General features: G+C 43.4%; 7 protein-coding genes across 11 annotated transcripts in view; 3 read left to right on the forward strand and 4 right to left on the reverse strand.

The window, feature by feature from the left end:
• The window catches only part of LOC110497842 (carbohydrate sulfotransferase 1-like), a 13570-nt gene extending 2247 nt beyond the window's left edge, over window positions 1–11323 (reverse strand). The window contains exons 1-2 of the mRNA XM_021574271.3: window positions 10905–11323; window positions 6530–6815 (exon numbers count right to left, since the gene is read on the reverse strand). Coding sequence (XP_021429946.1) covers window positions 6530–6671 — 142 coding nt within the window. The 5' untranslated portion in view covers window positions 6672–6815; window positions 10905–11323. The remainder of the gene's footprint in view (window positions 1–6529; window positions 6816–10904) is intronic.
• Window positions 11324–42612: 31289 nt separating this feature from the next.
• LOC149985258 (uncharacterized) lies at window positions 42613–45168 on the reverse strand. The gene has a single exon (XM_090217273.1). It carries the CDS (start codon window positions 45044–45046, stop codon window positions 43355–43357), a length of 1692 nt encoding a protein of 563 aa, XP_090073399.1. The 5' UTR covers window positions 45047–45168; the 3' UTR covers window positions 42613–43354.
• A 236-nt stretch (window positions 45169–45404) lies between these two features.
• On the forward strand, window positions 45405–46716 carry LOC110502176 (cryptochrome-1). Its single transcript, XM_036934286.2, is given in 3 exon segments — window positions 45405–45848; window positions 46048–46332; window positions 46334–46716. Coding segments are annotated over 3 exon segments (762 nt in total). The 5' UTR covers window positions 45405–45560; the 3' UTR covers window positions 46523–46716.
• A 9225-nt stretch (window positions 46717–55941) lies between these two features.
• LOC110497849 (mitochondrial transcription termination factor 2) lies at window positions 55942–57961 on the forward strand. The gene is made up of 2 exons (XM_021574284.2): window positions 55942–56019; window positions 56432–57961. The coding sequence occupies exon 2, from the start codon at window positions 56464–56466 to the stop codon at window positions 57586–57588; it is 1125 nt and encodes a 374-aa protein (XP_021429959.1). The 5' UTR covers window positions 55942–56019; window positions 56432–56463; the 3' UTR covers window positions 57589–57961.
• Window positions 57962–62266: 4305 nt separating this feature from the next.
• LOC110502187 (dihydrofolate reductase-like) lies at window positions 62267–65081 on the reverse strand. Its single transcript, XM_090215457.1, has 4 exons — window positions 64981–65081; window positions 63032–63131; window positions 62577–62692; window positions 62267–62379 (listed from the first exon to the last, which is right to left on the reverse strand). The coding sequence occupies exons 1-4, from the start codon at window positions 65079–65081 to the stop codon at window positions 62319–62321; spliced, it is 378 nt and encodes a 125-aa protein (XP_090071583.1). The 3' UTR covers window positions 62267–62318.
• A 1565-nt stretch (window positions 65082–66646) lies between these two features.
• Window positions 66647–86734, reverse strand: LOC110497857 (cryptochrome-1). 4 transcript variants are annotated; one of them, XR_016488698.1, is made up of 9 exons: window positions 85899–86720; window positions 71144–71252; window positions 70569–70711; window positions 69862–70135; window positions 69209–69661; window positions 68946–69097; window positions 68338–68613; window positions 67981–68076; window positions 66647–67700 (listed from the first exon to the last, which is right to left on the reverse strand). XR_016488698.1 is itself a non-coding variant. In XM_036956986.2 (9 exons), the coding sequence occupies exons 1-9, from the start codon at window positions 86054–86056 to the stop codon at window positions 67615–67617; spliced, it is 1674 nt and encodes a 557-aa protein (XP_036812881.1). In that variant the 5' UTR covers window positions 86057–86734; the 3' UTR covers window positions 66647–67614. The 4 variants fall into 4 exon arrangements, 2 of the variants coding, with proteins under 2 accessions (XP_036812881.1, XP_090065811.1); XR_016488699.1 differs by lacking the exon at window positions 85899–86720 and adding an exon at window positions 82941–83166; XM_036956986.2 differs by having other exon boundaries at window positions 68411–68613; window positions 85899–86734.
• Window positions 86735–88795: 2061 nt separating this feature from the next.
• Window positions 88796–188808, forward strand: LOC110497874 (ankyrin repeat- and BTB/POZ domain-containing protein 3-B). Of its 2 annotated transcripts, XM_036957002.2 has the most exons (17): window positions 88804–89937; window positions 160645–160794; window positions 171115–171319; window positions 173371–173523; window positions 174409–174571; window positions 176336–176425; window positions 177921–178022; window positions 178764–178857; window positions 179208–179343; window positions 179558–179790; window positions 180909–181087; window positions 182714–182819; window positions 183017–183119; window positions 185480–185561; window positions 185768–185836; window positions 186391–186504; window positions 187134–188808. In XM_036957002.2, exons 1-17 carry the CDS (start codon window positions 89070–89072, stop codon window positions 187341–187343), a joined length of 3057 nt encoding a protein of 1018 aa, XP_036812897.1. In that variant the 5' UTR covers window positions 88804–89069; the 3' UTR covers window positions 187344–188808. The 2 variants fall into 2 exon arrangements, with proteins under 2 accessions (XP_036812907.1, XP_036812897.1); XM_036957012.2 differs by lacking the exon at window positions 177921–178022 and having other exon boundaries at window positions 88796–89937.
• The last annotated feature ends 48780 nt before the right edge of the window (window positions 188809–237588 follow it).

Raw genomic sequence — 237588 nt, forward strand, 5'->3', positions numbered from 1 at the left:
CTATTGTACTGTGATAGTTGCAATAACTACAATAGCTGCCTATGCTTCTAGAATATGATACAGTTGATTAAGTATTTAAAAAGTCTATATACAACAGTATGGGTCTTAATTGACTTATTTAGAGGGCAACTTCATGATTGTTCTTTATTTTACTACTTTATAAATACAACTGTTAATATTAATTGGTTGACTTTCATACAATTTCAGACAAAGACGTTCTGCAACCAATCCTAAGCTCTTGGCACATGGACACTTGGAATGAAAGAAGCTTATAAAAGTAAAATAGAATCCAGTATCATCATCATAACAGAGGACTAAGAAAAACCAACTGAAGACTCTATCCAGCCAATTTGCTTAAATAATTCAGAAAGTAGGCTAAACATGCATGAGTAAGATGCTTGTCTGCCGATGTTTACCCAAGGACTGGTGAAATGTCTCCTCTCTAAATATAGAGCGGATTGCTAACGTGTAATTACTGCTGATGAGGAGTTGATTGCAACGGGGTCGTTACTTTTATCTGGAGACGATATACAGCCACCCCGCGAAAGCTGATTAATGAGGATAAACTGGAGGATAATTGTCAAATGAATAAAAATGAATCACAGATATTACATCTCTCTCATCCTCTCCTCCATGAAAAGGGGAATTCCCTTGGGTAAGGATTAGCTTACTATTTGCGCTCTCCCTCTGCTCCTCGAGAGTCAGTGACTAATGACCCCACGCAAACAAACATTCTTCCTGTATGAATACCACATAAGGGTTTTATGTGGGCAAAAATTCCCAAAATTAAACTTGTGAACCCTGAATGTACAGTGGGGCAAAAAAGTATTTAGTCAGCCAGCAATTGTGCAAGTTCTCCCACTTAAAAAGATGAGAGAGGCCTGTAATTTTCATCATAGGTACACTTCAACTATGACAGACAAAATGAGAAGAAAAAATCCTGTAGGATTTTTTATGAATTTATTTGCAAATTATGGTGGAAAATAAGTATTTGGTCACCTACAAACAAGCAAGATTTCTGGCTCTCACAGACCTGTATCTTCTTCTTTAAGAGGATCCTCTGTCCTCCACTTGTTATCTGTATTAATGGCATCTATTTTAACTTGTTATCAGTATAAAATACACAACTGTTGGCGCAATTATTAGAAAATGGAAGAAGTTCAACAAGATGACGGTCAATCCCCCTCGGTCTGGGGCTCCATGCAAGATCTCACCTCATGGGGCATCAATGATCATGAGGAAGGTGAGGGATCAGCCCAGAGCTACACGGTAGGAGGTGGTCCATGACCTGAAGAGAGCTGGGACCACAGTCTCAAAGAAAACCATTAGTAACACACTACGCCGTCATGGATTAAAATCCTGCAGCGCATGCAAGGTCCCCCTGCTCAAGCCAGCACATCTCCAGGCCCGTCTGAAGTTTGCCAATGACCATCTGGATGATCCAGAGGAGTGGGAGGTCATGTGGTGTGATGAGACAAAAATAAAGCTTTTGGTCTAAACTCCACTCGCCGTGTTTGGAGGAAGAAAGATGGGTACAACCCCAAGAACACCATCCCAACCGTGAAGCATGGAGGTGGAAACATCATTCTTTGGGGATGCTTTTCTGCAAAAGGGACAGGACGACTGCACCGTATTGAGGGGAGGATGGATGGAGCCATGTATCGCGAGATCTTGGCCAACAACCTCCTTCCCTCAGTAAGAGCATTGAAGATGGGTCGTGGATGGGTCTTCCAGCATGACACCGACCCGAAACACACAGCCAGTGCAACTAAGGAGTGGCTCCGTAACTAGGATCTCAAGGTCCTGGAGTGGCCTAGCCAGCCTCCAGACCTGAACCCAATAGAAAATCTTTGGAGGGAGCTGAAAGTCCGTATTGCCCAGCGACAGCCCCGAAATCTGAAGGATCTGGAGAAGGTCTGTATGGAGGAGTGGGCCATAATCCCTGCTGCAGTGTGTGCAAACCTGGTAAAGAACTACAGGAACTGTATGATCTCTCTAATTGCAAACAAAGGTTTCTGTACCAAATATTAAGTTCTGCTTTTCTGATGTATCAAATACTTATGTCATGCAATAAAATGCTAATTAATTACTTAAAAATCATACAATGTGATTTTCTGGATTTTTGTTTTAGATTTCGTCTCTCACAGTTTAAATTATAGACCTCTACATGCTTTGTAAGTAGGAAAACCTGCAAAATCGGCAGTGTACCAAATGCTTGTTCTCCCCACTGTATATTATCAAGCAATTGTAAAATAAAATGTCTTTGTATGCCCTCTACTGGTCGCATTAAAGTGACTGCTGGCCATCAGTTGAGTCATGTTGTCACGCTCGTCGTAATGAGTAGACCAAGGCGCAGCGTGAGTAGAATTCCACATACATATGAAGCTACTGGTGCACAAAGGCAACTATCCGTAGACAAGATCCCACAACTAACAATGGGGAAAATGGCTACCTAAATATTATCCCCAATCAGAGACAACGATAAGCTGCCTCTGATTGGGAACCATATCAGGCCACCGTAGACATACAAATTCACCTAGATGACCCACCCAAGTCACTATCACGCCCCAACCAACACAAAGAATAAACAGCTTACTATGGTCAGGGCGTGACACATGTACAAGTTATTTCTACTATGTCTAATCAGTGGCGGTCAGTGCCGTTTAAGATGAGGACAATTTTTTTTTTTGAGCATGGCCTTATTTCTATTACAGCATATTGGATGATTGTCATTCATATTCCATTCACCCAGTTCAATGTAACATTGATAGGCTTAGGCTACTACATGATACTACAATTTTCCCTATACCCATCATGAGTTTGCTACAACCTAGCCTATGAATGAAAGTTTACAATGTAGTGGCACACAGGTCGAGAGGAGAAATATTTTAGGTGACAGACAGTGACACATGGACAGACAGTGACACATTCAATACCAAGTTACACACTCTTGCCTGTACCTAGCTGATCAGGAGTAACATCATAGTCAACATAGTTAATAGAATTAACGCGTTAGTAAACCAGCTACAATCGTGTAGTGCAGTATACAGTCAGTAAGCCGTTTAGTAGTTATACCGGTGGGACCCGGTGGCAATAAATGAGTAAAACCAAAAGCTTACCTTGACTTGGAAGAGTTCCAGTGTTGGATAGTCATAGCCAGATAGCTAACATAGCATTCCTCTGTTTGAGCAGGGTGTTTGAGTAGGCTAAACTACAGTAGCTAGCTGCATTTGCTACCTAAATAAGTGAAAGTAAAAAAATATCTCACTTGCTCCTCCATTTTTGAATTCATTAATTTGTTCAAAACTGTTCAACTATTGTCTTTCTCTCTCTTTGAGTCCACTACTCACCACATTTTATGCACTGCTGTGATAAGGTGCGTCTCGGTGACAGGTGTAGGAGTCAGGCGCAAGAGAGCAGGGATTTCTGAGATGCGTGTTTAATATATACAGTGGGGCAAAAAAGTATTTAGTCAGCCACCAATTGTGCAAGTTCTCCCACTTAAAAAGATGATAGAAGCCTGTAATTTTCATCATAGGTACACTTCAACTATGACAGACAAAATGAGAAAAAAAATCCAGAAAATCACATTGTAGGATTTTTAATGAATTATTTGCAAATTATGGTGGAAAATAAGTATTTGGTCAATAACAAAAGTTTATCTCAATACTTTGGTATATACCCTTTGTTGGCAATGACAGAGGTCAAACGTTTTTTGTAAGTCTTCACAAGGTTTTCACACACTGTTGCTGGTATATTGGCCCATTCCTCCATGCAGATCTCCTCTAGAGCAGTGATGTTTTGGGGCTGTTACTGGGCAAGACGGACTTTCAACTCCCTCCAAAGATTTTCTATGGGGTTGAGATCTGGAGACTGGCTTCTTACGAAGCCACTCCTTCGTTGCCCGGGCGGTGTGTTTGGGATCATTGTCATGCTGAAAGACCCAGCCACGTTTCATCTTCAATGCCCTTGCTGATGGAAGGAGGTTTTCACTCAAAATCTCACGATACATGGCCCCATTCATTCTTTCCTTTACACAGATCAGTCGTCACTGGTCCCTTTGCAGAAAAACAGCCCCAAAGCATGATGTTTCCACCCCCATGCTTCACAGCAGGTATGGTGTTCTTTGGATGCAACTCAGCATTCTTTGTCCTCCAAACACGACGAGTTGAGTTTTTACCAAAAAGTTATATTTTGGTTTCATCTGACCATTTGACATTCTCCCAATCTTCTGGATCATCCAAATGCTCTCTAGCAAACTTTAGATGGACCTGGACATGTTTAAGCAAGGGGACACGTCTGACACTGCAGGATTTGAGTCCCTGGAGGCGTAGTGTGTTACAGATGGTAGGCTTTGTTACTTTGGTCCCAGCTCTCTGCAGGTCATTCACTAGTTCCCCCCGTGTGGTTCTGGGATTTTTGCTCACCATTCTTGTGATCATTTTGACCCCACGGGGTGAGATCTTGCGTGGAGCCTCAGATCGAGGGAGATTATCAGTGGTCTTGTATGTCTTCCATTTCCTAATAATTGCTCCCACAGTTGATTTCTTCAACCCAAGCTGCTTACCTATTGCAGATTCAGTCTTTCCAGCCTGGTGCAGGTCTACAATTTTGTTTCTGGTGTCCTTTGACAGCTCTTTGGTCTTGGCCATAGTGGAGTTTGGAGTGTGACTGTTTGAGGTTGTGGACAGGTGTCTTTTATACTGATAACAAGTTCAAACAGGTGCCATTAATACAGGTAGCGAGTGGAGGACAAAGGAGCCTCTAAATGAAGAAGTTACAGGTCTGTGAGAGCCAGAAATCTTGCTTGTTAGTAGGTGACCAAATACTTATTTTCCACCATAATTTGCAAATAAATTCATTAAAAATCATACAATGTGATTTTCTTGATTTTTTTTCCTCATTTTGTCTGTCATAGTTGAAGTGTACCTATGATGAAAATTACAGGACTCTCATCTTTTTAAGTGGGAGAACTTGCACAATTGGTGGCTGACTAAATACTTTTTTGCCCCACTGTATATATATATTTATATATACATAGTCCACCAATACAAAATTGGCACAGATGAAAATCCAAAACTACGCTCTCGAAGGAACAGAAACTCATGCCAATACACGGAGGAACAATCACATTTCCGACACTACATACAAGTGCCTAAATAGTGAAGACAATACAGAAACTCGTGCCAAACGCACGGAGGAACAAACTCAGTTCCGAAACTTAACTACACGTACGTAATAGCGAAAACAATAAACATCATAGATCATCGAACGCAAATACACACAAGCTTAATCCTGCACGAATTAAGGCAGGCAACAGGTGCCCTATATACACACAGAAATAAACGCAATTGAAACCAGGTGTGAAATGGAACACAGAAAAAGGGATCGGTGGCGGCTAGTAAACCGGCGACGCCGAGCGCCGCCCGAACAGGGAGAGGAGTTACCTTCGGTAGAAGTCGTGACAACTGCTGAGCTAGCTGTAGCTTATGATTTCAGTACTTGATTCATTCTCTGATCCATTGATTCAGGGGACAACATGTCAGTTCATGCTGCAAGAGCTCTGATAGTTTGGAGGATGTCCTCTGGAAGTTGTCATAATTACTGTGTAAGTCTATGGAAGGGGGTGAGAACCATGATCCTCCTAGGTTTTGTATTGAAGTCAATGTACACAGAGGAGGACGGAAGCTAGCTAGCTGTCCTCCGACTACACCATGGTGCTACCCTACAAAGTTGTTGAGGCTCCTGTAGACCTTCATTGCAAAACAGTGTGTTTTAATTTATTATTTGGTGGAATGTGAATATATTTTGTGTAGTTTTATCTATATAAAATATATTTTCTTAAATTAAATTCACTGTGGAGGAATTCCCTCCTCTGAGGAGGAGCCTCCACTAGTCTAGCTACATAATAGAGGCATCAGTTTAAACCCTACCAGTTACTGAGCAAGACTAGAACACAACCTCAATGAAAATTCTACTTTAATTAAAGAACAAAATACATACAGTTGAATGTATAGCTACTTCTGTTTGTTGCTCAGTCTTGTTATGTGCTTTGCAAATAGAGCCTTACCTCTGGGCTGTTGGCTCTCACAGCGGTAGACACACACTAAGTACATATAGTAAAATGCATTCTCCCATGTGTGCTCCCTAAGCCATATATACAGTCCAGCCACTTTGCGTTTGTTCTGTATTAGTGGTTACATGCTTGGCAGAGATATGCCTATACCTTTGGGCAGCTGGCTCTGGCAGTGGTAGACACACACAAAGTAGGCTAGAACATACAGCAGAATGTGTGCTCCCTAAGCCATATACTAGCATAGCCACTTTGTGCTTGTTTTTCTGAGTTAGTGGGGACATTCTTGGCAGAGTTTTGACCCTACCTTTGGGCTGTGGGCTCTGGCAATGTAAGACTTCTCAGTAGACACACAAAGTAGATACACTGGAATGTGAGCTCCCTAAGTCATGTAGAGTACAGCCAATTGTGCTTGTTGTTGTGCATTAGTGGTTTCATGCTTGAGCTTTCTCTTACCTTTGGGCTGTCGGTTTTGACAGTGGTAGACGCCACCGTGGCAGGGCCCGGACAGAGAGTCTCTTAGGGTGCGGATGGCTGTGTACTGGACCCCCAGAGAGGCACACACCAGCAGCAGCACTGTCTTCCAGGAGCACTCCATCCTGCGTCCTCCGACCTTACATCCTTCACGCTGCAACCACCAGGGGAAACACAGAGAGGTGACACTCCTCACACACTGTCCTCAGGGAGAACAAGAGTGATGCAGAAGAGTAGTCCTCTGGGATTTGAACTTTCTGCAGACATTCTGACCAGAGCAGGAAAGAAAACAAATATTTTACGAGCAGCTTTTTTCCTTCTTTGTAACGATGCAAAAATCCGAAACTTTATGTCAAAAATGTATGGAGAAAATGTATCCATGCCTTTGTCACAGATTAAACTTCTGCAATGCTCTACTATCCGGCTACCTGGGTAAGCCTAGTGATTAGAGTGTTGGACTAGTAACCGGAAGGTTGCAAGTTCAAACCCCTGAGCTGACAAAGTACAAATCTGTCGTTCTGCCCCTGAACAGGCAGTTAACCCACTGTTCCTAGACCGTCATTGAAAATAAGAATTTGTTCTTAACTGACTTGTCTAGTTAAATAAAGGTAAAATACAAATAAATAAAAAAGTGCACACATGTGGCTATTCTGTGTTGAGCGGTTAACAAAGAAATAGGTACTCCTATATGCTTAATTTAGAGTTATTAATGTGACTTTAGTTCTACAAATGTTGAGCTATTTGTTTTGATTTTTAATACATTGTAAGGCTGCATGATGCAACAATAACGATGATTTTCTTTTAAAGTTGCTTGAAAAGCATGAGCTCTGCTTAGTTTTTTTGCACACTTCGTCAGTCTCTCATTCACAATTTTAGAAGCACTTGATAATGCCTCGAATTTCCCTGCGGCATCCCCTTTGTGTGACCATGATGCACCCTAAAAAAAATCCAGGTCATTTGCAGCCCTTCACCCTAAATGCTGCTCGCTTTGAAGCACCTCATCTCACTTACACAGTTCTCCATCACGTGATCGGGTCTTTCTCACAGGCTACAAGTGAAGACTTGACCTATTCTATTCTGTGCAATAAATAAATATTCCAAACATGGTCTGGGACAGTTGTGAGATGCGATAGATCCCAAATTAACACAACCACGCAATGAGGCTGACGCAACAAATGAGAACGTTTAGCTTAAAATGATAAACTATTAGGCTATTTCTTCATATTATAAGCACAGCAATGCGCACATGGCAGTTGGCTTTAATAAGCGTGAATGATCCATTAGTGGGAAAACACCATTATCAAAAGTGACCACAAATGTGATTATGCATGTAATGCTTTTATGATAAAGGTGCATTTTTATGGTGAAAATGATCTTTCCCAAACTTGAAACTCACACACTGCTTATGTATGCTAGTTAGGCTCTACACCCCTTGTAAAGCGGATTAATGTGCTTAACTTTAAGAAGTTATTTGGCCACTTTAGTTGTGATACAAACCTTATTAAAACAAATAGGCCTATGGGCTAGGCTACATGAGGTGTGCGACTATGATTGAAAAAGTCGCAAAAAAAGGCATTGTTTCTTATGGTAGGCATCATTCACAAGTGATAACATATAATTCACAAGTGATAGGCTAATATTGTCACCAATCAGACTATTCTTGATTTAATATTGTCTTTACATATACTAAATAATATGTGTGAACAATTTTTTTATTTGGAATGAACCATTATCATGCACCTGTCTCGTAACAGGGGCAGCAGAAAAATAGCGAATGGAAGACACATTTCCCCGTGGTTCATTTTCATGCCAGCCAGGTAGGCTATACTCCTGCTGTAAAGAGAAGCAATGTGCTTAATATTAGGAGAGTTGAGAAATAAATATAGTAGGCCTAGCCTATAGAAAGCTGATGGTTTCCTTTTTAATAGAGGCTTTCACTCTGTTTTCTCATGCGATTGCATAGCCTATTGAAATGTACTCTCATGAAGTGTTTGATTAGATTGTCGAATACATTTGTATTGGTGTCAGAGTGATTGGAGGGACAATAGAGTGCTGAGTACCAAGCAGTTAGCAAGTTTGGTAGGCTACTAATGGCCATCAGCAGCATCAGAGCTTGGAGAAGCCTAACTACCATGACTAAACGGTCACATGGAATTTGACTGCCTTCATGACTCGTGACCGCCGGTAATACGGTCACCGCAACAGCCCTGTTCCTGAGTGGTGTAGTTAAAGTTTTAGCTTAAATCGCCTTGAAAATCTATTTCAAGACTTGAAAATGGCTGTCTAGCAATGATCAACAACCAAATTGACAGAGCTTGCAGAATTTTAAAAAAGAATCATGTGCAAATATTGTGCAATCCAGGTGTGCAAAGCTCTTAGACTTACCCAAAATGACTCACAGCTGTAATCGCTGCCAAAGGGGATTCTAACATTCACTCAGGGGTGTGAACACTTAAGTAAATTAGATATTTCTGTTCTTCATTTACTATAAATGTGCCAACATCTCTAAAAACATATTTGAACTTTTTCACTATGGGGTATTGTGTGTAGATGGGTGAGAATTGTTGTTATATTTAATCCATTTTGAATTCAAGCTGTAATAACAAAATGTTATTTTTCTGGTTTCCTGTATTAGGTATGCTCTCCCTCTCCCCTCCCAGAGAACCTGAGCCCTAAGACCATGCCTCAGGACTACTTGGCCTGACGACTCCTGGCTGTCCCCGTCCCCAGTCCACCTGGTCGTGCTGCTGCTCCAGTTTCTGCTGTTCTGCCTGTGGCTATGGAAACCTGACCTGTTCACCGGAGGTGCTACCCAGACCTCTCTCTCTCTCTCTCTCTCTGCTCGGCTATGAAAAGCTAACTGACTTTTACTCCTGAGGTGCTGACCTGTTGAACCCTCTATCACCACTGTGATTATTATTTGACCTTGCTTGTCATCTATGAATGTTTGAACATCTTTGATGTGGCCTTAATGGCCATGTACTCTTATAATCTCCATCTGGCACAGCCCGAAGAGGACTGGCCAACCTTTGGGCCTGGTTTCTCTCTAGGTTTTTTCTTAGGTTCCTGCGTTTCTATGAAGTTTTTCCTAGCCACCGTGCTTCTACATTTGCATTGTTTGCTCTTTGGGGTTTAAGGCTGGGTATCTGTATAGGCACTTTGTGACAACTGCTAATGTAAAAAGGGCTTTATGAATACATTTGATAGATAGATAGATAGATAGATAGATAGATAGATAGATAGATAGATAGATAGATAGATAGATAGATAGATAGATAGATAGATAGCGGGGCTTTAGGGAAGCAGGTGAAAGAAGTGACAATGGACAATGCTGACAGCTAAAAGTATGAATACACAATTTTGTAAAAATGGTTAGGGCCCCCCTGAGTGGATCTTGCTTGCCAGAATCTCTCCCAACTCTCTCCTCTGCCAGGGGGGCAAGTCACATACAGTAGCTGACATGCAACAGCCACAGGCAGAGCAGCTGAGAGAGAAGGGTGCACTCTCACAGAGAGAGAAGCTCTACTGACCTGAGGCTACAGACTAACCCCGGTGATATGACAGAAGATTAATTTAGTCCTACATGCTTCCCTGTGCCTCACAGAAACGAGAAATGCAAACTGGCACTTTGAGATGTGGAAAGGTCAATTGTGGATCTTATCTTGTACATTTTGACTTACAGCACCTGTCTTTACACTGAATGCATAGACATGATTATCAAACAGGACATAAATGGCTCATGCAACCTTATCACATAGGCTATATACACCCCATAGAGCAACATCAAGTAGTTAGACAGACAATAGATAAGCTACAAAGGAAATATCTAACATTTGGTGGTGATGGTGTTGGGGTGCTCATGAAAGTTTATAATCATCTCATGTAAAACATTTTTTTTTAAAGGCAAGTGTTAATAAAATATTGAACACATAGGTGCATATTAAACAAAATAGTGATATCTAAATGTTATTAAAATAAAACTTTATATATGTCTCCTCCATCAACTCAGAGCAACAGGGTGGAAGGCGTCGTGTACCTGGGTGCCAAGAAAAATGCACAGTCAATGACATGTTATCTAGGATATAAGATAAGAAATCACACAATAATGCAAACTATCGATGGTGCAGTGACAACATCCTCCAACATAACCGTAGCCTATATGTTGCACGGTTCGGTAACCTGTGCCGTCCAGGTAAGCCTAAACGTGAGTTCAAGTCCGTCGTAATTCATCACTGCCAGTTACTATATCTGATAATAATAACAGTGTAGATAATATACTAGTTCGCAGTCACACAAATGTTGCCGTATGAACCAATACTAAATACAAAACAGCAATAAATAAATAAATGCATCTTACCATATAAACTCTGCCAAATCAGCTCGGTAAAGTCAAATTCATTGGTGGCACCCTTTTAGAGGAGCTCCGTAAGCATTTTCGTGTTCTCGACGGTTTGTCCAGTAGCGGAGTGGAATGAGCAGTAGGAACTGAGAGAGCAAGCAGCGCATGGTTGTGGAAACGCGCGAAGGGATTGAGCAGCAGAGAACGCTTGAAGAAGCAAAGCAGTAAGCCTCCCCCGTGTCATTTTCAGCCCATAGCTGACTCAATAGTTGGTTTCTTTCGATGTCTTATATAATAGGCTTATAATAGGCTTTGAATCATCACACATTTTAGAATAACTGTAAAACTATACTAGATTTGGGCAAACATATTCATATGGTATCCAAAACAACCTGCCCAGATAGCACATTTGGTTCCTTTGAAGTTGTAGGAACAAATGTTTTTGGTTTCACATTGATTGAGGGATCAAAGCCATAGGTTTCCTGACCGGTAAAATGTAACGTTTTTTAAATGTTCTGAGAACAGATGTAAAAGTTTTCCCTGTTGGGGAACATTTATTTTTAGGTTGCATGGAGGACGTTTTACTCTGGTTCCTTGAAAGTTTTCCTGGGAGGTTTTATTGACACCGAGAATGGAATTCATAGGTTATTTGGAGGTTTTGAATAACTTCCTCAACTTTAACTGAATTTTTCAGTGAGACTTAATGACACTGCTAGGTCATTTTTTTTACTGTTTTAAACTCCAAGCACAGATAGAACACAGGGAAATGCATTTCCTTAGGCATGCAACCACATCAGTGAGACTCAAACCTATACTCCTCTGTTTTCTGTCCGTGGAATTAGTCCTTTGTGCCACCAGGATGGAGCTTTTTTCTACACATACAAAGCTGGTCATTTTAGTCTATTCAAACAGACCCCATTTCAAAGGAAAACAAGCACTCATTAAGATCAGGTGTGGCCAACACACCTGAACACACGCAACAAAATACTTCCTATGCCGACAGAGATGGCCGCCTCGCTTCGCGTTCCTAGGAAACTATGCAGTAATGTTTTTTTTTTTTACGTGTTATCTCTTACATTGGTATTCCAGGTAATCTTAGGTTTCATTAAATACAGTCGGGAAGAACTACTGAATATAAGAGCAGCGTCAACTCACCATCAGTACTACCAGGAATATGACTTTCCCGAAGCAGATCCTGTGTTCTGTCTTCCACCCAGGACAACGGAATGGATCCCAGCCGGCAACCCAAAACAACAACGTTGTAAAAGAGGGAAACGAAGCGGGCTTCTGGTCAGGCTCCGGAGACGGGCACATCGCGCACCACTCCCTAGCATACTACTCGCCAATGTCCAGTCTCTTGACAACAAGGTTGATGAAATCCGAGCAAGGGTAGCATTCCAGAGAGACATCAGAGACTGTAACGTTCTTTGCTTCAGGGAAACATGGCTCAACGGAATCGCTAACGGAATCGGTGCAGCCAGCTGGTTTCTTCACGCATCGCACCGACAGAAACAAACATCTTTCTGGTAAGGAGAGGGGCGGGGGCGTATCCCTTATGGTTAACGAGATGTGGTGTGGTCACAACAACATACAGGAACTAAATACCTTCTGTTCACCTGATTTAGAATTCCTCACAATCAAATGTCGACCGCATTTTCTACCAAGGGAATTCTCTTCACAGCTTCTATCTCTATGACATCAGACTGTTAAACAGCCACCACTAACATTGAGTGGCTGCTGCCAACACACTGACTCAACTCCAGCCACTTTAATAATGGGAATTGATGGAAATTGATGTAAAATATATCACTAGCCACTTTAAACAATGCTACTTAATATAATGTTTACATACCCTACATTACTCATCTTATATGTATATGTATATACTGTACTCTATATCATCTACTGCATCTTTATGTAATACATGTATCACTAGCCACTTTAAACAATGCTACTTTTGTTTACATACCCTACATTACTCATCTCATATGTATATACTGTACTCGATACCATATACTGCATCTTGCCATACATCTTTATGTACATATTCTCTATCCCTTTACACTTGTGTGTATAAGGTAGTAGTTTTGGAATTGTTAGGTTAGATTACTCGTTGGTTATTACTGCATTGTCGGAACTAGAAGCACAAGCATTTCGCTACACTCGCATTAACATCTGCTAACCATGTGTATGTGACAAATACATTTGATTTGATTTTAACAATATAGAGGATAGAGAGAGTTTTATTGATGCTGAGAACGGAATGTATATGTGTTTAAATAACATTCTTAGAATGTACTAAAGTTTTCTTGTGGTTTTAATGGAATGTTTTCTTAATGTTCTCGCAACAATTTGAGGACATGACTTTAAATAAAACTATGAGGAAACCAGTAGGAAACGTTACGCTGAAGTACTGAAATTCCCACAGAAGAACGTTGTTTCTTAACATTCTCAGAACAATTTGAGAACATGACTTTAAATAGAACCATGAGGAAACCTGTGTAAAACCTTGTGCTGAAGTACTGAAAATTCCACAGAAGAATGTTGTTTCTTAACGTTCTCTGAAGTATTTGAGAACATTCCCAATGTCAAACCAGTTGGATAACATTCCTAGAACCCACTGGGCACAGACATCAGTTCAATGTCTAGTTTTGTATTACGTTTGGTTGAGTTGTCAATTCACGTGAGTTCAATGTGAAATCAACCAAAATTGGGTGAAGAAAATAAGAAATCCCTTATGTTGATGACTTTTTTCACATCCAATCAGTTTTCCACGTTGATCCAGCAATTGTTTTGCCCAGTGGGTAACATTTTTTTTGTCAAGTCCCTTAAAAGTGCTGAGAATGTTCCAAAGCCAAGCAACTATCCTGCACCATTCACAGAAAGTTGTGGGAAGGTTGAATGTAAAATAACCATAGGACAATCACGCTCTCACCAAGCTCTAAGAAGCATATGGTTCTCAGAACATTATGTGCTAGCTGGGTGATAGGATATTTGTAACTATTGAAACTCTTCTCTAACAAAATATATCAGTGCAGTGTGTCCGTTTTGGTCAGCTTTATGTGGATATATACTGTAATTCGGCAGTGTGCAGAATATCTCAAAAGACACGGTCGCCCTAGTCAGACTCAAGCAGCGTTCATACCTGCCGAGTATATTACTCGCTAATGCTCAGTCCCTGGACAATTAAGTACATGAGCTCAGTGCAAGAATCTCCTTCCAAAGAGACATCAGGGACTGTAACATAATCTGTTTTACGGAATTATGGCTCTCTCTGAATATACTGTCTCTGTCCATCGCACTGACAGGAAGACAAAACTCAGGAAAATAAAATTGGTGTGATTGTGGTAATGTACAGGAACTCAAGTCCTCACCATTAACTGTCGACCGCATTATCAAATGTTGACCGCGTTACCTCCCAAGATTATTTTCTTCGGCCATCGTCACTACCGTTTATATTCCCCCCAAAGATGGCTCTCAAGGAACTACACTGGACTATATGCAAACTGGAAACCTGAGGCTACAAGGTCCTCACGCCCCCCCTTTGACAGATCATACCAAGCTTATATTCTGCTCCTCCCCACCTATAGGCAGAAACTTAAACAGGAAGCTCCCATGGTAAAGACTGTTCTGACCGATCGGAATCTATGCTTCAAGATTGTTTTGATCATGCGGACTGGGAAATGTTCCAGGGCACCTATGAGAATAGTATAAAAGTATACACTGACTCTGTGACGTGGTTCATCAGTATGTGCATAGAAGGTGTTGTTCCCACTGTGACAGTTAGAACTTATCCAAACCCCCAAAAATGGCTAGATGGCAGCATTTCTGTAAAATTGAAAGCGCAAACCACTGCTTTTAACAATGGCAAGGTGACTGGGAACATGGACATGTACGAACAGACCAGCTTTGACCTCTGTAAGGCAAATAAAGACAAAGCGATAGTACAGGGACAAAGTGGAGTCGCAATTCAAAGGCTCAGACCCGAGACGTATGTGGCAGGGATTCCAGACAATCGCATATTATAAGGGGAAAGTCAACCACGTCGTGGGCACCGACACCTCGCTCCCGGACAAGCTCAACACCTTCACCCGCTTCAAGGAAAACCACATCGAGAAGCAGACGTTGGGCCCCCGATGCTTATGAGAACTGTGTGCTCTTGTTCTCTGTGGCCGGCGTGAGTAAGTCATTTAAGTGTGTTAACCATTGCAAGGCTGCCGGCCCAGACGGCATCCCAAGCCGCATCCTCAGAGCATGTGCAGACCAGCTGGCAGGAGTGTTTACGGATATATTACATTTCTCCAAATCCCAGTCTGTTGTTCCCACTTGCTTCAAGATGTCCACCATTGTTCCTGTACCCAAGAAAGTGAAGGTAACTGAATATAATGACAATTGCCCCATTGCACTCACTTCTGTCATCATGAAGTGCTTTGAGAAGCTAGTTAAGGATCATATCACCTCTACCTTACCCAACACCCTAGACCCACTACAATTCGCATATCCCTGAAATGGTCCCTTCACACAGACAGCGTGGTGAAGAAGGCGCAACAGCACCTCTTCAACTTCAAGAGGCTGTAGAAATTTGGCTTGGCCACTAAGACCCTCAAACTTCTAAAGATACACCATTGAGAGAATCCTGTCGGGCTGTATCACCACCTTGTACGACAATTGCATCGTTTGCAACCACAGGGTTCTCCAGAGGGTGGTGCGATCAGCTCAATGCACCACCCAGCACTCTACCCTGCACCTTATAGACTGCTGCCCTATGTACATCAAGTCATTGAACACTGGTCACTTTAAAAATGTTTACATACTGTTTTACCCACTGTATATGTACAGTGGGGAGAACAAGTATTTGATACACTGCCGATTTTGCAGGTTTTCCTACTTACAAAGCATGAAGATGTCTGTCATTTTTATCATAGGTACACATAAACTGCGAGAGACGGAATCTAAAACAAAAATCCATAAAATCACATTGTATGATTTTTAAGTAATTAATTTGCATTTTATTGCATGACACAAGTATTTGATCACCTACCAACCGGTAAGAATTCCAGCTCTCACAGACCTGTTAGTTTTTCTTTAAGAAGCCCCCTGTTCTCCACTCATTACCTGTATTAACTGCACCTGTTTGAAATCGTTACCTGTATAAAAGACACCTGTCCACACACACAATCAAACAGACCCAACCTCTGCACAATGGCCAAGACCAGAGAGCTGTGTAAGTACATCAGGGATAAAATTGTAGACCTGCACAGGGCTGGGATGGGCTACAGGACAATAGGCAAGCAGCTTGGTGAGAAGGCAACAACTGTTGGCGCAATTATTAGAAAATGGAAGAAGTTCAAGATGATGGTCAATCACCCTCGGTCTGGGGCTCCATGCAAGATCTCACCTCGTGGGGCATCAATGATCATGAGGAAGGTGAGGGATCAGCCCAGAGCTACACGGCAGGACCTGGTCCATGACCTGAAGAGAGCTGGGACCACAGTCTCAAAGAAAACCATTAGTAACACACTACGCTGTCATGGATTAAAATCCTGCAGCGCACACAAGGTCCCCCTGCTCAAGCCAGCGCATGTCCAGGACCATCTGAAGTTTGCCAATGACCATCTGGATGATCCAGATGAGGAATGGGAGAAGATCATGTGGTCTGATGAGACAAAAAAATAGAGCTTTTTCGTCTAAACTCCACTCGCCGTGTTTGGAGGAAGAAGAAGGATGAGTATAACCCCAAGAACACCATCCCAACCGTGAAGCATGGAGGTGGAAACATCATTCTTTGGGGATGCTTTTCTGCAAAGGGGACAGGACGACTGCACCGTATTGAGGGGAGGATGGATGGGGCCATGTATCGCGAGATCTTGGTCCACAACCTTCTTCCCTCAGTAAGAGCATTGAAGATGGGTCGTGGTTGGGTCTTCCAGCATGACAACGACCCGAAACACACAGCCAGGGCAACTAAGGAGTGGCTCCGTAACTAGCATCTCAAGGTCCTGGAGTGGCCTAGCCAGTCTCCAGACTGGAACTCAATAGAAAATCTTTGGAGGGAGCTGAAAGTCCGTATTGCCCAGCGACAGCCCCAAAACCTGAAGGATCTGGAGAAGTTCTGTATGGAGGAGTGGGACAAAATCTCTGTTGCAGTGTGTGCAAACCTGGACAAGAACTACAGGAAACGTATGATCTCTGTAATTGCAAACAAAGGTTTGCAATTAAGTTCTGCTTTTCTGATGTATCAAATACTTATGTCATGCAATAACATGCAAATTAATTACTTAAAAATCATACAATGTGATTTTCTGGATTTTTGTTTACCTATGATAAAAATTACAGACCTCTACATGCTTTGTAAGTAGGAAAACCTGCAAAATCTGCAGTGTATCAAATACTTTTTCTCCCCACTGGATGTGTGTCACGGCTGTTGGAAGGAGCGGACCAAGGTGCAGCGTGTGAGCGTACATTTCCTTTATTAATCCAAATGATGCCAAACAAAACAATAAGCACTACAAAAACAAACCGTGAAGCTCACAAGCAAAATGCTCTAACCAAAGTCAACCTCCCACAAACACAAGTGGGAAAAAGGGAACCTAAGTATGGTTCCCAATCAGAGACAACGATAGACAGCTGTCCCTGATTGAGAACCATACCCGGCCAACCACAAAGAAATAGAAAACATAGAACACAAAACATAGAATGCCCACCCCAACTCACGCCCTGACCAAACCAAAATAGAGACATAAAAAGGATCTCTAAGGTCAGGGCGTGACAATGTGTGCATATACTACCGGTCAAAAGTTTTAGAACACCTACTCATTCAAGGTTTTTAAATGTTTTTTTTTTACTATTTTCTACATTGTAGAATAATAGTGAAGACATCAAAACTATGAAATAATACATATGGAATCATATACTAACCAATGAAGTTTTAAACAAATCAAAATATATTTTATATTTGAGATTCTTCAAATAGCCACCCTTTGCCTTGATGACAGCTTTGCACACAATTGGTATTCTCTCAACCAGCTTCATGAGGTAGTCACCTGGAATCCATTTAAAATTAACAGGTGTACCTTCTTAAAAGTTAATTTGTGGAATTTCTTTCCTTCTTAATGCGTTTCAGCCAATCAGTTGTGTTGTTAAAAGGTAGGAATGGTATACAGAAGATGGTCTTTTACCAAATAGGGCTAAGTCCGTATTATGTCATCAACAGCTCAAAAAAACAGTGTTCTAAAACTTTTGACCGGTAGTGTATATACTGTATGAATATATATTTATATTCCAGTCTCTGACATTACTCGTACTGATATTTCTTAATTTCTCTGGATTATGTTTGTATTGTTTTAAACATTTGTAATGCTACTGCACTGTTGGAGCTAAAAACCCAAGCATTTCGCTGCACCTAACATCTGCAAATCTGTGTACGCGACCAATAAACTTTGATTTGATCATCAAGATCTATTTTCAGCAATGCAGCCAGGAGGGATGCCCCACTGCTCACCCAGATCATCAGAGGCAGTTTACAATACATCACTGCCACGCTATTTACCCTGGACCCGCTACTTACCCCTCAAATGGAGAGCATTTCTCTCCATGTCAGCACACACACAGCCTCCCCACGAGATTACAGTGACACAATGACCCCTATTTTTGTTCATTTTCTGTGGAGGATACCTGCTGTCATAACCCATGTCGCCCTGATAGCAGCCTAGCTTCTTATGGCTGAAATCCCGCTACCGGGATCGATATGACAACAGCCAATGAAAGTGCAGGGCGCCAAATTCAAACAACAGAAATCTCATAATTAAAATTCCTCAAACATACAAGTCATAGGCACCATTTTAAAGATAAACTTGTTGTTAATCCCACCACAGTGTCCGATTTCAAAAAGGCTTTACAGCAAAAGCACACCAAACAATTATGTTAGGTCAACGCCTAGTCACAGAAAAACACAGCCATTTTTCCAGCCAAAGAGAGGAGTCACAAAAAGCAGAAATGTAGATAAAATTCATCACTAACCTTTGATGATCTTCATCAGATGACACTCATAGGACTTCATGTTACACAATACATGTATGTTTTGTTCGATAAAGTTCATATTTATTTTCAAAAATCTCAGTTTACATTGGCGTGCTATGTTCAGTAGTTCCAAAACATCCGGTGATTTTGCAGAGAGCCACATCAATTTACTGAAATACTCATAATAAACATTGATAAAAGATACAGCTGTTATGCATGGAATTTTAGATCCACTTCTCCTTAATGCAACCGCTGTGTCAGATTTCAAAAAAACTTTACGGAAAAAGCACACCATGCAATAATCTGATTACAGCGCTCAGACAACAAAACAAGCCAAACAGATACCCGCCATGTTTTGGAGTCAACAGAAGTCAGAAATAGCATTATAAATATTCCCTTACCTTTGATGATCTACGTAACATTGCAAAAATCAGAAACTTTCTGTCCAAAAAATGCAGAACATTTTTTCCATGCTTTTGTCACTTCTAGGTTAGACTACTGCAATGCTCTACTTTCCGGCTACCCGGATAAAGCACTAAATAAACGTCAGTTAGTGCTAAATACGGCTGCTAGAATCCTGACTAGAACAAAAAAATTTGATCATATTACTCCAGTGCTAGCCTCTCTACACTGGCTTCCTGTCAAAGCAAGGGCTGATTTCAAGGTTTTACTGCTAACCTACAAAGCATTACATGGGCTTGCTCCTACCTATCTCTCTGATTTGGTCCTGCCGTACATACCTACACGTACGCTACGGTCACAAGACGCAGGCCTCCTAATTGTCCCTAGAATTTCTAAGCAAACAGCTGGAGGCAGGGCTTTCTCCTATAGAGCTCCATTTTTATGGAACGGTCTGCCTACCCATGTCAGAGACGCAAACTCGATCTCAACCTTTAAGTCTTTAATGAAGACTCATCTCTTCAGTGGGTCATATGATTGAGTGTAGTCTGGCCCAGGAGTGAGAAGGTGAACGGAAAGGCTCTGGAGCAACGAACCGCCCTTGCTGTCTCTGCCTGGCCGGTTCCCCTCTTTCCACTGGGATTCTCTGCCTCTAACCCTATTACAGGGGCTGAGTCACTGGCTTACTGGGGCTCTCTCATGCCGTCCCTGGAGGGGGTGTGTCACCTGAGTGGGTTGATTCACTGATGTGATCTTCATGTCTGGGTTGGCGCCCCCCCCCCCCCCCCCTTGGGTTGTGCCGTGGCGAAGGTCTTTGTGGGCTATACTCAGCCTTGTCTCAGGATGGTAAGTTGGTGGTTGAAGATAGTGGTGTGGGGGCTGTGCTTTGGCAAAGTGGGTGGGGTTCTATCCTTCCTGTTTGGCCCTGTCCGGGGGTGTCCTCGGATGGGGCCACAGTGTCTCCTGACCCCTCATGTCTCAGCCTCCAGTATTTATGCTGCAGTAGTTTGTGTCGGGGGGCTAGGGTCAGTTTGTTATACAGTGCCTTGCGAAAGTATTCGGCCCCCTTGAACTTTGCGACCTTTTGCCACATTTCAGGCTTCAAACATAAAGATATAAAACTGTATTTTTTTGTGAAGAATCAACAACAAGTGGGACACAATCATGAAATAGAACGACATTTATTGGATATTTCAAACTTTTTTAACAAATCAAAAACTGAAAAATTGGGCGTGCAAAATTATTCAGCCCCCTTAAGTTAATACTTTGTAGCGCCACCTTTTGCTGCGATTACAGCTGTAAGTCGCTTGGGGTATGTCTCTATCAGTTTTGCACATCGAGAGACTGACATTTTTTCCCATTCCTCCTTGCAAAACAGCTCGAGCTCAGTGAGGTTGGATGGAGAGCATTTGTGAACAGCAGTTTTCAGTTCTTTCCACAGATTCTCGATTGGATCCAGGTCTGGACTTTGACTTGGCCATTCTAACACCTGGATATGTTTATTTTTGAACCATTCCATTGTAGATTTTGCTTTATGTTTTGGATCATTGTCTTGTTGGAAGACAAATCTCCATCCCAGTCTCAGGTCTTTTGCAGACTCCATCAGGTTTTCTTCCAGAATGGTCCTGTATTTGGCTCCATCCATCTTCCCATCAATTTTAACCATCTTCCCTGTCCCTGCTGAAGAAAAGCAGGCCCAAACCATGATGCTGCCACCACCATGTTTGACAGTGGGGATGGTGTGTTCAGGGTGATGAGCTGTGTTGCTTTTACGCCAAACATAACATTTTGCATTGTTGCCAAAAAGTTCAATTTTGGTTTCATCTGACCAGAGCACCTTCTTCCACATGTTTGGTGTGTCTCCCAGGTGGCTTGTGGCAAACTTTAAACAACACTTTTTATGGATATCTTTAAGAAATGGCTTTCTTCTTGCCACTCTTCCATAAAGGCCAGATTTGTGCAATATACGACTGATTGTTGTCCTATGGACAGAGTCTCCCACCTCAGCTGTAGATCTCTGCAGTTCATCCAGAGTGATCATGGACCTCTTGGCTGCATCTCTGATCAGTCTTCTCCTTGTATGAGCTGAAAGTTTAGAGGGACGGCCAGGTCTTGGTAGATTTGCAGTGGTCTGTTACTCCTTCCATTTCAATATTATCGCTTGCACAGTGCTCCTTGTGATGTTTAAAGATTGGGAAACCTTTTTGTATCCAAATCCGGCTTTAAACTTCTTCACAACAGTATCTCGGACCTGCCTGGTGTGTTCCTTGTTCTTCATGATGCTCTCTGCGCTTTTAACGGACCTCTGAGACTATCACAGTGCAGGTGCATTTATACAGAGACTTGATTACACACAGGTGGATTGTATTTATCATCATTAGTCATTTAGGTCAACATTGGATCATTCAGAGATCCTCACTGAACTTCTGGAGAGAGTTTGCTGCACTGAAAGTAAAGGGGCTGAATAATTTTGCACGGCCAATTTTTCAGTTTTTGATTTGTTAAAAAAGTTTGAAATATCCAATAAATGTCGTTCCACTTCATGATTGTGTCCCACTTGTTGTTGATTCTTCACAAAAAAATACAGTTTTATATCTTTATGTTTGAAGCCTGAAATGTGGCAAAAGGTCGCAAAGTTCAAGGGGGCCGAATACTTTCGCAAGGCACTGTATCTGGAGTACTTCTCCTGTCCTATTCGGTGTCCTGTGTGAATCTAAGTGTGCGTTCTCTAATTCTCTCCTTCTCTCTTTCTTTCTCTCTCTCGGAGGACCTGAGCCCTAGGACCATGCCCCAGGACTACCTGACATGATGACTCCTTGCTGTCCCCAGTCCACCTGGCCGTGCTGCTGCTCCAGTTTCAACTGACCTGAGCCCTAGGACCATGCCCCAGGACTACCTGACATGATGACTCCTTGCTGTCCCCAGTCCACCTGACCGTGCTGCTGCTCCAGTTTCAACTGTTCTGCCTTATTATTATTTGACCATGCTGGTCATTTATGAACATTTGAACATCTTGGCCATGTTCTGTTATAATCTCCACCCGGCACAGCCAGAAGAGGACTGGCCACCCCACATAGCCTGGTTCCTCTCTAGGTTTCTTCTTAGGTTTTGGCCTTTCTAGGGAGTTTTTCCTAGCCACCGTGCTTGTACACCTGCATTGCTTGCTGTTTGGGGTTTTAGGCTGGGTTTCTGTACAGCACTTTGAGATATCAGCTGATGTACGAAGGGCTATATAAATGAATTTGATTTGATTTGATTTGATGATCTTCATCATAATGCACTCCCAGGAATCCCAGTTCCACAATAAATGTTTGTTTTGTTCGATAAAGATCATAATTTATGTCAAAATACCTCCTTTTGTTAGCGCATTTGGTAAACAAAACCAAACTCACGAGACGCGGGCAAGTCCAGGCGAAAGTTCAGACGAAAAGTTCAAAAAGTTATATTACAGTTCGTAGAAACATGTCAAATGATGTATAGAATCAATCTTTAGGATGTTTTTAACATAAATCGTCAATAATGTTCCAACCGGAGAATTCCTTTGTCTTTAGAATTGCAATGGAACGCAGGTCGCTCTCACGTGAGCACGCGTGATCAGCTCATGCCACTCTGCCAGACCCCTGACTCAATCAGCTCTCATTTCCCCCTCCTTCACAGTAGAGGTGGAAGCCTTAGGAAGTGCAATATGTCCCCATAGACACTGTATATTCGATAGACAATGACTTGAAAAACTACAAACCTCAGATTTCCCACTTCCTGGTTGGATTTTATCTCGGGTTTTTGCCTGCCATATGAGTTATGTTCTACTCACAGACATCATTCAAACAATTTTAGAAACTTCAGAGTACTACTAATAAGCCCAGAGTACTAATAATATGCATATATTAGCAACTGGGCCTGAGTAGCAGGCAGTTTACTCTGGGAACCTTATTCATCCAAGCTACTCAATACTGCCCCCAGCCATAAGAAGCTAGCAGGCTCGCTCAGTTGACTCTGCCTTTGGGGGGAGGGTCCTCTAGCTCCTCTTGACCGAGGGGTTATTTAGGGGAATCATAATTATTTAGGTAACATTTATAAATAAAATGTTTCATTCATTTTATTGCATGCTTATGTGAGATATTTGTCATTAGAATGTCTATTTTTGGATAATACTGTTGGCCGGTTGCAGTTATCTGTTCTCTGTCAGGGTTCAGTTACTTGGGCCACAGAAAGGGGAGAGGTCAAGCTTGTCTTCATATGTAAACATATCTTTTAAACCATGTGAAGGGGTGATTGAGGGGGAACCAATTATCTCTTGGCTCCACAATGTCTGTGTGCCAGTCACTGTATCTCTGTGATCTTGTCCAGGAGGGGTGTATTTGATATATGCTAGTGGATGAGGTAATGTCTTGGTACTATGTTGTAGTTGTAGTAGAGATCATGTCATTTCCGGTCACAACTTGCAGACTTGTTTACGTGTTGCTGTGCGTTTTGTTGCCAACCTATTTTGCTACCTGACAACTTTACGGTTTTTACTTTTTAATTACCGTTTATATTTTTGTTTTTTCCCTCAACTTTTTCACTCCGGACGCTTTATCTGGACATTGTTCGTCAGGACTTCCAACAGCCGAAGCTAAGTAGTAACATTAATAACATGATGCCTTCTAATTGCAGTCGCTGTACTCATAATATACAGGAGAACGATCGCCTTACGGCGAGGAGAGCTGTGCTACAAGCCCAGCTTCAGACAAAATCGTTAGGCAAGGGTCATTTCGATGTAGGAAAGGATGAAACAGCGTCTGTGCCACCAGTAAGTACAGATAGTAGTATAAATCCCCTGGCACAGTCCCCGCAGCCGGACAACTTTCTCACGGTTTCTGGAAGGAAATGCTGTAGGAATGCTCAACCGGTGTCGCTCATTCAGCCGACAGAAACTTTCAACCGGTTTTCCCCATTAAGCAGCGAGTCGGAGTCAGAGGAAGAGCCTTCTCTTGTCTCTACTCCTCCCGTTACGGGGTCTGAGACGCCGAAGCTTCCCACCATTAGGTCTGACAAATTGAAAATTCTAGTCATTGGCGACTCCATTACCCACAGTATTAGACTTAAAACGAATCATCCAGCGATCATACACTGTTTACCAGAGGGCAGGGCTACCGACGTTAAGGCTAATCTGAAGATGGTGCTGGCTAAAGCTAAAACTGGCGAGTGTAGAGAGTATAGAGATATTGTTATCCACGTCGGCACCAACGATGTTAGGATGAAACAGTCAGAGATCTCCAAGTGCAACATAGCTTCTGCGTGTAAATCAGCTAGAAAGATGTGTCGGCATCGAGTAATTGTCTCTGGCCCCCTCCCAGTTAGGGGGAGTGATGAGCTCTACAGCAGAGTCTCACAACTCAGTCGCTGGTTGAAAACTGTTTTCTGCCCCTCCCAAAAGATAGAATTTGTAGATAATTGGCCATCTTTCTGGGACTCACCCACAAACAGGACCAAGCCTGACCTGCTGAGGAGTGACGGACTCCATCCTAGCTGGAGGGGTGCTCTCATCTTATCTACCAACATAGACAGGGCTCTAACTCCTCTAGCTCCACAATGAAATAGGGTGCAGGCCAGGCAGCAGGCTGTTAGCCAGCCTGCCAGCCAAGTGTAGTCTGCCACTAGCACAGTCAGTGTAGTCAGCTCAGCTATCACCATTGAGACCGTGTCTGTGCCTCGACCTAGGTTGGGCAAAACTAAACATGGCGGTGTTCGCCTTAGCAATCTCACTAGGATAAAGACCTCCTCCATTCCTGTCATTATTGAAAGAGATCATGATACCTCACATCTCAAAATAGGGCTACTTAATGTTAGATCCCTTACTTCAAAGGCAATTATAGTCAATGAACTAATCACTGATCATAATCTTGATGTGATTGGCCTGACTGAAACATGACTTAAGCCTGATGAATTTACTGTGTTAAATGAGACCTCACCTCCTGGCTACACTAGTGACCATATCCCCCGTGCATCCCGCAAAGGCGGAGGTGATGCTAACATTTACGATAGCAAATTTCAATTAAAAAAAAAATGACGTTTTCGTCTATTGAGCTTCTAGTCATGAAATCTATGCAGCCTACTCAATCACTTTTTATAGCTACTGTTTATAGGCCTCCTGGGCCATATACAGCGTTCCTCATTGAGTTCCCTGAATTCCAATCGGACCTTGTAGTCATAGCAGATAATATTCTAATCTTTGGTGACTTTAATATTCACATGGAAAAGTCCACAGACCCACTCCAAAAGGCTTTCGGAGCCATCATCGACTCAGTGGGTTTTGTCCAACATGTCTCTGGACCCACTCACTGTCACAGTCATACTCTGAACCAAGTTTTGTCCCATGGAATAAATGTTGTGGATCTTAATGTTTTTCCTCATAATCCTGGACCATCGGACCACCATTTTATTACGTTTGCAATTGCAACAAATAATCTGCTCAGACCCCAACCAAGGAACATCAAAAGTCATGCTATAAATTCACAGACAACACAAAGATTCCTTGATGTCCTTCCAGATTCCCTCTGTCTACCCAAGGACGCCAGAGGACAAAAATCAGTTAACCACCTAACTGAGGAACTCAATTTAACCTTGCTCAATTCCCTAGATGCAGTTGCACCCCTAAAAACTAAAAACATTTCTCATAAGAAACTAGCTCCCTGGTACACAAGAAAATACCCGAGCTCTGAAGCAAGCTTCCAGAAAATTGGAACGGAAATGGCGCCACACCAAACTGGAAGTCTTCCGACTAGCTTGGAAAGACAGTACCGTGCAGTACCGAAGAGCCCTTACTGCTGCTCGATCATCCTATTTTTCTAACTTAATTGAGGAAAATAAGAACAATCCGAAATTCCTTTTTGATACTGTCGCAAAGCTAACTAAAAAGCAGCATTCCCCAAGAGAGGATGACTTTCACTTTAGCAGTGATAAATTCATGAACTTCTTTGAGGAAAAGATCATGATTATTAGAAAGCAAATTACGGACTCCTCTTTAAATCTGCGTATTCCTTCAAAGCTCAGTTGTCCTGAGTCTGCACAACTCTGCCAGGACCTAGGATCAAGAGAGACGCTCAAGTGTTTTAGTACTATATCTCTTGACACAATGATGAAAATAATCATGGCCTCTAAACCTTCAAGCTGCATACTGGACCCTATTCCAACTAAACTACTGAAAGAGCTGCTTCCTGTGCTTGGTCCTCCTTTGTTGAACATAATAAACGGCTCCCTATCCACCGGGAAGTGTACCAAACTCACTAAAAGTGGCAGTAATAAAGCCTCTCTTGAAAAAGCCAAACCTTGACCCAGAAAATATAAAAAACTATCGGCCTATATTGAATTTCCCATTCCTCTCAAATTTTTTAGAAAAGGCTGTTGCGCAGCAACTCACTGCCTTCCTGAAGACAAACAATGTATACGAAATGCTTCAGTCTGGTTTTAGACCCCATCATAGCACTGAGACTGCACTTGTGAAGGTGGTAAATTACCTTTTAATGGCATCAGACCGAGGCTCTGCATCTGTCCTCGTGCTCCTAGACCTTAGTGCTGCTTTTGATACCATCGATCACCACATTCATTTGGAGAGATTGGAAACCCAAATGGGTCTACACGGACAAGTTCTGGCCTGGTTTAGATCTTATCCGTCGGAAAGATATCAGTTTGTCTCTGTGAATGGTTTGTCCTCTGACAAATCAACTGTAAATTTCGGTGTTCCTCAGGTTCCGTTTTAGGACCACTATTGTTTTCACTATATATTTTACCTCTTGGGGATGTCATTCGAAAACATAATGTTAACTTTCACTGCTATGCGGATGACACACAGCTGTACATTTCAATGAAACATGGTGAAGCCCCAAAATTGCCCTCGCTAGAAGCATGTGTTTCAGACATAAGGAAGTGGATGGCTGCAAACTTTCTACTTTTAAACTCGGACAAAACAGAGATGCTTGTTCTAGGTCCCAAGAAACAAAGAGATCTTCTGTTGAATCTGATAATTCATCTTAATGGTTGTACAGTCGTCTCAAATAAAACTGTGAAGGACATCGGCGTTACTCTGGACACTGATCTCTCTTTTGAAGAACATATCAAGACCATTTCAAGGACAGCTTTTTTCCATCTACGTAACATTGCAAAAATCTAAAACTTTCTGTCCAAAAATTATGCAGAAAAATTCATCCATGCTTTTGTCACTACTAGGTTAGACTACTGCAATGCTCTACTTTCCGGCTACCCGGATAAAGCACTAAATAAACGTCAGTTAGTGCTAAATACGGCTGCTAGAATCCTGACTAGAACCAAAAAATTTGATCATATTACTCCAGTGCTAGCCTCCCTACACTGGCTTCCTGTCAAAGCAAGGGCTGATTTCAAGGTTTTACTGCTAACCTACAAAGCATTACATGGGCTTGCTCCTACCTATCTCTCTGATTTGGTCCTGCCGTACATACCTACACGTACGCTACGGTCACAAGACGCAGGCCTCCTAATTGTCCCTAGAATTTCTAAGCAAACAGCTGGAGGCAGGGCTTTCTCCTATAGAGCTCCATTTTTATGGAACGGTCTGCCTACCCATGTAAGAGACGCAAACTCGATCTCAACCTTTAAGTCTTTAATGAAGACTCATCTCTTCAGTGGGTCATATGATTGAGTGTAGTCTGGCCCAGGAGTGAGAAGGTGAACGGAAAGGCTCTGGAGCAACGAACCGCCCTTGCTGTCTCTGCCTGGCCGGTTCCCCTCTTTCCACTGGGATTCTCTGCCTCTAACCCTATTACAGGGGCTGAGTCACTGGCTTACTGGGGCTCCCTTATACCGTCCCTGGGAGGGGTGCGTCACTTGAGTGGGTTGAGTCACTGATGTGATCTTCCTGTCTGGGTTGCCCCCCCCCCCCTTTGGTAGTGCCGTGGCGGAGGTCTTTGTGGGCTATACTCGGCCTTGTCTCAGGATGGTAAGTTGGTGGTTGAAGATATCCCTCTAGTGGTGTAGGGGCTGTGCTTTGGCAAAGTGGGTGGGGTCATATCCTTCCTGTTTGGCCCTGTCCGGGGGTGTCCTCGGATGGGGCCACAGTGTCTCCTGACCCCTCCTGTCTCAGCCTCCAGGATTTATGCTGCAGTAGTTTATGTGTCGGGGGGGCTAGGGTCAGTTTGTTATATCTGGAGTACTTCTCCTGTCCTATTCGGTGTCCTGTGTGAATTTAAGTGTGCTCTCTCTAATTCTCTCTTTCTCTCTTTCTTTCTCTCTCTCGGAGGACCTGAGCCCTAGGACCATGCTTCAGGACTACCTGACATGATGACTCCTTGCTGTCCCCAGTCCACCTGGCCGTGCTGCTGATCCAGTTTCAACTGTTCTGCCTTATTATTACTGGACCATGCTGGAGAGCAAGCTTTTAGGAGAGCAAACTGAACGATAATTTATAGCTAATGCTGTCTGGCTATGGGATACTCCTCTCTCAAGTAAAGTCTTCCTTTGTAATGTTCCTAAGATCTGTTATTCGTCATGTGAGTTGAGATGGGTGTGTCTTGGCTATAAATGATACTAAGAACTGTTTTGTAAGCACTCTCAGAGAATTCATTTATAGACACTGAATTGATCTGAGAGTCACAGGGTTGTGATGGAGCTCATAATAATTAAAGATGGAATTTATGATAACTCTGACTTGTGTGGTGGTTTGGTCTCATGATTTGGTAAATACAGGAAATTTCCACTACAGATATTGGTCATCTTACACTTCCTAAGGCTTCCACTAGATGTCACCAGTCTTTAGAACGTTGTTTCAGGCTTTTACTCTGAAGGGGGGCTGAATGAGAGGGGAATGAGTCAGAGGTCTGCCAGCAGCCATGAGTTTGTGAAGCGCGGACATGTGAAAGTTACCTCGCGTTCCATTGCTTTTCTACAGACCAAGGAATTCTCCGGCTGGTACATTATTGAAGATTTATGTTAAAAACATCCTAAAGATTGATTCTATACTTCGTTTGATATGTTTCTACGACTAGTAATATAACTTTTTGGACTTTTCTTCCGACCTTTCCGCTGGACTTGCATGCGCGTTTGGATTTGTTTACCAAACGCCCTAACAAAAGGAGGTGTATGGACACAAATTATGAGCTTTATCGAACAAATCAAACATTTATTGTGGAACTGGGATTCCTGGGAGTGCATTATGATGAAGATTAATGTTGACTACACAACATGGCGGATATTTCTTTGGCTGGTTTGGGCTCTGAGCGCCATACTCAGATTATTGCACGGTGTGCTTTTTCGTAAAGTTGTTTTGAAATCTGACACAGCGGTTGCATTAAGGAGAAGTTTATCTAATGTTCCATGTATAATAGTTGTATCTATTATCAATGTTTATGATGAGTATTTCTGTGAATTGATGTGGCTCTCTGCAAAATCACTGCATGTTTTGGAACTACTGAACATAACACGCCATGTAAAATGAGATTTTTGGATATAAATACGCACTTTATCGAACAAAACATACATGTATTGTGTAACATGAAGTCCTATGAGTGTCATCTGATGAATATCATCAAATGTTAGTGATTAATTGTATCTATATTTCTGCTTTTTGTGACTCCTCTCTTTTGCTGGAAAAATGGCTGTGTTTTTCTGTGACTTGGTGGTGACCTAACATAATCGTTTGTGGAGCTTTCGCTGTAAAGCCTTTTTGAAATCAGACACTGTGGCTGGATTAACAAGAATTGTATCTTTAAAATGGTGCCTAATACTTGTATGTTTTAGTAATATGATTTATGAGATTTCTGTTTTTTGAATTTGGAGCCCTGCAATTTCACTGGGTGTTGGCGAGGGGTTCACAGACAGGTTAACCGTGTTTCAGATCTATCCCACTGTTTCCACACTATGACAGTCACATTGCAAATGTAGGGTATTGGCTCAGAGACTGGCTACACATGGCAGCAGCTGTCTTGGAGATTATATTTCTCAGACGTCCAAGTATACTTCCTCTATTGCAGTTCAGGATAATTTTTTGTAGCTGCCCTTTCATCTTAGAATTGTTTATCACTCTGACAGTGCTATTTATAACCACCTGAGTTTGTGTGCCCTATTATGACCCTTGTTTTAACATTTAAACGTCTCCAGAAAACACAGCAAAACAAAGCAAAACAAAAGTGATCCCCAAGCAGGGTTTTGGGCCGCATCTACCTACACAGAGCACTGCTACATTAAAACACAAAGCTAGGCCAAGGCAGATTTCCAGACAAAGTTATCCTGTACTGTCCAAGGCAAGCACACACAAAGGAGTTTGAGCTGCCAAAAACACCGAGGGGGAGCATAGATCTCAACTGTATCTCTCTCTGGTCCTCCATTCCTGTCTTTCTGTTATATTGTACCATCCATCCTCAACTCTAACCAACATAATGCCCACACATCTCCCTTAGACAACTAATCTTGAATTTCTGTGGGGGTTCAGACCGCCATTAAGAGAATAGTGATTTTTTTTACTGTGTGTGATGTAAGACTCCCTGGGTCGCCCTGTTGCCTCATGCCCACTATTGCAACTTGGACTTAGTTAGCGGTTCGCGCTAAATAGCGTTTCAATCGGTGACGTCACTTGCTCTGAGACCTTGAAGTTGTAGTTCCTCTTGCTCTGCAAGAGCCGCGGCTTTTGTGGAGCGATGGGTAACGATGCTTCGAGGGTGACTGTTGTTGATGTGTGCAGAGGGTCCCTGGTTCGCGCCCGGGTATGGGCGAGGGGACGGTCTAAAGTTATACTGTTACATAACATAGTAAACAAAGATCCGGGACCCTCAAATTTGTATGATATGTTACGTTTGGTATGGTATGTATTAATTTGTGGATGTCCATCATTCATTTCATATGATATGTTACAAATTGCAATATGTTACGAATTGCAACCTTTGGCTTGCTAGACGTTCGTGTTATATGCCTACCCATCCACACCGACCAACCACCCTCCTTCCGTTTTTGCCTTAAGTAACCTTCTGTCTTATGTAACCATACCAAACTTAACATATCGTTTTAATATGATTGGCCTGGATTTTTGTTTACTATGTTTAGTCTAGTCTGTGAGACCAGCCTGACTATTGAGCTTGCACCCCCACATTACTTGTGACAGATCGCCCCCCCCCCCCCCCCCCCCCCCCCCACACACACACACACACACACACATGCACAACCTTTCTTATGAGATCTGGGCTCAGTAACTTCCTGCACTATTTATTTTCTTTGAAGTTTGTTCTGTCAATCAGATAAGCTGTCATTCAGACTGTGACAGGGAAAAGTACAGCTCTCTGAGAAAGGATTTTATCTATGAGGGAAAGTTAACTTCCCTGAGTTCTTCTATGCTCTGTCTGAGTTGAGTGAGTAAAAAGCACCCCTCAGAGCAGGCTCCGTTGCAAGATAATATGCAGGTGAAAGGAAATCTCATTTTAACCTACCAGTATGCCAACAGCGGAAGTTAAATTTGATTCTGCAAACAACCACAAGGGCACACAAGGCAAGCTTTTCCTCTAATGTAATGTTCTCCTAAACTGTTCTATGAATTTATTAGAAAACCTGAGCAATGTTATTCTGCTTGGTTTCCAGTAATATGCAGTACATAAATACATTAGATTTGAGTCATTTAGCAGACGCTCTTATCCAGACTGACTTACAGTTAGTGCATTTAAGAAAGCTAGCTGGGACAAACACATATCTCAGTCATAGTAAGTACATTTTTCCTCAATGAAGTAGCTATTAGCAAAGTCAGTGATAGTAGAATACATTTAAATAAAAGTGCAAGTGTTAGTTCACGAAAGGCAAGGGTGTTAGATTTTTATGGGGATGTGAGGGGGAGGGTGCTGTGGGATTACTTAAAATACTATTTGAAGACACTTAAACAACACAATGTAACTCCAAGTCAATCACACTTCTGTGAAATCAAACTGTCCACTTAGGAAGCAACACTGATTGAAAATACATTTCACATGCTGTTGTGCAAATGGAATAGACAACAGGTGGAAATTATAGGCAATTAGCAAGACACCCCCAATAAAGGAGTGGTTCTGCAGGTGGTGACCACAGACCACTTCTCAGTTCCTATGCTCCCTGGCTGATGTTTTGGTCACGTTTGAATGCTGGCGGTGCTTTCACTCTAGTGGTAGCATGAGACGGAGTCTACAACCCACACAAGTGGCTCAGGTAGTGCAGCTCATCCAGGATGGCACATCAATGCGAGCTGTGGCAAGAAGGTTTGCTGTGTCTGTTAGCGTAGTGTCCAGAGCATGGAGGCGCTACCAGGAGACAGGCCAGTACATCAGGAGATGTGAAGGAGGCCGTAGGAGGGCAACAACCCAGCAGCAGGACCGCTACCTCCGCCTTTGTGCAAGGAGGAGCAGGAGGAGCACTGCCAGAGCCCTGCAAAATGACCTCCAGCAGGCCACAAATGTTCATGTGTCTGCTCAAACGGTCAGAAACAGACTCCATGAGGGTGGTATGAGGGCCCAACGTCCACAGGTGGGGGTTGTGCTTACAGCCCAACACCGTGCAGGACGTTTGGCATTTGCCAGAGAACACCAAGATTGGCAAATTCACCACTGGCACCCTGTGCTCTTCACAGATGAAAGCAGGTTCACACTGAGCACATGTGACAGACGTGACAGAGTCTGGAGACGCCGTGGAGAACGTTCTGCTGCCTGCAATATCCTCCAGCATGACCGGTTTGGCGGTGGGTCAGTCATGGTGTGGGGTGACATTTCTTTGGGGGGCCGCACAGCACTCCATGTGCTCGCCAGAAGTAGCCTAACTGCCATTAGGTACCGAGATGAGATCCTCAGACCCCTTGTGAGACCATATGCTGGTGCGGTTGGCCCTGGGTTCCTCCTAATGCAAGACAATGCTAGACCTCATGTGGCTGGAGTGTGTCAGCAGTTCCTGCAAGAGGAAGGCATTGATGCTATGGACTGGCCCGCCCGTTCCACCGACCTGAATCCAATTGAGCACATCTGGGACATCATGTCTCGCTCCATGCTTTAATCCAGGTCTGGGAGGAGATCCCTCAGGAGACCATCCGCCACCTCATCAGGAGCATGCCCAGGCATTGTAGGAAGGTCATACAGGCACGTGGAGGCCACACACACTACTGAGCCTCATTTTGACTGGTTTTAAGGACATTACATCAAAGTTGCATCAGCCTGTAGTGTGTTTTTCCACTTTAATTTTGAGTGTGACTCCAAATCCAGACCTCCATGGGTTGATACATTTTATTTCCATTGATAATTTTTGTGTGATTTTGTTGTCAGCACATTCAACTATGTAAAGAAAAAAGTATTTAATAAGAATATTTCATTCATTCAGATCTAGGATGTGTTATTTTAGTGTTCCCTTTATTTTTTTGAGCAGTGTAGTTTAACTTTATACAATGTGACATTCATTTAATTGGCCAGTTGTCACGCCCTGGCCGTAGATTGCTTTGTATGTGTCACACCCTGACCATGTTTTGCTTTGTATGTTTCTATGTTTTGGTTGGTCAGGGTGTGAGCTGAGTGGGCATTCTATGTTACATGTCTAGTTTGTCTAGTTCTATGTTTGGCCTAATATGGCTCTCAATCAGAGGCAGGTGTTCGTTATTGTCTCTGATTGGGAACCATATTTAGGTAGCCTGTTTGGTGTTGGGTTTTGTGGGTGATTGTCCTTGTTCCTGTCTCTGTGTTACTTTGCACCAGTAATAGGCTGTTTCTGTTTTCGTGTTACGTTTATTGTTTTTGAATTTGATTCGTGTTTACTTTGTTTTATTAAACATAGATCGCAATTGCCACGCCGCATTTTGGTCTGACTCTCTTTCACACACAGAAAACCGTGACAGTTAGTTTTTTGTTTGGTCAGGGTGTGATGTGGGTTGGCATTCCATGTTTGTATGTCTAGGTTGTGTATTTCTATGTTTTGGCCTGGTATGGTTCTCACTCAGGGATTGCTGTCTTTCGTTGTCTCTGATTGAGAACCATACTTAGGTAGCCTGTTTTCCCACTGTTAGTTGTGGGTAGTTGTTTCCTGTTTTGTGTTTTCACCTTTCAGGACTGTTTCGATTTTCATTTCTTACATTCACTTCGTTATTTTGTATTTTCGTGTTCTGTTCTAATAAATAATCATGGACCCTTACCACGCTGTGTTTTGGTCCGATCCTTCCTACTCCTCAACCGATATGAAGACGAAGATCATTACACCAGTCTCTTAGCCTTAGTTTATTATCTATGTTTCGAGTATCTTCAAAGTTTGTGTAGAGATGTTTCAAAGTTTCATTACTACAAAATCCTATATTCTGTGATCAAATTGAAATTGAACTAAATGAATGAATGAAAAGTTACAGTAGATCAAATCTCAGGTCACAGATGACTCTACGGACATTTTTGATTTTATTTGTACTTTTATTAATTCAGGGGAACCCATTGAGACCAAGGTCTCATTTACAATGGTGCCCTGAGGACAGCAATACAACACATTCAAAATGATCAATAAAAATGTAATAAATGACACATTATAGAAACAACACTACAACATCAAATGACACAAATACAAGTATTTACATTCAATCCAAACAGTTCCAATTCTCATTAGTCATTCAACATTAAAGTCCTAAACTTCCCTAGAGGCACAAGAGAGTCAACATGTAGGGTGTTTTGTAGGCTATTACAAAAATGGGGGGCACTATAATTGAAGGCGTATTTTCCCAGATCGTGAACGGGTTTGGTGTCTCATTTTAAAAAAATGTAACAGTGAAGTGAGGTAGGTTAGAAGCTTAAGTAGTAGAACTTTGTAAACAAAAAGGGAGTAATGAAGTGATCTAACGGACTTTAATGAGGACTATCAATTTGTGCATGGCTGGGCAGGGGGCACCTACGGTGATGATGGTTTGTGTGTGTGGGTTTTACATCTCTGTGTATTAAATGTGTTTCTTCTGGCATGTGATTATCTATGTGTTTTGCTTTAAACATGACTGTAGGATTGTTTTTTGAATGGGAGCTCACGTATAGATCTCATTTTGACTCCACTTGTGCTCAAGAACATCAGTTACTCCTCACCCGAAAGAAACGGAAAGCATAGATTGACCATAATGGGATGTGGGTTGTTTGCATGATACAACCTTACCTCATATCCTTTTAGGATTTTATTTTTCAACTGCGTGATGCTCATGTGAATGGACAAGTCTATATTTGAATACTGTTCAGAATAGAACTCAGACATTTTCTTCAGAAATGCAAGCCTGCATCTTTAGAGCAAAGAATAGCAATTACAGTGAAACCATGGTATGTGGGTGACTTTATGTCAATGCGTAGGATCAGACATTTCCTAGCACCCATTGTGACTGTTAAAGAAGATGCTAGTGCTTCTAACATGTCAAATGAGTTAATTACCAGAGGCAGCCTTAGCCATACCCCATGAACATCGAGACCATGACAACAATCAGTCCATGAGTTATAAAATGATTACTTGTCGTTTACATCTGATGATGAGAGGATTGCTAACCCTTTCCCTTATTTCTAGTTGATGATACTATACAGATGTAAGATCTTAATTTGATCACCCCGTTGCAAGAGAACTTTCCTGCAATGCAGGAAATGTAAAACTTGTAGGGCTCTATTTCGACTGACGTTAAGGAGACGCTAGTGTCAAATGCACGTTAGTTTGCAAGTTCCTCATATAAAATGCACTGGCATTTTCCAGGCCTACTGTAACTCCAGGTTCAGCAATTTACCTGTCTTATATCAGCTCGCTTGCGCTTAGATGGGCGGTGTGGAAATATTTGAGGTGTGTCCTTAAAAACATGATCCAAAGTGCTAATTTCGGTCAGTGCTGATAGGGATATTTAAGACAAACCAAAAGCTGGTGTAGGCGTTAAAGCAGTTGGTTATGGCATGAATTTTGATGGTGGAAACGCAGCCTATCTAGCTGTGATGCACATTGCCCATGTGCGCATGGAACAAGATGTGCTTTTGGTGCCTGTATACTTCGTATTTAAAAACATAAAACCGTCATGTTTTTTCCCCATGAGGTTTTATTTGATTAAAAACCAAGCATAGCCTCTCTTCCTCTCAATGAAGGTTGTTTTCTTTTTGTCCTGCCCAATGTAATCAAGTAGGCTAGTCACCGCTTTTTAAAAGATCAAGTTTGAGAGGAGCAAAACAGTGATCTGACATTCCCTTTTTATCTATGTACTGTTGGCAGGCCTACATTATTTTATCCATGTTTTGGATGTGCGTAAAACCCACACCATGACATCAGTTACATGTATCTGTGCCCATCATGAAACAAGAGATGAGAACCTTGGTTACTACCAGCAAACCTAGTATTTTTTGATCCTGGTGATTTTATGATATCATTGCATTTTTGCATTTATTTATTGTTGTTGAAAAAAACCAAAAAGATTGCTTGTTTTACATTTACTTGTTTTAAAACAAACTGTCACACCCTGATCTGTTTCACTTGTCTTGTGCTTGTCTCCACCCCCCTCCAGGTGTTGCCCATTTTCCCCATTATCCCCTGTGCATTTATACCTGTGTTTTCTGTTTGTCTGTTGCCAGTTCGTCTTGTCTTGTCAAGCCTACCATCAGTTTTTCCCGTACTCTTGTTTCTCGTTAGTTCCTGTTTTCTAGTTCTCCCGGTTTTTGACCATTCTGCCCCGAGTGTCACAAACTTCAAAATGAGCGGACCAAGGTGCAGCGTGCATTGAGTTCCACATACAAAGTGAAACTAGAAACAAAACACAAAACTTACAAAGAACATGAAGACTTAGTGCCCAAACACACTAACACAAACAATATCCCGCAAACACAGCAATGAATGCATTGCTGGAGTAATTCCATGGATTATCTGTGAGGCAGCCGGCCACGACAGTAACCTCCCAGCCCCTCAGTAACACCGCTGTCAGCAGTGCGTCTCTCCAGACCACCCCGGCTTCCCGAGAACCCTGCTTACCACCTCAGGAACACTTCGCTGTAGGGTCAGGAATCTGTCGGGCGTTTCTCTCCCAGTGTTTCCTCATCTTTAAGCTGCAGCCATTGTCCTTCCCCTCGGACCACTCGAAGATAGCGTATCTCACAACGCTAATGTCCGGGAGGGCTCTCACCTGTGTTACGGCGGTGTGTGAACAACATTCTACCGTATGTTTCAGTCTGGAGGAGTTCATAGCTGAGGTAAAAAGGTTTTAGATTTTTCATTGTCCGGGAGAGAGCCTGCCCGGAAGTTATTCCAGCTTTGCCAAGACTCCCCCGCAAGTTGGCTGCCGAGGGTGCTTGGAACACGGAATCCCGGTTCGACACATTCCTTCATGGATTATCGCAGCCCGGGATCTCAACTCGCTCATTGCCTTGATCATCCGGATCGATGGGCGGCTACGGGAACAAAGAAGGGAGAGGAGGTCTGATTCCGGTCACAATTGCTCGCCCAAGGATCCCTTGGGCCCTTGCCTCCGAGAAACCCCGGAAGTCCTCGCCGTCTACGTCCCGAGAGAATCTGAGCTTACCCGAGTTCCCCCGAGAGTCTCCGAGGTCTGCCGACTCGCCTTTTCCCGGAGCCGATGAAACTCGGCAGAGCTAGACTAGTCTCCAGCCGAACGCTTAAGAAAACTTAACAGCCAGAGTTGTCTGTATTACGGAACTGCCGGTCATTATGTGTCTACCTATCCATTGAAAGGACCAGGCTCATCAGTAGGTACGAGTACTCTGGTGGGCCATATGGATAATTTCCCTTCTCCCCTTACTCGCACCCCTCTCCATGCCATCCTGCTGTGGGGCGACAAATTGAAATCTCCCCGGGTTCTCATTGACTCTGGGGCCGACGAGAATTTCATGGACGCCACCCTGGTGTCTGAGCTGGGCATCCCCACTCAGCCCCTCTCCATTCCCATGGACGTTAGAGCACTGGATGGGCGCTCTATAAGCAGGGTCACCCAAAATATTACTCCTATCCACCTGCGTGTGTCTGGGAACCACAATGAGTCTTTACAGTTTATGTTCATCAAGTCTTCTCAGGCTCCCGTGGCATTGGGGTTTTCTTGGCTCCAGTGCCACAACTGGACTGCTGGTACTATCATGGGCTGGAGCCCGTTCTGCTATGCCCATTGCCTGAAGTTGGCACAGCCTGCCCGGGACGTCTTCCTGTGGGCTCGGATGTTTGTCCCAAACGCTGCCCGCTCCTGGAACGGGCTCATTCCTCCAGGCTTGCCTGCCACCCTGGCTCCCATCAGACCCTGGCCTGCGACAACACTTACCCAATATGGTCCCTGACGTCTCCGCATTCCTTTCCGCCTGCAGTGTTTGTGCTCAGAACAAGACTCCTCTGCAAGTTCTGGCTGGTCTCCTTCAACCTCTTCCTGTCCCTCACCGTCCCTGGTCACATATATCCCTGGATTTCGTCACTGATCTTCCTTCGTCTGATGGAAACACCACTATCCTCACGGTGGTGGACAGATTTTCCAAAGCTGCCCATTTCATTCCCCTCCCCAAGCTACCTTCTGCCAAGGAGACGGCCCAGCACATGGTGCAGCACGTCTTCCGGATCCATGGACCTCCGGTGGAGATGGTCTCCAACCAGGGTCCTCAGTTCTCATCCCTGTTTTGGAAGGCGTTCTGCACACTTATTGGGTCGTTGGCCAGCCTGTCCTGCGGACTTCATCCTCAATCTAACGGCCAGTTGGAGCGTGCCAATCAGGACCTGGAGACGACTCTTCGGTGCCTTGTTTCGGCCAACCCCACCACCTGGAGCCAGCAACTCGTGTGGGTGGAGTATGCCCAGAACACCCATCCCTGCTCGGCCACTGGGCTCTCGCCCTTCGCGTGCTCTGTGGGTTATCAGCCCCCACTCTTCCTAGAGGAAGAGGTCAACATACCCTCGGCCCAGATGTTCATCTGCCGCTGCCGGCGTACCTGGAAGAGAGCTCGGTTCGCTCTTCTCAAGACCACCTCCAGGTATCGTCGACAGGCAGACCGCCATCGAACCCCGGCTCCCCGCTATCATCTCAGGCAGAGGGTATGGCTGTCCACTTGGGATCTAACCATCCGGGTAGAGTCCCGCAAACTTTCCACCCGTTTTATCGCCCCTTTCCCCATCTCCAAGATCCTTAGCCTCTCTACTGTCCGTCTTCTGTTGCCCTGCACCCTCCGTATACATCCCACGTATCATGTATCAAGGATTAAACCTCTGTCTCACAGCCCTCTATCTCCTCTTTCCAGGAGGAAATTTATACCTGATTTACACCCTGATCTGTTTCACTTGTCTTGTGCTTGTCTCCACCGACCTCCAGGTGTCGCCCATTTTCCCCATTATCCCCTGTGCATTTATACCTGTGTTTTCTATTTGTCTGTTGCCAGTTCGTCTTGTCTCGTCAAGCCTACGAGCATTTTTCCCCGTATTCATGTTTCGTGTTAGTTCCTGTTTTCTAGTTCTCCCAGTTTTTTATCATTCTGCCTGCCCTGAACCTGAGCCTGCCTGCTGTTCTGTACCTCTTGACACTGCCCTGGATTACTGACCTCTGCCTGCCCTTGACCTGTCATTTGCCTGCCCCCTGTTTTGTAAATAAGCATTTGTTATTTCGAACTGCCTGCATCTGGGTCTTATCCTGAGGTCTGATATTATTAGAATGATTCACTGTCCTGGTTTTATGGTGAGAATGTCCGTGGCGCACACACAAGCAACTTCTTGAGAAGTGTGAATGCGATCTGTAAGATGGTTCCAATATGTAGGCCTATATAAAACATTATATTTGGGAGCAGTATAAGGGTGAGTGGACATTCTCCCTTTCTCTTCATATTGGATCTTTGTCCAGCTACTGTAAAAATGTTAGATGGGCTTAAAACCCTCCATAGTCTGCGTTGTTTTAATACTATATGCCCAAGGGAAGCAATTACGGTGCCTGCAAGTATATTTAGACATAGCCTATTTAAAAGAAGTTGTTGTTTTAATTTGTTAAAAAATATATTTTTTTTAGTGAATTTAATCTTTTAACATTTGGCATGTCCATGCTCAGCCATAATGCAATTTACAGTAGGCCTAGCCCCTCTATCAGTGCGAATGCTATGTATGTATTTAAACATGGAAGCCATGAAATTAATCAGAACAATGTGTACTGCAAACAGGTTCAAGTTAACATATTTAGCAAATATGGGATAGGTCTACATTTAGTTATTTTGTTTCTGTAAGCTGTATAATAAACTATAACTGACATTGGAATTGGAGTTGATTCCAAGGCAATACATAAAAGACCGTAAATACACAACCTGAAGCAATCAAATATTTAGCCACGATGCACGTTCTGATTGGCCAGTGAGGGACCAAGCCTCGAAGCACCCACAACTAGTTTATTCATCAAAACTCAGCCCTTTTGCGCCCACGCCAGCAACTGCGCTGATATGTTCTCATAGAAAAATGAACATAAATCTCTGTCTCCCCGGGACAGAATAGACACCTGACAGGAGAGACCAAACCAGTAATTGAAATGGTTAGTGTGTGTGTGTGTGTGTTCAGACCCCAATGACTTGTCCTCACCCCTGTCTGGCTCATATTGTTTTGGCAATTCCCTCCCTCCCTCTCTCTCTTTCTCTGTCCACCCCATCAGCGCTGCTCTCTGGTGCATAATTGGGGCCATTAACACAGCACATCGCTCTCCAGACACCAACAGCCCAGCCACCTCTCTCTCCTCTCCTCTCCTCTCCCCTCCTCTCCTCTCTCTCGCCAACTATTTCACACTCACAGTCACAGGGCTCGCATCCATTATATTCACAGGCAGGAGTAATGGACCTGGCAAATTACAGCCGAGCACACTAAGCAGCACCGCAGGCTCAGCCAGCCAGACAGCTGCCAGGGACTCACCAGGGACACCAAGCAGCACATAGCCTGATTCTACATGCCCCCTGATCACATGAGGCTGGAGGGGCAGTGAGGGATCTTGCCTGCATCTGTTGATTGTGATGGCGAGATATGTGGGATAGATAATCAGTGTATTGGGATTCTGGTCAGTGGCCAAATGTTTTCTGGAGAGGGGTGTACAGGCCCAAGGGAAACAAAGGGAGGTTTTGGGCAAACAGTTGGGCTAGCTTAATTTCCTTACATCATTTCATTGGTGAGCTTGTAGAATATTTAGTTATGCTCTTTTTTCATTCCTTACTCTACCATGTGTTGTTTTAATATCTTCATCTGTTAAGATCCCGTCTTTTGCATTACACACACACACACACACACACACACACACACACACACACACACACACACACACACACACACACACACACACACACACACACACACACACACACACACACAAAGGCTGATCCATTGCCAGTCTTATCACTCCCACTTTCACAAATTAGAAAGTGTGTTTGAGGGGTGTTCTTTGCGTGTTTGAGCTCTCAGGGCCGGTGTGTGTCCATTCTTAAATAAGCATGAGTACCATCAGCAGCTGCTCATCTCTAACATCTGTGCAGTTATCGATCCATGTTCCGGCCTCCCTGTGACAACTTATATGTGTGTGGATGTGTGTGTGTACTGTGTGTGTTATTGAGTGACATAAAACTCAATTACACATTTGATCCTTTGTATTTCCAAATAAACCTTCAAAACTGTGTTCTCTCTCTCTCTCTCTCTCTCTCTCTCTCTCTCTCTCTCTCTCTCTCTCTCTCACAATGAGTTGGGAAACCTAGATTTATAATGGAGGAAGTGTTCCTGTCTGCAGTGTATCAGTGTATCTAGCAGTGAATTATATTCCTGATTATGCACTGAGACTGCCCTTTGTTCTAGTGAAGGTGAGTTGTACAGCTTGTCCCCTGAGTATTTATGTCTTCTTTAATATAGTTATCTAATGTCATAATCATTTATGAAAGCTGAGGGTCACCTTGCAAAAAAATAGGACTAAATATATATCCTTATAAAAAATGATACACGTTTATCACCACAGCAGAAATCTTCTAAAACAAGATGTTCTATTTTCATTGGATGAAGTCATTTTTCATTCCATATACTGTACGTGGCAAATCCGTAAAGTGGTTTAAGTCAGTAATGCTATGCATATTTGTATGAATGGACTTGTACACATAAAACACATCATTATTAAGATCTTATTACGATAATAAGTGTATCAATTTCAACCCACTGTAAAATCAGATATATCATATCTGTTACAAGACGGAAACCTAATCCCACCGATTTAAAGTCCTCTCTTCTAAAACATGTAACAACAACAAAGACTTCAAATACATTTTGGCAACAATAAACCCCCATGGCAACATGAACATAAAGGACTATATGGTAGGTAAGAAAAAATCCTCTCAAGCTTTGGCAAAGCTTTTCAAAGTACTTTTTAAAGTCTGTTTATTATCACATTCAGACTGCATTTTATGCACATATTCAACAGGAAATGGCCAAGAGCTGTTTCAGATTACAGTCATACCTCATTTCAGTTATGTATCTGTGCCAAATATATATTTTTCTTTCTTTAGATTCAATTTGAACAAAAAAGGTCTGTTATGAGTATTTACAGTAACGTTGCTTTGTTGTCTCTGATTACACTACTTTTGCAAATCAGACCTTTTTTTTGTGGTGCGCATGCACTCTGTAGACCACAAATCACTTTTTAAAACACAGCATTATAAAAGAATATCATCAGGAAATAAGGAGAATGACAGAAACCTAGAGCAATGATTAGTAAAAAAAATTAATCTGTAGATCAGCTGATAAAGTGTCCATTTAATCCCATAGATTCATGGAGTGTCAGGTGGGAAGAGCATTGGGCCAGTAACCAAAATATCTCTGGTTTGAATCCCTGAGCTAACTAAGTAAAAAATGATGTGCCCTTGAGCAAGACACTTAACCCTAATTGATCTGGTTAAGAGCATCTGCTAAATGACAAAAATGTAAAATGTATGTCTTATTGGCCCAGTACACATCCTTAGGATTAGGCTATCAAATGAAGCTCTGCATTGAAAACAGAATCATGACACAGGATCAACCATTGTATCCATCAAATCAGTAAATAGTTTTGAACTAAGTATTTAAAGGGTCATCGAATAAAAAAACACAACACAAGTCCAAAGATGTTAGGGGCCTTGTCCATTTGGGTCCAGTTTTTCCTCCTCATTCAGCCCAGTGTCCATTGTTTTCGGTCCAGACCCCATGGCCTCTCCTCTCTCTGTATCGTCGGCTTTTCTCCGACGCACAACCACCACAGCGGCTATGACCACCACGACTACAAGCCCAGCCAGCACTCCACACACAGCAATTACCATTGTGTTGGAGTCATTGTCTGGTTCTGGTTCCGGTGATGTGTTGGGGTCGGTTCCTCTGCCTTTGCTTTTGACTATGTCAACTGGTTTCTTTCTTATCAGAGTCAGAGAGGTCAGCTGTTTAGAAATGCATGTGTCTATGTTGTCCTCTAGCCAGATGATGTCCTTGTTGCCATCATCATCATCATTGCCATCAGTGTATTCACCATCATCAAAACTGCCTGCATAGTCGTAACCGTCAATATAGTCTGGGCTGCCCAGAACCACGCACCAGAATTCCCCTCTGTCCCCCTCGTTGAGGTCAGACAGTTGGAGAGAGGAATCCTGCTCAGAGAAAACCACTCTGCCCCTCAGATCAGCAGGAATGGCAATAGTTTTATCATTCGAGTCCAGAATCAGTTGTTCTTCTTCCAGTGATCTTCTGTAATACCACTGCACACGGTGAGACTCCTCTTTGCCTCGGGAACATTGTAGAACAGCATCCCCTCCATCAGAAAACTGTCTCTCAGTGGGTTCTCCACTGGGGCAAAGAACCAAGGCATACTCAGCAACAAGTAGTGAGGCAGAGAAACATTTATATTCCCCAGAGTAGTTGGCAGAAAGTACATGAACAACCAATGAGAAGTTATCATCATCATCATCATCATCATCATCATCACTGACCAACATGTCAGACTTTACTGATTCAGAGTTAACATTGCCCATTGGTGTCTCCCATTTCTGATCTTGGCTATTCGCCTCAGAAGGACAGGTGAGAAGCACTTTTTCTCCCACAGATGTGAAGACAGTCTTGGGGTTGACATAGTCAATGTTGGGGATGTACATATTCTGAAAGCTGAGGCATCTCTGTCTATCCATCACCAGGCAGTAAAAGTGATGACTGTCCTTCAGCATGCTACCAGAAACATTGAGAAAAACGCCTCTGTCCTTCACCTCGATGACCCCCTGTAGCTCCTCCTGTAGGGGTACCAGAGACACACTGGTGTCCAGGAAAAGGGTAGCCTTATTTTTGGGGAACACCTCATGGTACCATCGAATGCTCTTCCCCTCCAGACTTGTGGCAGTGATGTTACAGTTCAGTTCTGCCCCTCTGTCTGGCCGCTCAGAGATCTCAACAGAGCTGATTTCCTGGTTACACACAGACAGCTCGTGTTCATGCTTGTTGGCCAGAGCCTTGTCCTTCCAGCATTCCCTCCTGTACATGCCTGAGTCGGACTGTCTGAGCTGGCTGATCTGGAGGCCCAGCAGCTGGAGCTGGTAGGTGAGTCTGATGCGGTCCTCGAAGTCTTTGGGAGGCGAAAGGGGTGCCGTCTCATCCGAGGAATTAACCAGTAGCTGGTCTCCCTCAAGAGCTGATCTGAAAACAGCGATGTAGTCGACTCCAAAGCAGTATCCCATTTCTATGACACCTCCCTCTGTTCTGAAGATGGCCCCTGGTACCTCTGGCGCCTCACAGTAGGCTGTGTTGACTATAAAGAACAGTAGAAATTCCCTAACAGTGGTCATTCTGTTCTGTACTTTACTCCTTGTCCATGTGTTAGTCACACTCTGGGGATGTGCTCTCCAACTATGCCAACTCAGAGTAACCTTTTATGTGTTGTCAATGAGATCCTCCCCCTTAGCCCATATCTCAGCTGCATCTTCTCCCCCCCCCCCCCCCCCGCCCCCACCCCTCCACACCCAGTCATGCACACACACACACACACACACACACACACACACACACACACACACACACACACACACACACACACACACACACACACACACACACACACACACACACACACACACACACACACACACACATACACACACACACACACACACACACACACACACACACACATACACACACACACACACACACACACATACACACGCACAGTAGATATTGTGAGAATACAACCCAAGTGATCAAGTTGTGCAAATAGGCAAACATGATGTATTAGCAACATATTCATGAACAATACCATGATACTAGTGTTACGTGATGCACTAAATACCTCCATGTCTGTCCATGTGTCTCTGTAGGATCATCGAGCTAAACGGAGGCCAGTCCCCTCTCACCTACAAGAGTTTCCAGGCGCTCATCAGTCACATGGATGCCGTGGAATCACCCACTGAGATCATCACTGCTGAGGTCATGAGGAAGTGTGCCACGCCCATCAGTGATGACCATGACGACAAGTTTGCCGTGCCCTCCCTGGAGGAGCTTGGCTTTGAGACCGAAGGCCTGGCTACAGCAGTATGGCCAGGGGGAGAGACGGAGGCCCTCACTCGCCTGGAGAGGCACCTGGAGAGAAAGGTGAGGAGTAGTCCCTTCTTTATATCCCAGCACTACTGAGCCAGTGTGGTGGACACACAGTACTAGGGTTGGGGTCAATTCCATTTCAATTCAGTCAATTCAACCCCCCTCCAAAAAAAACGACCTTGTTGACTTTATTTTCTGAACTCCTTGTCAGTGTGTTGCACTGTATCCCTAACACTAACCTTCTGTGTTCCAGGCATGGGTGGCCAACTTTGAGTGTCCCAGGATGAACGCCAACTCCCTGCTGGCCAGCCCCACAGGCCTCAGCCCCTACCTCCGCTTCGGCTGCCTCTCCTGTCACCTCTTTTACTTCAAACTCACTGACCTCCACAGGAAGGTGAAGAAAAACAGCTCTCCGCCCCTCTCGCTCTATGGCCAGCTGTTGTGGCGCGAGTTCTTCTACACCACAGCCACCAACAACCCCCGCTTTGACAAAATGGAGGGCAATCTGGTGTGTGTGCAGATCCCCTGGGACCGCAATCCCGGAAGCGCTGGCCAAGTGGGCCGAGGTGAGGACAGGGTTCCCCTGGATTGACGCCATCATGACCCAGCTGAGACAGGAGGGCTGGATCCACCACCTGGCCAGACATGCTGTTGCCTGCTTTCTCACTAGAGGAGACCTGTGGATCAGCTGGGAGGAGGGCATGAAGGTAGATACTGGGGGATGTTAGAGGGAGCATACATACAGACATACATACATACATATGTATACATATACAAACACTTACACTTTCTCTTTCATTATTTTAGCTACGGTGGACCTGAGTATGGAAAAAGTGTCAGGTCTAGGTGGAAAGTCATCAGAGTCATTCTTCTTTCATTCTCACTCTGTAAAGAGCGCTAAGGAGACAGCAATAATTTTGTGGTAAGAAATATTAATTAAGTATTAATTAAGTAATGTTCCCTGGTGTCACTTTGTAGTGTCTATGCATGGTTGGACTGGTTTGACTCAGTCATGAGTGCAGTTTATCACCATGCCAAGGGCCTCTGAGGGTGGATGCAAGTGTGTGTGTGTGTCTCCTTGCATGCGTGCAGGCAAGAGTGCATGTATGCAAGTGCATATGTGCATTGTTATGTTCCTCGCCATTGTGCAACGAGCTGGAAGTTGCAACTTGCTCTGTAGTTGGTACGATTTGATCAGTTTGTTGTTTGATGATAGTCATTTAGTGTGCATGGTGTAATACAACCAACGCCAAATCCAAAGCCAAAATGCTTTGGTAGGTTATGGATGGGCAGAATAGCATGCAGAAACATCATTCTGCTGCACCACATTCTACATGTGGCTACATTGTACAGTGTGGCTTTGATTTTAGGTAACAGTTTCATTTCACACCGGCACATTGCAAGTTGCTATTTTGTCATTTCTTCACACAAGGCATTTTTTCATATCTAATTTTCATCATTTTAGTCGTGACAGGATGGCAGGAAGCTTGGCCCCAGTGATGTACTGTGCCGTACGCACTACCCTCTGTAGTGCCTTGCGGTCGTAGGCCGAGCAGTTGCTATACCAGAAAGTGATGCAACCAGTCAGGATGTTCTTGATGGTGAAACTGTAGGACTTTTTCAGGATCTGAGGACCCATGCCAAATCTTTTCAGTCTCCTGGGCGGGAATAGGCTTTGTCGTGCCCTCTTCACGACTGTCTTGGTGTGTTTGGACCATGATCATTTGTTGGTGATGTGGACACCAAGGAGGAACTTGAAGCTCTCATCCTGCTCCACTACAGCCCCATCGATGAGAATGTGGGCATGCTCGGTCCTCCATTTCCTGTAGTCCACAATCATCTCCTTTGTCTTGATCACGTTGAGGGAGAGGTTGTTATCCTGGCACCACATGGCCAGGTCTCTGACCTCCTCCCTATAGGCTGTCTCATTGTTGTTGGTGATCACTGTTGTGTTGTCGGCAAACTTAATGATGGTGTTGGAGTCTTGCCTGGCCATGCAGTCATGGGTGAATAGGGAGTACAGTAGGGGACTGAGCACGCACCCCTAAGGGTACACCATGTTTAGGATCAGTGTGGCAGATGTGTTGTTACCCACCCTTACCACCCGGGGGCAGCCCGCCAGGAAGTCCAGGATCCAGTTGCAGTGGGAGGTGTTTAGTCCCAGGGTCCTTAGTTTAGTGATGAGCTTTGAGGGCATTATGGTGTTGAACGCTGAACTGTAGTCAATGACCATCCTGTTGGGCATCTTGTTGGGCTGTATCACCGCCTGGTATGACAACTGCACCACTCCCACAACCGCAGGGCTCTCCAGAGGGTGGTGCGGTCTGCACAACGCAAACTACCTGCCCTCCAGGACACCTACAGCACCCGATGTCACAGGAAGGCCAAAAAGATCATCAAGGACAACAACCACCCGAGCAACTACCTATTACCATCCAGAAGGCGAGATCAGTAGGCGAGGTCAGTACATCAAAATCTTGGACAACAGCTTCTATCTCAAGGCCATCAGACTATGAAACAGCAATCACAAACTCAGAGAGGCTGCTGCCTACTCACAGACTTGAAATCATTGGCCCCGTTAATAAATGGAACACTGGTCATTAATTATGTCACTTTAATAATGTTTACATATCTTGCATTACTCATCTCATATATACTGTATTCTATACTATCTACTGCATCTTGCCTATGCCGCTCTGTCATTGCTCATCATATATATATATATATATATTTATATATTCTTATTCCATTCCATTCCTTATTCCATTAGGTATGTATTTTGGATTTGTTAGATATTACTTGTTAGATATTGCTGAATTGTTGGAACTGGAAACACAACTGGAAACACTCCAATCTGCTAGCCATGTGTATGTCACCAATAAAAATAAGTTGGCCTAGTCGAGTGTCTGAAGTAAATCCTTTGCGTCTGACTTTTTAAAGGAAAAATCTTTGTCCAGTACGAGGTGAGTAAGCGCTGTCCTGATATCCAGAAGCTTTTTTCGGTCATGATATTATCTAAAGTAACGTAATAGTAAACATAGCTACTAGAACTAATGCATTAGTAAACCCGCTACAATCATGCAGTAACGTTAAAGTGTACCTTCAGCAAGCAGTTTAGCACTTATACCGGCAGGCCCAGGTGGCAATAGATGAGTAAAACCAAAAGTTTACCTTGACTTGGAAGAGTTCCAGTGTTGTGTTGGATAGTCATAGCCAGCTAGCTAACATAGCATCCCTCTTTTTGAGCAGGGTGTTTGAGTAGGCAAAATTAGCTAGCTGCATTTGCTAGCTAAGTAAGTCAAACTGAAAGTGAATGAATGAAGATATCTCTCTCTCTCTTGCTTCTCCTTCATTTTGGAAGAAATTAATTTACTACTCACAACATTTTATGCACTGCAGTGCTAGCTAGCTGTAGCTTATGCTTTCAGTACCACATTCATTCTCTGATCAGCTGGGCTAGGCAATCTGGACCCTCTCTTCCTAAAATTCCTAAAATCCGCTGCCATTGTTTCAACCCCTATTACTAATCTGTTCAACCTCTCTTTCGTATCATCTGAGATTCCTAAAGATTGGACAGCGGCCGTGGTCATCCCCCTCTTCTAAGGGGGAGACACTCTCGAACAAAACTGTTACAGACCTATATCCCTCCTGCCCTGCCTCTCTAAAGTTTTCGAAAGCCAAGTGAACAAACAGATCATCGACCATTTCGAATCCCACCGTACCTTCTCCGCTATGCAATCTGGTTTCCGAGCTGGTCACGGGTGCACCTCAGCCACTCTCAAGGTCCTAAATGATATCATAACCGCCATCAATAAAAAACAGGACTGTGCAGCTGTCTTCATCGACCTGGCCAAGGCTTTCAACTCTGTCAATCACCGTATACTTATCGGCAGACTCAACAGCCTTGGTTTCTCTAATGACTGCCTCGTCTGTTTCACTAACGACTTCTTAGATAGAGTTCAGTGTGTCAAATCGGAGGGCCTGTTGTCTGGACCTCTGGCAGTCTCTATGGGGGTGCAACAGGGTTCAATTCCCGGGCCGACGCTTTTCTCTGTATATATCAATGATGTGGCTCTTCCTGCGTGTGATTCTTTGATCCACCTCTACACAGATGACACCATTCTGTATACATCTGGCCCTTCTTTGGACACTGTGCTAACAAATCTCCAAACGAGTTTGCCATACAACACTCCTTCCGTGGCCTCCAACTGCTCTTAAATGCTAGTAAAACTTAATGCACGCTCTTCAACCGATCGCTGCCCGCACCTGCCCGCCTGACTAGCATCACTACTCTGAACGGTTCTGACTTAGAATATGTGGACAACTATAAACACCTAGGTGTCTGGCTAGACTGTAAACTCTCCTTCCAGACTCACATTAAGCATCTCCAATCCAAAATGAAATCAAGAATCGGCTTCCTATTTCGCAACAAAGCCTCCTTCACTCATGCTTCCAAACATACCCTCATACCCTCAAACATACTGACTATCCTACCGATCCTTGACTTCGGGGATGTAATTTACAAAATAGCCTTCAACACTCCACTCAGCAAATTGGATGCAGTCTATAACAGTGCCAACCGTTTTGTCACCAAAGCCCCATATACTAGCCGGAATGCTCTCGTTGGCTGGTCCTCGCTACATATTCGTCACCAAACCCACTGGCTCCAGGTCATCTATAAGTCTTTGCTAGGTAAAGCTCTGCCTTATCTTAGCTCACTGGTCACCATAGCAACACCCACCCGTAGCATTCGCTCCAGCAGGTATTTTTCACTGGTCATCCCCAAAGCCAAAACCTTATTGGCTGCAGCTGTACACAGCCCATCTGTAAATAGCCCATCCAACCAACTACCTACCTCATCCCCATATTTGTTTTTGTTTTTCTGCTCTTTTGCACACCAGTTTTTCTACTTGCACATCCATATCTGCACGTATATCACTCCAGTGTAAATTGCTAAATTGTAATTCCTTCCCCACTATTGGCCTATTTTTTGGCCTTACCTCCTTACTTCATTTGCACACACTCTACACAGATTGTTATATTGTGTTACTGTAACGGTCGTCGGTGGAAGAAGGTGAGGACCAATGCACAGCATGGTAAGTGTTCATATTCTTTAATAGAACTCAGAACACTAAAATACAAAACCAACAAGAGAATGAAATGAAACCGAAACTGTCTGGTACAGATACTAAACAGAAAATAATCACCCACAACTCAAGGGTGAAAAACAGGCTGCCTAAGTATGGTTCTTACTCAATCAGGGACCACGATTGACAGCTGCCTCTGATTGAGAACCATACCAGGCCAAACACAGAAATACCAAATTATAGAAAAAAGAACATACCCAACTCACGCCCTGACCATACTAAAACAAAGATATCACAAAGGGACTAAGGTCAGAACGTGACAGTACCCCCACCCCAAAGGTGCGGACTCCGGCCACAAAACCTGAACCTATGGGGGAGGGTCTGGGTGGGTGTCTGTCTGCGGTGGCGGCTCTGGCGCGGGACGTGGACCCCACTCCATCATAGTCTCGGCCCACTTAAGTGGCGCCTTGAGAGCGGCGACCCTCACCGCCGACCTCGGACTGGGGACCCTTGCCTCAGGTCCCGAATAGACGGGAGCACCGGACAGGCGGGAGACTCCCGCAGCTCCGGAGTGAAAGGCAATTCCGGCAGCTCCGGAGTGAAGGGCGATTCCGGCAGCACCGGAGTAACGGACGGCTCTGGTAGCTCCTGACTGACCGGCGGCTCTGGCAGCTCATTACAGGCGGGCGGCTCTGGCAGCTCAGGACAGACGGGCGACTCTGGCAGCTCAGGACAGACGGACGACTCTGGCAGCTTAGGACAGACGGGCGACTCTGGCAGCTCAGGACAGATGGGCGACTCTGGCAGCTCTTGACAGACGGGCGACTCTGGCAGCTCAGGACAGACGGGCGACTCTGGCAGCTCAGGACAGACGGGAGACTCTGGCAGCCCTGGACAGGCGGGAGCACCTGTAGGGAGGAGACGGTGAGACAGCCTGGTGCGGGGGGCTGCCACCGGAGGGCTGGTGCGTGGAAGAGGCACCGGATAGACCGGACCGTGTAGGCGCACTGGAGGTCTCGAGCACCGAGCCTGCACAACCCTTCCTAGCTGGATACTCCCCGTAGCCAGGCCAGTGCAGCGAGGTGGAATAGTCCGCACTGGGCTGTGCTGGCGAACCGGGGACACCATGCGTAGGGCTGGTGCCATGTACACCGGCCTGAGGAGACGCACTGGAGACCAGATTTGCTGAGCCGGCTTCATGGCACCTGGCTCGATGCCCACTCTAGCCCGGCTGATACGAGGCGCTGCGATGTAACGCACGGGGCTATGCCTGCGCACCAGGGACACCGTGCACCTCACTGCATAACACGTTACCTGCCCGGTCTACCTCTCTCCACGGTAAGCACGGGGTGTGCAGGTCTCCTACCTGACTTAGCCACACTCCCCGTGTGCCCCCCACCCCAATAGATTTTTGGGGCTGCCTCTCGGGCTTCCTTGATCGCTGTGCCAACTCCATTCGCCGGTATCCCTCCTCGCACTGTTCCAGAGAATCCCAGGCGGGCTCCGGCACTCTCCCTGGGTCGACCGACCACCTTTCTATCTCGTCCCATGTTGTCACCTCCTCCAGATAGCGCTGCTCCTTACCACGCTGCTTGGTCCTTTGATGGTGGGTGATTCTGTAACGCTCGTCTTCCTCCTCTTCTGAAGAGGAGTAGCAAGGATTGGAGGACCAATGCGCAGCGTGGTACGTGTTCATGATGAATTTATTACACACAGAACACAAAAACAAAAATAACAAAGAGAATGACACGAAACTAAACAGTCCTGTCTGGTGACATACACAAAGACAGAAAACAATCATCCACTAAACACAGGTGGGAAAAGGCTACCTAAGTATGATTCTCAATCAGAGGCAGGTGTCGTTAGTTGTCTCTGTTTGAGAATCATTCTTAGGTAGCCTTTTCCCACCTGTGTGGTGTGGGTGATTGTTTTCTGTCTTTGTGTTTGTCACCAGACAGGACTGTTTAATTTCGTGTCATTCTCTTTGTTATTTTTGTTTTAGTGTTCTGTGTTTAATAAATTCATCATGAACACGTACCACGCTGCGCATTGGTCCTCCGATCCTTGCTACTCCTCCTCAGAAGAGGAGGAAGACTTTCTTTATCCAATGTAACTCTGTGTTGTTGTTTTTGTCACACTGCTTTGCTTTATCTTGGCCAGGTCGCAGTTGTAAACTTGTTCTCAACTGGCCTACCTGGTTAAATAAAGGTGAAATAATTTTTTTTTTTTTTATCATCTCTGATAGGTTGGAGGACTTCCTCCGGAAGTTGTCATAATTACTGTGTAAGTCTATGGAAGGGGTTGAGAACTATGAGCCTCCTAGGTTTTGTATTGACGTCAATGTACCCAGAGGAGGACGGAAGCTAGCTGTACTCCGGCTACACCATGATGCTACCCTACAGAGCACTGTTGAGGCTACTGTAGACCTTCATTGCAAAACAGTGTATTTTAATAAATTATTTGGTGACGTTACTATAGTTTTTTCTAAAAAGGATAACTTGTTAATGTTTTACAAGGCCCTATGTAGTAAATCTATATTCCATATAATATTACAATAATTTGCTAGCGCGTCTTCATTCCATCACCGTACTGTTTCTTGCAACACGTAGACATTTTTGATTCACGTTTGATAGGCTTACGATACATTTTCACTTAGCCTACCATTCTTTTCCCTGCTCTAAGTGGGCGTGATGTTTATAGTGCATATGAACGTTCATAAGACTCATGAGGTAGAAGATCTGTTTATTTAATTTAAAGTATGGCATCCTTCGTTCAACCTGCCTTGCTTCCTGCTGATTTCACGCCCTTACGACTGCTACAAATGCCCTATTTTACAATTACATAGACTAGTCAAAATGTGTTGTAGACAAAACATTTTTTTACTTGACTTGAAAACTTGTGACTCTACTCGATTTGACTTGCTCTTAGAATGTACGACTTGCTCTTAGAATGTACGACTTTTCACCCGATCTACTTGGGACTCAACTTGAGACATGGACCTTGTGACGTGAGACTTGCTTGTGCTCGAATAATAGTGACTTGGTCCTACCTCTGTTAGATACATTATAACCCATGTCCTTTATCAGTGGGCTACATAGTGATATTGTATAGGTATTGGTTAGGTTTTAAAGTTCAGACAAATGTGTAATGCCAGAAGAAAATCGTATTCTCTACAGCATAAAGATGAAGTTCACACAACTTTCTCTCTGTGAATCACACATCATGTACAAACTACATATCGCTAAGGACTCTTCACTCGAACAGCCATGAGCAGACAGAAAAGGAGATAAGGAGGTTGTCAATAACTGAGTTATTTTGCTTTAAGCACCTGCTGTCAGAGCAGCTCACAGATCACTGCACCTGTACATAGTCCATCTGTAAATAGACCATCCAACTACCTCATCCCCATACTCTGTGTATTTATTTATCTTGCTCCTTTGCACCCCAGTATCTCTACTTGCACATTCATCTTCTGCACATCTACCATTCCAGTGTTTAATTGCTATGTTTGTCACGACTCCGACCGAAGGTGGCTCCCCTTCCCGTCGGGTGGCTCTCAGCGGTCGTCGTCGCCGGCCTACTAGCTGCCACTGATTCTTTTCTCCCCCTCCTTATGTGTTTATTGAGTACATCTGTTTTGAGTTGGTTATAATTAGTGAGGCTTTATTAGTCAGCCGGTCCGCCTGGTTCTTTATTAGTCAGCCGGCCCGCCTGGTTCTTTGTGCGGGATTGATTGTTGTAACCCTGGTGTTTGCATTAGATGTCCATGTTTGTGTATTTAGTGCTAGACTGTTTTCGTTTCCCTGTGTCTGGGGCATTTGGTTTGAGCACCCGTAAGTGGGGGGACCGTAGTTCACTGTGTGTGCATTAAAAAAAGCACTTTATTGAACTCTGCTTTCCTGCGCCTGGTTTCACCCTCACGACACCCAGGACCTTACAATGTTGTAATTACTTCGCCACCATGGCCTATTTATTGCCTTACCTCCCTTATCCTACCTCATTTGCACACACTGTATATAGACTTTTTCTACTGTATTTTTGACTGTATGTTTGTTAATTCCACGTGTAACTGTGTTGTTGTATGTGTCGAAGTGCTTTGCTTTATCTTGGCCAGGTCGCAGTTGTAGATGAGAACTCTCAACTAGCCTACCTGGTAAAATAAAGGTGAAATAAAGACATTTAAAAAACTTAATAACTAGTTTCTTACATTAATTATTCTATTCTCTTTAAGCATTTGGACTGTACTACAAGTTATGCAGCTAATTGAAGGGATTTTTTACAATGATGTCAGCTGCTGTGTCCCCAAAAATTGTCCAACCTCAGTCTTACTCCCTAGCCTCTACAAAAAGTAAGGGGTGTTGATTACATGAGCTACATACAATAGTATTGCTGAATAGGTAGATCAGATCTAATTTTGCCATAGTACCTGCCTGGCTGCCTGCATTCAAGCCATTATCCCCAGGTGCCTTTAAATATTATGCAGAGCTCCAATTTCCTCTCAGTCACCAGATTGGGAAGCTACATATATTTTCCTGAACTGGGCTGGAAGAACAGCCTGTGGAGCTGGTGATCGAGCAGTGTGATTAAGCCCCAACTGTGAGAAACTTTCCCTCTCTGTTCACTCCAGTTTAGCTCTGTGCTGATTACAGTGATCAGTGTCTGTCCCATATGTTGCTGCTTCTGAGATGCATCGACTGCTATTTGATTTGAAATATACATTTGCCAAAATACCCTAATTACTGGAAGTGTATGGTGCAAGACCAGAGCTCTGACGGAGGAATGTAAAGATAAGAAGATAAGAGAAGGATACTGGGGGTTGTTCCTGCTCTGCTTCCTACAAGCAAGTTTAGTCAGAAGCAGAAGAAAAGCATTGCTACATTACATATCTTCTGTGATCTATATGATCTATGTAAACTTAGTTAAGTATCCATTTTAAGCTGGAATAATTTTAGTCTGCCTTTCAGTGGCTTGAGGGATGAGTTTAGATTTTTGCAGTGTCAGCTGTGCATTACCGTTCTTGTACACTTAGTTGCGCTGTGGTGCATCTGCAGCTAGTACCACACAGCCATACACCAAAGAAGCAAAGTTCAGTTTCATAACGAAACGTCACATCCGCTGAACGCTGCTAACAAACTCAGGTACTGCGATGTACTTGAAATGTTTCTGTTTGGAAAGTACAAGGGAATTGAATGAACATGCATTTTAATTGAATCAATTGTCAGTTTGCAATAGTTTTGTCTTCCCAGCATCGTAGGATGTCATTACAATTGATCCTGCTTGCCTTTAGCAACCTATCATAGCTGTCAAGGCAGCTAGCTAATTTAGCTAACCTTAGCTAGATGACTAACTCAGACATTGACAGACCAATGTTATGACCATATGACTGATGTGATATTTGTGCAATTCTTCATTATTGCTAAGTGCTGAGTTTGTTCCCTTTGTTTTGATTCACAAAAAATATATGGTTTGTATTCTTTATAGTCAAGAGTCTGTAGCAAGCTATCTTGAAAAGGAAAGGTCATATTACTATTTTTGTTATATCATCCCTAGGTCAGACCTGCACGGTCTGTGACTGTGCACCCATGTTGCGATTAGTCACAACGTTGCTATGCCGCCACTGTCAGCAGATTCGACGTCTCCCCCCTCTCAGGGCCTTCTCAAACCCGGGAGGCACAGCAGAGAACCAGGTGACCGTGGAAGCCCTCTATGACCTTTCTGTGGACATCCAGAAGATCCGCCAGCTCAAGGGCTGGGTTCTGCATCAGAGCCCTGCCTATGTGAGTGAGACGGCCAGCCTGCTGCGGGACATGGGAGCAGAGGGGCCCATGATTGCCCGGGTCCTGGAGCTCTACCCCGAGGCGGTCCTTTGCAGCCCGGAGCAGCAGCAGGCCCAGAGGGAGCTATGGAGGTCCATCTGCCCCAGAGAGAGAGACCTAGTGGGCATCATTGAGAAGTTTCCCGCCTCCTTCTTTACCTCCAGTCACCACGCCAACCAGAGGGCCAACATCGACTTTTTCCAGAGTTTACACCTAAACAAGCGCATTGTCACCAAGCTGATGGCCAGCGCCCCCCAGAGTTTCAGCTGCCCCGTGGGGCAGAACAAGGAGATGGTCTGCACCCTGCAGCAGGCCTATCTGGAGCTGGGGGGCGATGCAGCTAACATGAAGATCTGGCTGCAGAAGCTGCTCAGTCAGAACCCCTTTGTCCTCCTCAAGCCCCCGGAGGTGCTGAGGGACAACCTGCTGTTCCTTAGAGACCGGGGTTTCACCACCTCAGAGCTCCTCCGCCTCCTCTCCAAACTCAGGGGGTTTGTTGTCGAGCTCAACCCGGACAGCATGCGCCACACCCTGGCCTACTCGCAGGAGACCCTGGGCTGCTCAGAGGCTGAGCTCCGGGACATGGTCCTCAACTGCCCAGCCTTGCTTTACTACCCTGAGGTCATCCTGGCTGAACGCTTCGAGGGCCTGCTCAGAGCTGGAGTCACTATGGCTCAGATTACACAGACTCCGACCGTTCTGGAGCTGACCACACAGATTGTAAGTTACCGGATCCAAACACTGCGGTCATATGGCTATGATGTACGGACAGGCAGCCTACAGGCCCTCAACGGCACTAAGAAGGACTTTGAGATGAGTTCTGGTAAACTGCAGCTGCGACGGGAAAGACCACTCTTCAACCCTGTTGCCCCGTTAAAGGGTGATGATTGACCTTGATTTCATGGTCTAAAATGCAGAACATTCTTATATCACCATAGGGAGAACTTGAATCAGGACTTTCTTTCAGCTGAATGGTATTACTGAGTTTAGGAGATGAGCTTGCCTTGAAAGTAGTCTTGCACAATTCCTCCCCAAAGGCATTTAGCCTGGGGATAAGATTACCTTGAAAGAGGCAACGCATCATTTTATCTGTGCAATATTTAAATACTATTAGGATAACAATAATATTTGGATATTATGATGCAATGTTGAATACGTGTTAAACAGATGTTTTGCTGTGTGTTGGGAATTGCCTGTGTATTGAAGCCAATATGTGTCAAAATAACCCCCTCAAAACATCCTAATAAAACAATTGTATTGATTATTCATGGTTTTGTGTATGAAAGGTATCATTGAGGGTACACTTTTATAAACAGTAATGAGCCATAAACTTATTTGCTCTACAGCCAGTGTCATTGTGGATAACATCATCTCAGTGTCTTGATGGCAGCATCACTTTTGTCCCCTTAAGCAAGTGTTTTTTACAGGTTTTGTTTTATTGGCTGATAAGATTACTCTATTAGTCTTTGAAGTGCTGAAATCAAATACCAGGTCATTTCTGCCTGACTGGAAAAGCAAAATATGATTTCTTTGTTTGGATTTGCAAGAACTTTATTACCTGTGTGTATAGGTCTAACACACACTGTCATGTCTGATTTGTCATGGGTATAGATCTGATATTGATCTTTCAAATGTAGCTACCAACTTGGCTTGTATTGAGAACTGAAGTGGAGTTGCATTCAATATTCGCAGAAACTAATTTGGTCAGCTTTTCACCTGCCTTACACCTGCCGTGGTTTTAGATTAGTGCGCACATGTTAATTCAGGGTAAAAATCACTATGCGGCCTTGCTGAGCATATAGGCCTACCCCAAATACTGTACTGTAAGCTTATTTTAAAGGCCTTGCTGGGAGTTTAAAGCCTGCTGGAGCCCTTGAAACATGCTCAGAGTGCTTTTTAATGGAGAATGAGCAGCACAGCTAACAAAGTCATGACTTTATGCTCCAAGGTTTCCAGCTCACTGCCAACCAACAAACTTTTGGCAGCATCTGAACCAGCACCCTATTGCCTATAGAGAACTACTTTTGACCAGAGCCCTAGTGAATAGGGTGCCATTTCAGATGCTTCTATAGTCTGACCAGAGCCCTAGTGAATAGGGTGCCATTTCAGATGCTTCTATAGTCTGACCAGAGCCCTAGTGAATAGGGTGCCATTTCATACGCTTCTATAGTCTGACCAGAGCCCTAGTGAATAGGGTGCCATTTCAGATGCTTCTATAGTCTGACCAGAGCCCTAGTGAATAGGGTGCCATTTCAGATGCTTCTATAGTCTGACCAGAGCCCTAGTGAATAGGGTGCCATTTCAGATACTTCTATAGTCTGACCAGAGCCCTAGTGAATAGGGTGCCATTTCAGATGCTTCTATAGTCTGACCAGAGCTCTAGTGAATAGGGTGCCATTTCAGATACTTCTATAGTCTGACCAGAGCCCTAGTGAATAGGATGCCATTTCAGATGCTTCTATAGTCTGACCAGAGCCCTAGTGAATAGGGTGCCATTTCAGACGCTTCTATAGTCTGACCAGAGCCCTAGTGAATAGGGTGCCATTTCAGATGCTTCTATAGTCTGACCAGAGCCCTAGTGAATAGGGTGCCATTTCAGATGCTTCTATAGTCTGACCAGAGCCCTAGTGAATTGGGGCCATTTCATACGCTTCTATAGTCTGACCAGAGCCCTAGTGAATAGGGTGCCATTTCAGATGCTTCTATAGTCTGACCAGAGCCCTAGTGAATTGGGGCCATTTCATACGCTTCTATAGTCTGACCAGAGCCCTAGTGAATAGGGTGCCATTTCAGATGCTTCTATAGTCTGACCAGAGCCCTAGTGAATAGGGTGCCATTTCAGACGCTTCTATAGTCTGACCAGAGCCCTAGTGAATAGGGTGCCATTTCAGATGCTTCTATAGTCTGACCAGAGCCCTAGTGAATAGGGTGCCATTTCAGACGCTTCTATAGTCTGACCAGAGCCCTAGTGAATAGGGTGCCATTTCAGATGCTTCTATAGTCTGACCAGAGCCCTAGTGAATAGGGTGCCATTTCAGATGCTTCTATAGTCTGACCAGAGCCCTAGTGAATTGGGGCCATTTCATACGCTTCTATAGTCTGACCAGAGCCCTAGTGAATAGGGTGCCATTTCAGATGCTTCTATAGTCTGACCAGAGCCCTAGTGAATTGGGGCCATTTCAGACGCTTCTATAATCTGACCAGAGGTGGGAAGAGATCCAGTTTAACAAGACTGCTGTAATCATGGCAATAACAAAATGAAATGTACATGTTAATGAATTTGGGTTCTCCAAAGGGTATTTTTATAAGATTTGGTCTAGTTCCGAGTCATGTACAATTTCAGAACCAGTCGGCTATAAGGATATGTTTGGGGACATATTGCAGTCCCAAAAGTTCACTTTTATTTTCTACAGTTGGTTTCAATGTCAGTGACTTCTCCCTCATACATTGTCACACTGAGTTATATTCAGTAACCTCCAAATTGGTGCCATCATTTTAAAACAGAGTACTACCCACTGACCTATTTTGGTACAACCTGAACTTGTTTTATGAGTTCAAATACAGTATGTTTTCTGTGAAAAGGTTTGCTTCCATTTGAGTTTAATGAACAAGACCATGCGAAGTGTATAAATGCAAATTCCGTTTTCACTTTTTTCTCCCTCTCTCTTCCTTGTTCGCTCTCAATGATGATCCACTTTCACCACGTCCTGTCTGCTGCCCTACGGCGACTATGTCAGTCTGAATTATCTCTTAAAGCAGGAGAGGTTAATAAGAGGCAGTATAAATTGTTATTTTTCATTTCAAATGTGACACCCGGTATTATTAGCCAGGGTTACACATTGTTTTTATGGGGCATAAATCAGGGTAAATATGAAAATAGATGACACCTGCAATTAAAATGTATGATTTTCAGCTGCAGCGATAGCATTGTAGAGTATTAAGGTGGTACATATTCCATGTCTGAGGTCAGTAGGACTTGGAGAATGAATGTGTGCTCAGAGACCACGGCTAAGCATCTTTCTCCTCAGCTGTTATAATACCAGCATATCCCATAATGTGCGTCCCAAATGGCACTCTATTCCCTATGTAGTGCACTACTTTTGACCAGGTCCCATGAGGATTTAGGTGCCATTTGGGACATATCGATAATGTCCCTCAGTAAAGGCGACCCTTCTGGGATACATTTGCATATAGTAATTTCCGTTGTGTTGTGTGTGGTATACACAAGTTGTCTGAGTGGATGTGGACAAGAAGTTCTTTGATACACAATTATATAGAGGATATAAAGTCCTAATCTGTCTGACAGTAATCAGTCAGTTTAAGTCAAGTTCTAAGAAACTGGTTCACATACCACATCCATGACATTGGATAAATGTTGTAATAAGAGGGAGGGAAAATGGTTTCAGGGGCCGTACCCACTCTTTTCTCTATGTCCTGTCTTATGTCTCCATCTAGAGGATCACTTACTCAAACACTGTATACTGAAAGATGGAGTTGAATGAATTATTACTGATGACAAGTATTCGATTAGCCATGATGACAAATACAATATCACGGCAAGTTGAAGAATTTAAAGGAACTGTATTTAAGTATCATTACAACTTACATCACTACATTGCAGACATTCTTCAATAGTAAACATTTGCAAGAAATCTAATGGCTTTCCTACACCTTTCAAGAAACATAATTCGGAATAAACGTTCAATAATATATATTTCCTGTATCATTTAAAGCACCAGTTGACATGAAACACTTGAAATCATCATAATTACAAGTATTAAAACAATTCCAGCCTTTGGGTGGTGACTCCATACCGTAAATTGCCATATGATATGAAATCTTCAGTCATAAATCTTCATAAATATCAGAGCATACGTTAGAGCAAGAGTGGCATGGGGTGAGTCATAGCAACGTGGGCACTTCCAGGAACAACCCCGTCCCCCCCCCCCCCCACAACCCTGGTGCCCATGTTGCTATGACTCACCACAGGCCACTCTTGCTCTGACGTAGGCTCTGACTCAGAGAGAGCCATTGGTTTGGACCTTGCAGAATATTACTGATGAGGGGAGAGGATAACAGGGGATTGATTATGCATCAGACAAGGAAGGCCACTATATGGGACATCAGTGGCTCAATCGTCTGGGGCAAACATGAAAATCTGTCTATATTTGACAACACATGACATGACTAACAGTAACAAAGCTGACTGGGATGGACATGTTGACTAATTTGATTCATGAGTGTTATGGAACTGTGCTGATGCAGTCACAGACACATGAGATGAGAGGCAGAGTGGGGCATTTGTAATATACAAATGGATAATGATTTTTTATTAGAATTGCACTGGCCAACAGAACACAAGGTTCCGATAGGATACCCTTCTTATTGTATGTGGTGTAGTAAACATTGTTTATTGCATTCATGCAGTTCTTCACTACATGTTATGTTAGTTTCACGAGTAGATCTGAATAAACATGATAAAAATAAAATGGGATATACATGGGTAGAAACCGACATCAACTTAACATCTCAATCCACAATGCCAGTTAAAAAAGGCACTGAAGGTCTGACAAAGAATAGTCAGAACGTTTGTATTTATTCAGCTCCACAGATCTCCCTCTTTAAAATGTAAATGTAACTCCATTCTCCTCTTGAATCTCATTTGGTACTCCAGGAAACCTAGTTTGAGGTTAAGGGAAACAAAGGGACAATTTAGACAGATTGATGATGCTTTCTAACACTTGGCCTGACGTGTGTGGAGTGGACCTGGTCAGTCTGAACAGAGAATATATCCACTTATCAAAACAGTCCAAAGTGTAAGGAAACAGTGCTGCACTGCTTAGAGCCAAGAGAGCAGAGAATTAAATACGCTTCCTCATCTCTCTTGTTTTCTAAAAATGCTTTGGTCAAACTGCGGGAAGAAGACATCACAGTGGAAGTCAGCCATGATGTCAGTGAGGTAGACACGGTCACACCAGGGATGCATCAGGGCGTTCTGATTACAAGGGAAAGGTAATGACCTAATTTAGTGGATGGACTGTCCTAGTATAATGAACAACTTAATCCATTTTGATCCACTTAAAATTCCTAACCCATATATTGGATTTAAAGTCCTGGGCCCATTTTAATAATGCAACTCAGAGTAGTGCTGATCTAAGATCAGGTCCCCCCCATACATGTAATCTTATTCATTATGATCTAAAACTATAAACTTATCCTAGATCAGAATTCCTACTCCTAGGTTTTATGAATAAGGGCCCAGATCATACTGTACCACAAACTTCCCACCATCCACAATGAGATACAACAGTTACCTGAAAGACCTGTGGGCCACCCAGATAGTCTCCATCAGGTCACAGAGGGGTTGCAGCAAGGCCAGGCCGACACCACTGTCGAAATCCTGACAGAGGAAGTGGGCATGCTCCGGGACTGTGCTGGGAGGAGTGAGTGACACAAAATAACCAATCATTTCGAAATCTATATTGACTATCTTTGACTCTGTTTTCATTAGGCTAAATGATCGACTGAAATTATTTACATGGCCAACTTTGAATACCAGACTCATTGAAGTTTAAAAACATTTTGTTAGGTTGTGGATTGTGTGTGTGATTGGTAGTGGGCCTAGTGTGATCATTTGGAACTAGTAACTATTAAGTTCCTAATAGTGGATATTGCTTTCCAACTATCAATGGCTGATTAACTCAAGTTGTATTATCTATACTTGTTACATAAAAAGTGCATTTCAACCCAGCTTCATTGTCTGCATTTCCCTGTGCTCTACTATTTCATCATACAGTTGGCACACTGTAACCTAAAAGCCATGGATTCATATTGGAAATCAATCAAAATTACCTGGTTGGGAGACATTTGTGGTAGTGTCCAAAAATAATTAGAATTCTGTCCTGTGAAAGCATTATTTTATACATTCATTACCATTGGACCAATATCCTTTCGCAATGCTCCTGTCTATGGACTCAAAGCAGTGAAACACAACTTGAAATGTTTTATTCATATTGAAATACACGTGGGGTGAATTCGGAAAGAGTGGGACATCATATAAACTGGGACAGCTTAATCCTGACGCGTTCATTTACTGGTCTGACAATAGAAAATCTAAATCATTTTTACTAAAACCTTGCAGAGAAATGACATGACCAAAATCAGACCACTTCATTGGTGTGACATATAGAGCGGGGCAGAGCAAGCTTCAAACAGGAAGCTCACCCCATAAAGTACATCATAAAATTGTGATGTAAATGTTCATAGGCCTACATGTACTGGTGCATCAAAACACATAAAAAAGTTTCCAATATAATGTTTACATTTTGTAATTCAGCCTTTTTTTTGTCCTGCGTTACCAACTATATCTAGCTAAAGTGGGACAGTCTTAAAGTATTTTCCAATGGAGGAAAGAGATACATTAGCGACCCCCTGTGCTTAGGTTAGAAAGGGCTCTACTTCTTGTCGTACTATATCCTGTAAATGTTCTTGTAGTGTTATTTGAGTGAATTCAGAAAAAGTGGGACACTTTTTGCATTTCAGTCATCTGTCTGTCACCTCTTCAGACGTCTATCTAAGATATTAGCCAAACACATGATATATTTCTGAAATCCTCAGATGTTTCCTAATTACACAACATTTTACTTAATTGTAATTGAGGTAGAATTAGGACTATAATTATGGTGCCCCAGTTCATCTAACCTGCTGTCCCAGTCTACCAAATGTGAACTGAAAATACGGTTGACTCAGAGTACAGAAATGGTTGTGTCATGTCTCCTGTGAATATGATATCAACATTTGTTTATGTGACTAGGAAACATCTTGAGTATTTCAGAAAATATACAATGTGTTGGGCTAATATGTTGGATAGATGTCGAAAGAAGTTACAGACGACTGAAATGCAAAAGTGTCCCATTTATTCAAAAACTAGATCCATTGCTACAGTGCTATTAAGTGTTATCAAGTTACTAAGTGTACAGTATCTTAATAAGCATAATGGAATCCGACTTCAATCACAACTGGCCAACATTAAATGCGTAAGCTAATTATGTATTTAGGACACAAACGTAGAATGTGCATCAATTAATGATCCAAGTATACATGTGAATGAGTTTCAAGGAGCCTATTTTCTATGAATAATAAATTATCACATTGTTATCATTGAATAATGCAAACAATCACGCAATTGTGTAATTTGTAATGCTGGGTTTTAAATAGCTTAAATTTGAAACCGTTACATTATATAACATTGCCTAATCTCAAAAAAATAATGAGTTTTCTCACGGTAAATGCCATGGCAACTGTCCATTTTGTCCTATTCCCATGTTGATGCGCGCTGCGGCGATGAGCCGCAGAGGTTTCCTCTGTACTTTGTCCGCACACATCGCGGATGCAATTGAAGGTATAACTGTCTGGTTTACAGACAGTTGCAACGTGGTCTCAGAGCATTTCGTATTATTCAGTAAGTAAATCTGAGAACTATAGTATAATATGTTACATTTCGTATAGTATGTATGAATTTGTGGATATCCATCAACCATTTCGTATGATATGTTACGAGTTACATGTTACGAATTGCATTAAGTACAAATGGCTAGGGTTAGGGGAAAGGTTTTAAGGTTAGGATTAGGGTAAGGGTTAGCTAACATGCTAAGTAGTTGCAAAGTAACTAAAAAGGAGTAAGTAGTTGCAAAGTTGCTAATTAGCTCAAATACAAAAGTTCTCAACCAACCATATGTAACCATACCAAATTTAACATACCATAATAATTTGAACGTTCCAGATTTTAGTTTACTATCTTACGTCTAGTCTATGAGACCAGTCTGCAAGATTACAAGTGTTTATATAATACACTGATATGCAGGCAAGTTTAAGAGGATAATTGAATTGCATAATGACAAAAATCACTGATTTGTTCTTCCGGGTATGACAAAAACAACTGTGGACATCAATGGAGGCTGCTGATGGGAGAACAGATTTTATATGGCTGGAATGGAGCAAATGCAATTGGAGCAAATGGAATGGCATTCCATTCCCTCCATTCCAGCCATTGTATTTGATATCTTCACGATTGTCTGATCCCTCCTGATGACCCAGTTGGACATGAGAGGTCCACCAGGAGGGATCAGCCAATGAAGTTGGAAGTCCCACCCAGTTGACTTAATTTTTATGGTGGAAGCCCTCAGTGGCGCTGCCCATGCTAATGTAACAGTATAACTTTAGACCTTCCCCATACCCGGGCGCGAACCAGGGACCCTCTGCACACATCAACAACAGTCATCCACAAAGCCACGGCCCTTGCAGAGCAAGGGGAACCACTATTTCAAGGTCTCAGAGCAAGTGACGTCACCGATTGAAACACTATTTAGCGCGCACCACCGCTAACTAAGCTAGCCGTTTCACATCAGTTACACTCACCCTCCTTTTGACCTCCTCCTTTTCCGCAGCAACCAGTGATCTGGGTCACGGCACGAATGTAACAGTATAACTTTAGACCGTTCCCTCGCCGATACCCGGGCGCGAACTAGGGAACCTCTGCACACATCAACAACAGTCACCCACGAAGCATCGTTACCCATCGCTCCACAAAAGCCGCGGCCCTTGCAGAGCAAGGGGAACCACTACTTCAAGGTCTCAGTCCCCTCGCACCTATTTAGCGCGCACCACCGCTAACTAGCTAGCCGTTTCACATCCGTTACACTAATAGTCTTTTGCGCACACATCTGGAACAGCTTTTTCTGGATGCAACGTGACCAAAGTGGCTGTCCATGTTTACCACTGATTACAGCATAGATACATTGCAGCAATTGGAATCTTTTAGTTTTGATTAATTTTACTTTGCATCATTTTCACTTTGCATTCCTCATTGAGCTTTACAACAAACAATATTTGCATACCCATGACATAAAACAAACCATTATGCTACAATAAATATTACTTTGAGCCAGTGTTACTTTGCTCCTTTTATTACAGCACTATACAGAACAGTCAGTCTTTATACAAAAATAACAATTGGTTTACAACTTCACCAGAAAAAATAATAAAACCAAAATAACATGCAATATACCATTTTTACTGTACATTTTGAGTTGAATTACTCACACGCTTATACAGAAACATTTACATCATTCCCTTAAAAAGGTTTTTACAGAGGTTATGCTGCCTTAAAAATGCTTATTGGAAACTCATATTTCTGAACTTCTGACAGCATTATACCCCATAGAATAATAAGTGTTTCCTGACCATTTGACCTCATGATTCCAAGTTGGGTCATCAGTCATCCTCAGCTTGAGGCTGATGCCATTCTCCATGCCTAGGACTGCACATAACATGCCCTCAGGATCAAACAGTCACCCCCCAGTGTTCTTTCAGCAAATATAACGTGTGCCTCCATGTTCTATACATACATATATCCCCAAAGGGACCACATATTTTTTGGGGAAAGAGGACAAACGTGTGTATATCATCTTTTATTATAAATGGAACTCAGGCTTGTATTCCCAGCACCACAAAAAAGACAGTTTGGTGGTGTGCATGTTAAAGACTATCGGGAGTCATCTCGTGAAAGGGCTTCTGTCCTGACACCATCACCTCTATCTAGTAACACTGGGAACAGTGCGACTGTGCGTTTGCGATTCTCCACAGAGGTTGAATGTCACAGACCGCGATGCTGCGATCAGTTCTTTGGGGATCATGTGATTTGATGTTCCCCATAGTTCAATGTGGGATGTTAGCAGCCTCCTTTCCTCTCCTCTGCTCCATCTATTCCTACTGCTGCTCACACCACTGAGGTAGATGTGCTCCTGTAGAGTTGAAGAGTCAGGGGAGGAGGATGCAGCGCTTCAAGTGCTGGTGGAGCCTACTGGAGATCAACAGGGTAGCTGGTACCCCCTCTCCTCTACCCTTCCACATCAGGGACTAGTTGCTGGTCTGCCTCTGGGCCTTGTTGCTACCCCCCGGTGTGAGGTCCTCACTGCTACGCTTCACGGCAGCATGTCCTCTGCCTGAATAAAAAAAAAACATGATATTGTTCCCTATTAAATTGGTTATGGGTGTCTGCTTTGACTCTTCTAACTTCCACCCACGACCCACATATCTGAGATGGATGAATTCACAGTTCAATCTTGATGTAGATGAGATGGGCAGATAATATGCAGGTTAAAGGACAAGTTCAATTTGGTAAAAAAAGTTAATTTGTCCTTTAACCCTACTCTTTAGAAAATGCAGGTTTTGCTGTGGTAAGGACAGCCAAGGAACCGAGGAGGATGGAGAGAGGGTCTTTACCTGCTTGAGCGACTGCCTCATGCTGGATTTCTTCAGGGGAGGTCCCCACACCATTTCCACCATTGTTAGGATTAGCAGGCACTGTCGCGAGCAGCCCTGTGAAGTGGGGACAAAAGAAGAGTTTTGCAGTCAGTCTACCACACCCCCATAGAGAACAATTGATAATGATAATATAAAAGACAACAAAGTCACTGTATCGGCAAAGAATCTCAGAATAGGCGTACTGATCTACGATCAGGTCTGCCCTCCCTAATTATGATGATTTAAAAAGGCAAAACTGATCCTAGATCAGTATGCCTATTCTGAGACACTTTGAATAGCTGAATAGCTTATCATTGAAATCATTTGAGTAAGTACCAGAAAATGGCTGATTCTAAGCGGATTTTCAGGCTATTAGCTGTAGTTTCAGCAGGTTGTGCTCGGTGCTCACCCAGACCGCGGTAGCAGGAGAGCTGTTGGTAGATCTGCGTCATCCTCTGGATGTTGAGGCGGCTAACCTCGGTGTGGTGCACCATGGGCTTGGGGTAATGCATGCCGATCACGCACTTGGCTGCCTTCTGCACGCTCTCGGGCGCGTTCCAGGGGTCGAAGATGTACTTGGCTGGGAAGGCCTTCAGTATGGGCAGATAGCGCCTGGAAGAACCAAACAGAGAAATTACATTGTTTAAAAAAAAAAGAACCACGGTGACACACTTCTTCTGCAATGAACAATCGAGAAACAAATGTACATTTCTAGTGGGTTCAGCATGGACATTTAACCAAGACTCTATGAAGTGTTTTGACGTGACATCGTGGTCTAGCAGTTTGTCATGGTATTCTGCATGTCCTACATGTTACAAGCATGGTGAAATAAAGCACTGAGGTCTATTACTATGAGAGTACTTCAAAAGGAAAATAACTTGTGTACCACACTGGCTAAATATAGTGGAGGGGTGGACAACTGGGTGTAGGGAGGGTCTTCTCACCGTATGTAGTCTCCGTTTGGGTCCGTCCTCCTGCCGAAGCCTACAGGGCAGTAGCAGTGGAAAAACTGCTGGAAGAAGGAGCTGCACGAGAGCCACATCCAGCTGCCTGCGTTCACACTCCAGTCTGCATCCAGGAGCAGCTCCTCAAATACCTGACAGGTAAATAAACACACACACGGTCAGATATCACAGTCATACATGTTCTACCTACTTGTCACTTCGTCTCCCCTCTCCCTCTAACATCCCCTTAACCCAGTATCTACCTTCATGCCCTCCTCCCAGCTGATCCACAGGTCTCCTCTAGTGAGAAAGCAGGCAACAGCATGTCTGGCCAGGTGGTGGATCCAGCCCTCCTGTCTCAGCTGGGTCATGATGGCGTCAATCCAGGGGAACCCTGTCCTCCCCTCGGCCCACTTGGCCAGCGCTTCCGGGTTGCGGTCCCACGGGATCTGCACACACACCGGATTGCCCTCCATTTTGTCGAAGCGGGGGTTGTTGGTGGCTGTGGTGTAGAAGAACTCGCGCCACAACAGCTGGCCATAGAGCGAGAGGGGCGGTGAGCTGTTTTTCTTCACCTTCCTGTAGAGGTCAGTTAGTTTGAAGTAAAAGAGGCGACAGGAGAGGCAGCCGAAGCGGAGGTAGGGGCTGAGGCCTGTGGGGCTGGCCAGCAGGGAGTTGGCGTTCATCCTGGGACGCTCAAAGTTGGCCACCCATGCCTGGAACACAGAAGGTTAGTGTTTGGGTCACAGTGCAACACACTGACAAGGAGTTCAGAAAATAAAGTCAACAAGGTCGTTTTTTTTGGAGGGGGGTTGAATTGACTGAATTGAAATGGAATTGACCCCAACCCTAGACACTGTGTGTCCACCACACTGGCTCAGTAGTGCTGGGATATAAAGAAGGGACTACTCCTCACCTTTCTCTCCAGGTGCCTCTCCAGGCGAGTGAGGGCCTCCGTCTCTCCCCCTGGCCATACTGCTGTAGCCAGGCCTTCGGTCTCAAAGCCAAGCTCCTCCAGGGAGGGCACGGCAAACTTGTCGTCATGGTCATCACTGATGGGCGTGGCACACTTCCTCATGACCTCAGCAGTGATGATCTCAGTGGGTGATTCCACGGCATCCATGTGACTGATGAGCGCCTGGAAACGCTTGTAGGTGAGAGGGGACTGGCCTCCGTTTAGCTCGATGATCCTACAGAGACACATGGACAGACATGGAGGTATTTAGTGCATCACGTAACACTAGTATCATGGTATTGTTCATGAATATGTTGCTAATACATCATGTTTGCGTATTTGCACAACTTGATCACTTGGGTTGTATTCTCACAATATCTACTGTGCGTGTGTGCGTGTGTGTGTACGCGTGTTTAACTATTCTTGTGGGGATCAGAAGAATAGTCAATGAACAAAAACTTGACCAACTGGGGACATTTTGTTAGTCCCCACAAGGTCAAATGGTTAATGGTTAGTTTTAGGGTTAGGAGCTAGAGTTATGTTTAGGGTTAGGTTTTTGGGTTAAGGTAAGAGTACAGGATGGGGTTCTGGAAAATATAATTTTGAATGGGACTGAATTGTGTGTCCCCACAAGATTAGCTGTACAAGACTGTGTGTGTGTCACTCACTTGTCCAGGTCATAGAGAGTGTGGGAGACTTTGACAGTAACCTCCACACCGGCCTCGCTGGCCAGCTTCTGGATGGCGGCGTCACGTTCCTTGCCGAAGGGCTCAGAGTCGTACTCATAAGACAGCTGGCTGGTCTGCCATTCCTGGGAAGCAGAGAGAGAGGGGAACAAGGTCACTCAACATTATAAATAGGGGACCTTTACCGTTGTAAATAGAGATAGTGGATGTCACAGAAAGGCCTTCATAGAAAATAACATGGATTCCAATGGAATTCAAATAGTTTCACATATACACTGAATATACAAAATATGAATAATCACCTTCCTAATATTGAGTTGTGGACCCCCCCCCCCCCCCCCCCCCCCACTCACTCACTGCATCAGCATATCTGATAAAGTGGATTTACGGTACAGTTACTGTGACAGTGCTTCTATGGGGCATACTGTATTTCTATGTGACATAGCCTAATGTATTTCGATGAGTTATAGGCTACATGAACAGTACCGTAAGTGTATGTATGGTACAGTAGTGTAATGGGTTTACTACAGTAAAGTAAGTATGACTGTTGACTATACCTGGAACAGCCTAGGGAAGACATCAGTAGGCTGGCCCCGGATGACAAACAGACGGGAGTTGAGCTTGCGGAGGCTGGCGTCTAGGTCCTCTAGACATTGTAGTAAGAACCTGGAATCAAACAGAGGGGATGATCAATCAAGTGATTGTATATCAGAGAGGAAATAGTTTTAGGCATTGATTTAGTTAAATACAGTAAATTAATGGCTACTGCGGTGCATTTGGATATTTGTCCTCAGGAAAACAACAGGTCATGGTATTTCAGTTGAATGATGATCCAAAAGCCACATTAGTGACTGAAAAAATGATCCATGTTTCATATGATCCATCATGTGAGGCATGTTGTATCATAGGTCTTCATGTCAAAGGCCTTGGCTTCTTCAAAATGATAATAGCTTGAACCAGAAAGATCAGAGGGCTGGTGGAGAGGAAGTACAAACATGCGATGCTACTTCTCTCAGTTCGTCACATTATTCAGAATGATTTAGCCTATTGAACAATGTCCCCCTGAACAACAAGTCAATCAGTTAGGCTAGAAGATGTTAGATGAATATTCCCTCAATCAGTTTCCCTCATAAACACTCAAACAAACAGATGACAATATAGGCTAGGCTAAGGATGAAAGAAAACATTTCACCACCAAAATGATTCATGCCCTCGCAGTTAACCTACATACATAGGCCTACTCCTCTGTCTGCTGGTATAAAACTGGCCTAATTGGCATACCATTTAAAACACCAAGTGGAAACATCCAGTGGACAATCATGACCGAATGGAACTTACATTCCATTACCTTAACAATAAGGTCACTAACATCCCAGCCTTGTGGTACACTTCAGCTCACAGCAAAGTAGTTCAACAAAATGACAGCTGCTTGCATCCCTCAACAGGAAAATCACAGCTAGTGCAACAAGGCCTCATAAGAATGGGAGTATACATTCCTGAGTAAGAGAACACAAAGTCTGTATCAACATTTAAAGAACATCTCTGGCTAACAGTAGTTCTCCGCCGAGGTAAACTAGCATACTTTGGTATAAGCCTGGGCCCCTGGGGCAGGACTTCTGGACTGACCCTCTACAACACTCGTCGGCTACACCTTCCCCATTCTGCTGTGATATTATCCTCAAACTACATAGGCAGTGTTGATAACAACACAGTGGTCCTCTATAGCTTAGTTGGTAGAGCATGGCACTTGCAATGCAAAGATAGTGGGTTTGATTCCCACTAAGTTGCTTTGGTTAAAAGTGTCTGCTAAATGACATATATTAGTGTCATCATTATGTTATGCGGCCAATAAATTTGCCTACTGTTTGATATGACAACATGGATATCAACCAAGTTAAGAGAGGGCGACTGACATCCTGTTCTGTGTTAGGTGACTAACTTCCCCTAGGGTGGCATCCCATCACCCGGCCTATACCCTCAACTGAGAATGGTGTCCTCCTGTTGTGTTTTTCAATTCACACTTCAGTAAATGCTGTCTGGGGCTTGTCACCAGCTGTACTCTACTTGAAACTCTTATGAAACATGTCGGGTGGTTAGCAACAGCACTGCAGGGAGGTTTTAAAATGTGATATCTGAAAGAGTAGTGTAGCCTATGACAACTAGTGGCCCTACAAGAAATGTAATCTTCATGCATACACTTGAACAGTGGGATAATGCAAGGTGACCACAAAGCGAACATAACACAATATTGAAAGGTTGGAAACTGAATTTAAATGAATGCAAGCCTCTGTGTCCAATGGTGAGATGTTACCAGACTACAAAATAGATGCTATGGGGCACAGGGACAGCGTTATGGATGGGCCTTAGTGAACATGGCCTGCCCTACCTCCTTGCCAGTCAAAATAAAATATTTGTATATTATTTATTTGCAGAGCCGGTGCCAGAACGAATCAGATGGACACGCATTTGATTTCTATAGGCAGGCCTGTTTTTTTCCACGGGACCTCCTGTGTGAAATGGGTGTTCTAATAAAGACCATAGGCAACTCGTGAGTTTCAAGTTTGAGGAAGCTTACAATTTATCCTACCAATCTACGTGGCAGTTGTGATCATTTTTTATATGCGCATTTTCGTGGTAAACAGTTTCATTTTAATAATAACATTTTAGTTTCTCAAAATAATTGTCACATGGTTAATGATAAAAATGCAAGATCACCAGTGATACATGGGTGGCTAAAGAAATGAGCACATTGAAGTTAGAGATAGCCTATAGGCCAATGCAGCAGTAGGCCTATAACTTCCATCGTCAACTAAGTAAAAAACATAGGCCTAAAGCCGACAAATACATTAAAAATATATTCATTTTTTTAAATATCCTGATGGAAATTCAGGTTCTTTCAATCGCATGAATCACTACTCCGCCCTGTCTGCCTCCCTTTCTATCTGAATTGACATATCATATCATTAGTGAAGTGCAACATTGTATCAACTCAGAAGGTTGGCAAGTTGTTCCCTCAACCTTACCAGGACAGAGAAACCACATAGATGCTCTATGTTCACATGGAGCATTACAAACAAAATATGATTTTATTTGACAAAACTCCTAAATGGTGACATAAATATGACATAAACCAAAACTTGTTTGACACAAGTGTAGCAGGTTGTGAACTCCACTCCGAGAATGAGAACGATAAGTGACTAATACAGAAATGAATGTAACCAAATGATAGGAATTTACTGTACATTTTCTAGGCCTAATGGTTACTAGGTCTAATGGGGAATTGATACAAAAATAAACAATCAAAGGGCAAACAATTCACACACAATGAAACAATGAATGTGCAAGAATTGGCAGGAAACATAGGAGCACATTCTGGAGAGCTGAGTGCATGCAATCTGGAGAGCTGAGTGCATGCATTCTGGAGAGCTGAGTGCATGCAATCTGGAGAGCTGAGTGCATGCATTCTGGAGAGCTGAGTACATGCATTCTGGAGAGCTGAGTACATGCATTCTGGAGAGCTGAGTACATGCAATCTGGAGAGCTGAGTGCATGCATTCTGGAGAGCTGAGTGCATGCAATCTGGCGAGCTGAGTGCATGCATTCTGGAGAGCTGAGTACATGCATTCTGGAGAGCTGAGTACATGCATTCTGGAGAGCTGAGTGCATGCAATCTGGAGAGCTGAGTGCATGCATTCTGGAGAGCTGAGTACATGCATTCTGGAGAGCTGAGTACATGCATTCTGGAGAGCTGAGTACATGCAATCTGGAGAGCTGAGTGCATGCATTCTGGAGAGCTGAGTGCATGCAATCTGGCGAGCTGAGTGCATGCATTCTGGAGAGCTGAGTACATGCATTCTGGAGAGCTGAGTACATGCATTCTGGAGAGCTGAGTGCATGCAATCTGGAGAGCTGAGTGCATGCATTCTGGAGAGCTGAGTACATGCATTCTGGAGAGCTGAGTACATGCATTCTGGAGAGCTGAGTACATGCAATCTGGAGAGCTGAGTGCATGCATTCTGGAGAGCTGAGTGCATGCAATCTGGCGAGCTGAGTGCATGCATTCTGGAGAGCTGAGTACATGCATTCTGGAGAGCTGAGTACATGCAATCTGGAGAGCTGAGTGCATGCATTCTGGAGAGCTGAGTGCATGCATTCTGGAGAGCTGAGTACATGCATTCTGGAGAGCTGAGTACATGCATTCTGGAGAGCTGAGTGCATGCAATCTGGAGAGCTGAGTGCATGCAATCTGGAGAGCGGAGTGCATGCAATCTGGAGAGCTGAGTGCATGCATTCTGGAGAGCTGAGTACATGCATTCTGGAGAAAGACGCCCATATCATTGACACACACCCCTCCCATTCTTGTCTCAACCTTTTAAATTATACTCAAGTCATTATCTTCACACATATTAGATGCGTTTCACTGACAGCCCCAACTCAATAATCAGTTAGGCCTATTGCCACACGCTCTGTCCAAATTGCTGGCTTCCCAAATAGGCATAAGCACTTGTGATTTGAAACAATTCACAGCAATCCTGTTAAGGTGCGTGAATGAGGACCCAAAAGCGAATTAACGTAAACAGAGCTTCTTTAATAAGAAAACAAACGTAGGCTCAGATGGACCGGCAGGTTCCGACAGGACAGGACAAGGTTGCAGCAAACATGACGATAGTCTGGTTCAGGCATGAACAACACAAACAAGAATCCGACAAGGACAGGAACAAAAACAGAGAGAGATATAGAGGACTAATCAGAGGGAAAAAGGGAACAGGTGGGAAAAGGGGTGACGAGGTAGTTAGGAGGAGACAAGGAACAGCTGGGGGAAAGCGGGGGAGAAAAGGTAACCTAAAACGACCAGCAGGGGGAGACAGGGTGAAGAGAAAGGACAGAAACAAGACACAACATGACAATACATGACAGTACCCCCCCACTCACCGAGCGCCTCCTGGCGCACTCGAGGAGGAAACCTGGCGGCAACGGAGGAAATCCTCGATCAGCGCACGGTCCAGCACGTCCCGAGAGGGAACCCAACTCCTCTCCTCAGGACCGTACCCCTCCCAATCTACTAGGTACTGATGACCACGGCCCCGAGGACGCATGTCCAAAATCCTACGGACCCTGTAGATGGGTGCGCCCTCGACAAGGATGGGGGGGGGGGGGGGGAGACGAGCGGGGGCGCGAAGAACGGGCTTGATACAGGAGACATGGAAGACCGGGTGGACGCGACGAAGGTATCGCGGAAGAAGAAGTTGAACTGCGACAGGATTAATGACCTGAGAAATACGGAACGGACCAATGAACTGCGGAGTCAACTTGCGAGAAGCCGTCTTAAGGGGAAGGTTCTGAGTGGAGAGCCAAACTCTCTGACCGCGACAATATCTAGGACTCTTAGTTCTACGCTTATTAGCAGCCCTCACAGTCTGCGCCCTATAACGGCAAAGTGCAGACCTGACCCTCCTCCAGGTGCGCTCGCAACGTTGGACAAAAGCCTGAGCGGAGGGGACGCTGGACTCGGCGAACTGAGATGAGAACAGCGGAGGCTGGTACCCGAGGCTACTCTGAAAAGGAGATAGCCCGGTCGCAGACGAAGGAAGCGAGTTGTGGGCGTATTCTGCCCAGGGGAGCTGTTCTGACCAAGACGCAGGGTTGCGAAAAGAAAGACTGCGTAAGATGCGACCAATAGTCTGATTGGCCCGTTCTGCTTGACCGTTAGACTGGGGGTGAAAGCCGGAAGAGAGACTGACGGAAGCCCCAATCAAACGGCAAAACTCCCTCCAAAATTGAGACGTGAATTGCGGACCTCTGTCCGAAACGACGTCTGACGGAAGGCCATGAATTCTGAAAACATTCTCGATGATGATTTGTGCCGTCTCTTTAGCAGAAGGAAGCTTAGCAAGGGGAATAAAATGAGCCGCCTTAGAGAACCTGTCGACAACCGTAAGAATAACAGTCTTCCCCGCTGACGAAGGCAGTCCGGTGACAAAATCTAAGGCGATGTGAGACCACGGTCGAGAGGGAATGGGAAGCGGCCTGAGACGGCCGGCAGGAGGGGAGTTACCGGACTTAGTCTGCGCGCAGACCGAACAAGCAGCCACGAAGCGACGCGTGTCATGCTCCCGGGTGGGCCACCAAAAACGCTGGCGAATGGAAGCAAGCGTACCCCGAACGCCAGGGTGGCCGGCTAACTTGGCAGAGTGAGCCCACTGAAGAACGGCCAGACGAGTAGGAACGGGAACGAAAAGAAGGTTCCTAGGACAAGCGCGCGGCGACGGAGTTTGAGTGAGTGCTTGCTTTACCTGCCTCTCAATTCCCCAGACAGTCAACCCGACAACACGCCCCTCAGGGAGAATCCCCTCGGGGTCAGTGGAGGCTACTGAAGAACTGAAGAGACGAGATAAAGCATCAGGCTTGGTGTTCTTAGAGCCCGGACGATAAGAAATCACGAACTCGAAACGAGCGAAAAACAGCGCCCAGCGCGCCTGACGCGCATTAAGTCGTTTGGCAGAACGGATGTACTCAAGGTTCCTATGGTCAGTCCAAACGACAAAAGGAACGGTCGCCCCCTCCAACCACTGTCGCCATTCGCCTAGGGCTAAGCGGATGGCGAGCAGTTCGCGGTTTCCCACATCATAGTTACGTTCCGACGGCGACAGGCGATGAGAAAAATACGCGCAAGGGTGGACCTTGTCGTCAGAGAGGGAGCGCTGAGAAAGAATGGCTCCCACGCCCACCTCTGACGCGTCAACCTCGACAACGAACTGTCTAGTGACGTCAGGTGTAACAAGGATAGGTGCGGATGTAAAACGATTCTTGAGGAGATCAAAAGCTCCCTGGGCGGAAACGGACCACTTAAAGCACGTCTTGACAGAAGTAAGGGCTGTGAGAGGGGCTGCCACCTGACCGAAATTACGGATGAAACGACGATAGAAGTTCGCGAAGCCGAGAAAGCGCTGCAGCTCGACGCGTGACCTAGGGACGGGCCAATCAATGACAGCTTGGACCTTAGCGGGATCCATCTTAATGCCTTCAGCGGAAATAACAGAACCGAGAAATGTGACGGAGGAGGCATGAAAAGAGCACTTCTCAGCCTTCACAAAAAGACAATTCTCTAAAAGGCGCTGGAGGACACGTCGAACGTGCTGAACATGAATCTGGAGTGACGGTGAAAAAATCAGGATATCGTCAAGGTAAACGAAAACAAAGATGTTCAGCATGTCTCTCAGGACATCATTGACTAATGCCTGAAAGACAGCTGGAGCGTTAGCGAGGCCGAAAGGAAGAACCCGGTATTCAAAGTGCCCTAACGGAGTGTTAAACGCCGTCTTCCACTCGTCCCCCCCCCTGATGCGCACGAGATGGTAAGCGTTACGAAGGTCCAACTTAGTGAAAAACCTGGCTCCCTGCAGGATCTCGAAGGCTGAAGACATAAGAGGAAGCGGATAACGATTCTTCACTGTTATGTCATTCAGCCCTCGATAATCTATGCAGGGGCGCAGGGACCCGTCCTTCTTCTTAACAAAAAAAAACCCCGCTCCGGCGGGAGAGGAGGAGGGGACTATGGTACCGGCGGCAAGAGCTACAGACAAATAATCTTCGAGAGCCTTACGTTCGGGAGCCGACAGAGAGTATAGTCTACCCCGGGGGGGAGTGGTTCCCGGAAGGAGATCAATACTACAATCATACGACCGGTGTGGAGGAAGAGAGGTGGCCCTGGACCGACTGAACACTGTGCGCAGATCGTGATATTCCTCCGGCACCCCTGTCAAATCACCAGGCTCCTCCTGTGAAGAAGAGACAGAGGAAACAGGAGGGATAGCAGACATTAAACATTTCACATGACAAGAGACGTTCCAGGAGAGGATAGAATTACTAGACCAATTAATAGAAGGATTATGACAAACTAGCCAGGGATGGCCCAAAACAACAGGTGTAAAAGGTGAACGAAAAATTAAAAAAGAAATGGTTTCGCTATGATTACCAGAAACAGTGAGGGTTAAAGGTAGCGTCTCACGCTGAATCCTGGGGAGAGGACTACCATCCAGGGCGAACAAGGCCGTGGACTCCCTTAACTGTCTGAGAGGAATGTCATGTTCCCGAGCCCAGGTCTCGTCCATAAAACAGCCCTCCGCCCCAGAGTCTATTAAGGCACTGCAGGAAGCTGACGAACCGGTCCAGCGTAGATGGACCGACAAGGTAGTGCAGGATCTTGAAGGAGAGACAGGAGTAGTAGCGCTCACCAGTAGCCCTCCGCTTACTGATGAGCTCTGGCTTTTACTGGACATGAAGTGACAAAATGACCAGCAGAACCGCAATAGAGTCAGAGGCGGTTGGTGATTCTCCGTTCCCTCTCCTTAGTCGAGATGCGGATACCTCCCAGCTGCATAGGCTCAGCACCCGAGCCGGCAGAGGAAGATGGTAGTGATGCGGAGAGGGGGGCAACGGAGAACGCGAGCTCCTTTCCACGAGCTCGGTGACGAAGATCAACCCGTCGCTCAATGCGAATAGCGAGTTCAATCAAGGAATCCACGCTGGAAGGAACCTCCCGGGAGAGAATCTCATCCTTTACCTCTGCGCGGAGACCCTCCAGAAAACGAGCGAGCAAAGCCGGCTCGTTCCAGCCACTGGAGGCAGCAAGAGTGCGAAACTCAATAGAGTAGTCTGTTATGGATCGATTACCTTGACATAGGGAAGACAGAACCCTGGAAGCCTCCTCCCCAAAAACAGATCGATCAAAAACCCGTATCATCTCCTCCTTAAAGTCCTGATACTGGTTAGTACACTCAGCCCTTGCCTCCCAGATTGCCGTGCCCCACTCACGAGCCCGTCCAATAAGGAGAGATATGACGTAGGCGACACGAGCAGTGCTCCTGGAGTAAGTGTTGGGCTGGAGAGAAAACACAATATCACACTGGGTGAGGAACGAGCGGCATTCAGTGGGCTCCCCAGAGTAACACGGCGGGTTATTGATTCTGGGCTCCGGAGATTCGAAAGCCCTGGAAGTGGCCGGTGGATCGAGGCGGAGATGGTGAACCTGTTCTGTGAGGTTGGAGACTTGGGTGGCCAGGGTCTCAACGGCATGTCGAGCAGCAGACAATTCCTGCTCGTGTCTGCCTAGCATCGCTCCCTGGATCTCGACGGCTGAGTGGAGAGGATCCGAAGTCGCTGGGTCCATTCTTGGTCGGATTCTTCTGTTAAGGTGCGTGAATGAGGACCCAAAAGCGAATTAACGTAAACAGAGCTTCTTTAATAAGAAAACAAACGTAGGCTCAGATGGACCGGCAGGTTCCGACAGGACAGGACAAGGTTGCAGCAAACATGACGATAGTCTGGTTCAGGCATGAACAACACAAACAAGAATCCGACAAGGACAGGAACAAAAACAGAGAGAGATATAGAGGACTAATCAGAGGGAAAAAGGGAACAGGTGGGAAAAGGGGTGACGAGGTAGTTAGGAGGAGACAAGGAACAGCTGGGGGAAAGCGGGGGAGAAAATGTAACCTAAAACGACCAGCAGGGGGAGACAGGGTGAAGAGAAAGGACAGAAACAAGACACAACATGACAATACATGACAAATCCACAACAAGCCACAGCTAATGATCCTCTGTGGCTAAGCCAAGCTTTATGGTAAAGTATTTTGAATGATTTTATTTAGACTGGAGTAATTATATAATTTTGGCAAAACATCCATTTACTTTAGGGGAAGCCAGCATCCCAACAGTGCACCTGCCAACTTACCATTCTAATTCACAATTGGCTGAAACCAGAGTTCTGTATATAATGACGAGATGCTCATGTCTCTTTTTAACAATGTGAGTCATTGTCCCAACGGCGGGAATACAGGTGACAAGCTTAGGTCTGCATATTATGACCATAGAAACACATTGGGCTAATTCAGGATAGATTTTGGAGCTTCGCCTCTTCCTCTGCTGAAACTAGCGAGCGAAACAGTGTCGCTTGGTCTTACTACAAGCATTTCGCCACACCTGCAATAACATTTGCTAAATATGTGTATACAACCAATACAATTTGATTGTACTATATGTATCCCATGTATCTGATGCTGTCTGGACAGAAAAATGTATGACATGCCATACTCTTTTTGTCCAGACAGCATCAGATACATGGTCTACACCTACGGCGACAGAGGGGCGTTGTTTCGTTCGCTCTGATGATTTATCTGAGATGGATGGATCTCTTTCTGTCGGTGCACATCTAGGTCAAAGAAAAAAAGCCAGGTTGATGATGACGTTGTTTCGAGTCACCCAGAATGAGTAGACGCTCGAGCAGGGACGATGACTACTACTTTACTAGTTAATAATGAGTTATTAGCCCAGGTATAGATCACGTGTAGTCAGCAATGTGGGAGTGGTTGCTTTCTACAAGAGCACAAAATGTGGACATTTCTAGACATCTTTGAAAAGTGTGTCGGATAAAATAGTTTTTTTTTGTCTTAAAGGGCCAATGTTGTATTTGTTGCTAAGTAGCCAATAGGCAGTAGCATAATGTGTCATTCTCTGTAATAATGGTATGGGAATAATAATGCATTTTGTTTTGTAAAGTGGTTTCTTGCATCAAACACAACATTTACATACGTATTCAGAACCTTTGCTATGAGACTCAAAATTGAGCTCATGTGCATCCTGTTTCCATTGATCATCCTTGAGATGTTTCTACATGATTTGGAAAGACACACACCTGTCTATATAAAAAGGTCCCACAGATGACAATGACTGTCAGAGCAAAAACCAAGCCATGAGGTCGAAGGAATTGTCCGGAGAACTCAGAGACATGATTGTGTCGAGGCACACATCTGGGGAAGGGTACCAAAAAATGTCTGCAGCTTTGAAGGTCCCCAAGAACACAGTGGTCTCCATTATTCTTAAATGGAAGATGTTTGGAACAACCAAGACTCATCCTATAGCTGGCCACCTGGCCAAACTGAGCAATTGGGGGAGAAGGGCCTTGGTCAGGGAGGTGACCAAGTACCCGATGGTCACTCTGACAGAGCTCCAGAGTTCCTCTGTGGAGAAGGGAGAACCTTCCCGAAGGACAACCATCTCTGCAACACTCTACCAATCAGGCCTTTATGGTAGAGTTGCCAGACAGAAGTCACTCATCAGTAAAAAGCACATGACAGCCCGATTGGAGTTTGCCAAAAGGCACCTAAAGACTCTCAGACCATGAGAAACAAGATTCTCTGGTCTGATGAAACCAAGATTAAACTCTTTGGCCTGAATGCCAAGCGTCACGTCTGGAGGAAACCTGCCACCATCCCTACGGTGAAGCATGGTGGTGGCAGCATCATGCTGTGGGGATGTTTTTCAGCAGCAGGGACTGGGAGACTAGTCAGGATAAAGACAAAGATGAACAGAGCAAAGTACAGAGAGATCCTTGATGAAACCTGCTCCAGAGCGCTCAGGATCTCAGGCAGGGGCGAAGGTTCACCTTCCAACAGGACAACGACCTTAAGCACACAGCCAAGACAACGCAGGAGTGGCTTTGGGACATGTCTTTGAATGTCATTGAGTGGCCGAGCCAGAGCCTGGACTTAAACGCGACCGGACAGTTCTGAAGAAACCTGAAAAAAGCTGTGCAGCAACGCTCTCCATCCAACCTGACAGAGCTTGAGAGGACCTGCAGAGAAGAATTGGAGAAACTCCCCAACTACAGGTCTGCCAAGCTTGTAGCGTCATACCCATGAAGACTCGAGGGTGTAATCACTGCCAAGGTACATCAACAATGTACTGAGTAAAGGGTCTGAATACTTGTGAAATTTGCGTGAATTTTTTAATAAATTAGTAAAACTTGTAGAAACCTGTTTTTGCTTTGTCATTATGGTGTATTGTGCGTAGATTTATTTTCACTATTTATCTAGCGCTCTTGGTGCTTCTAATGATGTTTAGGCTACTGATGTTGTTTTCATCATTTAACCACGCATCTTGCTGACCGTGCATCTTGGAGGTTGGGGTAGTATTCTTTTTTTGTCATTATAAAAAGAAGCTCTTTCCGCGTTCCGTCACATATCCTTTCTGTTTCATGGTTGTAAAAAAGCCACTACACATATTTTTAATTGAACACCGGAATGTGTTTTTACATGCATCTTACAGTTACAGAAACTGATAAATGCTTTTGTATTATTATTTGAAGAAATTTTTTTTATAATATTACCTAAGTTATTCATAAACACAACCAAATTATTATTTTTGCAATACCATATATGAAATGTATTAATTACATTGTTAAAATGTTTTAGTCAGAATAACTGCTCATTAGCTCGAGGTCCAGCGATTCTAATTTAAACATGTTTTATTGTGTAGCGCATGCACACATAGGAGGTCCCATGAATAAACACGTACCCCCTTATGGAAATCAAATCCCGTCCAAGTGATTCATTCTGGAGGCGGCCCTGATGATCAGATGAAGCAAACCATTCAGAAAAATATATAGTAACAGAAACAATGTCTATGACTAAAACGTGCATACATTTTAATGAATATGTCTGGCATTGTTACAATTGTCTAATGGTAACGGTTTATGTCCTCTGGACAGCGAACTCCGACTGCAGGTCAAACAAACGCTCTCCAGACGAAGCCTCTAAAGGGCTGGCTAGGCTAACTCCTGTCTAAGCTTCAGTTGTTCCATTGACCTGGAGCAGATTACACACACACACACGGAACTTTATATTGGCTAGGCCTATTTATAAACTCGGTGGTTCAAGAGCTTAATAATGATTGGCTGACAGACGTGGTATATCGAAACGTATACCACGGGTATGACAAAACATATATTTTTACTGCTCTAATTAAGTTGGTAATCAGTTTATATATGGCCAATATACCACAGCTAAGGGGTGTTTCCAGGCACTCCGCGTTGCGTCGTGCTTAAGAATATCCCTTAGCTGTGGTATATTGGCCATATAGCACACCCCTTGGGCCTTATTGCTTAAATATACACTATATACAGTACCAGTCAAAGGTTTGGGCACATCTACTCATTCAAGGGTTTTTCTTAATTGTTTACTATTTTCTACATTGTAGAATAATAGTGAAGACATCAAAACTATGAAATAACACATGTGGAATTATGTATTAACCACAAGTGTTAAACAAATCAAAAACGTTTTTATATTTTAGATTCTTCAACGTAGCCACCCTTTTCCTTGATGACAGCTTTGCACATTCTTGGCATTCTCTCAACCAGCTTCATGAGGTAGTCCACTACCTGTAATGCATTTCAATAAACAGGTGTGCCTTGTTAAAAGTTAATTTGTGGAATTTCTTTCCTTCTTAATGCGTTTGAGCCAATCAGTTGTGTTGTTACAAGGTAGGGGTGGAATACAGAAGATAGCCCTATTTGGTAAAAGACCAAGTCCATATTATGGCAAGAACAGCTCAAATAAGCAAAGAGAAACAACAGTACATCATTACTTTAAGACATGAAGGTCAGTCAATGTGGAAAATGTCAAGTTTCTTCAAGTGCAGTCACAAAAACCATCAAGCTCTATAATGAAACTGGCTCTCATGAGGACCGCCACTGGAAAGGAAGACCCTGAGTTACCTCTGCTGCAGAGGATAAGTTCATTAGAGTCACCAGCCTTAGAAAATGCAACCCAGATAAATGCTTCAGAGTTCAAGTAACAGACACATCTCAACATCAACTGAGGAGACTGCGTGAATCAAGCCTTCATGGTCAAATTGCTGCAAAGAAACCACTACTAAAGGACACCAAGAAGAAGAGACTTGCTTGGGCCAACAAACACATGCATTGGACATTAGATCGGTGGAAATCTGTCCTTTGATCTGATGAGAGTAGGTGAACGGATGATCTCTGCATGTGTATTTCCCACTGTGAAGCACAGAGGCGGTGTGATGGTGCTTTACTGATGACATGGTCTGTAATTTATTTAGAATTCAAGGCACACTTAACCAGCATGGCTACCACAGTATTCTGTAGCGATATGCCATCCCATTTGGTTTGCGCTTAGTTGGCCTATCATTTGCTTTTCAACAGGACAATGACCCAACACACCTTCAGGCTGTGTAAGGGCTATTTGACCAAGAAGGAGAGAGATGGAGTGCTGCATCAGATGACCTGGCCTCCACAAGCACCTGACCTCAACCCAAGTGAGATGGTTTGGGATGAGTTGGACCGCAGAGTGAAGGAAAAGCAGCCAACAAGTGCTCAGCATATGTGGGAACTCCTTCAAGACTGTTGGAAAAGCATTCCAGGTGAAGCTGGTTGAGAGAATGCCAAGAGTGTGCAAAGCTGTCGTCAAGGCAAAGGGTGGCTACTTTGAAGAATCTCAAATATAAAGTGTATTTTTATTTGACACTTTTTTTGGTTACTACATGATTCCATATGTGTTATTTCATAATTTTGATATCTTCACTATTATTCTACAATGTAGAAATTAGTAAAAATAAAGAAAAACACTTGAATGAGTAGGTGTGTCCAAACTTTTGACTGGTACTGTAGGTCACAGCTGCATAGGTCAGAGCTGCGAGGAGAGCAGAGTGCCATAACCACCCTCATGACACAGTGCCCACTTTCCCCTACTAAGCCCTGCCTTCCAGGGTAACTTACATCATTGTTACTGCTACGCATGTTCTCAAACCTGCAGAAATGTACTCTCCTGAACACGTTTCAATGAAGAACACATCACAACTTTCACCATTGTTATGGTCCTAGAAACGGAGTTTCCCACATACAGGGTATGTTTTCTACATGTAATTCTCCCTTTGGCTTCTTTAAACTGAGTATGCTATTCTCCCCTTCTCTTTATGCTTTAAATTAAAGTTGTCATAAGTGTCCAAACTAAAGCAACATAGTATATGGGCTAAATGAAAGGGAATTCAAGGTCAAGCAGTTATTGCAACAGTCATTGGTCCCCTGGAATGCCATCGCTTCCATTTTTGCACATAGTTGTTTAACTCAATTTACTGTAGGCTAATCATTTTCTCAGTATTTTTTGTAATAACTTAGTCATTTGCAGTCAATGTACTATAATTGTGTACATAAGTGTGGTGCTTTTTGGGATGCCCTTCTTTCTTGCCTAGGGGCACACACTGATGTCATTCATAACCACTAGGCCCTACTTTTAAAATTGCATGCACTGCATAACAATATCCTATTCCGTGTGGTGCTTCTAGGGATGCCCTACTTTACTGCCTAGGTGGCACACCAAACACACTCATGTCATTCATAACTAAATATTTCTGAATGCAGGATGTGTGACCTACATCTGTGCTACACACATCTGTGTTTGGTGTGAGTGCAACACAATGTGAGGTGGCAAAATAAAAAAACGTCCTTGCCTCCACCTGCTGATGCCCACGTTGGAGGACCCTGCAAACCAGGGGTCTAGGATGTAAACACATCGAAGGGTGTCAGCTCCCCGGATAGACTCCTTCAGCGAGGGGTTGTCGTGGAGCCGCAGGCCCTTCCTGAACCAATGGATCGTGTTGCCGACCATTTCACTTGCTGTCCCTTCTTGTTATGTACACGAGTCTTCTGTGATACCGCAGCGTTGACCACAAAACGCTCACGAATTAAAACAATATCCCTCGCCTGCCCAAAATGTGTTTCGGTTCTGTCGCCTTGCTGGTTTTATAATGTAGAGCTACTAAAGTTATCTAACCTTGTTCCATCAATTTGTCCATTGTGATGAGTTCTCTGTTGGCGCATTGATTTGGTGGCCTCTGATAAATACAGTGTACGGACAGGTCTCGATCGCATCAACTTTGTATAGAGCGCATTAAATGTAAGACATTGTTAATATTTGATCATTATTTTCAACACGAAAGTAAATATAACACTTAAAATGATGTTCGACCTGCTATCTTGCTTGTTTTCCTATAGCAGTTCGAAAAATGAATCATTGCGTTGAGTCGTAGCGAGTGAACTAAAATAGGCCGATAGCAATATCTTGCTAGAAAGTTTTGATCAGAAATGTGTGTTCCAATATCATTCGAATGTATTCCAATAAGCAATTGTAATGTTCTTCGTTTTCAGACGGCATTGTCAACCACACAAAAAAAAATATTATTCGCCAACATCTCCACCCACAGAGGTACGAGGATGGAGATGGACGAATCTGATTGGTCAATGTCACCAGTTATGTAAGGTTCGCTCGCTCAGGTTTCTGTGGTGTGCTTACATTGGCTTACTTCTGGCTATTTTGTGTTTTTTTCCACAAAGGCATAATTTATAGTTACTATCCTAGCAACGCAATGTTTATGTTAAATCAGTTATTTACAGCCTACTTTAAACACCATAGTTTGAATATTGAGTTTATTTTGTAGGTTGTTGGCAAAAGTGTTTGCTGCCTGCTCGCGTCATGATGCTCGCGTCATGATTAGTTGCGCAGGACCCGGATAAGCACGGCAAACAAATATTACACAATGTGTTGGTAGGCCTAGTGGGCAGCCCATCACAATCACAAGCCTACGCATGTGATGCATCGCATATAGTCTACTCTTTATTACGTGTTGTCGTGAGACTATGTATGTACCTATATGTATTTAAGTTAAAATGCTATCATTTCAAAATTGATTTCAACCAAATAACACCTATTCTAGCCTAGATATTAGCTCTACCAATGCAGAATTTCAGATGTGATCAAATTTCAATCAAAAACCTCTGCAAGGATCATAAGGTAAACACCATCTCTGAGATTAATCTGATAACCAAACCCTATTGTATTATGGCCTACAATTTAATTACATTGTCCTGAAGCATGCGGTAAGGGGAACATCATATTTTGGGTGATGGTGACCGTGATACTGTAGTTAGTAGTTTGTATTCATGAGACAAGGGATGGGTGGGTAGTTGGGTGAGGAAACATGCAGTTTGAATATCTAGACACTAGATGGCAACATGCAATCACTATATAGGTATAGTATAGTGGATGATATAGGCTACATTTATCAAGGAAAGGTTCAGAGACATGACTGTGTGACCTTTGCATATGTAAAACAAATATGTAAAACTAGTTTTGATATAGTAGCCTTCCTTATCTGGAAATGTATGGTGGGGATAGATCTTTGTGTGATTGAGGTTTGATTGAGGTTTGTAAACTGAGCACCAGGGTGCAGTGTTGCTTCAATGATAAGCAGCCTACAACTACAGTCAAATGTACCAACAATACTCTCCCTCAATCCCACAGATATCAACAGTGCCCCATATCAGGATGATTTACAGTTAAATTAGAAATATTCTATGTCCCAATTATCTCTCCTTTCTCCCAAAGTGTGTGATAGTTTACTTCCCTTTACTGACTAATATGGTGGAACATCCCACTAGCCCAAGCCTCCACCAATCCAATGCTTTTAAATTTGTCTGAAGTAACCTAGTGTACAAGTGTACACTTTAGGAGAAAGGCAATATTATTGGGATGCAGCCATGGCTATCTATGCCATAGGGCTATCAATCAGTTTAGGGACATTTTCTGTTGTGGCACATACATGTTGACAATATGGTATGTACATGTCTCTCTCTTTCTCTATCCCCCTCTCTCTACTCCTCTATCTATATGTCTAACTCCCTCTCAAACACATTCAGTTTTTGTGTGCCTGTTACACTTTTCAGCCTGTCGGAGGCTCAATCCACACACACACATCTCCCTCGCTCTCTCTGATTGTGATCAAGCCTTGGTCAATAAAATGATGCATCGTTAATAGTCAATGATGCAGTATAATGTCTGACCTTGGCAAGGAATTCAGATGTCTACTTTTCAATGAGCTCTAGCTATCTCCTTGTAAGAGACCACAGAGAGAGATACATTATGCATGTCATCCATTATTGATGGCCTTGAGTCATGTTACCATTATTGCTGTCAGAACAAATGCCTAAGGGACTCTGCTATCCATAGCATGACACATTATGTGGATAATCACATTATCCAGTTTATCCAATCCATTACAGTCAGACCATTAGCCTTGAATTTTGAAATTGTGTTCAAGTTACAGCATGTGAAAGGACTGCTTCATTTATGAAGGTATAGTTTCAAATAGTACGTTTTTTTTTAAAAGAAAGGAAATTAGATGGATTTGAAGAGAAAATTATTATATAGATATTTCATATCCACTCCCCATTTGGGCTATACACTGAATTGAGTAGCCTAGTGTAAATTATATTGTATGATGAGGTGGTCCTAATTCAACATTTCTCTCACTGCTCGAGTTATGCCGAGTGTATTGGCCGTTTGAAGAACATAGCCCCGCCTCCATCTACCAGGATCTTACTGCGTAAAACACAGACCACTGTAGCTGCTCTATGTGCTATGATGGAAACACTTCGAAGTTTTAGTTCGGATTGAGAAATATCAACTTGATTCGTTTCCACTGAAGGCAACGGGATAAAATATTGACACGTCAAAATACATCGCAGTCGGGCTTTAATTGCGTTCATTTAATTGCATTGGGCGACGTTGTGAGACATTTTGAGCCATTCATTCCAAAGTCCTCTTTACAGTATGAGGTGCAGTTATGGCAAGCAGTAGTAAGAAGTCAGTGGCGAGGACCCTGGAGGATCTGACGCTTGATTCTGGTTATGGTGGAGCAGCAGACTCCTTTAGGTCTTCCAGTGCTTCACTGTGCTGTTCCGAGGCACATATACCTTATGCGCATGGGGGGAATGTTTGGCATTTAACCGACTCCATGCACAGTCGCCACAACAGCCTGGACACGGTCAACACAGTCTTGGTCGAAGACTCCGATATCCTGGATTGCTCCGGACAGTGCGCTAAACTACCCGAGCTCGAGGACGTGCCATGGAGCCTCGGGGAAGTAGAGAGCGCACTGAACAAGGACGAAGAGTTGAGGCTGGGGGTCGTGTCACAGGAGATCCTGGCTAGGCTCTCGGTCCTCATAAGCCGCGCACTCGTGAGGGTCGCCAAGGAAGCGCAGCGCCTGAGTTTGCGCTATGCCAAATGCACCAAATACGAGATTCAAAGTGCCATAAAGGTTGTCATGTCTTGGACAGTCTCGGTGAACTGCATCACCGCCGCACTCAGTGCCTTGTCTATGTACAACATGAGCACCGAGGACAAGTTCAGCCGCGGAAAGTCACTCAGATGCGGACTCATTTTCAACGTGGGGAAGTTCTTCAGGTGGATGGTGGACAGCCGAGTTGCGGTGAGGATCCACGAGCACGCTGCCATCTACCTGACAGCTTGCATGGAGAGTCTTTTCCGAGAGGTGTACGCACGCGCACTGCGCAGCGCACTTGTGGAGAAAGATAATGGGATCCCTAAATTCACTGTTGAGTCCCTCGAACAGGCCATCAACAACGATTCGGAGTTATGGGGGTTCCTGCAGCAGTATCAATACCTCATTTGTGGGAAGAATGCAAGTGGTAAGTTGTGTGTACATGACTAGTTCTGTGACGCATGTACTCAGTGCGTAATTCTAAGGAATTCTTCATAATTGTGCCCAAAACATGGTGAAGTGATTTCTTATCACCATCTGTAGTAATGTCATTATCTAGTTAGGAGTTCACTTTCTCATACTACAACATTTCTCGATGGACAGGGAGAAATAATCATGACTTCACACATCCCATCTGAATTAGACCATGTATTTTTTCCTGTGTCTGACATGGCAGGATCATCCTGGGTCCTGGGTAACCTATTTGTTGAGTTACTGTATTCAATATGTTGATGTATGAGCACAGAGAATGGCCCCTTCTGCCACTGACATCAATGGGCATGGTTTATTTATGATAATGGAAGAGAGTGGGGAGAGGGAGCACCTAACCCCTCGTTGGCTATGATCCATCTATTAAATAGATGACATTCTCAGAGTTCTTCTTCAGTGTTGTGGTACTGTGAATGCATGATACATTGAAGCAGGCTATAATTCATCGGGGGAATATCTTGTGGATTTTTGTTCATGTCTTTAGCTTCTCATGCTTATAAGGGAATTTATCTCATTGCTGTGGAATACAGCTTTCAAACCTAAAAAAGGGCATTTTAAACGTAAGCTCTTACCTTCAGACTTCTTCATTGCTCATCCATACACAATACATTTAATCAGTTATAACCTAATAACCTAATGTAATAATAAGGTAATGTAATAGCAGACTGTATTACCTCTGTGGTAGATGCATTTAACGTGCTGCTGTGGCTCCATACTCCAACAGGTTTATGTAATACAGAGCCCCAGGACACATAAGTGTTATCATGCGTTATTTTGAGTGATGTGAATGGGACTGAGTTGAAAACACAGAGGAGAAGTCCCTACTGATGCTGTGTTAAAGATAGCTAAGGGGCAGGAGAAAGAGGACATGTCAAATGGCTCACACAATGGTCAGAAGGTGGTGGCTCCTAAAAAAAGCCAAACAATTTTTACATTGCACATTGCACACCTATTGCAATGGCGACAAGAGAAGGCCTTAACTGTGGCCTAACTGTAGAAGGTCATGACTTTCACAGCATTCTCATTTCCAATCTGTAACGATTTATCAATTATCTCAGTGCTGGTTGGCCTTTTCACCCCATCCCAACCTCAACCCCTTTATATCGTTCCAGCCATTCTTTCTCTGCCAAGTAGGAGTAGGCTAATTGAGGTGATTTTTCAGTATTATGGTCATGTCCGCTCCTCTCTCAGACTCAAGCATTGCATATCTTTATAGCATCTCTGTTGCAACCAGAGCTATTTTCTTTCGCTGGTGCTTTTCATAAATATAACTCCAAATTCATTGAGGTGTTTAAATCTCCCTGTATGACTCCTCCTCCCGCTCCCCTCTTCATCCATCCTCTCCTCCCTGAAGCCCTGGAGTAGCCCCCTTTGCTGGCAGCGTGGGCTACTTGGCCAGAGAGAGTGTATTTGTCCTGCAAGTTGGAGGTCAGAACACCTATTTTGCAAGTGTAATTGTTATAGGGTCCAGAGTTTCTCCTGACCATGTGATCTGACCAGGGAAAACTCTGGGCCTTATAGGCTAAGGTCCCAGAGGTCCTCGTCAGGTCATGTGGTTAGTAAATACTACTGGAACCTAGTTTAAGTTAACGCCTTACTTTTCAAATGTCAAAGACCAAGAGAGCAGCATGTTATATCTAAAGAAAACAAACTATCATTCATTGGAAAGAGCTGTTATTATACAATCGCCTACATTCCCCACTTTCCGTTGTGAAGTAAAGGTGTATTAATGTACTGTATGTGGTGAGCATTTCAAGTCATGGAAACCATTGGAACACAACAGGGTCCATTACCTCGACCACACACTGCTTCTGCTTAGACAAAACTCTTCCTCCTATTCCTTCCCCCTGTTCTCACGTATACTGTAGCTACTAGCGGTTCTCCGTTGGCACATCAGGCATATGGTAACCCTGGCTCACCCCTCCCACACACCCGGGGGTTCATTTTAGCAGCTACTGCCTCAGTATTCTGCTCAGGTGTTGGGTTCCCCTCTCTGCCTTTGGTATCCTGTCAAGACAGGAAGCTTGTTCGGTGGTGGAATTGCAGTGGCAGCCCCCGCAAGCTCAAGGCAGGGGTTGCTTGTAATTTCCCTTTGTGCATGTCACAAAAAATGTATCGAGAAACAGGACACTGATGCCCAGGGGTTTCTACCACCTGAGGATGACTCATAATCACACCTTGGCTGTGAGATGTCATGACTTTAGTGATGCACCTTTTCAAGTCTGGGCAGATGTTATGGAGATAGATGGTAGCTGGGAGGAGGGTCTCACCTCGTGTGGTAGAACCCTCTCCCATGGCATTTGACCCTTCACACAGCTCCCACTCCATCAAACGGTGACGTCCAAGTACAGAAATGCTTCGCAGAGTACATAGCTCTTAGAGATGCAGGAAAATACAGCACTAGAATGAATAGCCTTCTGGGAATGGCAATCAAAAATTGACATTTAAGCAGCAAAAATCTAAATATATTTTCCTCCATAATTGTATTTTTATTTTGCTGCATGCAGCGCAACTTAGACACCTGAGGCTTACTTCATTTAGGCTTAAGTTAATAAGATGTTTTATGTCAGTATGATATGCTGTGTCTGAGTGTGTGTCTCTAGAGTCTATGAAGACTGCAGCTGTGAGAGAATGTGTAGGTTGAAGTTCCATTCAGGGGGTTCCATTCAGGCCAGGGCTCCTTTGTGCCTCATCCAGTGTTTCCCTGTGAGGTCGGTGCCTGGCGGCTGGTGCCCACAGTATGACATGTGCTGTGGTAAGCATTGTGGCCCACCAGGAATGACAGCGGTCTGCTGTGGTACCAGCCTGTACCAGACCCTGTAATGTCTGGGGCTGGGATATCTGTGGCAGATAAAAACACACACATACACAAATTCATACACGCACACGCATAAAGTGTACACACACACATACACACACACACAGTATCACACACGTTATGTTATTCTATCCTCATGGGGACCTAAAATAAATTTCCATTCAAAATCCTATTTTCCCTAACCCCTAAACCTAACCTTAACCCATAACCCAAACCCTAAACCTAACTCCTAAACCTAAACCTAACCACTAACCCCTTACCCTAATTGTAACCCTAACCCTAAACCTAACCCCTAAGCTTAAAATAACATTTGTCCTCATGTTTTACTATCCCCGTGGGGACTTTTGTGGATTTTAGTTCCCCACGAGGGTAGAATAACCAACACACACACACACACACACGCACACACATACACACACACACACACACACACACACACAAGCCCCTTGCAATTACAGAGCAGAACTGGGTTTAATAATGAGGAGCTAGGGCAGGCAATGTTAATGTTAGATGGTGTGTGGCAGTGATTTCACAGACATTTGAGGCGAGGAGGGATTCTTGCCAACTTTACCTCATATGATCAAGCACTACGATGTGATCAAAACCAGGCAACTCCCCACCCAGGACCCAAGGTGGAGATTGATTGTGTTTCTAAAGTTTATCTTCAACATTAGGCCTTAGAGGCCTAAGAGGATTTCTGAAAAACATTTAGCTGTCTTCCTTTCTCATCCACTGCTGCGCATGATGACACATGTAGCTGGCAGACTGGCACTAAGTACTGTCACTTTGCACCAGAAAGACAGAAACTGAGCATCAGCACCATTGTATCCAAGAAGAGCTTGGAAATATAATCCTATGAAAAACCTGCAGTCTGCAGTACTGTACCAGCAAGCAAGTGCATGCAATAGGGAGACCACAATAGTTATCCGCCAGGGATCTGAGACATCGGGGTGAATCCTAACTTCCAAATGTATGTAGCCTCCCATTGATATCACTGCATGACTAAGTAAACATTTTATTTAAGTGGAAGTTAGGATTCAACCCATAGTGAATGGCTCATGGTGTGTGGAAAATCTGGAATTTTTGTAAAGAGGCTTTGGCATGAGGAAGTTAACAACAGATCAGTACTTCTGAATTTAGCAGGAAGAAGACAGTCTACAAGTTTCAACATGTGGATTAGTCAGACAAAACTGTGTGTCACACAATCATTCTCTATAGCCTTGCTACTAGTGATTACTTCTCTTACTGTAGCTTGGAGGCACAATCTAGTTCAGCATGCAGTATTTGGGTTGAACATTTGTTCTGGATGAAAATGTATTAAATCAACTAGCATTAGTTTATATATTATTTTGTTTTTCATTATGTATTTGCATAATTCAAAATGAAAATAGCCAACAATAGAATTTGATTTGTAAATTGTTGTCATTTACTACAATGCTGCAAAAGGCTTATTGTCAGTGACAATGTGTATTTCACCTTGCTGCTGCCTATGGGAAGGAGAATAGCTCAAATTGACTCAGACAGTGTGGCATGTCGGGGCAAGACATGATAGGTGAACTATGAACAATGGTCTCTCTGTCTTTCTCTCTCTTTCTCTCTCTCTCTCTTTCCATTGTCTTTTCTCTGCTATGTTTATGTTTCCCTCAGCCGACACCAGATTTAGTCAAATAAAGCCTCTAATCTGGTCAAAGATCAACATCATGGTCTTTCTAGAAATAAAGGGGCCAATGTGTGACTTCAGGGTAAAAAAAAAATGGTTTGATATACATTTAAATAGACATTTTCTTGCAGCTTCACATGTGTAGTTACAGGATTAAGAGTCTAGATAGGCACAATGAGACCGTAACTCTTAGCAACAACAAAACATCTACATCATTCAAAATGTCACATGAAATATGGACATTGAATGTTTCTTTGTCATGCCTAGTTGCCAGGTCTGAACTTCACAATCATTTATAGCCATGCTAATCCTTCCAGGAGAATGAAGAAGATAAACAACAGCATTTCTATATTTAAAAAAAATAGTTGATATAATCATAATCATAATCATATAATCATAATCATAATCATAATAATACAATAATATAATGCAATGGGTTCTGTCAACAAAGTCACTGACAATAATAATAACCAATAATTAAATCATTATAATCAGTAAACTCTTCAAGCAGTGTGCGTGTGTGTGTGTGTGTGTGTGTGTGTGTGTGTGTGTGTGTGTGTGTGTGTGTGTGTGTGTGTGAAAACTAGACATCACATTCTTGCTTCCTATGTCCTTGTTTCCTCCACTCCTTGCCTCTCCTTGAAAGTGCATTGGAGACAGTGGGGAGGAACCTTCCCTCCTCTCCCTCAATGTGCTTTGAGAGGGAGGTGGGGGATGGAGGAAACAAAGGGAGAATCTCAATTGCATTTCCTTCATTTCCTTCTCATCCAATGGGTTTTGAGAATGAGACGAGGAGAGAGGACGCAGCAAATCAAGGAAATGCTATTGAGGACAGAGGAAGCAAGTATTTGACAGCTATTAACCATTTTTGACAGTGCCAGACTGACTGACTGACAAACTGAGCTACCATAAAACCCATGGCGTGTCCAGAAACATCCCCTAGCCCCTACTGCCCAGAGTCTAGACACTTGTGGAGATCTGAGCAGGATTGATAGGTAGTGACATGGTGAGAGCTCCACCTTACCCTCTGAAAGTCTTTGTGCAATTTTGGCAGTATTGCTTACACCTGTCCAGTTTTCTCAGATCTCCACAAGTGTCTGTGGGTAGGACTAGGGGTTGTTTCTGGACAGGACCCCACAACCATTCAGGTGTGTGGTGGACCTACAGCACGACACTTGAGGTATTGGTTGGATGTTTCATTCCATTGCTATACACACACAGATTTGCACAGGTGTAAGCTGGACACACCCACAACACCCCATCAGGCTGATCAGACAGGTTTGAGTAGCTGGAGACCTGCTGCAAACAGTAATAGGATATATTTACATGTCTACTATTCACACCCGTGCTTCATTCCAGCTAGTTAGATGTGCAACCACTGACTAACTATAGTTAAAGCATATCTCTCTGTTTTGACTGTATAGCATCATTTAATAAGACTTTTACATTTTTTATTTAGCCTTTATTTAACTAGGCAAGTCAGTTAAGAACAAATTCTTAATTACAATGACGGCCTAGGAACAGTGAGTTAACTGCCTTGTCAGCTCAGGGATTTGATCTAGCAACCTTTCAGTTACTGGCCCAACGCTCTAACCACTAGGCTACCTGCCGCCACTGCCTCCCCAGATTACCAATGGTTAGTTAGGTAGCTAGGTAGCTAGGAAGTATCAGTCAACTAACCATTTACAGTAACAGCAGTTCATTAATAAGTTAATACACAGTAAATCTTATGCAGAAATGTAGAAATCTTACCTTATCTTGGAACTGTGGCACGGTATGAGCAGAAATGAATGAATAGATTTATAGAATGGAGTTGGAAGGGTGACCTCCTACTTTGAAAGGACAGGAAGAGTTGGCTGTGCACTTGACCAGGCATTCCACATTTAACCCCAACCACATTTGAACATCAAAATATCAAGTCGTTTTTTTGTTTTATATGCAAAAACAAAAAAACAAGCCATTTTTGGGGGGATTTCTATTCAAAAAGGAATAAACAGGCAGTTTTCATGTTTCCGATTGCTCAGTTTTAACTTGGAAAACAAAAGACCAAAACATACACAGACCGTAATCTTATTTTAAGAATCTTGATTTAATGTTGTCCGGGAAGTAGGCTAATTATCTTGAGCGTCAAAACAACAGACACCAAAATGCTCTGTCAATCCTCCAGATCAACATTAATTAAAACAGCGTGCAGTATCACACTCTTTAACACTCAAATGTCATTCAGAAAATCCTTTCCTGAATCAGCTGATGTTGCCTGATAATGTCCCTGTGAAACTAAACAGCTAGACATCAAACGCGCATCAAACAACTATAATGTGTAATTATTGAAAAAAAAACGTTAATGACGGTATCGATTTTTGTTTTATTACTCATATTAAAGTTACTCTTGCTGTTTGAAGCATTGCATTTTGCAATCACATACATTATTTTGGATCAATGTGTAATTCAATTGATAAATGCTTAGTATATTATATAAGAAGAAGAACATGTATCATGAATGTAAGAAAAGAAAGGTAGTGTTTAAAGTCACCCAATTTTTGTCAAATCTGTGAAGACTCCAAGCGTGAGAAACATTTTCATACCTTTTTGTACTGGTCCCCCGTAGGAATCGAACCCACAACCCTGGCGTTGCAGCTGAGCCACGCAGGATTATAATACACTGCTCAAAAAAATAAAGGGAACACTTAAACAACACAATGTAACTCCAAGTCAATCACACTTCTGTGAAATCAAACTGTCCACTTCGGAAGCAACACTTGATTGACAATACATTTCACATGCTGTTGTGCAAATGGAATAGACAACAGGTGGAAATTATAGGCAATTAGCAAGACACCCCCAATAAAGGAGTGGCAACCACAGACCACTTCTCAGTTCCTATGCTTCCTGGCTGATGTTTTGGTCACTTTTGAATGCTGGCGGTGCTTTCACTCTAGTGGTAGCATGAGACGGAGTCTACAACCCACACAAGTGGCTCAGGTAGTGCAGCTCATCCAGGATGACACATCAATGCGAGCTGTGGCAAGAAGGTTTGCTGTGTCTGTCAGCGTAGTGTCCAGAGCATGGAGGTGCTACCAGGAGACAGGCCAGTACATCAGGAGACGTGGAGGAGGCCGTAGGAGGGCAACAACCCAGCAGCAGGACCGCTACCTCCGCCTTTGTGCAAGGAGGAGCAGGAGGAGCACTGCCAGAGCCCTGCAAAATGACCTCCAGCAGGCCACAAATGTGCATGTGTCTGCTCAAACGGTCAGAAACAGAGTCCATGAGGGTGGTATGAGGGCCCGACGTCCACAGGTGGGGGTTGTGCTTACAGCCCAACACCATGCAGGACGTTTGGCATTTGCCAGAGAACACCAAGATTGGCAAATTCGCCACTGGCGCCCTGTGCTCTTCACAGATGAATGCAGGTTCACACTGAGCACGTGACAGAGTCTGGAGATGCCGTGGAGAACGTTCTGCTGCCTGCAACATCCTCCAGCATGACCGGTCTGGCGGTGGGTCAGTCATGGTGTGCGGTGGCATTTCTTTGGGGGGCCGCACAGCCCTCCATGTGCTCGCCAGAGGTACCGAGATGAGATCCTCAGACCCCTTGTGAGACCATATGCTGGTGCGGTTGGCCCTGGGTTCCTCCTAATGCAAGACAATGCTAGACCTCATGTGACTGGAGTGTGTCAGCAGTTCCTGCAAGAGGAAGGCATTGATGCTATGGACTGGCCCGCCCGTTCCCCAGACCTGAATCCAATTGAGCACATCTGGGACATCATGTCTCGCTCCATCCACCAACGCCACGTTGCACCACAGACTGTCCAGGAGTTGGCAGATGCTTTAGTCCAGGTCTGGGAGGAGATCCCTCAGGAGACCATTGTAGGGAGATCATACAGGCACGTGGAGGCCACACACACTACTGAGCCTAATTTTGACTTGTTTTAAGGACATTACATCAAAGTTGGATCAGCCTGCAGTGTGGTTTTCCACTTTAATTTTGAGTGTCACTCCAAATCCAGACCTCCATGGGTTGATAAATTTGATTTCCATTGATAATCTTTGTGTGATTTTGTTGTCAGCACATTCAACTATGTAAAGAAAAAAGTATTTAATAAGAATATTTCATTCATTCAGATCTAGGATGTGTTATTTTAGTGTTCCTTTTATTTTTTTGAGCAGTGCTGCATTCTGAGGTGTTCTTAACCTTTAACAGCCGTTTGCTGGCATGAAATGCCAATGGGAACACTATAATATGCTATTCCCACTAATCCTCAGCTATGGCAATGGGGCTCTGTCTTGTGGCTTTGTGAGATAAAGGTATAGGGACACTATTATTCTAGCCTTGTGTAAACCACTTTGTGTGCTTCCCCTACAGAGGGGAAATAAATGACTATCAGCTGTACAAACACAGAGCCTGATGTAGTTCATATAGAAGATATAATCATCTTCGCTCCAGGCATGTCACTGTCTCAAAGAAATAAACATGTACCTATTCCCATGTGATTTCTCCTTTGTAGTGTTATTAAAGGTAAAGACGGTTCAGGGCACGGGGAACAACATTAAGACAATTTATTCAACATACTGACGATGTCACCGCAGACATGCTCTGTGTGTGTGTGTTTGTGTGTGTGTGTATGTTTGAGAAAGAGAACAGCAATCACATAATTATACTTTTTTTTGCTGGGTCACTTCCTAGAGCCCAGTGGAACTGCTGATGGAATACTGATTCTGCTCCGAAGTACCGCTATCCCATTACCTCCCATGTGAGATCAGAACGGTCACCTCAGGAGTGTGTGTTTGTGTGTGTGCACTTCCTCCCTTTGCCCCTAACAGCTCTCACAGCCTTGGCCCTTGCTTTAGTCAGAAAACCCTCTAACCCTAGTCGGATGGATTCAATAAGATTACTCTTGAAAAGAGAGGATATCTCTATTCTCTCTCTTCTCTGAGTCTCCTTTCTCAGTCCATTCATAATGAGGCACCTTTCTGTCATGGCTTTTATTCAGAGTAAGAGAGAGGTCGTATTCACTACAGTTCTATTTAATTGAAGTAGGCAACAAATGGAAGAAAATGGACTGAAGCAGGGAGAAACTACCTGAACTTGTCCAATAAGAAAAAAAATTGTTACGGCGTTCAGAACCATGAGTTTGGGTGACCATGTCCTTTCCTGGCAGTCTGGCAGGGGTCTAATAGTGCTGTCAGTCCAGACATTGAGGGCCCTACTGGGAACCCATTCCTCCCTTCAGCCCTGCCTACTACAAACTGAGAGACAGACACATGTGCCTGGGCCTTCACAGATATCCCCCTATCCAGCTTCCTTCTCTAGTTTCAACATGTCTGTGATGGGTGGAGGTGGGTAGATGGGTATGTGTGTGTGTGTGGGTACATGTGTGTGGGTCTGTGGAAGTGTGTGTGAGTCTGTATAAAGTGAAAGCCTGTCAGAAACCACATTCGTACAGGCAGCTCTCTCTCTTCCCCCCCTAACTCTTAGACATTGACTGAGTAGCTCCGCTCAGCCTTGTCTAGTACCCACGACATATGGTACGCATTACTCCTCAAAATGCATTACTCCTCAAAATGCATTACTCCTCGAAATGCATTACTCCTCAAAATGCATTACTCCTAAAAACATTACTATTCGAAATGTATTACTTGTTGAAACGCAGTACTCCTAAAAACACATTACTCTTCGAAATGCATTACTCCTCTAAATGCATTACTCCTAAAAAACATTACTCCTCGAAACACATTACTCCTCGAAACACATTACTTCTCGAAATGCATTACTCCTAAAAAAACAATACTCCTCAAAATGCATTACTCCTCGAAACGCATAACTCCTAAAAGCATTGCTCCTTGAAACGCATTACTCCTAAAAAAAACATTACTCCTCGAAATGCATTATTCCTCGAAACGCATTACTCCTAAAAAACATTACTCCTCAAAATGCATTACTCCTCGAAACGCATTACTCCTAAAACATTACTCCTTGAAATACATTACTCCTAAAAAACATTACTCCTCAAAACACATTGCTCCTCGAAACGCATTACTCCTAAAAACATTACTCCTCGAAATGCATTACTCCTGAAAGGTATATCTATTTTTGTTTCATTACATTTTTTATTGCAAACAGATGGTGGTTTCTGTGTGACTCTTATTTCATCCTCACTGAGGATCAGTGACACACAGAATAACAGGCTCGTTGTGACAAAACAGATGGAGTGTAGGTAAAGCATGGCCCTTCATTTTGGCACCTTATTCCCTAGATAGTACCCTACATGTGTTGGGGGAGAGGGAAGGACACTTAAGATTAGATTTATATTTGTCTTAAATAACTGAAATAAGGAAGCTCAGATGGTTTCTCTATCGAGGGAGCATTTTGTAGTTTTACTTAAAGCTAACTGTTTGTTTTGCTAAATGTATTTGCTTTATGGCTTAGTAACATTGACTAATGAAGACCACTTCAAAATATCTGTGCTTTACAGGGTAATGTTCAATAAGGGAAATATTTATAGTGCAGTTGTATCTGGTAACTTGATCTATTCAGCAGAGTCCAGAAATTACAATAATTGGACTCAAGAGAGATTAAAGGGGTACACACAGAGGGAGAGGAAGAGAGAGAGAGAGGTGATAGCACTTGCAACAGTTCGAGATTTCATCAGCTCTAACTCCAGAAGGCTACCACTATTTCACTGTTGTGTGTTGTTCTGTACTAGATGTGTTTAAAGTTAGTTCATCCTAGTGATTTCTGATTAATGGCCAGTCACCACTGTGCGGTAGATAAGTAGATGATGTGGTCGTTGTCTTTATTTTCTCAGTATCAGTCATCAGACAGACACTGAAACTAAATGTACAGTGATTCACAGGGACTGGCAGAGTAGGTGACAGGTTAGGTTGTGACAGGTGTGTCAGGCCTTGTCTCAGCATGTCGCCCTTTGTGAGCCAGACAGGTGTGTGTGAGAGAGTCTGGCACACTTCCTGCACTGTGGAAGTCTCCCGTTCAAAGGAGCCACAGATCAAGTAAGGACGTTCACTAAGAACAAGTTACCAACAGGTTTGCATAGCTAGAGACCAGGCTGGAGTTAGAGTGGTGATATGGTATATAAGTATTCTTGAGAGGCAAAAATCTCATTCGGAAACCAGTGAAATAAGTGTAGTCAGTGACTTTGTGTCGTTTGCTACCGTGGAGTTATCAGCCATAACAAGCCTAGGCAGTGCAGTTGTTTATATTATCAAAGGAATAATTAGACACACAAACTCCTACATTAAAGCCTTTCTAACTCACATCCCCCAAATGAATGAACACCTTCATCAGATTTCCTGTTCCTGTGTCTGTCTGTGGGCCCATGCAAGTGAAGCTCAGTCACAGAGAAGAAAGCTCTCAGGTCACATGATTCAAGTAATGAAGCTCTCTCTCATTAAGTTCCTGACTGTGGGCCGTGGAGCTGAGTGCTGTGTCTGGCTGGCTCGTCTGTGATCACAGAGACATAAGACAGTGTGTTTAATGAATTTAAACAGCGGCAAGCTAATTACGGTGATGAATGCTAACAAATGTGTCTCTTCTTATCTGGGGTTGTAAGGAAGGAGGTTAGCTAGTCCAGTAGAATTCCAGTGGTTCTGGAACGTTCCTCCTAATGTTTTATGGTAATATTATTACACTCAGGATGGCAGGGGGCCCAGGGACGAGGGACTGTGTTGAAATGGCAAAACCGACATATTTTTCTCCCATAGCTTTTTAGTAAATGTCACATTCAGATCTGAAGGCACCGGTTCAATACTCATCTATATTGAAGTTCCCTTTTGGAAAAATAAAGTTATTCTATTCCATTCCATTCTACTTTATTGCTCCCCAGAAGACTATGATAGATGTTAAAACAGTATTCTCTGCCCCTATAGCCTTCTGCCAACCTGCAGACCTTATCACCTCCTAGTTGGTAATCTCATTCACAGCTGCAGTCAGTGAGAGACAGACTTTGACTGGTTGGTGCACATCGTATTGCTACCAGATCCAGAGCTGAGCGATAGAGAGATAAATAAGGAGGCACAGAGAGGGAGAGAAAGAAAGAGATAAACAGAGACAGCGAGAGGGGGGAGTGAAGGAGAGAAAGAAAGACAGAGAGAGAAAAAAGAGCACTAAACCCTGCACCCTGCAGTGAACTCCTGGGGCTGTCTGCAGCGTGCTGGCAGGGGGAATCTGAATCCATCCAATTTGGTCTATTTGCTCTGCTAACGGTGTCTAAAAGTAGGCCAGCCTGTGCCTAAAAGCAGAGCTGCCAAAATGACTGCACAAGCACAGGCCTGCACTTGACAAGGAGGATGACAAGAGGTCTGGCAGGAAGGGCAGGACACAGGGCTGCGATTGAGAAGAGGAAGTCCTTAAATATAAGTCAAAAGGAGACCTAGACAGCCGTACTATTATTACTACAACCAACCAGGCCACATTGTTAAACAAAGCCAAGCTGTGTGGTGCTTTATGCTTGTGGTAGCTAGTAAACTGGTTGTGTTCTACTACAGTACACTGTCCTTCTCTCAGCACATCCAAGCTGCAGGCTAAGGTTGAATCTAGACTTGGTTCCCTCTATCCTAATTGCTCCTCTTTCACCCCAGCTGCCAAACTAACACTGATTCAGATTACCATCCTAGATTACGGAGACGTAATTTATAATTTATAGATCGGCAGGTAAGGGTGCTGTCGAGTGGCTAGATGTTCTTTACCATTTGGCCATCAGATTTGCCACCAATGTTCCTTATAGGAGGCCTCCCTCCCCACTATCTGAGATACCTACTGCAGCCCTCATCCTCCACATACAACACCCGTTCTGCCAGTCACATTCTGTTAAAGGTCCCCAAAGCACACACATCCCTGGATCGCTCCTCTTTTCAGTTTGCTGCAGCTAGCGACGGGAACGAGCTGCAAAAAACACTCAAACTGGACAGTTTTATCTCTATCTCTACATTCAAAGACTCAACCATAGACACTTACTGATACTTGTGGCTGCTTCGCGTGATGCATTGTTGTCTCTACCTTTTTGCCCTTCGTGCTGTACCATGTTTGTGCTGCTGCCATGTTGTGTTGCTACCATGCTGTGTTGTCATGTTTTGATACCATGCTGTGTTGTCATGTGTTGATACCATGCTGTGTTGTCTTAGGTCTCTCTTTATGTAGTGTTGTGGTGTCTCTCTTGTCGTGATGTGTGTTTTGTTCTACTTTTTTTTTTATCCCAGCCATCGTCCTCGCAGGAGGCCTTTTGTCTCTTGGTAGGCCGTCATTGTAAATACGAATTTGTTCTTAAATGACTTGCCTATAAAGGTTAAATGAAAAAAAAAAACAAAGCTCAGAGAACAGAGCCAAAAAGACCAACGGATATGTATGGCTATAGGCTAATACTAGCACCATTTGGTCTTATGCTTATTTTGTTATGTAATCTTTTCATCACACTGTGCTATAGGCTGCAGATGGATGGTGATGCATTGTGACACCCTGTACAGGGATGTACACAGTCATAGCCACAGGGCAGTGTCCTGTGATAATGGGGTGTAAGGGCATTCTGATAGACCCTTGGCCCCCTCTGCTCTCTCTATCTCTCAGCACCTCCAGCTGTGTGATAACCAAAACAGAGGCAGAGGGTTGTCAGGGCGGACGATTGATGCTGACCCCTGTGCTCTCTGCTCTCCCTGGGGGTCCCGAGTTGTACATGTACCTCAATACACCCGCAGAGGCTACCACAGGCTATGGGGGGGGGGGGGGGTGTTGAGGAACCAGCCGTGTGCCCCCAGGAAGTGAACAGATCCATACTTGATTAAACGATTTAACATTCCACAGCATCAGATTCAGATAACTCTCTTTTGTTGTTCTGTAACCCCCTCCCACCCCTCAGAATAGAACGGTCCAATGCAAAGCATTGATATTCAGACCAGTTTCTGCTCTAATGGATAGAACGATGGGCTTCATTTTGCTGTGATGGGAGCCTGTCAAGCCCTCTGGCCATAGTCGATAGTGATGGGCCAACAATCAGCAGCAACGCTAGAGACTAGAGAAAACTAGAGAAAGACAAACGGATAAAGAGAGACAGCTCTTATTGCCCAGAGGGATAGGCTAAGGTGGCTGTGAAGCCAATATTCCAACTGACCCACCTCACCCAGCCACAGGGGAGGGTAAATCTGTCATGCTGTTTATAGCAAGATGTTCTTTGCTTCTCATCCTATAGGAATCATAGTGAGAGAGCCTGATAGCGTTTTCTTGAGTAATAAGGGAAGAGAAAGGGACATGGGATATCTAGTCAGCACAACTGAATTCCTTCAACCGAAATGTGTCTTCCGCATTTAAACTAAGCCCTCTGAATCAGAGAGGTGCGGAGGGCTGCCTTAAATCGACGTCCACGTCATCGGCGCCCGGGGAGCATTTGTTGTTGAGGTTAACTGCCTTGCTCAAGGGCAGAACGGCAGATTTTTCCACCTTGTACATTGTAACATACATTGTACATTGTAACGATCAGTAGCATGCTTCCTATACCCAAGAGGAATTAAATAGATGTATCTGATGTTGCTGTAACATGTTTTTTTAAAGGACCAGGGGATAGTGGTTGCAATTCAACGCATGATAAAATCCTGAAGAAATATGAAAGCGTACTGTCCTGTCTGTTTTCACAATGTGTATATACAGTTGAAGTCGGAAGTTCACATATACCTTAGCCAAAAACATTTAAACTCAGTTTTTCACAATTTCTGACATTTAATCCTAGTAAAAATTCCCTGTCTTAGGTCAGTTAGGATCACCATTTTATTTTAAGAATGTGAAATGTCAGAATAATAGTAGAGAGAATGATTTATTTCAGCTTTTATTTATTTCATCACATTCCCAGTGGGTCAGGAGTTTACATACACTGAATTAGTATTTGGTAGCATTGCCTTTAAATTGTTTAACTTGGGTCAAACGTTTCGGGAAGCCTTCCACAAGCTTCCTACAATAAGTTGGGTGAATTTTGGCCCATTCCTCCTGACAGAGCTGGTGTAACTGAGTCAGGTTTGTAGGCCTCCTTGCTCACACACGCTTTTTTCAGTTCTGCCCACAAATTTTCTATAGGATTGAGGTCAGGGCTTTGTGATGGCCACTCCAATACCTTGACTTTGTTGTCCTTAAGCCATTTTGCCACAACTTTGGAAGTATGCTTGGGGTCATTGTCCATTTGGAAGACCCATTTGCGACCAAGCTTTAACTTCCTGACTGATGTCTTGAGATGTTGCTTCAATATATTCACATAATTTTATTTTCTCATGATGCTATCTATTTTGTGAAGTGCACCAGTCCCTCCTGTAGAAAAGCACCCCCACAACACGATGCTGCCACCCCCGTGCTTCACGGTTGGGATGGTGTTCTTTGGCTTGCCAGCTTCCCCCTTTTTCCTCCAAACATAACTATGGTCATTATGGCCAAACAGTTCTATTTTTGTTTCATCAGACCAGAGGACATATCTCTAAAAAGTACGAACTTTGTCCCCATGTGCAGTTGCAAACCGTAGTCTGGCTTTTTTATGCCGTTTTTGGAGCTGTGGCTTCTTCCTTGCTGATCTGCCTTTCAGGTTATGTTGATATAGGACTCTTTTTACTGTGGATATAGATACTTTTGTACCTGTTTCCTCCAGCATCTTCACAAGGTCCTTTGCTGTTCTTCTGGGATCGATTTGCACTTTTCCCACCAAAATATGTTCATCTCTAGGAGACAGAACACGTCTCCTTCCTGAGCGGTATGACGGATGCGTGGTCCCATGGTGTTTATTCTTGCATACTATTGTTTGTACAGATGAATGTGGTACCTTCAGGCGTTTGGAATTGCTTCCAAGGATGAACCAGACTTGTGGAGGTCTACAATTTATTTTCTGAGGTTTTGGCTGATTTCATTTGATTTTCCCATGATGTCAAGCAAAGATGCACTGAGTTTGAAGGTAGGCCTTGAAACACATTCACAGATACACCTCCTATTAACTCAAATTATGTCAATTAGCTGATCAGAAGCTTCTAAAGCCATGACATCATTTTCTGGAATGTTCCAAGCTGTTTAAAAGCACAGTCAACTTAGTGTATGTAAACTTCTGACCCACTGGAATTGTGACATATAAGTGTCACAATAAGTGAAAGTGAAATAATCTGTCTTTAAAAAATTGTTAGAAAAATTGCTTGTGTCATGCACAAAGTAGATGTCCTAACCGACTTGCCAAAACTATAGTTCGTTAACAAGAAATTTGTGAAGCGGTTGAAAAATGAGTTTTAATGACTCCAACCTAAGTGTATGTAAACTTCCGACTTCAACTGTATATTGGATTCTTGATGTGAGGGATAACTGAATTGCCTGTGCTCCAGACATTGTTTAGGGCAGCCATGAAGGTTAAGAGTATGATTGTGTAGGGAGATTTATATGCCACCATAGAAGGTTATTGTGTATATAATCTAACTGCGTAGACCATGAGCTGTGCAAATTGTGTTAGGATTTGAATCATTTCCTCGGGTTCGGTTTCAGACTCCCACAAATAAATCACTTCTTATCACAGGAGCTTTGCCTCTCAAGGCCCGATTGTCAATGGAGAAAAATGAGAAAGTAGCAGAGGATGATTTTGATCTGTTCAGGGACCTCATACAAATAAATCACGCTACATCAGTCACTCCAGCTAGCAAAGTCACATTCACCATCCATTCTCATCAGAAATAGTGACAGCATCTCAGACAGGAACTACAAAAATGTGAAGTTAATGCATTACATAGTGGGTTCAGAAGTCCAAGTGGTAGGGTTACACTTGCAACGCTACTTATGTATGCATTCATAAAGCCTTCATAAGAGCTTCGTAAGACCTAACATTCATCATAGGCAGGCATAAACATTATGAACAATGGCATAAGATGGCAGTCAGGCTTTATAAGTAATTCGTTTCCTTCTGGGTGTGATAATGAGCTATTGTCAACTAATGTGGTAGTTATTAGATATTTCTTCTGGCATCTCAGAATCCCATGAGTACATTTGATGGCTGGAGGCCTGTATTAAACCCTCCCCATCCTAGCCATCCCATCCTAGATGATAGGGTTTGATGAAGTGAAAGTCAGCCAGAGTGACAGGGACCGTGTCCTGGGATGCTCGGCCAAGCTTTGTTCACTTCTGGTGCACTCACCCATCACTATTGCTCAACCGTGCCTAGTCAGAGAAAAACCTCACAAGCTAAAAGTTTATTCAGTGGTACGTAGGTATGTACAAACGTACAATCTCTGCAACACTGCTGCTCAGTGTTCTACTGTTAGACCTGTCATGGTTCTGAACATGGAATAATCTCTTTCTTGGAAACATTGTAGAGAACATGAGAAATATGAGACTACAGTCATTTTTTATTGCCATCCATTATGTTGTTTCTTCCGTGCATTACATTGATCTTTATTTCCCTGCCCGGTCCTGTCTTTCCCAATCCAAGAATAAACCACTCATACGTCTTTATTGCCGTAAGAGGCAGGGGGTTTACCTACATTACATTGATCTTTATTTCCCTGCCCGGTCCTGTCTTTCCCCATCCAAGAATAAACCACTCATACGTCTTTATTACCGTAAGAGGCAGGGGGTTTACCTACATTACATTGATCTTTATTTCCCTGCCCGGTCCTGTCTTTCCCCATCCAAGAATAAACCACTCATACGTCTTTATTGCCGTAAGAGGCAGGGGGTTTACCTACATTACATTGATCTTTATTTCCCTGCCCGGTCCTGTCTTTCCCAATCCAAGAATAAACCACTCATACGTCTTTATTACCGTAAGAGGCAGGGGGTTTACCTACATTACATTGATCTTTATTTCCCTGCCCGGTCCTGTCTTTCCCCATCCAAGAATAAACCACTCATACGTCTTTATTGCCGTAAGAGGCAGGGGGTTTACCTACATTACATTGATCTTTATTTCCCTGCCCGGTCCTGTCTTTCCCCATCCAAGAATAAACCACTCATACGTCTTTATTACCGTAAGAGGCAGGGGGTTTACCTACATTACATTGATCTTTATTTCCCTGCCCGGTCCTGTCTTTCCCCATCCAAGAATAAACCACTCATACGTCTTTATTGCCGTAAGAGGCAGGGGGTTTACCTACATTACAATGATCTTTATTTCCCTGCCCGGTCCTGTCTTTCCCCATCCAAGAATAAACCACTCATACGTCTTTATTGCCGTAAGAGGCAGGGGGTTTACCTACATTACATTGATCTTTATTTCCCTGCCCGGTCCTGTCTTTCCCCATCCAAGAATAAACCACTCATACGTCTTTATTGCCGTAAGAGGCAGGGGGTTTACCTACATTACATTGATCTTTATTTCCCTGCCCGGTCCTGTCTTTCCCCATCCAAGAATAAACCACTCATACGTCTTTATTACCGTAAGAGGCAGGGGGTTTACCTACATTACATTGATCTTTATTTCCCTGCCCGGTCCTGTCTTTCCCCATCCAAGAATAAACCACTCATACGTCTTTATTGCCGTAAGAGGAAGGGGGTTTACCTACATTACAATGATCTTTATTTCCCTGCCCGGTCCTGTCTTTCCCCATCCAAGAATAAACCACTCATACGTCTTTATTGCCGTAAGAGGCAGGGGGTTTACCTACATTACATTGATCTTTATTTCCCTGCCCGGTCCTGTCTTTCCCCATCCAAGAATAAACCACTCATACGTCTTTATTGCCGTAAGAGGCAGGGGGTTTACCTACATTACATTTTGAATGACGAGGAAGGCATACGAGCATAGACTGTATAGGATATCTCTCTGAAATCATGTCTCATATGGGCTGCTCTCTTTGATCAGAAATTGTATCTCCTCACCCAAGTGGAAGGCATCATAAGGCATCATGGGAAAATGACTCAGGATACTCTATGCTGAGTAGGACCATTAAGCTCTTTACTTTCCACTGAATTCCCTCTGTGCCACTGGCTGATCCTCAATGGCGTTCAAGCGCCATTAAGTAGCCATTAAGTTATGCTTTATTTGAAAATTAAATCCACTTCATTTGCCTTGGGAGGGAAAATAAGTGCTTTGCCTTAAGGTATGTTAGTGCCGCGGTTACCGACGAAGCTAATGACATTATGTGAAACTAGCTATTAGGAATTCTATGCAGTTCCTTGAAAGAATTGTGTTTGGTGACAGTGTCATAAGTAGTTCAACAGCAAGGGTATATTGCCATATGGATTATGCCCCAGTCAGTCACCTTCTAGGCTGTGAACACTAGTAACGCCAAACCCATGCTTTAAATACAGCACATTCACTGGAAACTATCTCAGGAATCCCCTCAAACACCCAACAAAATGATATCATCACCCCTCGCCACATTCAAAACAAACACACTTGGGCAGCCCACTCCAAACCTCCCCACTGTGTTTTGCGTGCCTCAGGGTTTTGATTCATTGACATGTTTTTTTATATCGTTGTTAGCCATACTCAGCAAATCAAAGGCTTTTGATTTTGAAGTGGATGGCTCCATTGCTTGTAATGATGGGTCTTTAAAATAGTTTTATAGCCCAGCTCTGGGATTGGGAAGACTGGGAAGACCCAAAACCACAGTGATGTCATAATGGAATGCCATCCAAGAGGGTGGGATATCTGGCATTCCCAGGAATGGTTGCTCCTTTATAATTCTGTCAGTGATGTAAAATACTTAGATTGCTCGGTTACTAAACTCTTCCCCACACTTTTACTGCTCTGAAAAAGAGTAGTATTTCAAAGCATCAGTTATTTTATGTGTTCAGTGCTGCTAATGAGTACAGTGCTCTTAGGGTATGACTTTATGCATGATTTATTATTCTTTTTACCTTTATTTAACTAGGCAAGTCAGTTAAGAACACATTCTATTTTCAATGATGGCCTAGGAACAGTGGGTTAACTGCCTTGTTCAGGGGCAGAACGACAGATTTTTACCTTGTCAGCTCAGGGATTCGATCTTGCAACCTTACGGTTAACTAGTCCAACGCCTCTGGACCTATTGGGATCTGGGAAGGAAGAGGGGACCAACATGTTTGTTGGCTTGGTTTGTGGGTTTGTTAGCATTGGGGGTTTTCAGGCCCTTGGTATAATGAGGGAAAGATGGCACTGAGCCTTATAAAGCAAAGAGCCATTATGAGAACAACATTCCCTTATCCACAAGCAAGAACCCCCCAAGAACATGCACTGTGTGGGATGACAGCAGTCAATTTTCTGATGCCAGGCTTATGCGCTGTAGCTCGATGTGAAACAACAGAGTATTTATTGAGTTTGATTGGATTTGTTGAAGTTGTGCTCTCTTTAAGACACTAACAGCTGACAGATGGTAGGCAATTAAGGTCACAGTTAAGAAAACGTAAGACTCTAAAGAGGCCTTTCTACTGACTCTGAAAAACACCAAAAGAAAGATGCCCAGGGCCCTGCTCATCTGCGTAAAGGTGCCTTAGGCATGCTGCAAGGATGCATGAGGACTGCAGATGTGGCCAGGGCAATAAATTGCAATGTCTGTACTGTGAGACACCTAAGACAGCGCTACAGGGAGACAGGACGGACAGCTGATCGTCCTCATAGTGGCAGACCACGTGTAACAACACCTGCACAGGATCGGTACATCCAAACATCACACCTGCGGGACAGGTACAGGATGGCAACAATAACTGCACGAGTTACACCAGGAACGCACAATCCCTCCATCAGTGCTCAGACTGTTCGCAATAGTTAGCTCTCACCAGGGGTGATGGTCGTATTCGCGTTTATCGTCGAAGGAATGAGCGTTACACTGAGGCCTGTAATCTGGAGCTGGATCGATTTGGAGGTGGAGGGTCCATCATGGTCTGGGGCGGTGTGTCACAGCATCATCGGTCTGAGCTTGTTGTCATTGCAGGCAATCTCAACGCTGTGCATTACAGGGAAGACATCCTCCTCCCTCATATGGTACCCTTCCTGCAGGCTCATCCTGATGACCCTCCAGTATGACAATGCCACCAGCCATACTGCTCGTTCTGTGCGTGATTTCCTGCCAGACAGGAATGTCAAGTGTTCTGCCATGGCCAGCGAAGAGCCCGGATCTCAATCCCATTGAGCACATTTGGGACCTGTTGGATCGGAGGGTGAGGGCTAGGGCCATTCCCCCCAGAAATGACCTGGAACTTGCAGGTGCCTTGGTGGAAGAGTGGGGTAACATCTCACAGCAAGAACAGGCCCATCTGGTGCAGTCCAAGAGGAGGAGATGCACTGTAGTACTTAATGCAGCTGGTGGCCACACCAGATACTGACTGTTACTTTTGATTTTGACCCCCCCTTTGTTCAGGGACACATTATTTCATTTCTGTTAGTCACATGTCTGTGGAACTTGTTCAGTTTATGTCTCAGTTGTTGAATCTTATGTTCATACAAATATTTACACGTTAAGTTTCCCGAAAATAAGTTGACAGTGAGAGGACATTTCTTTTTGCTGAGTTTATATAGAGAGAGGGCTAGAGAGAGAATGTAAAGGAGAGAGAAAGAAAAACTCTTAGAAAAAAAGTGCTATCTTGAACCAAAAAGGGTTCTCCATGGGGACAGACACATAATCCTTTTGGAGTCCTTTTTTCTAAGAGTGTATCAGTCCCTGTGAAGAAGAGAGCCACCTCCTTCATATTCTCTCTCACCTGTAGCTTAATGTTCTCTGTGGAGTAGGAGATCCAATCAAAATCCAATCAAATTGTATTAGTCACATGTGCCGAATACAACCTTACAGTGAAATGCTTACTTACGAGCCCCTAACCAACAATGCAGTTTAAAAAAATACAGATAAGGCCTCCCGGGTGGCGCAGTGGTTAAGGGCGCTGTACTGCAGCGCCAGCTGTGCCATCAGAGTCCCTGGGTTCGTGCCCAGGCTCTGTCGTAACCGGCCGCGACCGGGAGCTCCGTGGGGAGACGCACAATTGGCCTAGCGTCGTCCGGGTTAGGGAGGGATTGGTCGGTAGGGATCTCCTTGTCTCATCGCGCACCAGCGACTCCTGTGGCGTGCCGGGCGCAGTGCGCGCTAGCCAAGGTTGCCAGGTGCACGGTGTAGCCTCCGACACATTGGTGCGGCTGGCTTCCGGGTTGGATGCGCGCTGTGTTAAGAAGCAGTACGGCTGGTTGGGTTGTGTATCGGAGGACGCATGACATTCAGCCTTTGTCTCTCCCGAGCCCGTACGGGAGTTGTAGCAATGAGACAAGATAGTAGCTACTACAACAATTGGATACCATGAAATTGGGGAGAAAAAGGGGTAAAATTCACAAAAAAAAACAAAAATAAAATACGGATAAGAATACGAAATAAAAGTAACAAGTAATTAAAGAGCAGCAGTAAAATAACAATAGTGAGACTATAAACAGGGGGGTACTTGTACAGAGTCAATGTGCACCAGTTACTGGGGACACCAGTTACTTGAGGTAATATGTACAGTTAATGTAGAGTTAATAAAGTGACTATGCATAGATGATAACAACAGAGAGTAGCAGCGACGTAAAAGAGGGGGGGGCAAAGAAGGGGGGCAAAGAAAATAGTCTGGGTAGCCATTTGATTAGGTGTTCAGGAGTCTTATGGCTTGGGGGTAGAAGCTGTTTAGAAGCCTCTTAGACCTAGACTTGGCGCTCCGGTACCGCTGCCTGGAGTTTTTAACATTTTTTAGGGCCTTCCTCTGACACCGCCTGGTATAGAGGTCCTGGATGGCAGGAAGCTTGGCCCCAGTGATGTACTGGGCCATTCACACTACCGTCTGTAGGGCCTTGTGGTCAGAAGCCGAGCAGTTGCCATACCAGGTATTGATGCAACCCGTCAGGATCCTCTCGATGGTGCAGCTGTTAAACCTCTTTTCAGTCCCCTGAGGAGGAATAGGTTTTGTTGTGCCCTCTTCACGACTGACTTGATGTGCTTGGACCATGGAACTTGAAGCTCTCAACCTGCTCCACTGCAGCCCCGTCGATGAGAATGGAGGCATGCTCAGTCCTCTTTTTCCTGTAGTCCACAATCATCTCCTTTGTCTTGATCACGTTGAGGGAGAGGTTGTTGTCGGTGATCAAGCCTACCACTGTGTGTCATCGGTAAACTTAATGATGGTGTTGGGAGTCGTGCCTGGCCATGCAGTCTTGAGTGAACAGGGAGTACAGGAGGGGACTGAGCACGTACCCCTGAGGGGCCCCTGTGTTGAGGATCAGCGTGACGGATGTGTTGTTCCCTAACCTTACCACCTGGGGGCGTCCCGTCAGGAAGTCCAGGATCCAGTTGCAGAGGGAGGCGTTTAGTCCCAGGGTCCTTAGCTTATTGATGAGCTTTGAGGGCACTTTGGTGTTGAATGTTGAGCTGTAGTCACTGAATATCATTCTCACATAGGTGTTTCTTTTGCCCAGGTGGAAAAGGGCAGTGTAGAGTGCAATAGAGATAGCATCTTCTGTGGATCTGTTGGGGCGGTATGCAAATTAAGGTGGGTTTAGGGTTTCTGGGATAATGGTGTTGATGTGAGCCATGATCCGACTTTCAAAGCACCACATGGCTACAGATAGAGATGACACGGTATGAACATTTCATATCACGGTTATGGTGACCAAAATTATCACGGTTTTCAGTATTATTGCGGTATTGTTAAAATGTGCTGGAAATGTTCAAAAAGTACTGATACACATACTGAAATCATTTCACCAAGTTTTATATGAAAACCAACAAACAACAAATACAATTAGCAGCACTATGCACTTTTTGTGTGCATAAACATTAAAATAATAACATTAACATTAAAGATGGCACCATGTGGCCATGAGATGTAAGTTTCCCTAGTGCAGGTTTAAATGAACACAATCTTATGTAAGCAAATCAAATAAACAAACAACAAATAAAATTAGCAGCACTCACTTGTCGTGAGGCACGGCAACCTTCATCAGCCTCAGAAAGCCAGGCCTCTCAACAATTTGAAATGGCATCATGTCCTTTGCAGTGTAATATGAAAGGGTTGCAGTGAGGTCTTGAGCATGTTTTGATGTGGGTGCATAAGCAGCCTGCTTTTTAAATTCTTGCTCGAGTGTCTGTGTCACAGCTGTAGATGAGGAGGGACTAGTAGCATCTGGGTTTGCCTGCTGCACGCCCACTCTGTAAACAAGGGAATAGCAAATGTATTATTATTATTATTATTGGTGGTATTGTTACATTATATTTATTATTATTATTATTCTCACACACACACACGCACACACACACACACACACACACACACACACACACACACACACACACACACACACACACACACACACACAAACACACACACACACACTTCTGTGTTGCATTTGTGTATATGCACTGACCCCATGCACAATTTACATAAATACAAATGAGTCTTAGGAAGACAGTGATAGTAATTGCAATGAGCCCAACAATTGACATAAATACAGGAGTCTATAATGTTTCTCCCGTTGGAACACTTTTACAGCCAAGTTGACGACTGCCGGATTTTAAATGACCAAAATATGTTGGTTGGGTGACTAAACTACATAACGTGTTATCGTGTGCAATGGGTGAATAGTCTGCAGACACATGACGCATACAGCAGCAGAACAAAGAGTAGGTAACACTGAAAGCTTCTGTTCACATTATTGACAAGCTATTAGCAAGTTACAGACAAACCATGACATGTTCCCCCATTCCGAAGTCCCCACATCATGCATTGAGCTAAAAGTTAACTTACCTTGCATTCGCTATAAAGTAGTAGATTGTGGTCACGAAGATGACTCAAGATATTTGAAGTGTTGCCCCCTTTCGCAGCAATTTTTTTTGTGCATGTTCTGCAGACAGAGTGACAATCTTCGATTAAGTTTCCCTCAGCACTCTTGTAAAACCCAAAATATGACCCCAAAATCAGTGCTGTCACTGCCTTCCGCCATGTTTTCACACAAAACATAACCCACGTTGCATGCTGTGCCTGTGTCAGACTGTTGCTAACTTTGGTTGATGCTGGACAGTATTTTCCGTGAGTTTTTCAAGCCGTGTTTGATCAAACACGGTTTTAATGATAATTCAAATTTGAAATGGTAATACTAATCGTCTGGAATTTTACTGTGGTTTATCGTGAAACCGGTAACTGTTTCATCCCTAGCTACAGACGTGAGTGCTACGGGTCGGTAGTCATTTAGACTGGTTAACTTAGTGTTCTTGGGCACAGGCACTATGGTTGTCTGCTTAAAACATGTTGGTATTACAGACTCAGACAGAGAGAGGATAAAAATGTCAGAGAAGACACTTGCCAGTTGGTCAGTGCATGCTCGCAGGACATGGCCTTGTGAATGTTAACCTGTTTAAAGGTCTTACTCACATCGGCTGCGGAGAGTGTGATCACACAGTCGTCTGGAACAGCTGGTGCTCTCATGCATGTTTTACAATTATTTGCCTCGAAGCGAGCATAGAAGTAGTTTAGCTCGTCTGGTAGGCTTATGTCACTGGGCAGCTCTCGGCTGTGCTTCCCTTTGTAGTCTGTAATAGTTTGCAAGCCCTGCCACATCCGACGAGCGTCAGAGCTGGTGTAGTATGATTCAATCTTAGTCCTGTATTGATGCTTTGCCTGTTTGATCAATGCGAGACGCTGCGTCTCTGATCCATAACCCTGTGCTCACTCATTCATTCATAAAGATGCATTCATTCATTCATTCATAAAGATACAGTATCTATCCCTATGGGTTTAGCAGTGTAGTCCTCACATCAATGGCCTGAACTAACATAGGACAGGACAACACGCAACAGTGAAGTAGTGGTAGCCTTCTGCAGTTAGAGCTGGTAAAATCTCAAACTGTTGCAAGAGCTATCACCTCTCTCTCTCTCTGAGGGACTAATTTGACTGCGGCATCTGGGAGTAGTTTTAGTATAAATGTCGAATCAATAAAAAAATGTTAAGTTCATGCCTGAGAGACACTCTCCTTTGTGCAGTGGAATCAATCAGATCAGAGCCATGAGTTCTATTGCTGGCTGGACACCACAACTGCCAGCTGGGTTAATAGCTCTCTGTGCCTTTCTTAATCTAAACATTTTTCACTTTAAACTCTCACACAGTCACAGCCAGGCCAACTACACTACATGGTGATCTTAGGCTTGTGTGCGGCTGTTTGTCCATGGAAACCCATTTCATGAAGCTCCCGACTAACAGTTATTGTGCTGACGTTGCTTCCAGAGGCAGTTTGGAACTTGGTAGTGAGTGCTGCAATCGAGGACAGTCGATTGGCGGTCCTGTTCTGTGAGTTTGTGTGGCCTACCACTTCATGGCTGAGCCTTTGTTGCTCCTAGAGGTTTCCACTTCACAATAACAGCACTTACAGTTGACCGGGGCAGCTTTAGCAGGGCAGAAATCTGATGAACTGACTTGTTGGAAAGGTGGCATCCTATGACGGTGCCACTTTGAAAGTCACTGAGCTCTTCAGTAAGGCTATTCTACAGCCAATGTTTGTCTATGGAGATTGCATGGCTGGTTGCTCGATTTTATACACCTCTCACTAACAGGTGTGGCTAAAATAGCCTAATTCACTAATTTGAAGGCGTGTCCACATATGTTTTTATATATATAGTATACATACCTCAAAAAACAAATAGAAAATATTGATCCACTGGCAACACAGCTTTTATTTGAAGGTCTTACCACTCAAATGGCTTTTATGTCCAAAGGGCAGTCCATATGTATTGCAGTGGGGCTGATCAATGTAAGGTCACATGTGGGGACATGAGTGGTACAGGCAGTACACTAACTAACTCTATCCTAGGGCAGTATGGGCATGGCCTAATATGGCATTGGTAGACAGTGGCAATTCAGCACTCTCTGTTCAGTACAATGGGACAGTGTGAGGTACAGAACAACAACAATAACAGAATCATGGCGACTACAATAGAGGATCCAGGCCCTCCCACAACTTCTACTGATGCAGAGGGTGAGCTACCATTACTCATTTCAATAAGAATAACAAGCTTCAGCATTTATGGTCCGTCACACTGCCCCCCAAAAAAGCCAGAAGAAGCCATTTCATTGGTTCTAGCCAGCAGAATATGGGGTGTGTCTGTGCAAGGTTGCGGTTCATTGGTTTACTTTCTGGCATCGATTTTTTACTCAAGTTGTGTGAAGGGACCCTAATGTTAAAAAAATGCATATTCATGTTTTTGAATGGAGTACTTTCTGGCAGTGAATGGAGTACTTTCTGTACCTTTGTACTTGTTTTTAATTTGACCAGATAAAAGTACTTACACTAATACTACTACAGAGCTGCCAACTCTCACACATTGGCTGTGACACACACTCTTCTCACACACTCACGGCACACATCTTACATCTAACTCATTGAAAACTACTGCTTTTATTTTTTGCATTTGTCCATAATTTTGAAATCAAAGCATCTGTGCCTGCAATTTAACATCACAAACAGAAATGGTATAATTGTCTTGTCTTGCCACAGCACTGTGAACTGGCACACTGAAGCATATGATTGGTCTAGTTATATGAGGGATCAAGGGGATTGGATGCATGTTTTAAAGAAACAAGGAGCTGAATGGAGAGACAGAATGTTCTGCCCTGATTTTATAAAACTGTATACCGAAATTGTGTTTGTTACATTGGATAAAAGTAGAGACTCAGAGCTAGAAAATGGTACATCATACACTGCAGTTGAGGGACAATGGGTAAGTAATTCTGCTTTGAAAGTTGATAAACTTGTAACCCCACTTTTGAGAAAATGGCCTTTGAATGTTTTCGTAAACCTACTGGATAGCTCTTCTTTGTCTACACCCATTCAGCATCGTTCACACCCTCTTAAGCCCCACCCATCTCTTTAATGATTCACATGTGAGGCCATGTGCTAAACAGAGTGAGTACTGTAGTGTAATAAATAACCAAATATTTCAAAACTGAAGGCTGATTTATACTACGTCTATCGACATGTCTGTATACAGTTGTCGCAGTGACATCATGAACATTCTATTATTGTCCGACATCAAACTTGTCGTTGCCGTTTATGTAAAAGTATAAACACAAAAACGGCAGGCTGCATGACATCAGTAGCCTGGTGGTCCAAAATAGCATAACTGGTGTATTTTAACAACAATAAACCTATCCGTTTAAAAATGTATTTAGTACATATTTATCTAGCAAACCAGGCAACTAAAATCAACTTTCTAAACAATGTTTTGGTTTGTTTCTAGCTTGTTAGCTAGCTAGCTAACCTTAAGTTATCTGGCTAGCCAGTTCATATAATAACCATATCATATAGTTGACAATGTCTTAACTTTAGCTAATTTGTATTAATTATTACAGGAAAATAACCTCACAACAAGATCATTATTTACAAGTTAATGGCTAGCTAATTACAGAAAATAGCTTACGTTTGTGAGTGTGAAGAATTAAAAGCAGGGCATTCTACCGGAGAATTTTAGAACTTGGACACTGTCTCGTTGGCCTAACGTTATATCCTAATTTGACTTTGATGCAGGTCATGTTCTTCTTCACATTACCATCCCTCACTAAATCAAATAAAATCTAAGTTTATTTGTCACATGCACAGGATACAGAAGGTGTAAACGGTACCGTGAAATGGTTACTTGCATAGTGGAGTCTTCTGTTTAGACATGTAGCTAGCTAAACAATTAACCATAATCCCAACTCATAACGTTACAACCTCATACCGTTACTACCCTGCAACGTTACTACCCTACAGGTAGCTAAAGCTAACCAACTAGGTTCAATGTTAGCTCGCTAGCTAACATTAGGCTTTAACTAGCAATGCAAATGGCTCTGAGATACAAATAATATTTCTACACAGATCAACATGTAACGTTAGCTAGCGAACCAGCCAGCTAACGTTAGCTAGCTAGCTAACAGTACACTTTAACTTGCAATGAAAACAACTTTCTGACAATATCTGAAACGTATAATATCTAAAAATGTAGCTAGCTAGACTCCGAGGTATCTCTCCCCCTTATAATTTGGGATCAAATATGCTCTGAAAGCAAACATGTTGACATGAGTACCCTGATATCGGGGAATTTGTGCCATTCTGAAAATATTGTTAGATGCATGGATGAACACTTCTCCCTCTCTGTCACGGATGTCATGGTTGCCCTTAGTTTGAAGATGCAGTCCGGAGACAGGTGTTTTATACAACAGCCCTCTGTGTTCTCTTTTCAACTCCATCCGATTTGCAATCAAACGCCTGAATCTCCTTAGCTATTATACTCTGCTTCCACCAGGCATTCCACTGACTTCAAAATTCGGTCCTCCAGAAAGTGGAGAGCCTTAACTCTTTTACAGTTCTTCATTATATCTTTTTTTTTAAAGGCGCTTTATACTCATACTGAGTGGCTCATGTTATAGACAGAAGTGTTCTACATGGCAGACCAATCCAAACTCATCTCTCGGCATGTCCAGCCCATCTATTATCTCAGCCAATCATGGCTAGCGGGAAGGTTCCTGTTTTTTTCAGTGGCTTAACTAACTATGCTCGTAATTTAACAGTTTAATTGTGTTTACAGATGTCATACAAGTTTGTTATGAAGGCACATGAAAGTTCATATGTTCCAGAAGGCATTTCTGCCCCAAAAACGTAAAAAAAACAATAAAAAAACAGTTTTTATGTTCAAATGCCTCTCCTGTGAAGTAGTGACGCACGACATATGCCTAGTTTCCTGAAACAAGTCACAAAATGAGGTTGCTGTTTTTCCTGTCCTTATTGCAGAATGCAGCCTTTTAACAGCATGTATTAAGCCACACTTGTATTAGGCTGTGACAACAAAAGGCAGCAGACAGACCTACAGTATGTTTTAGCAGGGAATTTTGATAGGGTGACCTGATTTGTAACTATGAAAATAATTTTATCAAACAGATTGTGAACCCAAAAGTTTAAGTTTGATTCTAGAGTGGGAAAAAAATTGAAGAAGACTTTGGTTAGGGTTTACTTTATTTAGTCTGATCATTGGAACAATTATCATTCTTAACAATGGGCTAAAACATAGGGTAATTACTGTGCTTGTCAGCATGAACACTACTGTTATTCCCCAAATGTATTTTATTATTCCACTTCTTTTGTTTTGACATTTTAGTATTGTGCACATGCTAGGCAGAGATGGTAGAGGGACTCACAACTCATAAAGGCATCATATTTTGTCTATGTAGAGGAAGATGATGGCAAAGATCTTCAACTAGTAGGCATAAACCACCTGAATATTGATATTCATTCAATTTTTCTTGAAGGTTGGGTGTTTTTGAGAAGTTAATTGTTATAACAAGAACATTTTCAAACACCCAGCACTTGGGAAACATAGATCAAGGGTGGCCAACCTTCCTGGAGAGAAAGCAAGATTTTCTTTCAGAACTAATTTAAAGAGATAGCTCACCCAAATTAAAAAACAAATGTGTCCTTACCTTGAAAGCAGTCTATGGACAAAGAGATTGCAATCTATGATGTGGTTACTTTCTGCATTCAAGCATTAATATAAAAACATTCCCTTTGCAGAACCTTGGTGTAGTGGTAACACTCCCCGGCACATGACGCCTAGATACAACAGGGATGAATCCCTGCTTCCAACCCTCCCACTGTTTCTAACATTTGCCTGTCTCCCTATCTCATTTCAGTACTGTCTAAAGTAAGTGTCAAATCACCCACAAAATATTTTTTTGCATTTTTTACATTTCAATTTTGAGTGATCATTTAATGTTCAAAGCATCCTGAATACATTTTTTCACCCTGGTCATAGGCCTAAGCCATGTCAAAATATGTAGATCTTCAGGAAATTAGCTTTAAAACAGTACCATTTTCCCAGTCCCCCTTCTAAGGATTGTGACAGGGGGCAATGAAATTCTCGCTCAAAGCTTTCTTCAAAAGTTGGCAGCCCTGCTACTACCTCCCACCTGTGTTAACGACCTGCAGCAACCAACCTCATGCCCGTCTTTTATCAGACAGCCCTCCCCTCTTTCCCTCCTTCCCTTTTATGTGATTTATGCACCAAGTTGTGTTTTATGGAAATCGTACACTTATACTAAGTGGACTAAAGAGTCGGTTTGACCAGTCTCAAATATCATGTTCCATCCCTGGGACATTTGTCTCAGTACTCAGTTTCACAGTTGAGAATTAGAATTTGTCTGACAGGTCACCCATGAGCTGTAGTATTTTCTCTGCGTTTGCATGATTGTCCTTCATTTATTCTAAGCTCAGAATGCAAAACCAAATTACACACTAGCTATCTTAAATTGAGATTTCTAGCTAAAAGTTTCTCATTACTCAGGGGATTAGATTTATTCTAAGATATTCTCAAATATATAGGCATACAACTGAAACTCATCTGCTTTTTGAAAAATATGGAAATGACTGTCTGCATTGTAAGTGCAGACCGCAGAGATTCCTGTAATATATGGAGCCTGATTTTCCCGTGAACTGATCAGAGAGCCTCCTACACCCCACAGTCTGCATGCTGTGCACATTAAATGATGTGTTGGTGAGGTTTCGGGCCTACGCTCTTGTGTCAGTTCAACATGTAGTTCTCAGATTGCTCTCTGCTCTGTCAATCCCACGCCTTGTTGTTATGTCTATGGCTGGTCAAGCAGTTGCCTGGTCCCATATCTGTAGTTGCTAAACCACATACATATCTGAGACAAGGCTAGTTGGTGTGGTAGTGGCCTGTCAGTTTTGCATTGAGGTTATCCCTTCAGTTTATCAAGGCGATGGTTGGAGCGGTGGAGAGTGATGGCTAGCTCTAAATGGACAGCTGTGGACCAACCCTTGGGAAGGCCTCCAGCCAGTAAAGTCATAATGGCTTTAGTGGTGTTAACACCCTCAAGACATGTGCTCATCCATGTTATTTTGTAGCCATAATACAACTTTAGGCAGCTATTCAAGCCAAGCAGTTTCGAGGTCCACCCTTTTAGCGTTTTGGTCGTCCATGCTTATTATACTTTGTGCATGGACACCCTTCATTAAACAGAAGAGATGGAAGTTGAGGGACTCCAGAAAAGAGGGAGAAATCTGCCACAGGGCTAGCTTGTTTCAAACTAACCAAAGCAAATGATCACCAACTCTGTGTTTGGCTAGCCCCAAAGAGTTGATGTTAGCTCCAGAGCAGGGGCAGCTAGCTATGCCCTAGGCTAGGTTTGGTGCTATGCTTTCAAATTTGTTTGAAACATTGCTAAGCCCTGAGCTTTAGAGTTCTCAGCTCTGGGCTAAGCAGAAAATGTGTAAATCCTTTTCCCCAAACTATCCCGCTGCATAATTTACTTCAATAAACTATGTTTATCGGGCCTATTTTACAGTTGCATGGCTGTAAAAGTGGCATGGAGCTGGGAGCTGACATAGGCCTGCTTTATATTTCATATGCTCCTGCAACCAGACTTCAGGGACGGGCTATAAGGACACTCCTGACCTGCAAAACTATGAACTAAAATCTAAAACCGACCCTTACCCTAAACCTAACCTTAACCAAACCCTTAATCCCGACCCTAACCCTAACCGTAACCTATTTTTAACCAATTTTGAAATTAAATATTGGTTTGTAGGTCAGGACTGTCCATATAGCCTTTTCCCAGCCACCGGCCTTCTTTCTTGTGGACAGACATTAGGCAGAACTTGTTTCTAAGCGGCCTGCTGCAGATCATATCATTTTGTATTTTCTTCAGTTGCATGTTTCTTGCCAAGGTCATTAGAAGAGACACTGTGTGGAGGGAGGGAGACATCGACTGAGACATGGGACTGATTAACAATCACGTTGCTGTCATTTTAGATCTCCATAAATTACAGTATAATGTCAGGGAAAGTGACTCTGTTAAATCTATGCCAGCATTGGCTCGTTGGCTCAGTCTGCTGTATATGCCTGATAACTGTCTTTATGTTATGTGGTTGTCTCACCTAGCTATCTTTGGGCAAATGCACTAACTATAAGTCGCTCTGAATAACAGCGTCTGCTAAATGTAACTGACCATCACTCACTCTCTCCTTCACCTCATTGATTTTCCTTTTTGCTCTAATCGTTCATTCCTTGCATTCATCACTCCTCCCATTAATCCTTTCTCTCTTTCTTTGTCTCCTCTCTCTCTCTCTCTCTCTCTCTCTCTCTCTCTCTCTCTCTCTCTCTCTCTCTCTCTCTCTCTCTCTCTCTCTCTCTCCCACTCTCTCTCCTTCTGTATGTCTCCTTCTTCCTCTTTCTGTGAAGGTAGATTACAGCATGACTCAGTCTAGAGGGAGTAGGGAGGGGGGGCTGCATTAATTTCAAACACCCTTTTGCTTCAGCCAAATACTGTTATTTTGCCAGAGCCCAGCTGAATTTGAAACACTCAACGGATGCAAATATAGCACTGGGAACTTGAGAAATATATATATTTCATACTGCTCATACACCTGGGAAATGTAATTAAATTGATGTAAGTACAGATATGTGAATATATGTATACTATATGCATAAATTAGTATGTGGATGTAGCAAACTGCTGAATATGATGTTTGCTTGCAAAGAAGAGAGAAGTTTCAGAGAGAGGGAGAGAGAGCAGTTTCAACCCAAATTGAATAATTCAGAGCTTTGGGAGGGCCTTCTATCAGAAGAGAGGAACAGGAGTAGAAACACGCCCAGACATCACAAACACACACACCTGTCCGAGTGATGTGGTTGCCATCTGGTGGAGAGTTGTTTTCCTCCAAGGTGTCGACTCACCTGTCATTCATGAGATAGCAGTATGATGACACAGGTGGAGAGTTAGAATCCTGCTCCAGTTGTGTCCCAATCCAAATGAAGTCTGTCTGTTAGTTTTATCCTTTGAGGGATGTTCTACTTTTGTTGCTTCTCAGGCCATGAAAATACAAGTGGATTACTGTATATAAATAGAGCATCAATATTATAGACGGATCATAAAGTTGTCCTGTTTTATTAGAGCGCTAGTAAGTGTTTATATACAGTATTACTAGGGGCCAGAGTTTTTCCTCAGGTCAAGTGGTCAGGAATAATACAGAAACCCAACAGGATCTCTTGTGGAACCTCATGTCTTATGGGTCGCACACATCACACCGAATGTAGATTTCCTGTTCGTCTACCGTTCGTTCAGTGTGCTGTTGACGTCTGACTGTCAACATTTTTGCACAATGTAAAATCGGTTTGCACTCTCGAACTCTCGTCAGGCGAACACCATTGGTCTGTTCGAGCCCTTAGGTCTATAAGGCCTGCTAAGGCTTTGTTTGTTCCTTGCCTTTACTTACAGTGCCTTTAGAAAGTATTCAGACCCCTCGACTCCTTCCATATTTTGTTACCTTACAGCATTATTCTTAAATGGATGAAATAAATACACATACTATTTGTTTCAAATTTATAAATGTTTCAAATGTTCAAAAAACAGAAATAACTTATTTACACAAGTATTCAGACCCTTTGCTCTGAGACTCGAAATTGACTTCAAGTGCATCCTGTTTCCATTGATCATCCTTGAGATGTTTCTACAACTTGATCACCTGTGGTATATTCTATTGATTGCACATGATTTTAAAACCCTCTTAGGCCTCACTCCCCCCTATCTGAGATATCTACTGCAGCCCTCATCCTCCACATACAAAACCCGTTCTGCCAGTCACATTCTGTTAAAGGTCCCCAAAGCACACACATCCCTGAGTCGCTCGTCTTTTCAGTTCGCTGCAGCTAGCGCCTTGAACGAGCTGCAACAAACACTCAAACTGGACAGTTTTATCTCAATCTCTTAATTTAAGGACTCAATCATGTACACACTTACTGACAGTTGTGGCTGCTTGTGTGGTGTATTGTTGTCTCTACCTTCGTGCCCTTTGTGCTGTTGTCTGTGCCCAATAATGTTTGTACCACGTTTTGTGCTGCTACCGTGTTGTGTTGCTACCATGTTGTTGTCATGTTGTGTTGCTACCATGCTGTGATGTCATGTGTTGCTGCCTTGCTAGGTTGTTGTCTTAGGTCTCTCTTTAAGTGTTGTCTCTCGTCATGATGTATGTTTTGTCCTATATTTTCTATTTTTTCTATTTTTAATCCCAGCCCCCGTCCCCACAGGAGGCCTTTTGCCTTCTGGTAGGCCGTCATTGTAAATAACAATTTGTTCTTAACTGACTTGCCTAGTTAAATATCAAATACAAAATAATAATTTGGATAGGCACACACCTGTCTATATAAGGTCCCACAGTTGACAGTGCATGTCAGAGCAAAATCCAAGCCATGAGGTTGAAGGAATTGTCTGTAGAGCTCCGAGACAGGATTGTGTCGAGGCACAGATCTGGGGAAGGGTACCAAAACATTTCTGCAACATTGAAGGTCCACCAAGACTCTTCCTAGAGCTGTCTGCCTGGCCAAACTGAGCTGTTGGGGGAGAAGGGCCTTGGTCAGGGAGGTGAACAAGAACCCAGTGATCACTCTGACAGAGCTCTAGAGTTCCTCTGTGGAGAAGGGAAAACCTTCCAGAAGGAAAACCATCTCTACAGCACTCCACCAGTTGTGCATTTAAGGTAGAGTGGCCAGATGGAAGCCACTCCTCAGTAAAAGGAACATGACAGCCCACATGGAGTTTGCCAAAAGGCACCTAAAGACTCGTAGACCAAGAGAAACAAGATTTTCTGGTCTGATTAAACCAAGATTGAGCTCTTTGGCCTGAATGCCAAGCGTCACGTCTGGAGGAAACCTGCCACCATCCCTACGGTGAAGCATAGTGGTGGCAGCATCATGCTGTGGGGATGTTTTTCTGTGGGAGGGACTGTGACATTAGTCAGGATTGAGGCAAAGATGAATGGAGCAAAGTACAGAGAGATACTTGATGAAAACCTGCTCCCTAGCGCTCAGGACCTCAGACTGAGGCGAAGGTTCACCTTCCAACAGGACAACAACCCTAAGCACACAGCCAAGACAACGCAGGAGTGGCTTCAGGACAAGTCCTCGAGTGGCCCAGTCAGAGCCCGACTTGAACCCGATATAACATCTCCGGAGAGAGATGGAAATAGCTGTGCAACAACACTCCCCATCTAACCTGGCAGAGCTTGAGAGGATTTGCAGAGGAGAATGTGAGAAACTTTCAAAATATAGGTGTGCCAAGCATGTAGCGGCATACCCAAGAAGACTCGAGGCTATAATGGCTGCCAAAGGTGCTTCAACAAAGTACTGAGTAAAGGGTCTGAATAATTATGTAAATATAATATTTCTGTTTTTACTTGTAATACATTTGCAAACATTTCTAAACCTGTTTTTGCTTTGTCATTGGGTATTTGCTCTGTCATTGGGGTATTATGTGTAAATTGATGAGGGATTTAAAAAAAAAAAAAACATTTTAGAATAAGGCTGTAACGTAACAAAATGTGGAAAAAGTCAAGGGGTCTGAGTACTTCCCGAATGCACCATATGTATGTTATGAACTGAGTCATTTGCATTAATTCATTGAGTCTTCTCCTCTCACAATGACCATGGCATGACTCACTGGGCCAATTGGTACAGAGATTAGTGGCTCTCCATCTCCCACACTGCTTCAGGATATGGATGAATAGGGAGGTAGAGAATCAGTGTCTCTAAATGAGCTTTATTGATCACTAGGGAAAGGACCAGGGAATGAAGTTGGGCATCATTTAAAGCACCTATCTGTACTCCCCATAACTGCTTGCATTATCCTCCTCAGTAAGAGCTGTACAGTGCTGTGTTTAGTCTTCATTCTGAGGGCAGACTTAATCATAATCAAAACGTCATTAAGAGTAAAGTGTCTCTGAGGGCCTAGTCGCATCACTTTTGTGATTGTTTTCTTCACCAGTCAAATGAAAAGCCATTAAATGAGTGTTAGTGGTGGGCCATAATGGATTCATCCTGAATGATTTGGCGAACTAGCCCCTGTCTCTGTATGAGCCCCATTTCTGCAGAGAGGGGTTTTAGGCCCCGTCAGCTAGATCATTCTCACTGCACACACACACACACACACACACACACACACACACACACGAACACACACACACACACACACACACTCTATAACATTTCTCCGCAGATAGCAGGGCAAGCTATCTGTGTTCCTCTCCCTGGGGTGCTTTTAATCAACCTGTGCCTCATGGTTTTTCATTAATTGTCTCTGTGGGAAAGTAGGCTGTCTTCTGGCTCTGGCTGTCTGGCAGGGTAATCTGGTGTTTTATTAGCAGTGGGGTGGAGAGGACTGCGAGCCGTTAGGAAGGTGATCAATACATGTCTCTTCATTGTCTCAGACTGATCTCTTTATCTCAAGGTGCCTATCTGCCCATCTGAGTGTCAGGAGAGTAAGGAAACTAAGAATTTGGCAAACTGTAATGTAATACTGTTACTGCACATTGCTGCCATCTCAATAATTGATGAAATTAAGTTCATCTGGGACTGGGAAGGGAGGACAGCATGTTATCCTACAGCTCATCATCATGACGTCAATGACTCCACACAACCACAGACACCTCCAAAAAACATATTTGAGGTTGGGCACTCAGAGCCAGATGCACTCTGTACTCCTTGCTTAGTACTATAATGTTTTGTACAGGAATGAGAGATGAGCCATATGTAAAAGACTGAAGGAGATGTCTGAACCTGCTGAGTGGATATCCTCTGGTAGCCCTCACTGGTTACCACCTGGTCCTATGTAAAACACGGCCCCTGAAATAGGAAGCTTCAGCAGGTTACATGAGCCCGAGGAAGAGTAGTGTAGAAAAAGAGTGGATGTTTCTAAACTGCATTTAGCCATTATTAATGATTCCTTGTACTGGTTTATGGTGCTGTTTATAGGAAAAGGGAAAGGGGGATACCTAGTCAGTTGTACAACTGAATAGATTCAACTGAAATGTGTTTTCCGCATTTAACCCAACCCCTGCTTTATTACTTAATCGAAGTAGTTGATACAACAGAATAAGGATGTTTGGAGTTTTTGAATATAGGCCTACATTTCTTCAGGAACATCATTCTTAAGAATGTTTCATTTTGCTAGTAAGATAATATGTATTTGGATCAAATGACATGTGCAAACAATATGAGAGAGTGATTAATAATCTTCTGTTGTGAAGGTAGCTTCCTGCTGAGTTTGGATCTTCATGGCCTCACAGAAGACTGAACTAAACAGTCATGGGAGGAGAGACATGGAAAAAGATACATTCCAAAGTCACTAGGTAATCTTCTGACTTTCAAATTGAGAACACTGACAATCTGTTCCCTCCTGTGTGAGTGGGTTGAATTGACTGAAATGGTAGGATATTTAAACAGATTGTATCAGATGATATTTAATATATGCTGGCAGAGTAATAACATATGTGTCCTGAAGCAAGACAGTCAAACCTGTGTCACAGAGTAAGAAAGATAAATTAATTGAATACTTTGTTCCTTTAGGGCAAATATGTCTGGCAACATACAGCAGCTCCTGGAATACATACACAAAATCAAAAACACAGGATATACAACATTTCACTTGTGGACAACACATACAGTATCACAAGACATACTTTGTGCATGTAGATAAATGCTGTAAGTGTGGGGTTATGGTTTATAGTTTGTCTGTGTTTAGGAATGCATGCCCGGTCTGTTCTGTAGAGTGGGATTTTGAGTCTTTGGTCGGACTGTAATGTTTGGTACTTGGCGTTCAGCAGGTGTGTGATGTCTTTATTGATCTGTTTGGCTTTGTGGATGGTTCTGGTTTTATAGAGGGATGAGACGCTTTGGTACTTGACACCGCAAACTTGAAATGTTGACTGTTTTGTGAATTGTGTTGGTGTTTGTTATTGACAGTGAACCATACCAGCCAAGGAAACAGAAGGTGAGAATACTTTGATTAGTTTCTTATAAAAGAGGTGGAGTATTGTGTTGTCCACATTGGAGGAGGTGCAGTCTTTGTTGTCCTTTTTTTGAGTATTGCCTGTGTTAGAATTCTTGACAGTCAGTTGGAGTGAGGGGTTGTTGCTCCATTCTGTGAATGTGTGTATTTCTTGCCTGTAGTTGTTTTCTCTCTGTCTGTAGCCTTATAGGGTAGCTCCCAAATGGGACAGTGTATTAGACAAAGCACCAGAGACTTTTGCTGCTTCAAATAGTGGAGTTCAATAGCATTGTCTGTCTGTCTGTCTGTCTGTCTGTCTGTCTGTCTGTCTGTCTGGATTAATTTGATGACCCGTGGCAGTTTTACATATCTAATAGCTGTTGTAAACTGGATGGTTCGAGCCCTGAATGCTAATTGGTTGACAGCCGTGGTATATCAGAACGTATACCACAGCTATGACAAAACATGTATTTTTACTGCTGTAATTACGTTGGTAACCAGTTTATAATAGCAATAAGGCACCTCGGGGGGTTGTGGTATATGGCCTATATACCACTGCTAAGGGATGTATCCGGGCACTCCGCATTGCGTCGTGCTATACCACACCCCTTTGGGCCTTATTGCTTAAACAAGGCACAGCTGTCAGAACTGAAATGACTACAGTATGTGTGTGAACAAGTTCAGAAAAAGGAAAAAGTAGTTAATGAGACGTTGTAACAAATGGTGCATATACTGTAGTGCAGTGAGTATTAATCTACATGAGAAGAGTGAAGGACATTTAGCCACCTTGGACATGGACACATGCCCATCTGTAAGTTGGAATAGAAACACACAGATTATTATGTAGACTGCACACATACTGTATGCTCAAAGGCACTTTGACTCTTGACTCTAATGTACGCTCTCTCTCTCTCTCTCTCACACACACACACACACACACACACACACACACACACACACACACACACACACACACACACACACACACACACACACACACACTTAACCTAGCTTCGAGACACCAGAGAGGGAGTATTGTAAGGGGGGATTATTAAAATAAAATAAATTCATTCCACAAGTCTAATAGCCAAGTCAAAGTTTAACTTTGATCAACCCTCTGATTGGTTTGGGCAGCTAAGTGTTTTGGAAAACTCTTCTAGAAGGTTTGCTGCCTTTGGCTTTGAGGCGGAGGCCCTCTATTCATAAACATAGTCTCCGTCAAGAGCTTGGCTGTCATTTCTCTGGCAGCCGACTCTGTGTGTCTATTGTGAAAAAGGCAAGAGACTGCTTTAACCCTTTACACTGGTGGGAATTGGCCTTTATGGATAGGGCTGAAATGTTTCTTACAGAAGAAAAATGAAATGCATAAGCATGGTAGCAGGGGAACCATTTCGAGATTATGGGAAAATTATTAAACCAAAGTTAAGGACACAACAGTTCAGCTGACACAAGACTGAATCCAAGCATTACACCGTTGATTTTATGTGCATTTTACATTTATTGTACTTTTTGCCGCATTTGATGACAATGAAATCTGAAAATACTCTGGATACATTCAGTAACATGATAAGAATATTCTTGGAAAATGTGGGGGTTTTGAGTGAAAGGACTAACTGGTGTTTCCAAATGGCCACAAACCTCTCCAATATGATCACAGTTCCTAAATCATTTCAATGTACTTTTGTGACTCAAAGAAGAGTCTTCAACTATAAATCAAATCAAATCTAATCAAATTTTATTTGTCACATACACATGGTTAGCAGATGTTAATGCGAGTGTAGCGAAATGCTTGTGCTTCTAGTTCCGACAATGCAGTAATAACCAACAAGTAATCTAGCTAACAATTCCAAAACTACTACCTTATAGACACAAGTGTAAGGGGATAACGAATATGTACATAAAGATATATGAATGAGTGATGGTACAGAGCGGCATAGGCAGGATACAGTAGATGGTAACGAGTACAGTATATACATATGAGATGAGTATGTAAACAAAGTGGCATAGTTAAAGTGGCTAGTGATACATGTATTACATAAAGATGCAGTAGATGATATATAGTGCAGTATATACATATACATATGAGATGAATAATGTAGGGTATGTAACAATATATTAGGTAGCTTTGTTTAAAGTGGCTAGTGATATATTTTACATAATTTCCCATCAATTCCCATTATTAAAGTGGCTGGAGTTGAGTCAGTGTGTTGTCAGCAGCCACTCAATGTTAGTGGTGGCTGTTTAACAGTCTGATGGCCTTGAGATAGAAGCTGTTTTTCAGTCTCTCGGTCCCAGCTTTGATGCACCTGTACTGACCTCGCCTTCTGGATGATAGCGGGGTGAACAGGCAGTGGCTCGGGTGGTTGTTGTCCTTGATGATCTTTATGGCCTTCCTATGACATCGGGTGGTGTAGGTGTCCTGGAGGGCAGGTAGTTTGCCCCCGGTGATGCGTTGTGCAGACCTCACTACCCTCTGGAGAGCCTTACGGTTGTGGGCGGAGCAGTTGCCGTACCAGGCGGTGATACAGCCCGACAGGATGCTCTCGATTGTGCATATGTAGAAGTTTGTGAGTGCTTTTGGTGACAAGCCGAATTTCTTCAGCCTCCTGAGGTTGAAGAGGCGCTGCTGCGCCTTCTTCACGATGCTGTCTGTGTGCGTGGACCAATTCAGTTTGTCTGTGATGTGTACGCCGAGGAACTGAAAACTTACTACCCTCTCCACTACTGTTCCATCGATGTGGATAGGGGGGTGTTCCCTCTGCTGTTTCCTGAAGTCCACAATCATCTCCTTAGTTTTGTTGACGTTGAGTGTGAGGTTATTTTCCTGACACCACACTCCGAAGGCCCTCACCTCCTCCCTGTAGGCCGTCTCGTCGTTGTTGGTAATCAAGCCTACCACTGTTGTGTCGTCCGCAAAGTTGATGATTGAGTTGGAGGCGTGCGTGGCCACGCAGTCGTGGGTGAACAGGGAGTACAGGAGAGGGCTCAGAACGCACCCTTGTGGGGCCCCAGTGTTGAGGATCAGCGGGGTGGAAATGTTGTTGCCTACCCTCACCACCTGGGGGCGGCCCGTCAGGAAGTCCAGTACCCAGTTGCACAGGGCGGGGTCGAGACCCAGGGTCTCGAGCTTGATGACGAGCTTGGAGGGCACTATGGTGTTAAATGCTGAGCTGTAGTCGATGAACAGCATTCTCACATAGGTATTCCTCTTGTCCAGATGAGTTAGGGCAGTGTGCAGTGTGGTTGAGATTGCATCGTCTGTGGACCTATTTGGGCGGTAAGCAAATTGGAGTGGGTCTAGGGTGTTAGGTAGGGTGGAGGTGATATGGTCCTTGACTAGTCTCTCAAAGTACTTCATGATGACGGAAGTGAGTGCTACGGGGCGGTAGTCGTTTAGCTCAGTTACTTTAGCTTTCTTGGGAACAGGAACAATGGTGGCCCTCTTGAAGCATGTGGGAACAACAGACTGGGATTGATCGAATATGTCCGTAAACACACCAGCCAGCTGGTCTGCACATGCTCTGAGGGCGCGGCTGGGGATGCCGCCTGGGCCTGCAGCCTTGCAAGGGTTGACACGTTTAAATGTTTTCCTCACGTCGGCTGCAGTGAATGAGAGTCCGCATGTTTTAGTTGCGGGCCGTGTCAGTGGCACTGTATTGTCCTCAAAGAGGGCAAAAAAGTTATTTAGTCTGCCTGGGAGGAAGACATCCTGGTCCGTGACTGGGCTGGTTTTCTTTTTGTAATCCGTGATTGACTGTAGACCCTGCCACATACCTCTTGTGTCTGAGCCGTTGACACTTGTCGTTGTTTGGTTTGGAACACACCCCTGCTTCCCCGCCATCACACAATTACTGTTGTTGTTTACGCAATCCAAAAACGGTCCATTATAAATCGCATTCTGGATCAGGTGGGAATTACTTGAAAGCTTGACCAACATGACTAGTTAAGTTATATAATATGATCTTACAGTGTTAGGCTTTCACAAGGCAATTCAAAGAAAAAAAATGTTATTTTGGTGCGCATAGCAAGGAGTCATGAGTGCATTCGTGTGTGTTCACCTGGAATTTTCTTCACAATAGACAAACATAGGCTCACTCTGTTCAGAACAACACAGGTTATGATGTACAGGAGGTGGCACCTAAATTGGGGTGGACTGGCTAGTGGTAAAGGCTGGAGCGGAATGAGTGGAATGGTATTAAATACATCTAACACATGGCTTCCGTTGTGTTTGATGCCATTCCTTTTGCACCATTCCGGCCATTATTATGAGCCTTCCTCCCCTCAGCAGTCTCCTGTGGTATGACGACATGTCATCTTGTAACTGTACATCGAACATAATGATCATAAACGTTGACACTGTATATGAAAATAAGAATTAGTTCTTAACTGACTTGCCTAGTTAAATAAAGGTACAATTTAAAAAAAATAAAAAATATGACATGAGTTTTATGATAAGGAAATGTGAAGTGCATATTTGGGCTTGCTTGTATGACATCAAAGCAGTATTTATTATAATCCTCAATGACTCATCTTTCAAAATACATAGTCCTCTTAATTTACAGCATTTCCCTTACTCAGACAACAAAAAAATGCAACTTCTTGTGCGGTGCTCAAGTTCAGAACGTCTGTCAGTCAAACCCATACAGAGCTGTGAAGCGCAGAGCCTGAGCGCTGACATCATTTACAGCATGTTACTGTAGAGCCACTGCGTTCCAATTTAGGTGTTTATACGGGTACGAGTGTAAAGGGTTAACGGCTTAAGGGTAATGAATAACACAAACAGAAAAAATCTATTACATAGATCATTATGACCAAGCAGAACAGCAAGCCCCTCAATTAAGAAAGAAGGGTGGTTTCAGAAAGTCTATAATAGAAAATGTTAGCAGAACTAAAACTTTACTTTTTACCTCAAAGACGAGTTGTTATGGTACTTTTATATTTTGCTGCCATGTATTACTGCATCAGTCAAGGCCTCCAAATGTCAGTGATCTTAAGAATGACTCACCTTACCCAAAGTGTCTGTCTGTCTGTCTGTCTGTCTGTCTGCCAGTGAATATCTTTCCCATTTCCACTCTTCACAGTGGTTTACTCGTACAATGACCTGCATAATTCGCTAATTCATTTCACATTCAATCAATGTCATCTTCTAGCTCTTTGAAAAAAATAGTGATTTGCATAATAGCAGCCAAGTATTCAATGAGGCCCGTCCTTGGTCACTATTAGAAACTATTCTGATTCTGTGTTGAACTTCCAGTCCTTATAGCTTAAACACTGAATGTACAAAACATTATGAATGCTCTTTCCATGACATAGACTGACCAGGTGAATCCTGCTCTTTCCATGACATAGACTGACCAGGTGAATCCTGCTCTTTCCATGACATAGACTGACCAGGTGAATCCTGCTCTTTCCATGACATAGACTGACCAGGTGAATCCAAGTGAAATCTATGATCCCTTATTGATGTTACTTGTTAAATTCACTTCAATCAGTGTAGATGAAGGGGTGGAGACAGGTTAAATAATCATTTTTAAGCCTTGAGACAAATTATACACGGATTGTGTATGTGTGCCATTCAGAGGGTGAATGAGCAAGAAAAAAATATTTAATTGCCTTTGAACGGGGTACAGTAGTAGGTGCCAGGTGCACCGGTTTAAGTGTGTCAAGAACTGCAACGCTACTGTGTTTTTCATGCTCCACGGTTTTCTGTGTGTATCAAGAATTGTCCACCACCCAAAGGACATCCAGCCAACTTGACACAACTGTGGGAAGCATTTGAGTCAACATGGACCAGGGGGTGGCTTGAAGCTCTTTTCTACTACATCGAGCTGTGGTAAAGCACAACTATGACTTTCCGGACGCTGGAGAGGATACTATTGCTTTACAATCCCTGCAACACATCAAATATGATGTAAACTTGAATTTTATGCTCAGACTATTGGTTAGAGTAACAATGGTAATATTGTAACATTGTTTTCAGCTGTACTAAACTTTTCCTTTTTCAAAAGGGCTTCAGCATCATAGCCTACATTCCATAGTACTGCCTTGATATTTTGGAAAATAAAAATGACCTTGCCGAATACCCAATAGGCAATCTCAAGACTGTTCCCAACTTCTCAAACACACAAAAAACTATTTAGCTGTAGCCTCATGCATTCGAATGGCTCTGCCTTGTTTAAAAAGGTCAGGTTTTAAGTCTGAACTCTGTGGTCATGTAGGGCCATTAATCCACAATGGGCCAGCAATGCCTGGAGCAGCTTGGGGAATGGACCACTGTTAATTAGATAATGACTTGACCCTTTGCCTGATGATGATAATGATGGACTATATATGTACATTGATGAAGATGATAAAGAATATGAGGACGAGCATGATGCTGATAGTTGATAGACCTATGAACAAACATGGGCCAGTACTTCAGTACTGTATAAGCTGTAGCCATGAGCAAGTTCAGCAGTTTTATGCTGGAAGTACAACTGTAGAATAATTTCAAGTGAGTTAGCCCAGTCACTGGGCTATAGAGTCCACTGCTGTTTTAAAAGGTGCACCACCCAAAATGAACTAGTCCAACACTGGGCCTATACAGCCTGTTCAACAATGATTCCCTTTTGACATTCATATTGCGTCTCTGTATTCTGGTCAAAGTTGGACTGGGCACTGTGTAAAGTGAAGCAATAACAGGATTAAGGAATAAAGTGTGGGAAGTATGTGTGTACTATGTGTGTGCTTGCTTGCGTGCATTCATGCACATGCATGTGTGTGTGTGTACAGTATGCATATACTGTATGTGTGTTTGGGTTTGCTTGGGCCCTTTCCAGCCAGTTTCCTCCAATGTAAAAAATACATTAAATGTATTTCACCTTTATTTAACCAGGTAGGCCAGTTGAGAACAAGTTCTCATTTACAAGTGCGACCTGGCCAAGATAAAGCAAAGCAGTGCAACACAAACAAAACCACAGTTACACATGGGATAAACAAGCGTACAGTCAATAACACAATAGAAAGAAAGAAAATATATATACAGTGTGTACAAATGGGGTAAGGAGGTTAAGCCAATAAATAGGACATAGTAGCGAAATAATTACAGTTTAGCAAATTATCTAGCGTGTCCTGCGTTGCATATAATCGATGCAGTACGCATTCGCGAAATAGGACTGTCGTTGCTCCAACGTGTACCTAACCATAAACACCAATGCCTTTCTTAAAATCAATACACAGAAGTATATATTTTAAACCTGCATATTTAGCTAAAAGAAATCCAGGTTACCAGGCAATATTAACCAGGTGAAATTGTGTCACTTCTCTTGCATTCATTGCACGCAGAGTCAGGGTATATGCCGCCTGGCTGGGCCGCCTGGCTCATTGCGAACTGATTTGCCAGAATTTTACGTAATTATGACATAACATTGAAGGTTGTGCAATGTAACAGGAATATTTAGACTGACCCGTTAGATAAAATATGGAACGGTTCCGTATTTCACTGAAAGAATAAACGTCTTGTTTTCGAGATGATAGTTTCCGGATTCGACCATATTAATGACCTAAGGCTCGCATTTCTGTGTGTTATTATGTTATAATTAAGTCTATGATTTGATGGAGCAGTCTGACTGAGCGATGGTAGGCAGCAGCAGGCTCGTAAGCATTCATTCAAACAGCACTTTCGTGCGTTTTGCCAGCAGCTCCGCTGTTTATGACTTCAAGCCTATCAACTCCCGAGATTAGGCTGGTGTAACGATGTGATACATGGGTAACGCTGCTTCGAGGGTGGCTGTTGTCATTGTGTTCCTGGTTCGAGCCCAGGTAGGAGCGAGGAGAGGTACGGAAGCTATACTGTTACACTGGCAATACTATAGTGTCTATAAGAACATCCAATAGTCAAAGGTATATGAAATACAAATGGTATAGAGAGAAATAGTCCTATAATTCCTATAATAACTACAACCTAAAAACTTCTTACCTGGGAATATTGAAGACTCATGTTAAAAGGAACCACCATATGTTCTCATGTTCTGAGCAAGGAACTTAAATGTTAGCTTTCTTACATAGCACATATTGCACTTTTACTTTCTTCTCCAACACTTTGTTTTTGCATTATTTAAACCAAATTGAACATGTTTCATTATTTATTTGAGGCTAAATTGATTTTATTGATGTATTATATTAAGTTAAAATAAGTGTTCATTCAGTATTGTTGTAATTGTCATTCTTACAAATACATTTAAAAAATTGTCCGATTAATCAATATCGGCTTTTTTTGTCTTCCAATAATCGGTATCGGCGTTGAAAAATCATAATCAGTCGACCTCTATTCAAAATGATAGATTACGCTAGGTGAGTTAAACAATTACCCAGCCATTTTGACCTCGCTCGCTCACAAATTACCACTCGGTTCCCAAAACAACTCTGAGAAGACTAATGATTCCACACTCTTAAGAGGGAAAGAAAAACGTTTTAAGATAATACTCTGCGATAATAATGCTTTCAGGAAGACCCTCTCTTCTAGATGTACTGTCAGTCAGTTGAGTGTTGTGTCATTTTCTTGGCTGATGATGGATGGAATATCTATTTTTAAAACCTCACACACAACTTTCTTATTTCATAAAGATCAGGAGGAGAGGAAGAGACCCACAGCATTGAGTTTGGCTGTATCTAGCAGATGACTATTAGTACAGCTACTCTCTGCCCATTATCTGGTACAGTATGCCAGGAATTTGGTTTTTTTATGAATCAGAGCAGGGCAGAGGAAGTGTGTGTGTGTGTGTGCGTGCGTGCGTGCGTGCGTGCACAGGGGGAATATGTCTGGGGTGCTTCTTTCTGTCATAATGCAGGAAACAGTGGGGGACTGACTGCTCTCTGTTGGGCTCTGTTGGGATGGCTGGAGCTATCAGTCATTAATTCTGGTCATTTATGGTTATACAGATATGTTGTTCGATATCGCTTTCACAACGAGGTGTTATGTTATGAATATGGAGCATGGTGTTTGTTTGCGTGTGTGAATAAGAAAGAGAAAGGGGCAGTGTGTGTGTGTGTGTGTGTGTGTGTGTGTGTGTGTGTGTGTGAGAGAGAGAGAGAGAGAGCATGCATTAGAGTGTGGGTGTGAATAAGAAAGGGACAGGGTGTGTGTGTGTGAATAAGAAAGAGAAAGGGGCAGTGTGTGTGTGTGTGTGTGTGTGTGTGTGTGTGTGTGTGTGTGTGTGTTTGAATAAGACAGAGACAGGGGCAGTGTATGTGTGTGTGAGAGAGAGAGAATACAGAATAAGTACAAGAGGAGGTTAGGGATTTATTGATGTAGATGTATTTTGATTGCATTCTGTGTGAATAGGGTTTGTTTGTTCTCTTACCATATCCATGAGAGGTAGAGGAATAGGCCTGGAGTAAAAAGAAACTGTTGTGGAATGGCTTTTTTATTGTGGCTCTATCCGTTTCTCATTTTCAACTCTATTAACCCTTGATGTTTGAGTATGAGAGAGAAAGAAGGGAGAGAGAGAGATTGAGAGGGATATATATATACAGTTGAAGTCAGACGTTTACATACACTTAGGTTGGAGTCATTAAAACTTGTTTTTCAACCACTCCACAAATTTCTTGTTAACAAACTATAGTTTTGGCAAGTCGGTTAGGACATCTACTTTGTGCATGACACAAGTAATTTTTCCAACAATTGTTTACAGACAAATTATTTCACTTATAATTCACTGTGTCACAATTCCAGTGGGTCAGAAGTTTACATACACTAAGTTGACTGTGCCTTTAAACAGCTTGGAAAATTCCAGAAAATGATGTCATGGCTTTAGAAGCTTCTGATAGGCTAATTGACATAATTTGAGTCAATTGGAGGTGTACCTGTGGATGTATTTCAAGGCCTACCTTCAAACTAAGTGCCTCTTTGCTTGACATCATGGGAAAATCAAAGGATATCAGCCAAGACGTCATAAAAAAAATTGGTTCATCCTTGGGAGCAATTTCCAAACGCCTGAAAGTACCACATTTATCTGTACAAACAATAGTAAGCAAGTATAAACACCATGGGACCACGCAGCCGTCATACCGCTCAGGAAGGAGACTCGTTCTGTCTCCTAGAGATGAACATACTTTGGTGTGAAAATTGCAAATGAATCCCAGAACAACAGCAAAGGACCTTGTGAAGAAGCTGGAGGAAACAGGTACAAAAGTATCTATATCCACAGTAAAACAAGTCCTATATCGACATAACCTGAAAGGCCGCTCAGCAAGGAAGAAGCCACTGCTCCAAAACCGCCATAAAAATCCAAACTACGGTTTGCAACATGGGAAAAAATATCGTACTTTTTGGAGAAATGTCCTCTGATCTGATGAAACAAAAATAGAACTGTTTGGCCATCGTTATGTTTGGAGGAAAAAGGGGGAAGCTTGCAAGCCGAAGAACACCATCCCAACCGTGAAGCAAGGGGGTAGCAGCATCATGTTATGGGGGTGACTTGCTGCAGGAGGGACTGGTGCACTTCACAAAATAGATGGCATCATGAGGAAAGAAAATTATGTGGATATATTGAAGCAACATCTCAAGACATCAGTCAGAAGTTAAAGCTTGGTTGGAAATGGGTCTTCCAAATGGACAATGACCCCAAGCATACTTCCAAAGTTGTGGAAAAATGGCTAATGGACAACAAAGTCAAGGTATTGGAGTGGCCATCACAAAGCCCTGACCTCAACCCTATAGAAAATTTGTGGGCAGAACTGAAAAAGCGTCTGTGAGCGAGCAAGGTGCCCTACAAACCTGACTCAGTTACACCAGCTCTGTCAGGAGGACTGGGCCAAAATTCACCCAACTTATTGTGGGAAGCTTGTGGAAGGCTACCCGAAACGTTTGACCCAAGTTAAACAATTTAAAGGCAATGCTACCAAATACTAATTGAGTGTATGTAAACTTCTGACCCACCCATATGATGAAAGAAATAAAAGCGAAAATAAATCATTCTCTCTACTATTATTCTGACATTTCACATTCTTAAAATAAAGTGGTGATCCTAACTGACCTAAGACAGGACATTTTTTCTAGGATTAAATATCAGGAATTGTGAAAAACTGAATTTAAATGTATTTGGCGTATGTAAACCTCCGACTTCAACTGTATAACACAGGAGGCTGCTGAACGGCTCATATTAAGTACCGGAACGGAGCAAATGGAATGGAAACCTTGTGTTTAATGTATTTGATACTATTCCACCTATTCCCGCTCCAGCCATTATCATGAACCCGTCCTTCCCAATTAAGGCTCTACCAACCTCCTGTGATATAGAGAGAAGGAGAATGATAGAGACATAAGAGAGGGGAAGGAGAGAGAGCGAGAGAGGGAGAGAGAGAGAGATGGAGACAGAGAGAGAGCAAGAGATAACCCCATACGGTCTATTATCTGTCACTGTCACTGTCACAGAGAAGCATCTGTCACCAAACACATGGCTGAAATACAGTTGATAAAACTCTTCCTGCCTTGTTCATCCCATTCCCACATTCCTAGTGGTCTTTCTAGTGGGGTCTGACTCATCGAACTCTGCCCTTCTGATTGCTGTCTCAATCTGATGGATTCTGAGCTATCTGCTCTGACATTTAGTCAATAGCGGCACAGCATAGAAGAGGAATAATCACAATGGTTGTTGGTGCAGAGGTTGGAGACTTATCATGATACGTTGAAGGGATACTTCACGGTTCCTTTAGGAGAACATCCTTTAGATCCTAGGAGAAAATTCACATATTTTAGTATCATGCTGTAGTTACTGCCCAGGTTTTTTTTATGTAGGGTTGGATGAGTAGACATACTGACTGTAAGTTTAGACTTCAGCACTGAAGCGCCATCCGATTACCTCGACCAACCCAGTATCACAGATTATTGAGAAATATAAACAAATTGCTTAATGGAAGGAAATGTGTGACAGACACACCAAAAAAGTTAAACAAATGTGTGTGCAGAACAGGATTTTGTATACAGTGAATTTCAATCACAGATAAAGACAGTAGGTTACTAAAGACAGAAACAACAGGAGGGAGGTTTATCAGGGAGCAAGGGTGGGCATATACCGCGATCGTCTAGCAACCCAAAGGTTGCGTGTTCGAATCTCATCATGGACAACTTTAGCATTTCAGGATGCCTGTCACGAATTTGGAATAAGTCATTTGTGTCTATTTCATAATACGCATTGATAGTGTGTTGACCTGGACTGTGCACAAACTGCACTGCCACGAGAATTCTATTTCCATTATTTGACATGTTTGATTTTCATATACAGCATCCCGTGGCGTCAAGTGGGAAGTTTGTAGACATTGAAAAACTTTGACTTGGAAGGTTCCAATGTTAACAAATGGCAGGATATGATGTCATCTATGTACAATGAATCAGAGGAAAATATACCCCTACAGCAAATGTCATTTTATGCTATTAGTCATGTTATTATTTCCACCACAGCCTCTGAAGCTAAATGAGTAATTACTATAGCACAGTGTTGTGTTAAATACCGTAAAATGGAAAGTGTGTTTGTCAACAGTTAATTTGTCCTCTCAAAGAAGTATGTTTTAGTCATCGGGATGGGGATTTTATATAACAATGCCCTCACCACACACACAGATGACACTGTTATGTACGCTATTTCCCCTACGGCTGACCAGGCTATGTTGGAGCTGTAATCTGATTTTGTTGCCTTGCACAAAGTTCTGGTTGATTAAAAATTGGTACTTAATGCAGGAAAAACTAAATGTATGCTGTTTGTTAATTCTCGTAGAAATATTTCTGATGGCTTACACAATTATGCATTGCATGGTTCTTTCATCCAGCTGGTTCCTGCCTATAAATATCTGGGCTTTGGATTTATAATTATTTGACCATTGAAAAACATACGGATGAGCTAGTTAAGAAGCTGAGATTTAAAGTAGGCTTTTATAGAAATAGATCATGCTCTCCCTGAACAGCAGGAGGCAGATTGTACAGTTAACTTTTCTGCCAGTTCTTGACTACGGTGACACCATTTATCGGAATGCAGCAGCCACTACTCCTAAATTCGCATAACTGCATCCTGCATCAAAAGGTTGTCTGGTCCTCATTAAATTCCCGTAGATCACTTAATTATTCCCTTTTTGTTTACAACTTCGTTGCCTAAGTATAACAGGGTTGGTTAACTCTTGAGATTCCTCTGGTCTCCACTGAACTAGGTAAATCCAGGTTTAACGCTCCACATTTTTGGAATCATTTACACAATTCATTACATTTAGATTCTCTGGTTCCGCTAAGGCAGTTTAAAACCCGGAGGTGTGCAATTGTTTTGACTGATTGACTTTAATAATTTGTTTATGATGCCTGTGATGTTTGTGATGTTCTAATATACTTGTTATTGTATCTTGTAGTTTTAGCTTTTATTTTATGTTCTTAGGGCACCATTGAAAATGAGACCCTGGTCTCAATTGGGCTCCTCTGATTAAATACAAGTGATTAATAATAAGATACACACACCCCATCCCCTGGCCTCGGTCCACTCAGATAAAACAGATGTGGTTGATGTCAAGTGAAAGAATAGGGAGGACATGACTAGCTGTATCTGCATGCTTTGGGGGTAGATACAGTCACAGAGGAGTGAGCAGAGCACAGTGACTTCTCTCTCTGCTTCCTCTGATTGCTAGCATTGTCTGGAAAGCATCCTGCAGGGAGCATGCGACTCATGGATATTACACACAGTGTTATTAACCTTGACAGAAGAAATGACATGAAAAGAGGGTAATAACAGAGAGTGAGTAAGCTATTACCTCAGGATAAAAGAACAGGGCTTACAGAAAATTGTTTTTCCTCAGATCGGAGGGAATTGTGTAATGCTGGTTGGGGTTGTTTTCCTGTGGTGTGTCAGTCAGACCTTGTCCTCATTTCCTCCTATGTGTGTGTGTGTGTGTTTGCATGTGTGTGTGCGTGCGTGATTGTGTGTGTGTCTGTATGTGGCAGTATATGTATGTGTGTTAATGTACATGCCTGTGTGTGCACATACGCATTTATCCATGTGTGTATGACAGCAGAGCCGGCTCTAGCCTTTTGGGGGCCCTAATTGAGGTTTGGTCTGGGGTCCCCCACCTCGTGGCAAAACATTTTCGTGGCCCCCCTCTTGACAGTGGAGAGAAAAAAAATCAGTTTTCTGCAATTCTACATATTTTGCCATGGGGCAGATGAAAAAAAGTGCAATTCTTGAACAAATTTCATGCAATACTACTCATTTTGCCATGGGGTGGAGAGACATTTTTGCAGTTTTAAGGTACATTTCCAGCAATTCTACATATTCTTTTAGCGGTTAGAGAGGTGAGCCAGCAGCCGGAGGGTTGCCAGTTCAAACCCCCGAGCTGACAAGACACAAATCTGTCGTTCTGCCCCTGGACAGGCAGTTAACCCACTGTTCCTAGACCGTCATTGAAAATAAGAATTTGTTCTTAACTGACTTGCCTAGTTAAATAAAGGTAAAATAAAATAATGTCAAAGTGGAATTCAGTTTAAATAAAAAATGAAAAGCTGTAATGTCTTGAGTCAATAAGTATTCAACCCTAAATAAGCAAGCCTAAATAAGTTCAGGAGAAAAACATTTTCTAAACAAGTCACATAATAAGTTGCATGGACTCATTCTGTGTGCAATAATAGTGATTTGAATGACTACCTTATACCCCACACATACAATTATCTGTAAGGTTCCTGAGTCGAGCTGAGAATTTCAAACACGGATTCAACCCCAAAGACCAGGGAGGTTTTCCAATGTCTCGCAAAGAAGGGCACCTATTGGTAGATGGGTAAAAATGAAAAAATATCCCTTTGAGCATGGTGAAGTTATTAATTACACTTTGGATAGTGTATCAATACACCCAGTCACTACAAAGATACAGGCATCCTTCCTAACTCAGTTGCTGAAGAGGAAGAAAACCGCTCCACAATACTAACCTAATTGACAGAGTGATAAGAATGAAGCCTGTACATAATAAAAATATTCCAGAACATGCAGCCTGTTTGCAACACGGCACTAAAATAATACTGAAGAAAATGTGGCAAAGCAATTAGCTTTTTGTCCTGAATACAACATTTTATATTTGGGGAAAATCCAATACAACACATTACTGAGTACCACACATATTTTCAAGCATAGTGGTAGCTGCATCATGTTATAGGTTATATTTTAATCGTTACAATTGAAGAGCTTGAAGAATTTTGGAAATGAGTTTTTCAGGATAAAAAATTTACAGAATGGAGCTAACAATGTTCACCTTTCAGCAGGACAATATCCTAAAACACAAGGCCAAATCTTCACTGGAGTTGCTTACTAAGAAGACTGTGAATGTTCCTGAGTGTCTGAGTTACAGTTTTTACTTAAATCTGCTTGAAAATCTATGGCAAGACTTGAAAATGGTTGTTTAGCAATGATCAGCAACCAATATGACAGAACTTAAAGAATTATGAAAATAATAATTGGCAAACGTCGCATAATCCAGGTGTGGAAAGCTCTCAGAGACTTACCCAGAACGTCTCACAGCTGTAATCGCTGCCAAAGGGGACACACACACACACACACACACACACACACACACACACACAATGTAGATACAAGCTTGTTTGTTTTGTCATCTACTTTTGAAGATAAATAGCTAATTACTGTAGTTGTAATGAGATATTGATTTCCCACAGAAAAGTAAGCCGTGAGCTCCAGCTCTGAGGGTCGCGTGTCAATCCCAGTGCTAGACACTCGTTTTTTATTAACACCTATCCCAACCCTTAACTTAACCATTCGGGAATGTGTGCCTAAACTTAACCGTGGAGTTGTTTTTGTTTTAACTCTATTCCCAACCTTAACCCTTAAACATTTGGAATTAATGCAGGAGGAGCTGCATAAAGGAGGAGCTGCAGCAGGAGGAGCAACTCAGTGTCCAAAACACCTTCAAATTTGATGTTTAGAGCAACTTGAACTGGGTCGTTTGGAGAAACATAGATACATGTCAAATTTGTCAAACTGTGAGATCTTGTTGGTCAAGAGGTAGCCTGGTCCCAGATCTGTTTGTGACATTGTGCCAACTCCTAATGTCTTGTTTGGTAATGAGAGAAGATGAGAGAAGAGACTAGATGAACATATAAAAAAATAAATATACATATAATAATCATTTAGCAGACACTCTTATCCAGAGTGATTAGGTTTAAGTGTCTTGCTCAAGGGCACATCAACCGATTTTTTACCTAGTCGCCTCAGGGATTCGAACCAGCAACCTTTCAATAACTGGCTCAACGCACTTAACCGCTAGGCTACCTGAACCACTAGGCTACCTGAACCACTAGGCTACCTGAACCACTAGGCTACCTGAACCACCAGGCTACCTGAACCAAAAGGCTTTGGGTATATGATGTACAAGGATCAGACAGTATGGAAGTATAGAGAGGCTTTCAATCTAAGTCAACAACCATGATGCCATACGATGATAATCAAATGGCTGGGGAAGTGTCAAATGACTCTATATTGGCGTCTGGAAACAGGTTGTTACACACATATGCACTCTGATTTCCTTTGCCATTAATGTCAGCACAAGGGCACATTAGACGTTTATTTTTTCCGAGCTACATAATGTCTTATTTTCTATTTCTTTCCTGGCCTTTTATACACCATAGCAGTAAGTGAGTTTTCCGACGTAATGGAAATTGTACCTGTATGCCATGTACTGTCAATGGTGGGTGTAGCTGGTGCATGGAAGTCAGGCGCAGGAGAGCAGAGATGAATGGACAAAGCACTTTACTTAGACAATCATAACACAGAATGCAACCGCGTCACAAAACAAATTCCCAAAGAACAAGTGAGGCAGCACAAAGTACAAAACCCAAGTACAAAGTACCGGCTGCCACAAACACGGGTATAAAACAAAACCCGGCGCAAACCAGCCGGAAGCATACCAACCTTGACAATAAACAATACCCCACACAGACATGGAGGGAACAGAAGGTTAAATACACATGTTAATTAGTAGGAGATGTAAACCAGGTGTGCAGGAAGACAAGACAAAACAAATGGAAAATGAAAGGTGGATCGGCGATGGCTAGAAGAGTGGTGACGTCGACCGCCGAATGCTGCCCGGACAAGGAGAGGGACCAACTTTGGCGGAAGTCATGACATGTACAGTGACTTCAGAAAGTAGTCACACCCCACATTTTGTTGCATTACAAAGTGGGATTAAAATGGATGTAATTTCCTTTTTGAGGGGACGGGAGGTCTACACAAAATACTCTGTAATGTCAAAGTGGAAGACAAATGTGAACATTTGTAGAAAACGTATGCCATATAAAACACTAATATATCTTGATTACATAAGTATTCAACTCTTTGAGTCAATACATTTTAGAATTACCTTTGGCAGCTCTTGAAAATATGGAGAGTGGTACTCAGTAATGTGTTGTATTAGATTTGCCCCAAACATAACACTTTGTGGACAAAAATACTTTTTGCAGTATTACTTTAGTGCTTTCTTGCAAACAAGATGCATGTTTTGGAATATTTTATTCTGTACAGGCTTCCTTCTTTTCACTCTGTCAGTTAGGTTAGTATTGTGGAGTAACTACAATGTTGTCGATCCATCCCGTTTTCTCCTGTCACAGCCATTAAACTCGGCAACCGAAAGGTTGCAAGTTCAAATCCCTGAGCTGACAAGGTACAAATCTGTTGTTCTGCCCCTGAACAGGCAGTTAACCCACTGTTCCTAGGCCGTCATTGCAAATACTATTTTTTTCCTTAACTGACTTGCCTATTTAAATAAAGGTAAAATTAAAATAAATAAAAAAAACTTCACCATGCTCAGAGACATTACCGATAATTGTTCATGTGGAATACAAAGATGAGGTAGTCATTCAAAAATCATGTTAAACACTATTATTGCATACAGAGTGAGTCCATGCAACTTATTATGTGACTTGTTAAGCACATTTTTTTACTCCTGAACTTATTTAGGCTTGTCATAACAAATGGATTGAATACTTATTGACTCAAGACATTTCAGCTTTTCATTTTGAATTAATTTGTAAACTTTTTGAAAAACATAATTCCACTTTAACATTATGGGACATACATTTTTTAAATATATATTATATATATATTTTTTTAAATATATATTTTTTCAGGCTATAACACAACAATATGTGGAAAAAGTTGCGAGGTGTGAATACTTTCTCAAGGCACTATATGTCAATAACTGTTCTATGGATGTGTGTGTGCGCGTGTGTGTAGGTGTGTAGGTTGGTATATACTGTATGTATGGGAGTGTGAGGGAAGAGTGAGGTATGGTGAATATGAATATGTGTAGGAGGGTGAAGAGAATGGGTGTTTTTAGTGTTTTTATTCCACCTTTATTTAACCAGGTAGGCCAGTTGAGAACAAGTTCTCATTTACAACTGCGACCTGTCCAAGATAAAGCAAAGCAGTGTGACAAAAAACAACACATGGGATAAACAAAAGTACAGTCAATAACAATAGAAAAGTCTATATACAGTGTGTGCAAATGGAGTAAGGTGGTAAGGCAATAAATAGGCCATAGTAGCAAAGTAATTACAATTTAGCAAATGAACACTGGAGTGATAGATGTGCAGATGATGATGTGCAAGTAGAAATACTGGTGTGCAAAAGAGCAAAAAATTTAAATAAAAACCAGGCGAGGCAGTCATTTGAGAAACCAAGGCTGTTGAGTCTGCCAATAAGAATACGGTGATTGACAGAGTCGAAAGCCTTGGCCAGGTTGATGAAGACGGCTGCACAGTACAGTCTTTTATCGATGGCAGTTATGATATCATTTAGTACCTTGAGCGTGGCTGAGGTGCACCCATGACCAGCTCAGAAACCGGAATGCACAGCGGAGAAGGTACGGTGGGATTCAAAATGGTCAATGATCTGTTTGATAACTTGGCTTTCGAAGACTTTGGAAAGGCAGGGCAGGATGGATATAGTTTGGGTCTAGAGTGTCACCCCCTTTGAAGAGGGGGATGACCGCAGCAGCTTTCCAATCTTTGGGAACCTCGGACAATACGAAAGAGAGTTTGAACAGACTAGTAATAAAGTTTGCAACAATGGCTGCGGAAAATATTAGAAAGAGAGGGTCAAGATTGTCTAGCCTAATTGATTTGTACGGGTCCAGGTTTTACAGCTTTTTCAGAACAACTGGGTTTGGGTGAAGGAGAAGCTGGGGAGGCTTGAGGAAGTAGCTGCGGGGGGTGCGGAGCTGTTGGCCGGGGTTGGGGTAGCCAGGAGGAAAGCATTGCCAGCTGTAGAGAAATGCTTATTGAAATTCTCAATTATCGTGGATTTATTGGTGGTGACAGTGTTTCCTAGCCTCAGTGCAGTGGGCAGCTGGGAGTTCTCCATGAACTTTACAGTGTCCCAGAACATTTTGGAGTTAGAGCTGCAGGATGCAAATTTCTGTTTGAAAAAGCTAGCCTTTGCTTTCCTAACTGACTGTGTGTATTGGTTCCTGACTTCCCTGAAAAGTTGCATATCGCGGGGACTATTCGATGCTAGTGCAGTACACCACAGGATGTTTTTGTGCTGGTCGAGGGCAGTAAGGTCTGGAGTGAACCAAGGGCTATATCTGTTCTTAGTTCTATATTTTTTTGAAAGGGGCATGCTTATTTAAGATGGTGAGGAAATTACTTTAATAGAACAACCAGGCATCCTCTACTGATGGGATGAGGTCAATATCCTTCCAGGATACCCGGGCTAGGTCAAATAGAAAGGCCTGTTTGCAGAAGTCTTTTAGGGATCGTTTGGCATTGAACGGATGCAGGCAATGAGGCAGTGATCGCTGAGATCCTGATTGAATACAGAAGAGGTATATTTGGAGGGCAAGTTGGTCAGGATAATATCTCTGAGGGTGCCCATGTTTACAGATTATGGGTTGTACCTGGTGGGTTCCTTGATAATTTGTGTGAGATTGAGGGCATCTAGCTTAGATTGTAGGACGGCTGGGGTGTTAAGCATATCCCAGTTTAGGTCACCTAGCAGGATGAACTCTGAAGATAGATGAGGTGCAATCAGTTCACATATGGTGTCCAGGGCACAGCTGGGAGCTGAGGGGGGTCTATAACAGGCGGCAACAGTGAGAGATTCATTTTTTAAATTAGAAGCTCGAACTGTTTGGGCATGGACCTGAAAAGTATGACAGAACTTTGCAGTCTATCACTGCAGTAGATTGCAACTCCTCCCCCTTTGGCAGTTCTATCTTGACGGAAAATGTTGTAGTTGGGGATGGAAATCTCAGAATTGTTGGTGGCCTTCCTAAACCAGGATTAAGACCTGGCAAGGACATCAGGGGTGGCAAAAGCAGTGAGAATAAAACAAACTTAGGGAGGAGGCTTCTGATGTTAACATGCATGAAACCAAGGCTTTTACGGTTACAGAAGTCAACAAATGAGAGCACCTGGAGCCACACGGGGTCTGGATTAACCTCTACATCACCCGAGGAACAGAGGAGGAGTAGGATGAGCATACGTCTAAAGGCTACAAAACTGGTCGTCTAGTGCATTGGGGACAGAGAATAAAAGGAGCAGATTTCTGGGCGTGGTAGAATAGATTCAGGGTATAATGTACAGACAGGGGTATGGTAGGGTGCAGTGGAGGTAAACCTAGGCATTGAGTGATGATGAGAGAGGTTTTGTCTCTGGAGGCACTCGTTATGCTAGATGAGGTCAACGCATGTGTGGGAGGTGGGACAAAAGAGGTATCTGAGGCATGTTGAGTGGGGCTAGGGGCTCTGCAGTAAAATAAAACAATGATAACTACCCTAAACAACAGTATACAAGGCATATTGACATTAGAGAGAGACATAAAGCGAGGCATAAAGCAATCACAGGTGTTGATTGGGAGAGCTAGCTGAGACAACAACGGGTAAGACAGCAATAGCTAATCAACTAAGACAACAACAACAGGTAAAATGGCGATGAATGGGCAGAGAGGGTCAGTTAACTACACACAGGGCCTGAGTTTGAGGCTGGTGCCGACAGATAAACGAAATAAACTAAATGGAGTACCGTGATTAATGAACAGTCCAGCAGGCATCAGCTATGTAGCCAGGTGATCATAGGGTCCAGTGAACAGCAATAGATGAAACAGGGAAGCCGTTAGGTAGTCGTTACTACGCTAGCAAGTGGGGGACACAGCGTTCATCAAGTAAGCAGGCCAGGGATAGCAGAAGCATCTTCACCGACGTCCGGCAACGGCCAGTTGAGGGCACAATGGACGGAATAATATCTGCAGACCAGTCGTAATGGATCGGCGGGGATCCGTGTCGACAACGGGTCCAGGCCAATTGGCAAAAGAGGTATTGTATCTGGAGTAATTTTGTTTGCTTGCCGGGAGATGCGCCTGGCTCGAGGCTAACTGGTGCTAGCTTCGGGACAAGGGCGTTAGCCACTATTGCCGTTCGGTAGCAGCTAGCTAGCTGCGATCATCCGATGCAAAGGTCCAGAGCTTATGGCAGGAATCCGGTGATGTAGTGGCTTCTAGACGTGTTAGTGAGGAGTCCGGGAGGCATTAGCTGTGTAGCCGAGTGAACAAAGGGTCCACTTCGGGGTCTGGGCCACTCGGTAGCAGCTACCTAGCTGCGATGATCTGGAGTAATGGTCCAGAGCTTACGACAGGAATCTGGTGATTTAATGGAGAAAAGCATAGGGTATATGTTGGGTGGGAATGAATGAGAATGGATGAGTAAATCGATGTGTGTAAGGGTGTCTGAGAGTTAGGAAGGGTGAGAAAAGATGGGAGGTTGGGACAAGCTTTACTTGGGTAGGTAAGGTTGGGAAAGGATGGGAGGTAGGGACAAGCTTAGCTTGGGTGGGGTGAAGGGGGGAGAAAACAGGAAGGGGGAGGTAGAGATGGTACAATATAGTACAATGTAGTTGTTAGTTAGGAGAAGATGTCGAATCCTTATTATTCCTTTTTTGTCAGTATAGCTAAGATATAATGGTGGTTATTGGTAAGAGGGGAGAGGGGCTCTATCCGAGGGACTGGGACGGGGAGACTGGGAGGGCATCAGACACTTCTCTGAGATGTGTGTGAGGCCTCCACTCATTTCACTTCAGTCTCTCGGTGGACCCACTTTCCCCAAGTAGACACCCACCAGCCACTATATTTTCTTTTAATTTACAAGGTAATACAAACTGACCACAATACTTAAATGGCAGACTTTCTCCAATGCATGTGCAAAGACATAATCCACATGCTTTTTGGTACATCAGGAGAGGAGTTGGAGTTTAAAAGCCCTAAAAGGCGTAGCGCCTAAAAGTACAAAACAGTTATTTGCTTTGTGACTTTTGTGTACTCTCTGTTAAATGTCTGCTCAGTCCACATGCTCACATACTCTATATGCACCATATATACAGAAGTATGTGGACACCCCTTCAATTAGTGGAATCGGCTATTTCAGCTACACCCGTTGCTGACAGGTGTATAAAATCAAGCACACAGACATGCAATTTCCATAGACAAACATTAGCAGTAGAATGGCCTTACTGAAGAGCTCAGTGACTTTCACCGTCATAGGAAGCAACGTCAGCACAAGAACTGTTCGTCGGGAGATTCATGAAAAGGGTTAACATGGTCCGAACAGCCGCACACAAGCCTAAGAAAACCATCCGCAATGCCAAGCGTTGGCTGGAGGGGTGTAAAGCTTGCCACGATTGGACTCTGGAGCAGCGGAAACGCATTCTCTGGACGGATGAATCACGCTTCACAATCTGGCAGTCCAACGGACGAATCTGGATTTGGTGGATGCCAGGAGAACGCTACCTGCCCGAATGCATAGTGCCAACTGTGAAGTTTGGTAGAGGAGGAATAATGGTCTGGGGCTGCTTTTAATTCTAGACGATTCTGTGCTTCCAAATTTGTGGCAACAGTTTGGGGAAGGCCCTTTCCTGTTTCAGCATGACAATGCCCCTGTGCACAAAGCAAGGTCCATACATGTCTATTTTCAAAGGATGAAGCTAAGAACATTAAAAACTTCATAGTTAAGAACAGTACAACATTGTGGAAGAAAATTAAACTTATTTTACAAGAACCAATACCACTCTATAAAACACACAACACTAAGGGACAATCCTAGATCCTAGATAGATAGATAGCTTTTCAGAATTCACAGATGAATTGGTTTACATGGCAAACTTAAGGCATAGAAACTGTAATTGACTTGGAAATCAATGTATTTCCACGACAGAATAAAAAGCAATTTTGGACTGACCAATGTAGATATTGGCAAATACTTAAAAGTTTCATATCAAGAAATTACAAATTTGAGAATCATCTGTCTGCTTACACCAGGCATTCCATTGATTTCAAAACTCGGTCAACTTCTTGGTGGACAACAACACTATTGATCACTGTCTCTTCTGATGACAGTGATTTTTAGTCATTAATTTGTCCTTAATTTGTCTGATTAATTTTCAGAGTCAGAGAGAGTCAGCATGGCATGATCATCCTCCAGAAAGGAGTCCATCACAACTTTTCCCGCTGATCTTTGTTGATAACTTCAAGGCAGCAATTCAACACTTTTTCAGTGCTTCATGATATCTTTAAAAACAAGCCTCGGTAGAAAGAATTTTCCACGCATACTGAGCAGCTCATGTTATAGACGGAAGCATGCTACATGGGAGACCAATCCGATCTCCTCAGCCCGTCCTGCCCATACATTATCTCAGCCAATCATGGCTAGTGGGAAGGTTCCTGTATTTTTCTGTGGCTAAACTGACTAGGCTCTTAATTTAACAATTGTATTGGTATTTACAGATGGCATACAAGTTTGTTATTGAGGCACAAGAAAGTTCACGTTTCAGAAGCATTTCTGACAAAAAACACATTTTGATATATATATATTTTTTTATTCAAATGCATCTCCTGTGAAGTAGTGATGTCCGACATTCTCCTAGCTTCTTGAAATGGGTTGCAAATGCTTTACTGTCTATATGTTGAAAGTGTGTGGGGGACTCAGAGAAACAGAATGGTGCAGTTTGAGGCCATGTGGAGGAGAGTAATGCTGGCGGTGGAGATGGGGGTGTGAGCAGGTGGGTCTTGGCAGGGGTGATGTTGTGGATGTTTGTAAGCGTCTGTATGTTGTTGTTTGTATGTGTATGTTTTGTATTGTTTAAAACTACATAAAAAATCATTAAAAAATGTTATTGTATCTGCTTGCAAACGTGTTCAAAGGATCCACATGGTTCTCTCCGAGAGGAAACCCACACCTCCACTGAAACAAGGTTCAAAGAGGCAGAAAGCGTTGAATGCTTGACAGATGGAATTCATTAGGTTTTGTTGATGTGTGTTTGTGCGTGTGTAGATAATTGCCTTTGCGTGTGTTTGTGTGAGATCTAAATGGAAGTTTATATCTGATATACGTGTTACTGTAAGAGAAAATTACAACATCTTCTCCTTGTACTGGGACGTATAGACTACAGCTATGCATCGTTTGCGGCATAATTATGTCTCTGTCGTATTGTATGTTTGGGTGTGTGCTTTGGGTGTGTGCTTGCATGGATGCATGTGTTGTGCGCATGCATTTGTGTGTGCGTACATGTGTGTGTTCTTGCATGTAAGTATGCGTGTGCTTGTGTGTGCATGTGTATGTACTGTATGTGCGTGTTTACGATATGTGTGTGTCTGATAGCATGTTGACATGCTCTCTCCCCAGACCATGTTCTATATAAGCAATAAGGCCCAAAGGGTTGTGTTATTTGGCCAATATACCACGGTAAGGGCTGTTCTTATGCACAACGCAATGTGGAGTGCCTGGATACAGCCCTTAGCCGTGGTATATTGGCCATATACCACAAGGTGCCTTATTACTATTATAAACTGGTTACCAACATAATTAGAGCAATAAAAATAAATGTGTTGTCATACCCGTGGTATACAGTCTGATATACCACAGCTTTTGGACAATTCAGGGCCTGAACCATCCATACTAATAGAAGCATACATGAGAATGTGTAGGTATTTTCTCCTAGGGTCTGTGTGATCTCACTTTGTCAGAGTGGTTGTAGCTTCCAACTTCCAACACGTCCCTGTGGCTGCTATACAGTACTAACCCATTAAAGACTTGTGGTCGGTGGCCGTCTTAGACCGTACTGTGGTTGCTGGGTATCCCAGACCAAGCCCATACTCAAGCACTTGTACAGTCATCCCAGGCATGTGTACTCCGCCTCTCATCTAACTTGCATACAACTCTAGACATTTTACTCACAGTTGTATTTGTACCACTGAAAATTGGCCTACAAATGTCAATGCATACGAGGAAATAAAGCTGTTATACAATGTACCGTATGTTATATTCTCTCGTCTCTCTCTTACTTTCTGCATCACTGTTTTTCAGGCTAGCTCCATCATGTCTGATTCCTCTCTCTGTATACATATGGCCACCATCTGGTCTGGCAGGGGGATGTCAGAGCCCAGAGTGAGCCAGCTCCAGCTCCCTCAAAAGACTATGTGCAGTATCAGGGTTAACCCCTTACAGGCACACCTGGTATAGTACATGGTGCAGTACACTCTGCAAAGAAAGAAAGGTACAATAGGAAAGACTCTCTCTCTCTCTTTTTCCTTATCTATTTTCTCTATCTTTCTCTCTCCCTTATTCTTGTTTTTACATACAGACATTTCTTTCTCCTCTCTCTCTCTCTCTCTTCTTATTTGATACAAGTCACACGTCGCTGGTCTAAGTTGTATTATTCATCTCTAAATCCCCTAGAACAGTGAGTACAGTACACAGAGGACAGAGTGACTTAGCAGACAGACGGACTCCTCCATTTCAGTGTCGTCCCTGCTCTGTGAGAAACCCAAGAAAAAACTAGTACCATGGATCTGCAGAGTTTTCTGGGGAAGAACCAGGCTCTAGTGCCTCCCTCGAAAATAGATTTAAGTGCAGGGTAAAGCCACATCGAGGTCACAACTCCTACAGTCAAGCCTGGGGAAGTCAGAGAGGCAGGGCCTGCCTCTCCAAGCAGGGCTGGTCCTGCATGCTAGGCATTCAGCCCTACAGACAGGGGGTGGCAGAGATAGACAGCCTATAGTAACCCTGCTTTGTTCCCTCTTTTCTCCCTACATAGCTCATTGGTTGTTGTTGTTTTTCCTCTAATAGGCCTATATAGTGGCTCAGATGGATTTGTGTGCTCATGTGTCAACATTTATAAGTAAAGCAGTTATTTGATAATCAATGTTTCAACAGCAAAGTAAACAGTAATAGTTTTTTTTTTACATTTAAAATAACTGTATCTACTATGTTCTCCCTGTGGCTGTAGAACGGAGTCAGTGTTCCAAACCATTGCTTTTAACGTCCCAGGTCTTTTCTTTGACACTGTCCACTTTAGAACGACCCTATTATTGAGTACTACGCATTCATTATAGAGAGAGAGATCTGAATGGGGGGCTCCTCCTGTATACAACCAATTATTCATCATTCAGTGATGAGTGGCTTGCCTGGAGGATCTCTCTCTCTCTCTCTCTCTCTCTCTCTCTCTCTCTCTCTCTCTCTCTCTCTCTCTCTCTCTCTCTCTCTCTCTCTCTCTCTCTCTCTCTCTCATTCCCTCTCTCTCTCTCTCTCTCTCTCTCTCTCTCTCTCTCTCTCTCTCTCTCTCTCTCCCTCATGCATTTAAACCTCATGACTGAATAGCACTAGCTGTCATTTGGCCCAGGTAGTTAAATATATTCAAGGTCTGAAATGTATTATTCAAAAGACACAATGGCTACTGGATCGCACCACTGCCACCATGTGTCAGAGGGACCTCTGTCATTGCAAAATAACATTTATTCTGTCACATGCATTTTTGATAACAACAACATCAGAAAATAATTTCATAATCTTAATTAATAATCTAATCTCTGGGGGCTGAATATTGCCAGGTTTGAACCACGGCACAGTGACAGGGACATCATCAGGAGAGGAGTCCTGGCTTGCTTTTTTGTCAGACCCACTTAAATTAGCTTACCGGCCCAATAGATCAACAGACGATACAATCGCCATTGCGCTGCACACTGCCCTAACCCACCTGGACAAGAGGATACCTATGTAAGAATGCTGTTCATTGACTAGATCAGCCTTCAACACCATAGTACCCTTCAAGCTCATCATCAAGCTTGGGGCCCTGGGTCTGAACCCCGCCCTGTGCAACTGGATCCTGGACTTGTTGACGGGTCGCCCCCAGGTGCCAGGTGGTGAAGGTGGGAAACAACACCTCCGCTTCACTGATCCTCAACACTGGGGCCCCACAAGGGTGTGTACTTAGCCCCCTCCTGTACTCCCTGTTCACCCATGACTGCGTGGCCACGCACACCTCCAATTCAATCATCAAGTTTGCAGATGACACAAACATAGCAGGCCTGATTACCAACAATGACGAGACAGCCTACAGGGAGGCTGCGTGGCAGAGTGGTGCCAGGAAAATAACCTCTCCCTCAATGTCAACAAAATGAAGGAGCTGATTGTGGACAGTGTGGTGAAGAAGACGCAACAGCGCCCCTTCAACCTAATGAGGCTGAAGAAATTTGGCTAGGCCCCTAACACCCTCACAAACTTTTACAGATGCACCATTGAGAGCATCCTGTCGGGCTGTATCACAGCTTGGTGCGGCAAACTGCACCGCCCGTAACTACCCAACGCATCACCGGGAGCACATTGCCTGCCCTCCAGGACACCTACAGTACCTGATATAACAGGAAGGCCAAAAAGATCAAGCACAACAACCACCTGAGCCACAGCCTGTTCACCCCGCTACCATCCAGAGGGTGAGGTCAGTACAGGTGCATCAAAGCTGGGACCGAGAGACTGAAAAACAGCTTCTATCTCAAGGCCTTCAGACTGTTAAATAGCCATCACTAGCTGGCTACCACCTGGTTACTCAACCCTGCACCTTAGAGGCTGCTGTTCTATATACATAGACATGGAATCACTGGTCACTTTAATAATGGAACACTAGTCACTTTAATAATGTTTACATACTGCTTCACTCATTTCATATGTATATATTGTATTCTATTCTACTGTATTTTAGTCAATGCCATTCCGATATTGCTCATCCTAATATTTATATATTTCTTCATACCATTATTTTACTTTTAGATTTGTGTATTGTTGTGAATTGTTAGATAATACTGCACTGTTGGAGCTAGGAATACAAGCATTTCACTACACCCGAAATAACATCTGCTAAATATGTGTATGTGACCAATAAAATGTGATTTGATTTGAACTCAAGCAGTTCTTCCCTGAGGGCATTGGCTTCACTGGCTTGCATTAGAACACAGTGAGTCACCTTGCCCCAGCCAAGCCTGTGAGCAGCCTGCACTTCACTGTCAGCTGGTCTTGCACCATCACTGCATGATTCTGCACCCTGCGTCACAGTAAGGTCAAGGACTGGCAAAGTTAAAGCCAAAAGCTAAAGTGCAAACTTGCAAGGTGTTTTTCAAGCACATACTCTCATTCATAAATCAACTAATACATTTTGAGGACATTGGCAAAATTACAGGCTCGAAAACTGTGAGTGAACCCAATTTTTTCTTCAGGGTCTTGATACGGGTCTTTACTTTGGCCAAATTTCATTGTAAACAACTCTCTAGCACCCCTTGGAAATCCTGACTTTTCAGTGATCTTCCGCGTAAACCCTGTCCAGCTCCAACAGAACTGTGTTGGTCTGACTGAAGGATGGCCAAGGGATGGAGAGATGACCGGGGGAGCCAAGAGAGAACAGAAAGGAGTCTTACCGTGCCCCTCATTATCAGCCTCTTCTCTCCATTCTCCTTCTCTTCTTCCCTCCTGTCTCAGGTCACACACAGGACTGGCACCCATGGACTAAGTGGATGTTCAGATCATGGCCTGCATGTTGAGGGCCTCTGTGGCAACTGGCAAGAGGGTACCTCTGCTGCCAGCCAGCCCAGCCTAGCTTATGGGAAATCAAGGTGACACTTGACTCATAGCATCCCCCTCATAGAGTCCTCCTGATGTCGCCTTTTCTAGCTTTGACTATGGCATGATGTTCTAAATTTACCTCCAGAAAAATGTTATTACGTTCCCCACAAATATGATGGGGGTTTTGCTAAATCACTGCACATCAAAGGTTGAGGAACACATTTAGCTAGCTGTATAATGGTGTGAAAGTGGTGGCAGGGGAGGGGAGAGATGCCAGGACAGCTCCCCGCTGTTTTAAGTGCTTAAAGCTGGATTTCCTGTAGCGTTGCTCTGTGAGCTGGCAAGATAATAAAGAAGGTGTTTCAGAGAAATCCATATTGTGCCTATGTGTTTGCTGAATATGTGTATGTGACCAAGAAAATGTCATTTGATTTGTTTAAGGTAGCCTGGTCTGTGGTCCCGGATCTGCTGCCTTGCCAACACCTACAGTCATTTTCATGTATTGCACAAACAGATCTGGGACTAGGCTACCTACCTGTAAAAGTCTTCCACCAAGGCATTGGTTGATACTGTCAGTTAGGTTTGGATGGTGCTGTATCAGACATCTGACCCTATCCTACTGAAGCAGATGGTTGGGTCCCATGTCCTTTGTTAGAGGGACATGTGTTTGTACGTGGTCCCCCGTAGTGTACCTAGCTGAGGTGTATAATGGGAGGGGTCATGAACACCGAGCAGTGCGCTGTGGCTCTACACCACATAACACCTGTTATCCCTGCGTCACGGCAACCAGTCACCCCCCACTGGCTCTCCGTCTCCATGGTGACTGACTTTCATTACTGTCAATATTCTGACCATCGTCACCCTGGAGGAGAAAAAAATAGAAAAATATCTTTGGAATCAGAAATTATCTGAGGTCTCTATTCTATGTGTAACAAATTAGTCTAGTCATGTGTAATGGGTCAGAGGAGGATTACTAAATTCCCTTGAAGCCACTTTTTTCCTTTGAGACTGATGATTAGTGTAAACTGCAAGGCCAGGCAGCAAGTCAATTAAATTAGCTGCATATTGAGGAGGAAGTGTTCAAACCAAAGCTACTTTCCCTTTTCCCTAGGGAGTATAGGGCCATTGGTTATAGCCATTTTGTAATTTGACACACCGCAGGCGTGAGTCGTGGGAAGCGGTAGCAGCACTGCGCTGCTGTGGAAGAATAGGAAATGGGAAGGAAAGCAATCTGCCTCGTCATCCCCTGAGCAGGAGAGAATGACTAATGTAATTTGTGGCTGCAGCTATGATGAAACTGCCTCCATGATATTAGCTTAGGTAGAACACTCCATCTGAGCCAAACTGAAGAGGGATAGGTACAGCATTCAAATATGAGCACATACCCTCATTTCTGCAGAGCTAAATAGCCATATTTGAAATGAGGAACTAGAATTTAACATGGCCACCTGATGGTTTAAATCTGAATAAAATAACACAATAAGTAGGTGTGGAATCATGTGATAAAGTAAGGTGTCTCACTGCCAAGGGAGATGACAGTCGAATTGAATATACATAATGGATCCACAAAAACAAGAAAGGCTAGATTATTAAACTGTGGACTACAGCTATTTACTTCACAACAAGCATCTCGTATTGAAACATGAGGACGGAGACAGGCAGGTAACTATCAGCAGCAGTCTACCCCCTTCCTAAAACAGACTGGCATAAATACCAGTTGGTAACACTGCTACCTGGCTTGGGTCATACCCAACTCACTTGTATTTAGGAGTTGTATTTACTTGTATTTATCTCTAAAATACATCAAAGTAGCATGGCATTCATAAATTCATCAGCATTTAACCATACAATTCATTAACTCAAAATAAATACAGAGCTCTTACATGTATATAATAGCAGATGTTTGGGCATACATTCAGCAACAGGTAGAGTTTAATCAATGTCAGGAAAACACTGCAAAGGCGGCATTAAGCTGCATCATCACAAATCATATATATATATATATTCAGTTTTTTCTATAAACAATAATACTCTATGAAACACAGGTAGTCATTGTGGATATTTCTGAAATTGAGGGGATGAAGTATCCTCTCCCTGTTCCAATGCCTCAACTTGTAAACAGCAAACGATTACACCCTAGCTCAGCGACAAAGACTGCCAGGCGTTGTTCCTCACACACAGTGATTGCTTGTGTAGACAGAAACACAATACAGTATACTCCTCAATGTCCCCTCTACGAAGATGGCTGACAATGAGCTTTAGGGACAAACCATTCACCTGTTGCAGTGCAATACAAACCAACATATCTAATGAACATAAAGATTTCCTGCAATGGAAAAGTCCCTTCTCTGTACTTAAAAAGAACCAACTCATCCTGTATTATAATTATTTTTGACATTTTGTTATCCAGTGAGCATGGGTCCATTGTGAGTCTGACTACTTGACACATTGGTTTGTTCTTAACCACCTGTCTCTTTTCTCTCCTCTTCCTCCCTCTCGACCTCCTTTCTCTCTATCTCCCCCTCTTCCTCTTTCCCTCCTGCAGGTGTGCTCAGCCTACCAGAGAGCCTGACTCTGCATCGGGACCAGCAGCGGTCAGGGAAAAGTGGGGAGGGCCACTCCTACAGTCAGTCGGAGCTGCGCTCCATCGAGCAGTGCCTGCTAGCCACACGGGTGGGCAGCATCTCAGAACTCAGTGAGTATCCTTAGACAGACATACAGTATATATTGTACACTGACACACGTATTGGTTTTTACAATGCCTTTGTACATAGTGTGTGTGTGTGTGTGTGTGTGTGTGTGTGTGTGTGTGTGTGTGTGTGTGTGTGTGTGTGTTAGAGTAAGCCCACTCAGGTCTCATTTTTTACAGCAACAGAGTCATTTCTCCTGAAGCATCCATATGATTTGCCTTCTAAGATGAACATGTACCCCAGAAGTCCAGATAACGAGGTCAATGGCAGAGAATTCCAAATCTATACATTATTCAAACAATTTAAGTAGGCGTTTGAATGGTCAATACATTTCTAGAAATATATTTACATATGCTTTAAGGATTAGGACGGCAGCAAGGTATTCTGTTTCACCTACAGCCTTTCAGGGAGTTCAGGGATCACTATGAGACATCTGTCTTCTTTCCCCATGTTGTCATCTGTTGTAAGTGGAACAACTACTGCAACTGTTACACAGATCCTTGCAGCAAACCTGGTAAATTAATATACAGTGCATTCGGAAAGTATTCAGACCCCTTGACTTTTTCCACATTTTGTTACATTACAGCCTTATTCTAAAGTGGATTAAATATTTTTTTCCCCTCGTCAATCTACATACCATGCCCCATAATGACAAAGCAAAAGCAGTTTATTTTTTTTTCAAATGTATAAAAAATTCAAACGGAAATATCACATATACATAAGTATTCAGACCCTTTACTCAATACTTTGTTGAAGCACCTTTGGCAATGATTACAGCCTCAATTCTTCTTGGGTATGACGCTATAAGCTTGGCACACCTGTATTTGGGGAGTTTCTCCCATTCTTCTCTGCAGATCCTCTCAAGCTCTGTCTGGTTGGATGGGGAGTGTTGCTGCACAGCTATTTTCAGGTCTCTCCAGAGATGTTCCTTCGGGTTCAAGTCCGGGCTCTGGCTGGGCCACTCAAAGACATTCAGAGACTTGTCCCGAAGCCACTCCTGCATTGTCTTGGCTGTGTGCTTAGAGTCGTTGTTTTCATCAAGGATCTCTCTGTACTTTGCTCAGTTTTTCTGACCAGTCTCCCAGTCCCCGCCACTGAAAAACAGTCCCCACAGCATGATGCTGCCACCACTATGCTTCACCGTAGGTATCGTGCCAGGTTTCCTTCAGACGTGACGCTTGGCATTCAGAAAATCTTGGCTCTCATGGTAGGAGAGTCCTTTAGGTGCCTTTTGGCAAAGTCCAAGCAGGCTGTCATGTGCCTTTTACCGAGGAGTGGCTTCCGTCTGGCCACTCTACCATAAAGGCCTGATTGGTGGAGTGCTGGAGAGATGGTTGACCTTCTGGAAGGTTCTCCCCTCTCCACAGAGAAACTCTGGAGCTCTGTCAGACTGACCATCGGGTTCTTGGTCAACTCCCTGACCAAGGCCCTTCTCCCCCGATTTCTCAGTTTGGCTGGGCGGCCAGCTCTAGGAAGAGTCTTGGTGGTTCCAAACTCCTTCCATTTAAGAATGGTAGGAGGCCACTGTGTTCTTGGAGACCTTCAATGCTGCAGAATTGTTTTGGTACTCTTCCCCAGATCTGTGCCTCGACACAATTCTGTCTCGGGGCTCTAAGGACAATTCCTTCGACCTCATGGCTTGGTTTTTGTTCTGACATGCACTGTCAACTGTGGGACCTTATATAGACAGTTCCAAATCATGTCCAATCAATTGAATTTACCACAGGTGGACTCCAATCAAGTTGTAGAAACATCTCAAGGATGATTAATGGAAACAGGATGAACCTGAGCTCAATTTTGAGTCTGAATAGTTATGTAAATAAGGTATTTCTGTTTTTTATTCATAACACATTTGCAAAAATGTCTGAAAACCTGTTTTTGCTTTGTCATTAAGGGGTATTGTGTGTAGACGGATGAGTTTTTATTTTATTTGATTCATTTTAGCATAAGACTGTGACGTAACAAAATGTGGAAAAGGGGAAGGGGTCTAAATACTTTCAGAATGCACTGTACATGTTTATTTTTGTGAAAACCTCTTCCACTTGAGAATATGTTGAGCTCTTGTATAATGCTCTTAGGGCCATACACAGTACTGTATCTCTTCCAATGGCATTTCGATAAACTGTAGTCCGTTAAGGCCATTTTGGGGTGAGTGAGTGGACCCTTCATTTGAAGAGACACACAGTTCAGTCTGGGAGTGTGGTTGAGTTTATGTCCTCAGCTCATTTCAGCTGACTAACCAAGAAACGACCTGTGATGTCCAGAAGTGCTGAAACCTCTAGTCTAGTCAGTGTAGATACACGGAGCAAAGTCATTCTAAGAACACATATAGCAATACAGAAAGGTTTTAATGCTGTCTCTTTCAGATGTGCGGTCTCTAATGCTGTCTCTTTCAGACGTGAGTTCTCTAATGCTGTCTATTTCAGATGTGAGGTCTCTAATGCTGTCTCTTTCAGATGTGAGGTCTCTAATGCTGTCTCTTTTAGACGTGAGGTCTCTAATGCTGTCTATTTCAGACTCGAGGTCTCTAATGCTGTCTATTTCAGATGTGAGGTCTCTCCTGATGTCTCATTCAGACATGAGGTCTCTCATGATGTCTATTTCAGACGTGAGGTCTCTAATGCTGTCTATTTTAGATGTGAGGTCTCTCCTGATGTCTCATTCAGATATGAGGTCTCTCATGATGTCTCTTTCAGATGTGAGGTCTCTCCTGATGTCTCATTCAGACATGAGGTCTCTCATGATGTCTCTTTCAGACGTGAGGTCTCTAATGCTGTCTTTCAGATGTGAGGTCTCTCATGATGTCTCTTTCAGATGTGAGGTCTCTAATGCTGTCTCTTTCAGACGTGAGGTCTCTAATGCTGTCTCTTTCAGATGTGAGATCTCTCCTGATGTCCCTCTCAGACGTGAGGTCTTTAATGCTGTCTTTCAGAAGTGAGGTCTCTAATGCTGTCTCTTTCAGATGTGAGGTCTCTAATGCTGTCTCTTTCAGATGTGAGGTCTCTAATGTTGTCTCTTTCAGACTTGAGGTCTCTAATGCTGTCTTTCAGTCGTGAGGTCTCTAATGCTGTCTCTTTCAGACGTGAGGTCTCTAATGCTGTCTTTCAGACGTGAGGTCTCTAATGCTGTCTCTTTCAGACGTGAGGTCTCTAATGCTGTCTCTTTCAGACGTGAGGTCTCTAATGCTGTCTTTCAGACGTGAGGTCTCTCATGATGTCTCTTTCAGACGTGAGGTCTCTAATGCTGTCTCTTTCAGACGTGAGGTCTCTAATGCTGTCTTTCAGACGTGAGGTCTCTAATGCTGTCTCTTTCAGACGTGAGGTCTCTCCTGATGTCTCTTTCAGACGTGAAGTCTCTAATGCTGTCTCTTTCAGACGTGAGGTCTCTAATGCTGTCTTTCAGACATGAGGTCTCTAATGCTGTCTCATTCAGACGTGAGTTCTCTAATGCTGTCTATTTCAGATGTGAGGTCTCTAATGCTGTCTCTTTCAGATGTGAGGTCTCTAATGCTGTCTCTTTCAGACGTGAGGTCTCTAATGCTGTCTATTTCAGACTTGAGGTCTCTAATGCTGTCTATTTCAGATGTGAGGTCTCTCCTGATGTCTCATTCAGACATGAGGTCTCTCATGATGTCTATTTCAGACGTGAGGTCTCTAATGCTGTCTCTTTCAGATGTGAGGTCTCTCCTGATGTCCCTTTCAGACGTGAGGTCTCTAATGCTGTCTCTTTCAGATGTGAAGTCTCTAATGCTGTCTCTTTCAGACGTGACGTCTTTAATGCTGTCTTTCAGACGTGAGGTCTCTAATGCTGTCTCTTTCAGATGTGAGGTCTCTAATGCTGTCTCTTTGAGATGTGAAGTCTCTAATGCTGTCTCTTTCAGACTTGAGGTCTCTAATGCTGTCTTTCAGACGTGAGGTCTCTAATGCTGTCTCTTTCAGACGTGAGGTCTCTAATACTGTCTCATTCAGACATGAGGTCTCTAATGCTGTCTTTCAGACATGAGGTCTCTAATGCTGTCTCTTTCAGATGTTATGTCGACATTTTGCCAATGTTATTGCATCTGACACGATGAGCAACCCAAAGCACCCTGTGTGTCCAGCGTCAACACTTATCATCAGAATAAACACTGATCCAATTCTAATCTGGATCAAAATGGAGTCCCAGGCATACAGAGCGCGAAGTTACATCATCAGCGCTCTGTACATGGAATATTTATGGGGTCACTCTGGGACTCATTCAACTGTGTTGACACTGCAAATACAGTGACACAGCTGTAGCGGCCAAGGATACCTCTCGATGCCTCTCAAGCTTATTTCCAAAGGTAATATCAACGCAGGAAGTTTATCTTGTAAATAGGCCGGATGACGTGAAAGGATATGTGCAAAGTTCAAAATGCAGAATGAATTATGGAGAAAAGCAGAAACGTCAACAACGGACGAGCTATCAGACTGTCATGGAGGGAAAGGATAAAGACAGATGATAAAAAATCTGGCAAAGTTAAATTTAAAGATTTTTATATTGTAGGTATAGTGTTTTTCCAATGGCGTTTAGATGTCCATTTTAGAGTTATCGATTTTTCTGCTCTGTTAGTTGTGTCATTTATTTTAGGTAAAGTCCCCCCTTATCTCAGCTCGCTGGTCACCATAGCATCACCCACCTGTAGCACACGCTCCAGCAGGTATATCTCTCTGGTCACCCCCAAAACCAATTATTTCTTTCCCTCCAGTTCTCTGCTGCCAATGACTGGAACAAACTACAAAAATCTCTGAAACTGGAAACACTTATCTCCCTCACTAGCTTTAAGCACCAGCTGTCAGAGCAGCTCACATATTACTGCACCTGTACATAGCCCATCTATAATTTAGCCCAAACAACTACCTCTTTCCCTACTGTATTTATTTTATTTATTTATTTATTTGCTCCTTTGCACCCCATTATTTTTATTTCTACTTTGCACATTCTTCCACTGCAAATCTACCATTCCAGTGTTTTACTTGCTATATTGTATTTACTTTGCCACCATGGCCTTTTTTTCTGCCTTTATCTCCCTTACAGTGCCTTGCGAAAGTATTCTGCCCCCTTGAACTTTGCGACCTTTTGCCACATATCAGGCTTCAAACATAAAGATATAAAACTGTATTTTTTTGTGAAGAATCAACAACAAGTGGGACACAATCATGAAGTGGAACGACATTTATTGGATATTTCAAACTTTTTTAACAAATCAAAAACTGAAAAATTGGGCGTGCAAAATTATTCAGCCCCTTTACTTTCAGTGCAGCAAACTCTCTCCAGAAGTTCAGTGAGGATCTCTGAATGATCCAATGTTGACCTAAATGACTAATGATGATAAATACAATCCACCTGTGTGTAATCAAGTCTCCGTATAAATGCACCTGCACTGTGATAGTCTCAGAGGTCCGTTAAAAGCGCAGAGAGCATCATGAAGAACAAGGAACACACCAGGCAGGTCCGACATACTGTTGTGAAGAAGTTTAAAGCCGGATTTGGATTCAAAAAGATTTCCCAAGCTTTAAACATCCCAAGGAGCACTGTGCAAGCGATAATATTGAAATGGAAGGAGTATCAGACCACTGCAAATCTACCAAGACCTGGCCGTCCCTCTAAACTTTCAGCTCATACAAGGAGAAGACTGATCAGAGATGCAGCCAAGAGGCCCATGATCACTCTGGATGAACTGCAGAGATCTACAGCTGAGGTGGGAGACTCTGTCCATAGGACAACAATCAGTCGTATATTGCACAAATATGGCCTTTATGGAAGAGTGGCAAGAAGAAAGCCATATCCATAAAAAGTGTTGTTTAAAGTTTGCCACAAGCCACCTGGGAGACACACCAAACATGTGGAAGAAGGTGCTCTGGTCAGATGAAACCAAAATTTAACTTTTTGGCAACAATGCAAAAAGTTATGTTTGGCGTAAAAGCAACACAGCTCATCACCCTGAACACACCATCCCCACTGTCAAACATGGTGGTGGCAGCATCATGGTTTGGGCCTGCTTTTCTTCAGCAGGGACAGGGAAGATGGTTAAAATTGATGGGAAGATGGATGGAGCCAAATACAGGACCATTCTGGAAGAGAACCTGATGGAGTCTGCAAAAGACCTGAGACTGGGACGGAGATTTGTCTTCCAACAAGACAATGATCCAAAACATAAAGCAAAATCTACAATGGAATGGTTCAAAAATAAACATATCCAGGTGTTAGAATGGCCAAGTCAAAGTCCAGACCTGAATCCAATCGAGAATCTGTGGAAAGAACTGAAAACTGCTGTTCACAAATGCTCTCCATCCAACCTCACTGAGCTCGAGCTGTTTTGCAAGGAGGAATGGGAAAAAATTTCAGTCTCTCGATGTGCAAAACTGATAGAGACATACCCCAAGCAACTTACAGCTGTAATCGCAGCAAAAGGTGGCGCTACAAAGTATTAACTTAAGGGGGCTGAATAATTTTGCACGCCCAATTTTTCAGTTTTTGATTTGTTAAAAAAGTTTGAAATATCCAATAAATGTCGTTCCACTTCATGATTGTGTCCCACTTGTTGTTGATTCTTCACAAAAAAAGACAGTTTTATATCTTTATGTTTGAAGCCTGAAATGTGGCAAAAGGTCGCAAGGTTCAAGGGGCCGAATACTTTCGCAAGGCACTGTATCTCACCTCATTTGCTCACATCGTATATAGACATATTTCTACTGTATTATTGACTGTATGTTTGTTTTACTCCATGTGTAACTCTGTGTCGTTGTATGTGTCGAACTGCTTTGCTTTATCTTGGCCAGGTCGCAGTTGTAAATGAGAACTTGTTCTCAACTTGCCTACCTGGTTAAATGAAGGTGAAATAAAAAATAAATTAAAAAAAAGCCATATTGGCATATTTGAAACATCAGTCTGACAAAGTCCCCACAAAACGAGCTGTCATCTCTGACATGTTTCAAAAATACCTCAGAGAATCATCATCAGTCAGAGATTAAATTTGGTCAAATCTTCCTCTGAAGTAGAGAGAAATTGATCATGTAATTATGTACATTTAACAACAATGGCCTCATCCTATTCTTGGAAATGTCAATAGCAGACAGCTGAGGATATCATATACTCAGCACAGGCTATTTTCATATGGAAATCTGTAGAAGCAACCACTAGGGGAAAGTACCTCAGGAAATAATGTCAAAATGATGACCTCGGTGATTGCTTTCTACACCACCAGAAAAACAGTTTTATGTTCATATAATGTGGGGTCCTTATTGGAGCCCATTGTCTGATGTTTAGGAACAAATGAGGTGGTTAGTTGATTTTGAATCAGAATCAATTTGGATCAGGACTCAAATCTGAACACAGTTCTTATCATCTCCACAGATCTCCCTGTATCACACACATACACACATACACATTTTACACGTATTTATTGATAATAAAAATAGGCAATACATTTTTTAAACAGTTTAACCTGCTATGTTCCTCTGCTTCTGTCAGAGCCTTGGAGAGAAACGTCCTGGACCTACACAGGCCACTCACAATTAAACACTATCATGGCTGATTGGCAGCAAATCAAATAGCTCTGACTTCACCTGCACAATTATGTGCACTACACTACACATTCTCCAACTGCAAAGACCAAATATGATAAGAAGTTGTGTACAAAACATTTCTAATACCGGTTCTACTTTCTGTTTGGTCATGGCTCCTGTGAGATGTACTCAGCTTCTACCCCATTAAACAGTCATTACACATCACGCTCTAATGAACGCTTGGCTGTTATGTTGGCACTGAATAGCTGGTAACTCACTCCTAAGGTGCCAACACTTTTAAATCCCCCTTGTAAATATAAGCGGTGTGATTGTACTCCTGAGAAACAGAACTAGACGAGAACCCAGCTCATTGCAACAGTGAACAGGTTTTAGGAGATTATCTTTTGATAACCGTGTAGATCCTGTAGACAAAGCGGATGGTGCCCTGTTGAACACTTTAAAAATGGCATTATAGTTAAGATGCATACCCAAAGACTAGAGCTATGAAGTCTCCTAATTCCCTGCTCACTGTTGCTGGAAAGAATGAGCTACTTCTTCCTCGCCACCATTATGAGCTATATGGCTAACACAAAGTACTGTCCAGTCCAGTATCCATGGTGACATGACAGCTAGCCGTTTCCTATTCCTGCCTATTATATATCCATCTGTAACATATCGGTGGTTGTTTTCTGTACTTCAGAAGAAACTCATTGTCTTTGTGTAGAGAAAGGCACAGTTCTGTGGCCGAGAGTGTTGCTGTTGGCTTGTTGTGTTTAGTTATCTCACTCCTCAGCCCTACAGCTGTCTGTCTGTCTGTCTGTCTGTCTGTCTGTCTGTCTGTCTGTCTGTCTGTCTGTCTGTCTGTCTGTCTGTCTGTCTGTCTGGCTGTCTGTCTGTCTGGCTGTCTGTCTGGCTGTCTGCCTGTCTGTCTGTCTGCCTGCCTGCCTGCCTGCCTGCCTGCCACCCAACTCCAGGAAATGTCACAGGCCAACATCAATAAGAGATGAGGATGGATGTTAGACCATCAAGCTGAGCTGCCTGCCTCAGTCCCCCCCCCCCCCCCCTCATTCCACTGCTTAATTAGGGCACTATTACACTGTCATCACACTGTATTGTACTCCCTTTGGTACAATTAGTGTAGTGGGGGGGGTGTAGTGTGTGGGTGTGCTGTGTGTGTGCGGTTGTACTGCTAGCATGTCAAGGCTATAGGGTCTCAATTATACATCTGAATTGCCAGTGTGTGGTGGTTGTTGTTTGTTTTCATCAGCTCCGCTAGCCCACTCGGTTCTTTGCATTGCATCATACTGTTCCATACAATGCTGCACTGTTTATCTTATCAGTGGAGCACTGACATCTCCCAGGTCTGCTGTCTGAAAGATAGACTGTTGATTTCAAGCATCCACTTCCCCCGTTTTAGTCATGCATTCCACATGTGCCCTTCTCTCATTGTCCATGCAAAAACGAAATCTTGACAACAGACAAGCCACACAATTATGATGCTAAACAAACCATTTGTCTCTTTGAATGTCTGTCCCCATAGACTCATCCCTTTATTGGTACGACTGCATGCTGTTGCGTTTCCACTGAATGAGTTTGGTGAGAAATAGATCCCTCTGTTTAGTCTTTAATTTAATGCAATGTGTTGTGATTGTGAAACCGACCCCTACAGTATGTGTGAATGTGAAACCAATGGAACGTGGCATTACACTATAACTCTATTACTTGACTGACAGATTAGCACCATGTCAACCTACATCAGGACGATATATATGTGTGTTTATTTGGATCCCCAGATACTCTTCCTGGGGTCCACAAAAAAACACAAAACATGACAAGTAACAAAACACTGATACACTGATAGACAAGGACAGTCACACAAATGTAACATACAACGATATACAAACAATACAACAACAAAAAAATGATGTGTTAGAAGCATAATAATGTTATATAAACAATACGTGTTTTTCTGTTATATGCACAGTAACAAAAGTGTGCGGACTGATAGGGCCCAGGACTCTCAGAATGTCATGCTATGATAGAGACGCAGAACAATCTGCAGTATTTTTCTAATGAATAGTAATGGTGTCATATCGACAAGATGTCCATTTCTGCTCTATATAGTAGAAATAGGGTGAGTACTGGTACTCGTTGTGTCTATGAGATACCATGAATAGTGCAGCCTTTTGAAAACCCCTCATGTACAGTTTTACTGTGTCTCAGTGGGATTCTAGTTGGGCCCAGCTGTCTCGTTGTCTGGCTTCCAGGTCTGCAAGGCATTCGAAGGCAATATGTCCTGTCCCTTTCAGCTCAGTAAAAATTTTGTGAAAAACTGTTTTTGCCATGCCATTTGAAGCATCTGGAGAATATTCACATTTTATGAGGAAAACCTTTTAAGCAGAGAGTTTGAGTGAAACCGCATGACCTAAAAGTACTGGAGGATTATGCAGAGCATGAGGAAATAGCAAGGAGAGTATTATGTTCCTAAATATTCATATTTCATAAAAAAACAGTTGTGGCTATGCTTTTACTCGACGGAAGCTCCGTCAGAGAGAACCCCTGTCTGTCTGTGTTTATGTCTCTTCACCATGGGGTCTAGACATTCTCTACATTATCTATCTCCCCTGACACCGTGCGTGTGCATGTGTACACGTTTGTGTGCGTGTGTGTACGCACGCATGCGTGTAAAAACAAGAGGACATTCCCTCCATTTCTCTATGACCTTCTTCTTCTCCAGCTCCTGATTTTATTGTGGATGTGTGTGTGTAACCACAACCGTCTTTTCATTGTGTTCTGCAGGTGACCTGGTCTCCCGGGCCATGCACCACCTCCAGCCGCTGCATGTGAAGAACCATAGCAACGGGACGCCCATCCACCAGAAGAGCAGCCCAGTACACTGGGAGCCTGAGGCGCTCTACACTCTCTGCTACTTCATGCACTGTCCCCAGGTGGAATGGGAGAACCCCAACGTAGAACCCTCTAAGGTTACCCTGCAGACAGAGAGGTAACACACACCTCAAATGAGACTGTTATATATATGGTAAATCTCTACATTGACGGTGTAGATAGACAGTTATGATTCACAGCTCAGGAGAATCTCTGTCCTGTACTGAACCTCCACATTCATCCCTTGATCAGATAGGTATTGACATATCATGGTAGTACTTTCATTCTATGGTGAACCAAAGCCATTCTGAAGTACGCCAGACAAACCTGTATTCAGTTTTAACAGTGAACCTCCAAAGTCTCCCCCACATCCCTAAACCAGATGTTTTCCTATTGAGGAATACTATTTCCATTGGTTCAATGGAAATGGAGTCAATTGACAGCTTGTTAAGGTATAGTAAGCCCTAAAAGTCACCTGTGTGGGAAAACAGCAGGAAATTACTTTTGAAACAGACTCATATCCACACATGCACAGTCAAAGTTGATGGCTTTGATTCAGTTGGTGTCACTAACATAGTCATTACAGTTCAATACAAGTTAGAGGCTGTATGGAGTCCATGTTTTAGAATGTATGGAGTCCATGTTTTAGAATGTATGGAGTCCATGTTTTAGAATGTATGGAGCCCATGTTTTAGAATGTATGGAGTCCATGTTTTAGAATGTATGGAGTCCATGTTTTAGAATGTATGGAGTCCATGTTTTAGAATGTAGGAAGTCCATGTTTTAGTGTGTTCCCCTAAGGGTTGGCAAATTACGGCTCACAACTTTGTACAGATGTGTTAAGTACTCTCGGCCGGCAAACGCAACCAGTGTGTTCGTGCAAACTCGTACCCTGCTGGGAACTGGGAAGCTGACGTCATTGGAACCATTTTGGCTCAGATATACCCTCTGGGTATATCAAATTCAAGAACATACATGTTTTCTTCTTACAGTCCTACGCAATATATTTTTAAGTAATTCTGTGTTTGATGACTTTATGGCAAATAATTATCTATCTACATAGTTTTTCCTTGCCATATCACATGGTGAGGAAAAACTCCTGTACATTATCTCTATACATTATATAACCTCGCCGGCCCAGTATGTCCAAAGGCTATGTGGATACCCCTGCCAGGGGAAGGGGAAGTAGGTGAAAAATCTGAAAGTTGGTTATGAGCAGGCCTCCTCCGGAGTTCCAGACTTTACTGCCCTGTAATGGAGAGCTAACGGCTAATATGTCCCCCAGGTCTTTTTTCCCCAGTCTGCTTCAGCTCTGCGCTCTGCAAAGAAAGGTTCCTAACGAGCAGATTTGTAGAGTGGAATTGGGAAAGTTGTGTGATTCCAATCACGTTTTAAAACTTGGTTAGGTCTATGCCTAATTGTGAGTCTTCAAAGATAATGTAATATTTTGAAAACACCTGTACAAATTACTTCAAAATGCCTCAAGGTCACATGTTTCCCATGTCTTTGAAGAGAGTAATTTGCATTTGTGCAGTGATGAAACCTCGAATCACTAAAGAGCAGGATTCTCCCTCGGGTTAGAATAGCATTGATGAATGACAGATTGATGATGAGTGACACATAGCTATTACAAATAAAGGAGTGAAGCTGGGGTCAAGGACATTCAACACATTGAACCATCCTGTATGAGATATCTAGCAGTGACTTAGAGAGTCACATCAATAATGTTCAATATTAACATTACATATATATTCATATTAATAATAATATGTCTATGACAGACAGGTGAAGATACATATTCATATTTGTAATGTAATTTGAAATGGGAACCAGCTGTTAGGGTCTATGAATAAAGGAGTAGGAGGAATAGCAAACTTCTTTCCAAGACACAGATCTCAAGTCAGTTTTGTGTCCCTCCAACCCGGATCCTCTGAATGGTAATGGTTCGAATTTCTGTAAGCTAAGCTTATCCAAGGTATGTACTGAAACCAGACAACAACCAGACTACCATTCAGCCGATAGCTGATATTGATGATGACTCCGGTGTGTGTGTGTGTGTGTGTGTGTGTGTGTGTGTGTGTGTGCGTGCGTGTGTGTGTGTGTGTGTGTGTGTGTGTGTGTATGTGTGTGTGTGTGTGTGTATGTGTGTGTGTGTGTCTCCCCCTGCAGGCCGTTCCTGGTTCTACCTCCTCTGATGGAGTGGCTCAGGGTGTCGGTGGCCCACGCAGAGCACCGCCGTAGCTTCTCAGTGGACAGTGACGACGTCCGGCAGGCCGCCAGGCTGCTGCTGCCAGGGGTGGACTGTGAACCACGCCAGCTCAAGTACGGCATGGAAACACACACACACACAGGGCACGCAGGCACACACGCAGGCTTGAAACACGCACACACAGGGCACGCAGGTACCCACGCAGGCTTGAAACACACACACAGAGGGCACGCAGGCACACACGCAGGCTTGAAACACACACACACAGGGCACGCAGGCACACACGCAGGCTTGAAACACACACATTCAGTATGGACTCAGAGACACACAGATGCACATACATACACACACATTGAGACTTATATTTCCCTCACTAACTTTAAACATCAGCTATCTGAGCAGCTAACCGATCGCTGCAGCTGTACATAGCCCATCTGTAAATAGCCCACCCAATCTAAATACCTCATCCCCATATTGTTTTTATTTACCTTCTGCTCTTTTGCACATCAGTATTTCTACTTGCACATCATCATCTGCTCATCCATCACTCCAGTGTTAATTTGCTAAATTGTAATTACTCCGCTACTACGGCCTATTTATTGCCTTATCTCCTCACACCATTTGCACACACTGTATATAGACTTTCTTTTTTTTCTATTGTGTTATTGACTGTACGCTTGTTTATTCCATGTAACTCTCTGCTGTTGTTTCTGTTGCACTGCTTTGCTTTATCTTGGCCAGGTCTCAGTTGTAAATGAGAACTTATTCTCAACTGGCCTACCTGGTTAAATAAAGGTGAAATAAATTTTAAAAACACACACACACACACACACACACACACACACAAACTCAGGATAACCTCACACAGTAAGAATTTGTCCTCACATTGACTCTAATCAGTTAACATTCAAATCATGTCCATCCAGAGGATTGATAGGAAGCTGAGTGTAACTCTGAATTCAGCTAATTTATTTCCTTTCCTGTGATTTCCCTACCAGGACAGATGACTTCTGTGCATCCAGGAAGTTGGATGCAGCATCCACAGAGGCTAAGTTCCTCCAGGACCTGGGATTCCGTATGCTCAACTGTGGCCGGACCGACCTGGTCAAGCAGGCTGTCAATTTGCTGGGGCCTGACGGCATCAACAGCATGAGTGAACAGGTTAGTTAGACACACGCATATAAATGCACGCACGCACATACACACCCCCACATACACATGAAAAAACTCACATTCTCTCTCTCTCACTCACTCACACACACACACACACACACACACACACACACACACACACACACACACACACACACACACACACACACACACACACACACACACACACACACACACACCACACACACACCACACACACACACACACACACTGGTTGGGGAATCTGTGTATCACACATGATGTGAGGAATTGACTTACATTACTTACAGCAGACATAGCACCAGTCCACAGGGACACCTTGCATGCAGGCAAGCACTGGCAAAGATGCTCACACTCTTACAAGCACGAATGCACCTCTTCGGCCTCATGTACACCTGGATGGATATACACACACATGCCCACAACCACCCACCCACATTCTCAACTCAATTTGACCCGCCACTTTTTTTATTAATTTAAATCATTTTAGGGTTAAATTGCAGATCGATTGTGGCTTCTATCAGTGTAATTATCTGCATAATTTCCAAACCCTCATATATTTTGGGGTGTATATATAAATATATATATATAATGTGTCTGTAAAATGTAAATAGCATGTATAAGCTGGAAGTAGAAGCTTACTGTATGTGTTGTTGTCCATTAGTTTATTCCAATTAGGTGGTAGAGTTAGGGGGAAATTTTAAAGGAAAATATATATCTAAAAATATATATATATATATATATATTTTTTTTTAAATAATATATTACATTTTGATTTTTTTTGAATAAGTTCCTCCATTTCTTTTTGTTTTTCCTCCAACTTTCAGTGCCTCTATGGTACAGTTTTTATTGTTATCTTTCTGTATTGTTAGTACCTCTATTTTCTTGTGAACTAATATGAACTCTTTTGACCTAAATTGTTTTTGTTTTAAATATGAGTATTGAATTGCACGGCCTCTAAATGCATATTTAAAAGTGGCCCATACAATAAGGGAATCTGCTATACCTATGTTTTATTGGAAAAAGTAAGTTATAAATTCTTCTGTCTTGGTTAAAAAAAAGGTTGTCATCCAAAAGGCTTTGATAAAATGTCAGATACCCCCTCCCACACACATCTAATGTACCAGCCACATTCATTTTTAATGGAAACCCAGTTTTTAGTTCTAGGCAGTTCTGAGCGGAGGAACCCAACTCATTCCCTTCAGACTGTGTGTCTTTGATGTTTAGACTGACTGAGTAGCCTAGTGGAAACGCTGGCTGTTCCCAGTCACTTAGAGCTACGGAACACTACTCCTCTGAGTTTTCCATGACCCACTCCACATGCTAGTTAATCAAAGTGGCTGGAGGGGAACTTTCAGACATGGAGTCCAAGTGAGCTGTGAGCACATCCAAGAAGTCAGATACCGGTCAAACTGAGGATTGTTGCCATGTGTTGATGGCTTCGACCTGTGCACATGTAAGGGAGGGGGTTCGGTGAACCACGTTTGCATGATAGAGTAACCTTGTCTGAGACCCGAAGACTTGTGTTAGCTCCCCGAGATAATGCCTAAGCTTTGGCTCAGCGGGCTAACACAGTATTAACTCACAGTATAAAGACAGTGTAAAGCATCCATGCACTGTCAGACAAAAACAATGTCCTTGACATCTGCTTTATTCAACTCACATAACCCTGAACATCTGGAATATCTGTCAAACAAAACACCAGTCCACCCTAACTGTAAGTTGACCAATTAATCATCTGACCCCTGACTTCCTGTGTGATTCATCTACCAGGGAATGACCCCTCTGATGTACTCCTGTGTGAGAGGGGATGAAGCAATGGTCCAGATGCTGCTGGACGCTGGAGCCGACATCAACAGTGAGGTCAGGGACGATGGCAACACCATGTTGTGTAGAATGATTTGTGTGTAGCCTGATCCCAGATCTGTTTGTGATGTCTTGCCAACTCATATGGTAATTTTCATGCTGTGACAAGACAGCACAAACATATCTGGGATCAGGCTAATTTATGTGGTGTGAGATAGGAGAAAACTCAGATTGTGTTGTCCCTCATCTGTCCCCACTCCTCCTCTCCTGTTGTCATGCTGTATAGTGTATAGAAGGTCATTATTTCGAGGCATGGGCCACCATACTGTTTACTGTACAAAATATAATAACATTGTTTACAATTTAATTACACAGACACAACTGTAAGCTCACCTTTTAGCTGTACCTTTGATACGAAGAATGATAAGATAATGTTAAATACTGTACTAATATGTTTGAGTCATTTCTCAAGGAGCCCCTGGTAAGCTTAGGGGGTTCTTTGGTTGTAGCCTACTTACATGTAATGGTGGCCTATGCCTGTCATGCATGTGTAACCCACCAGCCATCACGCCAGAGTTCATGTCACCCATAATTGTGATAAACCCCAGAACAAAGCACTCAACACAGCATCCCATGAGGCTGAAAACTGGTTATTTTGACCGCTCATCATCATCGCAGTGAGGTCATAACTTATCGTTAATGCAGCAATGATTCATCTCAATAAAGTTAAATGGAGCATGTGACTGATTTGATTGATTAGGAAGTTTTTTGCTTCCAGTATTTCTGAAGCACCGCACACACACACACACACACACACACACACACACACACACACACACACACACACACACACACACACACACACACACACACACCAGTCAAATAGATGTGTATCCTCACAGTAATTAAGGAAAAGTAAATTAAAGTAAAGCAAATTACAGAAAAGTTTGAAACGAGTCTTTTTGTTTCAGAGGCTCTGAGAGATGCTCAAGGGAATATGAGTTTGTGTGCTTCGTTCACGGGTCTGTCTCAGCCCCTAACTAACTGTCTGCCTGATAGGAGATGTGGTCTAGTTACTGAGGTCACCTTAGGTCAGTCTTGGGCTCAAACTGGACTCAGAGTCATGTCTATCGCTGTCAGACACACCAGGGCTGGAACAGAGTGGAAAGTTTAAAGTATCAAATAGGACTACAGGACTAAGCGAGACAAGACGGAACTAGATGGGATCTATCGAGTTGGTTAGAAACAAGTCAGGCTATTGTGCAGAGGATGTCCGCTTTTGCTAGTTACCTGAGGGTTGTATTCATTACGGCAAGCAATGGACAACTTTTTTTTAAAGGTTTCGCAATGGAAAACAGAAATGAAAGTTTCTTATTGGACAAGTCCAAGTAAGCCTTCCCTGTTTCCCTGTTTTTTATTATGTTTGTTGCCTAATGAATACAACCCAGCACTCCTTTAGATTCCCCCCTTTAGCTGCTTGTCTTTGCTGCATAGACTAGCATTTTAATGGCTTCATATCTCTCTCCCCTGAACCTCCCCAATGACTTCCCAGGTGCCAAACACAGTGCACAAGTACCCCTCAGTCAACCCCGAAACGCGCCTGGGGACACCACTCACTTTCGCCGTGTTACACGGACATGTCCCTGTCGTGCAGGTAGTGACGTCATCCTTTTTCACCTCACTGTGTTTTCTGTCTGTTCACCTCCCATTGTGTATAGTGTCAGGCAGGGTGGGGGTCAATTCTGAAAATTCAGGAAGTTAACTGAAATTATCATTATCATTTCATAGCAATGAGAAAAATTGGAATTGGACGCTTGGTTTACTTCCTGAATTGACCCCAATCCTGGTGTCATGGTTATTATTATCATGGCTTATAATTGGTAATAATAATGGCTAAAATGTGTTTTCTCCTTAATCCTATGAATGTTGTGTCTATTGAATGTCATTGAATGCTGAGTGAACTGAGCTTGAAAATTCAATGGAAACTGGTTAAAATGGAAACACTCAATACATTTAGGAGTGTTCGTCCCATTTTATTGTCAGAAAAGTACGAGCTGATTCTCTACTTCCTTCTTTCAGTGTGCACGCAATGCATTAACTTAGTGGAAACAGGACAATCTGTTTGTCCCCGTTGCTAATGGTTATCAAGCACAATGGACCAACATCGCAATGATTTTTCCACTGAACTGCTAGAACTAATTACTTCTACATCTCAAATGAAAAGGTGTAGCAGCACTTTTTCCACAGCCTCATGGAAGGGTTTTGGAAGGACATGGAAATCACATGGGCTGAAAGCAGAAAAACAGCATTTGTGGTTGAATAAATGCAGATTTAGTGTTCAGGCATTTTGGGGTAGAACCGAACCCTAAGCTGCCTCCCCCCTTGCCCTCCATAGCTGCTCCTGGATGCCCGGGCCAACGTAGAGGGCTCCCTACAGGACGGTATGGAAAACTACACAGAGACCCCGCTACAGCTTGCCTCCGCTGCAGGTACACTATGCACTATGCAGTTCTAGAAGATGTAGCATACACATGCACATACACACAGACACCTAGCAGATCTAAAATATGTAGCATACACATGTACATACACACAGACACCTAGCAGATCTAGAAGATGTAGCATACACATGTACATACACACAGACACGTAGCAGATCTAGAAGATGTAGCATACACATGCACATACTGTACACACAGACACCTAGCAGATCTAGGCAGACTAGCTGAGATGTTAATGGATAGACACACACAACATCCGCAATAAACCACCCTCATACACAAATTCTCAGTTCAATTTGACCCTCAACTAATATACTATATATTGACCTCTTCCCCAGGTAACTTTGAGCTGGTCAGTTTGCTGTTGGAGAGAGGAGCAGACCCCATGGTGGGAACCGTGTATCGTAACGGTATCTCTACTGCCCCTCATGGAGACATGAACTCCTACAGTCTAGCAGCAGCACATGGACACAGGTAACACTGACTATACTCACAACACACGACATGAGCAAGAAATTATAGGTAGAGAGAAAACATATCTCTCTCTCGCTTGCGAACACACACACATACCCAACCCCAAACACACACATCACCATACATTTAACATCATAGCTTCCCTGCATTATCACTACATTATCACCACTATCACTACTATCACATATCTCTGTCTGCTATCCTCCCCGTAAAGGAACGTGTTCCGCAAGCTGCTGTCCCAGACGGAGAAGGGGAAAGGGGACGTGCTGTCCCTGGAGGAGATCCTTGCCGAGGGGACAGAGGAAGAAAGGGGCCTGGAGGAGAGGAACCCCTCCCAGCTGGACCTGGTCCGGACCGGCAAGGCCAAGCTCAAGGCCCTGAGAGAGGCCATGTACCACAGCTCTGAACACGGACATGTGGATATCACCATCGACATACGCAGCCTAGGTTAGTACATACTTTAGTAACACTTTGTAGTCTATCTACAGCAGGGGTGGGCAATTCCTTGAGGGCCTGATTGGTGTCACAGTTTTTCCCCAGCCCCAGCTAACACACCTGACACCAATAATCACCTAGTCATGATCTTCAGTTTAGAATGCAATTTGATTAATCAGCCGTGTTTGCTAGGGATGGAGAAAAAGTGTGGCACCAATCAGGCCTCGAGGACTGGAGTTGTCCACCCCTGATCTACAGTATATAGTATAGTTCAGTGGTGGCTGGTGGCACTTTAAATCAGAGGACAGGTTAATGGCTGGAATGGACTAAATGGAATGGTATCAAATGCATGGTTTCCATGAGGTTGATACCATTCCATTAATTCAATTCCAAACATTACTATGAGCTGTCCTTCCATCACCAGCCTCCTCTGGTATAGAGGCTCAATAACCAAGACCAGATAAGTAACATGTTGAGATACCAACTGCATGTCTGTGGACTTGCAACAGGGAACAATATATAGATGTTCACCTCATAAACCATGGACTTAGTTTCAGGTCAACTGCATATTTGTAAACAACATGTACTTTCTTTAGGTCTTCACAATGCAGTAATTACAGTATAGATATGCACAGCCTTTTGTCAGTATAATAGATATACATTCAGGTCTGACCTATACATTGTAATCTAAGAGATCCATATTGCCGTGGCCAGTCCTTGCATTCCAGTCACATGAAGCAAACTGTAGATGTTCTGCCTGTGTTGTTGTTGTTGTTGTTGTTGTTTTTCCAATGGAATGAAGGCCAGCTGTTTGTGTAACAACCTTGTGTTTTTTTCCATTTGTCTCCTCATTCCACTAAGGTCTGTTAGTGTGTTCTCACCGTATAATATTTATTGTAGTTTTGTTGACAGGATATATTGCTGGCAATATTAACAATGAGAATCAGTGTAAGCAGGCGGGGGGGGGGGGGGGGGGGTTGGAAGCAGACAGGAACATTCTAGCTAATGAGATGGCAGATTTACGTGTGAACAACAGGCACAACTCTGATATAAAGTGTTTTTTCTCAAAGTTGGAGGGATGTCAAGTGTGTGTGTAGATGTAAACATATCTGTGTGTGTATGTGTCTCAGGGGTCCCCTGGACGCTGCACACCTGGCTGGAGTCTCTGCGGACGTGTTTCCTGCAGCATCGGAGACCACTGATCCAGGGCCTGCTCAAGGAGTTCAGCTGTATTGAGGAGGAGGAGTACACACAGGAGCTCATCACCCACGGCCTGCCACTCTTGTTTCAGATCCTACGAGCCAGCAAGGTGACTGGATGTCATGGCCTGTATTCAAAAAGTGTCTCAGACAATTGCTGATCTAGGATCAGGTCCCCCATCTTATTCATTATAATCTTAAAGGCAAAATGTATTCTAGATTTGAGTTGGGCACACATCTAACTTTCTACATTCAGCTTTTTTCCGTATCCACATCCCACTTTCTTCAACTTTCAACTGTATTGGTTGCATTGGGAAATTGGTCACATACAAATAAACGTAGAGACATGCTTTACACAATGTGAAGCATGTTGTCAGATCCCAACATCCCACATCCATATCTGTCTCTTTTTTCTCTCCTGACAGTGAAGAAAATCATGTCTTCTTTCTGCTTCACAACCATACCCCTAAGACGGAACCTATGGACGTTCTTATTCCCCTTTATAGAAACATGGCCTACTCGCTTGGCTCAGTCTCCTCTGCATTCCTGTGAGCCCTGATCAACAGAAGTACACTAAATAGAGAATAGGCTGACATGTGGAACATGACCCATTTGTCTTATTGTGATTATATAATGCAGCCCTCTCTCCACACTGACTGGCGGAACCCCCCAGGCCCAATCCATTTCAATTAGTGCATTGATTTATGATTTATGCCCTCCGCTTCTAAATTGTACCCATTCTTCAAACCCCACCCATCTCTCTTTATCCCCTCAAGATTCACTGCAGCATTACATCCAACATAATACCTCAATAATATATTAGAACAGTTCAATGCCTTTTCTTATATATCAACTAACTGTTGGCCTGTCATGTAGTTGCGTTTGTGCATTATTGCTGAGAGGGAGCAGATGAACACACACATGCACACCCACGCATGCACACACACACACACACACACACACACACACACACACACACACACACACACACACACACATACATAAACAAACACAGACAAACGTACAAACACACAAAGCCCCCGCCACACACCGCCCTCTCCTGTCCCATTCCAGCAGCTGCCCTCGTCCCTGTCAGGGTTGATCTATGGCAGAGGCAGTGATACCTACTCTATGAGACGCCAGGGACCCCCGTCACTGTTTGTCCTGTCATATCCCCGCTAATGATGTGTGACTTCAAGGTAGAGAACGTTCATCTTCCTCTAGCCAGACTGTGTGTGTAACAGTCTATTTACACCTCCTTGTTTAACACACACACACAAAGGGCAGACTGATGCACAACAGAGAGTAACACTGAGAAGATGTGTATGTTTTCATGTTCAGGATGTGATATGAGAAATGTGGACTTATTCTATAAAGGGGATTATTATGGTCTCCATACTGGTGTGGCACACAATACATTATAGCAGCAGTTACTGCAAAATGAGTGCTTTATTCAGCCTATCAACAAGTGTGGATCTGTTTCGCTGGGTTCTCTGTGGTCTGCAGATGTTATTTTTCATCCTTCTGAAAGCAACACTCGATAATCTACTCACTGATTGACTGTGAACACCGGTGCTTGTTAAATCAGCAGCCTTTGTGACTTGACCTACTGGGCAATGTGGAAGTGAATGTGTTAGTAGATACCTGTATCTGCCTTTATCTATATTGTGTGTAGGGAGGGTATAAAACCCGTCTGATATCTAACTCCCCTGTGTTCCCTCTCTGCGATGTTCCAGAATGAGGTGATCAGCCAGCAGCTGTCTCTGATCTTCACCCAGTGCTACGGACCGTACCCCATCCCCAAACTCCCTGAGATAAAGAGGAAACAGACCTCACGCCTGGGTGAGCAGGAGAAGAAGGATTAGGTCTTATTGCTTAGTAGTAAAAGTTAGATTTCTGCTATGGAGCATGTCGTAAATAACACTGCACTGATTCACATCAGCATAGACAAATGCTCCATTTAGTGTCCAAAGATTGTCATAAACTAGACATTCAGAATTGGAGTTGAAATAATTTTAGATGATGAATCTGCCTTCCAGATCCTCATTTCCTAAACAACAAGGAGATGTCAGATGTGACCTTCTTGGTGGAGGGGAAGCCATTCTACGCCCACAAAGTCCTGCTCTTCACCGCCTCTGGCAGGTCAGAACACTTTCTCTCTCTCTCTCTCTCTCTCTCTCCTCTCTCTCTCTCTCTCTCTCTCTCTCTCTCTCTCTCTCTCTCTCTCTCTCTCTCTCTCTCTCTCTCTCTTCTCTCTCTCTCTCTCTCTCTCTCTCTCTCTCTCTCTCTCTCTCTCTCCTCTCTCTTCTCTCTCTCTCTCTCTCTCTCTCTCTCTCTCTCTCTCTCTCTCTCTCTCTCTCTCTCTCTCTCTCTCTCTCTCTCTCTCTCTCTCTCTCTCTCTCTCTCTCTCTCTCTCTCTCTCTCTCTCTCTCTCTCTCTCTCTCTCTCTCTCTCTCTCTCTCTCTCTCTCTCTCTCTCTCTCTCTCTCTCTCTCTCTCTCTCTCTCTCCTCTCTCTCTCTCTCTCTCTCTCTCTCTCTCTCTCCTCTCTCTTCTCTCTCTCTCTCTCTCTCTCTCTCTCTCTCTCTCTCTATTCCAGAGAGGTGGTCCTCTTCTGGCTGTGCCGGGTGGAGATTTTAACAGTACATGGCCATTAAGGCCAGAGGAGGAGAGAGGGAGATGGGAGAATTAGGGGGAACATATTTAAGTTCACACAGGACACCAGATAGGACAAGAGAATTACACCGATAGGACAAGATAATTACACCAGATAGGAACAAGAGAATTACACCAGATAGGACAAGAGAATTACACCAGATAGGACAAGAGAATTACACCAGATAGAACAAGAGAAATTACACCAGATAGGACAAGAGAATTTAAGGAAGAGTATCCTGGGGGGGATCCTTAATAAATACAAAATACTATTGCAGCATAGATACTGGAGGCTGAGACTGTGGCCCTGTCTGACGATACTCCCGGACAGGGCCAACCAGGCAGGATATAACTCCACCCACTTTGCCCCCACACCACTAGAGGATATGAACAGACCACCAACTTACTACCCTGAGACAAGGCTGAGTGTAGCCCACAAAGATTTCCTCCACCTGAGGGGGCGCAAAACTGGACAGGAAGATCACGTCAGTGACTCAACCCATTCAAGTCGAGATGAGTCTTCAGTAAAGACTTAAAGGTCGAGACCGAGTCTGCGTCTCTCACATGGATAGGCAGACCATTCCATAAAAACTGAGCTTGATAGGAGAAAGCCCTGCCTCTAGCTGTTTGGTTAGAAATTCTAAAGACAGTAAGGAGGCCTGTGTCTTGTGACTTTAGCGAACGTGTAGGTATGTGCGGCAGGACCAAATCGGAATGATACTGTAGGTAGGAGCAAGTCCATGCAATAGCAGTAAAACCTTGAAATCATCCCTAGCCTTAACAGGAAGCCAGTGTAGAGGCTAGCACTGGAGTAATATGAAAACATTTTGGGTTGTAGTCAAGAGCTAACAGCTGTGTTTAGCACTAACTGAAGTTTATTAAGTGCTTATATCCAGTAGCCAGAGAGTAGAGCATTGCAGTAATGTAATCTAAAAGTGACAAAAGCATGGATTACTTTTTCTGCATATCTTTGGACAAAACGTTTCAGTTTTTTGCAACGTTATGAAGATGGGAAAAGCTGCCCATAAAATATTATTGATATGTTCGTCAAAAGAGATATCAGGGTCCAGAATAATGCCGAGGTCCTTATTTGAGACGACTGTACAACCTTCAAGATTAATTGTCATATCAAACTGCATATCTATTTGTTTCTTTGGGACCTAGAACTAGGATCTCTGTTTTGTCTGAGTTTCAAAGTAATACATTTGCCGCCATCCACTTCCTTATGTCTGAAACACAGGCTTCCAGGGTAGGCAATTTTGGTGCCTTCCTCGCCTTTCCTTCCAGTTCTGTGCTGCCAATGACTGGAACGAATTGCAAAAATCTCTGAATCTGGAGTCTTTTATCTCTCTCTCTCTAACTTTAAGCATCAGCTGTCAGAGCAGCTTACCGATCACTGTACCTGTACACAGCCAATCTGTAAATAGCACACCTGACTACCTCATCCCCATATTATTACTTACCATCTTGCTCTTTTGTACCCCAGTATCTCTACTTGCACATCATCATCTGCACATATATCACTCCAGTATTAATGCTAAGTTGTAATTATTTTCAGCTCTATGGCCTATTTATTGCCAACCTCCCTACTCTTCTACATTTGCACACGCTGTACATAGTTCTTTCTATTTTTATTTTATTTTGTGTTATTGACTGTACGTTTGTTTATGTGTAACTCTGTGTTGTTGTTTTTGTCGCACTGCTATGCTTTATCTTGGCCAGGTCGCAGTTGTAATGAGAACTTGTTCTCAACGGGCCTACCTGGTTAAATAAAGGTGAAATAAAAATACACAATAAAAATAAATCTATTTTTTTATTCTCTCTCTGTCTTTCTTTCTCTCTGCTTAAGGTTTAAGTCTCTACTGGCGAACAGACCAGCTGCTGAAAACACATGTATTGAAATCAGCCACGTCAAATACAACATATTCCTGGTGCGTTCATAGAGAAAATAACTTTTTCTGTTTTTCCCTTGCAATCTAATCAAATTGATACATGAATCAGACAATGATGTGATACATTTTCAAGGGGAATGTTCATACAAAAAATACCCAGATTCTTTCCCATGACAGTGTAAATCCATCGGTAGGTTTGTTGTGTTGTGAGAATGTTGTGTAAACGTTCATTCGTACTGTTACAGCTGGTGATGCAATACCTCTACTGTGGTGGGACGGAGCATCTGCACATCAGAAACACAGAGGTTATGGAGGTAAAACTGTTAGTCCATTTGCCATGTTGTCAGTCGAGTCATGTTTTTTAAGATGCAATAAGACTTAGACCAATATACAGCTGGTTGAGACAATGCCAAGAGTGTGCAAAGCTGTCACCAAGGCAAAGGGTGGCTACTTTGAAGAATCTAAATATAAAATATATTCTGATTTGTTTAACACTTTTTTGGTTAGTACATGATTCCATATGTGTTATTTCAGTTTTGATGTCTTCACTATTATTCTACAATAGTAAAAATAAAGAAAAACCCCTGAATGAGTGGGTGTGTCCAAACTTTTGACTGGTACTGTAGATATATGCATCCGTGTTCATAACCAATACAATTTAGATACTTCCTGATACAAGGTGGGCAGTCCCAGTTAGTGAAGTGCAGTATTACAGTCCAACAACATGTACTACTTAACCATAATAGGGTCATGTTACCAGCCTGGTGACTGGGCCGAGATCTGTGTCATTGTGACCATACAGCAGGATTAGGCAGCCTAAATAGATCTGGTGCCGGGCTACAATTGTCTTCTTTTCTGGTGTGTGCAGCTGCTGTCAGCGGCCAAGTTCTTCCAGCTGGAGGCGCTGCAGAGGCACTGTGAGATCATCTGCTCTAAGAACATCAACACAGAAACCTGTGTGGAGATCTACAGCCACACCAAGGTGAGGGGGTCGAGTTGAGAATGTGTCGTACAGCAGTACGGTGTGGGGGTCTGCTTGTGTATGTCTACTATCTATTAATGCACGTGTGTATGAGGCCGTGGGTGTGAGTTTGTGTGTGTGTGATCATGTGTAAACATATTTGCCTGTGCTTGCCTTCCTGCTTGGTGTTTGTGCCGTTTGCAGTATGCACTGTAGGAATGCATGCAAATAAACATGTTTGATACACAGATTCTTAAGTAGATTAGTTTGTGCAGCACTGATGAGGGCATAGAAGCTGAAACCTATGCTCCTAATACAAAATGTTTAATACCACCATACAACAATATCACAATGTATGCGTATGCATGTCTCTGTACCTTTGTGTGTGTCCTTCTACACCTTGCACTTTAACCTTTTGTATTATTTTGAGCATGGATTAAAGTAAGTATATTATTTTAGCATCTCTGCCTCCTTGAGTTATTCCTTTGTCATGGTTTGAGTGTGAGTAACTTTTGAACTCTACTGATACACAGATTCCTCACGCAGTGTGTGTGTGTGCTTGCTTGTGTGCATGAACAAAAATGTATAGGTTTGGCATCCAACTCAAGCTAGACAACACTCAACTGTTCTCAAACCTTCTGCTCCATCAGTTCCTGGATGTCCCAGATTTGGCTGTCTACATCGAGGGCTACTTCCTGAAAAACATGGTGGTGCTGATTGAGCTGGAGCCCTTCAAAACACTGTTGTACGACACGCCTCCAGACAGTCCCGCCACCGATGTACTCCTGGACCTGGAGAAGACCCTGGGCATCCGCATCCAGTCCATCCACCTGTCCTCCTCCAAGGGCTCCATTGTCTGATTGGTTGATTTATTGAGCTGCTAATGGGACTGGAACTGTCTGTCTGTCACCATTGACCCCAGTTCAACACATAGCTGTACTGAACCACACTCAACAGTGACACTTTTAAATTGCTTGCTGTGCTAACACGCTATTGCCATTCTCCTGCAGCCTACTGAGCTTTGGGCCGAGCACTTAGGCAAATGGACAGCGCTGGAACCCCAGAAATTGTGAAAAGGAGATTTTCATAGGGCTGAAGTAAAGCTGACTCATCACAGCAATAGTGGGACTATATCGCTGAGATGCAGTGAGGAATGTGTGTGTGTGTGTGTGTGTGTCTGGAATCATTCGTAAAGCCCCAGCCAACATTACTTCTCTCCTTGACATTAGTCTCCAGACTGCAGTCAGACCTGCCATTACTCCACGTGTCTACTGGGCAGAATCATTGTTGGTACTTTTCTCAGCATGGTTCTGCAATCCTACATAGCTTTATAGTCTATTTATAACTGGGCCTAGCCAAACTTAACATAAGAGCAGACCTGAGTTCAATATTATTTGAAATAAAATACTTTTAGCATTTGCTCTAGTCTGCCCGGGGTGTCAGATTGGTGCAGTTTGCACTTTTGTGACTATTCTATTGGTTCCATTGTGCCAGGCAAGCTCAATCACGCCTAGATAAAGTATTTAACATGATTTCAAATAGTATTTGAACCCTGGTCTACTACATGTAAGAGTGATATGTGGATATACTGTATGTCATGTGGTAGTATGTTTTAAGGGAGTCATGCAAAGGAGAGAGGTATTGGGAAATTCTTCAAGCTACGTTTGGGAAAGCAGAAAACACATTTCCTTCCTTCATCCGCTGTTAGAACTGTGTAAATATTGTGAATAAAACACAGAGCTTTGGCTCCTCTTGTAAGTTAATGTATATATCCTACAGATGTTTCTTCTTCTCATGCGTCTACTCATTGGATATGGCTTTATAAAATGTTGTTCTTTTCAATGTGTTATCGTTCTGTATGTTTCAAGTTGCATGTCATGAGAATGACTGTTTTGCTTGTGTTCAGTTTGGTTTAAGAGGGGCATGAGACTTTAAGAGAGGAAGCAGGAACGGTATTGAGGAGCGATATTGTCAGCATGTGTCTCTAAATGTGTAGACGTGTACTGGTGTCTTCATTTCAGGAGAGAACGGTTATGGGCCTGTATTCAAAAAGCGTCTCTGAGTGGGAGTGCTGATCTAGAATCAGGTCCCCCTGTCTATAATCACATTCATTATGATCTAAAAGGATAAAACTGATCCAGCACGCCTACACTGAGACACTTTATGGATAGAGGCCTAGTTCAAAAGATGATCAGGGTCTATCCTAAACCGGAGAAGCGTCATCTGTTGTGTTTTCCAGACATTGTGAAACTACATGTAAATGTGTGACTTAATATCCGTTTCCTCCATAAAGATTAATATAAAGAATGATATGAATCCTCCCTAGATATCAACTGGTTTTCTTGTCTCGAACAACAATCTCAACGATTTTTCCACTGTGAAACCTTAGTAAATGGTCTCCAGTTGTTGTTGGGACCTATGGATTTACCCTCTGGTGTTCTGTCATTAGCTGGATCCCTCATGGCGGAAGGTTTGGGAGTGGTCATGTGACATCACACACTTCACAAGCTGTACTACAGAGAATAAATGACCTTTAGGTTGGATCCCAATTGTCCACCCTCCTCCCAAAGTGTGCACTTGCATACTTCCAGTCATGGATTTCACAGTGGTGGAAACTCCCTTCAGCCAATAGTTACACCAAACCAACTGTTTTAAATCCATGACGGGGAGTGTTCAAGTGCGGTCGGAAAAAAAGGAGAAGGTTGGAAAATCGGGATGTAGCCTTAGACTACAATCCTGACAACTTTGTCTAGCTGCTAGGGAAAGGGGGATACGTAGTTACTTGTACAATAGAATGCATTCAACTGAAATGATTCTTCTGCATTTAACCCAACCCCTCTGAATCAGAGATGTGCAGGGGGCTGCCTTAATCAATGTCAACGGCACCCGGGGAGCATTAGTTGTTGGAGGTTAACTGCCTTGCTGAAGGGCAGAACGACAGATTTTTCCACCTTGCTGGCTCAGAGATTCAAACCAGCAACCTTTTGCTCCTAACCGCTGGGCTACCTGCTACTGTTCAAACTTAACTGTGATCAATAGATATTAATGTCTGTAGCCTAGAATCCAATTCACTATGGTTTAACTTCATGAAAGGGAGCAAATCAGTTTGGATTCTGGGCTACAGTCAGTGAGTCAGTCAGTCAGTCAGCCAATCATTCAGATCAGACAGAAGGGTTGATGAGGGTTGAGGAACATTCTGTCTGTCTGTCTGTCTGTCTGTCTGTCTGTCTGTCTGTCTGTCTGTCTGTCTGTCTGTCTGTCTGTCTGTCTGTCTGTCTGTCTGTCTGTCTGTCTGTCTGTCTGTCTGTCTGTCTGTCTGTCTGTCTGTCTGTCTGTGTCAGTACTGTGGTAGCAGCTAAGTGGGCCTGGCTTGCCAAACAACATATGAATCACAATCAAATCATTACTCCTGATGAATAAGATGAATAAGATGACAGGAATTTAATGACATGCCAGGTTAGTTTGCTCTGGGTTTATTTTCTACACGCCAGGTTAGTTTGCTCTGGGGTTTTTTTCTACACACCAGGTTAGTTTGCTCTGGGGTTTTTTTCTACACACCAGGTTAGTTTGCTCTGGGTTTTTTTTTTCTACACACCAGGTTAGTTTGCTCTGGGTTTTTTTTTTCTACACACCAGGTTAGTTTGCTCTGGGTTTTTTTTCTACACACCAGGTTAGTTTGCTCTGGGTTTTTTTTTTCTACACACCAGGTTAGTTTGCTCTGGGTTTTTTTCTACACAGCAGGTTAGTTTGCTCTGTTTTTTTTCTACACGCCAGGTTGGTTTGCTCTGTTTTTTTCTACACGCCAGGTTGGTTTGCTCTGTTTTTTTTCTACACGCCAGGTTAGTTTGCTCTGTTTTTTTTCTACACACCAGGTTAGTTTGCTCTGGGTTTTTTTTCTACACGCCAGGTTAGTTTGCTCTGGGTTTTTTCCACACACCAGGTTAGTTTGCTCTGTATTTTTTCTACACGCCAGGTTAGTTTGCTCTGTTTTTTTTCTACACGCCAGGTTAGTTTGCTGTGGGTTTTTTTTCTACACACCAGGTTAGTTTGCTCTGGGGTTTTCTTTTCTACACGCCAGGTTAGTTTGCTCTGGTTTTTTTCTACACACCAGGTTAGTTTGCTCTGTTTTTTTTTCTACACGCCAGGTTAGTTTTCTCTGGTTTTCTTTTCTACACGCCAGGTTAGTTTGCTCTGGTTTTTTTTTTCTACACACCAGGTTAGTTTGCTCTGGGGGGGGGGGGGTTCTACACGCCAGGTTAGTTTGCTCTGGGTTTTTTTTCTACACGCCAGGTTAGTTTGCTCTGGGTTTTTTTTCTACACGCCAGGTTAGTTTGCTCTGGGCGGGGGTTTTCTACACGCCAGGTTAGTTTGCTCTGGGTTTTTTTTTTCTACACGCCAGGTTAGTTTGCTCTATGTTTTTTTTTTCTACACTCCGGATTAGTTTGCTCTGTTTTTTTTTCTACACGCCAGGTTAGTTTGCTCTGGTTTTCTTTTCTACACGCCAGGTTAGTTTGCCCTGGGGGGGGGGGGGGGGGGGTTCTACACGCCAGGTTAGTTTGCTCTGTTTTTTTTTCTACACACCAGGTTAGTTTGCTCTGGTTTTTTTTTCACACGCCAGGTTAGTTTGCTCTGGGGGCGGTTTTTCTACACGCCAGGTTAGTTTGCTCTGGGTTTTTTTTCTACACACCAGGTTAGTTTGCTCTGGGCGGGTTTTCTACACGCCAGGTTAGTTTGCTCTGGGTTTTTTTTTTCTACACACCAGGTTAGTTTGCTCTGTTTTTTTTTTCTACACGCCAGTTTAGTTTGCTCTGGGGGGGGGGTTTCTACACGCCAGGTTAGTTTGCTCTGGGGGGGGGGGGGGGTGGGTGTTCTACACGCCAGGTTAGTTTGCTCTGGGTTTTTTTTTCTACACGCCAGGTTAGTTTTCTCTGTTTTTTTTTCTACACGCCAGGTTAGTTTGCTCTGGTTTTTTTTTCTACACGTCAGGTTAGTTTGCTCTGGTTGTTTTTTTCTACACACCAGGTTAGTTTGCTCTGGGCGGGGGGTTTTCTACACTCCAGGTTAGTTTGCTCTGGGTTTATTTTTTCTACACGCCAGGTTAGTTTGCTCTGGGTTTTTTTTTTCTACACGCCAGGTTAGTTTGCTCTGGGCGGGGGGTTTTCTACACTCCAGGTTAGTTTGCTCTGGTGTTCTTTTCTACACGCCAGGTTAGTTTGCTCTGGGGGGGGGGGGGGTTTCTATACGCCAGGTTAGTTTTCCCTGGGTTTTTTTTCTACACGCCAGGTTAGTTTGCTCTGGGTTTTTTTTTCTACACACCAGGTTAGTTTGCTCTGGGTTTTTTTTTTTTTTTTACACGCCAGGTTAGTCTGCTCTGTTTTTTTTTCTTCTACACACCAGTTTAGTTTGCTCTGGGTTTTTTTTCTACACGCCAGGTTAGTTTGCTCTGGGTTTTTTTTTTCTACACGCCAGGTTAGTTTGCTCTGGGTTTTTTTTCTACACGCCAGGTTAGTTTGCTCTGGTTTTCTTTTCTACACGCCAGGTTAGTTTGCTCTGGGGGGGGGGGGGGGGGGGGGTTCTACACGCCAGGTTAGTTTGCTCTGGGTTTTTTTTTCTACACACCAGGTTAGTTTGCTCTGGTTTTTTTTTTCTACACACCAGGTTAGTTTGCTCTAGTTTTTTTTTTCTACACACCAGGTTAGTTTGCTCAGTTTTTTTTTTTTCTACACACCAGGTTAGTTTGCTCAGTTTTTTTTTTTTCTACACGCCAGGTTAGTTTGCTCTGGGTTTTTTTTCTACATGCCAGGTTAGTTTGCTCTGAGGTTTTTTCTACACGCCAGGTTAGTTTGCTCTGGGGGCGGTTTTTCTACACGCCAGGTTAGTTTGCTCTGGGTTTTTTTTCTACACACCAGGTTAGTTTGCTCTGGGCGGGGGGTTTTCTACACGCCAGGTTAGTTTGCTCTGGGGTTTTTTTTTCTACACACCAGGTTAGTTTGCTCTGGGTTTTTTTTTTTTTTACACGCCAGGTTAGTCTGCTCTGGGTTTTTTTTTTTTTTTTACACGCCAGGTTAGTCTGCTCTGGTTTTTTTTTCTACACACCAGGTTAGTTTGCTCTGGGTTTTTTTTCTACACACCAGGTTAGTTTGCTCTGGGCGGGGGTTTTCTACACGCCAGGTTAGTTTGCTCTGGGTTTTTTTTTTCTACACGCCAGGTTAGTTTGCTCTGGTTTTTTTTTTACACGCCAGGTTAGTTTCCTCTGGTGTTCTTTTCTACACGCCAGGTTAGTTTGCTCTGGGGGGGGGGGGGGGGTTTCTATACGCCAGGTTTGTTTGCTCTGGGGTTTTTTTTCTACACACCAGGTTAGTTTGCTCTGGGTTTTTTTTTTTTACACGCCAGGTTAGTTTGCTCTGGGTTTTTTTTTCTACACACCAGGTTAGTTTGCTCTAGGTTTTTTTTTCTACACACCAGGTTAGTTTGCTCTGGGTTTTTTTTTTCTACACACCAGGTTAGTTTGCTCTGTTTTTTTTTTTTTTTCTACACACCAGGTTAGTTTGCTCTGGTTTTTTTTTCACACGCCAGGTTAGTTTGCTCTGGGGGCGGTTTTTCTACACACCAGGTTAGTTTGCTCTGGGTTTTTTTTCTACACACCAGGTTAGTTTGCTCTGGGTTTTTTTTTCTACACTCCAGATTAGTTTGCTCTGGGTTTTTTTTCTACACGCCAGGTTAGTTTGCTCTGGTTTTCTTTTCTACACACCAGGTTAGTTTGCCCTGGGTTTTTTTTTCTACACACCAGGTTAGTTTGCTCTGGTTTTTTTTTTTTTTACACGCCAGGTTAGTTTTCTCTGGTTTTTTTTCTACACACCAGGTTAGTTTGCTCTGGGTTTTTTTTTCTACACACCATGTTAGTTTGCTCTGGGGTTTTTTTTTCTACACACCAGGTTAGTTTGCTCTGGGTTTTTTTTTCTCTACACACACAGGTTAGTTTGCTCTGGGGGGAGGGTTTCTACACGCCAGGTTAGTTTGCTCTGGGTTTTTTTTCTACATGCCAGGTTAGTTTGCTCTGAGGTTTTTTCTACACGCCAGGTTAGTTTGCTCTGGGGGCGGTTTTTCTACACGCCAGGTTAGTTTGCTCTGGGTTTTTTTTCTACACACCAGGTTAGTTTGCTCTGGGCGGGGGGTTTTCTACACGCCAGGTTAGTTTGCTCTGGGTTTTTTTTTTCTACACACCAGGTTAGTTTGCTCTGTTTTTTTTTTCTACACGCCAGTTTAGTTTGCTCTGGGGGGGGGGTTTCTACACGCCAGGTTAGTTTGCTCTGGGGGGGGGGTGGGTGTTCTACACGCCAGGTTAGTTTGCTCTGGGTTTTTTTTTCTACACGCCAGGTTAGTTTTCTCTGTTTTTTTTTTCTACACGCCAGGTTAGTTTGCTCTGGGTTTTTTTTCTACACGCCAGGTTAGTTTGCTCTGGTTGTTTTTTCTACACACCAGGTTAGTTTGCTCTGGGCGGGGGGTTTTCTACACTCCAGGTTAGTTTGCTCTGGGTTTATTTTTTCTACACGCCAGGTTAGTTTGCTCTGGGTTTTTTTTTTCTACACGCCAGGTTAGTTTGCTCTGGGCGGGGGGTTTTCTACACTCCAGGTTAGTTTGCTCTGGTGTTCTTTTCTACACGCCAGGTTAGTTTGCTCTGGGGGGGGGGGGGGGGTTTCTATACGCCAGGTTAGTTTTCCCTGGGTTTTTTTTCTACACGCCAGGTTAGTTTGCTCTGGGTTTTTTTTTCTACACACCAGGTTAGTTTGCTCTGGGTTTTTTTTTTTTTTTTTACACGCCAGGTTAGTCTGCTCTGTTTTTTTTTCTTCTACACACCAGTTTAGTTTGCTCTGGGTTTTTTTTCTACACGCCAGGTTAGTTTGCTCTGGGTTTTTTTTTTCTACACGCCAGGTTAGTTTGCTCTGGGTTTTTTTTTCTACACACCAGGTTAGTTTGCTCTGGTTTTTTTTTTCTACACACCAGGTTAGTTTGCTCTAGTTTTTTTTTCTACACACCAGGTTAGTTTGCTCTGTTTTTTTTTTTTCTACACACCAGGTTAGTTTGCTCTGGTTTTTTTTTCTCTACACACCTGTTAGTTTGCTCTGGGGGGGAGGGTTTCTACACGCCAGGTTAGTTTGCTCTGGGTTTTTTTTCTACATGCCAGGTTAGTTTGCTCTGAGGTTTTTTCTACACGCCAGGTTAGTTTGCTCTGGGGGCGGTTTTTCTACACGCCAGGTTAGTTTGCTCTGGGTTTTTTTTCTACACACCAGGTTAGTTTGCTCTGGGCGGGGGGTTTTCTACACTCCAGGTTAGTTTGCTCTGGGTTTTTTTTTTCTACACACCAGGTTAGTTTGCTCTGGGTTTTTTTTTTTTTTACACGCCAGGTTAGTCTGCTCTGGGTTTTTTTTTTTTTTTACACGCCAGGTTAGTCTGCTCTGGGTTTTTTTTCTACACACCAGGTTAGTTTGCTCTGGGTTTTTTTTTCTACACACCAGGTTAGTTTGCTCTGGTTTTTTTTTTTTTTACACGCCAGGTTAGTTTTCTCTGGTTTTTTTTCTACACACCAGGTTAGTTTGCTCTGGTTTTTTTTTTCTACACACCATGTTAGTTTGCTCTGGGTTTTTTTTTTCTACACACCAGGTTAGTTTGCTCTGGGTTTTTTTTTCTCTACACACACAGGTTAGTTTGCTCTGGGGGGGAGGGTTTCTACACGCCAGGTTAGTTTGCTCTGGGTTTTTTTTCTACATGCCAGGTTAGTTTGCTCTGAGGTTTTTTCTACACGCCAGGTTAGTTTGCTCTGGGGGCGGTTTTTCTACACGCCAGGTTAGTTTGCTCTGGGTTTTTTTTCTACACACCAGGTTAGTTTGCTCTGGGCGGGGGGTTTTCTACACGCCAGGTTAGTTTGCTCTGGGTTTTTTTTTTCTACACACCAGGTTAGTTTGCTCTGGTTTTTTTTTCTACACGCCAGTTTAGTTTGCTCTGGGGGGGGGGTTTCTACACGCCAGGTTAGTTTGCTCTGGGGGGGGGGTGGGTGTTCTACACGCCAGGTTAGTTTGCTCTGGGTTTTTTTTTCTACACGCCAGGTTAGTTTTCTCTGTTTTTTTTTTCTACACGCCAGGTTAGTTTGCTCTGGGTTTTTTTTCTACACGCCAGGTTAGTTTGCTCTGGTTGTTTTTTCTACACACCAGGTTAGTTTGCTCTGGGCGGGGGGTTTTCTACACTCCAGGTTAGTTTGCTCTGGGTTTATTTTTTCTACACGCCAGGTTAGTTTGCTCTGGGTTTTTTTTTTCTACACGCCAGGTTAGTTTGCTCTGGGCGGGGGGTTTTCTACACTCCAGGTTAGTTTGCTCTGGTGTTCTTTTCTACACGCCAGGTTAGTTTGCTCTGGGGGGGGGGGGGGGGTTTCTATACGCCAGGTTAGTTTTCCCTGGGGTTTTTTTCTACACGCCAGGTTAGTTTGCTCTGGGTTTTTTTTTCTACACACCAGGTTAGTTTGCTCTGGGTTTTTTTTTTTTTTTTTACACGCCAGGTTAGTCTGCTCTGTTTTTTTTTCTTCTACACACCAGTTTAGTTTGCTCTGGGTTTTTTTTCTACACGCCAGGTTAGTTTGCTCTGGGTTTTTTTTTTCTACACGCCAGGTTAGTTTGCTCTGGGTTTTTTTTTCTACACACCAGGTTAGTTTGCTCTGGTTTTTTTTTTCTACACACCAGGTTAGTTTGCTCTAGTTTTTTTTTCTACACACCAGGTTAGTTTGCTCTGTTTTTTTTTTTTCTACACACCAGGTTAGTTTGCTCTGGTTTTTTTTTCTCTACACACCTGTTAGTTTGCTCTGGGGGGGAGGGTTTCTACACGCCAGGTTAGTTTGCTCTGGGTTTTTTTTCTACATGCCAGGTTAGTTTGCTCTGAGGTTTTTTCTACACGCCAGGTTAGTTTGCTCTGGGGGCGGTTTTTCTACACGCCAGGTTAGTTTGCTCTGGGTTTTTTTTCTACACACCAGGTTAGTTTGCTCTGGGCGGGGGGTTTTCTACACTCCAGGTTAGTTTGCTCTGGGTTTTTTTTTTCTACACACCAGGTTAGTTTGCTCTGGGTTTTTTTTTTTTTTACACGCCAGGTTAGTCTGCTCTGGGCGGGGGTTTTCTACACGCCAGGTTAGTTTGCTCTGGGTTTTTTTTTTATACACGCCAGGTTAGTTTGCTCTGGTTTTTTTTTTACACGCCAGGTTAGTTTCCTCTGGTGTTCTTTTCTACACGCCAGGTTAGTTTGCTCTGGGGGGGGGGGGGGGGTTTCTATACGCCAGGTTTGTTTGCTCTGGGGTTTTTTTTCTAAACACCAGGTTAGTTTGCTCTGGGTTTTTTTTTTTTACACGCCAGGTTAGTTTGTCTGGGTTTTTTTTTCTACACACCAGGTTAGTTTGCTCTGTTTTTTTGTTTTTTTCTACACACCAGGTTAGTTTGCTCTGGTTTTTTTTTCACACGCAAGGTTAGTTTGCTCTGGGGGCGGTTTTTCTACACACCAGGTTAGTTTGCTCTGGGTTTTTTTTCTACACACCAGGTTAGTTTGCTCTGGGTTTTTTTTTCTACACTCCAGATTAGTTTGCTCTGGGTTTTTTTTCTACACGCCAGGTTAGTTTGCTCTGGTTTTCTTTTCTACACACCAGGTTAGTTTGCCCTGGGGTTTTTTTTCTACACACCAGGTTAGTTTGCTCTGGTTTTTTTTTTTTTTACACGCCAGGTTAGTTTTCTCTGGTTTTTTTTCTACACACCAGGTTAGTTTGCTCTGGTTTTTTTTTTCTACACACCATGTTAGTTTGCTCTGGGTTTTTTTTTTCTACACACCAGGTTAGTTTGCTCTGGGTTTTTTTTTCTCTACACACACAGGTTAGTTTGCTCTGGGGGGGAGGGTTTCTACACGCCAGGTTAGTTTGCTCTGGGTTTTTTTTCTACATGCCAGGTTAGTTTGCTCTGAGGTTTTTTCTACACGCCAGGTTAGTTTGCTCTGGGGGCGGTTTTTCTACACGCCAGGTTAGTTTGCTCTGGGTTTTTTTTCTACACACCAGGTTAGTTTGCTCTGGGCGGGGGGTTTTCTACACGCCAGGTTAGTTTGCTCTGGGTTTTTTTTTTCTACACACCAGGTTAGTTTGCTCTGGTTTTTTTTTCTACACGCCAGTTTAGTTTGCTCTGGGGGGGGGGTTTCTACACGCCAGGTTAGTTTGCTCTGGGGGGGGGGTGGGTGTTCTACACGCCAGGTTAGTTTGCTCTGGGTTTTTTTTTCTACACGCCAGGTTAGTTTTCTCTGTTTTTTTTTTCTACACGCCAGGTTAGTTTGCTCTGGTTGTTTTTTCTACACACCAGGTTAGTTTGCTCTGGGCGGGGGGTTTTCTACACTCCAGGTTAGTTTGCTCTGGGTTTATTTTTTCTACACGCCAGGTTAGTTTGCTCTGGGTTTTTTTTTTCTACACGCCAGGTTAGTTTGCTCTGGGCGGGGGGTTTTCTACACTCCAGGTTAGTTTGCTCTGGTGTTCTTTTCTACACGCCAGGTTAGTTTGCTCTGGGGGGGGGGGGGGGGGGTTTCTATACGCCAGGTTAGTTTTCCCTGGGTTTTTTTTCTACACGCCAGGTTAGTTTGCTCTGGGTTTTTTTTTCTACACACCAGGTTAGTTTGCTCTGGGTTTTTTTTTTTTTTTTTACGCCAGGTTAGTCTGCTCTGTTTTTTTTTCTTCTACACACCAGTTTAGTTTGCTCTGGGTTTTTTTTCTACACGCCAGGTTAGTTTGCTCTGGGTTTTTTTTTTCTACACGCCAGGTTAGTTTGCTCTGGGTTTTTTTTTCTACACACCAGGTTAGTTTGCTCTGGTTTTTTTTTTCTACACACCAGGTTGGTTTGCTCTAGTTTTTTTTTCTACACACCAGGTTAGTTTGCTCTGTTTTTTTTTTTTCTACACACCAGGTTAGTTTGCTCTGGTTTTTTTTTCTCTACACACCTGTTAGTTTGCTCTGGGGGGGAGGGTTTCTACACGCCAGGTTAGTTTGCTCTGGGTTTTTTTTCTACATGCCAGGTTAGTTTGCTCTGAGGTTTTTTCTACACGCCAGGTTAGTTTGCTCTGGGGGCGGTTTTTCTACACGCCAGGTTAGTTTGCTCTGGGTTTTTTTTCTACACACCAGGTTAGTTTGCTCTGGGCGGGGGGTTTTCTACACTCCAGGTTAGTTTGCTCTGGGTTTTTTTTTTCTACACACCAGGTTAGTTTGCTCTGGGTTTTTTTTTTTTTTACACGCCAGGTTAGTCTGCTCTGGGTTTTTTTTTTTTTTTACACGCCAGGTTAGTCTGCTCTGGGTTTTTTTTCTACACACCAGGTTAGTTTGCTCTGGGTTTTTTTTTCTACACACCAGGTTAGTTTGCTCTGGGCGGGGGTTTTCTACACGCCAGGTTAGTTTGCTCTGGGTTTTTTTTTTATACACGCCAGGTTAGTTTGCTCTGGTTTTTTTTTTACACGCCAGGTTAGTTTCCTCTGGTGTTCTTTTCTACACGCCAGGTTAGTTTGCTCTGGGGGGGGGGGGGGGTTTCTATACGCCAGGTTTGTTTGCTCTGGGGTTTTTTTTCTACACACCAGGTTAGTTTGCTCTGGGTTTTTTTTTTTTACACGCCAGGTTAGTTTGCTCTGGTTTTTTTTTTCTACACACCAGGTTAGTTTGCTCTAGGTTTTTTTTTCTACACACCAGGTTAGTTTGCTCTGGGTTTTTTTTTTCTACACACCAGGTTAGTTTGCTCTGTTTTTTTGTTTTTTTTTACACGCCAGGTTAGTTTGCTCTGTTTTTTTTTTCTACACACCAGGTTAGTTTGCTCTGGGTTTTTTTTCTACACGCCAGGTTAGTTTGCTCTGGGTTTTTTTTTTCTACACGCCAGGTTAATTTGCTCTGGGTTTTTTTTCTACACGCCAGGTTAGTTTGCTCTGGTTTTCTTTTCTACACGCCAGGTTAGTTTGCTCTGGGGGGGGGGGGTTCTACACGCCAGGTTAGTTTGCTCTGGGGTTTTTTTTCTACACACCAGGTTAGTTTGCTCTGGGTTTTTTTTTCTACACACCAGGTTAGTTTGCTCTAGGTTTTTTTTTCTACACACCAGGTTAGTTTGCTCTGGTTTTTTTTTTTCTACACACCAGGTTAGTTTGCTCTGTTTTTTTTTCTCTACACACCTGTTAGTTTGCTCTGGGGGGGAGGGTTTCTACACGCCAGGTTAGTTTGCTCTGGGTTTTTTTTCTACATGCCAGGTTAGTTTGCTCTGAGGTTTTTTCTACACGCCAGGTTAGTTTGCTCTGGGGGCGGTTTTTCTACACGCCAGGTTAGTTTGCTCTGGGTTTTTTTTCTACACACCAGGTTAGTTTGCTCTGGGCGGGGGGTTTTCTACACGCCAGGTTAGTTTGCTCTGGTTTTTTTTTTTCTACACACCAGGTTAGTTTGCTCTGGTTTTTTTTTCTACACGCCAGGTTAGTTTGCTCTGGGGGGGGGGGGGGGGGGGGGTTCTACACGCCAGGTTAGTTTGCTCTGGGTTTTTTTTTCTACACGCCAGGTTAGTTTTCTCTGGGGTTTTTTTCTACACGCCAGGTTAGTTTGCTCTGGGGTTTTTTTTCTACACACCAGGTTAGTTTGCTCTGGGTTTTTTTTTTTTTTACACGCCAGGTTAGTCTGCTCTGATTTTTTTTTCTACACACCAGGTTAGTTTGCTCTGGGGGCGGTTTTTCTACACGCCAGGTTAGTTTGCTCTGGATTTTTTTCTACACACCAGGTTAGTTTGCTCTGGGCGGGGGGTTTTCTACACGCCAGGTTAGTTTGCTCTGTTTTTTTTTTTTCTACACACCAGGTTAGTTTGCTCTGGGTTTTTTTTCTACACGCCAGGTTAGTTTGCTCTGGGGGGGGGGGGGGGGGGGGGTTCTACACGCCAGGTTAGTTTGCTCTGGGTTTTTTTTTCTACACGCCAGGTTAGTTTTCTCTGGGTTTTTTTTCTACACGCCAGGTTAGTTTGCTCTGGGTTTTTTTTTCTACACACCAGGTTAGTTTGCTCTGGGTTTTTTTTTTTTTACACGCCAGGTTAGTCTGCTCTGGTTTTTTTTTCTACACACCAGGTTAGTTTGCTCTGGGTTTTTTTTCTACACACCAGGTTAGTTTGCTCTGGGCGGGGGTTTTCTACACGCCAGGTTAGTTTGCTCTGGGTTTTTTTTTCTACACGCCAGGTTAGTTTGCTCTGGGTTTTTTTTTCTACACGCCAGGTTAGTTTGCTCTGGTTTTCTTTTCTACACGCCAGGTTAGTTTGCTCTGGGGGGGGGGGGGTTCTACACGCCAGGTTAGTTTGCTCTGGGTTTTTTTTTCTACACACCAGGTTAGTTTGCTCTGTGTTTTTTTTTTTTTTACACGCCAGGTTAGTTTGCTCTGTTTTTTTTTTCTACACACCAGGTTAGTTTGCTCTGGGTTTTTTTTTCTACACACCAGGTTAATTTGCTCTGGGTTTTTTTTTTCTACACACCAGGTTAGTTTGCTCTGGGTTTTTTTTTCTCTACACACACAGGTTAGTTTGCTCTGGGGGGGAGGGTTTCTACACGCCAGGTTAGTTTGCTCTGGGTTTTTTTTCTACATGCCAGGCTAGTTTGCTCTGAGGTTTTTTCTACACGCCAGGTTAGTTTGCTCTGGGGGCGGTTTTTCTACACGCCAGGTTAGTTTGCTCTGGGTTTTTTTTTCTACACACCAGGTTAGTTTGCCCTGGGCGGGGGGTTTTCTACACGCCAGGTTAGTTTGCTCTGGGTTTTTTTTTCTACACACCAGGTTAGTTTGCTCTGTTTTTTTTTTCTACACGCCAGTTTAGTTTGCTCTGGGGGGGGGGGGGGGTTTCTACACGCCAGGTTAGTTTGCTCTGGGGGGGTGTTCTACACGCCAGGTTAGTTTGCTCTGGGTTTTTTTTTCTACACGCCAGTTTAGTTTTCTCTGGGTTTTTTTTCTACACGCCAGGTTAGTTTGCTCTGGGTTTTTTTTCTACACGCCAGGTTAGTTTGCTCTGGGTTTTTTTTCTACACACCAGGTTAGTTTGCTCTGGGCGGGGGGTGTTCTACACGCCAGGTTAGTTTGCTCTGGGTTTTTTTTTTCTACACGCCAGGTTAGTTTGCTCTGGGTTTTTTCTTTCTATACGCCAGGTTAGTTTGCTGTGGTTTTTTTTTTTACACGCCAGGTTAGTTTGCTCTGGTGTTCTTTTCTACACGCCAGGTTAGTTTGCTCTGGGGGGGGGGGGGGGGGTTTCTATACGCCAGGTTTGTTTGCTCTGGGGTTTTTTTTCTACACACCAGGTTAGTTTGCTCTGGGTTTTTTTTTTTTACACACCAGGTTAGTTTGCTCTGTTTTTTTTTTCTCTACACACCTGTTAGTTTGCTCTGGGGGGGAGGGTTTCTACACGCCAGGTTAGTTTGCTCTGGGGTATTTTTCTACATGCCAGGTTAGTTTGCTCTGAGGTTTTTTCTACACGCCAGGTTAGTTTGCTCTGGGGGCGGTTTTTCTACACGCCAGGTTAGTTTGCTCTGGGTTTTTTTTCTACACACCAGGTTAGTTTGCTCTGGGCGGGGGGTTTTCTACACGCCAGGTTAGTTTGCTCTGGGTTTTTTTTTTCTACACACCAGGTTAGTTTGCTCTGGGTTTTTTTTCTACACGCCAGGTTAGTTTGCTCTGGGGGGGGGGGGGGGGGGGGGGTCCTACACGCCAGGTTAGTTTGCTCTGGGTTTTTTTTTCTACACGCCAGGTTAGTTTTCTCTGGGGTTTTTTTCTACACGCCAGGTTAGTTTGCTCTGGGTTTTTTTTTCTACACACCAGGTTAGTTTGCTCTGTTTTTTTTTGTTTTTTTACACGCCAGGTTAGTCTGCTCTGGTTTTTTTTTCTACACACCAGGTTAGTTTGCTCTGGGTTTTTTTTCTACACACCAGGTTAGTTTGCTCTGGGCGGGGGTTTTCTAAACGCCAGGTTAGTTTGCTCTGGGTTTTTTTTTTCTACACGCCAGGTTAGTTTGCTCTGGGGTTTTTTTTTCTACACGCCAGGTTAGTTTGCTCTGGGTTTTTTTTTCTACACGCCAGGTTAGTTTGCTCTGGTTTTCTTTTCTACACGGCAGGTTAGTTTGCTCTGGGGGGGGGGGGGGGGGGGGGTTCTACACGCCAGGTTAGTTTGCTCTGGGGTTTTTTTTCTACACACCAGGTTAGTTTGCTCTGGTTTTTTTTTTTTTTACACGCCAGGTTAGTTTGCTCTGTTTTTTTTTTTCTACACACCAGGTTAGTTTGCTCTGTTTTTTTTTTTCTACACACCAGGTTAGTTTGCTCTGGGTTTTTTTTTTCTACACACCAGGTTAGTTTGCCCTGGGCGGGGGGTTTTCTACACGCCAGGTTAGTTTGCTCTGGGGTTTTTTTTCTACACACCAGGTTAGTTTGCTCTGGGTTTTTTTTTTTTACACGCCAGGTTAGTTTGCTCAGTTTTTTTTTTCTACACACCAGGTTAGTTTGCTCTGTTTTTTTTTTCTACACACCAGGTTAGTTTGTTCTGGGTTTTTTTTTTCTACACACCAGGTTAGTTTGCTCTGGTTTTTTTTTTCTCTACACACACAGGTTAGTTTGCTCTGGGGGGGAGGGTTTCTACACGCCAGGTTAGTTTGCTCTGGTTTTTTTTTCTACATGCCAGGTTAGTTTGCTCTGAGGTTTTTTCTACACGCCAGGTTAGTTTGCTCTGGGGGCGGTTTTTCTACACGCCAGGTTAGTTTGCTCTGGGTTTTTTTTCTACACACCAGGTTAGTTTGCCCTGGGCGGGGGGTTTTCTACACGCCAGGTTAGTTTGCTCTGGGTTTTTTTTTCTACACGCCAGGTTAGTTTTCTCTGGGTTTTTTTTCTACACGCCAGGTTAGTTTGCTCTGGGTTTTTTTTTTCTACACACCAGGTTAGTTTGCTCTGTTTTTTTTTGTTTTTTTACACGCCAGGTTAGTCTGCTCTGGTTTTTTTTTCTACACACCAGGTTAGTTTGCTCTGGGTTTTTTTTCTACACACCAGGTTAGTTTGCTCTGGGCGGGGGTTTTCTAAACGCCAGGTTAGTTTGCTCTGGGTTTTTTTTTTCTACACGCCAGGTTAGTTTGCTCTGGGTTTTTTTTTTCTACACGCCAGGTTAGTTTGCTCTGGGTTTTTTTTTCTACACGCCAGGTTAGTTTGCTCTGGTTTTCTTTTCTACACGCCAGGTTAGTTTGCTCTGGGGGGGGGTTCTACACGCCAGGTTAGTTTGCTCTGGGGTTTTTTTTCTACACACCAGGTTAGTTTGCTCTGGGTTTTTTTTTTTTACACGCCAGGTTAGTTTGCTCTGTTTTTTTTTTTCTACACACCAGGTTAGTTTGCTCTGGTTTTTTTTTTCTACACACCAGGTTAGTTTGCTCTGGGTTTTTTTTTTCTACACACCAGGTTAGTTTGCTCTGGGTTTTTTTTTCTCTACACACACAGGTTAGTTTGCTCTGGGGGGGAGGGTTTCTACACGCCAGGTTAGTTTGCTCTGGGTTTTTTTTCTACATGCCAGGTTAGTTTGCTCTGAGGTTTTTTCTACACGCCAGGTTAGTTTGCTCTGGGGGCGGTTTTTCTACACGCCAGGTTAGTTTGCTCTGGGTTTTTTTTCTACACACCAGGTTAGTTTGCCCTGGGCGGGGGGTTTTCTACACGCCAGGTTAGTTTGCTCTGGGGTTTTTTTTCTACACACCAGGTTAGTTTGCTCTGGGTTTTTTTTTTTTACACGCCAGGTTAGTTTGCTCAGTTTTTTTTTTTCTACACACCAGGTTAGTTTGCTCTGTTTTTTTTTTTCTACACACCAGGTTAGTTTGTTCTGGGTTTTTTTTTTCTACACACCAGGTTAGTTTGCTCTGGTTTTTTTTTTCCTCTACACACACAGGTTAGTTTGCTCTGGGGGGGAGGGTTTCTACACGCCAGGTTAGTTTGCTCTGGTTTTTTTTTCTACATGCCAGGTTAGTTTGCTCTGAGGTTTTTTCTACACGCCAGGTTAGTTTGCTCTGGGGGCGGTTTTTCTACACGCCAGGTTAGTTTGCTCTGGGTTTTTTTTCTACACACCAGGTTAGTTTGCCCTGGGCGGGGGGTTTTCTACACGCCAGGTTAGTTTGCTCTGGGTTTTTTTTCTTCTACACACCAGTTTAGTTTGCTCTGGGTTTTTTTTCTACACGCCAGTTTAGTTTGCTCTGGGGGGGGGGGTTTCTACACGCCAGGTTAGTTTGCTCTGGGGGGGTGTTCTACACGCCAGGTTAGTTTGCTCTGGGTTTTTTTTTTCTACACGCCAGTTTAGTTTTCTCTGGGTTTTTTTTCTACACGCCAGGTTAGTTTGCTCTGGGTTTTTTTTCTATACGCCAGGTTAGTTTGCTCTGGGTTTTTTTTCTACACACCAGGTTAGTTTGCTCTGGGCGGGGGGTTTTCTACACGCCAGGTTAGTTTGCTCTGGGTTTTTTTTTCTACACGCCAGGTTAGTTTGCTCTGGGTTTTTTCTTTCTACACGCCAGGTTAGTTTGCTGTGGGTTTTTTTTTTACACGCCAGGTTAGTTTGCTCTGGTGTTCTTTTCTACACGCCAGGTTAGTTTGCTCTGGGGGGGGGGGGGGGGGGGGGGTTCTACACGCCAGGTTAGTTTGCTCTGGGGTTTTTTTTTTCTACACACCAGGTTAGTTTGCTCTGGGTTTTTTTTTTTTACACGCCAGGTTAGTTTGCTCTGTTTTTTTTTTTCTACACACCAGGTTAGTTTGCTCTAGGTTTTTTTTTCTACACACCAGGTTAGTTTGCTCTGGATTTTTTTTCTACACACCAGGTTAGTTTGCTCTGTTTTTTTTTTCTCTACACACCTGTTAGTTTGCTCTGGGGGGGAGGGTTTCTACACGCCAGGTTAGTTTGCTCTGGGGGTTTTTTCTACACGCCAGGTTAGTTTGCTCTGGGGGCGGTTTTTCTACACGCCAGGTTAGTTTGCTCTGGGTTTTTTTTCTACACACCAGGTTAGTTTGCTCTGGGTTTTTTTTTTCTACACACCAGGTTAGTTTGCTCTGGGTTTTTTTTTCTCTACACACACAGGTTAGTTTGCTCTGGGGGGGAGGGTTTCTACACGCCAGGCTAGTTTGCTCTGGGTTTTTTTTCTACATGCCAGGCTAGTTTGCTCTGAGGTTTTTTCTACACGCCAGGTTAGTTTGCTCTGGGGGCGGTTTTTCTACACGCCAGGTTAGTTTGCTCTGGGTTTTTTTTCTACACACCAGGTTAGTTTGCCCTGGGCGGGGGGTTTTCTACACGCCAGGTTAGTTTGCTCTGGGTTTTTTTTTTCTACACACCAGGTTAGTTTGCTCTGTTTTTTTTTTCTACACGCCAGTTTAGTTTGCTCTGGGGGGGGGGGGGTTTCTACACGCCAGGTTAGTTTGCTCTGGGGGGGTGTTCTACACGCCAGGTTAGTTTGCTCTGGGTTTTTTTTTTCTACACGCCAGTTTAGTTTTCTCTGGGTTTTTTTTCTACACGCCAGGTTAGTTTGCTCTGGGTTTTTTTTCTACACGCCAGGTTAGTTTGCTCTGGGTTTTTTTTCTACACACCAGGTTAGTTTGCTCTGGGCGGGGGGTTTTCTACACGCCAGGTTAGTTTGCTCTGGGTTTTTTCTTTCTATACGCCAGGTTAGTTTGCTGTGGGGTTTTTTTTTACACGCCAGGTTAGTTTGCTCTGGTGTTCTTTTCTACACGCCAGGTTAGTTTGCTCTGGGTTTTTTTTTCTACACACCAGGTTAGTTTGCTCTGTTTTTTTTTTCTCTACACACCTGTTAGTTTGCTCTGGGGGGGAGGGTTTCTACACGCCAGGTTAGTTTGCTCTGGGTTTTTTTTCTACATACCAGGTTAGTTTGCTCTGGGCGGGGGGTTTTCTACACGCCAGGTTAGTTTGCTATGTTTTTTTTTTGTCTACACACCAGGTTAGTTTGCTCTGGGTTTTTTTTCTACACGCCAGGTTAGTTTGCTCTAGGGGGGGGGTTTCTACACGCCAGGTTAGTTTGCTCTGGGGGGGGGGGGGGGGGGGGGGTTCTACACGCCAGGTTAGTTTGCTCTGGGTTTTTTTTTTCTACACGCCAGGTTAGTTTTCCCTGGGTTTTTTTTCTACACGCCAGGTTAGTTTGCTCTGGGTTTTTTTTTCTACACGCCAGGTTAGTTTGCTCTGGGTTTTTTTTCTACACGCCAGGTTAGTTTGCTCTGGTTTTCTTTTCTACACGCCAGGTTAGTTTGCTCTGGGGGGAGGGGGGGGGGGGGGGGTTCTACACGCCAGGTTAGTTTGCTCTGGGTTTTTTTTTCTACACACCAGGTTAGTTTGCTCTGGTTTTTTTTTTCTACACACCAGGTTAGTTTGCTCTAGGTTTTTTTTTCTACACACCAGGTTAGTTTGCTCTGGGTTTTTTTTTCTACACGCCAGGTTAGTTTGCTCTGGGTTTTTTTTTCTACACGCCAGGTTAGTTTTCTCTGGGGTTTTTTTCTACACACCAGGTTAGTTTGCTCTGGGTTTTTTTTTCTACACACCAGGTTAGTTTGCTCTGGTTTTTTTTTTTTTTTACACGCCAGGTTAGTCTGCTCTGGTTTTTTTTTCTACACACCAGGTTAGTTTGCTCTGGTTTTTTTTTCTACACACCAGGTTAGTTTGCTCTGGGCGGGGGTTTTCTAAACGCCAGGTTAGTTTGCTCTGGGTTTTTTTTTTCTACACGCCAGGTTAGTTTGCTCTGGGTTTTTTTTTTCTACACGCCAGGTTAGTTTGCTCTGGGGTTTTTTTTCTGCACGCCAGGTTAGTTTGCTCTGGTTTTCTTTTCTACACGCCAGGTTAGTTTGCTCTGGGGGGGGGGGGGGGGGGGTTCTACACGCCAGGTTAGTTTGCTCTGGGTTTTTTTTTCTACACACCAGGTTAGTTTGCTCTGGGTTTTTTTTTTTACACGCCAGGTTAGTTTGCTCAGTTTTTTTTTCTTCTACACACCAGGTTAGTTTGCTCTGGTTTTTTTTTTCTACACACCAGGTTAGTTTGCTCTGGTTTTTTTTTTTCTACACACCAGGTTAGTTTGCTCTGGTTTTTTTTTTCTCTACACACACAGGTTAGTTTGCTCTGGGGGGGGAGGGTTTCTACACGCCAGGTTAGTTTGCTCTGGTTTTTTTTTCTACATGCCAGGTTAGTTTGCTCTGAGGTTTTTTCTACACGCCAGGTTAGTTTGCTCTGGGGGCGGTTTTTCTACACGCCAGGTTAGTTTGCTCTGGGTTTTTTTTCTACACACCAGGTTAGTTTGCCCTGGGCGGGGGGTTTTCTACACGCCAGGTTAGTTTGCTCTGGGTTTTTTTTTTCTACACACCAGGTTAGTTTGCTCTGGTTTTTTTTTCTACACGCCAGTTTAGTTTGCTCTGGGGGGGGGGGGGGTTTCTACACGCCAGGTTAGTTTGCTCTGGGGGGGTGTTCTACACGCCAGGTTAGTTTGCTCTGGGTTTTTTTTTTCTACACGCCAGTTTAGTTTTCTCTGGGTTTTTTTTCTACACGCCAGGTTAGTTTGCTCTGGGTTTTTTTTCTATACGCCAGGTTAGTTTGCTCTGGGTTTTTTTTCTACACACCAGGTTAGTTTGCTCTGGGCGGGGGGTTTTCTACACGCCAGGTTAGTTTGCTCTGGGGTTTTTTTTTCTACACGCCAGGTTAGTTTCCTCTGGGTTTTTTCTTTCTACACGCCAGGTTAGTTTGCTGTGGTTTTTTTTTTTACACGCCAGGTTAGTTTGCTCTGGTGTTCTTTTCTACACGCCAGGTTAGTTTGCTCTGGGGGGGGGGGGGGGGTTCTACACGCCAGGTTAGTTTGCTCTGGGGTTTTTTTTTTCTACACACCAGGTTAGTTTGCTCTGGGTTTTTTTTTTTTACACGCCAGGTTAGTTTGCTCTGTTTTTTTTTTTCTACACACCAGGTTAGTTTGCTCTAGGTTTTTTTTTCTACACACCAGGTTAGTTTGCTCTGGGTTTTTTTTTCTACACACCAGGTTAGTTTGCTCTGTTTTTTTTTTCTCTACACACCTGTTAGTTTGCTCTGGGGGGGAGGGTTTCTACACGCCAGGTTAGTTTGCTCTGGGGGTTTTTTCTACACGCCAGGTTAGTTTGCTCTGGGGGCGGTTTTTCTACACGCCAGGTTAGTTTGCTCTGGGTTTTTTTTCTACACACCAGGTTAGTTTGCTCTGGGCGGGGGGTTTTCTACACGCCAGGTTAGTTTGCTCTGGGTTTTTTTTTTCTACACACCAGGTTAGTTTGCTCAGTTTTTTTTTTCTACACGCCAGGTTAGTTTGCTCTAGGGGGGGGGGTTTCTACACGCCAGGTTAGTTTGCTCTGGGTTTTTTTTTCTACACGCCAGGTTAGTCTTCTCTGGGTTTTTTTTCTACACGCCAGGTTAGTTTGCTCTGGGGTTTTTTTTCTACACACCAGGTTAGTTTGCTCTGGGTTTTTATTTTTTTACACGCCAGGTTAGTCTGCTCTGTTTTTTTTTTTCTACACACCAGGTTAGTTTGCTCTGGGTTTTTTTTCTACACACCAGGTTAGTTTGCTCTGGGCGGGGGTTTTCTACACGCCAGGTTAGTTTGCTCTGGGGTTTTTTTTCAACACGCCAGGTTAGTTTGCTCTGGGTTTTTTTTTTCTACACCCCAGGTTAGTTTGCTCTGGGTTTTTTTTCTACACGCCAGGTTAATTTGCTCTGGTTTTCTTTTCTACATGCCAGGTTCGTTTGCTCTGGGGGGGGGGGGGGGGGGGGGGGTTTCTACACGCCAGGTTAGTTTGCTGTGGGTTTTTTTTTTACACGCCAGGTTAGTTTGCTCTGGTGTTCTTTTCTACACGCCAGGTTAGTTTGCTCTGGGGGGGGGGGGGGGGGGGTTCTACACGCCAGGTTAGTTTGCTCTGGGGTTTTTTTTCTACACACCAGGTTAGTTTGCTCTGGTGTTCTTTTCTACACGCCAGGTTAGTTTGCTCTGGGGGGGGGGGGGGGGGGGGGTTCTACACGCCAGGTTAGTTTGCTCTGGGGGTTTTTTTCTACACAACAGGTTAGTTTGCTCTGGGTTTTTTTTTTTTACACGCCAGGTTAGTTTGCTCTGGTTTTTTTTTTCTACACACCAGGTTAGTTTGCTCTAGGTTTTTTTTTCTACACACCAGGTTAGTTTGCTCTGGTTTTTTTCTTTTCTACACACCAGGTTAGTTTGCTCTGTTTTTTTTTTCTCTACACACCTGTTAGTTTGCTCTGGGGGGGAGGGTTTCTACACGCCAGGTTAGTTTGCTCTGGGTTTTTTTTCTACATGCCAGGTTAGTTTGCTCTGGGTGCGGTTTTTCTACACGCCAGGTTAGTTTGCTCTGGGTTTTTTTTCTACACACCAGGTTAGTTTGCTCTGGGCGGGGGGTTTTCTACACGCCAGGTTAGTTTGCTCTGTTTTTTTTTCTACACGCCAGGTTAGTTTGCTCTGGGGGGGGGGGGGGTTTCTACACGCCAGGTTAGTTTGCTCTGGGGTTTTTTTTCTACACACCAGGTTAGTTTGCTCTGGGTTTTTTTTTTTTTTTTTACACGCCAGGTTAGTCTGCTCTGGTTTTTTTTTTCTACACACCAGGTTACTTTGCTCTGGGTTTTTTTTCTACACACCTTTTTAGTTTGCTCTGGGCGGGGGTTTTCTACACGCCAGGTTAGTTTGTTCTGGGTTTTTTTTTCTACACGCCAGGTTAGTTTGCTCTGGGTTTTTTTTTTCTACACGCCAGGTTAGTTTGCTCTGGGTTTTTTTTCTACACGCCAGGTTAATTTGCTCTGGTTTTCTTTTCTACACGCCAGGTTAGTTTGCTCTGGGGGGGGGGGGGGGGGTTTCTACACGCCAGGTTAGTTTGCTCTGGGTTTTTTTTTCTACACACCAGGTTAGTTTGCTCTGGGTTTTTTTTTTTACACGCCAGGTTAGTTTGCTCTGTTTTTTTTCTACACGCCAGGTTAGTTTGCTCTGGGTTTTTTTTTTCTACACGCCAGGTTAGTTTGCTTTGGTTTTTTTTTTTACACGCCAGGTTAGTTTGCTCTGGTGTTCTTTTCTACACGCCAGGTTAGTTTGCTCTGGGGGGGGGGGGGGGGGGGTTTCTACACGCCAGGTTAGTTTGCTCTGGGTTTTTTTTTCTACACACCAGGTTAGTTTGCTCTGGTTTTTTTTTTTTTTACACGCCAGGTTAGTTTGCTCTGGTTTTTTTTTTCTACACACCAGGTTAGTTTGCTCTGGGTTTTTTTTTTCTACACACCAGGTTAGTTTGCTCTGTTTTTTTTTTCTCTACACACCTGTTAGTTTGCTCTGGGGGGGAGGGTTTCTACACGCCAGGTTAGTTTGCTCTGGGGGTTTTTTCTACATGCCAGGTTAGTTTGCTCTGAGGTTTTTTCTACACGCCAGGTTAGTTTGCTCTGGGGGCGGTTTTTCTACACGCCAGGTTAGTTTGCTCTGGGTTTTTTTTTTTCTACACACCAGGTTAGTTTGCTCTGGGCGGGGGTTTTCTACACGCCAGGTTAGTTTGTTCTGGGTTTTTTTTTCTACACGCCAGGTTAGTTTGCTCTGGGGTTTTTTTTTCTACACGCCAGGTTAGTTTGCTCTGGGTTTTTTTTCTACACGCCAGGTTAATTTGCTCTTGTTTTCTTTTCTACACGCCAGGTTAGTTTGCTCTGGGGGGGGGGGGGGTTTCTACACGCCAGGTTAGTTTGCTCTGGGTTTTTTTTTCTACACACCAGGTTAGTTTGCTCTGGTTTTTTTTTTTTTTACACGCCAGGTTAGTTTGCTCTGGTTTTTTTTCTACACACCAGGTTAGTTTGCTCTGGGTTTTTTTTTCTACACACCAGGTTAGTTTGCTCTGGGTTTTTTTTTTCTACACACCAGGTTAGTTTGCTCTGGGGTTTTTTTTCTCTACACACACAGGTTAGTTTGCTCTGGGCGGGGGGTTTTCTACACGCCAGGTTAGTTTGCTCTAGGTTTTTTTTCTACACACCAGGTTAGTTTGCTCTGGGCGGGGGGTTTTCTACACGCCAGGTTAGTTTGCTCTGGTTTTTTTTTTTCTACACGCCAGGTTAGTTTGCTCTGGGGGGGGGGTTTCTACACGCCAGGTTAGTTTGCTCTGGGGGGGGGGGGGGGGGGGTTCTACACGCCAGGTTAGTCTGCTCTGGGTTTTTTTTTTCTACACGCCACGTTAGTTTTCTCTGGGTTTTTTTTCTACACGCCAGGTTAGTGTGCTCTGGGGTTTTTTTTTCTACACACCAGGTTAGTTTGCTCTGTTTTTTTTTTTTTTTTTTACACGCCAGGTTAGTCTGCTCTGTTTTTTTTTTTCTACACACCAGGTTAGTTTGCTCTGGGTTTTTTTTCTACACACCAGGTTAGTTTGCTCTGGGCGGGGGTTTTCTACACGCCAGGTTAGTTTGTTCTGGGGTTTTTTTTCTACACGCCAGGTTAGTTTGCTCTGGGTTTTTTTTTTCTACACGCCAGGTTAGTTTGCTCTGGGTTTTTTTTCTACACGCCAGGTTAATTTGCTCTGGTTTTCTTTTCTACACGCCAGGTTAGTTTGCTCTGGGGGGGGGGGGGGGTTTCTACACGCCAGGTTAGTTTGCTCTGGGGTTTTTTTTCTACACACCAGGTTAGTTTGCTCTGGGTTTTTTTTTTTTTACACGCCAGGTTAGTTTGCTCTGTTTTTTTTTTCTACACACCAGGTTAGTTTGCTCTGGGTTTTTTTTTCTACACACCAGGTTAGTTTGCTCTGGGTTTTTTTTTCTACACGCCAGGTTAGTTTGCTCTGTTTTTTTTTTCTAAACGCCAGTTTAGTTTGCTCTGGGGGGGGGGGGTTCTACACGCCAGGTTAGTTTGCTCTGGGGGGGGGGGGGTTTCTACACGCCAGGTTAGTTTGCTCTGGGTTTTTTTTCTACACACCAGGTTAGTTTGCTCTGGTTTTTTTTTTTTTTACACGCCAGGTTAGTTTGCTCTGGTTTTTTTTCTACACACCAGGTTAGTTTGCTCTGGGTTTTTTTTTCTACACACCAGGTTAGTTTGCTCTGGGTTTTTTTTTTCTACACACCAGGTTAGTTTGCTCTGGGGTTTTTTTTCTCTACACACACAGGTTAGTTTGCTCTGGGAGGGGGGTTTTCTACACGCCAGGTTAGTTTGCTCTAGGTTTTTTTTCTACACACCAGGTTAGTTTGCTCTGGGCGGGGGGTTTTCTACACGCCAGGTTAGTTTGCTCTGGTTTTTTTTTTTCTACACGCCAGGTTAGTTTGCTCTGGGGGGGGGGTTTCTACACGCCAGGTTAGTTTGCTCTGGGGGGGGGGGGGGGGGGGTTCTACACGCCAGGTTAGTCTGCTCTGGGTTTTTTTTTTCTACACGCCACGTTAGTTTTCTCTGGGTTTTTTTTCTACACGCCAGGTTAGTGTGCTCTGGGTTTTTTTTTCTACACACCAGGTTAGTTTGCTCTGTTTTTTTTTTTTTTTTTTACACGCCAGGTTAGTCTGCTCTGTTTTTTTTTTTCTACACACCAGGTTAGTTTGCTCTGGGTTTTTTTTCTACACACCAGGTTAGTTTGCTCTGGGCGGGGGTTTTCTACACGCCAGGTTAGTTTGTTCTGGGGTTTTTTTTCTACACGCCAGGTTAGTTTGCTCTGGGTTTTTTTTTTCTACACGCCAGGTTAGTTTGCTCTGGGTTTTTTTTCTACACGCCAGGTTAATTTGCTCTGGTTTTCTTTTCTACACGCCAGGTTAGTTTGCTCTGGGGGGGGGGGGGGTTTCTACACGCCAGGTTAGTTTGCTCTGGGGTTTTTTTTCTACACACCAGGTTAGTTTGCTCTGGGTTTTTTTTTTTTTACACGCCAGGTTAGTTTGCTCTGTTTTTTTTTTCTACACACCAGGTTAGTTTGCTCTGGGGTTTTTTTTCTACACACCAGGTTAGTTTGCTCTGGGTTTTTTTTTCTACACGCCAGGTTAGTTTGCTCTGTTTTTTTTTTCTAAACGCCAGTTTAGTTTGCTCTGGGGGGGGGGGGGTTCTACACGCCAGGTTAGTTTGCTCTGGGGGGGGGGGGGGGGTGTTCTACACGCCAGGTTAGTTTGCTCTGGGTTTTTTTTTTCTACACGCCAGGTTAGTTTTCTCTGGGTTTTTTTTCTACACGCCAGGTTAGTTTGCTCTGGGTTTTTTTTCTACACGCCAGGTTAGTTTGCTCTGGGTTTTTTTTCTACACACCAGGTTAGTTTGCTCTGGGCGGGGGGTTTTCTACACGCCAGGTTAGTTTGCTCTGGGTTTTTTTTTCTACACGCCAGGTTAGTTTGCTCTGGGTTTTTTTTTTCTACACGCCAGGTTAGTTTGCTGTGGTTTTTTTTTTTACACGCCAGGTTAGTTTGCTCTGGTGTTCTTTTCTACACGCCAGGTTAGTTTGCTCTGGGGGGGGGGGGGTTTCTACACGCCAGGTTAGTTTGCTCTGAGGTTTTTTTTCTACACACCAGGTTAGTTTGCTCTGGGTTTTTTTTTTTTACACGCCAGGTTAGTTTGCTCTGGGTTTTTTTCTACACGCCAGGTTAGTTTGCTCTGGGTTTTTTTTTTCTACACGCCAGGTTAGTTTGCTGTGGGTTTTTTTTTTTACACGCCAGGTTAGTTTGCTCTGGTGTTCTTTTCTACACGCCAGGTTAGTTTGCTCTGGGGGGGGGGGGGTTCTACACGCCAGGTTAGTTTGCTCTGGGGTTTTTTTTCTACACACCAGGTTAGTTTGCTCTGGGTTTTTTTTTTTTACACGCCAGGTTAGTTTGTCTGGGTTTTTTTTTCTACACACCAGGTTAGTTTGCTCTGGGGTTTTTTTTTTCTACACACCAGGTTAGTTTGCTCTGTTTTTTTTTCTCTACACACCTGTTAGTTTGCTCTGGGGGGGAGGGTTTCTACACGCCAAGTTAGTTTGCTCTGGGGTTTTTTTCTACATGCCAGGTTAGTTTGCTCTGAGGTTTTTTCTACACGCCAGGTTAGTTTGCTCTGGGGGCGGTTTTTCTACACGCCAGGTTAGTTTGCTCTGGGTTTTTTTTTTCTACACGCCAGGTTAGTTTTCTCTGGGTTTTTTTTCTACACGCCAGGTTAGTTTGCTCTGGGTTTTTTTTCTACACGCCAGGTTAGTTTGCTCTGGGTTTTTTTTCTACACACCAGGTTAGTTTGCTCTGGGCGGGGGGTTTTCTACACGCCAGGTTAGTTTGCTCTGGGTTTTTTTTTCTACACGCCAGGTTAGTTTGCTCTGGGTTTTTTTTTTCTATAAGCCAGGTTAGTTTGCTGTGGGTTTTTTTTTTACACGCCAGGTTAGTTTGCTCTGGTGTTCTTTTCTACACGCCAGGTTAGTTTGCTCTGGGGGGGGGGGGGGGGTTTCTACACGCCAGGTTAGTTTGCTCTGGGTTTTTTTTTCTACACACCAGGTTAGTTTGCTCTGGGTTTTTTTTTTTTACACTCCAGGTTAGTTTGCTCAGTTTTTTTTTTTCTACACGCCAGGTTAGTTTGCTCTGGTTTTTTTTTTCTACACACCAGGTTAGTTTGCTCTGGGTTTTTTTTTTTTACACGCCAGGTTAGTTTGTCTGGGTTTTTTTTTCTACACACCAGGTTAGTTTGCTCTGGGTTTTTTTTTTTCTACACACCAGGTTAGTTTGCTCTGTTTTTTTTTTCTCTACACACCTGTTAGTTTGCTCTGGGGGGGAGGGTTTCTACACGCCAGGTTAGTTTGCTCTGGGGGTTTTTTCTACATGCCAGGTTAGTTTGCTCTGAGGTTTTTTCTACACGCCAGGTTAGTTTGCTCTGGGGGCGGTTTTTCTACACGCCAGGTTAGTTTGCTCTGGGTTTTTTTTTTCTACACGCCAGGTTAGTTTTCTCTGGGGTTTTTTTCTACACGCCAGGTTAGTTTGCTCTGGGTTTTTTTTCTACACGCCAGGTTAGTTTGCTCTGGGTTTTTTTTCTACACACCAGGTTAGTTTGCTCTGGGCGGGGGGTTTTCTACACGCCAGGTTAGTTTGCTCTGGGTTTTTTTTTCTACACGCCAGGTTAGTTTGCTCTGGGTTTTTTTTTTCTATAAGCCAGGTTAGTTTGCTGTGGGGTTTTTTTTTACACGCCAGGTTAGTTTGCTCTGGTGTTCTTTTCTACACGCCAGGTTAGTTTGCTCTGGGTTTTTTTTTCTACACACCAGGTTAGTTTGCTCTGGGTTTTTTTTTTTTACACTCCAGGTTAGTTTGCTCAGTTTTTTTTTTTCTACACGCCAGGTTAGTTTGCTCTGGTTTTTTTTTTCTACACACCAGGTTAGTTTGCTCTGGGTTTTTTTTTTTTACACGCCAGGTTAGTTTGTCTGGGTTTTTTTTTCTACACACCAGGTTAGTTTGCTCTGGGTTTTTTTTTTTCTACACACCAGGTTAGTTTGCTCTGTTTTTTTTTTCTCTACACACCTGTTCGTTTGCTCTGGGGGGGAGGGTTTCTACACGCCAGGTTAGTTTGCTCTGGGGGTTTTTTCTACATGCCAGGTTAGTTTGCTCTGAGGTTTTTTCTACACGCCAGGTTAGTTTGCTCTGGGGGCGGTTTTTCTACACGCCAGGTTAGTTTGCTCTGGGTTTTTTTTTTCTACACGCCAGGTTAGTTTTCTCTGGGGTTTTTTTCTACACGCCAGGTTAGTTTGCTCTGGGTTTTTTTTCTACACGCCAGGTTAGTTTGCTCTGGGTTTTTTTTCTACACACCAGGTTAGTTTGCTCTGGGCGGGGGGTTTTCTACACGCCAGGTTAGTTTGCTCTGGGTTTTTTTTTCTACACGCCAGGTTAGTTTGCTCTGGGTTTTTTTTTTCTATAAGCCAGGTTAGTTTGCTGTGGGTTTTTTTTTTACACGCCAGGTTAGTTTGCTCTGGTGTTCTTTTCTACACGCCAGGTTAGTTTGCTCTGGGGGGGGGGGGGGGGGGGGGGGGTTTCTACACGCCAGGTTAGTTTGCTCTGGGTTTTTTTTTCTACACACCAGGTTAGTTTGCTCTGGGTTTTTTTTTTTTACACTCCAGGTTAGTTTGCTCTGTTTTTTTTTTTTCTACACACCAGGTTAGTTTGCTCTAGGTTTTTTTTTCTACACACCAGGTTAGTTTGCTCTGTTTTTTTTTTTTCTACACACCAGGTTAGTTTGCTCTGGGTTTTTTTTTCTCTACACACCTGTTAGTTTGCTCTGGGGGGGAGGGTTTCTACACGCCAGGTTAGTTTGCTGTGGGTTTTTTTTTTACACGCCAGTTTAGTTTGCTCTGGTGTTCTTTTCTACACGCCAGGTTAGTTTGCTCTGGGGGGGGGGGGGGGGGGGTTTCTACACGCCAGGTTAGTTTGCTCTGAGGTTTTTTTTCTACACGCCAGGTTAGTTTGCTCTGGTTTTTTTTTTTCTACACGCCAGGTTAGTTTGCTCTGGGGGGGGGGTTTCTACACGCCAGGTTAGTTTGCTCTGGGGGGGGGGGGGGGGGTTCTACACGCCAGGTTAGTCTGCTCTGGGTTTTTTTTTTCTACACGCCAGGTTAGTTTTCTCTGGGTTTTTTTTCTACACGCCAGGTTAGTTTGCTCTGGGGTTTTTTTTCTACACACCAGGTTAGTTTGCTCTGGTTTTTTTTTTTTTTTTTACACGCCAGGTTAGTCTGCTCTGTTTTTTTTTTCTACACACCAGGTTAGTTTGCTCTGGGGTTTTTTTCTACACACCAGGTTAGTTTGCTCTGGGCGGGGGTTTTCTACACGCCAGGTTAGTTTGTTCTGGGGTTTTTTTTCTACACGCCAGGTTAGTTTGCTCTGGGTTTTTTTTTTCTACACGCCAGGTTAGTTTGCTCTGGGTTTTTTTTCTACACACCAGGTTAATTTGCTCTGGTTTTCTTTTCTACACGCCAGGTTAGTTTGCTCTGGGGGGGGGGGGGGGTTTCTACACGCCAGGTTAGTTTGCTCTGGGTTTTTTTTTCTACACACCAGGTTAGTTTGCTCTGGGTTTTTTTTTTTTTACACGCCAGGTTAGTTTGCTCTGTTTTTTTTTTCTACACACCAGGTTAGTTTGCTCTGGGTTTTTTTTTCTACACACCAGGTTAGTTTGCTCTGGGTTTTTTTTTTCTACACACCAGGTTAGTTTGCTCTGGGGTTTTTTTTCTCTACACACACAGGTTAGTTTGCTCTGGGCGGGGGGTTTTCTACACGCCAGGTTAGTTTGCTCTGGGGTTTTTTTTTCTACACACCAGGTTAGTTTGCTCTGTTTTTTTTTTCTAAACGCCAGTTTAGTTTGCTCTGGGGGGGGGGGGGGTTCTACACGCCAGGTTAGTTTGCTCTGGGGGGGGGGGGGGGGGGGGGGTGTTCTACACGCCAGGTTAGTTTGCTCTGGGTTTTTTTTTTCTACACGCCAGGTTAGTTTTCTCTGGGTTTTTTTTCTACACGCCAGGTTAGTTTGCTCTGGGTTTTTTTTCTACACGCCAGGTTAGTTTGCTCTGGGGTTTTTTTCTACACACCAGGTTAGTTTGCTCTGGGCGGGGGGTTTTCTACACGCCAGGTTAGTTTGCTCTGGGTTTTTTTTCTACACGCCAGGTTAGTTTGCTCTGGGTTTTTTTTTTCTACACGCCAGGTTAGTTTGCTGTGGGTTTTTTTTTTACACGCCAGGTTAGTTTGCTCTGGTGTTCTTTTCTACACGCCAGGTTAGTTTGCTCTGGGGGGGGGGGGGGGTTTCTACACGCCAGGTTAGTTTGCTCTGAGGTTTTTTTACTACACACCAGGTTAGTTTGCTCTGGGTTTTTTTTTTTTACACGCCAGGTTAGTTTGCTCTGGGTTTTTTTCTACACGCCAGGTTAGTTTGCTCTGGGTTTTTTTTTTCTACACGCCAGGTTAGTTTGCTGTGGGTTTTTTTTTTACACGCCAGGTTAGTTTGCTCTGGTGTTCTTTTCTACACGCCAGGTTAGTTTGCTCTGGGGGGGGGGGGGGGGGGGGGGGGTTCTACACGCCATGTTAGTTTGCTCTGGGGTTTTTTTTCTACACACCAGGTTAGTTTGCTCTGGGTTTTTTTTTTTTACACGCCAGGTTAGTTTGCTCTGGGTTTTTTTTTCTACACACCAGGTTAGTTTGCTCTGGGTTTTTTTTTTTCTACACACCAGGTTAGTTTGCTCTGTTTTTTTTTTCTCTACACACCTGTTAGTTTGCTCTGGGGGGGAGGGTTTCTACACGCCAGGTTAGTTTGCTCTGGGGTTTTTTTCTACATGCCAGGTTAGTTTGCTCTGAGGTTTTTTCTACACGCCAGGTTAGTTTGCTCTGGGGGCGGTTTTTCTACACGCCAGGTTAGTTTGCTCTGGGTTTTTTTTTTCTACACGCCAGGTTAGTTTGCTCTGGGTTTTTTTTCTACACGCCAGGTTAGTTTGCTCTGGGTTTTTTTTCTACACACCAGGTTAGTTTGCTCTGGGCGGGGGGTTTTCTACACGCCAGGTTAGTTTGCTCTGGGTTTTTTTTTCTACACGCCAGGTTAGTTTGCTCTGGGTTTTTTTTTTCTATAAGCCAGGTTAGTTTGCTGTGGGGTTTTTTTTTACACGCCAGGTTAGTTTGCTCTGGTGTTCTTTTCTACTCGCCAGGTTAGTTTGCTCTGGGGGGGGGGGGGGGGGGTTTCTACACGCCAGGTTAGTTTGCTCTGGGTTTTTTTTTCTACACACCAGGTTAGTTTGCTCTGGGTTTTTTTTTTTTACACTCCAGGTTAGTTTGCTCTGTTTTTTTTTTTCTACACACCAGGTTAGTTTGCTCTAGGTTTTTTTTTCTACACACCAGGTTAGTTTGCTTTGTTTTTTTTTTCTTCTACACACCAGGTTAGTTTGCTCTGGGTTTTTTTTTCTCTACACACCTGTTAGTTTGCTCTGGGGGGGAGGGTTTCTACACGCCAGGTTAGTTTGCTGTGGGTTTTTTTTTTACACGCCAGGTTAGTTTGCTCTGGTGTTCTTTTCTACACGCCAGGTTAGTTTGCTCTGGGGGGGGGGGGGGGGGGTTTCTACACGCCAGGTTAGTTTGCTCTGAGGTTTTTTTTCTACACACCAGGTTAGTTTGCTCTGGGTTTTTTTTTTTTACACGCCAGGTTAGTTTGCTCTGGGTTTTTTTCTACACGCCAGGTTAGTTTGCTCTGGTTTTTTTTTTTCTACACGCCAGGTTAGTTTGCTGTGTTTTTTTTTTTTACACGCCAGGTTAGTTTGCTCTGGTGTTCTTTTCTACACGCCAGGTTAGTTTGCTCTGGGGGGGGGGGGGGGTTCTACACGCCAGGTTAGTTTGCTCTGGGTTTTTTTTTCTACACACCAGGTTAGTTTGCTCTGGGTTTTTTTTTTTTACACGCCAGGTTAGTTTGCTCTGATTTTTTTTTCTACACACCAGGTTAGTTTGCTCTGGGTTTTTTTTTCTACACACCAGGTTAGTTTGCTCTGTTTTTTTTTTCTCTACACACCTGTTAGTTTGCTCTGGGGGGGAGGGTTTCTACACGCCAGGTTAGTTTGCTCTGGGTTTTTTTTCTACACGCCAGGTTAGTTTGCTCTGGGTTTTTTTTCTACACGCCAGGTTAGTTTGCTCTGGGGTTTTTTTCTACACACCAGGTTAGTTTGCTCTGGGCGGGGGGTTTTCTACACGCCAGGTTAGTTTGCTCTGGGTTTTTTTTCTACACGCCAGGTTAGTTTGCTCTGGGGTTTTTTTTTCTACACGCCAGGTTAGTTTGCTGTGGGTTTTTTTTTTACACGCCAGGTTAGTTTGCTCTGGTGTTCTTTTCTACACGCCAGGTTAGTTTGCTCTGGGGGGGGGGGGGGGTTTCTACACGCCAGGTTAGTTTGCTCTGAGGTTTTTTTTCTACACACCAGGTTAGTTTGCTCTGGGTTTTTTTTTTTTACACGCCAGGTTAGTTTGCTCTGGGTTTTTTTCTACACGCCAGGTTAGTTTGCTCTGGGTTTTTTTTTTCTACACGCCAGGTTAGTTTGCTGTGTTTTTTTTTTTTACACGCCAGGTTAGTTTGCTCTGGTGTTCTTTTCTACACGCCAGGTTAGTTTGCTCTGGGGGGGGGGGGGGGGGGGGGGGTTCTACACGCCAGGTTAGTTTGCTCTGGGGTTTTTTTTCTACACACCAGGTTAGTTTGCTCTGGGTTTTTTTTTTTTACACGCCAGGTTAGTTTGCTCTGGGTTTTTTTTTCTACACACCAGGTTAGTTTGCTCTGGGGTTTTTTTTTTCTACACACCAGGTTAGTTTGCTCTGTTTTTTTTTTCTCTACACACCTGTTAGTTTGCTCTGGGGGGGAGGGTTTCTACACGCCAGGTTAGTTTGCTCTGGGGTTTTTTTCTACATGCCAGGTTAGTTTGCTCTGAGGTTTTTTCTACACGCCAGGTTAGTTTGCTCTGGGGGCGGTTTTTCTACACGCCAGGTTAGTTTGCTCTGGGTTTTTTTTTTCTACACGCCAGGTTAGTTTGCTCTGGGTTTTTTTTCTACACGCCAGGTTAGTTTGCTCTGGGTTTTTTTTCTACACACCAGGTTAGTTTGCTCTGGGCGGGGGGTTTTCTACACGCCAGGTTAGTTTGCTCTGGGTTTTTTTTTCTACACGCCAGGTTAGTTTGCTCTGGGTTTTTTTTTTCTATAAGCCAGGTTAGTTTGCTGTGGGGTTTTTTTTTACACGCCAGGTTAGTTTGCTCTGGTGTTCTTTTCTACACGCCAGGTTAGTTTGCTCTGGGGGGGGGGGGGGGGGGGTTTCTACACGCCAGGTTAGTTTGCTCTGGGTTTTTTTTTCTACACACCAGGTTAGTTTGCTCTGGGTTTTTTTTTTTTACACTCCAGGTTAGTTTGCTCTGTTTTTTTTTTTCTACACACCAGGTTAGTTTGCTCTAGGTTTTTTTTTCTACACACCAGGTTAGTTTGCTCTGTTTTTTTTTTTCTACACACCAGGTTAGTTTGCTCTGGGTTTTTTTTTCTCTACACACCTGTTAGTTTGCTCTGGGGGGGAGGGTTTCTACACGCCAGGTTAGTTTGCTGTGGGTTTTTTTTTTACACGCCAGGTTAGTTTGCTCTGGTGTTCTTTTCTACACGCCAGGTTAGTTTGCTCTGGGGGGGGGGGGGGGGGGTTTCTACACGCCAGGTTAGTTTGCTCTGAGGTTTTTTTTCTACACACCAGGTTAGTTTGCTCTGGGTTTTTTTTTTTTACACGCCAGGTTAGTTTGCTCTGGGTTTTTTTCTACACGCCAGGTTAGTTTGCTCTGGTTTTTTTTTTTCTACACGCCAGGTTAGTTTGCTCTGGGTTTTTTTTTCTACACACCAGGTTAGTTTGCTCTGGGTTTTTTTTTTTTACACGCCAGGTTAGTTTGCTCTGGGTTTTTTTTTCTACACACCAGGTTAGTTTGCTCTGGGGTTTTTTTTTTCTACACACCAGGTTAGTTTGCTCTGTTTTTTTTTTCTCTACACACCTGTTAGTTTGCTCTGGGGGGGAGGGTTTCTACACGCCAGGTTAGTTTGCTCTGGGTTTTTTTTCTACATGCCAGGTTAGTTTGCTCTGAGGTTTTTTCTACACGCCAGGTTAGTTTGCTCTGGGGGCGGTTTTTCTACACGCCAGGTTAGTTTGCTCTGGGTTTTTTTTTTCTACACGCCAGGTTAGTTTGCTCTGGGTTTTTTTTCTACACGCCAGGTTAGTTTGCTCTGGGTTTTTTTTCTACACACCAGGTTAATTTGCTCTGGGCGGGGGGTTTTCTACACGCCAGGTTAGTTTGCTCTGGGGTTTTTTTTCTACACACCAGGTTAGTTTGCTCTGGGTTTTTTTTTTTACACGCCAGGTTAGTTTGCTCTGGGTTTTTTTTTCTACACACCAGGTTAGTTTGCTCTGGGGTTTTTTTTTCTACACACCAGGTTAGTTTGCTCTGTTTTTTTTTTCTCTACACACCTGTTAGTTTGCTCTGGGGGGGAGGGTTTCTACACGCCAGGTTAGTTTGCTCTGGGGTTTTTTTCTACATGCCAGGTTAGTTTGCTCTGAGGTTTTTTCTACACGCCAGGTTAGTTTGCTCTGGGGGCGGTTTTTCTACACGCCAGGTTAGTTTGCTCTGGGTTTTTTTTTTCTACACGCCAGGTTAGTTTGCTCTGGGGTTTTTTTCTACACGCCAGGTTAGTTTGCTCTGGTTTTTTTTTCTACACACCAGGTTAGTTTGCTCTGGGCGGGGGGTTTTCTACACGCCAGGTTAGTTTGCTCTGGGTTTTTTTTTCTACACGCCAGGTTAGTTTGCTCTGGGTTTTTTTTTTCTATAAGCCAGGTTAGTTTGCTGTGGGTTTTTTTTTTACACGCCAGGTTAGTTTGCTCTGGTGTTCTTTTCTACACGCCAGGTTAGTTTGCTCTGGGGGGGGGGGGGGGGGGGGGGTTTCTACACGCCAGGTTAGTTTGCTCTGGGTTTTTTTTTCTACACACCAGGTTAGTTTGCTCTGGGTTTTTTTTTTTTACACTCCAGGTTAGTTTGCTCTGTTTTTTTTTTTCTACACACCAGGTTAGTTTGCTCTAGGTTTTTTTTTCTACACACCAGGTTAGTTTGCTCTGTTTTTTTTTTTTCTACACACTAGGTTAGTTTGCTCTGGGTTTTTTTTTCTCTACACACCTGTTAGTTTGCTCTGGGGGGGAGGGTTTCTACACGCCAGGTTAGTTTGCTGTGGGTTTTTTTTTTACACGCCAGGTTAGTTTGCTCTGGTGTTCTTTTCTACACGCCAGGTTAGTTTGCTCTGGGGGGGGGGGGGGGGGTTTCTACACGCCAGGTTAGTTTGCTCTGAGGTTTTTTTTCTACACACCAGGTTAGTTTGCTCTGGGTTTTTTTTTTTTACACGCCAGGTTAGTTTGCTCTGGGTTTTTTTCTACACGCCAGGTTAGTTTGCTCTGGTTTTTTTTTCTACACGCCAGGTTAGTTTGCTCTGGGTTTTTTTTTCTACACACCAGGTTAGTTTGCTCTGGGTTTTTTTTTTTTACACGCCAGGTTAGTTTGCTCTGGGTTTTTTTTTCTACACACCAGGTTAGTTTGCTCTGGGTTTTTTTTTTTCTACACACCAGGTTAGTTTGCTCTGTTTTTTTTTTCTCTACACACCTGTTAGTTTGCTCTGGGGGGGAGGGTTTCTACACGCCAGGTTAGTTTGCTCTGGGGTTTTTTTCTACATGCCAGGTTAGTTTGCTCTGAGGTTTTTTCTACACGCCAGGTTAGTTTGCTCTGGGGGCGGTTTTTCTACACGCCAGGTTAGTTTGCTCTGGGTTTTTTTTTTCTACACGCCAGGTTAGTTTGCTCTGGGTTTTTTTTCTACACGCCAGGTTAGTTTGCTCTGGGTTTTTTTTCTACACACCAGGTTAGTTTGCTCTGGGCGGGGGGTTTTCTACACGCCAGGTTAGTTTGCTCTGGGGTTTTTTTTCTACACACCAGGTTAGTTTGCTCTGGGTTTTTTTCTACACGCCAGGTTAGTTTGCTCTGGTTTTTTTTTTTCTACACGCCAGGTTAGTTTGCTGTGTTTTTTTTTTTTACACGCCAGGTTAGTTTGCTCTGGTGTTCTTTTCTACACGCCAGGTTAGTTTGCTCTGGGGGGGGGGGGGGGTTCTACACGCCAGGTTAGTTTGCTCTGGGTTTTTTTTTCTACACACCAGGTTAGTTTGCTCTGGGTTTTTTTTTTTTACACGCCAGGTTAGTTTGCTCTGATTTTTTTTTCTACACACCAGGTTAGTTTGCTCTGGGTTTTTTTTTCTACACACCAGGTTAGTTTGCTCTGTTTTTTTTTTCTCTACACACCTGTTAGTTTGCTCTGGGGGGGAGGGTTTCTACACGCCAGGTTAGTTTGCTCTGGGTTTTTTTTCTACACGCCAGGTTAGTTTGCTCTGGGTTTTTTTTCTACACGCCAGGTTAGTTTGCTCTGGGGTTTTTTTCTACACACCAGGTTAGTTTGCTCTGGGCGGGGGGTTTTCTACACGCCAGGTTAGTTTGCTCTGGGTTTTTTTTCTACACGCCAGGTTAGTTTGCTCTGGGGTTTTTTTTTCTACACGCCAGGTTAGTTTGCTGTGGGTTTTTTTTTTACACGCCAGGTTAGTTTGCTCTGGTGTTCTTTTCTACACGCCAGGTTAGTTTGCTCTGGGGGGGGGGGGGGGGTTTCTACACGCCAGGTTAGTTTGCTCTGAGGTTTTTTTTCTACACACCAGGTTAGTTTGCTCTGGGTTTTTTTTTTTACACGCCAGGTTAGTTTGCTCTGGGTTTTTTTCTACACGCCAGGTTAGTTTGCTCTGGGTTTTTTTTTTCTACACGCCAGGTTAGTTTGCTGTGTTTTTTTTTTTTACACGCCAGGTTAGTTTGCTCTGGTGTTCTTTTCTACACGCCAGGTTAGTTTGCTCTGGGGGGGGGGGGGGGGGGGGGTTCTACACGCCAGGTTAGTTTGCTCTGGGGTTTTTTTTCTACACACCAGGTTAGTTTGCTCTGGGTTTTTTTTTTTTACACGCCAGGTTAGTTTGCTCTGGGTTTTTTTTTCTACACACCAGGTTAGTTTGCTCTGGGGTTTTTTTTTTCTACACACCAGGTTAGTTTGCTCTGTTTTTTTTTTCTCTACACACCTGTTAGTTTGCTCTGGGGGGGAGGGTTTCTACACGCCAGGTTAGTTTGCTCTGGGGTTTTTTTCTACATGCCAGGTTAGTTTGCTCTGAGGTTTTTTCTACACGCCAGGTTAGTTTGCTCTGGGGGCGGTTTTTCTACACGCCAGGTTAGTTTGCTCTGGGTTTTTTTTTTCTACACGCCAGGTTAGTTTGCTCTGGGTTTTTTTTCTACACGCCAGGTTAGTTTGCTCTGGGTTTTTTTTCTACACACCAGGTTAGTTTGCTCTGGGCGGGGGGTTTTCTACACGCCAGGTTAGTTTGCTCTGGGTTTTTTTTTCTACACGCCAGGTTAGTTTGCTCTGGGTTTTTTTTTTCTATAAGCCAGGTTAGTTTGCTGTGGGGTTTTTTTTTACACGCCAGGTTAGTTTGCTCTGGTGTTCTTTTCTACACGCCAGGTTAGTTTGCTCTGGGGGGGGGGGGGGGGGGGGGTTTCTACACGCCAGGTTAGTTTGCTCTGGGTTTTTTTTTCTACACACCAGGTTAGTTTGCTCTGGGTTTTTTTTTTTTACACTCCAGGTTAGTTTGCTCTGTTTTTTTTTTTCTACACACCAGGTTAGTTTGCTCTAGGTTTTTTTTTCTACACACCAGGTTAGTTTGCTCTGTTTTTTTTTTTTCTACACACCAGGTTAGTTTGCTCTGGGTTTTTTTTTCTCTACACACCTGTTAGTTTGCTCTGGGGGGGAGGGTTTCTACACGCCAGGTTAGTTTGCTGTGGGTTTTTTTTTTACACGCCAGGTTAGTTTGCTCTGGTGTTCTTTTCTACACGCCAGGTTAGTTTGCTCTGGGGGGGGGGGGGGGGGGTTTCTACACGCCAGGTTAGTTTGCTCTGAGGTTTTTTTTCTACACACCAGGTTAGTTTGCTCTGGGTTTTTTTTTTTTACACGCCAGGTTAGTTTGCTCTGGGTTTTTTTCTACACGCCAGGTTAGTTTGCTCTGGTTTTTTTTTTTCTACACGCCAGGTTAGTTTGCTCTGGGTTTTTTTTTCTACACACCAGGTTAGTTTGCTCTGGGTTTTTTTTTTTTACACGCCAGGTTAGTTTGCTCTGGGTTTTTTTTTCTACACACCAGGTTAGTTTGCTCTGGGGTTTTTTTTTTCTACACACCAGGTTAGTTTGCTCTGTTTTTTTTTTCTCTACACACCTGTTAGTTTGCTCTGGGGGGGAGGGTTTCTACACGCCAGGTTAGTTTGCTCTGGGTTTTTTTTCTACATGCCAGGTTAGTTTGCTCTGAGGTTTTTTCTACACGCCAGGTTAGTTTGCTCTGGGGGCGGTTTTTCTACACGCCAGGTTAGTTTGCTCTGGGTTTTTTTTTTCTACACGCCAGGTTAGTTTGCTCTGGGTTTTTTTTCTACACGCCAGGTTAGTTTGCTCTGGGTTTTTTTTCTACACACCAGGTTAATTTGCTCTGGGCGGGGGGTTTTCTACACGCCAGGTTAGTTTGCTCTGGGGTTTTTTTTCTACACACCAGGTTAGTTTGCTCTGGGTTTTTTTTTTTTACACGCCAGGTTAGTTTGCTCTGGGTTTTTTTTTCTACACACCAGGTTAGTTTGCTCTGGGGTTTTTTTTTTCTACACACCAGGTTAGTTTGCTCTGTTTTTTTTTTCTCTACACACCTGTTAGTTTGCTCTGGGGGGGAGGGTTTCTACACGCCAGGTTAGTTTGCTCTGGGGTTTTTTTCTACATGCCAGGTTAGTTTGCTCTGAGGTTTTTTCTACACGCCAGGTTAGTTTGCTCTGGGGGCGGTTTTTCTACACGCCAGGTTAGTTTGCTCTGGGTTTTTTTTTTCTACACGCCAGGTTAGTTTGCTCTGGGTTTTTTTTCTACACGCCAGGTTAGTTTGCTCTGGGTTTTTTTTCTACACACCAGGTTAGTTTGCTCTGGGCGGGGGGTTTTCTACACGCCAGGTTAGTTTGCTCTGGGTTTTTTTTTCTACACGCCAGGTTAGTTTGCTCTGGGTTTTTTTTTTCTATAAGCCAGGTTAGTTTGCTGTGGGTTTTTTTTTTACACGCCAGGTTAGTTTGCTCTGGTGTTCTTTTCTACACGCCAGGTTAGTTTGCTCTGGGGGGGGGGGGGGGGGGGGGTTTCTACACGCCAGGTTAGTTTGCTCTGGGTTTTTTTTTCTACACACCAGGTTAGTTTGCTCTGGGTTTTTTTTTTTTACACTCCAGGTTAGTTTGCTCTGTTTTTTTTTTTCTACACACCAGGTTAGTTTGCTCTAGGTTTTTTTTTCTACACACCAGGTTAGTTTGCTCTGTTTTTTTTTTTTCTACACACCAGGTTAGTTTGCTCTGGGTTTTTTTTTCTCTACACACCTGTTAGTTTGCTCTGGGGGGGAGGGTTTCTACACGCCAGGTTAGTTTGCTGTGGGTTTTTTTTTTACACGCCAGGTTAGTTTGCTCTGGTGTTCTTTTCTACACGCCAGGTTAGTTTGCTCTGGGGGGGGGGGGGGGTTTCTACACGCCAGGTTAGTTTGCTCTGAGGTTTTTTTTCTACACACCAGGTTAGTTTGCTCTGGGTTTTTTTTTTTTACACGCCAGGTTAGTTTGCTCTGGGTTTTTTTCTACACGCCAGGTTAGTTTGCTCTGTTTTTTTTTTTTCTACACGCCAGGTTAGTTTGCTCTGGGTTTTTTTTTCTACACACCAGGTTAGTTTGCTCTGGGTTTTTTTTTTTTACACGCCAGGTTAGTTTGCTCTGGGTTTTTTTTTCTACACACCAGGTTAGTTTGCTCTGGGTTTTTTTTTTTCTACACACCAGGTTAGTTTGCTCTGTTTTTTTTTTCTCTACACACCTGTTAGTTTGCTCTGGGGGGGAGGGTTTCTACACGCCAGGTTAGTTTGCTCTGGGGTTTTTTTCTACATGCCAGGTTAGTTTGCTCTGAGGTTTTTTCTACACGCCAGGTTAGTTTGCTCTGGGGGCGGTTTTTCTACACGCCAGGTTAGTTTGCTCTGGGTTTTTTTTTTCTACACGCCAGGTTAGTTTGCTCTGGGTTTTTTTTCTACACGCCAGGTTAGTTTGCTCTGGGTTTTTTTTCTACACACCAGGTTAGTTTGCTCTGGGCGGGGGGTTTTCTACACGCCAGGTTAGTTTGCTCTGGGGTTTTTTTTCTACACACCAGGTTAGTTTGCTCTGGGTTTTTTTTTTTTACACGCCAGGTTAGTTTGCTCTGGGTTTTTTTTTCTACACACCAGGTTAGTTTGCTCTGGGTTTTTTTTTTTCTACACACCAGGTTAGTTTGCTCTGTTTTTTTTTTCTCTACACACCTGTTAGTTTGCTCTGGGGGGGAGGGTTTCTACACGCCAGGTTAGTTTGCTCTGGGGTTTTTTTCTACATGCCAGGTTAGTTTGCTCTGAGGTTTTTTCTACACGCCAGGTTAGTTTGCTCTGGGGGCGGTTTTTCTACACGCCAGGTTAGTTTGCTCTGGGTTTTTTTTTTCTACACGCCAGGTTAGTTTGCTCTGGGTTTTTTTTCTACACGCCAGGTTAGTTTGCTCTGGGTTTTTTTTCTACACACCAGGTTAGTTTGCTCTGGGCGGGGGGTTTTCTACACGCCAGGTTAGTTTGCTCTGGGTTTTTTTTTCTACACGCCAGGTTAGTTTGCTCTGGGTTTTTTTTTTCTATAAGCCAGGTTAGTTTGCTGTGGGGTTTTTTTTTACACGCCAGGTTAGTTTGCTCTGGTGTTCTTTTCTACACGCCAGGTTAGTTTGCTCTGGGGGGGGGGGGGGGGGGGGGGGGTTTCTACACGCCAGGTTAGTTTGCTCTGGGTTTTTTTTTCTACACACCAGGTTAGTTTGCTCTGGGTTTTTTTTTTTTACACTCCAGGTTAGTTTGCTCTGTTTTTTTTTTTCTACACACCAGGTTAGTTTGCTCTAGGTTTTTTTTTCTACACACCAGGTTAGTTTGCTCTGTTTTTTTTTTTTCTACACACCAGGTTAGTTTGCTCTGGGTTTTTTTTTCTCTACACACCTGTTAGTTTGCTCTGGGGGGGAGGGTTTCTACACGCCAGGTTAGTTTGCTGTGGGTTTTTTTTTTACACGCCAGGTTAGTTTGCTCTGGTGTTCTTTTCTACACGCCAGGTTAGTTTGCTCTGGGGGGGGGGGGGGGGGGGGTTTCTACACGCCAGGTTAGTTTGCTCTGAGGTTTTTTTTCTACACACCAGGTTAGTTTGCTCTGGGTTTTTTTTTTTTACACGCCAGGTTAGTTTGCTCTGGGTTTTTTTCTACACGCCAGGTTAGTTTGCTCTGGTTTTTTTTTTTCTACACGCCAGGTTAGTTTGCTCTGGGTTTTTTTTTCTACACACCAGGTTAGTTTGCTCTGGGTTTTTTTTTTTTACACGCCAGGTTAGTTTGCTCTGGGTTTTTTTTTCTACACACCAGGTTAGTTTGCTCTGGGTTTTTTTTTTTCTACACACCAGGTTAGTTTGCTCTGTTTTTTTTTCTCTACACACCTGTTAGTTTGCTCTGGGGGGGAGGGTTTCTACACGCCAGGTTAGTTTGCTCTGGGTTTTTTTTCTACATGCCAGGTTAGTTTGCTCTGAGGTTTTTTCTACACGCCAGGTTAGTTTGCTCTGGGGGCGGTTTTTCTACACGCCAGGTTAGTTTGCTCTGGGTTTTTTTTTTCTACACGCCAGGTTAGTTTGCTCTGGGTTTTTTTTCTACACGCCAGGTTAGTTTGCTCTGGGTTTTTTTTCTACACACCAGGTTAGTTTGCTCTGGGCGGGGGGTTTTCTACACGCCAGGTTAGTTTGCTCTGGGTTTTTTTTTCTACACGCCAGGTTAGTTTGCTCTGGGTTTTTTTTTTCTATAAGCCAGGTTAGTTTGCTGTGGGGTTTTTTTTTACACGCCAGGTTAGTTTGCTCTGGTGTTCTTTTCTACACGCCAGGTTAGTTTGCTCTGGGGGGGGGGGGGGGGGGGTTTCTACACGCCAGGTTAGTTTGCTCTGGGTTTTTTTTTCTACACACCAGGTTAGTTTGCTCTGGGGTTTTTTTTTTTACACTCCAGGTTAGTTTGCTCTGTTTTTTTTTTTCTACACACCAGGTTAGTTTGCTCTAGGTTTTTTTTTCTACACACCAGGTTAGTTTGCTCTGTTTTTTTTTTCTTCTACACACCAGGTTAGTTTGCTCTGGGTTTTTTTTTCTCTACACACCTGTTAGTTTGCTCTGGGGGGGAGGGTTTCTACACGCCAGGTTAGTTTGCTGTGGGTTTTTTTTTTACACGCCAGGTTAGTTTGCTCTGGTGTTCTTTTCTACACGCCAGGTTAGTTTGCTCTGGGGGGGGGGGGGGGGGGGGGGTTTCTACACGCCAGGTTAGTTTGCTCTGAGGTTTTTTTTCTACACACCAGGTTAGTTTGCTCTGGGTTTTTTTTTTTTACACGCCAGGTTAGTTTGCTCTGGGTTTTTTTCTACACGCCAGGTTAGTTTGCTCTGGTTTTTTTTTTTCTACACGCCAGGTTAGTTTGCTGTGTTTTTTTTTTTTACACGCCAGGTTAGTTTGCTCTGGTGTTCTTTTCTACACGCCAGGTTAGTTTGCTCTGGGGGGGGGGGGGGGGGGGGGGGGGTTCTACACGCCAGGTTAGTTTGCTCTGGGTTTTTTTTTCTACACACCAGGTTAGTTTGCTCTGGGTTTTTTTTTTTTACACGCCAGGTTAGTTTGCTCTGATTTTTTTTTCTACACACCAGGTTAGTTTGCTCTGGGTTTTTTTTTCTACACACCAGGTTAGTTTGCTCTGTTTTTTTTTTCTCTACACACCTGTTAGTTTGCTCTGGGGGGGAGGGTTTCTACACGCCAGGTTAGTTTGCTCTGGGTTTTTTTTCTACATGCCAGGTTAGTTTGCTCTGAGGTTTTTTCTACACGCCAGGTTAGTTTGCTCTGGGGGCGGTTTTTCTACACGCCAGGTTAGTTTGCTCTGGGGTTTTTTTTTCTACACGCCAGGTTAGTTTTCTCTGGGTTTTTTTTCTACACGCCAGGTTAGTTTGCTCTGGGTTTTTTTTCTACACGCCAGGTTAGTTTGCTCTGGGTTTTTTTTCTACACACCAGGTTAGTGTGCTCTGGGCGTTGGGTTTTCTACACGCCAGGTTAGTTTGCTCTGGGTTTTTTTTTCTACACGCCAGGTTAGTTTGCTCTGGGTTTTTTTTTTCTATAAGCCAGGTTAGTTTGCTGTGGTTTTTTTTTTTACACGCCAGGTTAGTTTGCTCTGGGTTTTTTTTTTCTATAAGCCAGGTTAGTTTGCTGTGGTTTTTTTTTCTACACACCAGGTTAGTTTGCTCTGGGTTTTTTTTTTTTACACTCCAGGTTGGTTTGCTCTGTTTTTTTTTCTTCTACACACCAGGTTAGTTTGCTCTAGGTTTTTTTTTCTACACACCAGGTTAGTTTGCTCTGGGTTTTTTTTTCTTCTACACACCAGGTTAGTTTGCTCTGTTTTTTTTTTCTCTACACACCTGTTAGTTTGCTCTGGGGGGGAGGGTTTCTACACGCCAGGTTAGTTTGCTCTGGGGTTTTTTTCTACATGCCAGGTTAGTTTGCTCTGAGGTTTTTTCTACACGCCAGGTTAGTTTGCTCTGGGGGCGGTTTTTCTACACGCCAGGTTAGTTTGCTCTGGGTTTTTTTTCTACACACCAGGTTAGTTTGCTCTGGGCGGGGGGTTTTCTACACGCCAGGTTAGTTTGCTCTGGGGCGGGGGGGGGGGTTCTACACGCCAGGTTAGTTTGCTCTGGGTTTTTTTTCTACACGCCAGGTTAGTTTGCTCTGGGTTTTTTTTCTACACGCCAGGTTAGTTTGCTCTGGGGGCGGTTTTTCTACACGCCAGGTTAGTTTGCTCTGGGCGGGGGGTTTTCTACACGCCAGGTTAGTTTGCTCTGGGGGGGGGGGGGGGGTTTCTACACGCCAGGTTAGTTTGCTCTGGGTTTTTTTTCTACACGCCAGGTTAATTTGCTCTGGTTTTCTTTTCTACACGCCAGGTTAATTTGCTCTGGTTTTCTTTTCTACACGCCAGGTTAATTTGCTCTGGTTTTCTTTTCTACACACCAGGTTAGTTTGCTCTGGGTTTTTTTTTCTCTACACACACAGGTTAGTTTGCTCTGGGGGGGAGGGTTTCTACACGCCAGGTTAGTTTGCTCTGGTTTTTTTTTCTACATGCCAGGTTAGTTTGCTCTGAGTTTTTTTCTACACGCTAGGTTAGTTTGCTCTGGGGGCGGTTTTTCTACACGCCAGGTTAGTTTGCTCTGGGTATTTTTTCTACACACCAGGTTAGTTTGCTCTGGGCGGGGGGTTTTCTACACGCCAGGTTAGTTTGCTCTGGTTTTTTTTTTTCTACACACCAGGTTAGTTTGCTCTGGTTTTTTTTTCTAAACGGCAGTTTAGTTTGCTCTGGGGGGGGGGGGGGGGGGGTTCTACACGCCAGGTTAGTTTGCTCTGGGTTTTTTTTTTCTACACGCCAGGTTAGTTTTCTCTGGGTTTTTTTTCTACACGCCAGGTTAGTTTGCTCTGGGTTTTTTTTCTACACGCCAGGTTAGTTTGCTCTGGGTTTTTTTTCTACACACCAGGTTAGTTTGCTCTGGGCGGGGGGTTTTCTACACGCCAGGTTAGTTTGCTCTGGGGTTTTTTTTCTACACGCCAGGTTAGTTTGCTCTGGGTTTTTTTTTTCTACACGCCAGGTTAGTTTGCTGTGGGTTTTTTTTTTACACGCCAGGTTAGTTTGCTCTGGTGTTCTTTTCTACACGCCAGGTTAGTTTGCTCTGGGTTTTTTTTTCTACATGCCAGGTTAGTTTGCTCTGAGGTTTTTTCTACACGCTAGGTTAGTTTGCTCTGGGGGCGGTTTTTCTACACGCCAGGTTAGTTTGCTCTGGGTTTTTTTTCTACACACCAGGTTAGTTTGCTCAGGGGGGGGGGGGGGGTTCTACACGCCAGGTTAGTTTGCTCTGGGGTTTTTTTTCTACACACCAGGTTAGTTTGCTCTGGGTTTTTTTTTTTTTACACGCCAGGTTAGTTTGCTCTGTTTTTTTTTTCTACACACCAGGTTAGTTTGCTCTGGGTTTTTTTTTCTACACACCAGGTTAGTTTGCTCTGGGTTTTTTTTTTCTACACACCAGGTTAGTTTGCTCTGGTTTTTTTTTAATCTACACACACAGGTTAGCTTGCTCTGGGGGGGAGGGTTTCTACACGCCAGGTTAGTTTGCTCTGGTTTTTTTTTCTACATGCCAGGTTAGTTTGCTCTGAGGTTTTTTCTACACGCTAGGTTAGTTTGCTCTGGGGGCGGTTTTTCTACACGCCAGGTTAGTTTGCTCTGGGTTTTTTTTCTACACACCAGGTTAGTTTGCTCTGGGCGGGGGGTTTTCTACACGCCAGGTTAGTTTGCTCTGGGTTTTTTTTTTCTACACACCAGGTTAGTTTGCTCTGGGTTTTTTTTCTAAACGGCAGTTTAGTTTGCTCTGGGGGGGGGGGGGGGGGGGGGTTCTACACGCCAGGTTAGTTTGCTCTGGGTTTTTTTTTTCTACACGCCAGGTTAGTTTGCTCTGGGTTTTTTTTCTACACGCCAGGTTAGTTTGCTCTGGGTTTTTTTTCTACACACCAGGTTAGTTTGCTCTGGGCGGGGGGTTTTCTACACGCCAGGTTAGTTTGCTCTGGGTTTTTTTTTCTACACGCCAGGTTAGTTTGCTCTGGGTTTTTTTTTTCTACACGCCAGGTTAGTTTGCTGTGGTTTTTTTTTTTACTCGCCAGGTTAGTTTGCTCTGGTGTTCTTTTCTACACGCCAGGTTAGTTTGCTCTGGGGGGGGGGGAGGGGGGGGGGTTCTACACGCCAGGTTAGTTTGCTCTGGGTTTTTTTTTCTACACACCAGGTTAGTTTGCTCTTGGTTTTTTTTTTTTACACGCCAGGTTAGTTTGCTCTGTTTTTTTTTTCTACACACCAGGTTAGTTTGCTCTAGGTTTTTTTTTCTACACACCAGGTTAGTTTGCTCTGGTTTTTTTTTTTCTACACACCAGGTTAGTTTGCTCTGGTTTTTTTTTTCTCTACACGCCAGGTTAGTTTGCTCTGGGGGTGGTTTTTCTACACGCCAGGTTAGTTTGCTCTGGGTTTTTTTTTCTACACGCCAGGTTAGTTTTCTCTGGGTTTTTTTTCTACACGCCAGGTTAGTTTGCTCTGGGGTTTTTTTCTACACGCCAGGTTAGTTTGCTCTGGGTTTTTTTTCTACACACCAGGTTAGTTTGCTCTGGGCGGGGGGTTTTCTACACGCCAGGTTAGTTTGCTCTGGGTTTTTTTTTCTACACGCCAGGTTAGTTTGCTCTGGGTTTTTTTTTTCTACACGCCAGGTTAGTTTGCTGTGGGTTTTTGTTTTACACGCCAGGTTAGTTTGCTCTGGTGTTCTTTTCTAAACGCCAGGTTAGTTTGCTCTGGGGGGGGGGGGGGGAGGGGTTTCTACACGCCAGGTTAGTTTGCTCTGGGTTTTTTTTTCTACACACCAGGTTAGTTTGCTCTGGGGGCGGTTTTTCTACACGCCAGGTTAGTTTGCTCTGGGTTTTTTTTCTACACACCAGGTTAGTTTGCTCTGGGCGGGGGGTTTTCTACACGCCAGGTTAGTTTGCTCTGTTTTTTTTTTTCTACACACCAGGTTAGTTTGCTCTGGGTTTTTTTTCTACACGCCAGGTTAGTTTGCTCTGGGGGGGGGTTTCTACACGCCAGGTTAGTTTGCTCTGGGGGGGGGGGGGGAGTGGTTCTACACGCCAGGTTAGTTTTCTCTGGGTTTTTTTTCTACACGCCAGGTTAGTTTGCTCTGGGGTTTTTTTTCTACACACCAGGTTAGTTTGCTCTGGGTTTTTTTTTTTTTTACACGCCAGGTTAGTCTGCTCTGGTTTTTTTTTCTACACACCAGGTTAGTTTGCTCTGGGTTTTTTTTTCTACACACCAGGTTAGTTTGCTCTGGGTTTTTTTTTTCTACACACCAGGTTAGTTTGCTCTGGTTTTTTTTTTCTCTACACACACAGGTTAGTTTGCTCTGGGGGGGAGGGTTTCTACACGCCAGGTTAGTTTGCTCTGGGTTTTTTTTCTACATGCCAGGTTAGTTTGCTCTGAGGTTTTTTCTACACGCTAGGTTAGTTTGCTCTGGGGGCGGTTTTTCTACACGCCAGGTTAGTTTGCTCTGGGTTTTTTTTCTACACACCAGGTTAGTTTGCTCTGGGCGGGGGGTTTTCTACACGCCAGGTTAGTTTGCTCTGGGTTTTTTTTTTCTACACACCAGGTTAGTTTGCTCTGGGTTTTTTTTCTAAACGGCAGTTTAGTTTGCTCTGGGGGGGGGGGGGGGGTTCTACACGCCAGGTTAGTTTGCTCTGGGTTTTTTTTTTCTACACGCCAGGTTAGTTTTCTCTGGGTTTTTTTTCTACACGCCAGGTTAGTTTGCTCTGGGTTTTTTTTCTACACGCCAGGTTAGTTTGCTCTGGGTTTTTTTTCTACACACCAGGTTAGTTTGCTCTGGGTTTTTTTTCTACACGCCAGGTTAGTTTGCTCTGGGTTTTTTTTCTACACGTCAGGTTAGTTTGCTCTGGGTTTTTTTTCTACACGCCAGGTTAGTTTGCTCTGGGGGGGGGGGGGGGGTTCTACACGCCAGGTTAGTTTGCTCTGGGTTTTTTTTTTCTACACGCCAGGTTAGTTTTCTCTGGGTTTTTTTTCTACACGCCAGGTTAGTTTGCTCTGGGTTTTTTTTCTACACACCAGGTTAGTTTGCTCTGGGCGGGGGGTTTTCTACACGTCAGGTTAGTTTGCTCTGGGTTTTTTTTTTCTACACACCAGGTTAGTTTGCTCTGGGTTTTTTTTCTACACGCCAGATTAGTTTGCTCTGGGGGGGGGGGTTTCTACACGCCAGGTTAGTTTGCCCTGGGGGGGGGGGGGGGGTTCTACACGCCAGGTTAGTTTGCTCTGGGTTTTTTTTTTCTACACGCCAGGTTAGTTTTCTCAGGGTTTTTTTTCTACACGCCAGGTTAGTTTGCTCTGGGTTTTTTTTTCTACACGCCAGGTTAGTTTGCTCTGGGTTTTTTTTCTACACGCCAGGTTAGTTTGCTCTGGGTTTTTTTTCTACACGCCAGGTTAGTTTGCTCTGGGTTTTTTTTTCTACATGTCAGGTGTGTAAAAAAACACCCAGTTACGATAGATGGATAACTGTCCTCTGATATAACCTTAGGCACAGTGGTACTGTGTTGGACTACAGGCCTACAGATGTAGGATCTTAATTTGAGCCAGATTGCTATGTCAGGAAAATAATCCATCAGCAACAGAACATTTTAATTATTATGTGGATTATAATTATTGGACATTTTTTAGGAGTTAATACATTTTTCATAAGAGAAAATAAAGTCTGACATTTCAAATTGGAAATTACACACTCCAGAAGGATTTTTAAACTTCAAATGCACTACAGTGTACATGTCTTCTCCTGCAACATGGTGATCAAATTAAGATCCTACCTATGCTCTGCAAACTAACCTGGCGTGTAGAAAAAAAACCCTCCTATGCTTTCCTGAGACTGATCAGTCATGCAGTGTATGTGTTCTTTGCATTGTGCAGTGTGTGTAGAGGGGACAGAGTAATGGGGAGGGGGGTGAAGGGAGGTAGAGGGTGGAAGAGTTGTTGAGTATCCATAGATACGGCTGTCCAGGAACAATATTAAGCTGAGAGTATACTGCTGTGCTCAGAGTCTGAACAGAATCCCTGATTACGCAAACCTGCACATGCACACACACACACCTTCCTGTGGCTGCAGCAGTCCTCTGTGGAGTGTGCTGACAGAAATAATAACACCCACATACTAATCCTATTCAAAAGGATGTGATTAAGGAAAAATAATTTGGGGAAGCTGATTGGAAACACTGGAATGAACTTCAACCAGATTCACTGTGTCAGATGTGAAAAGAAACCACGTGATTGACCGAACCAAATGCCTCTCTGTCTCTTTTATAAAGCCCTGCTGGACAACTTTATTTAATGGACTGTGAAGTGTAGCTAGAGCTACTGTTGGTTGGACAGGGGAAAGGAGGAGGAGCGAGACAGGAAATCCTAGGGGGAAACCCCGAGTTATTAAACTGAACCAATTAGAATATTTTCTTGTGTGTGTGTTTCTGTGTGTGTATGTGTGTGTGTATTCAGTGTACATGTCATAGTAAGTGGGCTGAAGTACACTATATATACAAAAGTATGTGGACACCCCTTCAAATGAGTGGATTCTGCTATTTTAGCCACACCCATTGATTACAGATGTATAAAATCGAGCACACAGCCATGCATTCTCCATAGACAAGCATTGGCAGTAGAATGGCCTTACTGAAGAGCTCAGTGACTTTCAATGTGGCACTGTCATCAGATGCCACCTTTCCAACAAGTCAGTTCATCAAATTTATGCCCTTCTAGAGCTGTATTTGCTGTTATTATGAAGTGGAAACATCTAGGAGCAGTGACAG

The sequence above is a fragment of the Oncorhynchus mykiss genome, chromosome 2 (genome assembly GCF_057628025.1).
Source record: "Oncorhynchus mykiss isolate SJ-2025 chromosome 2, ASM5762802v1, whole genome shotgun sequence".
In the NCBI taxonomy this organism is placed as follows: domain Eukaryota; kingdom Metazoa; phylum Chordata; class Actinopteri; order Salmoniformes; family Salmonidae; genus Oncorhynchus; species Oncorhynchus mykiss.

Bases quoted from the DNA above. Each gene is read 5' to 3' on its own strand.
- LOC110502187 (XM_090215457.1), bottom strand. From the start codon at position 65,081: ATGTGTGCGGACAAAGTACAGAGGAAACCTCTGCGGCTCATCGCCGCA. The intron at 63,132-64,980 runs GTGAGAAAACTC...CACTCCTCCCAG, and splicing joins CAGTTGCCATGGCATTTACC to CACAGTCCCGGAGCATGCCC. The intron at 62,693-63,031 runs GTGGCCCACAGG...CCTTGTAATCAG, and splicing joins ACCTGATGGAGACTATCTGG to AACGCCCTGATGCATCCCTG.
- LOC149985258 (XM_090217273.1), bottom strand. From the start codon at position 45,046: ATGACCACTGTTAGGGAATTTCTACTGTTCTTTATAGTCAACACAGCC.
- LOC110497857 (XM_036956986.2), bottom strand. From the start codon at position 86,056: ATGGTCGGCAACACGATCCATTGGTTCAGGAAGGGCCTGCGGCTCCAC. The intron at 69,662-69,861 runs GTGAGGAGTAGT...TCTGTGTTCCAG, and splicing joins AGAGGCACCTGGAGAGAAAG to GCATGGGTGGCCAACTTTGA. The intron at 67,701-67,980 runs GTAAAGACCCTC...TTTTTTATTCAG, and splicing joins TGAGGCAGTCGCTCAAGCAG to GCAGAGGACATGCTGCCGTG.
- LOC110497849 (XM_021574284.2), top strand. From the start codon at position 56,464: ATGTTGCGATTAGTCACAACGTTGCTATGCCGCCACTGTCAGCAGATT.
- LOC110497874 (XM_036957002.2), top strand. From the start codon at position 89,070: ATGGCAAGCAGTAGTAAGAAGTCAGTGGCGAGGACCCTGGAGGATCTG. The intron at 89,938-160,644 runs GTAAGTTGTGTG...TCCCTCCTGCAG, and splicing joins TTGTGGGAAGAATGCAAGTG to GTGTGCTCAGCCTACCAGAG. The intron at 173,524-174,408 runs GTACGGCATGGA...TTTCCCTACCAG, and splicing joins TGTGAACCACGCCAGCTCAA to GACAGATGACTTCTGTGCAT.